The sequence below is a fragment of the Tubulanus polymorphus genome, chromosome 2, assembly GCF_964204645.1.
Source record: "Tubulanus polymorphus chromosome 2, tnTubPoly1.2, whole genome shotgun sequence".
NCBI classification, from domain to species: domain Eukaryota; kingdom Metazoa; phylum Nemertea; class Palaeonemertea; order Tubulaniformes; family Tubulanidae; genus Tubulanus; species Tubulanus polymorphus.
In genome coordinates, this window is record NC_134026.1 from 13,502,699 (window position 1) to 13,791,056 (window position 288,358).

The window sequence follows — 288,358 nt, forward strand, 5'->3', positions numbered from 1 at the left end:
TTTTGATGAAGAAAATCCCTCGCTCGGTGCTTTCAGGAAATAAAATCAGGGCTGGTGACGAATCCGCCCTGCAGAGACAATAATCTACCGATCCTCTCCCAGTCACTGTAAACCACGAACCGCGCAGTTTCTATGAACTACTTTCGAATGTATCAGTGCGAGAGCACCTGTGACGATAGAAATGGGGATAACACTTCATTGACAGGTAAAACCGATATAAAGAATTCACTGACAGGTATAGGGGCCTTCATGCGCCTCAAAACTTTCCATAATTCATCACGATTTTGGGAACCTGAATAAAACAGGCTATCAGATGTGTTACATGTATCATAACAACTCTGATGCACCTCGGTCATAATTACTGGAAACGATTTTGCTCCATACTTTGCATGCATATGTAAGGATTGGTTCGACCATACCATCAGAGTTGTAAACCTATATATGTTTTCTAAAGAGACACGTACATTCTGAATCAAAACAAATTCCTTTGACACTTAGGTAGATAAGTTAGTCTACATATGAATTGTCCAGTAAAAATCCAATACATAGATGGAGCATGGGTTTTTATTTGAAATAAATCCCAAACTTGTGATGTGAACCAATTTTTTTAGGGCCATCATAGAAATCTGTATGAATTTCATAATCTTAAAAAATGATCAAAACAAAAAGTTATGAGATAGTATGAATACAATCCATCTATGATTCTTTTCGGATTTCAGTGTAAGGTTTTTATTTCAGATTGAAAAACATTAATGAAGTGATTCCGGTAGAACCTTAGGGTTCTTCATATTCAATATATCTAATATTGATCAAGGAATCTAATTCAGAATAAGGTTTTAACCAAGTTACCATGAAAACCATGTTTATAAATGAAATAGCCATATCTCCTTGGTTTATGTAATTAAGACAATAAAAATATAATGCTCTTCCACAATGAATTGATGGTAGAGGGACATGATATATTATATCAAGGAAAAGGCATTGGGCTAAGAATGGATGTAGGTATTTGAATATGCACACTGAATATTCATAGTAAAATATGAATCATTTACTAGATATGAATCATTTACCATGTACAATTATAAATTAATTATCATTTTCACAATTACATGACCAACTAACTTTACAATACATAACAGTATTAGTGAAAAGATCTTCATCAAACATCTAATCAAGGTTGATATTTTAGAATATCGAAAAAGTTCTCACAACTCCACATTTGTACGTTTCAAATCTTTTACTACAATGAAAAAAGATCTTACTTAAATTGACATTCATCAGCATCATGGGTATAAACACTGTAATAGGTAGTTGGACTAAAAGATATTAACTACAGGAGAGGCTTACACAATTGCTGGGACTGTACAATCAAAGTGGAAGGGATAATAATTACGGGATCATAAACCACTAAAAGGACATCATATTTAGAGCTGATGAATTTATAACTTAAATGATTCCCAATTGAATTAGCAAACACCGTATCAATATATTGTCACTATCATGGAGTAAAACTCAAGTAAACTGTAGCACTCAGAAGCTTGCATAACACGAACTTAAAAAATAACAAGGCAATTCGATACTACGTATCTATGTCCCCCGCGATAGCCAGTAGGGAATGAATGACCTCCGAAGACACTAATCTTTGGAATAGAAAAATGATGAGTGTATCCAGGGATAACCATACTATGAAATATCATTTTCCTGCTATGAATGGTTATTTAAGAATTGAGTTTACAAGGTTTTAGGCAAAAGACGTCTACCAATCTTGACCTTTGACCCTAGAACTCCAAAATCACTAATGCACATCCTCTCCCCAGGGGTAATCATACTATGAAATAGCATTGTTCTGTTATCAATGGTTCTTCTTGGATCGTGTTTACAAGGTTTCATATGAATGATATCTAGTGACCTTGACTTTTTTCCCCAAAATCAATAGGCCACATCCTCTCCCTAGGGGTAATCATGCGATGTAATATCATTGTATTGCTATCAACAGTTCTTTCTGAATCACATTCACGACACAAGGTTTCACATCAATGACCTGAAGTGACCTTGACCTTTGATCCTCTCACCTTTGGGCACATCCTCTCCCTAGGGGTAATTATACTACGTAATATCATGGTCCTGCTATCAATGGTTCTTCTTGAATGACATTCACTAGGTTTCAAATGAATGACCTGTAGTGACCTTGAACTTCGGTACTTGGACCCCAAAATCAATAGGGCACATCCTCTCCCTAGGGCTAATTATACTACACAATATCATGGTCCTACTATCGACGGTTCTTCTTGAATCACATTCACAAGGTTTTACATGAATGACCTGTAGTGACCTTGACCTTTGGTCCTTGGACCCCAGAATCAATAGGGCACATCTTTTCCCTAGGTGTAATCATAGTTCGTAATATCATGTTCCTGCTATCAACGGTTCTTCTTGAATGACGTTCACAAGGTTTCACACGAATGACCTGTAGTGACCTTGACCTTTGGTCCTTGGACCCCAAAATCAATAGGGCACATCCTCTCCCTAGGGGTAATCATATTACGTAATATCATGGTCCTGCTATCAACGGTTCGTCTTGAATGACGTTCACAAGCTTTCACATGAATGACCTGTAGTGACCTTGACCTTTGGTACTTGGACCCAAAAATCATGGTCCTGCTATCAACGGTTCTTCTTGAATCACGTTCACAAGGTTTTACATGAATGACCTGTAGTGACCTTGACCTTTGGTCCTTGGACCCCAAAATCAATAGGGCACATCCTCTCCATAGGGGTAATCATACTGTGAATAGTCCTGCGATCAACGGTTCTCCTTGAATCGATTTCACAAGCTCATGCGGACGGACGGACGGACGGAGGCGGATACCAAGTCCCCCCGGACTCATTCATCTTAGTTGTCCGGACTCATTCAACTTAGGTAAAATTCATTTAATGTAGGTAAAATTTCCCGGGAAAAAATATCCAGAGAAAAAATGTCCCCGGAAAAAATGTCCCATAATGTAGAAAAGAAAATGTCCTAGTCTATCATTACTAATTTAGGGCATTAATTAATTTGGCCTATTAAAAAAATCAAACATGATACCTCAAATTTAAGAAGATTTTAAATTCACAATACAAATAATCAAATAAAAGTAGAGCCATTATTTTTTATCAAATGTTAAAATTGTAACTGAAAAGTTTGTTCCAAGTTTATAAGTAATGATCGACTGGGACATTTTTCCATATACTGGGATATTTTCCCTGGGACATTTTTTCCGGGACATTTTTACCCGGGACCATTTTTTCTCAGGACATTTTTACCGTATACCGTTTCAACAGCAACCCAACAATTGATTTGCTTTGTAGATATGACTGCATTGCACTTTTAATTTATGAATGGGGTTTATGAACAGTACAAATCTATGTCAAACTAATAGATAATGGGCTAAGCTTTACTTAATATATTTCGAAACAATGTTTGATGAAATAAGCAGTGTATGTCTGAAATAATCCAAATTTCCAGTCACTTCTCCTGCACCGCATTATGGTTCTTCATATCTTATTTTATCCTTTTGGAAGTTGTTTTAGGTTCCTAAATTGTAACCGTAATACCTGACACAACAAAAATTACAAAGCACAGTTGTTGAGCTTCAACCTAATAAACAAATGATGTTGTTTTTAGAGATATTATATAGGCTACAAGTAATAAGTTTACACGCGTGCTCGTGTCAGTGAACAAAGATGACTCATAATTTGATGCTGTATGCGGCTACATTAGAGCTAGAACACATGTAGGTCGAACAATTCATGTTGTTTAAGCATAATGATTTATAAGGCTGATCTCATATCATCATTTCTAAACAAAAGCATTATTTGGAAAGTAAATCTCGGATTGAAGGAATCATAGCGTATTTGACCTTTAAAATGTTGCCTATTAAAAAAATGACCTTTAGATAGGGATCATTCATTTATTACGTACGCATTAGGGGAGAAAAAAGGGTAAGTGCAATTGCGTACTGTAATGCTAAACGTATATTTGCATAAAGGGAGGGGTGGTTGAAATGTCAAATTTTATGCGTACGTAATAAATGAATGATCCCATAACAGAAAGAATGTGGTCATCAAGGTTCGCCCTTATAAGATAAAAACCCACTTTGTACAATAAAAAGAATATAAAATCTAGAATTTATTTCTGAAATATAAAAAAAAAATACAACATTTCGATCTCACACTCCGAGATGAGAATGCTGACCTATAAAATCCATGGTTTTTTCTTCACACGCAAACCAATTGACAGCTACGCCGTCAGCATTCGCGAACCTCCCCCAAGATAATTTTAGAAATTAAAGGCGTTTTCCGAGGGATCTTAAACCCATGAATGACTATTATATTTTTGAAGGTAATGGCTATTTTCAAAGTGACACATCCTCATTTGATGACATTTGGCATCTCATGCATTACGGGTTGAGCCCTGAATTCAGTTAAAATGCGCAGATGAATGCATGCTAAAAATCATCACAGTGTATATAATATCTGAAGGCGTTCGCCACGTACGCACGCAGCAACACTAAGTAGGCCTATATACATTACTACTGTTGCCGTGCAGGCGTGTCTGTCTGCAAGCGATCGATAAAATACATACACATCATAGTAGATACAAAATCAGTGTTGCAATGAAGACGCATTGAAATTCAATATTGCAATATACGCGACGATAAATAAAACAGGCGCTAAATGCTTTTACGGTTCAGTTGATTACCAATCGAGCCAGACCAGCCGAGTGAGCCCCCCTATACTTTTAGATCATTTTTGGACTATTTGGAAAATTGGTATTTTTCAATACCGAAAGGGAATTCTCATCTCTGCTAAGGATCGTCAGGTGTGAGATTATCACTAAAAACAGGGTATATATACAGGGGAGGATAGGTTAATTGAGTAAAATAGTGAGTGAGTAAATAATTAGTGTTTGGCAAGGCATGAAGTAATATACTTACGAAGAAGGAAATTGTGAGGAGCAAAGCCATTATTCAAATTGGTACTAATATCTGAGTGATGAGTTATTAGGGCAGACTAGACTATGTGGCGTTAAGTGTAATTGCAAGAAGTATAAATAATATCGGCTTTATCAAAATTAAAACGATGACCATTGTTCCAAACATGATTCGCTACGCCACTAGCCAGTTTTTGATTAATTATATCCTTTTTGTGTTCCGAAATTCGAGTTTTTAAATCACGACCAGTTTCTCCAGAGTTAATTTTGTAACAACCGAAACAAGGAATTTTGTAAACACTGCAATCCAAAGCTTTAGATTGATTGTTCTTTAACCAAAGTCTTGCTAATTTTGTTTTCATACGTTAATATATACCCTCTATTTTTAGTGATAACCTCACACCTGACGATGATCTCTAGTGTGAGATCGAAACGTTGTGTTTTTTACACTTTAGAAATAAATTCTCAATTTTAGATCCTTTGTACATAGTGAGTTTTTATATTATTATCTGTTTAACACGTTTGAGTGTGGCTATCATACTAAAGTACACCCTGCTAATTGAACTAAAGTAGAGACAATCGGTATTTGTCATTTGTTTCCTCGTATTAACATTGTTTGCATAACATTCGAGAACCCCAGATGCACGTCTATAAATCAACTTGCATTTGTAAGGTAACATGAACTGCACTATAGACAACAGTATTAGTAGCAATACTTCGTATCTAACATTAACTACACTCTACACAACAGTATTAGTAATAACATTTTTTGTTAATCAATAGATTATGTACTGTTAAATGATAGAATAATGTACATTGCAAAAATCTGGGATTTTCCTACAGATACCTTTATTGCTGGTGTTTGATAATTGGGCAAGATTTTACAAGAGCAATCTGACTTTTGACACATATTCCATCCTAAATACAATGAGCACTTCTCGTAACCTTTAACATCTTTCAATTACCTTTCAGAGCTGCCAGTCTAAATTTTATCGGTTGCTGAACACATGTCCAAGTTTATCATTATTTTCAAAATTTTTCCAGTAGTCCCAAATTTTCAAACTAGACAGTTTCAAAATCAGTATTGAGGTCTTATAAGTCTGTATTAGGGTAAATTATGTCAAACAGATTTTTGTTTCCTCACTTCTGACACTGTTATAGTGCGTCATCTTCATCTAAGTACAGATGGCGCACTAGTACAGTCTCGTATTGAGTATAATTTGAGATGTTGATGAGAGTGATTATGACAGATTTAAGAAATAACGATGCAATCTGCTATATTTAAACAAGTAAGTAACTGATTTTCCGTAACTTATACATTTTTTTCAGTATTCTCAGGTGAATACAAATCCGTAACAATTTTCTAAAAACAGAATGCTATAATTTAACATGATTTTACGGTAAGGTTATGCAAAAATCAGAACAGTTGGAAGCTCTGATTATTCCCACCCTACCAACCAGAAATTAGGGCACACAAAGGAAAACTAGGGGTCCAGGGACACAATGCCCACTTGGAAATTGGTTTCAAATGCTCAACAATCCAACAATTTCAATATTCAACGCCCCCTGGTGACCATATACAAAAACCAATTACCTTGAAACTCACTACATTCATAGAACAGGTCAGCAGCTACAATTTTGTATATGCCTAGGTACCAAAATAATATAGAAATACTAAGTAATTCTACTATTCAACGCTCCCTGGTGACCATATGCAAAACCCAATGACTTTGAAACTCACCACAATCATAGAACATTTCATGAGCTACAATTTAGCAATTGATTATGGAAACAAAATATGTCTAGGTACCAATGTAATGAGGATGAGTTTCTTTACAATACTGAGTTATTTTACTATTTAGTGGCCCCTGGCGGCCATATAGAATAACTAATGACCTTGAAACTCACCACAGACCATTTCATGAGCTACAACTTTCCAATTGATTGTGGCCACAAATTTCAATGTAAAATAGCAAACCAGGAGGAAGCTACAGGACTCGGGATTCAGACCAAGATATACCTTTTTGTGCACAAACAATGTCACAGGATGGCCATCATGAGTCCGATCGACCCAATTTTTCTGATGCTTATATGAAATTATTATGAAAGATCAAGATAATTGATCAAATTGTCTTCAAAATTTCCCTCGAAAACTTGAAATATGTGTATAAAATGCTGCTTACTTTGGCGAAACAACAATGGCAGCCATCTTGAATCTGACAGGGTCAGTTTTTGAGCTGAAGATGTGCCGTGGGTAGATACATGTGTAACCCAATATACATTTTATTGAAGCTTCAAAACTTCCCAAAATAACTGGATTGCATCTACAGATGAATGGATGGACGGCGGATGAAAAGTGAACGCTATAGCCCGCTAGGACTGAAGTCCCAAGTGGGCTAAAAAGGAAAGACAATACGTGCTTCAATTTCTAAGTATCCATAGGGGATGCCAGTAATCAGTCATTTTCGTGAGGCTGTATATTCAATATATACCGGTAAAATAGAAAAATATTCACCTCCTCAGTGGCATGCAGTGTATTTAGATATTGGAAGAGGCAGAAGGTTAATTTTCAATAGCTTTTATCCATGGGCCTGTCTAATTGCACACACTAAGTTTAAAAGAAATCATATGTTATTTGATATGTATGTAGAGCGTTACCAAGAAATCCAAGAGTTCTGCCATAACAGCCTTATTGGATGAGCAATAAAGCTAATCTTCGATAGGTTTACATCCATGGGCTTACCACATCATACAAACCAAGTTTAGATGTGTTTAGAGCGCTAACAAGAAATTCAATATGTTGACCGTAGCGGCCATATTGGGTGAGTGAGGAAGCAAATTTTCAAAAGGTTTCCTCCCGAGACATACCCTGTGATAGCTACCAAGTTAAAAACAATCACATGTAATTTGAAGTGTGAAGAGCATTTACGAGGGAAAAGCACATGACCACTCTAAGTAACATAGAATGTCACCTACCCTACCAGGGTGATAATTAAGACTTATTTGATGTACCCATAGTAATAATTCAAGCTAATTTCCAAAGTTTTTCCATGAAACAATGTTAAAACAACAAATTTGTCAACCCTTCTCCAAACAATTTCATAACAATTTTCTGTTATTTCAAATCTAGATTTGATTTACTTTTGTGAAACAGGGCTTTGTGGGAAAATCAAGAAAATTGGTTTATTCAATATTACATTATATACATCTGTAATGGAGATCATAAATTAAAAGCAGTAGCTAACACAGCCAGAAGAAAATGAAGCCTATTCACAAAAACAACATATATAGGCAACAACTGCTTTCTGTTAGTGTTTATGAATATAGACAGTGCAATTCATTTTTAGATATCTTACCGATACACAGAAAATACAATTTAATCAAAACATTTATATTTGGAGCAAGATATAATATGATGCACATCAACTGAATAATGTTGTATTGGAAGCTCAAAAGTTTCTAAAGTAAGAAATACTAAATCCAAGATGATAAATATCATATAATCAGGGCTATGATCAAGCCACGCAAACTTATGTCTCAAACTGATGTTTCACGAAAAACTCGCACACGAGAACCTTGTCGCCGCACATGTATGTACTTAGTGTTTTCGATGTGTGTGATCCGCACCTGTGTTGAGGGAACATGAGCTGTAGTATGATCACTGTAGTAGAGTTCTTCAGAATTAATAGAGGGGGTTGTTATATCTCTGGTGGAAGCTGAAATGGGAAAAAATATTTGAAAGAATGCAGAAACAATGCGTCAGTCCTCATCCAATCGAAGAAGTTATATTTTTTCAATGAAACAATGAAAACAACTATGAACAATGAAAACAGGTCAACCTCAAACTAATTAATTTACAAATAGTGTGTAGGGGGAAGATCCAGTCCTAAATCCAGGAGGTAGCGCTCATTCAACGGGCATATGAAGGGCATATAATAATAAATAATAATAATAACACTTTTAAAGCGCTGTAATTCCATGCCAAAGAGGCAAAGTTCAAAAGCGCTCCTCAGGAGTGTCATAGAATGCATGGAAAAGCACTGTTTTGAGGTGAGACTTGAATTGGACAGGCGACATATCCAGAACTTTTTGATGAGAGTCAATGAATTGGTTCCAAAGTCTGGGCGCACACCGTGAAAATGTTCTTCCTCCAAAATTACACAAACGGTATGTGGGTTCAACTAATTTGTGCTGATTAGCCGAACGTAATGTACGAGCAGGGATGTAGACCTGAATAAGTTCACTGATATATACAGGGGCGGAGCCAGTGAGAGCTTTGAAGGTCAGCAACATAACCTTGTACTTAATCCTGGCGTCCTGGCATATCATCCCCAAAGGAAACTTAGATCATTTTCAAAGGGATTCAAAAACAATATGACCAGCAATAATTTCTAACTGCTTGTATAACTTTCATTAGCCAGGTTGTGATAATGGCAAAACATAAGAGCCTTTTCTCTTTTTGGCAGAATGAAAATATCCTATACAAGATTTTCTTGCCCTTTAAATAATATTTGACAATTGAGCCATGCCCTTAAGTTTGTTTTAAGCAATTCTTAAGAACTTTCTGAATTTTTGGAAACCATTTCTACCCTCCCAGGACTTTTAAAACCATTTTTGGCGATAAATGTGCCCCTTTCTAAAAATGTCAGACGATAGGCCCCTATCGAAATCCACGACTCAAATATTTTTTGATTCACTTACTGGAAGTGCCTTTGTCCAAGTATATACAAATTCTTTCAAACACTGGCTAGCATAGAGATGCCATGTTATGTGGGAACACTACCATGGGGAATTCACAGATATCCTCAAATTGTTTGTGGTTGGTGAAGTAGATGGTATTTTTGACTTTACATTTTTTGATAAGGGCACTGGCTATCAAAACATGTGAGCACATATGGAGAAATGAAAATACTAGATAATTACCCGCACTCATGACCTTTGACCAAACAAATATCTAATCAGTTGCTAAGGTCATCTAGTAAAATACAATTTATGAAATGCAGGAAAATCTATTTAATGGTTCTGTCTAATCTGTTTAAGTGCTTCTGTATGGAAAGCACTGTGAGCAAATGAACAAACGAATGAGGAAGTGAATACAGTATGCCGCCACGACATCCTGTGGAGACTGTGACATAAAACTATGACAAATATAATTAATTGCCTCTTTAGTTTTAGATGTCTCTGACAGTATATTAAACATGGCCCGCACATGCTAGTGACTCGTTCATTGATCCCAGCAATAGAAAATTTACTACGCCCCAGCTTGAGAAAAAGAAGGCACTAAAAAACAACCACCTAATAATAAGGCCATCTTGTATCAAGACCTACAATATCAGCTCATTTCTAAGGGGTCGACTTTTACATGAGTGGAACATTCAGACTTAAACAAGAGCCAAAGGGGCGCTATAGCCAGCCTGTCAGCTTTTCATAAAATAGCAAATGATGCATTTTGTGGGTTATGTTTGTTGAATACACTCCCAGCTGACAGTCAATACCTATAATTTACACAGTACAATTGTTTATCATGAGAATAACAGACAGGGAGCTGGCAGGAACAAATACCTCAGATCAGACTTTTCCCTTGGTCTTATTGATTTGAATTTAGAATAGAATTGAATTGGATTTTCTGAAATTTTCTCAATAAAACAAAATTGAATTGGCTTATGATGTATATTTGTTCAATAAAGTAAAATTGAATTGGATTTTTATTTTTTACAGAATAAAATTTGATTGAATTTGCAGTTTGAGCACATTGGTAATTAGCATATCATAGTCATCCATGCGATTTTTAATCGTCAATCCTGCATAATTGTCAATGATATTTTCTGTAGTGCAAAGGAAAATATTCCTCCCCAAAACCAAGTCGTCAATATGGTTATCTTACACGTGGTTGCTGGCTGCGGTCACATAGGGTTCACTGCTATATACTGGATGCTGCGTTCCTATACTGCTGTACTCACACATAAAGCATACACAAGTCGTGTAAAACTGCTGTACACTCGTGTGCGCAGCAGTCAGTGAATATTTGATTCTGCTTCATTCCCTACCTTTATTTCACAATTTATTAACAATTAAGTTCAATGCGAAGGCAACACACCCAAGGCGCCTAGGCACTGGAAAAATGTCTAATTTTTTACTGATTTCCCTGCATTGGAGGCATAGATGCATTTGGTTCAGTATTGGGTCACAGCAAGGCTAATAAACAAGTGTGATTGATCATGGCTGGCAATTGTTTGAACCAATGAAAATATGTAATAGGACTCCAAAACTAAGTTCCTTAAAGCCAATAATAGTTCAGTAGAAAAGGGGTCGTTGTTTCAGATGAAATTTAACTGAAAATGAGAAGGATTTGGACGGGGATTTTCTTTTCGTATGTAACACTAACAAGCAATGGTTAGTTAGTTCCGAGGTTGTTAGAATGAGAATCTACTGTGTATATGTTTCATCGTAGAATCTATTTCACGCAAATGGGATAAACTTTATACATATTTCTGGACCATGCTTTTCGTTACGTCAGTGCGCATACAATGCATCCAACGACTGGTCGCCCCGGGAATATCATTCATGAAAAACTAAAATTATCTTCGGCAAAAATTAGAAACAAGTGAATCTATATCGCCTTTAGTTAGCTTAATGACCTGACATATTTGAGCAATGTAATTCAATGTAATTGGTACCAAAAAGAATTATACTTTTTGCAATCACACCCCTAAGTGATGAGAAACAACTCCTTCCGAGGAAAGATTATCCTTCAATAAAATGTCCTTGATCAGTGAAGAAGAGACCCATCGAGCCACTGTGTCCCAAGAAACATCACCCTTCAGGTGATCCAGCAGCAGAAATAACCGCTCCTTCAAACCCCTTTGTGAAGCAGAGCGATCTAAATAGAAACGCAACGCCCATACAGGACATTACTTCCTGTCCGTAAGACCCGGTTCAACTCAATGTTTTAGGGCTTCAATTCGCCATTGACGATCAACCGAGCCTTTGCCTAAAACTCCAAAGCAGGCAGCAGCAAAGCAAATTCCTTCGCTGGCCCGGAGACAATATGACCTCGTCGAACTGAAAGTGCATGAATTTCAGAACAACGGATCCGAGCAAGCCAAGAAAAGCAGGAATAGTGTCTTTTTGACAAATTCGCAAATGACGCTTCGGAAAGAGATTCAAATGGAGCCTCCATTAACTTCTTCAAAATTACATGGTGGAACTATTCTCGTTGCCTGAGGCCGGGAAATAGAAAACCCTGCAACAAGCTGGGATATCCGATGATCAGCTATTATGTTTGGCTGTCCAGAAGTACTCAATGTGTGGGAAATCACGGAGTGGTAACCTTTTATAGATATAACCTGCAGACCTTTTACTACAAATAGATGCAGTAAACAAACCGACACACAGAGGGTGAGCATGAATCAATTTCCCCTGTAGCACACCAATCTGCAAAATGACCCCATTTGCAATCGTAAATGGTACTTGTCGATGGCCGCTTAGATCCTGTGATAAAAGGGGCAGCCTATTCTGAAAAGCCTGAAGATGACAAGGATCGCTGGACAATGGCCAGGCATGCAGATTAAACCACTTGCTGTTCCAGGATGATGCCGAAAGTTCCCCTCAGACAGAAGTGATGGGAAATTTGGAAGAATCCTGGTGTTGTCGCACAGTAGGTTGAGAAGTGGTAGGAACCACTTCTGAGCTGGCCAACATGGTGCTACCAGAACTATGTTGCAATTGAATGATCTCTCAACTTGATCCAGCAGGCGCAGGAGGACTGGTGTGGGCGGGAACGCATACGCATGCATCCCCGACCAGTCCTGAGAAGGCAACAAGCCTTCAAGCTTCCACGTCCGGAAACGGGTAAACAAACAGTGAACACCTCCGATTGAACCGTTAGGAAAACAGATCCAGCCGCGGATTGCCAAACATGTCTCGAACCCGATTCGCTACTTCTTGGTGGAGAAACCATTCTGTCACAATAGCCTGACCTCAGCGAGAAAGAGCATCGGCCATCAGGTTCCTTTTCCCTGCTTAATGTGCCACAGTCAGGGAAACGCCGGAAATTTATGTGGTTGGTGGCCTCGTAGCGAGACCACCTCCCCGCTTTGACTTGGTTCTTTAGATGCTCCCCCTACTGTTGGGGACTGGCATCCATGAATATATGAACTGGAGCCTCTAACGGGGCCAGAGATACCCTGCGACGAAGAATCGTAGTTGTCGCCCACCAATGAAGATCTGGAATTAGAGCGGTTGGAGGTACGGGAATCAAGGTTTCCCAGTCGCCCTTCGATTGAGACCAGAAGACCTTCCAATATTGTTGCAAGCACCTGTTTCTGAGGCGGCTTAATGGCACCACCAGACCCATGGAGCTGATGGAGCCTAGAAGCCGTGGCCAGTAACGAGCCGTTCTCGGGGTTGTGGGAACTCCCGCTACAGCTTCAAGAAGTTTGGCTACTCTCCACCCATGGACGGAAAGACTTTGCCGATTAGGAGATCGAAGTCCATGCCGAGATAAGTGAACTGTTGGGCCGGCGTCAACTGAGATTTTCACCTGTTTACGCGGAACCCTAGCTGATGGACTAAGTCCAAGACTGAGGTCATTGCCTCCCGACATTCTTGAGCCGAGTTAGCCACTTTTAACCAGTTGTCAGGGTAAACAAACTGTCGAACAGGACTGAAGTAGCTTCTGAATGGACTTAACCAACTTGGTAAAACCCACGGGGCCGTACTGAGGCCAAATAGAAGACACCTGAACTCGAACTGGCAGCCTTTCCACTTTAACCTGAGAAATAACCGAGATTTTGGGTGAATTGGAACCTGAAAATAAGCATCTTTCAGGTCCGATGAAGCTGCCATTGACCAGGACAGAGCCCTTAAATCACATCCCTGGGTTTGTCATCCAGAACCTTGGAATGTCTAGGTGCCGATTGAGGGATGACAGATCTATCACCATCCGTTGACCCCCTGTGGCCTTTGGTACCATGAATATTCGAGAAAACCAGCCGGGAGAAGTTTCGTTGCAAACTGGTTCTATCGCTCCCATCTCTGCCAATTCCTTGAGAGCCAGACAGATTAAGGCCTCCTGACCTGGTTTTGGCCGCATGTCAGAGCTGACCTCATCAGGCGCGGTCGCCTTCGGAAACGGCAGCCCGCTACAAACTCCCACTGGTGCCAAAATTCATTTCGAGTTTTTCCGAAAGGAAGAGCCCCTTTTTGGAGCCTTGCCCTTGCCCCGATACGAACCGGAACTGATATGACCGGACGAGGCTTGATACGATTGATGGAGCTGTGCGCTAGTTCTCCAACCGGCATCTGTAGCCGCCTGAGACAGTGCCGAAGTTTGAGTTGGTGCTGTTTGAGTCCTTTCCGGACCAAGAATGCTTTTTCCACGGAGTCCGGATGGTGGATTTGGTCTGGACCTCCCGAATCTTCCTCAGCTTGGCGGAAACAACGGAGCCCACCAACTGGAGAAGAGACACGAAGACGTCCCCAATGGAGCTCTCAGTAATGAATTGGACACTATATCTGGTAGATGAGTTTTGGAACTGGAGTCCTTAACTGACTGACAGGAGGCTTACACAAGATTAGCCTGACCCCAAACCGACAACGGAATGACACAAAAGATTGATTAATCCGGTCCATTCCCTCTAGTTTTAGGGCAACTGATGAGAGTTTAGCAAAGCTCGCCCCCAACACCTTAAGTGCCATATCCTGAAACGAACCAACCATGGTAAGATTCACCAGGATTGACGTCATGGCAACCAAACCGGACTTAGGCAAACGAATACCCGACTGTGCTGAACCAGTATTCGCGCTGATCAAAGTATAATCAGCATCCAGGCAGCTATGACTATGATCCACAGTGCCTGGAGTTGCATAATATGCCGAGCGAAATGCACTTATAGGCAGAACGGTTGAACGGTTGTGGCTATACGACAAACTAACCACAAGAAGATTTCTGTGTTTCTGCTTCTTTATTGCTGTTTCTGATGTGTCTAAATTTCGACTTTTGAACTGCTCTAATATACTAAATTCTTATCATTTTATCTTCAAAACCTATTATCACTAATTATATTAAACATTCATCATCATGTGAATTCGTCAGAAAGTCTAGATAAAGTGTAGCGCAGGTTTTAAAATGTCATTAGTCTAATCAATGAAAGTTTTACATGTTACACTTGTTCGCTTCTCAACATTCTCCGCTTCCTGATAATCCTACGGATTATCATGTTTTTAATCTAAAATTTCAGCAATCAATTCAGCTAAAATACAATTATATACATATTTATGAAATAAATTCTACACATGTTTTACAAATCTAAAATTCTAGTTACTAATAAACATGTAATTTTAATCCTTTTAAATGAATCAATAATAATCTACAATTGCTACTCGGTAGTTTCTATCGGACATAATTTTGCAATTGGTCTAACCAATGTTGTTTTACCAACTTGTAACTTAACTACTCGAACATGCCCGTCTTTCCCTGGAAAGATCTCTAACACGCGCCCTAAAGGCCATTTACCCCTTGGTGTATCTGACGATATTACTAAAACGACATCCCCGACTTTAAAATCTCGTTTAGTATCAGTCCATTTTTTGCGCGAATTCAACTGTGGTAACCATTCTCTCATCCATCTTTGCCAAAAATGTTTCATAAGTTCTTAGACACGTCGCCATCTTCTTCGTAGACTGAAATCCGTTTCATCTACAGTATCTGGCGCGAACTCACCTCCCATTTGACCGAACAAGAAATGATTTGGTGTCAACGGAAGTAATTAGAAAAGTAGGCTTTCATACCAGAGGGCGTGAGGGCGAGACACCACTCATCACCACAAGTAATTTTTTTTCCTAATAAATGGGAGACAGTGAGTTCCAACTAGAAAACAATAATGTCAATAAAAATCAATATTATTGTCAATATTGTAAAAAATACATCGATAAACCTTACATGGAAAATGTTAGAAATTATATTGATTCACTAGAAATAAAAGATACAAATTAAATTTTTTTTTGTTGCTTTTTTCCAAAAATAAACACACTTTTTAATATAAAAGCGCTAATAAAATGATAAAATTGTTCAATATTAAAAGTGTGAGTAAAGTGTGAGTAAAATAATTTAGATTTTCAATATTAAAAGTGTGAGTAAAGTGTGAGTAAAATAATAAAATTGTTCAATATTAAAAGTGTGAGTAAAGTGTGAGTAAAATAATAAAATTGTTCAATATTAAAAGTGTGAGTAAAGTGTGAGTAAAATAATTTAGATTTTCAATATTAAAAGTGTGAGTAAAGTGTGAGTAAAATAATAAAATTGTTCAATATTAAAAGTGTGAGTAAAGTGTGAGTAAAATAATTGAGATTTTCAATATTAAAAGTGTGAGTAAAGTGTGAGTAAAATAATTGAGATTTTCAATATTAAAAGTGTGAGTAAAGTGTGAGTAATAATTTTGTTATAAAAATGAAGAAAGAAGAACCCAACTTCAAAATCGAAATCAATGAAACCAATAAATCATTTTCACAGTTTAACATTAGAAATTATATTTCAGCAACAAATTTAGTATATGGAAGACAATATAAAATTGATAATATTACTGTAATTAATCAAATATTATTAAATGAAACATATTTAATTACTGAACTAATAGATACTTTAGATAATGGCGCCAAAAATCCTAAAATATTTAATACAGTTTTAAATTATAAAGGTAATTTAGATGAAAACATAATAAATATTCTTAAATTTCCTTTTAATGAAAGAGAAAGTGATATAATACTTTCAAAAGGTAATGATAGGATAGACTTAAGAATTGAAAAACGACAATTATATTATTGTAATTTTGATAATAAACAAATTATTTATAATGAAAATACATCAAATATTGAAATTCAATGTGATTTAGAAAACAATAATTCTTTTAAAGATATTGCAATTCAGTGTGATTTAGAAAATAGTAAATCTTTTAAACATATCGCAATTCAATGTGATTTAGAAAATGAATTCAAAAGATTTAATCCTAATGAAAAAATTCATTGTTATTGCGGAGGTAAATATTCAAAATCACATAAATCAAAGCATTACCAAACAATTAAACATAAAAACTGGTGTAAAGAGTAACGATTCTACATTATAATTATTGAATTGAGTTAAATGATTTAAATATCTAATAGACTGCTAAAATGATAAATTGTTTGACAGTTGAAATGATAAATTGTTTGACAGTTAAAATGATAAATTGTTTGACAGTTGAAATGATAAATTGTTTGACAGTTAAAATGATAAATTGTTTGACAGTTGAAATGATAAATTGTTTGACAGTTGAAATGATAAATTGTTTGACAGTTGAAATGATAAATATTTTGACAGTTGAAATGATAAATATTTTAACAGTTGAAATGATAAATTGTTTGACAGTTGAAATGTTAAATTGTTTGACAGTTGAAATGATAAATTGTTTGACAGTTGAAATGATAAATTGTTTGACAGTTGAAATGATAAATTGTTTGACAGTTGAAATGATAAATTGTTTGACAGTTGAAATGATAAATTGTTTGACAGTTGAAATGATTTGACAGTTGAAATGATAAATTCTTTGACAGTTGAAATGATAAATTGTTTGACAGTTGAAATGATAAATTGTTCGACTGTTGAAATGATTTGACAGTTGAAATGATAAATTGTTTGACAGTTGAAATGATAAATTGTTTGACAGTTGAAATGATAAATTGTTTGACAGTTGAAATGATAAATTGTTTGACAGTTGAAATGATTTGACAGTTGAAATAATAAATTGTTTGACAGTTGAAATGATAAATTGTTTGACAGTTGAAATGATAAATTGTTTGATAGTTGAAATGATAAATTGTTTAGCTGTAAATTTAATTGTTATTTGATTTAATCATTTAAAAGTTTAATATTTTAAAAATGATTTTAAAATATTTAAATAAAAACAAGCAAATGTTTATTAATTTTCTAATTTCTTTCTTAAATAAATGGATGGTTTCATTCCAACTGGGAAAAGTGATTTAAAACATTATTTAGTTGCTGGAGGTTTAATTTTAGCTGCGCTTTACTTTTATTATGAAAATATTTCAAAAGATTTAATAAATGAAAATAATGAATTAAGCAAGAAATTAAAGAAGTTAAATACTAAAAATGGAAATAATTATAAAAACGGTAATAATCACAAGAAAGTTGTTGAATCAGATTAAATAGTGAATTAATCTATTAAAATCTTTTCTTATTAAATGAGTGAAAATATATTAAATTTGTTAAATCTTATTTACAGAAATCAAGAGAAAATGAAATTAATTATGATGATTTCAGGGTTACTTTCATTTTCAGTTTATAGTTTGAAACAATTGTTTCATTTTTATGATGATTGTAAAATAAAATATATTGAATTGAAAAATAATATCAATTACATTTCAGATAGAATGAATAATATTAAAAGATGCGAAATTTGTAGTAAAAAATACAAGACGGAAAAAGGATTTAGAAATCATAAAATTGGGCATAAATTGGAATGATTAAATAACAAATTAAAGTAAAGAATTTAAAAAAAATCTCATTTATTGTGTGAAATTGACTAAAATTGAACTAAAATAGACAACTTTGTTAATCTAATGAAAGTTAAGTTATATTTTAGTTGAATTGTAATTAAAGTTAGTTGCAACTAACTTCAACTAGAATTTAACTAGAATTGACTAAAAATACACTAAATCAACTGTCTTGTTAATCTTTTTAATTTTTTATTCAATTCTAGTTAAATTCTAGTTGAAGTTAGTTGCAACTAACTTCAACTAGAATTTAACTAGACTGTTAGTTGCAACTAACTTCAACTAGAATTTAACTAGAATTGAATAAAAAATTAAAAAGATTAACAAGACAGTTGATTTAGTGTATATTTAGTCAATTCTAGTTAAATTCTAGTTGAAGTTAGTTGCAACTAACTTTAATTACAATTCAACTAAAATATAACTTAACTTTCATTAGATTAACAAAGTTGTCTATTTTAGTTCAATTTTAGTCAATTTCACACAATAAATGAGATTTTTTTTAAATTCTTTACTTTAATTTGTTATTTAATCATTCCAATTTATGCCCAATTTTATGATTTCTAAATCCTTTTTCCGTCTTGTATTTTTTACTACAAATTTCGCATCTTTTAATATTATTCATTCTATCTGAAATGTAATTGATATTATTTTTCAATTCAATATATTTTATTTTACAATCATCATAAAAATGAAACAATTGTTTCAAACTATAAACTGAAAATGAAAGTAACCCTGAAATCATCATAATTAATTTCATTTTCTCTTGATTTCTGTAAATAAGATTTAACAAATTTAATATATTTTCACTCATTTAATAAGAAAAGATTTTAATAGATTAATTCACTATTTAATCTGATTCAACAACTTTCTTGTGATTATTACCGTTTTTATAATTATTTCCATTTTTAGTATTTAACTTCTTTAATTTCTTGCTTAATTTATTATTTTCATTTATTAAATGTTTTGAAATATTTTCATAATAAAAGTAAAGCGCAGCTAAAATTAAACCTCCAGCAACTAAATAATGTTTTAAATCACTTTTCCCAGTTGGAATGAAACCATCCATTTATTTAAGAAAGAAATTAGAAAATTAATAAACATTTGCTTGTTTTTATTTAAATATTTTAAAATCATTTTTAAAATATTAAACTTTTAAATGATTAAATCAAATAACAATTAAATTTACAGCTAAACAATTTATTATTTCAACTGTCAAACAATTTATCATTTCAACTGTCAAACAATTTATCATTTCAACTGTCTAACAATTTATTATTTCAACTGTCTTATCATTTCAACAGTCGAACAATTTATCATTTCAACTGTCAAACAATTTATCATTTCAACTGTCAAACAATTTATCATTTCAACTGTCAAACAATTTATCATTTCAACTGTCAAACAATTTATCATTTCAACTGTCAAACAATTTATCATTTCAACTGTCGAACAATTTATCATTTCAGCTTTCAAACAATTTATCATTTCAACTGTTAAACAATTTATTATTTCAACTGTCAAATCATTTCAACAGTCGAACAATTTATCATTTCAACTGTCAAATCATTTCAACAGTCGAACAATTTATCATTTCAACTGTCAAACAATTTATCATTTCAACTGTCAAACAATTTATCATTTCAACTGTCAAACAATTTATCATTTCAACTGTCAAACAATTTATCATTTCAACTGTCAAAGAATTTATCATTTCAACTGTCAAAGAATTTATCATTTCAACTGTCAAACAATTTATTATTTCAACTGTCTTATCATTTCAACTGTTAAAATATTTATCATTTCAACTGTCAAAATATTTATCATTTCAACCGCCAAACAATTTATCATTTCAACTGTCAAACAATTTATCATTTCAACAGTCGAACAATTTATCATTTCAACTGTCAAACAATTTATCATTTCAACTGTCAAACAATTTATCATTTCAACTGTCAAACAATTTATCATTTCAACTGTCGAACAATTTATCATTTCAGCTTTCAAACAATTTATCATTTCAACTGTTAAACAATTTATTATTTCAACTGTCAAATCATTTCAACAGTCGAACAATTTATCATTTCAACTGTCAAACAATTTATCATTTCAACTGTCAAATCATTTCAACAGTCAAAGAATTTATCATTTCAACTGTCAAACAATTTATCATTTCAACTGTTAAACAATTTATCATTTCAACTGTCAAACAATTTATCATTTCAACTGTCAAACAATTTATCATTTCAACTGTCAAACAATTTATCATTTCAGCTTTCAAACAATTTATCATTTCAACTGTTAAACAATTTATCATTTCAACTGTCAAACAATTTATCATTTCAACTGTCAAACAATTTATCATTTCAACTGTCAAACAATTTATCATTTCAACTGTCAAACAATTTATCATTTCAACTGTCAAACAATTTATCATTTCAACTGTCAAACAATTTATCATTTCAACTGTCAAACATTTTATCTTTTCAACAGTCGAACAATTTATCATTTCAACTGTCAAACAATTTATCATTTCAACTGTCAAATCATTTCAACAGTCAAAGAATTTATCATTTCAACTGTCAAACAATTTATCATTTTAACAGCCAAACAATTTATTACTTCAACAGTCTATTAGATATTTAAATCATTTAACTAAATTCAATAATTATTTGACTATTTAATTTATTTTCAATGTAGAATTGTTACTCTTTACACCAGTTTTTATGTTTAATTGTTTGGTAATGTTTTGATTTATGTGATTTTGAATATTTACCTCCGCAATAACAATGAATTTTTTCATTAGGATTAAATCTTTTGAATTCATTTTCTAAATCACATTGAATTGCGATATGTTTAAAAGATTTACTATTTTCTAAATCACCCTGAATTGCAATATCTTTAAAAGAATTATTGTTTTCTAAATCACATTGAATTTCAATATTTGATGTATTTTCATTATAAATAATTTGTTTATTATCAAAATTACAATAATATAATTGTCGTTTTTCAATTCTTAAGTCTATCCTATCATTACCTTTTGAAAGTATTATATCACTTTCTCTTTCATTAAAAGGAAATTTAAGAATATTTATTATGTTTTCATCTAAATTACCTTTATAATTTAAAACTGTATTAAATATTTTAGGATTTTTGGCGCCATTATCTAAAGTATCTATTAGTTCAGTAATTAAATATGTTTCATTTAATAATATTTGATTAATTACAGTAATATTATCAATTTTATATTGTCTTCCATATACTAAATTTGTTGCTGAAATATAATTTCTAATGTTAAACTGTGAAAATGATTTATTGGTTTCATTGATTTCGATTTTGAAGTTGGGTTCTTCTTTCTTCATTTTTATAACAAAATTATTACTCACACTTTACTCACACTTTTAATATTGAAAATCTCAATTATTTTACTCACACTTTACTCACACTTTTAATATTAAACAATTTTATCATTTTACTCACACTTTACTCACACTTTTAATATTGAAAATCTCAATTATTTTACTCACACTTTACTCACACTTTTAATATTAAACAATTTTATCATTTTACTCACACTTTACTCACACTTTTAATATTGAAAATCTAAATTATTTTACTCACACTTTACTCACACTTTTAATATTGAACAATTTTATCATTTTATTAGCGCTTTTATATTAAAAAGTGTGTTTATTTTTGGAAAAAAGCAAAAAAAAAATTTAATTTGTATCTTTTATTTCTAGTGAATCAATATAATTTCTAACATTTTTCATGTCGTGATTTTTGGTATTTATCGATGTATTTTTTACAATATTGACAATAATATTGATTTTTATTGACATTATTGTTTTCTAGTTGGAACACACTGTCTCCCATTTATTAGGAAAAAAAATTACTTGTGGTGATGAGTGGTGTCTCGCCCTCACGCCCTCTGGTATGAAAGCCTACTTTTCTAATTACTATCAGCTCCGTTTCAGGGCTACAGATAGGTCTAGGGAAGATACTTGATACACCAAGTATCGAGTTGTTTGAAAAATACCTTTATTCCGACAAACATACAGATGAATGGAGAGACAAAATGTGAACACAATAGCCAGTTGCGACTCATCTCCGAAGCTAAAAATGATCAATCTTTTGGGTAAAAGCCATCGACTTTGACATCCCTGATCAATGATGAGCAAAAATTTAGTTTTTGAGGGGTATTGAGTGCAACAGCCCCAGGAAATGAAGGTAATGTTGCTTTCCATAGTTCAGAATTGAGGAACTGGATCCAACGGTTAAACTAACGCTTAGACTTAAAATACAAATAGAAACTAAAATACATAAAGAAAGAAAAACTTACGTCACAACAATTATTGGTAGGTGCACTAGAGGACTTCACACATATTACTACACGGACACATGCCACTAGTCTCAGGAACAGTTCCCACATGCTTACTGCCCAGGGTTGAGGAAATCTCAGTATGCGCTAATAACTTTCCATCATCCTCATCATCATCATCATCATCCAAACTATTACTTCCAGTCACCCCAAAACTCTCAGTTTCACTAATAGAAACAGGAAGTTGCATGGCATTTGTGCAGACCGCATAACTATTTTGATTTCTTTTTTTAAGGGTGTCAGTAACTGACTCATCAAAGTGTGAGTTTCTTTGTATGTTGATAATTTCAGGAACGCATTGTATGTCAAGCGAACCATTCGTAGTGATTGTCAATTGAAAGTTGTCAATTGTAGCTTCATCATCATCTGATTCAGATTCTGAAGATGAATTATGGCGTCTGCGTCGATAAATATGCTGAAATGCCTTGATGACTCCTTCAGCACGTACAACATTTTTAGCTAATGCACTGAATGAACGGACTCCTCCAGTGATCCCACTACATCTATTTTGATCATGTCTAATGCTCCAAAGCACATCAGGAATCAAGTGTTCTTCATTTTCAAATTGAGCATTTTCGTGTATATTAAGAGCTTCCCCGTCAATTGTTTCTTCACCATTTATAGAAATTATCCGTTTACGGTTGTCACAAGAATTAATGCGATCAATAACAACACCATTTGCTTTACCTGCTCCTTGTTTCATCTTGAAATGCAGATATATGGGCTAGATAGATAAAAAAAATAAAAAAAGAAGTTTAGCATGACATTTATAAGATTGTGATCATACCATCCAGTGTTTTATCAATGTGCTGAAAGATTTTCACAATTCTTACATGACCGCTTACACATTTTCACAATTCTTTGCAAATACCCTGGCATTAAAAAACAATTTTCAAGTGATTCCTATGTGCAAGACATATTGTTCAGAATTAAATGCAGTCTCAATTTAATGAGATTTGGCATCTACCTAATACAAGCCGCTTGGAATATTGCAAGGAATTCTAGCCACATACACACAGGCAACAGGAATCTTGCCATCCATAGCTTTAAATTTTCTGGATCAATTGTGTGCACAGACTGGTCTATAACTTCCTGATTTTTCCTGTTTCTTAAAGGTATGCAATCAGACCGGCCAAGTGCAACCATAAATTTTCCAGAAAATGTGGGATTTGAATGGTGGATGATTATAGATTTAAAGTCAACATTCAACACTGGTTTCTAGAATTTTCAAAATTTCAATGAAGATCAAAAACATTAATCGATTAGCAGCACCAGGTATAAACATAAGATATACATTTTGCAGAACATTGTTAGATGATTCTTATTATTGGAGTTATCTACTCATTAGCGGTTAACCCGTAAGTATTAGTCTTGAGAGTATCATTGTCATTAAGTCTTACGGCTCAGCAAACATTTATCCTATTTCTGCTATGTTATTAATGATATAAATCACCAATTAATAGAATTTGCTTAGATTTATAAATTTTTTGGAAGGATTGCCTTGCTACACCTACACCCATATTTTTTCATTCATGGGAATTTTACGTACAACTTCCCAGATAATCCTTAGAATATAGTGCAGAATAACGTACAGGCTATAGGAGCAAATGGTAACATCTCAAAATTTCATTTAAGATTTTTTTCTGAAAAAAAAAAAAAATATAAATCATGTGTTAGGGAGCCAGGGCACATTCTATCAACAGTTTGTGCCCAAAAGGTTTGCTAATTTATTCTTGTAGGTTAAACTGCACAATATTGGTCTACCTGCATGGTGTTTTTAAATGCAAATTAGTATTGTTTACAATTAATCTGCATATTGAAAGAAACATTTTTTTTCATCAAGATAACCCCAGGGGTATTATGCATAATTAATTTTAGTTCAATATTTTAAAACAAATCTTTTTTTATATATAGATTATCCTTTATCTAACGGCTTGGTTGATTTTGGTGAGATACACGTGCTACTAAACGTGGGCACTATTATCACATCTCCGCTAAAGTAAATACTTTAAACTACACCGCGCATCAACATGGAATTTTCAGCACAGTACAAAATGCTTATTATCTTTCTCATCTTGTCTGCTATTCAGACGGGAAAACAGTTAAGATGAATGTACACATAATACAAACACGCCTACCCAGGCATAAAGGCTTACAAACACAGCACACCAGTCTAATAATGCCAGGCATTCCAAGGACCAGGGCCCAGATATAAAGAATCCAATTAGTCCATATTTGACAAACAATGAAAAGTCCCATGAAGGATTATCACGAAACATATGCGATCTATAAGTCAGCCGCTAACCATTTTTCACGAGCTATCTTAGCTATGTTGCGGACCAATCTTTGCACAACAGTTTCATTTACGGTATATCCTCATTATTTTCCGCTTGCAGCTTCCCACCATGAACATTATCTATGCTGCAACAGTCAACCTCGAGAGGGTTAAGTTTGTTTATAGGTCGATTAGTCTGGGACGACTAATCGACCCAATATTTTTAAATATATTTAGTATATAATATATTTTTAATTCCAATATTTTTTTGAAGAGCAGTTGAAAGTGTGCGCATTATCTGAGAACATTTTAATCGGTAGTCCACAACGACTAAAGAATCGACGAAATGAATAAGACTGCCTGTTTAAAACTATCTGCAGTCAAATCAGTCACTAGCTCTAAATGAATGGCTCTCGAACCTGGGAACGTGAATAAGTCGATAAAGGTTTTATCATTTCCCGAAATCAATGGTCTGCAAAAATCTACGTCTGTATAATAAAAGAGGGGCACAATCGCAAATTGGCTACGTGGCAAAGGCAGGGGGATCTGGCAAACTGAAGGTAATCCTGTGATCTTTTTACATAAGACACACTTTAACAAAAGCCTTTTCACAAAGGGCCTAATCCTGGTTATCCAGAAACTTTGACACACAAGCCCGATGGTCGTTTTGGTAACCAGATGCATACATAACCTGTGAGTCTTTAACTATCATAGACGTAAAATCACACTTCGGCAACAAAATCGGAAATTTACAATCATCACATAATGATGCATTGTGAATTCATCCCGCACTTCTAATAATATACTATAATGCTCACTATGAAAAAACTATGCGGTGAATCAATCCGGAATTTTTCAGTAGAATGTCAGACACTAGGTACCTTTCTTTAAAGGTTTATTTGTTGTATGCCATTAACAATCAGTTATATAATACTTTATTCATAACTTTGAAGCGTCGCGCCGGCAGCGAACGCTCAAGCAAGGTCAGTCAGTCACGTAGGCCAACGATAACACAAAACAGACCACGGTTTGCCGGTTAAGAGCGTCTCTCCACATAAATTAGAGGGACTGTAATGGGCCATTTGTTGACACTAACCTTTAATAAACTTCGTATGGATACAATCAAGATAATTCAACCCTATAATTCCACTATTCAACGACGATCGACGCGAAGCTAAAGCATGGCGCCGCCTTTCATTACACTAGTCACGATGTATCTCTACACACATCAAAATCACACTTGAATTACAAGTGTTGACTTTGAAAACGATCGAAATCTAGCAATTTGATTGGGAAAATAGCAGCACTATAATTGAACAAAGTTAATAAACCACCTCCGACTGTCTAATCATTTAAAAGCTTTGCCTTCACATGGAACTATTTCCGCCTTATCACAGGTGCACTCTGCCGCCGTGATTCGCCCATTCAACGATAAAAACTTTCCCATGGGCTCATTATCAACATTTTCTAATAATTTAGGGAAATATTCAAAAAAGCAAAATTTCACACTCTGCATTGATACGATTAAAGTATTTATTCCTTTGACAAATCTTCCTCTGAACTCCCACCAACAAGTTATAAGAGGCGATACCAAAATCAAAATGACGTCATCGACTCACTACCATCTTATAACCTATAAGGTATAAATACTAGTTTAGCAGAATAACTGGTTCAAACTAAGAAAGCAATTGCTTACCGAAACATTCGACTGTAAATAACAAGTCGACGCGTAATATTTTTTGCTCTTAACCTACTTAACAAGCTAATTACCGCAGTAAACTGATTAATTCATCACCGAAACGATGAGGAGTGATTAGCCATAAGTATCATATTTTGCCACATGTCATCATACTTTCACAAGAATATTAAAGAACAACATATTTCATAACATTTTAACTAACATGGACTTTATTTTGATCGCTGTAACAATTAAGAAAGCTTCTTTCCTAAAATGAAATAATCACGTCATGCAAAGATATAATCAATACCACTGCACAGGCACACACAACCACATGTGCACGTTCATAGCCTCACACACGCTCAATGCAGGCCTTTGTATAAAACAGTGACAGCGATGCATTCATCAACCACGTGTGTAATTTCCCTGCCAATCATATTGTGTTACAACGCGCTGGCAGTGGAAAGTCGGACATTGCCGTAGGGGAAAAGAATTCGGAATTTTGGATACCTGATTGTATCGTCAGATTTCTTCACACAAATAAAGAGGATTCCGAAAAATTTGAGAGGGTTGGCAGCCCTATACAGACTGCCTCGCAGGCGAGTGTAAGTCTACTGCAGTTTAATGACACAGCACTTATATGCTTGTGTGTGAGTACAGTAGTATGCAAACCAATTAATCATTGGGATCTGTTGTTTCTAATATGAAATTACCAGGTTAGTGCTCAATGTTCGTATCCACGTGTTGAATGTATTGTGTATACATTGAAATTGAATGCTTTTTGGCATGTTAGATTGATGCCAACAACCGACCTTTGTCTATTTGCCGACCTCTATCATCGAATCAATCAATTGGCTATTTTTCATTTCATATTGATCAGAATCGTGATCCCCATTGAACATTAGTCTAAGTTCCAAAGATGTTGCTTAACTGCAACTTTGCTTTATTTGTATTTTTGCCATTATTCATTTTGGATCCAGAGACAAAAATATTCAATATAAACTGACTTGTACTCGCATGTGTATGGTACCTAGTCCAAAGAAACCCCTGCCATTTTGTGTGCTTTCCCATAATTAAGTCAGTAGCGCTGGAATTCCCAAAATTTCCTGTTTATCCCCAAAACAGCCAATCACATTACGCTTGTAGAGACGATGCCCCCCAATCAAAGGTCACAGGTATCTTACACCTACAGCAATAATGGAAATGGATTTTACCACAGAATTTCACTGGCATCAGTAAGGAGACAAACCAGTAGCAATATTTTTATAACCTGACGCAAATGCTGCCCCTGCTGTCATTGATATTGAGGCCACGAAGACAATTAGTATTCAATGTCTAAATTACTCTGCAACTATCCCTACTTCTAACTAGCCCATCCACCTTCTGCAGGGACTCGAACCTGATGGCATCGCTACACTCAGCCACGGCACGAACCCCTGCATCAGTAGACCGGGTGCGCAGGTACATGCGCAGCTTTCCGAACGAAAACTGGCGGCACCAATCAGATTGCTCGTTGTATAATCGTTGAGGCGAATTTCAAGGAAGAACTATAAATGGGAAAACCCGGGCTAAAATAAAACTGCGCATGTATCTGCGCATACGGTCGATTATGGCAGGGTTTCGTGCCGTGGCAATCTCGATGCCATCAGGTTCGAATCCCTGCCGGGGGAGGATGTTACTAGCCTGGCACTGCACTGCACAACGGGCCCGACTGTTTTGATGATGTGCCACCTTTGTATTATAGTATATAAGTCAGTATTCTAAAAAACAATGGACCCTTCATTTCGACACTTACAAAGTATGCTAGAGCAGATATTTCTATTATGAATTCCGCACAAAACTAAATGCACATACCTAATTCATGTACATCCAAATGGCGACATCTTCCTGTGGAAGCCACCTTGAACCGAAGAACGCAAAAATAGGGCCATGCTCTGTGATTCTTTTTTTTTAAACTTGAGAAATATCATTTTTGAAAATACGAATTGTCACCGTCTGGACTGATGTCTGATTAATGAAATAAAGATGTTGTGAAATTATTTCGTGGCTTACAGGGAGCAAATAAAGGTTTCTAATTTCATGTACATAAGTATAGGATCATGCTACTTTCTAGGGTGACATGATTTTCGTCTGATATTAATAGCTAATAAACTGTGAGTCAATTGATGATACAACATGGTTGTTCTTGGTGTACTTATATACCGCGTTGCATAATATTATGTGTTTCTATTCAAAAGAGGCCACTCTCCATTCTTTACTGCCTATATCAATGCGGACATATCATTATGCGATTGCTTAACCCCCTCCCATGTACCACATAACTAACAAACAAAAATGCAATAAAATAACTTTTAGGACCATTAAATCAAAAATCTGAATTCAATTGAGTTTCAATTTGAATTAAATATGTAACAGTAATGGCATGACGCCATAGACATCAACCAATGCTAGAAATAGTGTGGTAATAATGATAATAACAATCAAGTGAATCAAGAGGGTTTTCGGTGAACAAACAAAAAACCCTTATGATAATAATCCACAAAGTAACAAAAGGGTTTCTGTGAAAGCTTTCACAGAAACCCTAATTATAATCACAAGAATATCAATAGGGTTATGTGAAGTAACAACTCAACTTACTTTATGATCACCCATGCAGGTAGTCGGTCCTATCATGTTGTAGACAGCTTCCGATTGCTAGAAAAATATGTGAAATAAAACTTTAGTGGAGGTGATTTTCTGTGATAGTAGACATTATTATATCACATTGAATATACCATCGAAGGTACTATGCTGGAAAACTACATAAATCTAGTTGAGACCAAAAAGAGAAACAAGAGGCCCATAGGCATTGAAGCAGTAGATTATACCGTGGTATGGTTAATGTGTTACATGGTTTATGTTACTGTTTACGATGGTCAATATTTTACATCTACCCACAGATGTACACATAATGAGTGCTAGACATGTAAAGGGCAAATGCCATCAAAATTGTGCTTTCCGCGATTTCTAAACCAGAAGAAACTTTAGTATATACATAACGACCTGAGATGTGACTTATTGAAAAAAGGAGCACGAATTAGCCGTAATCATTAGCGGAATAGTCATTTATTTATCCTTCACTCTGTGCGTCTAGTTCATATTCAACCCACGGGTGGTGCCATTTATGATGTTAACTATAATCAACACCAGCACGTGAGTGCGCTAATATGCGTAGCCTATGTATAATCGATAAAATAAACATATTTGTTCATTTGTGAATACATCACATTTTAAAATGAATTTTACACAATATTCTATTTTGAAGGTCAATTTGTGTTAATGTAGGATTCTCATTCACACTAACAATGAATTTCATTTTTCGATCCTAAACTAATTGTATTTTTTTTTCATCCTAGGTTAATTGTATAACTGCACACCAGTCACTTCAAGATTAAACCCTTAGAACATGTCTTATTGGCAAACCAGCTAACAATCAGCATACAGTATTTCTAACCACAACACAATATCTTTTTGGCATGTTGGATTGATGCCAACAACTGACCTTCTGTTCTATCATCCTATCGTAATCGTAATCATAATCCCAATCGAACATTTATTCCAAAGATGTTGCTTAATCTTAACATTACTTCAGTTGTATTTTTGCCATTATGTAATGTGGATCCAGAGACAAAAATATGCGATATAAACTGACTTTTTCAATACGAAAGTAAAAAAATGCGATGTCTAGACATGTGTACTAGGAAATCGACAAATTCAAGTTCTGAAATTAGTCGTTTGATGGCATTAGTCAGAACCGGAAATTGGAGCATAAATCCGCCATGTTCTAGTTCATTTGCAATAAAAACTCGCAATTCAAGGTTTTAGTTAACGATATTTTACTTACTATACTCTGTCACGCGTAATCCTTTAAGTATGATATCCTGACAATGTGTTGGATTCGATCAAACACAACTTTAAATGCTAGAGATTACTAACTAAGGGTCGAGGGACACCATGCCCACTTACAAAATATGCCTACAAAATATGCATACTAATATTAAATGGAAATACTAAGTTATCCTACTATTCAACACCCCCTGGTGACCATATGCAAAAAGCAAATACCTTGAAACTTACTACAATCATAGAACATGTTATGAGCTACAAGTTTGCAATTGGTTGTGGTAACAATATATGCCTAGGTACCACTATAACATGGAAATACTAAGTTATAGTACTATTCAACACCCCCTGGTGACCATATACAAACACCAATGACCTTGAAACTCAGCACAATCATAGAACATGTCATGAGTTAAAATTTTTCTCATGCTGATAGGCACTTGGAGGATACAAATATGTGAACGATCAAGGTAATTGATTAAAGCATCTTCAAAATTTCCATTTAAAACTTCAAAATGTGTTAAGTGCTGATTATGCAAACAAAATTGGCTGCCAGTCAGCCATCTTGATTTTAACAGGGCCAATTTTTGGGCCGAAGATATGTCTAGGGTAGATACATGTATAAACCAAATATCAAGACATTACCCTGCAGCGTCTTCTAAACTTCACAAAATAACTGGATGAGAACGGACGGACGGACGACGACTGATAATCACTCTAACCCATCAGCTCCGCTGACTTTCGTCCACAGCGGAGCTGAAAATGGCTCCGTAACTGTATAGGCCTTGGTCCATAGAACATTCATACCAAATTTGGAATTGATCTGATTAAAACTGTAGGACTAGTGTCAATTTGAAGAAATAAAAACTCCACCCCCAGGGGTGCCCCTTGGGGGACGAATCCAAGAAATTGCTCTGTAACGAAAGAACGAACTACAATGACCTCACCCCCTAACCCATCAGCTCAGCTGACCTTCGGTCACAGCGGAGCTAAAAATGTCAAAGTAATAATTTTCTGTTGAAATGCAGCTCATGAAAATTACAGATCAAATCAAATTAGGAAACGCAAACTATCCCAGAACTAGGGGTCCAGGGACACCATGCCCACTTGGAAAGTGGTTTCAAATGCTCAACAATCCAACAGTATCAATGTTCAACGCCCCCTGGTGACCATATTCATAAAGCAATGACCTTGAAACTAACCACATTCATAGAACATGTCAGCAGCAGCTTTTGTAATCGATTGTGATAACAAAATATGCCTCGTTACCAATTTAATATGGAAATACTAAGTTATTCTACTATTCAACGCCCCCTGGTGACCATATTCAAAACCCAATGTCCTTGAAACTCACAAAAATCGTTAAACATGTCATGAGCTACAACTTTGCAATTGGTCATGGTAACAAAATATGCCTAGGTACCAAGATAATAAGGAAATACTAAGTTATTCTACTATTCAATGCCCCCTAGTGACCATATAGAATAACTTATGTCCTTTTTTTATATATATATATATATATATATATATATGACTTTATTTGACAAAAAATTATAATGTTAAAGGTTTGCTCTGGTACAAAGTACATTAATAGCAACACCATAATAATAATTGTTCACAAGAACAATTGATCTGGACTATTAGGGGATGGTCCGTTTATGATGGCTAGTACCATCTTTGTACCACTGCCCCCTTTATCCACCCCGATCTTTGCCCATATTTCGTCATGAAATTCTGGGGTTTAACTGATTTTTCATCATCAGTTTTTCTACTGACTTTTGTATTAATAGCTCTATTGATGTTACAGAAACAAACGCTGATAATTGCTTTTCATGAGTTCTGCTATTAATTTACAGTTCTATTTCACCAGCTTCAATGAATGTAGACAGAAACAAACGCTGATAGGCCTAATTGCTTTTCATGAGTTCTGCTATTAATTTCCAGTTCTATTTCACCAGCTTCAATGAATGTAGACAGAAACAAACGCGCTAATAATTGCTTTTCATGAGTTCTGCTATTAATTTCCAGTTCTATTTCACCAGCTTCAATGAATGCAGACAGAAACAAACGCTGATAATTGCTTTTCATGAGTTCTGCATATTAATTTCCAGTTCTTATTCACCAGCTTCAATGAATGTAGAAAACGACTCTTGTCTGGCTGCAAGCTCGTCTAATATTTCGACTAGACGGAAAAATCTGAATATTGTAATGTTTCAAGATTTTTTTTTAAAGTTCAAGTACCTTATTCATCGGTAGTCTCAAATTTAATTTCAATTCTATTACTAGAGTACTAGCGCGGTTTTCTGCACAGTCTTGTTCGTATTCTTGATCTTGTGTGGTTACTGTGTCAACTACGATCGCGTGTATGCTGACACAGCCGCACCGTGCTATGAAAATGTAGGGAATTTAGAGTCCTGTTCAATGGTCAAAACGGTTTTATAAAAGGAAGGTCTACGAACAGTCAATTGGGCCTACTTGAAACCATGGATAACTGGACCAGATGGTTATTTGACTCTGGAAAATCGACTGTTAGGCCTTAATTAGTTCTTTGGATTTCGAAAAAGCTTTTGATTAGGTACTACATCAGCGATTACTAAACAAGCTATTAGGTAACGGTATCAATGATGGTGTCGCTTGAATGAGTCAGCAGTTTACTCCGAATGCAAACAAGTGGCCGAAATCAACAGAACTGTCTGACCTTGGATATAAGAAGATCTAACTAGTGGAGTCACACAAGGTAGTAATCTAAGTTTTCTTCTCTTCAATGTCCTGATTAATGATATACAGAGTTATCGAATGTACAGGACCGAGTAAATTTCCAAAAGACCTCCACCCGCATTTTGATACCTTGTCAACACAACAGCTTTTCTCTACTGTATCTGTTCAGCGTGTTTAGTTCATTAAGGCAGTGAAGGGCTAATGTGCCTAATGGTACGTGTTCTTGGACCCCACATATACTATACTTCTATACTTCTGAGATATGCTTGCAGCTGAACAGTACTTTTAACAAACCTTTGGCATCAATTCTATTGCATCATGACTCATAATAATGCGGTCACACCAGGCAGGACATCTAGTTTTCATATATGAGCAGCCATCATCTGTATCCTCACTGAATGGATAACTAGAAAAGAATTAGAAATCTATGTTTGCCGTGTCCACAAGAGGTCAAGACGCACCATGCTAACTTGGGGGTAGCCTGAAATGCTTGACAATCTGGTAATTGAATAATAGCAATAGTTAGGGGTCCTGAGACATAATGTCTACTTGGGGGTGGTTTGAAATGTTCACCAATTTCAAGGTCCATATGGTCGAAGACACTGCTTCTGACTAAATAGTAGTGAGTGGACCCTATTGTGTGTACTAATCACACCGCTTATGTATGTTTCAATGCACAAAATTATATTTTTCCAATTGTCACCAACTTTTCCTTTGCCGTACAAAATTAACCTCCAAACGAGGCTTAGTTTCTCTTCGGAACCTTCAAAACATTCAATGCAGTAATAAAATCTCTAACCCTATTGAATTTCATTGGGATCCGTTGCTTATTTATTAATTTCGTTATTTATTTAGTTTGATCACTTATTCATTTGTGGTTGAAATTTTTGTGTGGTTACTGTGTACAGTTTGTGGTAGTTCATAAGAACTGCACAGTTTGTGGTTTACACTGACTTTTTTTGAGAGGATCGGTAGATTGTCTCTGCAGGGTTCGTCGCTATCCCTGATTTTATTTCTTGTCTGTGCGAGTGGGGGATTTTCTTCTTTGACGTCACTGCTATCGCTACTACGGCACTGACGATCCCTTAAGGCTCTTTTGAGTCTAAAAATCAATGACCTTGAAACTCACCGATATAATACTAAATAGGACATGTCATGAGCTTCAACTTTGTGGTTTCAAAATATGCATGGCTACCAATAGTAAATAGACATCGGGTAACATCAAACAACATAACTCACATAATTGTGGCACTCCACTGGTTAACCACGGCCTGTGATAGCAGCAAAACAGGGATCAGTACCACAGGAGAATCAAGTCAAAGTTCATGTAAAGAACTTTATAGATGACCCGGTGCGTCTAAGCCATGGAGACCAGCTAGGTTTGGTCTAGTCCGTTTGAATTGATCCAAACATTAGAATTAACAAAGAGGAATCTTGATTTGCCGACAGAGGTGAAGTTAATGCAACAGAATACCCGTCTCTTCCCAAGGCCTACGAGCTGAAGTGTGTGCTGGATGCCCTGATAGTGACCGACTTGGATATACCTGAGGTGACAAAATGAGGATTGGTTGGTGTTATATGAGGCAACCTGGATATATTCTCAACAGGGAATATTGATGTCGGAAGAACTCTACTTGAACATTGCAATGACACTGGCACAAGTAAACCGATCTAACAAGTGTACACAACCTGATACAATGGTCTACGGGAGCATGGGCTAGATAATGGCGAAAAAAGCAGATGGAACCCTATGTCTTTATTACTGCCGACTCAATGACATCACAAGTGTACTCATTGAGTCTTTTTTTTGTAAAATTAGTGCACAGGCAAAGTAATTAGTGCACAGTGCGCAGGGAAAGTGCACTTCACAAAATAGTGTGGTTGGTAAGTATACTACAAGTGTACCAACCAATCCTTCAAAGGGGAACCGCAGTTCAATTTTTGTTTCACTTATTTATTAAGTATGAATATCAAATAAAACATACAAGCTAAAAAAGTTTTCTAATTTGCGTTTTTGAATAAAAGAGCGATTTGTTGAAATAGTGGGTGCTGCCATCTTCTGGCTAGCAGACGCAGTTCTTGCTTGAATCGTGTGAATGAAAATGCAAAATTTTGACGCACTGATTTATTTGTTTCATGTGCGTGAGTTCATTCAGTTTATCAAAATAGTGTTATTTAACGTTATCAAAGTGCGATATACAGACTTTGCAGCAATCATTTTACGTGATATTAAGGCAGATTTACAAGTGAGTAGCATTTATTCATTAAGCCCCGGCCTGTGACTCAATTCATTCACTTTATTTATGGTCTATAAGAAAGGAATGAAGAATGAAATGTTAGATGCATGACCTGAACATAGACATTATAACAATTATAAAGACAAAGAGAGGAATCCACCAAAACCCATACTAGACTAGTCTACTACTAGTTAGTGGAGCTGTAGTTCTTACATGATATTTTACTTTAACAGACCCGGCAGTTTTAGAAATGAACCGATTAAGTTTATAAATTTTACGACTAAAAAGATTCAGTGTGGTCGGGTTGGCAACAAGTTTGACATTTTAATGAATTCCCAATTTATTCTCAAACTACAGTAGATCAATTCTACTTGAACAATGTGAAAGTGAGTGATATTTATTAGCCAAATTGAAGTGCCAGTCTAGGTTCCCTCGTAGTATCAATCTAACGGCAATGCATTTCTAAATCACGCCGTAAGAGAAAGCGCGCGGATTGCGGCTACCCTGCTATGTAACCATCTCACCATAAACTGTAGGGTCAAGCAGTAACGCAAAAGAGACGCAGAGGTCAACAAGACGGATCCAACTCATAGGCAGGATCGTAGCGAGTAAGCCACGGCGGATGCAGACTTCGAATTCAAATATATACTGCACAATATTGGTCGACATGTATGGTGTTTTTTAATACGAATTAGAATTGTTTAAAATTCATCTGCATATTGATGCAAACGTTTTTTTCGGGCGTATGCATAATCAATTTTAGTTCAACAATTCTTTTTTTATAAAGAGAATATCCTTTATCTAAGGATTAACGGCTTCATTGATTTTGGTGAGCTTCACGTGTTACTAAACTGAGGGCGCTTTCATCACAGCTCCACAGTAAATACTGCAAACTACGATGCGCATTGACATGCAATTTGCAGCACAGTCCAGGAAAATGAAAAATCCTCGTAAATTTATATTTCTTCTTTTGTAGTTTTCTTATTGAAGAATTCTATATGTTGTATCAGTAATATAAAGCCTTCTTGTAAATTCGACAGCAAATTATGTACATTTCCGCGTTTACATTATCCGAGTTTACATTAGTACATCAAGATGAAGTCATCGCTAAAAATCCCCAAAAACGGCATAATTGCCAATTTACCCAATTAATCAATAGCCTTCAAACCATGCGCCACTTAGCTGCCATTATAACAGCCAACTTAATGCAGTCCTTAGCCCATGAATCATTTCACACTTGGGGAGATAGCGGTCAACATGAATTCAACACTCCATTTAATACAAATAGATTCAGCTGGGCTGAATCTAAAAATGACTTTTTTTCGAATTATGAATGGAAACGGGATAGGCCAACCTATCTTCGGCATGAAGTTTTTGGCAGAATATCAGAGAATCCGTGCTCCAAGTAATCAAAAAAGCCTAAGATGTCCCCCTTGATTGAATCCAGAAGTTTTCATGAAAACCTGTCTATTGATACGATCTCCATCACACACAACTGCACGGTCATTCATCATTAATATACATGGTAGTGGGTTTTCCCCACTGACTCAAATAGACACTCTCCACGTTCATGGTGGACGATTTCTATACACTGTGTAAGAAGTTTGTTAGACAATTCATTTTCGTAAATCGAATTATCTCAAGTTCACGATTTTACTGCAATTCTATCAAATTCACTGCTTTTCATCATTTGAATCATTTGCAGTATCCAGGAAAAATTTAACTAGGCCACGCGTGAGCCACAGTTTTCAAAAACATGCACAGATTAATACATCACATGGCAGCGAATCTAACGAGAACGTGTGTAAGAATGAATGACTCAACTCTATCATATCTGTTGTTATTACGAATGTGACTGAGCTGTCCAGTGAACTGTATATTTCCGAATTCAATACTATTAGTTATTCACGGTCTGTGACCGTCATATTCGCTGCATATAAATATCTGTGTATTAATAAATTGTGTGGCATTTTGTAAGATCAAACTGATTGTTGTACCGAGTTCTTGTTCTCTGGTCGTCTCTATCATCTAATACTACATTTTGGTGCCGTGACGCAGCGAAATTCCGGAAAATGCCACCCAAGGAAGGAGATCCAGAGAGCCAGACGGTGTGCAAACAAGGGTGTAGTAACAAAACAAGTAGAAAGATTCGACCTCAGCTCAAGTAGCGAACCTAACGTGCTGGAATTGGAATCTGCGAAATCGTTGAGTCGGAAGATTGCTGTTATTCATGATTTGGTTCTACAAATATTAGAGCTGGTGGATGAAACCGCATTGGAAGAGACAGTGAATGAGTTCCACTCATATCTGGAAGAGCTTGAGAAAAAGAAATTTTTGATTGGTAAGTCCATTCAAAAGTATGCTACACAATTTCACGAAAATGGAAAATTTAAAACAAAAATGCAACATAGTAGTCGTTTGCGGAAACTTGACTTGCCTCAATTCTCCGGTAAAATATTAGACTTTCGGCCCTTTTGGGATAGTTTTAAAGCCGCAATACACGATGATATACATCTAAGTGATGTTCAGAAGTTTACCTATAGGAGAGCGCAACTCGAGGGTGAGGCTATGCGGGCTATTGCTGGACTCTCGTTGACGTCTGATTATTATACAGCTGCCTAGAAATACTAAATAAGCGTTTCGCTCAGGATTCAAAAGTTGTGAATGCCTACATGGCTATCAGCTCAGCTGCCAAATTTTTATTTCGATACTGTTGATTGTGCAAATAATTCTTTCGTAAATGTCAGTTTGATCGAATACTTGTTACTGTATACATAAGGCTATGGATATTGATAGCTTTAATTCTTTGAAGATGAATTGCCTGTTGAGAGTGAAGGTTCGTTTATACAGATTTGTAAAACACGAATTTGCAGAGAATCAATGGGTGTTCGGTATTCAGAGTGAAGGGTTTGGTGATATTATTCATTTCTTACGTTCCAATTCGAAGCCACGACCAGTTTTGGTAAGACAGTTGAAACTTTTTTTGTCTGATGGCTTCCTTCGTTGCGGGGGGAGAATACAGAATGCTAGGCTTCCAGTGAAAATGAAGTACCCAACCCTGTTGCCGAGAACCCATCGATTCACGTTTTTGTATCTTCGTTATGCCCATTGTATTAAGGTAATGCATGAAGGTGTTAATGAAACAATAGCATTTGTTCGATAGAAATATTGGGTACCACAATTTCGTCCTCGTATTACCTCTTTGATACACCTCTTTGATACTCTTTGATGTGCCTTGTATTAAGGCTGGCACTGGTAAACCATTCACGCTACCCGATCAGGCTCCATCACCCTTTTCAGTAGTTGGTTTTGATTATACAGGCGCTTTAATGGTAAGAACTGAATCATCTGATGCAAAGGTTTATATCTGTCTTATTACATGCGCTATTACTAGAGCATTACATTTAGAACTTGTAAGAGTCTTGCAAGGGGAAAATTGTGATTTTGATAATCTTAATCTAAGTAATCCCATATCATAAAGAAAGTGATATTCATGTCATAAATCGTCATAAAAGTGTTTTTCTAATCTGAAATCAATATACTAGCCACTATCATCAGTTTTTAAAAAATGACGCATGCGCATTGACGACGAATGAAACGCAAATAGCGCTGAGTTGCCCGCACACGGGAGCACAGTTGGCGCTGCGTAAAAATAAATTGCCCATGGGCAAAGTGTCGTTTACCTTGAAAGCTAGAGGTTGTTTGGAGTAAGGGCATTGCTTGAAAAATCTGTTCAATTCGTGACTTCAAAGTTCCACAAGTTTACATTGTACTTTATCTTTCTTAAAGAATTATTTTGAGGTCAAATAAGACCAAAGATACATTTGGTTACGGTCCACGTCCAAAATTTTGTAGGGTACAGGTAGGCGTGGCAGGGAAATTATTTCATATTTTCCAAAAAAATATGTTTCACAATATGAAAAAAATATTCAAATAAGGCCATCCCAAAATAATTGTCTGTTTGCCGTAACACAGACTCAACTTTTCAACTTTTCAGGATGAGTTGGTAGGTAAGAAAAAATTTTTTTTGCTAAATTTTTGGGCAAAAAAAAACAAATATATCACCTTTTTACATGGAAACAATATCACAAAAATCATTTACGTTGTGAAAGGGAAATTTGTCTAATAGCGTAGATTTCGAGAATTATTCTAAAATTATAACTTCGTCCAGAGCGATCAATGTATTAATAGATTTTTGAAATCAAAACAGAACTCAGAACCTCAACCGAAACCTGTTGAAGATGGAATTGATCTATTCATTTCATTACCGTATATTGGTAACCCGTCAATCCTATTTGCCCGAAAATTAAAATATCTATTTAAAAGGAATTTTGAAATCAACTTGAAATGTGCATTCACTACGACCAAAATTAAGAATTTTTTCTCTTTGAAATGTGCTACCCCTAAATCGCTGAAGGCTAAAGTCATATATAAATTTAATTGTTTATGTGATATAAACACTTCCTATATTGGGAAAACTAAACGACATTTGGCCATCAGGATTAAGGAACACAGATCAAAGACTTCTGCGATTGGACAACATCTCGCAATTTGTCACACTTGTGATCAGGAATTCAGTAACAACAAATTCAAAATTCTAGACAAAGGATCATCTGATCTCGACTGTAAAATTAGGGAGGCCCTGTTTATTAAAGCGCAACGACCCTCTTTAAATCAACAATTATTTCAAAACGGCTCATCCTTTATCCTAAATGTATTCAAATAATTAGTTTGTTATTAAATACTTGGTTGGTAATTAGCTTAGAATTTAGCACTTGTAATTTTGTAACTTATGTTGTATATAAACCTGTAGTTTAATCATTTGATTCACTTGTATTTCACCTGATGAGGGGATATGATCCCGAAAACGTTCGTGTTAATAAACTGTATTTACTCATTAGAAAATGAGGTTTTTAATGTTATCGCTTCTATGGTTATTCGGATATTTGAACTCTCTTCCTAAGATCTATTTCTACTGTGCGAAACAGAGAGATGTGTACGTCAAAGACTTCCGCAAATGTGAAAAACTGTATCTCAAATGGACTAAACTACGCTTGGATTTATCTTACTTTCAAAGATGCATGGAATTACGAATCTGCCCGAAGTTTTTATTATTCAAACCTCCGAAACTGAGAGCGTATGCAAGTAATGATAATCTCAAACTCGAAATCTTGAAGAATCAAATCGAAAATGTTAAAACCGAATTATCTAAAACCAACAGTAAATTGAAGAAAATCAAATCCGATTTATGCGAGAAATTGACCTGGATTCAAACAATCATTTGGCTCACTAGACTTAACCAGAAAGGCAGGAAACTAACTTCGGAAACACAGCAACGTCATGAACGCAAGCTTTTAAACTTGTGGAAAGATCAGCGTCACCCAGCACCGGATTGCTTAATCAATAGATCAAATTATCAACTATCCCTAGAAGAAACTGAGATACTACGTTACGGCTTAAAGCATCACATTCTTCCGAAAAATATCAACGAAATCGACCTTAAATCACGTATTGAAAAAACTGTTTACCACAAAAATAGGACTATATCTGGCGGCGAACCGAATGTGAATAACTCTTTCCTTGAAAGTATTAGACATGCGACCATCTCATTTATCAACAGCGCTAAATCAGTATGTGGCTCGACCTGGAACCGACGTTTCTACCGTACGATTGAAAAACTTCGAAAAAACTAGGACATTAAGATCTGCTCATTTGACAAAGGCAACGGCATTGTTATTTTGGACTCTAACGAATATTTCGATAAATTAGATAAAATTGTATTTGATAAAAGTAAATTTACTGAAATCAAAAATGTGAGAAAGAATCACCCTGTCATATCTAATGAAACCAAAATCTGCGGATTTCTGAGAAAACATGTGAAACAGTATGTAAGTTCAGAAATATTTGATTCTATCTACCCAAGCGGTAGCCAACCTGGTAAATTATATGGTTTGTGCAAAGTGCATAAAGATAACTTTCCATTTCGACCCGTTGTATCAATGATCGACACTGCTGAATATAACCTGGCCAAATATCTCGATAAAATCATTAAACCACATATACCGTCTAAATTCATGTTAAATAGCACTTGGGAGTTCCTTAAAAAACTGAAACAATTCGTTTTTAAACCTTCTGATATTCTAATAAGTTTTGATGTAGAGTCACTTTTCACTAATGTTCCATTGAAAGAAACCATTGATATAGTTTCCGATTATATATATGCTTCCGACTCTAAACCTACATATGATCAGGCTACATTCAAAGAATTACTTAAAATCGCAACTTCGGGTTTGTTTATGTACAATGATCGTATTTTCAAGCAAGTTGATGGGGTCACCATGGGCAGCCCCTTAGGCCCAACCTTAGCGAACTTTTGTCTTGCCCATTTTGAAAACTTGCTCCTCTCCAAAACTAATTACAAACCGACATTATACCTGAGATACGTGGACGATATTTTCGGCATATTTCGAAATGTATCCAGTTATAGACTATTTTTTGAAGAATTGAATCGCCTCCATTCTAACCTTAAATTCACTTTTGAACTAGGTCCTAATCTATTACCTTTTCTCGATACCGAAATACAAATTCCGTTAGAAACCGGTAGTGACTTTATATCTCGAGTGTACAGGAAAGCTTCCAACACAGGCCTACTTTTGAACTTCAACGCCATGTGTCCGTATAAATGGAAAATAGGACTCATCAATACCATGCTTTTTCGTGCCTACAATATTTGCAGTGATTGGACCATCTTTTCAGAATCAGGAATTCAGTAACAACAAATTCAAAATTCTAGACAAAGGATCATCTGATCTCGACTGTAAAATTAGGGAGGCCCTGTTTATTAAAGCGCAACGACCCTCTTTAAATCAACAATTATTTCAAAACGGCTCATCCTTTATCCTAAATGTATTCAAATAATTAGTTTGTTATTAAATACTTGGTTGGTAATTAGCTTAGAATTTAGCACTTGTAATTTTGTAACTTATGTTGTATATAAACCTGTAGTTTAATCATTTGATTCACTTGTATTTCACCTGATGAGGGGATATGATCCCGAAAACGTTCGTGTTAATAAACTGTATTTACTCATTAGAAAATGAGGTTTTTAATGTTATCGCTTCTATGGTTATTCGGATATTTGAACTCTCTTCCTAAGATCTATTTCTACTGTGCGAAACAGAGAGATGTGTACGTCAAAGACTTCCGCAAATGTGAAAAACTGTATCTCAAATGGACTAAACTACGCTTGGATTTATCTTACTTTCAAAGATGCATGGAATTACGAATCTGCCCGAAGTTTTTATTATTCAAACCTCCGAAACTGAGAGCGTATGCAAGTAATGATAATCTCAAACTCGAAATCTTGAAGAATCAAATCGAAAATGTTAAAACCGAATTATCTAAAACCAACAGTAAATTGAAGAAAATCAAATCCGATTTATGCGAGAAATTGACCTGGATTCAAACAATCATTTGGCTCACTAGACTTAACCAGAAAGGCAGGAAACTAACTTCGGAAACACAGCAACGTCATGAACGCAAGCTTTTAAACTTGTGGAAAGATCAGCGTCACCCAGCACCGGATTGCTTAATCAATAGATCAAATTATCAACTATCCCTAGAAGAAACTGAGATACTACGTTACGGCTTAAAGCATCACATTCTTCCGAAAAATATCAACGAAATCGACCTTAAATCACGTATTGAAAAAACTGTTTACCACAAAAATAGGACTATATCTGGCGGCGAACCGAATGTGAATAACTCTTTCCTTGAAAGTATTAGACATGCGACCATCTCATTTATCAACAGCGCTAAATCAGTATGTGGCTCGACCTGGAACCGACGTTTCTACCGTACGATTGAAAAACTTCGAAAAAACTAGGACATTAAGATCTGCTCATTTGACAAAGGCAACGGCATTGTTATTTTGGACTCTAACGAATATTTCGATAAATTAGATAAAATTGTATTTGATAAAAGTAAATTTACTGAAATCAAAAATGTGAGAAAGAATCACCCTGTCATATCTAATGAAACCAAAATCTGCGGATTTCTGAGAAAACATGTGAAACAGTATGTAAGTTCAGAAATATTTGATTCTATCTACCCAAGCGGTAGCCAACCTGGTAAATTATATGGTTTGTGCAAAGTGCATAAAGATAACTTTCCATTTCGACCCGTTGTATCAATGATCGACACTGCTGAATATAACCTGGCCAAATATCTCGATAAAATCATTAAACCACATATACCGTCTAAATTCATGTTAAATAGCACTTGGGAGTTCCTTAAAAAACTGAAACAATTCGTTTTTAAACCTTCTGATATTCTAATAAGTTTTGATGTAGAGTCACTTTTCACTAATGTTCCATTGAAAGAAACCATTGATATAGTTTCCGATTATATATATGCTTCCGACTCTAAACCTACATATGATCAGGCTACATTCAAAGAATTACTTAAAATCGCAACTTCGGGTTTGTTTATGTACAATGATCGTATTTTCAAGCAAGTTGATGGGGTCACCATGGGCAGCCCCTTAGGCCCAACCTTAGCGAACTTTTGTCTTGCCCATTTTGAAAACTTGCTCCTCTCCAAAACTAATTACAAACCGACATTATACCTGAGATACGTGGACGATATTTTCGGCATATTTCGAAATGTATCCAGTTATAGACTATTTTTTGAAGAATTGAATCGCCTCCATTCTAACCTTAAATTCACTTTTGAACTAGGTCCTAATCTATTACCTTTTCTCGATACCGAAATACAAATTCCGTTAGAAACCGGTAGTGACTTTATATCTCGAGTGTACAGGAAAGCTTCCAACACAGGCCTACTTTTGAACTTCAACGCCATGTGTCCGTATAAATGGAAAATAGGACTCATCAATACCATGCTTTTTCGTGCCTACAATATTTGCAGTGATTGGACCATCTTTTCAGAAGAAATCAATTTCTTGAAAAATCTGTTTAAATCTAATGCGTTTCCTATTCATGTCATCGATCAATGTATTAATAGATTTTTGAAATCAAAACAGAACTCAGAACCTCAACCGAAACCTGTTGAAGATGGAATTGATCTATTCATTTCATTACCGTATATTGGTAACCCGTCAATCCTATTTGCCCGAAAATTAAAATATCTATTTAAAAGGAATTTTGAAATCAACTTGAAATGTGCATTCACTACGACCAAAATTAAGAATTTTTTCTCTTTGAAATGTGCTACCCCTAAATCGCTGAAGGCTAAAGTCATATATAAATTTAATTGTTTATGTGATATAAACACTTCCTATATTGGGAAAACTAAACGACATTTGGCCATCAGGATTAAGGAACACAGATCAAAGACTTCTGCGATTGGACAACATCTCGCAATTTGTCACACTTGTGATCAGGAATTCAGTAACAACAAATTCAAAATTCTAGACAAAGGTTCATCTGATCTCGACTGTAAAATTAGGGAGGCCCTGTTTATTAAAGCGCAACGACCCTCTTTAAATCAACAATTATTTCAAAACGGCTCATCCTTTATCCTAAATGTATTCAAATAATTAGTTTGTAATTAAATACTTGGTTTGTAATTAGCTTAGAATTTAGCACTTGTAATTTTGTAACTTATGTTGTATATAAACCTGTAGTTTAATCATTTGATTCACTTGTATTTCACCTGATGAGGGGATATGATCCCGAAAACGTTCGTGTTAATAAACTGTATTCACTCATTAGAAAATGAGGTTTTTAATGTTATCGCTTCTATGGTTATTCGGATATTTGAACTCTCTTCCTAAGATCATTGCAATTTTATACGCGAGAGCTAAGAATTTTCCCGCCAAAAACAGGTTTTCGTAGAATATTTACTCAGTTGACCATGTACATCGACGGAGGTTCGCCATGTTTTCAATCGCATCGTTTATACGTCGTTTAAGCCGAGAACCAATGAAACAAATGCTCACATAAAAAAACGTATCGCGATTTTACATGAATTGGCTCAATGCCAACCTCATATTGCTGACAAAGGTAAACCAAAAAATCAAACATGATAGATATTTTGCGAACGACAAAATGCGTGTTGGAAATAGTAATAACTGAATATATATATATATATACCGGGTATATATGTATTATGTTCAATGTATTGTAGATTGTAATATCCTGTAATCCTTATTATAAAGCGAACAACCGAACAACCTGTACTGCCTGTTTATGCTTGTTTGTTCAATTTACTATTCAGCGGATTCTGTAACTATAAAAGGGGAAATAAAGTCAAAACTGAGTTAGTTCACTATGAGAAATACGCCTCATTGTTAGTACTGTCAGAGTGAGCTGTCGTCTCTAAGTTTGGATCGAACCTGGTATATCCGAAATTTGGTGCCGTGACCAGGATCGAAGATGTCTACAGACACAGCAACCACAGATTTGGCTCCTTTGAAAAAATCGAGAGGGGGTCACCGCGGCCAGGTGACGAAGACGATATTAAAAGCTGAATCTTTGGTATTGGCAGAAGGTCTTACAGTATCCAAGCTCGACGAAATCGGATCCAGCATTGAGTCAATTAGAAGGCAGCTGTCGAAGATAAGAATTCTAGATGAATCAATCCAGAACCTAACCGACATAGAAAAACTACAAGAAGAAGTAGAGGAGGCCGAAGAATTCATAGAAGATAGTAAAAAGAATTAGCTGCTTGGGTAAGACACGCTTATGTCTGGGATCAACGTTAGATCCAACTACTAGAGAATTCAAAAATAGCAGTTATGTAAATCGTTGTTTGCCTAAATTGATATTGAAAAAGTTTCTTGGCAACATCAATGACTTTCCCGAATTCTGGGATGGTTATTGTTCGGCTATACACAACGCTACAGGCATGAGCGATGCAGAAAAATTCAATTATTTACGTATTCTACTGGAAGGGTAACCAGCTAGGGCTATTTCCGGTTTGACCTTGACGTCAGCTAATTACGACGTAGCAGTAGGCATTTTAATCGAGAGATACGGCCAGGAGTATAAAATCATCAATTCATATATGAATACAATGATTGAACTTAATCCACCAAATTCTAATAAGCAATCATTACGAGAATACAGCCATTCGATTGAAAAGTGTATCCGTGGATTGGAGGCCATTGGACATGGTCCCGAAACATAGTCAAGATTATTAGTACCAATCATTGTTAAGAAATTACCAAAAAAAAGTCTTAGAAAATATTGCGCGCCAAAACGGAGGCAACTTGGACATGACTCTTGCTCGTTACAGTATTATCTACAAACCGAAATTAATGTATTATGTCCAGGCAAGGAGTCAACTACTATCACTAAAAATTCTGTTTCAACGTTACCGACTGCGTCATTTGCCGTTAATTCGACCAGTGTTAAAGAACGTCATTGCGTTTACTGTGGTGAAACTCATAATCCTACAGATTGGGGGAAAGTTACCGACCCCAAGAAACGGGTATCAATAATTAAATCGAAACGTTTGTCTTTCAATTGTCTAGGTCCTCACATTGTTAGCAGGTGCTCATCAAAATTTAGATGTAAAAAATGTAAGAATAAACATCACTCCAGTTTATGCGAGTATAGAAATGTCGATCGTCTTCAGTCTAATGAAAAAAAAGATGAAACGGTCGAATCGGGTGCAGAATTAAAACAAGAGTCTGCATCCGTAGTACTTTCTGAGGAGAGCAAGGTCTATCACATTTCTGCAAATAAAACCATTTTGCTTAAAACTGCAGTAGCTAATGTTTACAGCCCGATATCCAACGTACAATGTGCAGCAAACCTGCTCTTCGATGAAGGTTCTACCGCGTTCTTTTGTTACTGAAGATTTGACTAAACAATTGCAATTAGTACCTATTCGATCAGGAAATGTAGATATCTCTACCTTTGGAGGTACGAAACAGGGTCATCGAAAGATGGACGTTGTTAGATTGTCGATCCAAGCGTTATCGGGTGAAAACATTTCAATTGATGCGTTAGTCTGTCCTAAAATAGCGTCATCATTAGTTAATTGCATTCATTCAGCGGTTGAAAAATATCCATATTTACAGGGTTTGAAGTTTGCCAGTCCTGCAGTTAATTCTAACTCTTTCAATGTTTCAATGCTCATAGGTGTTGATAAATATTGGTCATTTGTAGGCGGTCAAGTGATTCGAGGACATGGACCTACCGCAGTTTTGTCAAAATTAGGCTATTCATTATCAGGGCCGCTGAATGAGCGTAATTCTAACTCAAATTATTTGATAATTATACTGTTTCTTAAGCGAGGACACGATCTATGGTTCGAAAATTGAACCCTGAATTACGAAACACTTATGACAATATTATCCGAGATCAAGTCAATAGAGGGTTCATTGAGTTAGTTGAAGAAAGTGACCCTCTAATGAGGCCGTGCCATTATATCCCTCATCACCCGGTCATCAAGAATAGTGCTACCACACCAATTAGAGTGGTTTATAATTGAAGTTGTTGTGTTGGCGGTAAACCGAGTTCGAACGATTGTCTTCACAGAGGACCGTGCTTGATTAACGATTTACGCTCAATCCTGCATCGGTTCAGGCTGAGTAAGCATGCTTTTTGTTCTGATATTGAAAAAGCATTCTTGCACGTAATCCTTCATGAGGACGATCGAGATTTTGTTCGTTTCCTGTGGCTTTCTGATCCAACAGATCAGGAAAGTGCTTTTCAAATACACAGGTTCAAAGTTGTTCTCTTTGGGGCGACTAGCTCACCATTTATACTTAACGCAACGCTTAACTATCACTTAGAACAAAATCCTGGAGAGGTATCTAGTGACATACGTCGAAATATCTATATTGACAACATAATTTCTGGTTGCGATTCCAATGACTGTTTGAGTAATTATTTCAGTACTTCACGTTCACTATTGCTAGATGCGGGTTTTAATTTACATGAATGGGTTTCTAACAGTGAGAATTTGCGGATTCTAGCACATTCTGATAATGTACTAAGTGAGAAACAGATTATCAAACTACTGGGTATTATTTGGGATGCTTACACTGATAATTTGAAGTTAGCGACTCGTGAACTTCTGGTTGATGATTTAGTTTCAAAGCGTAAAATTGTTCGAAACGCAGCTAAAGTATTCGATCCACTAGGTTTTTTTGGGCAAGTCACTGTATCGAGCAAAATATTCATTCAAAAACTATGGAAGGGTCAATATGACTGGGACCAAACCCTACCCATAGCATTACGGGATGAATGGAGAATCATTAATGCTAATTTAGTTAAAATATTTGCGATTTCATTACCGCGTCGATATAATGAATCTATGAATACAGATAAACTAGGGGTCCAGGGACACCATGCCCACTAGGGAAATGGTTTCAAATACTCAACAATCTATCAATTTCAATATTCAACGCCCCCTGGTGACCATTTACAAAAACCAACGACCTTGAAACTCACCACAATCATAGAACATGTCAGCAGCTACGATTTTGTAATTGATTGTGATAACAAAATATGCCTCGTTACCAATTTAATATGGAAATACTAAGTCATTCTACTATTCAACGCCCCCTGGTGACCATATTCAAAACCCAATGACCTCGAAACTCACCGCAATCATAGAACATGTCATGAACTACAACTTTGCAATTGATCATGGTAACAAAATATGCCTAGGTACCAATATAATAAGGAAATACTAAGTTATTCTACTATTCAACACCCCCTGGTGACCATATAGAAAAACTAATGTCCTTAAAACTCGCAACAATCATAGATGATGTCATGAGCTACAACTTTCCAATTGATTGTGGTTACAAAATATGCATAGGTACGCATTTAATATAGAAATACTAAGATATTGTATTATTCAACGCCCCCTGGTGGCCATATACGAAATCCAATTACCTTGAAACTCGCCACAATCATAGAACACGTTATGAGCTACAACTTTCTAATTGATTGTGGTAGCAAAATACGCTTAGGTATCAATATAATGTGGAAAAACTTTTTCCCACTTATGCATGAGTACTGGTGACACAAAGATGGCCGCCAATTGCGTCATAATTGGCTGATGAAAAATACCTGTCTCAGGTATAAAACATCCCTTTCCAAAGAATACCCATCACAAATTGCAATGAGAAATGGCAAACCAGTAGGAAGCTACAGGACTCAGAATTCGGGCCAAAATTAACATTTTTGGGCACTAAAAAGGTCATAGGACGGCCATCTTGAGTCCGACCGACCCAGATGGGCCCTGGGGGGATTCACATATATCCGAAAGATCAAGGTAATTGATCAAAGCGTCTTCAAAATTTCCCTCAAAAAGTTCAAAAATGTGTAAAAAGTGCTGATTTTGGCGAACAACAATGGCTGCTAGTCGGCCATCTTGATTCTGACAGGGCCAGTTTTTGGTCTGAAGATGTGTCTAGGGTAGATACATGTATAACCCAAATATCAAGACGTTACCTTGAAGCGTCTTCAAAACTTCCCAAAATAACTGGATTCCGTCTACGGACGGACGGACGACGGACGAAAAGTGAACGCAATAGCCCGCTGGGACTAAGTCCCAAGTGGGCTAAAAACCTAAACCACGGACTAGATAACAAAGTTCGTTCCACAATTATTTGCACAACTTCAGGACGAACCTCTAGACCAATAAACAAACTGTATCCGCTAGAGATCAACAGTGAAAGCGAGTTGGAGGAGACCGTCATCATTCCCAAAGTGGTTCCAGATAGAGCGACGAGATGCAGTTCGAGACGTGCAGCAAAAATCGCCTCTGATAGGATAAAAGCCATCGTTTGCGGCGGGGAGGATGTTGGAAATAGTAATAACTGAATATATGTATGTATATATATATATATATATATATACACGGGAGACACGAAGACGCTATGTTTTCTGACTATACGTACTACTACTAGTGGCTATAAATAGACGTAGCCTACACGTACAAATGAGGTCACGTCACACAGGTGCACGGCTATCGCCGAAAGATCGATAATTGTAACAGAAGGAAATTATACACTTGCTAAACGTCAGTAATAGAATCTAAATGTAAAACGAAATAAATGTTGTCTGGTCTGCGGCGCTCTTACGGCAACTGGTACCAACAAACTTTCGAATAAACCCTACCCCCCATCCGGAATTCATCCGGAATTCCGTATAAATCCGGAAAACTTTCCTCCCTGCACATGGTTGTTTACAGACTTTTGGACTACGTTTATTCGACTACTAATTGCCGGATTGAAAAAGACTAGTTTTGTACGATGGATATTATCGAGATTGGAACAATATACGATCAGCTGTGTTGATAAGCGTGTGCATTGATCCTCTAGTGACCTTTCTTCTGTTGGATAGCGATTGGACTGATTATTGAATAGTTTTCATGATTCTATTTCTATATTTTCAATATTTCAAATAAAAGTCTTTTGTCATTCTAAAAATAATTTTTGTTGTTGAAAATCCTCTGCCTTCAAGAAACTGTTGTTGCCACAATGAACTATAATTAACCAGTGATCACGGCAAGCTTAACCTGTATACTTCAAGAAAGGCCTGGAAATGACTCCAAGAATTGAATATTTGATGATTAAAATATCTTTTGGATGGATGGGTAGAAGAAAAAGAAAATATATAACGGACAATTGATGTATCTTATTGAATGTTTTTTTCATTTCAATGGAATATTTCAGAATATAAGATTTTTTGAATGAAATGAATATTGACTCAGCCAAAGGCATAGTCTCGAATGAACCAGCATGCATGTCGACCAACAAATCTCGACCGACAAGCTCGCTCATGAAGGGTCAGAGTTTGGTAGATCCAGCAGGTGATAAATTTGATGTTTTAAGTACCTAATTCGGAACATTTAGTTCTATTTGATAGAATATTCCACAAGAGTCTTTCGATTAATATGATTATGAGTCAGACGGCATCTGGCTCGATCCCGCAGCAGGCACTGGCTATGGCAATAACTGCTCTTGGACGGTCAATCATGGGATCCTTTTAATTGAGCGGGTGACCGGTGACAAATCTAGAATCAGCTGCAGCACAACAACAAATCTGGCAACTGCCTGTAAATCGAATACATTTCTTTCCTCTTCAATATAAATCTGCAAAATACGATACAGGTACAAATAAATGAAAAGCTTAAAATAAAAAGACAGGAATTCTATATTCTCAAATTTCGCACATAACGTACCTCAGAAAGCAGCGATTTGAACGCTGTGATGATACAGCAGAGCCCCTCATAGTTCATGAGTTGTCTTAAATCAGGAGGTGATTCATACGAAATGCGCATTTCATTTTGTGATTTTGCCCTGAAAGTTACGCTCGTTGCTTGGGAAAATTGTTAATATTGAGGGCCTTATGGGCGTAAGGCCAACCAATAACTTGTTGCCTTGAAGAAATTACGCTAAACTGTATCTAAAGTAGAAAGCAAATATTTTGATGGGTGGCATTGAAACGTGTTTCCAATAAAATTAAATTTACTTGGATTTGGAATAAAAATTTTATTATCTCAAATCGTCTATAAAAAGCACCATAACGCACTTAAATTGATGAATAAGTCAACTACATCAACATAATAAGTAAGTTAATACATGGCAACCGTCTTCAAAAATTAGGAGAATATAAATCGGAAAATGAAGCGTAAAAAATGTTAGGAACTTGTACAAAATTTTCAGACGAGTGTCACTTTATATATCACATGAAAAGAAATGGAACCACGAAAGCATACATTTTCAGAAACTAGATACCAATATCTAGTTCGTCACATTTTATTTTTTTTTAATAAGGCCGACCATATGGACAGAAATCGCACTTTTGTTGCCGAAAAAGCCAAGAATTTTACTTCCGGGTTCCTAAAATGCAAATTGACGCTATTGTAGAATGTTGATCGAAATTCCGAAATTCTACGAACTAGTGGTGAATGTTGGCTCAAGATTTAATCAAGTTAGGTTCGGATCCCACGTTTACGGGTCCGTATCTCTAAACACTAGAACAAAATAAGAGCCCCAAGTGGCACTATGGCCAGCCTGTCAGCTTTTCATAAAATAGCAAATGATGATGCATTCTGTGGGTTAAATTTGTTAAAATGCACTCCCAGCTCAGAGTCAATACCTTATTAGACTGGTTGCCTGTCCCATTCAATATGGCCCGTCCGCCATCTTCCGCGGATTTTAGGGATCCAATCAGATTTCAGTATTTCATCACGTGAACAATGTAACATGGCGCTTACACTGTGTCTCGATTTACGTTCCATGGACCTCTTTAAAGTCATTTTTTATACCAATGAAGAAAGAAATTCCGTTAAAACTGCCAGGTAACGCTTCTGCAGGCACTTGTTTAGCGTGTGGTACCGAAAATATCGGTATTCAATTCAGGATGGCTGCGTGACAGCGCCGTCGAAACCCACCGGTCGTCAATCAGCAATTTGGACTGGTGGATGGAAACAACAATACATACAATGCTACTATACCACTACTGACATACTGAACCTTGCAGCAGAGGCTACTTGTTTGTTCACTCGAGGCGATTGATTGATTGTTCTTAATGTGACATTGGACATCAGCAGTTGATCCAGTGAAAATAATGACATCAACAAGGTAACATCATCGTCATCGTCATCGTCATCGTCATCGTCATCGTCATCATCATCAGTTACATCAGCAAGCGCCGTTGCGCCAAGATGTTGTGTACTTAATTTCTCCACTGCTCACGATCTGATAAACTGATGAGGTTTAAAGAGCTGGATTCTGTGAATAACTGCACTAGCTGGCCTTCAATTTGAATTGTGATTGGATTATCTGTCCGGTCGAGACATGGTCTTTATGATTCTAAAGACACTATCATTCAAATCGGGGATATCAGGATCGTCCCAATTTGTGAATGAAAAAAAAAACTACTGTTCTATGTCATGAAGTACGTAGTCTCATTGCTTATTCTCTTGTCAGGGGCTGAACAAGATTTTGTACCAGAAGTGAACAATAAATATTGAATTCAGTGAAAAAGAATTGGTTGTGATGAATTTTATAATCGATTTCTAGCAAAGTCAACATTGACATTGTGTGGTCCATGAGGAGAAAGGATATTGCGAATTTCCAGTGTGATCTGAGTAACTTGTCTTGACCAAGTCTCTTAATTTGACTGTCCCAACTTGCTGTCTGTATCAGGAAATCAGTAGGCTGAGGTGGATCCAAATATCTGATCTTACAAAGCACTAAGGAGTTCAACAATTGTAAACTTTATTCAGATACTAAATATAGTCAACTGTATTAAAACATCAATTCACTAAATACATCTCAGAAAGGATGTCCCCTGTTCCTTAAGAATGTTCTGTATTCAGTGACGGTCGCGGCAGAGCTCACCTCGCATTAGATTTCGATCCTTGTTAGTTTGTATTCCGAGTACCAGGTAAATAATCAGCGGATTTATCTGATACTTACAGCAATTAATGTCTTTCGGTCCATTGTAAAGGGCAATTTTGATATCGCTCGAAGCTAAGCAAATTCGAAGAGATGCCATCTTAAGCAGGAAGTAACTTGCTACTTTACATGTTTGACCTTATTTGACATGCATCGAAAATGTAAAATGGAGGATGGGCACAACCGGTCTCTAATTGAAGATAGAGACCGGTAACCAGTCTAAAGTGAGAATACAACCCAAGTTGAAATATAGTTGCATCTAAAATCCGAACTCCGCTGCGACTGAAACGCTGATGTGTTAGTTAATTAGATGGCGCCAGCTACCGGTGCAGAAATAATCAAGGCTCGAATTTATCCTTTTTTTCACCAGGTTTTTGAACTGATCAAAACAGTAAGCTCATATCGAAGATAGAGACCGGTAACCAGTCTAATACATAATAATTTACACAATACAATCGTAGAATACAAAAGTAGTACAGACAGCGACTGGATCTGGCAGGAACAAATACCTCAGATAAATCTTTTCCCTTGGGTCTTATTGATTTTAATGCGGAATAGAATTGAATTTTCTGAAATTTGCTCAAAACAAAATTGAATTGGATTTGATGTTTTTATTTGTTTAATAAAGTAAAATTGAATTAGATTTGATATTTTTTGCGGAATAAAATTTGATTGAATTTGTAGTTGGAGCACATGGCTAATTAGTATATCAAGGTCATCTATCCAATTTAAGAAAAAGCTTTTTTCCCGGACTTTGCACAATGGTCAATGATATTTTCTGTAGTGCTAATACAAATATTCCTCCCAAAACCCAAATCAACTCAAGCTTTCACAGAAATCGATCTTGAAATACAATTTTAGATCTTTAAATAAAACCTGGAAGTAAAACGGTAGACAATATACCGCGGGTTAATGTGCACACCTGCTGATTTCTGCGGCTAAGCCAATCATAGAGGAGTCTTTGCTATTTGATTGGCTTTTCAAAACCAATATTTTTGCGATCATATATTCGCGAAAAAGCTCATATAAATTTCAGCGAGGCCCTCTTTCAAAATTCAGCTACGTAGAGTTTGGAGAATGGATAATGCTTTAATGAATGATATGTATGAATATATGCTCAGTTGCACAATAAAAGAGCCTTTGCTCTGGAAACCATGTCATTTAAATTCGCTCCATTTGTATAGTAATAGGCTCAGCCAACGGTTGGCCTAATGACACGAAGCTCAGTGCGCATTATCAATTAATACGACCAATAATTAAAGTTGGCAAGATTCGTATTGTCTGTACGCACATGAGTTACTCCTTGAAAATGGTTTAAAACCGAAAATTTGGGCTTTTAATTTATTTCTATGGTTTCGATTTTTTAAAAACTTTTTCGATTTTGAAAAAAAGCTTTTCCAATCTTGTGATTGTGGGATTTATATTTTGATATCTCTTCTAGTTTTTGTTTTATGAATCTCTCAAAAACACAGAAACCCTGGCATAGCACAGCATTTCTTGAAAAATTGTTATAGTTAATAGCATCAAAAATATGCCATCAGTCGGCCATCATTGTTCTGAGTGTGTCAGTTTTTAACTGAAGATATGTCTAGGGCAGATACCAAATATAAACCAAATATCAAGACCATCAAAAGAATCATCTTCAAAACTTTGCAATATAACTTTTACGGATGGACGAATGGACAGACGGATGAAAAGAACACAATAGCCTGTTAGGACTTAAGTCCCAAGTGGGCTTACAAAATATCTAAATCTTGATATCAAATGTATAAATTATCAAAAGTAAGGATTCCATAGAATTTACAGATCTAGTGAAAGTGAAGTCAACATAATGTTCAATGTTTTTAAAAAAGATGTCAGTTAAGTTTCAGTTCACATGAAACAAATGTTATGTTTTTTATCAATCTGTTTTTGAATTCACAGCATAAAGAAACCATCAAATGTAAACATTGTGTATAGCCAGACGTGATTACTCCATGGCATCCCACAGGCCTGACGCTCTGTAACACTTATACTCAAGACACAATGCTCTGCATATCAAGAATTCTTAAACATATGCCATGTATAAAAGGGAGTGAACGCTATCCTTTTTTTATAGATGTACATACCTTGGTGGAAAATCCAATTCAAACTCGTGAACTCTATCTCTGAAGTAATCAAGCTCATTGTCATATTCATGTAACTGGAAATTAAGAAAATAAAACCAAATTTATTGCTTCATATCCTACTCATGTACTACATAAACTGCGCATCGTGTACTGAGTATTGTAAAGATTTCTTGGGTTCGTAGATTTCCCTAAGTATGTGCATTATCTGTGTAATAACATAGTGATGTAACGACATGTGGGCCTGTACAGTTTGGGGTTTCTCTGCAGCGGTATACAAATAAATATTATCATTATTTCCTGAGGGAAATCAATTTCCAGCAAAATCTTCTATTGTTTATGTTTTGTAACAAAGCTTTTTCAAGCACAAAAATAATGAATAGTGGCAACCAACGTGCAGGTTTTCTTCTGGTAAAAATAGCGGCACACTAAAGAACTGGTATACAAAATTTTGTAGAACTGTCTTCATCAGTTCCATTTGAATTTCTTAGGAGCGCCACCAAGTATTAACAAGAGGCCCACGGGCCTTATACCTTCATGACGCAGTAGAAGATGAATGGTTCAGTATTCAAAGTCTTACAGAAAGATTGACACTGTAACGATGTAACAAGTTTTAAAATAGTTAAGATGGTATAGGCTATGTGGCGATAATGTTCATTTTCTGTTAATATATCCTTACATGAAAAGACAAGCCCATTTTAGTTGCCCCAAAGATCACACTACATGAAAAAATGCATCAAGAATTGGTGTAGGCATCGTGCTGAAAAGAAATCCAAGATGGATGGCAATCCTGGTGGCCATCTTGAACTCAATTTTCGGTAAGGGGTAGACATTTCACCTACCAAAATTCTTACACCTAGTATCATGAAAATGCATCAAGAATTGCAGGCTGTTTCGTGCTAGAAATTCAAGATGGCTGACCTGGCGGCCATATTTGAAAGCCGATGACCTCCAAATACTAAAGACATGGACAGCTTACCTACCCTGATACTCACATCAAATTTTGTGATAATCCATCAAGAATTGCAAGCTGCATAGTGCAAACAAGAAATTCAAGATGGCCACCCCAATGGCAGCCATATTTGATCACCAATGACATTTTTTTATAATAGGGGTGGACATCTCACCAAACCCAATCTTCAAGCTTATTTTCGAAAAGATTCATCGCAAATTACACTGTGTCGAATAACTGTGTCAAATTCAATTCAATTCCGAGGGCCTGGCTTAGGCCTATACAATAGGAGTCAATTAAAATTCGACTTTTTGAAAAACGAGCACAGATGCCTATTCAAATCACATGTAATTAAAAGATTCAGTGCTTGTTAGTTAGATGTCCCTATTTTCATCGCGCACGTGGTAAAATTATTGTTTACATCGAACGTCTTCAACAGCTGATACAACCGCACCCGCGTCGGTCAATCATCTTCATTGATTCATATACTAAAATGTTCACTATGAAAAAATATGCGGTAAATCAATCCGGAACTTTTCAGTAGAATGTTAGACACTAGGTACCATTCTTTAAAGGTTTATTTGTTGTATGTCATTAACAATCAGTTATATAATACTTTATTCATAACTTTGAAGCAGCGCACCGGCAGCGAACGCTCAAGCAAGGTCAGTCACGTAGGCCAACGATAACACGAAACAAACCACGGTTTTGCCGGTTAAGAGCGTCTCTTCACATAAATAAGAGGGACTGTAATGGACCATTTGTTGACACTTAATAAACTTCGTATGGATACAATCAAGATAATTCCACCCTATAATTCCACTATTCAACGATCGACGTGCAGCTTTTAAACAAGGTGCTGACATTCATTATGCTAGTCACATTGTAACTCTACGCACATCAAAATCACACTTGAATAGAAGTGTTGACTTATGAGAAACGATCGAAATCTAGCAATTTGATTGGGCAAATAGCAGCACTATAGTTCAAAAAAGTTGAAATGGATGAACATACAATTACTAAGTACAAAGTAACCATGTACCATGTCAAATTAGCTTTGAGGATTAAAAAGACACAGTTATCTAGCTAAAAAATCCCCAGTGCCAGTTGTCTAAAATTATTATGCCAATTGCATGTGGCACATGTACCTACACACCAAGCTTAGACTTATAATTGCGAAGCCATGCTATAAGTAGAAATGTTGTCTTCACGCGAAGACATGTATATCTCCCAGACATTCCATAACTGTTCTCGTGACAACAGATGAATCATCTGCAATGATTACAGAAGACACAGTTTCCCCTAAAGTTCAAAATATGCAGGTATAAAACACGCCAACTTTTAAAACATTGCTCGGAACTTACTCAACCAAGCAACAGCGCTGCTCGGTATACTACTCGGTTCCGTTCGGTTTTGATGAATAGCTCCGCGCAATATGAGCTGCTCGGTAATCATTGCTCGGAATTCAATTTCAATCGTAAGTAGATCCGTGCAAATACCAACTGCTCGGATTTCTGCTCGGCTTCAATCCTTAGCGGATCCAAGCAAAAACGAAAAGCTCAGCAATCTGCTCAGCTTCGACCGTTAGTAGTTCTGCACAAAACAAACTGCTTGGCATTCTGCTAAGTTTTAATTGTCAAATAATGCGAAGAATATACCGGTTGAATACCACAATAAATCAGCTAATAAAAATCTTTTGAAAAGATTTCATAAAGCTTCATTCAATGAGCCGAGGCCCTTTAAACTGGGAGTTTAATACACTGAGTATTCAATTATTTTGTCTTATTTGACGATGTTTTTAATATCATTGACAGTAAATAACTAGAGGTGCAAGGCCCTAATTGTGAAGTCTAAGAGTCAGATAAAGTACTTTCCATAGCCAAGGCATTTTTTCTAAGTGACTTGGAGCATGGATTAAGCACCCTCCCCAGCATAAATCATCAAATTAAATAGGAAGTTTTTTAGTCTATCAAGTTTTCATTGAAATCTTTCTGCAGTCCTTCGTGTTTTCATTTTTCCACAGTCCTCGCAAGTTTTATGTTTACAACACACAACTCAATTACTATTTCTTTTATTGAAACTTTTTCCCTTAGGTTTTCCTCGAAAAAATGCTGGGATCAGGAACCGTCCAGTAGAAGCCACCTTCAGGAGCATGTGTTACACATCCATCTCACCGCGCCACTCGCTTCGAAGCAAAAACGAATAGCTCAGCAAAAGGGCTCAGCTTTGATCGTTAGTAGATCTGCACAAAAACAAACTGCTTGGCATTCTGCTAAGCTTTAATCGTCAAATAATGCAGAGAATATACCGGTTGAATACCACAATAAATCAGCTAATGAAAATCATTGGAAGAGATTTCATTTGACGATGTTTTAAATATCATTGACAGCAAATAACTAGAGGCGCACGGCCGTAATTGTGAAGTCTAAGAGTCAGATAAAGTACTTTGCATAGCCAAGGCATTTTTTTCTAAGTGACTTGGCGCATGATGGGTTAAGCACCCTCTCCAGCATAAATCATCAAATTAAATAGGAAGTTTTTTGGTCTTTTGTGTTTTCTTTGAAATCTTTCCACAGTCCTTCGTGTTTTCATTTTTCCGCAGACCTTGCAAGTTTTATGTTTACAATACACAACTCAATTGCCATTTTTTAAATTGAAACTTTTTCCTTTAGTTTTTCCTTGAAAAAATGCAGGGATCAGGAACCGTCCCGTAGAAGCCACCTTCAGGAGCATGTGCTACACATCCATCTTGAGTCCAATCGACCCAATTTTTCTTATGGGCCCTTTGGGGATTCAAATATGTACGAAAAATCAAGGTAATTGATATAAGCGTCTTCAAAATTTCCCTCAAAACGTTCAAAAATGTGTAAAAAGTGCTGATTTGGGCGAACAACGGTGGCTGCCAGTCGGCCATCTTGAATCTGACCGGGCCAGTTTCTAGGCTGAAGATGTGTCTAGGGTAGATACACGTATGAACCAAATATCAAGACATTACCTTGAAGCGTCTTCAAAACTTCCCAAAATAACTGGATTCCTAAAGTCCCAATTGGGCTAAAAAGAATACTTTTACATTTTGAGCCATTTTAATTAGACATAAAAACTAAATCCAATTCGACTTAGCGTAATTCATCAAGAAAAACATTGATCTTAAGTATTCTTGCTAACTACTGTATGTGTTATTTGCAAAATAAAATTTCAAGGTGCAAACAAAGTTTAACAAATATTATTTCATCATAAATTGGCATAATTCAATGAAAGATTAGATCAAGCTTATATAGTCAACTCTTCATCTAACAGACAACTCTTAATCTTACATAGTCAAATCGTGATATCAAATTTCCCTTGAAGACTTCAATAAAGGACTTATGGTCCAGTTGCCTGCCAGACTGTGCGGAGTAAAAATCTATCACCCTGTTGGCCTACTGATGTGCAAAAATTTCATTGAAAATTAAACAAGAACAAGGCAATTTGATACTGTGTATTTATGACCCCGCGATATAAAAATGATGAGTGTATCCAGGGATAACCATACTATGAAATATCATTGTCAATGGTTATCTAAGAATTGAGTTTACAGGGCTTTAGGCAAAAGATCTATACTAACCTGGACCTTTGGCCCTAGAACTCCAAAATCACTAAGGCACATCCTCTCTCCAGGCGTAATCATACTGTGAAATAGTATGTCCTGTTATCAATGGTTCTTCTTGAATCGTGTTAACAAGGTTTCAAATGATTGACCTGAGGAGACCTTGACCTTTGATCCTCGGACCACGAAATCAATAGGGCACATCCTCCCACTAGAGGTTATCATACTAAGTAATATCATGGTCCTGCTATCGACGGTAATTCTTGAATCACGTTCACAAGGTTTCACATGAATGACCTGTAGTGACCTTGACCTCTGATCCTTGGACACCAAAATCAATAGAACACATCCTCCCTGCAGGATATAACTACAATTTTTGGAACTAAAATTTGTATTTCCGAGTAGTACTTACCCTTTCCTATGGTTTTTGCCAATATTTTCTAAATTTGGATTGATCGCCAATGGTTTTTCTATACGACCCGGCCCTGCGGTATTGCATTTAGCCACCGGCGAAATCCGCCATCTTTTTACGTCATAGCAGACAAAAAAAAAACAGCTATGCGGGGCAGGTGGGCGGGATTCCCACCATAGGAAAGGGTAAGTACTACTCAGAAATACAAATTTTAGTTCCAAAAATTGTAATATTTCCGTCGAGTACTGTACCCTTTCCTATGGTTTTTGCTAGACTAGCCTAGCACAAGGATGGTGGGAAAGGTAGATAGAAAAACCACCGCTCAAACGCAAGGTAAGAGGGAAAAAGAGAGCACTTACCCAAACACGGAATGGAGCACTGTAGCACAGGTAAGAGGGAAAAAGAGAGCACTTACCCAAGCACGGAATGGAGCACTGTAGCACAGGGAAGACCGGTTGGCCACAGTGAGTCCGTCCAGCTCAGGGCCCCCCAGAATTTTGCGAAAATTAATACTTGCAGATATGAGCCCAAACTATGTACAAGGATACACCCCATGTGATCCTGATAATGCAACATAAATATTCTACACTAAAGGGTCCGATCGGAAAGAACGGACACCTTGAGCCATGACAACAGGACCAAGTGAAGCTAATGAGCCCAACTGGCCTGAAACATCCCGTAAATAAAATGACGTGAATGTCGATGGAGAATTCCAAAAGGCGGCCCGACAGACTTCCTCCAACGGAGCACCCAAAAAGGCTGCGCAGGAAGTAGCCATAGACCTCACTTGATGAGAAACCACTCCCTCCGAGGAAAGATTCTCCTTCAATAAAATGTCCTTGATCAGTGAAGAGACCCATCGGGCCACTGTGTCCCGCGAAATATCACCCTTAAGGTGATCCAGCAGCGGAATAAATAACCGCTCCCGTGAACCCCTCCGTGAAACAGAGCGATCTAAATAGAAACACAACGCCCGCACAGGACATAAAGTCCTGTCCGGGATGCCCAGTTCCACTCGATGTTTTAGGGCTTCAATTCGCCATTGACGCCCAACCGAGCCTGGTCGTTGGTTCTTTGCCACAAATTCCAAAGCAGGCCGCAGCGAAACAAATTCCTTTGCTGGCCCGAAGACAATATGACCTTGACGGACTGAAAGCGCATGAATCTCAGAGCGACGGGCCGAGCAAGCCAAGAACAAAAAGGGTGCGCAGGAAGTAGCCATAGACCTCACTTGATGAGAAACCACTCCCTCCGAGGAAAGATTCTCCTTCAATAAAATGTCCTTGATCAGTGAAGAGACCCATCGGGCCACTGTGTCCCGCGAAATATCACCCTTAAGGTGATCCAGCAGCGGAATAAATAACCGCTCCCGTGAACCCCTCCGTGAAACAGAGCGATCTAAATAGAAACACAACGCCCAGTTCCACTCGATGTTTTAGGGCTTCAATTCGCCATTGACGCCCAACCGAGCCTGGTCGTTGGTTCTTTGCCACAAATTCCAAAGCAGGCCGCAGCGAAACAAATTCCTTCGCTGGCCCGAAGACAATATGACCTTGACGGACTGAAAGCGCATGAATCTCAGAGCGACGGGCCGAGCAAGCCAAGAACAGCAAAAATACAGTCTTTTTTGACAAATTTGCAAATGACGCTGCCGAAAGAGGTTCAAATGGAGCCTCCATTAACTTCTTCGAAATTACAAACAGATCCCATGGTGGAACTGTCCTTGGTACCCGAGGCCGGGAAATAGAAAACCCTGCAACCAGCTGGGATATCCGATGAACCCCTGCTACATTTGGCCATCCAGAAGCACGCAATGTATGAGAAATCGCGGAGCGGTAACCTTTAATAGTTATGACCTGCAAACCTTTTACTTCAAATAGGTGCAGTAAAAAATCTGCCAATTGAGCTACAGAGGGTGAGCATGGATCAATTTACCCTGCAGCACACCATTCCGCAAAATGACTCCATTTGGCATCGTAAATGGTACTTGTTGATGGCCGCTTAGATCCTGCGATAAAGGAGGCAGCCTGTTCTGAAAAGCCTGAAGCTGACAAGGATCGCTGGACAATGGCCAGGCTAGCAGATTTAACCACTGGCTGTTTGGATGATGCCGAAAGTTCCCCTGAGACAGAAGCGATGGGAAATTCGGAAGAATCCTGGGGTTGTTGCACAGTAGGTTGAGAAGTGGTAGGAACCATTTCTGAGCCGGCCAACATGGTGCTACCAGAACTATGTTGCAATTGACTGATCTCTCTATTTGATCCAGTAAGCGCAGCAGGACTGGTGTGGGCGGGAACGCATACGCATGCATCCCCGACCAGTCCAGAGAGAAGGCATCGACCCCCCCTTCCACACGGCCAGCATTTCTAGGAAATTTTTGTGGTTGGTGGCCTCGTAGCAGGACAATCTCCCGGCTTTGAGTCGGTTCTCCAGATGTGCCCCCCATCCTTGGTGACTGGCATCCGTGAATACACTGGAGCCTCTAACGGGGCTAGTGACACCCCGAGCCGAAGATTCGTAGTTGCCGCCCACCACTGAAGATCCGGACTTAGATGGGTTGGAGGTACGGGAATCAAGGTCTCCCAGTTGCCCTTTGACTGAGACCAGAAGACCTTCCAATATTGTTGCAAGCGCCTGCTTCTGAGGCGGCCTAAGGGTACCACCAGACCCATGGAGCTGATGGAGCCTAGAAGCCGTGACCAGTAACGAGCTGTTCTCGGGGTTGTGGACACTCCCGCTACAGCTTCTTGAAGTTTGGCTACTCGGGCCATAGACGGAAAGACTTTGCCGATTCGGAGATGGAAGTCCATGCCGAGATAAGTGAACAGTTGGGCCGGCGTCAACTGAGATTTTTTCCCTGTTTACGCGGAACCATAGCTGATGGACTAAGTCCAAGACTGAGGTCATTGCCTCCCGACATTCCTGAGCCAAATTCGCGACTATTAACCAGTCGTCGAGGTGAACGAACAGTCGAACACCCCTTGACTGAAGTACCTTCTGAACAGACTTGACCAACTTGGTGAAAACCCACGGGGCCATACTGAGGCCAAATGGAAGAGACCTGAATTGGAACTGGCGGCCTTTCCACATTATCCTGAGAAATCGCCGAGATTTTGGGTAAATTGGAACCTGAAAGTAAGCATCTTTCAGGTCCAATGAAGCCGCCCATTGACCCGGACGGAGCCCTTGAATCACCTCCTTGGGCTTGGTCATCCGGAACCTTGGAATGTCTAGGTGCCGATTGAGGGATGACAGATCTATCACTGTCCGTTGACCCCCTGTGGCCTTTGGTACCATGAATATTCGAGAAAACCAGCCGGGAGAAGTTTCGTTGCAAACTGGTTCTATCGCTCCCTTCTGGGCCAATTCCTTGAGAGCCGGAGAGATTAAGGCCTCCTGACCTGGTTTTGGCCGCATGTCGGGAGGTGACCTCATCAGGCGCGGTCTCCTTAGGAAACGGAGACGGTAACCACGAGAGACGACCCGGGAGGGCCAACCGTCTCCAAAAAGGTCGGACCAGTGGGTTGCTGCCTGCTGCAGACAACCTCCCACTGGTCCCAAAAATTTATTTCGAGTTTTTCCGAAAGGAAGAGCCCCTTTTTGGAGCCTTCCCCTTGCCTCGATACGAACCGGAACTGTTACGACCGGACGAGGCTTGACACGATTGTTGAAGTTGCGCGCTAGTTCTCCAACCGGCATCCGAAGCCGCCTGAGAAAGCGCTGAAGTTTGAGATGGTCCTGTTTGCGTCCGTGCCGAACCTTGCACCGCCGGCGTCAGACCAGAACGCTTTTTCCACGGAGTTCGGGGGTTGGACTTGGCCTGAACCTCCCGAATCTTCCTCAGCTCTGCGGAATCCGGAGCGCACCAACCGGAGAAGAGACGTGAAGACGTCCCCAATGGGGCTCTCAGCAAAGCATTGGACACCATATCCGGTAGAGTTTTGGACCTGGAGTCCATCACTGACTGACGGGAGGCTAACACAAGATTAGCCAGACCCCGAACCGACAACGGAATTACATGCGAAACAGACCGAGCCAAAGATTGGATAATCCGGTCCATTCCCTCCAGTTTTAGGGCAACTGACTCTGGGTTGGAGCCCGCATGAATGGCGGCGTGAGTCTCGCGAAGCTCACCCGTCAACACCTTAAGTGCCATATCTTGAAACGAACCAACCCTGGTAAGATTGTCCAGGATTGACGTCATGGCCACCAAACCGGACTTAGGCAAACGAATACCCGACTGTGCTGTAACAGTATCCGGGCTGATCAAAGTCACGACGGTACGAGTAAAGGCAAATGCGACCATGTCGAACGTTATGACGTAGCGCGTCTCTATTGGTTAAATTGATTGTTGCGCTAAAAATAGCTTCGCGGTTGAGCGCGCGTGTTGAATGAATACGGAACGGCACCCGGACTAATGTCACGTTTTAAGGTATTAAGTTTTTGGGATTCGAACCGAAACATATCTAAAACGAAATTATACGTGTTTTAGCGTTTAGCTATGTTCCAGTTTTCTCAACTTTCGCCATATTAATTTCCCAGGGCGGCGCTGAAAACCAGGAAGTAATTTTGTCATTTTGCCGGTTTTGGGCCTCCGAAATCTCAAAGTTTTGGAAGAATTTAAGGTAGAATAGACAGTTCAGTCATCCAAATACCCAATAGTATTAAAACCCATCTAAAAAAGAATAGAATGATACCTTATATGTCTATATGGCATTGGAAATAAGTGAGATATTCCCAGTTTCTCGTACTACTTCAAAACTAATTTTATGAGCTAGCGTTTTTACCTTATTAATTTTGATGACTTTTACCCGAATATAATTGGGTTCATTCGAAATCTGAAAACATACGTAATTAGATCTTGTTCTCCTGTCAATTTTGATATATAGAATGTGTACTCCCTATTACGAGTTGACTTAGAATTTGTGTCATCAAGTTAGGCCTAATCGTAAACTGCGGACCAAATTCGAAAATTATTGTAATTGGACTAGTGCCACAGTCTATAAAACACATACTGAGACTTATTGAATCCTGAAATGAAGGACTGTTATGAGAGTAATCATTTGGCATAAGGAAATATTGAATTCGTTGCGTAATATGTCTAAACTAGGATTTTCCACGAGAAAGGCGTAAAAGCGCAGGCGTTACCTCAATTTTGGCTCTGACACAGAAATTTGTGTGCAGGTCTTCGGGTGGTGGGGCCATTTTTGTAGGGGATTTCCCTGAAAATTCTGACTAATTACTGCGCTGTCACAGTAAACAATTGATTAATACAGACTCGAAAATGTGTGTCTGTCCTGTCCAACAGTGCCGCACCCTTGTTGTGGAAACGGCTAAAGGGAAATAAATTTGATTGATCTGTTTCTCGTGGAAAACCAGCCTATGGCTCATTTTCACGCATCTCACATCTAATGTCGAATTCAGTTTTGTTTGAAAGGATATCAGGTTGTCTGGCTCAGTAAGTGTTTAGTGTAGGCCTACTAGGGACCTATGTTTATTGTATTGGAAGATTGCCAAAAATCTTTGAATTGTTAATTTTATTTTAAAGATAATATATTTTTTGTTTTATAGGATTCGTCAGTTATTTGTCAGACATAGCAGATATTTTATAACCGATTTTCCCATTCAAATGTAAGTTGTATCGAGCAGAAATTTGCATTTTTTTCATATTTATTTGTTTATAACATAATATTGACATTTGTTTATTTCAGGTAGATGGCAAGTAGCGTGCATTTGGTTCTGATGGTACCCATGGAATTCAGCAGTTGGCCTTCCATATCATATCAATACATTTTACAAATTAGTAACCGCAATTGCTCAAATGGCTTGTTGCATTCAAACCTTCTGTCTCATTGTTTTAGGTTGGAAATAAAAGATTGATGTACTTTCAATTTGCTTCTTTTTCTGACTGCGATATACGTATATTACCACGTCTACAGCTCGTTGAACCCGGGTTTCAAAGTATGCGGGTTCATATGAACCCAGCGTTTGCAGGGCTGCATCTACACTTAATTTAGCTCCAGTAACTGAATCCACATCTGGTCTCAGTTTCACAAAAGAGTTAAACTCAAATTTTTGGTGTAATTGCTATTGGGTACTTCATGTTTTGAATGAGGACAACAATTCAAACTTAACCGTTTTAGGCTTAAACTTTTTCGTGAAACTGGGCCCTGTAGAGTTTTTCGTGAACATAGGTTCAATTCTCAATAGGTTATATAACTCCTTTTTCAAAAACCTGGCTTTTTGCATTCAACCCGTGTTTCGAGCTTAGTGTAGACGCATAACCTCGGTATAAGATGCAAGTGTAGACGAAGCTTCTCTTATTTTCTTCTGTTAGTAGGAATGAATAGGAATTCACGACTTCAAGAATACGCATAAGAAAAAGCTCTTTTATATGTTTAGATTTATTCAAACATCAAAGTGAAAAGATGGAAACAAGTAAAATCTTGACAATCCCCAGTTTAAAGATTCAACTTCATGCCCTTGTACTTGATATCTGCATCACCTAAAAATGAATAAAAGCAAACAAAAAAATCAATTGATTGCTGAAAGTTAAATGATTCAATACAGCAGCGATGACTACAGATGATGTATTTACCATTCAGTCAGTGAGGCCTACTCACTTTTTATCATCTCCAATCCTGTAAACCTGGCTTATCTAGTCACAAGTTGACCTCTAAATTAGCATTGTTCCGGTTCCTGTAACAGGCTGAACTCTCTGAAAAAAAAAAACATTGCCTTTGAAATAAAAAAATTGCATGTGGAAATTTATCTCAAGACTTCATAGTTATGTAAATAAATGACATGAATAGCCTACCGTCTTACGACTCTAAGAGGCCTAGGCCTACTTTTCGGGTCCATGGAAAAATCATTCGACACTAGTAGATAGGTGGTCTGTCAAAAATGTTTCCTAAAAATAAGATAAGTAGCAGTGAGTACACTACCTACACGTACACTCAACCCCCAGTAGATTGTTTGATGAGAACCTAATCTACTAAAGTATCGCTTGTCCATGTTTTTGTAGACTACATTAAAGTGTGGATGGAGTAGACACTTGAAGATAATTAGACACCGTAGAATTGAGTGCAGGACACTTACATTTGTTTCGTTTATTCTTCTCGTTAGGACCTTGGCTGCTTCGGGAATCAGGTTCCGATTCGATGCGACAGAAGAGTAGTAGTAGGCCTGTACCACATGGCATGACCGAGTACCGACAGCTGATATTTTATCGGTCGTAGCGCACTATTTTATCATGATCCATAGCCATATTCCAACCTTGGTGCCTTGAGTGCGGTACAGTTATTCTTTTAAACGGACTTGGGCCATTTGTGATGTGAAATACTACATTTTATACCAGATCCAGTCAGTTAAAGAACATTCTCCGTCTTGTTTATCATGACGGCCGCCATTTTGACTAGCGGTAATTGATGATTGACACCAATCAAATTTTTAAAACTAATCTTCCAGCGATGTTGCTTTCAATTAATTTTATGTTTTATATGTTATTTATAGTCTTTAAATGGATTCTTTTATAAATATTATTTAAAATACATCGCAGAATAGATTTTAGATCCTTCCACGCGCGTATCGCGAGACCGCGCGGTGTTGTTTATTAAGAGTATTATGACGTCATAACAACATTCGCGCACCTAGATAGTTCACGTGTTTGGTGTCAAGGTCGCTGAAAGTTGCGGCTCTGTACCTTCGTGAAGTATAATCAGCATCCAGGCAGTTATGACTGTGATCCACAGCACCTGGAGTTGCGTAATACGCCGAGCGAAATGCGCCTATAGGTGGATCGGTTGAACTAAAATATTTCCCAGATTTCATACCCCGTTCTGGAGGGGGAAATGAAAATGTTCCAGGTCGACATTCACCCCATAATTGCGTATCCAATCGAGCCCATTCTCTCGAAAGCGCTAACGATTCCCGTAAAACTTTAAGATCGGAGTCTGGAGGGCGATAAGCTTCCATTGACTCACCGACCAGAGGAGCTGCTGTGGGCTTAGCGCGAGTTGCCCCGTGCTTGACAAAGAACTCACTTATCATCGCTCTAAATGGCATGTCCCCCGCTGGTTCGGATAAAACTGAAGGGGACGGAGATACATTGCGAACCAGGGAAGCCCCCATCGTCTGGGGCAACCCACAATTGCTCGCGACAGGAACGACCCCAGAAGGAATTGCCGCTTCTCGGACCGGATCCTCATTGAAATCAGACCCTACCGCAGCATCCAGGAATTCAGAGTCAGAATTCCGAAGAACTGAGTGGGCTGGCGAACTTCTAACTGGACAATCAGGAATAGGCTTACCTGTTGTAGAGGTTGCAGCGACTTGTTGCGACGAAGATAACAAGTTTAAAATTTTCTCTTCAAATACATGGAAATCCTTCTGAGTCAGGTATTTTCCAGTATCCCAACGACCATGCCGACTTCGGTGACGGTCCCTCAAACGGGATCGAGACCTACTAGAAGAATCGCCTTCATCGCTAACCGACGTCGACGAACGATGAGAAGACCGACGGCGAAACTTCCGACAATAATGATCGTAGTCCCTCTCGCGATCAAACCTTGATCTGCGAGAAGGAGATCTTGCTCGTTTATTACGCTCACGGCGTCTAAATCTAGTGGGAGAGCGAGCTCTATCCCCGGAGCGACGATCACAATCAGACGATGAACGTACCGGATGTTTTGAACCGGACAACGTCTGGACCGGACCGGCCCGAACCGGACCGATGCCCGACCCGGACCGGACCAGTACCGACCGAACTGGTGCGGGCGGTTCCCGACTACCGCGGCCCGCACTTGGTTCCGAACATGTAGTCTGAACCGGCCGAACCGGTGAACGACCAGAGACCGGTGAATGACCGGAAACCGGTGCCGGTGAACCAGCGTTCCTCCCCGGTGAACGGAGTTGGGAAGCCGATCGTACCTGAACGACCGGCGACCGCTCCGCTTTATGATAAGAAACAGGATTAGAAACGTCGGTTGGCACGTTGGCCGAAACCGACGAATCCCTGCTAACTCCACGACGATCTCTTAGTTTAAGAGCCTTATCGGCCCGAAGCCCAAGGTCCTCGGACCACACCTCGCAAATCTTGCAAGGATTGCTCCTTGCACATATTTGATCGGATTTGCGCCTGCACGACGCACACGAATCGTGGTTGTCCCAGGCGCCAAACAAATGCCTGCATCCCTCCCCGCCACGATGTTGACCCTTAAGAGGGGGTGGCATAATTATCCTGTTACAAATCAAATCAATTCAATTCAATCAAATTATATTTGTAAATAAAATTCTTACGAAAAAATAGAAACCAGGCATAACCCCCAAACCGAACGGACTCACCGTTATGAGAGTGAAAACTCCCTAATATCCTAATTCCCAGATTTTTACGGCGAAAAAATCCAACGCGTTCTACTGCGAGAACGCCAAGAAAAAAGATGGCTAAATGCAATACCGCAGGGCCGGGTCGTATAGAAAAACCATTGGCGATCAATCCTAATTTAGAAAATATTGGGAAAAACCATAGGAAAGGGTACAGTACTCGACGGAAATACATACTGTGTAATATCATAAAGTCTATCCCAGTGGTTATGACCGCAGCATTTCACTCTCAAAGAGCCAGTATCAACAACAATTTAATTGATACTGACAGCTTCAAGTGGTCAAACTCACCATGAGCATCGCTGCTTCGCTGGACCCCAGCTGCTTGTTACTATGGTTACAGGCAAGAGTGAATAAAGAGCAAAACTTTTCCACACTTAATCCAAGAAAATGAAGTAATAAGCAATGAAAATTCAGTTTTGAAGTCTTGTTGCATTCAAGAGTGAATATTTTCGCTGGATGCTGAAGTCGGTGTTTACATTATGAAGCGTCAAAACCAATTTCCGAGTTGAAAGATTATATTTAGACGGAGTTTCAAGCAAAACAACAGCACTCGACTCATGAGATGATTCCAGATTATATATGCTCAAACTCTGAAGAGTTTATAGATGTACAAAATAAATCAATCAGATTGAATTTGCCACATGACATGATTATTCCCAAAATGAAAATAAAAAATTCAAGAAAGGATTTTGTAAAATTATAAAAATAGGAATTTTATATCCTTTCATGAATGGCCAGGATGGTATATTATTCACTCTTGAATGCAGTAGTCGCTTGACCTCAATTACTCGTACGGCTGAGTGATAGAAACCACAGGGATCCCGATATGTTAGTGTAACAACTCTTTGATGCACCGCGGTCATAACTACTGGGATAGACTTTAGTCCTGCAATCAATGGTTCTTCTTGAATCACGTTCACAGTGTTTCAGATGAATGACCCGAAGTGACCTTGACTTTTGATTATTGGACCCCGAAATCAATAGGGCATATCCTCTACCTAGGGGTAATCATACTGGGTAATATCATAGCCCTGCGATCAACGGTTCTTCTTGAATCCCTTTCACAAGGTTTCACATGACCTGTAGTGACCTTGACCTTCAATCCTACGTCCCCAAAATCAATAGGGCAGATCCTCTCTCTAGGGGTAATCATACTGTGTAGTATCATAGTCCTACGATCAACTGTTCTTCTTTCACAAAAAGTGAACGCAATAGCCCGCTGGGACTAAAGTCCCAAGTGGGCTAAAAAGAGATGGAACTTATACCAACAGAAACTTTGGGATTGCAAGCATTAGAGGGTCATTTTGACACCAGGTTGGCATCTTTAAATGAATTTGAATGAGATATTTATATCATCGAAATCCAATGAACGGACATCATGATACCATGTAACTCACATGGAGTGATTGATTAATTTCAATTCTCAGTACTCAGTAGACTAAAATGTGTATATTAATTCCACTTTTGTGTGAAATTCCAACAGAAAAAAACCAATAAACCAAAGTTTAACCAATCTAACCACCTGCCATTGTGGGATATATTTTCGCATGTTGCAGAGGAGACATTTTAATCCAATCTGAAATTATTAACCAGGAACCGGTTCAACAGTTCTTGATGAAATCTGCCTCAGAGTTAGTTTTAACTCAGAGTCAGAAACTAAATCTAAGTTGGCTGACTCAGTCAGTTAGTTTTGTGTTCCACAGTTCTCATTTAACTGAGAGTCAAAGTTATATCTCTATAGTAAGCATCTTAACTCAGAGTTTGAAGTGATCATTCTCAAAATGGCAACTTCCAGCAACAAAAAGCAGCATAAAACTAGAATGTCGCTGAAGACGACTGATGCCCTCACATCAGGTGAAACCCCTGAGTGTAAAATACACCCCGAGCGTATGTTGACCTATATATGAAGGCGGGAAATGAAAAATACAAAACCTTTGACCTACAACACCCGAAATATAATCAATTACTCATGGCCTCTAGGGTAACCCATCCAAAAAAATCACCAAATTATCTTAAACCGCCTATGAGATAGGGCCGGAAATGAACAAGAGGCCCACAGGCCTTATACCTTCATGCCACAGTAGAAGAAGAATGATCCAGTTTTCAAAGTTTCACAGAAAGATTTACATTGTAATGATGTAACAAGTTTTAAACTAGGGGTCCAGGGACACCATGCCCACTTGGGAAGTGGTTTCCAATGCTCAACAATCTAACAATTTCAATATTCAACGCCCCCTGGTGACCATATACAAAAACCAATGACCTTGAAACTCACTTCAATCATAGAACATTTCAGCAGCTACGATTGATAACAAAATATGCCTCGGTACCAATTTGATATGGAAATACTATTAAGTAATTCTACTATTCAGTGCCCCCTGGTGACCATATGCAAAACCCAATGACCTTGAAACTCACAACAATCATAGAACATGTCATAAACTACAACTTTGCAATCGATCATGGTAACATATTATGCCTTGGTACCAATCTAATAAGGAAACACTAAGTTATTCTACTATTCAACGCCCCCTGGTGACCATATAGAATAACTAATGTCCTTAAAACTCACCACAATCATAGACAATGTCATGAGCTACAACTTTGCAATTGATTGTGGCAACAAAATATGCTTAGGTATCAATATAATGTGGAAAAACTTTTTCCCACCCACGAATGAGTGCTGATGATACCAAGATGGCCGCCAATTGCGTCATAATTGGCCGATCAAAAATACCTGGCTCAGATATAAAACATCCCTTTCCAAAGAATACCCTTCACAAATTGCAATGAGAAATGGCAAACCAGTAGGAAGCTACGGGACTCAGAATTTGGGCCAAAATTGACATTTTTGGGCACTAAAAAGGTCATAGGACAGCCATCTTGAGTCAGATCGACCCAATTTTTCTTATGCTGATGGACCCTTGGTAGATTCAAATATAAACGAAAGATCATGGTAATTGATTTAAGCGTCTTCAAAATCTCCCTCAAAAAGTGTAAAAAGTGCTGATTTTGACGAACAACAATGGCTGCCAGTCGGCCATCTTGATTCTGACAGGGCCAGTTTTTGGGCTGAAGATGTGTCTAGGGTAGATACATGTACAAACCAAATATCAAGACATTACCTTGAAGCGTCTTCAAAACTTCCCAAAATAACTGGATTCCGCCTACGGACGGACGACGGATGAAAAGTGAACGCAATAGCCCGCTGGGACTAAAGTCCCATGTGGGCTAAAAAGTTAAGATGGTATAGGCTATGTGGCAATAATGTTCATTTTCTGGTAAAATATCTTTACACGAAAAGACAAGCACAATTTGTTCAGAAATCTAACCTGCCCCAATCACCATCAGGGGGACATAATGAAAGGTGATCTGAAGTAGTCATAGGATATCGTGTGACCTTAAAACTTTGCCAAGGGGCTTATCATCCCATCAACTACATCTGCAAAACTTTCATTTCCATCAATTCTGCTTCATTTATAAGTTTATCTGACATTATCTTTTTCATGTATCAAACATCCAAGAAAATAAATATGGCCATCAGTCGGCCATCTTGGATCCAATCACAAAATAAATGCAGATGCACAACCACATATCCAGATTAACATACGTGTTAAGTTACAAGAAGAGAAAGCCAGTAGTTTACGAGATCTTCGGACAAGATTGTGTCCATGGATGGACGACAACACGCAGGACAACCTGACTCCAGTATACTCCCTACACTTTATTGTGGGGGGCAGAGCCGTATTATAAACCAAGCTGCAACATCTCCTTTAAGTAAATGATATTTATGTTAATTGACAGAATTTTCGGTCCACCAAACAGCTTAAAATAATGTCATAAAGAAACATCCACAGACAGACAGACACAGAGACACAGATACAGATACAGATAAACTGTTATCAATTTGAATAATGACGGTATACTGGGGCTTTAAAAAATTGAATTTCAAATAGACCCAGGTTCAATTTGAAATTGTGCGATAAGATCTTATTTACAGGAGTATATTTACTTACCCATTTCATATAACTGTTGAATATTTCATCATGTTTCTCATGATGATCGAATGCCTTTTTCTCAATAGTAAGCACCGTGCGATTTGTGTTGTTAGAATCTCTATATACAAGTTTTGATAGTTCATTCCTTTTATTCAGTGTGCTGTGCATCACAGTTTTTTCTGTTAATCTCTATAAGAAGAAAAGGCAAGAATATTCATTTGCAGTGCATGTTATATACCAAAGGACCCAATGATGGGACCCAAGGCCCTTATTCCCCAACACTTGAATGTAAAATTTCAAGGAAAATGCAGTCAATGATAAGGTTTTTAGACAGGGCCCATAGTAGTAAGGCTCAGGTTTTAATAAGCACTTATAAGCACCATTTCAAAACCCAAGATAAGCACTTACAAGCGCAATCCTGTAGATGCCTCAGTGCAGATCACATCCAAAGTAGCCATTTAAACACCCGCGTGTATGGGCGGCCATCCCCGCCAAACAGACTCTAAAGTCATCACGTGAAGGATAAATCCATAACGTGAAGTACAATGTAGTAACGTGAAGGATAAACTCATAACGTGAAGGATAATGTCATGACATGAAGGATCAACCTTAAATCTAATGGGAAGGATAAACCCATAACGTGAAGTATAATGTTGTAACGTGAAGGATCAACTCATAATGTGAAGTATAATGTCATGACGTGAAGGATCAACTCACGTCATCAAGGATAAACCTATTATGTCAACAGATGGCGTGCCGGTCGGAAATACAGGTTTATATACAACATAAGTTACAAAATTACAAGTGCTAAATTCAAAGCTATTTACAAACCAAGTATTTAATAACAAGCTAATTATTTGAATACATTTAGGATAAAGGATGAGCCGTTTTGGAATAATTGTTGATTTAAAGAGGGTCGTTGCGCTTTAATAAACAGGGCCTCCCTAATTCTACAGTCCAGATCAGATAAACCTTTGTCTAGAATTTTGAATTAGTTGTCACTGAATTCCTGATTAAAGAACACTGATCTGTGGTCTTTAATCCTGATGGCCAAATGTCGTTTAGTTTTCCCAATATAGGAAGTGTTAATATCACATAAACAATTAAATTTATATATGACTTTAGCCTTCAGCGATTTAGGGGTAGCACATTTCAAAGAGAAACAATTTCTTAATTTTGGTAGTTGTGAATGCGCATTTCCAGTTGATTTCAAAATTTCTTTTAAATAGATATTTTAATTTTCGGGCAAATAGGATTGAAGGGTAACCAATATATGGTAACGAAATGAATAGATCATCTTCATCAACAGGTTTCGGTTTAGGTTAGGGGTTCTGTTTTCATTTCAAAAATCTATTGATACATTGATCGATGACATGAATGGGAAACGCATCAGATCTAAAATCGTTGAAGTAGGCCTGTGTTGGAAGCTTTCCTGTACACTCGAGATATTAAGTCACTTACGGTTTCTAACGGAATTTGTATTTCGGTATCAAGAAAAGGTAATAGATTAGGACCCAGTTCAAAAGTGAATTTCAGGTTAGAATGGAGGCGATTCAATTCTTCAAAAAATAGTCTATAAGTGGATTCATTTTGAAATATGCCAAAAATATCATCCACGTATCTCAGGTTTAATGTCGGTTTGTAATTAGTTTTGGAGAGGAGCAAGTTTTCAAAATGGGCAAGACAAAAGTTAGCTAAGGTTGGACCTAAGGGGCTGCCTATGGTGACCCCATCGTTATATTCAGCAGTGTCAATCATTGAGACAACGGGTCGAAATGGAAAATTATCTTTATGAACTTGGCACAAACCATATAATTTACCAGGTTGGCTTCCACTTGGGTAGATAGACTCAAATATTTCTGAACTTACATACTGTTTCACATGTTTTCTTAGAAATCCACAGATTTTGGTTTCATTAGATATGACAGGATGATTTTTTCTCACATTTTTGATTTCAGTAAATTTACTTTTGTCAAATACAATCTTATCTAATTTATCAAAATATTCGTTAGAGTCCAAAATAACAATGCCGTTGCCGTTGTCAAACCAGCAGATCTTAATGTCCTTTTTTTTCCTAAGTTTTTCAATCGTACTGTAGAAACGTCGGTTCCAGGTCGAGCCACTGACTGATTTAGCTTTGTTGATGAAAGAGATGGTGGCATGTCTAATGCTTTCAAGGAAAGAGTTGTTCACATTCGGTTTGCCGCCAGATATAGTCCTTTCTGAAAATTGTGATGTTTTAAGCCATAACGTAGTATCTCAGTTTCTTCTAAGGATAGCTGATATTTCGATCTATTGATTAAACAATCCGGTGCTGGGTGACGCTGATCTTTCCACAAGTTTAAAAGCTTGGGTTCATGACGTTGCTGTGTGTCCGAAGTTAGTTTCCTACCTGTCGGTTAAGTCCGCTTTAACATTTTCGATTTGACTCTTCAGGATTTCGAGTTTGAGATTATCATTACTTGCATACGCTCTCAGTTTTGGAGGTTTGAATAATAAAAACTTCGGGCAGATTCGTAATTCCGTGCATCTTTGAAAGTAAGATAAATCCAAGCGTAGTTAAAACCATTTGAGATATAGTTTTTCACATTTGCAAAAGTCTTTGACGTAGACATCTCTCTGTTTCGCACAGTAAAAGTAGATCTTAGGAAGAGAGTTCAAGTATCCGAATAACCAGATAACACTAAAATCCTCATTTTCTAATGAGTAAAGACAGTATTGACACGAACGTTTTCGGGATCATATCCCCTCATCAGGTGAAATGCAAGTGAATCAAATGATTAAACTAAACGAATTTATTGATATCATGTAATTCTAGTATAGATAGCTCTGAACTGATCTGAACAGGGAAGCACTCACCTGACAAGTGTCTGTGAAAAATACCCAAAACCTTTATATTGAAATTCTGTATTAGTATATAAGCTGCTTTACAGCGATCGATTAAGCATAACACAGTGAGCAGGACATGTCATATCTAAATCCATGAATACACACTGAATAGAAAACTTAAATAAAAAGATAAACCCTAACCTCATAATTCAGGAAAACACAGGTTAACAAGTACAATAAAGATATACATGAATAATGAAAATTGCGCATAACATACCCGCCCCTGATTTCGGGACAATACGAATTACAGATTAATGATAGAGCGCAATTAAGTTACAATTAAGTTTCAACTTCAGATTCGGGCATTACCATTTTTGTCATTGATAACGTTAACTATTTACCTAATGACCAAGAACCTCTGATTTTGCTGTCCACAATGAGTACGATGTCGCCTACGGAGATAATTCTACGTGGCTTTAACCACTTAGCCCTTTCCTGTAGCAAAGGCAAGTATTCGTGTGACCATTTCTACCAAGATACGTCTGCTATAAACTGTACTTGCTTCCATCTTTTTCTAGCATAATTGTCAGATTCAGTGAAAACACCTGGTGGAAACAAAGTCGTGGGCTGTAAAACAAGGATATCATATGGTGACAAGGGTGTCAATTCATTCAGGTCATCTGAGACTTTTGTTATCGGTCAAAATAAATGCGATCTCGCGGAATAACGTGCCGATTCCCTCATCGTCGAAGCAATAAACTCGCTCTTTTAGAAGCGAAAACATCAATCTTCTCACCGAACGGATTAACCTTTCCCAAACTCCACCAAAGTGGAAAGCATTGGGTGGATTGAAGTGCCACTCTACCTTGATTTGGGCTAATTTTTCTTTTAATACTGACTGATTCCATCCGTCTATTTCTATACAAAATTCTTTCTCCGAACTTACAAGATTGGTACTGTTATCCGAGTGCAGAGAATTTACGCTACCATGTCGTGCTCTGAATCTACTAATACGGTTGATACAGGAATCCATATCAAGTGATGCAACTTCCAAATGTATAGCTCTGGAAGATAAGCAAGTGAAAAGTACTCCATATCGTTTTACTTATGTGCAACCCCTTTTTAATTTAAACGGTCCAAATAAATCCACACCTGTATGCGTGAAGGGTGGGTCTACAGCTAATCTTTCAGGTGGTAGATTTGCCATTTTTTGCTCATTACATCTTGATACAATTAACGCACGATGACTTAAGTTTTCTTAGAAAACGGTTGGCTCCTATGACCAAATAGTTCTGCCGTAGATGCGATAGGACTGCACTGATTTCCAGATGTCCGACAGTATGCAGAAATCGATCCGTTTTTGTTCAGTGGCTTTCCAGCACAGGAAATCCTTTACTCAAATGAAATGAGTGACAAAACGTCTTAATTTTTCCCATCTTGAACAATAGCTCATAAGTTTTCCAAGAGCATTTTCTGGCGTGTCATCAGCGAAAGCAGTTCACGTCACCTTCTTTAATTCACTATCATCGCATCTATATTTGTTTGCAAACTTAGGTCCACTGGCCACTCTGACTCCTGTTTACAGTGGCGCTGGAAGCATTTTTTTATTGCCACGGCCAATTGCTGATTTTTGACAGGTTCTTGAGGGGCATATAAGAATTGAAAAAGGTGGTGAAATTTCCATTCATTTTAGTTGTTTTTAGATTAAAAAATAAAATACCTAGGTCACAAATAAATCTCAAAATTTATTCGCTTTTTTGTATCATTTCAAATTTTTATTCAGAATTTACCAAACACTGATAACCTGCGCTCAGAATCACGAAATCATTTGCAATTGTTTTTAAATCCAGCTTGTCACAGAGTTCACAATGCACATGAAGTAACATCATGTGATTTAATCGTTCTTGTGTCATGGTGGTTCTAAGGAATGATTTAACGTTTTTCAATGCACTGAACGATCGTTTGCTCACAGCATTTGTAGCGGGCATCATAAGAACGAGGTTCATTAGTTTCGCAACCTCAGCCAATAATGCAAGCTGTCCAGATGATAGCTGCCTGAAATATGCAATGAGATCAGTGATGGAACTCATTTCGATATCCGCACAATTCACTTTTAATATCTCCAACTGACAGTGAAGACAATCTTTGTTGAAGTCGTCATGATAAAAGTCGATAACAGCGTTAAAATCCTGAGAAGCGTTTTCGCAACACACCGTTTTTAACATCAGTGACTCTAAATGTTTGTATATATTGTATCACGGCTGATCAAAGCAATTATGCATCCCGCTTATTTCTAAGTCCAATGCCTCGATGTATATTTGGCGATAATGTGACTCAACCTTGGTGTGGAATTCTGGGGCTGCATCCCCATCTGCATATCGTTTTGGTCGTTTCGCTCTACGTGGCAACCTTGGTTCACAGACACTGAGGCGAGACAAATCCATCGTTAGTAAATCCCAGAATAGTTTGAAGCTCTCGGAACTGCGCATAGATTCAAGAGTTTTTATTGTCATCGCAGCTGTAGCTTGACCCTCAGCGGCAGATATTTTGGTTTTCTGCGATGCTCTGCTCAAATTATCGCAATTATTTAGTATGAGATAACTCAATTTTATCCCAAAGAGATAATCAGAACTGTCCATATACGTAGAAACGCCACGTATACACGCTTGCATGTCCGATTCTTTTACGTAATCAAGGGAAAAATCCGATAGCTCTTCAGAGTTTCATAATTACTTAAAATGCTGTTGAATGCACTAGCTTTAATGGACCACCTCCTAGACACAGTACTCGTATCCCTGGTTCATCGGGCGATATTTCTTCTTTAATTCCTTTAGTATCTAATGCATCCCGCATAACTTTCGATATTTTCATCATATCACTGCATGCTAAGTTAAGTGCATGCTCATAGCAGTGGGTAAATATCGCTCGTTTTTCAAGGTCCGACAGTTTTTTAGCCACTCCATTCTGGAAACCAATAATAGCACTCGCAACACAATCATAACACTGGCCATGCATTTTATTTACCGATAAGTTCATACGCAATAAAATATCCTGTATGGCTCGAAATATTGTCTCAGATTCTATGTTTTCAGTTGCATGTAAACCAACAAAATCCTCATGGACTTGAAAATCGTCCGACACCCATCGAAAGCAGAGAACTATTTGTTCGATATTTGCAGCATCAGTTATTTCGTCAACAATCACAGTATAAAATTCGGCATTCTGAAGCGACGCCGCAATCTGCTGCAAAACTTTCAAAGCCATGATTTTTAGCACCTGCATCTCATTTTGAATAGGTGCTGACATATATTTTTCAGTTTTTTTCTTAAGCCAGTTAACGATTCTATCGTCATCGTAACCTTGTGTTTTGAATAACTGGAGGAAATTTGATATGTCCTCTATATGTCCACGGATAGGGATTGACTGGCAGGTCAAAAACTTTAAAGCTCCAAAAATTTTTAGAAGCATGCCCCTGTTGTTCTCCTTTTCTTCAATAAGTGCTGACTGTAGTAGTTCGGATACATCTTTAGTTTTCCGCGGGAGCTCGGTTGTCATCAGAACTGCATCCTTGTGGCAGAGAGATTGTCCTGCAGTTTAAATTTAACGCAAGCATCTTTCCAGTTGGTGTATCCTTTCGAAATGAATAATAAGTCAGCTTTCGTAGAATTCAGATTTTTCTCCTTATACGCAGTCACACACACATGGCAAAAAACTACGTCTTCGTTCTCAACGTAGTGTAGCCACTTAAACTGTTCAAACCAGTGAAACTTAAAAGCGCATTGAACAACGTTCCAAAATCACATTTTGGAAAAATAAAGCTTTCCATAAGTCGAATTGCCTATATCTGGTTACTTTTGACAGTGACGTTGCTAGTTTCGTACATAATGAGTAGCTGGGTAGGACACAGATCTTTGTATTCATGTCTTTCAAAAATCACTAATTAGCCAGGCGCTTCTAAATGAATCACTGCGGATCTGTGATATAGAGCCACTAATCGTCCAAAAGTCAACAGTCGCCCAATTGTGTTTTAATTTGACTATAACAATCGTGGAAGTGAGATGGAGAGTGTGACTAGAGGACTATACAAGCCAGTGACAAAGGCACTTGAATCACCAGCATTGACGAAATCATAAATTTGCCGTGCCGCGGTAACATATAAATCAGTGATATGTTGCCGTAATGCAAATCTCCATTGTACAGGAGATGTCACCTTTCAGATAAGTGATATTCGATTTGCGACAATCGTTTTGAATCTGCTTTCATTTCTGATATATTTCAATACTGACACACTATCACTCCAAAAGAAGCTTTCATTGAACTTCAGATCTACTTCCCTCCTCAGCTGAATTGAGTTCCAAACGTGGAATACAGTAGAACTCGCTCACCTCGGAATTGTTCACCTTGGAATTTTGCTTGCCTCAGAAAAATAAAAAATCATTTTTCATTTGAAACTATTTTTCAATGAAAAAATATGAGTCTTGCTCGGAATTGCCCTCCTTGCATATTTGTTTAACTCGGAATGATTACCGTGGGAAAAACATAATTTTCTTTGCTCACATCGGAAAACTTTAACGACCTTCCGCGTTTTTTACCTATTGAGACATTTTTTTACTGATGATCTATGCAATACATTTATCCCGACAGTTTATTGATTTTGAAGTGTTACCGTAAATCTAAACAAATGGCGCAATCTATTGGAGAAAATAGAAAGTATATATAGCCAGGAAATCAAATCATGTATGTTTAAAAGGAACTTGGCTGGATTAAACTTTACTTGTGTGAAAATGTAAAGCTTTCATTGGTTATTTGTTCTAATATGTATTATAACATCGGAATTTACACGCTTTATTGCAACAAGACATACATACATGAAACATAGAGGAAATAATGTCTTTGAAAATATTCATTTCTCTTTCTGCTCCTGCCTCGGAATTCATCTACCTTGGAAAATATTTAACGGTCCCACGAGCACCGAGGTAAGCAAGTTTTACAGTAGTTACTTTTTTAAGTGGTGCAACACACAATTTTCCCATAAATAATTGACAATGAATATCGCCACTTTCATTCACCGCTCTCAAATACATTGCAGTTCCATATCCGATCTCACTTGCATCAGAGAAATAGTTGATTTGCTTTGAGATAACGCTTCCAAAATCAGGTGGTTTGATACAACAAGGTACCGACAAATTTTCCAGTTGTGGGATATCTTCCTGCCAGTGTTTCCATTTAACTAACAAATCACCCGTTATTTCCATATCTCAAACTAGACCACTCTTACACATCTCCTGTAACAGCTCTTTTCCAGGGAGAATATGTATATAGTATTTCACGTCGAGAGGAAGATTTGTCTTTGATAGAAACTATGAAACCGAATCTATCAGAATCCAATATCCAAGTCACCCCCAAAGCTCTCTGACATGCTTGATCGGTTTCAGCTCGTTCCGACGTAGGCAGCTTCCACGACTTCTGGTTCATTACTGCACCAGCCAGTCATTCTTAAACCTCCTTTAGCGCAGATAGATGTAATCCCTCGTATTAACCTTATCCCATCTGACACAGATTCTTCACTCCGCAAACAATCATTCACGTAGAAACATCATGTGACTGCATCCAGAACATCACTGTCATACTCATCAGCGAAATCCAAGGCCGTCTGACAAAGAGCTGTGTTGGAACAACTAGGCGATGAAACTGCACTAAACAGGTGAACTGTCGTACGGAAAATCTGAGGTTTGGAGTCTAAATGGCTATCAGGCCACCAATAAAATCTTAAACAACCTGGACCTGATAGAACAGCTTCTCTACATCGCCTATTATAGCTACATTTTCCATTCTGAATCGAAGCAGTACGCCAGTAGCTTGCTGGTCAAATCGGGACCCGGGAGCAATACATCGTTCGATTAAACCAACATTTAAGCGTGCCGTGCAGTCAAAGACAACTCTTATTTTTTTCTTCCGTGCTTGGTAGAGGCCATGATTTGGTATGTACCAGACCCATCCATCATCACCTCTTTCTCAGGAACTAACTCCGCGTAACCTCTCATTAAGATCGTTGCCATAAAATTATCATAGTCAGCTTTAGACTTCGGTTGATCTCATTACTTTATTCAAAGCTTTTTAATCTTTTCAAAGCGAGATACTTATTGCCTGGTAATTTTATATCATCATCTCTTTATGGCAAGTCAATAATTTAATGGCCTTCTTTAAGTCGAATAGAACGATTAACCTTTTTAAGAAATGCCATATCATTCTGCAAATTTTCTGCATTCTCCTCCAAGACTCACTCCTGAAAATCAAAATTCATTGCCTGTCTAACCATCTGATCCAGGTTCTGTAACTCCTTACAGTCAGAAATCATATGGGCATCTATAGCGTATTATAAGTCAACTTGTTGTTAGATGAGGCCATTTTGTAGGTCCTCGGGTAACGGTATCTGCAACCTCGACACTGGAATAATTGGTTTCGTATAAGTAGTTGGTAAATCAATGAAGGCTTTTACGTTGAAATCGACAATTTGTTGAAATCAATTTTTTTTTTTCCAGTAATACCTAATTTCTGCATGAGAGAAGCTGAACAAAAGGAAACATTGCTTCTGGTGTCCATGAAAGCATATGTTTCCACTAGTCCAGTGCAACCATTAATATGAACAGGAATTACTGCCATCTTGTGATTAGACTTCCCTTCATCATACTCCGAGAATGCATTAACCTTCGGTACTGCTGAAAACTGTTGAGGAATCAATGAAGTTGCCAGTTGATTTAATCGTTCGATGTGAAGTATTGTTGGATGTAGTTTCTGACACTTTTTACAAACAAATCTTTTAGTACAGAAGCGACTGATGTAACATTCACCTAGGCAACAAAAACAGCGTGAACTAGTTTTATAAGAAGTTATTCTTTTCTTTAAATGAGCATTCTTCAAACTTCTTGCAGCAACTAAGGCCATGATCTGAACCTTTACAGTAGGTACAAGTCTTCGAATCGCCGCCAAATCCCGAACTTCGGATACTATCTTGCGTCTTATCGTAGGTAAATTTACTACTCATTCTAGCTTTCATCAAACTGAAAAACATCAGCTTCCTCCTGCTACAATGAACTGACTGCCCAGTGTCTCTTTTTTGCATGGCAATCTTTCGCCATCTATTGTGAAGGAGCGGTGGCAACTTAGCGATTAGACGTTTCAAGTATATATTACGGATATTCGAGTATTCTTACCGCATTTTCGTACTACACCGGAAATATAGGGAACTCATCTGACCTTTTCGGATCAACTGCCTTGACATCAGGCCATTGCAGAGCTTTTGAAATAAATGCCTGGGCTATAAGCTGAGGATCCCTGTATCTTTCTTTCAACTCTCGCATGGCTGATTCAAATCCATAAGCACTAGACAACTGAAACCAGTCATGATTCTGTTGGCTTCGTCAATGGTAAACTGTTCAAGATAATTCAATATTTCATCATAGTTATCAGATATTTGAATAACCATAACTTTGAACTGACGCATAATTCTATTGTATTCCAGGGGACTACCACTAAACTTCTTAATGTCTACCGTAGGTTTTTTTTAAACACCATTGTCGACATCCATGCTGATCCATCTGCGAATTCATACACTGGTTGTTCACAACCCTGTTCGTGTATCTTGGTCGACACCATAGGCCGACAGGTGATGAGAGGCTGTGATAGCGGATTCAATTCCCCGTAACTGAACCAGTTTCCGCGATATTCAGAGGATCAAAGTTTTCACCTAGACTTTCTAACACCTTAGATCGAGCACCTGCTACTGCTAACTCTGTATTTATCCCTAGGGCCTCTTCCTCCTGTTTCGGGCAAAACTTCATTTCATCCAAAGCCTGCTTTTGCTTTTTCTTTAGTGCCTCTGCCCGGGTAGTGAGCTAAGCAATGCGTTGGGCTTCTTTAATCTTTGCAGACATAATTGAACTACCGATCGAAGACTGCTGTGAACGGGAATCGAATGAATTATCCGCTACATTAAATTGTCATTAAATTTCCCTAAATATGCCTGGCATTCTAAATAATCATAGCACTTGCACAGATCATCATGATACTGATAAAACATCCCTATCAGAGAGAGCCATCGTTTATTCTGTTATTCTGAGGTTCAATGACATCACTTCTACAATCAGGGTCCATCTACATAGATTGAAGTAAATTTGTCTTTCTTTGAAGCTCCGAATATTCACTTTCTAATCTCTTCTCTAACGTGTCGATAGTATAACTGCGACCCTTTTCAGTAAAATTCTTCTTCCTTTTACCTCGCCCCAACGATTCAGCTTTTTCAGTGATGTCTTCTCCAGTCTCCACTATCTTGATTCATCTTCTAACTCATAAATGATGTGGTAACCGACAACCAAACAACACTTAATTGACAATCTTCATATCCATTATCATAAATACGTTTTATTATTCTTGTTGAAACAATTAATTACAATAGAAACAAACAAAAATACAATAACTCTCAGTTGTAAACATTTCTAAATAATAATCAAAATATGAAAAACAGTACAGATTAACACTCAACGAGTTTATGGAACAGGAACAGGAACAGGAAAGCACCCACATGACAAGTGTCTGAAAGATACCTTTATATTGAAATTCTGTATTAGTATATAAGCTGCTTTACAGCGATCAGGATATGTTAACTCTAAATCTATGTATACACACTGAATAGAGAACTAAATAAAAAGATAAACCCTAACCTCATAATTAAAACACAGGTTAACAAGTACAATAAAGATATACATCGATAATGAGAATTGTGGATAACAAAGCATTAATACTGATTTATAAGTACCGCTACAGACCCTGTTAGAGGCGACTTCTCAAAATTACGTCATGAATTGACCGGGAAATTACATGATGCGGGTCAGCTACAGAAAGGACCTCACTGCCCAGAATAATCTAAGTCAAACTAGAATGTTGCTGAAGACGACTGATGCCCCCACATCAGGTGAAATGCCTGAGTGTAAAACCCACTACGAGCATATGTCGACCTATTTATGAAGGCAGGAATTGAAAAATGCAAAACAGCTTCTGGTGACCTTGACCTGTGACCTACAAGACTCGAAATCTAATCACTCACGGTCTCTAGGGTAAATCATCCATAAAATTTCACAAAGTTATCTCATACAGTTTATGAATTAAGAGCCCGGAAATGAAAAATACAAATCAGCTCCTTGACCTTGACCTTAGACCAAATGTAATCAGTTACTCACGGTCTCTAGGATAACCCATCCAAAAAATGACACCAAATTATCTTAAACTGTCTGAGATAGAACCCGGAAATGAAATTCACAAAATAGCTTCCTGCGACCTTGACCTCGGACCTACAAAACCCAAATATTAGTTGTATTTGAGTTAGCTTGTGCGTATACATTTATGTGTGAATATTAGTTGTTTTCGAGCTTGTGAACCATGAACCATATAAGTTGTATTGTGACTGATTTATGTATAAATTTAAGTTTCGTATGATATTCAGTACTGTGAGTAAGGCATTCCTGTAGTTTGTTTCGTTCATTCTGGACAGAAGCCCTCGAGGAGGATACAGTCAGGTTCGTCGCTATCAGGACAATTAAGTTATCTTAAACCGTTTATGAGTTAGAGCCTGGAAATGAAATTTACAAAATGGCTTCCTGCGACCTTGGCCTTGGACCTACAGGACCCTCAATCTAATCAATTACTAACCTCATATAGTACAACACAACTGTTGAATTTGAAGAAAATCTGTCAATGGGTTGAGGTGCTAGGGAACAGATACCACTGCGGACAGACGGACGGACAATGAAGTGAATAAAGTATGCCCCCCACAACGCGATGTGGGGGCATAAAAATAAAATTTTTTAATGAAAGCTAATCTATAGAATCATTCCTTTTGAATGTTCTTTTTTTCACTTCGTTTTAGCCATTGTTATATTGTTCAATTGATGTACATATATACTGGTATGCTGAAGATAACTTAATACGCCTCGATAGCCGTGTTAATATACTCACTATAGAAACAATAATTGGTTACAGCGTAAAATATTCACTTCACCAATACACTTCACCATAGTCACACTGATTCACCAACATAAATGTTTTGATGTTATTTCTAGTAAATTGCCCATGGGAAAAGTGGTTCACCCTGAAAACTGCATACAGGAGCTTGTTTGGAGCGTTGCTTATAAAAAAATCTTTTGAATCCTTTGATTAAAAAGATTGGTTTAACCAAGTTTATCAAAGGATTGCTAACGTAGGGGCATAAAAAATGACGGGTTCAATTGATGACACTTAATTTTTAATCTTTAATTATTTAAGATAAGTTCTCAGAGTTGATCAAAACACAGATCTCGGGCACTGCAAGTGGTGTTATCACTGCGGAAAATAGTGGATGCACGCTACCTGGTGTGCTGATATTATTTTGGTGTTTAAATGATGTTTTTTTTCAAACAAAATAAACTCCAAAATGCCTCCTTTTTGTGGAATATGTAAACTTCGACTTTGACATCAATATTTCTTGCGACTGTGATTGAAGCTCCCATAATCAGTAAATTCGAGTGATATAATCGGAGCAGAAATCTTAGCTGGCCAATTAATTTACGCTGGTTTTTACGTATGAAGAATTGCGAAAAATGATCCGGCCTTATCCAAATTCCAAAAGTCCTATAGTTCACTGCGTAGTTGTGTCCGGAGCACTCCCCACTCTCTCGGCATTAGTGCTGAATATCGCGTGCGAGGCGTTAGACTAGATCAGCACGCGCGCTGTACGATCAATATCTCAATGTACAGACGCGTTCTGTGTTACACACACACAGCCACAGCGAGTGTATTGAGCGTTGACGCACTTCAGCGGCTTGAACTAACGAGTACCGTTGATTACTTTAAAACCGAATTTGAACACTCATTAACTTCACAATCAAGTATAAACAGACAGACAGACATGACGACCATGCCATAGATGGGTTTGTCTGACGATGAAACTTATAAAAAAACATGAACCTCACTTATCCAAGACATCAAAATGGCGTGTATCCCTTGTGTAATTTCTTGTTCAGCTTAACTGGTTGTTTGGGGAATACCCCAGCTGCTGAGGGTATCTCCTAAACAACCAATCAGAGCACAGCTTTCTCACAATGATGTCGAAAGCGTGATTATGTAGGCCGCAGCCTACCCTGTTGAAGAGCAGTGATTAGGTGCAAGTGCCCACGTGATCTCCACAGAATGAAGGTATTAATTTTCCGGATGGAATATATATTCGCGAAAAAATACCGAACTTTGACTGATAATTACTGCGTAACTGGAACGTTTCATGGTCTCATCATCTCACCGTTTTATCTTTGGTAACGTTTTAAATGGCACTTATCGCATAACGAAAGTACACAGTACGAAAGACGGAAAGGTCTCCAGGGCCATTATGAAGACTCTTACGACATATGACAACATCAATAATTTTATTTAGAGTATATAAATCTATTTATCATGATAATCTTAATATTCTAAAGACATACAAGTTTCTGTCGATCTATCTATTCTGTAAAAATGGCGTATTATTCAATCTAAAAATAAATCTTCCAATCCTGTCTGCAACTTGACGATAGCTTAGGTTCTCTAGATGTATTTAGGAACCACAAAATCGCCGGAGCATAACTCAATGCTATAATGCTATAGATAATAGTTGTACCATCACGATACAACAAAAGACCAAAAATCAACAACATACATAGATGCAACCCTAGTAGCGAAAGCTCGTGTGTCCAATAAATAGTTAACCTATATAGTACTACTCATCTCATCATTATTCAAAAACCAGGTTAATTACACAGCTACTCTACAAATCTTTTCATAGATGCCAATGAAAATGATCGCTAGTCATTCATCTTTATTCTTTTTTTTCTTAATAAATTGCAGGTACACAACTACATTCTATACGGCATAGTTGTACACAGTGTTTTCCCAAGATTGACACACATCAATGACTTTTTGTAGGTACCTACCCAACAGCTCCCTCTGCAATCTCATTTAAAATGACCTTCCTTCACAGACCTCAACCAAAGTTACAGACCATTTTCTAAGGTTCTAGTTTTAAGAAAACACTGTGTATCTGATCTTAATAACCTTAACATGAGGTCACCTGTGTCGACAAGCCAAACTTTCAGACATAAAAGAAAAACAAATACACTTAAAGGAATACAAAAAGATGCAGAAGTGCAGTACTAACAAAGTGATATTCTAAACTTCAAGATCTAGATCGGCCAGTAACAAGACACTATGTACATAAATGTTTTTAAATGAACTTGGCTTTCTAGAAAATTATGAAACACCTAAGAACTTTAATTCTTACCTTTACAAGTAGCTGTGTATCTAAACGAAAGTTAAAATCTCCAAACATGAAAAATGGTACATTTTCATGTTGGTCTGAGGCAATTCTGAAATGACAAAATGAAAAAAAGCCTTTTTTTAATTCAAGTCTTTGGAATTCCTTGACTCACACTATAGCCTAAATGCAATTTCTTCTAGCAATTGGAGCACTAGATAAGAGGTCCAGAGACCCTCATAACTCTTTAGTGTATGGTGGTCATGACAACTTATAACAGTTCATGGAGCAACAGTTGAAATTTCATCAGTTATAGATAATACTGTAAGCATGTCACAGTCAGTTATACGATAGATAAACAGACTTGTAGAGTTTTCTGTTTTTCTCATGACTGACTACTGTCTGTCACTCCTGCTCTCAGTGCGGCGTTTTGATCCATTATGTTGTTAACAATCGGTTTATCTACCTTTATTATGCATCAATTTGTTCAGTGAGGCATTTGCATTGAGAATTAAACAACAATTTTTACTAAAGTTGTTTCTGTTTTCATTCGTGGGCGATAGTTTTCTCAGCACTCGCGCAATGTTGAAACAAGAGGCCCATGGGCCTTGAAGCATTGGCAGATTATACTGTGGTATTAAGTGGTTATAATGTTTAACATCTGCCGGCAAATCTTCTATGACGATGTTGATTGGGAGGACCACAGACTTAAAGGTCTATTTGTCTAGTACGATTTTATTCCTGAAAATGAATCTATTTTCTGCCGAACAATTTAGCCTAGGCTATTTGTACTGTTAAACCTCATTAATGCAATTCTGTTAAAAAGACGAAACTAGTTTATTCTGATGTTTTCCATCATGTCCCAGCCAAGATATTTATATCAATCAAGATTTGGATACAAAAACCCTTTTTTACGCATGAACTGTTCGGCCCCACTGAATAATGAAAACAAAAACAGAACGATTTTTCTGAATGCAATTGCAAGACCCTCTGATCTTAGAGCTCCAAGCTCTGATGCATGTACGCATGCAAAACGTCGCAGAGAGCGATGCCGGCGTTGGTGTCACTGAGGCCGGCTGATGATTGTTTAATTGTCTTTTTGTTTGTTTGGCTTTACGTACGTCGTTTGGATCTTGGTTTCCCAAGACTATTCCTATTGGATTGTTCATTTAACCTCACGACGGTACAGCCTTTGAAGTGTTGCCCGCACACTGTTCCCAGCCAGCAGGACTCGAACCCACTTGTCACTCAGCATTGATAGTGGATTCAACAGCATCACGCCTTATCTCACTGAGCTAACGAGGCCGCTCGATTCAATTCCAAAAAAACTACAGCAGCGGCAAATAACCATCGCAATATTGCAATTTACGACAAACAACGCGTAAATTCAATCACTGTTGTTTAACGCATGGAAAAGATAATAAAAGGTATTTTTTCCCGGCGCGCATTACAAAGCGAATCTCTGCCGAGTACGTACAATAGGGTGCTACCGCCTTATGAGTGCGCAGCAGGCGGGTAGGGCGTCCTAAAGTGAAAACTTATATTAGAATATAGCTGAATCGAATTTTACAATGTCAGTCAACTGATTGATGATACAACATGGTTGTTCTCGGCGTACTTAACAATGATATTTTCCTCCAATAAACAACTCTGGTAAAATTGAATAAAATGATCTATCTTTATAGGTGATATCGTATCATGGTGGTAGCCTACCGTTTACCGTTTGATGTTTCGTGTCATCATGAAATGGTTTTAACTTTAGTAAAGGCGTTCCCGCACGATCACATACGGGTTTCAGTCACGAGTAGGCTGCCATTCCACTGCTCTAGAAATACTTATTCTGACGCTGAGAATTAATCCCAAATAATCCCATGGATACTGATAGTTGGAATAACAGTGATATCCAAACACTGACACATTTATAAACTGGAGGTACATAATTTTATGTTTTTCTATTCAGAAGAGGCTGTTCCCCATTCTTTACTGCCAATGTCAATGCGGACATATCGCTAGGCTATTGTTTAACCCGTTCTCATCAACCAGATAATGAACGATAAAAATGCGATTGAATAACTTTTTGGACCATTAAATCAGAAATCTGGCGACGCTATGTTGTGGGGAATAATTGAAACATTTTGTTTAGTAATTTTCAGCTGTTTCTAATGTTTTACATGAACAAAGTAACAATTTGAAGTTACTATGAAAATGAGAAGAGTCGGCGCTATTTTTTCATGCTACTATTTTCGATCCATTTTGCTAGCATTGGCATGACGTCATAGACGTCAACCAATGCTAACCAGAAAGAAACTTTCCATGATGGGTTTCTGTGTAATTGTTTCTGTTTCATTCACCAAATTCAAATTCAAATTCAAAATAACTTTATTGATCCTTAATGTTCAACATATACATCATTGGATTGACATTTTCAATAAAGTGGACAGGACAAACAAGAGACATGGAGAATAGAAAAAAAGAAAAACAAAAAATAATACAGTATAATGGAGCAGTTTAGAAGGACACCGAACTCGCTGTCAAAAAGGCGATTCTCGATATAAATAGTAATGGGTTTTCCCCGCGGGATACCCGCTCTGGGAAAGGCACCTGAATCGATGCTACGAGTTCGAATCCCAATATTTAGACGTAATTTATTATGCTTTGAAATAAATTCTTAGAATTTCTATTTATGATAGGATGTGCAGGTTTTGATTTGGTAATGATGTTAATAAAAGTTAACCTCTTAAGGTATTGTTTTCTATCTATTATTTGTGACAGATTAGTTTCGATGCTCCTCACAACCCGCCCCACCACGTGTCACTTATTCACGGACGCGCGGATCGTATCATTTGTAATAGGTCTACCACATGAAAGAGTCCGTGGCCTACCGTAGAATAGTAGGGCCTACCGATTACTATGTGCGATGAAAGTAGTGTTTGAATAAAACAAACTTTTAATGAAACAAACATTATTTATCATAATCAATCAATAGATCAGGTACCGCCTAAATAATTGTTTGTTTCGTGAAATTTGTACAAAACTTTGCGACTTCGTCATGTCTTGTGACCCTGAAAATACTAGAAGAATCATCGGTAAGCTTATAAAACGGCGAGGTCAACGTAGTAACAACAACTTCGGGGATTGAAAAAAAAAAACTCAAAAGAATTATTTTTTATACTGAGTTTTATATAATGAGTTATACTGATGGTGAGTAGCGACCGTCATTGACACCGGTTATTTATCCATTCACTATCAAATGTGACGAGCCCAATAAATGATTGCGCATAGATTCGGCCTCTCAGTATTTAGCACAGCAGTTCCGAGAAGTGTTAAGACCGATCAGCGGGCGCGCTATCTAAAACCGGTGCTAGTACGATCAATATCTACAGGTATATACGTGTTCAGTATTACACAGCGAGTACCAGTATGTTGATCGAGCGTCGTCGTAGCAACGCGCTATACAGCGGCTTGAACTAGCGAGTAACGTTAATTATCTTTTAACCAAATTAGAGCACTTATAACCATCGGAATCAAATATAAACCAAGCTGCACCATCTACATCAAGTAGAGAATACCTGTGTGAAATTACAGAATTGTCGGTCAACACAAACAGCTTAAATCGTGTCATAAAGAAACATCCACAGACGGACAGACAGACAGACATGACGACGATGCCATAGATGGGTTTGTCTGACGACGAAACCCATCAAAAACTGCTCTGTGGACGCTCGGAAATGTTGCTATGACATCATCGCCTATTCATTAGCACAACAAAATACAGTAGGTGGCGCCACGTGACGGGCCGCAAAAGCCATTTTTCAGCATTACGCAAGTGTATATGCTAGGTAAACAATCACCGATAGATAAAAAACACAAACAAATTTATGCCAATTCATAATCTATTTCTGAATGCAAATATCTTACTGACCAAATTGATGCATAATATTCACAGATCAATTGATAAGTAACAAAATTATGGACCAAAATGTTGCACAGAGAGCATGGGTGACAGACAGTAGTAAATTTCTTTTTTGTAGACAGGTCTGATATGTTGGTATATGTACAACTTGAATATCATGACAATACCAGAAACTTGTCACTAGAAAGATGTTCACAAAGGAATGGTTGGAGTCATGTCAAACTGATTTCAAGCATCCAGGAAGAGAGACACTCTAAATATTTGGATGGATATATGAAAGCTGTGGGTACTGGAGTGTGTAATGGGTAGTGTAGTGTGATCTGTGTGCATTTGTGGCCAGCACACAGATCACATTGTTCAATGGGGTTTGGTCCAGGACTCGCGAGATTTTCAACAACACGGAAGTAACGTGTAATAAATGATGACTTGAATTGCATGACTACCTACCACCCCTCATTATTGTTGGAAAACTAAACGTTCCGCACTGACTAAAAATTAGTAATAACGTTTTAGAAATGGCCAGAATTTTAACTTAGGTTCTATCTCATTTTTATTTTACAATTGCGATTGGTAAAATTTTTTTTTAAACGGCCGTTAAGGCTTCATGTTTCGTCTGCAATTCACTGCAAATAGTTACGCAACTACGCACATTTCAGTGTTTTTGGCAGCTGTACACTCAATCGGCACCGTTCGTGACTAGCTTCACTGCGGAATTATCATTAATTAACATCGCCATATCACATCATCAACTTATATTGTGCCTTAAAACCCTAACAGCCTAAATAATTGAAATGCACACACGATTTCTATCATTGAAAATTGAGAGAGTGGCCATGTTTGTGTTTGCTGCTTCGCGTAAATCCCGCGCGGTGGCGCACCCGCGCGGAGTGGGGCCGATAGGTCTAGTAAAACGCATGACGCGGAACTTCTTATTTTTCACTATAAATAGTAATCTGCAGGAAAACAGTGGTATGGGACAAGGCACCAGACCAACTAAGTCATATTTCAAATCCCACTTTTTAGAGGCAATATTCTATAAAATTAATTCATAAGAGTCTAGGTAATTGGTGATTTGGTAATGGTATTAATTTAAGTTAACCTCATTATATGTTTCATTATCTTAGATTAGGAATCGTCCCCTTCATCTATTTCATTAGTATATTTGTTTTGATTCAGTCCATTATAAACCAACCACACCTCCCAGGAGCGAAAGAGGGGTTCGATTTTGAAATCAGAAATATGGATCGAAATATAGAGAAAGTTGTGTGTTCGGCTGTCAATTCTTTATAATATATGTTAACATTGAAGTATATGATAAGAAACTTTGGTTCAATGTAAACAATCATTCAACCAGCCTGAACCAGTGATTGATTGGGGTTGATTTCAGGCAGTTCAATTCAACTCTTTCAGCTACTATTTGAAAGGCTGAATCCAAGAACATGTCTATCGCACTTTTGAGCCCAAACATCTACTTTTACTTAGTAGCCACTTGAGAACAATAAGCAATTAACGATATCGGCTACTTTTCCAGTAGTATACATTTCAAAACAGTCACTCTGGAATAGTATTCCTTTCAATTCGATTGGTTTTCTATAGTGGCTGTTTCGAAGAGTCTACTATTGAAAAGTGACCATTTTGAAACATCTGGTTTTGATAGTGCACACTAGCAGTAGAGGTGACTGTAAAACCACCCGCCTGTTAACAGTGACTTAATGATAGTAACTCCTACCATAGCAGCTACTCTCAAAACACATCGTTTCTAAAAGTCAACTATTGAAAAGTGACCATTTTGAGAAGGCATGGTTATTTCCTGTTCAAAATAGTAGCATCTGTTAAAGATTTGCAGTGATACGTGACAGGTTCAAAGGTACTGTTAAACCCTATATGCTTTGTATACAGAACTCTGTATGCTTTGAATACAGTTCTGTGAATAGAAAATCAAAGTTTTTGAGATAATAAGAATCCCCTAAATTATATTACGCTCAACAAAATGGAAAACTATTCATTCATATAACATCATCATGGATTAAATCCATTAATACTAAAATATGGTGCCAGTCCTAGAATTCTTAGTATTTTAAGATTTTTGTTTTACATTTGCGATTATAAAACATTCTGGTAGACAAAAAAATAAATTTGTCTATTAGGCTTAATTTGTTTTTAAGGGTATATGAGAGAGGAATATACAAATAAAATCATATGTTCAAAAAATATGAATTACGAAAAAAATGTATCTAAAATACTTAGAATTAACCTTGAATTTATTGTTTATTTCGAAACAAACGATTTTTAAGTAATCCATGTGATGTTCACTTTGTCACGCTGTTCTCTGCTCGTTCGTTAATGAATATTGAATCGTTTTATCGCTCGCAAGAAGTGATACCATAATCAAAATCTTATTTCGTAGTTATACAGTTTGGTTGATATGAAATTACCAACTTATTATAAAAGATCAAACAATTAGCGTATAAAAGTGCAGTGTTGAGATGTTCACGTAATTTTGAAGTCAGCAATTTCATTTGATAGAGAAAACTTCTTTTGGCTTAAGATGTGAAAGAAATGCGATAGGCTGTAATTCTAGTTTCACATACTTTCCTACTTTGTTAAGTAAATTGTTTATATAGGTTATCAAAAACCCAGCAGCAGCTATCGGTCAGCAGGTCAATTACACTGGCTAACTAGACAGTGATTGATGAACGAATGAACAAACTGCATTGGCCACCAAAAGACCACAAACCAGCACCGCAATATCTCTATGAAACTTTATTTCAAGGTGCCAATATAATAACATGCCAAAATGTACGGTGTTTGAACTTCGCTGAATCGATGAACCAATGAATCGCTGAATTATAAGATAACTATCAGTTTTCTCCTACTAAACTCTTTTTCTCAAATTATCGTAAACCAACGTTACCAATACTTGAATTTGGAAGTGAATGCGGGCTAGAACCAACAAAGATGCAGAAATACAGGGAATCCCTCTCATAGCGACCAACATGGTTGTATATCCCATCTTTGCCGATAAGTAAATAATTTTCGGTCTAAACGACTACAGGACCCGAAGAAGTCGAATAAAATACTCTAAAGCGTGTTAACTGTAGATAAATGAAGAAATTCCACAATAGAATTTTGTATCATGAAATTTATTATAGTTAAACCACAACGTTTCAGCTGTTGACTGACAGCCATCTGACTAAAAGCCCTTATCACTAGGAATGTCTACATTCCACCTGATGATGGCTGTTAGTCTACAGTCAAAACGTTGCGGTTTCACCTTAACAAATTTTATCATATTTATAATTATATTACGGGATTTCTTCATTCATGACCCCAGGGAAAGCCGTTACCGTAATCCAAATGAAATCTTGAATACCATACAAAGTTTCTTCTATTAAATTCGATCAAATATGGGCACAATTTGATGATTTCTTTAGAATGTTAAAAGTCCACATGGATATAGCATGTTTGAAAAAAATCAATGATTTCTCGAAATTAGAATTCAGGGAAATTCGAACACTCCGAAATGCACATCTTAATTTAAGATGCAAAGACATCCAGGCCCCCGTTGAAAATAAACCACCATTTCAATAATGAGAGGTTAGCCTGAATTTATGATTGCTCTTTTAATCTAAGAATTTAAATCAAAAATAAATGCAGACCTATGCTTGATAATAGCTGCATTTGTTCAAATTGAATTCTTTATTCAATTATATCGCCATGAAAAGAAGGAAATTTTGATTTATCTTAAAACTACATAACTATTGACAATTTGTAAACAAATTTTACTCCAATCTCGACTTTTATTGGTTAGAGCTGGGAATCGCTCATTACATTTCACATCCTCAAAGAGTATCTACAATATCTTCAGATCTCAACTGAGTCACTCTAAATAGAACTATACCCCAAACTATAGCGTGAGTAGAGTTTTCCGTATGTTTATATTGTCATGTATCACTGCAAATCTGAAGCATATGTTGCTACAGTGTATTTATAACAGGGAATCTGGCAAGCGATCTCAAAATGGTCACTTTTCAATAGTTGACTTTTAGAAACGATGTGTTTTGAGAGTAGCTGCTATGGTAGGAGTTACTATCACAAAGTCACTGTTAACGGGCGGGTGGTTTTACAGTCACCTCTACTGCTAGTGTGCACTATCAAAACCAGATGTTTCAAAATGGTCACTTTTCAATAGTAGACTCTTCGAAACAGCCACTATAGAAAACCAACCGAATTGAAAGGAATACTATTCCAGAGTGACTGTTTTGAAATGTATACTACTGGAAAAGTAGCCGATATCGTTAATTGCTTATTGTTCTCAAGTGGCTACTAAGTAAAAGTAGACGTTTGGGCTCAAAAGTGGGATAGACATGTTCTTGGATTCAGCCTTTCATTTGTTAGTCATTTTGTAATATAAAAGTCAACCATCCAACTGACTGTATGACGTCGAAAAATCAATCTTTGGGCAATTTTTGGTAGAGCTTGGCACCCGGGCTTAGATGAAAGGTGAGACTCCCCCCACCTTGAAACACCCGTCTGCCACTCTGGGATTTTTCACTTTCGGCATATAGGGGGCGCTAAATACGGGGTAGATTCTGTGCACATTTACTTTTACCTGTTCTGGAGTTGAGCCCTATGTCTTTATACCATTTTTAGGGATATGAATGAACACGGGAGCCCGCTTAGAGTGTATTGAATGTATAGTTCAGGCCGCATTAAAACTGAGAAGAGACTTGAAAAGCATTGAATGTCACCATGACTCAGTTAAAATCAACCAGGAAGTGGTAGCTGATTTGCAACCAAATTCTTTTAAACTATTTTTATCAGGACTCGTTGAAGGCCAGCCACATATATGTGAGCAGAAGAGTCAAAAAAGTGTTAAAAATATCGGACAAGATATACGATGTCAAAGGGTAAAACCGTAACGCCAAAACATTTAGGCCTTGGCTAAGCTTTACATCACGCAACGAGATCGGAGATGCTTGTCAACATGTTTCATGCGGCTGGACATGTGGTAGGCCTGGAAAGCTTGTCATTGCTTCATGTGATAATATAGACCTTCAGGAATCAACCCTCGATGGAAAAGGGACTTTGCATGCTACTCAAATGCTTTTGTGGCAAAGAGGGCCGGATTCTACATATTGTTATGATGTTCCATGTTGAAAATTAGTGCGTCCGGCAAGCGCCAACATAGCGTCAGATGACTACAACAAACTGTACCACACAGAGCCACCAGGTAATTTTAAGTTGATTATTAAAACATTAAATCATGATATATCAAATTTACAATAACTCAACAACAACTGTAGAAGATGTCATGAGCTACAACTTTGCAGTTAATTGCGGTTACAAAATGTCTTATGTAATCTGGTGGCTAGAACAGAAATCTGTCTGATATGTTTTAGATCTTTTTTAAAGTATATATCACAATATTCAGTGACCAAGAGCCCCAAGGGGCACAATGGCCAGCCTGTCAGATTTGCTTTTTATAAATGATGTAATCCGTGGGTTATATTTATCAATATACACTCCCTGCTCAATATCATTTACATAGTAAAATCGTGTGTTAACACAGACAGCAGGAACGAACGTAATATAGAAATACTAAGTTATTGTATTGTTCAACGCCCCTGGTGGCCATATACAAAAACCAATGAGCTTGAAACTCACCAAGATCATAGACCATGTCATGAGCTACAACTTTCCAATTGATTGTGGTAGCAAAATATGCATAGGTACGAATGTAATATAGAAATACTAAGTTATTGTATTGTTCAACGCCCCCTGGTGGCCATAAACAAAAACCAATGAGCTTGAAACTCACCTCGATCATAGAACATGTCATGAGCTACAACTTTCCAATTGATTATAGTAGCAAAATATGCTTAAGTATCAATTATGATGTGGAAAAACTTTTTTCCACCTACGAATGAGTACTAATGACTCCAAGATGGCCGCCAAGTGCGTCATAATTGCCTGGTCAAAAATACCCTCTCGGATATAAAAGATCCCTTTCCAAAGAAAACCCATTACAAATTGCAATGAAACATGGCACACCATTAGAAAGCTACAGTACTCAGAATTCAGGCCAAAATTGACATTTTTGGGAACAAAAAACGTCACAGTACGGCCATCTTGAGTCCGATCGACCCAATTTTTCTCATGCTGATGGGCCCTCGGGGGAAACAAATATATACGAATGATCAAGGTTATTGATCAAAGTGTCTTCAAAATTTCCCTCGAAAACTTCAAAAATGTGAAAAAGTGCTGATTTTGGCTAACAACAATGGCTGCCAGTCGGCCATCTTGAATCTGACAGGGCCAGTTTTTGGCCTGAAGATGTGTCTAGGATAGATACACGTATAAACCAAATATCAAGACATTACCTTGAAGCCTCTTCAAAAATTTGGAACTCTCACGAACTATCGAGATGGTTATCTCTCGACCTCAATAGCTTAAAGACCCATCTCAAAGCAGCATACCATTAACTCCCGGAAAGCGAATTGTATTCAAAATTTTTTTGGCAGAATAAAATTTGATTGAATTTGCAATTCGGGCACATGGCTAATTAGCATATCAAGGTCATACACCCGATTTGGTAAAACCATTTTTTTCGCGAACCTTGCGCAATTGTCAAGGATGAATTTTCTGTAGAGCAAATAAAAATTCCTCCCAAACACCAAATCAACTAAAGATTTCATAGAAATCGATCTTGAAATACAATTTTAAATCGTAAAATAAAACCCGGAAGTAAAACAGTAGACGATACCTCGGGTTCACGTGAACCCTGATATCTGTAAACGAAATGTTGGTTGTGACAAAATTGTTCAGACGGTTTTAGGTGGTAATAAGTACGGAAACGTAACGACCATGGTCGACTTATTCGATGAAATCAGGCCTATGTGATATCCAAATTTTGACTTTTTTATTCTCCAGACCTCCCTGATATAGAAATAAAAAATGTTGGTGGTACGAAAGTGCAATCACAGCGTCGACGGGGACAGAGCCGTGTCAGAGATCGGCGGAATGAAAATTGAGGTGGACGAACACGAAGAAGTAGGCTATTGCGCTACTTGAATCACGAAAAATCCTGGCGCGGCCCCGACGCTTTTCGTTGATTAAGTAATACAAATATCATGCAATGGGTTTTCACAATCTACCGCTGGTATTTACCGGATTTCAATATCACTCCAAAATTCAAAGAAACCTCGAAATATCGAACCGGACTTCCGGTAGATATCCGCGGCTGCCCAACCGGGAAACTTATTTGTTTCAATAGATATTGATAGGATCCATCATCTTTACCCGTCAAGGGATTCGAACCCACTAAGCTAAAGACATGCCAGAATCGGGTCGGGCCAATCACAGCGCTTGTAACAAACAACATTAGGCTTCTGTGGAATTTCCCAGTAAATGGGCCAATCAGCGAACACGTAGCGAACGCGGAAGTATTGTCGCGTGTTGATACATGACGTCATGCGCAAAAGCGCCAGTAATGAAATAGCGATAATTCACGTGAACAGCTGCTGATATTTTCAGATAAACCAATCACAGGGAAGACAACTTCCTGATTGGCTGATAAAAATTGAAATTTTCCCGATTTAACTTTCGTGAAAAATGCAGAAAACATTTTTATGAGACCCTATTTCAAAATTCTGCTCGCTACGATTTCGAGAATGGATTACGCTTAAATACGTGATTTGTTCAAATATGCCCTCACTTGGCAAGCAAAAGAGCCTTTTGTGTGGAAACCATGTCATTTAAATTTGCTCCATTTGTATAGTAATAGGCTCAGCCTACGGCTGGCCTAAAAACAGCAAACCATTAGAAAGCTACAGGTCTCTGCATTTTGGACACAAAAATGGTCCCATGATTCCCTTCTTTCTGTATATATACCCCTGTTTTTAGTCTATATCTCACACCTGACGATGATCTCTAGGGTGAGATCGAAACGTCATGTCTTATATATATTTTAGATTGAATAAATAAATTCTTGCTTTTAATTCTTTAATCTGTAGTCAACTGGCTGAGTGATATGTCCTAGATGTTGTGCAATATAAAAACATGAATTAATTCTGAGCGGCTTAAGATATTCTATCCTTTTTTTCCCATCCAGAAATGAATATTTTTGATAACTTGATAATCTAGATTTAGAAACCTGGTGATTAGGTGATCGTAGCTTTTTTCTCTGCCCAAGAACGGGTAGAGAGACCCCAAAACATAAGAATCGCTACCAGTATCACTTTTCTGTGACAACTCAAGATCGGGATGTAACCAAAATCATTTCATAGGTATTTTAATGCATTTGTCGCCTTGGTTAACATGGAGACAGTCAACAATGTTGGAGTACAACCTTTATCAGTATGTGCTTCCATGGTAACAGGGCTTTTTTGTTGATGTCCCACTGCAACAGGAAAGTCGGTTATCCATTTATCCATTGCCAAGCTCTACCAAAAAATGCCCAAAGATTGATTTCTCGACGTCATACAGTCAGTTGGATGGTTGACTATCGTATTTCAAAATGGCTAATAAATATAAGCTGAAAGATGTAAATTGGACTGCCTAAAATTAACCCCCATCAATCAGAAGCAAAATTACATTAGTAAGGCCCACCCCCCGATATTTTCCAAAAATTTGCCCTTAAGTGCCCGCAATTGTAACATTCAGGGCCCTGTTGCACAGTCGTGACTAAAAATTAAGACCAACTTAAGTCAATAGTTGGTCTTAGCCATTTATTTTGGTCTTAACTAAGTTGGTCTATTCGGTCTGTTGCAGAGACAGGTCACTAGTCTCAGTTAAGACCAACTTAAGACTGACTTAAGATTAACTAGAAAAAATTCAAAATGGCTGACCATTCAGATCAAACAAATGTGTCCAGTGGTAAAATTCTACGAAAAAGGTCTATTAACTTTACCAGTGATGATATATATGAAACATCGATGTTGGTAGGGCTTGTAAAGGAGAAACACTACATTCTGACGGCATCATTCTTCCAAAATAAGTTTTTCGACGAAAATGAAGATTTGGGATGAAATTACTCAAAAAGCTAAGTTTATGAGTTGCCTTGAGATCAGTGGATGATATTAAGAAGAAATGGAATAATATTCAAGCTGAATCTAAAAAGAAATTCACCCAGGCAAAGGTCTCAATGAGTAAAACAGGTGGAGGGCCCCATCGCCTGAATTAAGCAGAATCACGAATGACGTGATTGATATGATGTCTGAAAGACCAACTAGAACCGGCATTCAAGGTGGCCTGAGACTTCAATCGTTGTCGAAACACAACTAGATGATGAAAGTAAGTGATATATGGAGATTCTATTTGATTCTTTCACTAATACTCTTAGTGTTTATTGAGATTAAGTCATAAAAATTCAAATCCCATATATATACTTCTTTTATTCTAAATCAAAAACATAACTATATTTAGATATCCAATGGATGCAAATGCGGGTTCTGATAGAAGATAATCAGTTTCCTATACAAGGCGTTGATTGTGGAAAAGAAGCAACAACTACCGATGTCATAGGTAATGCATTTAGAACAGCATTTAAAAATAATTTCATTCCAAAAAGTTTTATTCCTAGAAATGATGCCGGTACAAGAAAGTATGTTAAAACAATTGATGTTTTGAATTTCTTTTAAGAGCAACCACCAGCTGCGAAGTGGAAACGAGCGGCGACCCATAGTGATTTGATCTCCAAGCAAATTGAATATCTAGAGGAGAAAATGATGCGAACAGACTTAGAAATCGAGAAGCTGAAATTAGAAATTAGTTTATTTAAGAAAAAAGAGGAATAATTTTACAATTATGACCATTCATTGTGTACCATAATGTGTTTTCGCTGTAAGTTGTATTGTACTTGTTACAGATTTATCGCATTATTATGCTGTCTCACGGTCGTTTATTTTATATTGATTCTTCAATCTGTTCACCGTATTTATTCCCAGTAAGTTTATGGTTGCATGAACTCCAAGTATGTGTATTGTAATATAGTTCACCTAGGTCCAAGTTATTGTGCAAAATCAGTGTCTGGCACTATTTTTCTATAGCAAACTATATTCTTGTCAACTTACCTTACTATATAAACCCATGTAATTTTGTAAATGTTGTTCAGTTAAAATATAGACTTCGGCTTGACATCAACTCTTCGCTCCCACTTCTTTGCCGTTAGTTGGTTTTGCCAACATTTTTTGGTCCCGCGAGCCGGATGGAGGCAGAGTTAGCTGGTAAGCTGAAGAATCTGCGGCGAGCCCGTGGGGTTAAGAAGGGTATCTTCACGCATCAATGCCTGAAGGCTGAAGTCCTGATAGCCATCACTGTAACCCGAGAAGAGCTGAAAGCTGTCCTGTTGCAGATAGGCCAATATGTTGACGCAATCGACGAGATTAATGAAGAGTTGGCAGCCTTGCTGGTAGATGATGCAGATGTTCAAGATGCCGACGATTATATGGCCGAGGTATACAGGCAACACCGAGTAGCTATCGAGAAGATCACGACGGCCGTCCTCGAGGCCCGAACACCAACACCAACCGACGTTGAGACCGTAGATGAATTGCCTCCAGAAGACCTGTCACCAGACGCCGCCACCAAGAGTGACACATATGCCATACTTACCGATGCCACGTCCGATTCCTGCACCATCACTATTGCCACTGATGTCCACGCATACTGATTCTTACCAACCTAGATGGCCGCCAGCACCGACAACACTGCCTAGACGTACGCCCTCGCCACGTCCAGAGCCGTTACCACCGACGCCGTTCCAGCCAGCAGCACCAAGACCACGCAGTTCTACATTTGCGAAATCCGTACCCAAGCTGAAACTGCCCGTTTTTCGAGGTGACTCTGCAGACTGGCCAAGATGGTTTGGTTTGTTCCGTTCTATTATCCATAGCCAAGACTCGCTAGCAGACGATGAGAAGATGGCGCACCTACAGAACTCCGTAGAAGGTCCACCGCAAAAGCTGATTGCTGGTATGCTGTATGATGGATGCCTGTACCACCATGCCCTTGAAGCCTTGATGAACCGTTACGGGAAAGAGGATGATGTCGTCCATGCCTGTTTCAGAGTCCTGTTTGATCATCCCCAGCTGAAAGCACATGACGCCACAGCCCTCGAAAGTTACCAAGGAGCAGTCCATTCAGCCGTAACCACGTTACAGACCCTTGGGTTTCATGGTGACCTCGCCGCGCTGTCCAAAAATTAACCACTAGATCTGAAACGAGACTGGGGGAAGCAAGTCCTGGAATTGGAAAACCGAGCTCAACGTTCGACTCTACTCGACTTCAGTGAATGGTTAGCTCTGCAGCTCCGAATTCTACAAAGCTATGCAGATGTAGCGAAGCCAGATGACCGTTCATCCTGAGGCCCGAGGTCCACACCGTTCAAGTGTGTGAACAACACTGAAGTTGATGTTTCCTCACTTGCCACTGGTTCCAGCAGTTCACAGTCCAGCCAGCCTAAGCCCGAAGTCTGCCCAAGCTGCAAAGGTGACCACTTCCTGATGAATTGTCCAGTCTTCACGTCCTTGTTGCCAGATGCCAGAGCGAAGTTTGCTGCAAGCAATGGCCGGTGTTTCTCCTGCCTCCGCTGGGGTCACCCTTCACGCCAGTGCCGGTCAAAGAAAGTATGTACAAGTGCAGGTTGCTCAGAGAGACATCACTCACTGCTACATGGAAGCAGCCGCATATATCCACGTCGTCCAAGCTCGGAAGGGAGCTCACAGCCGTCAACGGGGACGGTGCCTCAGCCTGCTGCAGACAAGAAATCGCAAGAAGATCCACCTAAGAACCTAGTTTACACCTTAGCCAGGAACCCTGCTGTAAGTGACGAAGTCCTTCTGCAAGTCGTTCCTCTCCGTCTTCATGGTGACGATGGTAAATTTGTCGACACATTTGCTGTCTTGGATCCTTGTTCGCAGACGTCTTTATGCAGTCAAGAAATCGTTGATCAACTTGGTATAGATGGTGAAGACAAGATGCTGCGACTGAATACAGTTGAAGGTCAAGGATGCCAGAGAGCAATGAAGTTGGTGAAGCTAGATGTCGCCCCGCTCGCAAGTGGTAGCACACAGAAGCTGATAAATGTAGATGAAGTATGGTCCGTTCCTGCCCTGTAGATTCCTGTTGCTCACACTCGACTGAAACCGAAGCAAAGCTGGTCGCACCTTGATGACATAGATGTCTCGTCGCCAGATGTCTCTGATGTTCAAGTTCTCCTTGGAGCCAATGTCGCCGAAGCCATAGTCCAGCATGAAGCAAGAGTGGGGAAGCCAAATCAGCCCATAGCTGTCCGTACAGATTATGGTTGGGCGCTAACTGGTCATACCTGCATGGTCGTACCTGTTGATGTCCGGTCCCGATTTCCTTCAAAGGTTACCAGGGATTTTGCTGAGATTTCGGCAAGACCCTGTTGCTGTTATGGGTGATATTGAGGCAATGTACCACCAGGTGAAGATTGCTGTTGAAGACCAGCCTGCCTTAAGTTTCCTGTGGAGAGATCTTGAAGACCGAGAGCCAGATGGATACCAGATGGTCGTAAATATCTTTGGTGCCCGGTACTCAGCAGCCATAGCTTGTTTTTCCCTTCGGAAAACCGCTGACGAACCAGGGGTCGCTGCAGATGTCCGAAATGCCATTCTACAAGACTTCTATATAGACGATTTTCTACACTCAGAGACGACGCCACCCGAAGCAACCAGAATGGTACAAGATGTTACTCGAGCTGTACGCCATGGAGGTTTCCGACTGACCATGTTGCTAAGCAACAGCAGAGAAGTCATTCAAGCCCTTCCACCAGGAGAGCTGTCCGTAGAGGTCGCCAACGATCGTCTTCCCTCCGAGCGAGCCTTAGGTGTCTGGTGGAATGCTGAGGTGGATGGAATTGGTATCAAGCTGCCTAGTATGGAGCTGAAGAGATTTTCCCGTCGAGAACTACTCAGGCTAATATCCTCGATTTTTGACCCATTTGGTATGGTAGCACCTGTCATCATCAGAGCCAAAATCCAGGAAGAAAGCCACTAAATATTTGGATGGATATATGAAAGCTGTGGGTACTGGAGTGTGTAATGGGTAGTGTAGTGTGATCTGTGTGCATTTTGGTGGCCAGCACACGGATCACATTGTTCATTGGGGTTTAGTCCAGGACTCGCGAGACTTTCAACAACACGGAAGTAACGTGTAATAAATGATGACTTGAATTGCATGACTACCTACCACCCCTCATTATTGTTGGAAAACTAAACGTTCCGCACTGACTAAAAATTAGTAATAATAATCGATAACGTTTTAGAAATGGCCAGAATTTTAACTTAGGTTCTATCTCATTTTTATTTTACAATTGCGATTGGTATAATTATTTTTCAACGGCCGTTAAGGCTTCATGTTTCGTCTGCAATTCACTGCAAATAGTTACGCAACTACGCACATTTCAGTGTTTTTGGCAGCTGTACACTCAATCGGCACCGTTCGTGACTAGCTTCACTGCGGAATCATCATTAATTAACATTGCCATATCACATCATCAACTTATATTGTGCCTTAAAACTCTAACAGCCGAAATAATTGAAATGCACACACGATTTCTATCATTGAAAATTGAGAGAGTGGCCGTGTTTGTGTTCTGCTGCTTCGCGTAAATCCCGCGGGGTGGCGCCACCGCGCAGAGTGGGGCCGATACGTCCAGATGCAAGCTACATGGTCCAAGAAGTTACACTGGGATGCTGAATTGCCAGAAGATGTTGTACAGTGGAGAGAGCTCTTCCAAGACCTGCCCAAGCTGTCAGAAGTCACGATCCCAAGATGCTTCAAGCCCACCGATGTTGAGCCTGTAAGAAGAGAACTCAACCTGTTCTGTGACGCATCGGAAAAGGCCTTTGGTGCTGTCGCTTATTTCCGGATGATGATGCCAGATGGTACCACCCGTTGCTGTTTTGTCATAAGCAAAACTAGAGTTGCCCCTCTGAAGAAGATGTCGACAGTCCGTCTCGAGTTACAGGCTGCGGTCCTAGCTGTACGGCTTGGTGAATCCATAAAGAAGGAAGTCACATGCCACATTGACGAAACGTTGTACTGGTCAGACAGTAAGGTGGTCCTGTCCTACGTGTCGAACGAAAGCATGAGGTTCCACATGTTCGTTGCCGTTCAGGTTGCCGAAATCCACGACTCTACCATTCCCAAACAATGGCGCCATGTACCGGGGAGTCAAAACCCGGCTGATGATTGTTCCAGAGGTATACCAGCTGCTGCCCTTGCTGAAAGATGGTTTCAAGCTCCAGTTTTTCTGTACCAGTCGGAAGATAGTTGGCCAGATGTGTCGCTGCCTATTGTCAACCTGGATACAAATGATCCAGAAATCAGAAGATCTGTCAACGTCACCGCTCAGACGAAAGCCAACGATGTACTAGATCCTTCTCGTTTTACGTCCTGGACTCGTTACCGCAGCGTCGTTGCTTGGGTCCTGAGGTTCATCCAGAATGCTGGTTCGCAGATCAAGAAGTCCATTTCCAGAATTGGTCCGCTTACTGCTGCCGAAATCAATGCTGCCAGGTTGTTAGTTATAAAGTCTGCCCAAGAAGATGGTTATCCAGAAGAATACACTGCTGTCAAAGCTCAGAAGAAGATCGCTCGTTCCAGCAAGCTCCTGCAGCTGTGCCCTACCATAGATGAAGATGGAATCCTGAGAGCACGCGGTCGTTTGAAGAATGCTGATGTTGATGTCGCTGTCAAGTTCCCGATGATACTGCCAAGAAGTCATGATGTCACCCGTCTGATTGTCACAGCTATCCACGTCCTTCTGATGCATGAAGGTCCAGAGCATACTTTAAACGAAGTCCGACAAGAGTATTACGTTCCGAGAGCCCGTTCTACTGTTAAGAAGCTTGTGCACCAGTGCATGAAGTGAAAGTTGAGGCGTGTCCAGCCTGAAGTTCCATTGATATCAGATTTGCCTACTGCCCGTTTCGACACAAGCTTCCCATTCAGCTGTATTGGGATCGACTACTTTGGTCCGTTTGATGTCCGCCGCTTCCGCAACACAGAGAAGAGATATGGTCTTCTAGTTACCTGCCTGTCAACCAGAGCAGTCCACATTGAAGTTAGCCATTCACTGGACACAGACAGTTTCCTGATGTCTTTTCGCCGCTTCATCGCCCGCCGAGGTCGTCCAGCCACTGTATACTCGGATAACGGAACCAACCTGAAGTCTGGGGAGAGAGAGTTACGTCATTCGCTAGATGCTCTGAACCAACAGCGTATCAATGATGAGATGTCTCAACGCCAGATCCAATGGTTATTCAACCCGCCGACAGCCAGCCATATGGGAGGCGTCTGGGAGCGCTTGGTTTCATCCGTTAAGAAGTGCTTGAAAATTGTCATCGGAAACCTTACTCCAACAGATGAGATGCTATACACTGTTCTTGTGGAGGTCGAAGCCGTGCTGAACTCGCGTCCGCTAACCTACACCGATGCGAACGATATCTGTCCGTCAGCGCTAACACCGTGTCACTTTCTGTTGGGGAGATCCAGTCCTAATTTGTCACCGGTGATTTCTGATGTAGCTGTTAGTCACCAACGCCGCTGGAAGCAAGCACAGACTCTCGCTGATCACTTCTGGCAGAGATGGAGAAAGGAGCATGTCCCGACTCGGATCAGACGTAGCAAGTGGACTCGTCAGACGCGAAACCTGGAAATTGGAGATGTCGTTCTCGTCGTAGACGATAGGTGCCCGCGCAGTTACTGGAAGCTTGGTCGCATAGTATATGTTTTTCCCGGAGCCGATGGAGTCGTCCGATCCGCCGAGGTCAAATTATCTACAGGTTCGTTGCGTCGTCCTGTCAGCAAGCTTTGTATTCTCGAAAAGTCGGACTCTTGAAAAACGAACCGTTTTGCGTCGTGCTATTGACAGTTAAAGAATTATCAGAGAAATCATAATCGTAGATGTCGTCATTTGATTTGAAGTTAAAATTTTGATGTAGTATTTTTAAATATTGTTCTGCATCATGTTTTGAGCTGGAGGAAATGTTACAGATTTATCGCATTATTATGCCTGTCTCATGGTCGTTTATTTTATATTGATTCTTCAATCTGTTCACCGTATTTATTCCCAGTGGTTGCATGAACTCCAAGTATGTGTATTGTAATATAGTTCACCTAGGTCCAAGTTATTGTGCAAAATCAGTTTCTGGCACTATTTTTCTATAGAAAACTTTATTCTTGTCAACTTACCTTACTATATAAACTCATGTAATTTTGTAAATGTTGTTCAGTTAAAATATAGACTTCAGCTTGACATCAACTCTTCGCTCCCACTTTTTGCCGTTAGTTGGTTTTGCCGACAGTTCTGTAATTGTATTGTTATTGGCTGTGTAGTTTTATTTGTTGTTAAAAGATAAAGTTTCAAACCTTCAGGCAAAGAATGTGTTTACTATGTGATTTCTTGTCTCCCGTCCTTGGAGATCATTATCTTCCCCAGCTACGTTTTCTATCTCAATAACTGGAACCGGATCAATGTCACGCAAATCGATTGCAATATGGTGCAAGACAGCACACGCTCCGAATATCTTACACACCTTTTCTGGTTGCATTCTCACTTCTCCATGTAAGCAATGAAAGCTTCATTTTAAAACTCCAACGGATCTTTCGATGAGGGATCTTGTTAATTTGTGTGAGCGGTTGAATCTTTCTTGACATATGTTTTGTGGATTCGTATGGGGTGTTATCAGAAATCTTCTTAATGTATATCCGCTGTCCCCAAGTAGCAATCCATGCGTCATACCTCCGAATCCTGGATTTTCATTGAAATACCTGAAGTATATATTTAGATTTTTGATTAAGAACAATGTTTAATGTTTAATAAACCCCTTGGAATGTTTAATAAACCCCTTGGAATTAACTTCCCGTCCCACTTCAGATGTACGGAATATGTGGCTGTGCTAAGTTGCGCCAGGCCATTTTGCCACAACATTGGTAAACTTTCCTATTGAAAATAATAGTAATTATTAGAATACTTGAAAGAATATACACAAAAATTTAGATGCATCATTTATTACACAATGCCCTTACCTCTATAGTCACAAATGCACTGTACATTCACGCTATGGTACCGCTTTCGATTGACATAATCAGCTTCATTCAGGTACGACCGTTGAATTCTGATATGAGTGCAATCAATACACCCTATCACTGAAGGGAATCCACCTATTTGATGGAATTCTGTCATCAGTTGCGGTTTTTACCCTTCGGTTTGTGGCCATCTAACAAAATTTGGTAGCAACTCACATAGCTCTTTGGTGACTCTCGTTGTTATTCAGCTAACAGTACTCTTGTGGACACTGAATGTATCGCCAATCGTTTGTAAAAAAGCTCCAGTCGTGTAAAACCTCAATGCAATTAAAACCTGCAAAACTGGTGAAATCGGTAAACCTCTCTGGTTTTTGACATCATTCCTCAAACGATCTCCCAATTGCTCTTCGATGAATTGGATTCCTTGTGATCAAAATCTGAATCGTTAGCGTAGCTCCTCATCCATAAAAATTGGTATTGGGTCACCCAAAGGACGATATTCTTTTTTTTGGTGCCGGTAAATAAATTCCAGGAAATAATTCAGCCATTTTGTTTTACTAAGTTGGTCTTAGACGAGTCTTAACGAATTTAAGCCATATAAATAGTTGTCTTAAATTTTGAGACTAAGTCTTAGAATCTAAGACTAATTTCCTAAATAAGACATGACTATGCAACAGGTCTAAGACCAGTCTATATCTTTAAGACTGGTCTTAGACCAACTATTGACTTAAGTCACGACTGTAGAACTGGACCCAGGATTTTAACAGTTTTTCCAAAAGACAATCGTCAACAAACTCTTGGAAATAACAAGATCTACGCAAGATTGAACGCTGTTGTCAAGGAGAACAGGGCAATCCCAAGCCGCTCAAAGCAATAATGGGCAAAACGAAAATAAGGCCCTAAAAATATTGTTGGTGAAAATAATAATGGGTGGGCCCAGGCCCCAAGGTCGTGCACGCTCCGTGGGCCCTGTTAATTCAAATACACATCCTATTTAGTTCGAGGTTTCGTATTATCAATCTTTCTGTCAAAAAGTCATTTATTTATTCCAAGTAATTAACAAAGTCTATATATATGGCATATTATAACATCTGTCTAGGTTTGTCTCACAAAGTAGGCTATATTTGATTGTGGCTTTACAATGTTTATACATTAATCTATTAATTAATCTAGATTGTTATTTGAGAGTTCATTTCATGGTTAATCTATCACTTGAATGTATTTGGAATATGTAAACTAGGGGTACAAGGACACCCCCACCCCACCCACTTAGGAAGTGGTTTGGAACGTTCACCAATCAGTAAATTTTAATATTCAAATTTCAGTACCCCTGGAGAACATAATAAGAAAGCAATGACCTTGATACTTACCACAATCATAGAACATGTCACCAGCTACAATTTTGCATTGATTCATGGCATATGTGGTTATAAATTTTGGGGACCAATACAATAAGAACACACTAATTTACTTCATTATTTAACTCCTCCTGGTGACCATATACAAAAATCAACGACCTTGAAGCTCACCCCAATCATAGAACATGCCATGAGCTACAATTTTGCAATTGATTGTGGTTTCAAAGTATCCATAGGTACCAAATAAATACGCAAATTTTATATAATTCAATATTCAACTCCCCCTGGTGGGGGAAGAACCTGGGTAACCCCATGTCCATGCAAGGAGATGGAAAACTACAACAGTGATACAATTTATCAAATATCAAGACTATAAGCTAAAGCCTATTGACATTTTCCTCAAAAAACCTTTTTCTATTTATAAATCTGGTCACGCTTGACTGATCATAGAAAATATCTGATATGTATTAAGAGCCCTTCTCAAAGTATAACCATCATGAATTTAAAGGAAAAATGGCCAACCATACAGTAGCTACGAGTCTCAGAATTGAGGGCAAAAATGCCCTTTTGGGCAAAAATGCCCTTTTGGGCAAAAAAAGGTCACATAGCGACCATCTTGTGTCCAATCGACCCAATTTTTGTCATGCTGATGCACCATTGGGAGATACTAACATATGCAAAAGATCAAAGTAAGTGATCTATGCGTTCTCAAAATTTTGCTTGAAAACTTCAATGAAGGACCATGGGTCCTGTAGGATCAACTGAGTACATTTCAGTTTTGAGCACAAAAATAGACTAGTTCTTGGATTTGCAATAACATATAAGCAGCTGATAAAGATGAAATCATCGTAGACTGTGTAGTAAGCATGTTCAACTTTGTGATAAAACATAGTAATGGGTTTTCCCTATGAGTCACATGGTAGAACAGTTCTTGATAATGTCACTGAAAGGGCTTTCCCTGTGATGTCAGGAAACAAGGTCAATCATTGATTAGTAGAATGGGGAAAAATTCAGTGAAGTTTTGCAGATTTTCTCCCAGCACTCCAAAACGGCTTAGAGCTAATTGACCAAACTTACCATATCAATTCCAATATCTCTTTCCTTCATAATGACTAAATATCAGTTGTGTATATCCATTGGTTACAATTTGTGCCACCAAGAGCTAACAGAAAGTTTCTCTCAGGACCGTTCTATAAGGATCAACACAGTTGATCCTAAAAATGTGTAAAATGTGTCCGATGGCATTTCTTGATATGATAGAACCATTCGAACACTTATCAAACACCCTTTTGATTTCTATAGCACAATAAACAATACAGTATAACCTCTCTATAGTGAACACTTGGGGTTCTGAACAAATTGTTCACTATAGAAAGGTGTTCACTAAATAGAGGTAGCACATATTTGTGTCACGCCACCTACTAGTAGTTTGAATAACTACCCCCAATATTAAGCATTAATCAAAAAACAATAACAGCTGTCCATTCATAATTGCAGTCACCAATTTACCGAATTAGTACTGCCTAAGAACTATTAAAGACAACTAGCCATTGAATGACCATGATTTGTATACATATGGTATATGATGAACACCTAGAAACTGATAACAATGAGTCTACTAGCAAACTTTGACTGTCTAGACATTCTGGGATGGGACCACTGTTCTCTATTGAGGGGTAAAATGCTCATTTGGTACCCGAAAAAGTGTTCACTGTTGACTATAGATAGATGTTCACTAAATGGAGGTTCTGTTTAATTGAAAATGAGTAGAAAAAATTTGGGCCCGGCCAAAAAGTGTTCACTAAGGGAGGTGTTCACTAAATAGAGGTGTTCACTAAGGGAGGTTTTACTGTACTCAGTTCAGTGAGGATTGATATATATTCATGCTGAACTTGCTTAACATGTTCACTGCGGCTGACAAGAAAAATCGTCATGGTAGGTGCACTGCAGTTTGCCATGACGAGTTATATCGTCATCGATTCAATGTCATTTCATAGCGTTATGAATGACCTTGCAGAGGCGAGAAACCAGCTAACAATTGTCTGGCAGTATGGAGAGACTAAGATATCATTTATGGGGGTAACGCAAGTCTGGTGCACACTTGAAATTTTTACAAAAAAATCTTCAGAAAGCAATGAATTTTAGCTTCTTTTCCGGGCAATAGTTAGAGAGAATATAACAACTAAAATCTCTCTATATCATTTTTACAATAAAACTTTTATTTTTTTAGATATCTATTTGATTTTTCACACTTTTCAGTGGAAATGGGGACAAGAAAAAATTGAGAATCTCTTCACCAGTGCCAGTGACGAGTTATCTCGTCATTGGTTTTTTATACTAAAATAGATCAGTGATTCATCAATGCACGTATAGTGCTGGCAGCATATAAATTGTATAATGTCAAAAATTAGCATTGGCAATGGCGACCGGACCTTAAACCGCTAGGTGGCAGCAAACGTGTTAACAATATAACTCACCAAACTTCATCCATCGCCCTCCTAAATTTCTTAACAAATCTGGATGATTTTGAAAAGTCATCACATTTGAAAATCATCAAAAATGGGGGAAATTCCTCGAATTTGAACACTTGATATTGTAGATGTGGGTAAAAGGCAATCTAAACATCATTCTATACCTAATCTATTTTACTGCTTGAGTACTCTGAACTAGGTCAACTTTATTTCAAAACACATTCAACAGCAATTTTGAAGTTTTACCATGCAAAAAAGCCCTTACCTGTTGATAGTATATTCTAATGCTCTTCTTCTGTTGGCAACATATGTTGAGGGACTCTACAGAAAAATGAGACAAATGCACTAATTGGGACATTTCTATGATAATCTCCTTTTTTCATTTTATCCAAAATTAGCCACCTTGCATGCAATTAACGACAAAATCAATAGGGTTCTAAAGCTTTATGCCACACACTAACTAAATTGTCAAAACAAAATTTAATAGAAGGGCCACCAATCAACCATACTAAAGTTGATTAACAACGAAATCAGGAGAGTTCTTAAAGATCGAATGCTCTCCACACTGGATATTTTGTGAAAAACATATTTAGATGGAATATGTTCAAAAATAATAACTAGTATGTGGCAAAGCCACTTATGTCTACCCGGTGTTTGCAGTTTTAAACCTATCCAGTAAATTTCATGAAAATCAATGTAGAAATATAGCTGCATAGCAGCGATAACAGGTTTCTGCCTAACTGGTTCATATATTGCACTGGGAAGCGTCATCAAAATAATTCTACAGTTCATAACATATGATTTATTTCCAAGAAGCGCAACCTGGGTCAACAATATACTGGATATATGGATCCAGGAAGAATGACACTAAATATTTGGATGGATATATGAAAGCTGTGGGTACTGGAGTGTGTAATGGGTAGTGTAGTGTGATCTGTGTGCATTTGTGGCCAGCACACAGATCACATTGTTCAATGGGGTTTGGTCCAGGACTCGCGAGATTTTCAACAACACGGAAGTAACGTGTAATAAATGATGACTTGAATTGCATGACTACCTACCACCCCTCATTATTGTTGGAGAACTAAACGTTCCGCACTGACTAAAAATTAGTAATAACATTTTAAGAAATGGCCAGAATTTTAACTTAGGTTCTATCTCATTTTTATTTTACAATTGCGATTGGTATAATTTTTTTTTAAACGGCCGTTCATGTTTCGTCTGCAATTCACTGCAAATAGTTACGCAACTACGCACATTTCAGTGTTTTTGGCAGCTGTACACTCAATCGGCACCGTTCGTGACTAGCTTCACTGCGGAATTATCATTAATTAACATCGCCGTATCACATCATCAACTTATATTGTGCCTTAAAACCCTAACAGCCGAAAAAATTGAAATGCATACACGATTTCTATCATTGAAAATTGAGAGAGTGGCCATGTTTGTGTTTGCTTGCTTCGCGTAAATCCCGCGTGGTGGCGCAACCGCGCGGAGTGGGGCCAATACGTCCAGCTACATACAAGGGCTACCACGTAAAAAGTATCGATGTACCAAAATGGCTTAACCAAAGATATGGTTCGTTCAAAGTCTCCCGGTGGCAGTTGCATGAACTAGTCTGTCGCACATGCTCTCCTTGCGCGTTTTGATCCATAATTTTGTTAATACTACCGGTAGGTTGGTCTACTTTTATGCATCAATTTGTTAAGTGAGGAATTTGCATTCAGAAATAAACAACGATTTAAAAAAAAAGTTTTTTTTTGTTTTCATCTATTAGTGACAGTTTACATATTGTACATATGTTTGAACAATAACAATTTTGAAAACGACCTTAACAACGTATATTCAATAAACATCAATTTACTTTAATCGCAAAGAGGAAATTATAGGTAACGAAATTATTGCATTGTCGGGATTCGAACTTGATGTGGCATCGACGTCTTTGAAGCGATTAAGGTAATGTTGAGTTCATCGGCCAAACAGAAGATGGTACAAAATGGCGGCGATAGATAAAACAAAAACAGGAAATGGCGGATCGGGACTTATATCAGTCCGATTACGTGATTTGCGAAAACAAAATGGCGGCTTTTTGAATCGCTCATATATGAATCAGATAGCGATAATTGACGTGTCCGGACTATAGAAAGGTGTTCACTAAATGGGATTTACAGTTGAATTAACGCTCAAGGTCGTCCAGTAAATTTTAGGCCTTCTTCGCGTTATTCTTGTCACTGTTTAGACCCGGTAATTATGCGGGATTAATTCATAATAGATTACTATACGCAAATCCGAAATGGTCAGGCGCTGAGTTATATTTCTGAGAGAATTGAAAATTACGTGTATAAGCTGTTGGTAGTCGAATCTGAGAGGAGTTACATTTAAGAAAAATTTTTTGGCTGGAAAGTGGAAAACTTATAATAATAATAATAATCAACAGAATTACAAGAGGGTTTCTGCCAAAGCAGCAGAAACCCTAATTATAGGCTGTATTGCCCCTGTAATCCAATTTAATTGGCCATGCAAAGTGTGGTTTACCTTGAAAGCTAGAGGTTGTTTGGAGCAAGGGCATTGCTTGAAAAATCTTTTTAATTCGTGACTCTAAAGTTCTAGAAGTTTATATTGTATTTTATCTTTCTTAAAGAATTATTTTTTAGTCAAAAAAGACCAAAGATAAACATTTGTTTATAGACTTTGTTTATATGTCCAAAATTTCGTAGGTATACACAGCAGGGAAACTATTTTATATTTTCAAAAAAATATTTTTCACAACTTGAAAAAATATTCAAATAAAATTCATATGTTGTCACATATCAGAGGGTGGCTGAATATTGAGTCTTGGAAACGAAACCTTTTCCAATGTATGGCCGCGGAAGCGAAAACACCGGGGCGTAGTATTAGGTCGTTTTAAATCCTGGAATTTACCACTACAATATTCAGACCTTGACCTATACCTATAGTTTGCTGCTTAGTATTTTCAGGTCACAAGAAATTACAATTTATTACAATTTCTATCAAACAGAAAACACAGCGCTAATCTTCTGCTACGACGATTATTCAGCCTGTTATCATACCAAACGTGCACGCGCCAAGCAGCGTTACAACATCACCATATAGTAGTCAAATTTAAACAAAATTGACCATGTCATCGACGGAGATTCGTCATGTCTTCAATCGCATCGATTATAAGTCGTTTAACCCAAGAACCAATAAAACCAGAAAGAAACTTTCCATGATGGGTTTCGGTATTGACTTAGAACTTGAAAAGTGAATGGAAATAACTGTGTTGATGCGGTGGATGTTTAAACCATACTATCGAGGTAAAACGTCAGTAAATATACTTACCATGGCCACCGGATACAGTCTGCTCTTGGCACAATCGCCAAGAACCCATGGCATTGGCCAATAACCATGCAGTTCATTGGGTACATGCTTCACATCCATATTTCAACATGAGTGTCTTGAAGCTGTTCACAGACTGAACCTTAAGGCCAACTGCTAGCTGAACCCTGAGGGTCTATAGCTACTCTTACGATTGACCAAGTGGAACAGGAAAACAATATTCACCAGCGGTAGAACAAAATCGATTCGCGTTGTGCACTAAGTATCAAAAACATCAAAATCATCAGTGTTGCAAACTAAATACAAGATAGCCGGGCTCTAACGATTGCTAATGTAAGGGCATTTAAAATGAAAGGTTCAATTGATGACACTCAATGCCATCTTTAATTACTTAAGATTAGTTCTCAGCATTGATCAAAACACGGATCTTGGGCGTGTGGTGTTATCACTGCGGAAATAGTGGATGCACCGTTACCTGCCGTGGTGCGCTGATAATATTTCGGTGTTTTTTCAAACAACATAAACTTATTCATCAAAATGCCTTGTTTGTTTTGTGGAATATGTAGTTAAACTTTGACTTTGTCATCAATATTTCTTGCGACTGTGATTGAAGCTCCCGTACTCAGTAAATTTGAGTGATATATTCGGGGCGGAAATCTCAGCTGGCCAATTTATTTATGCTGGTTTTTATATAAAGAGTAGCGACCGTCTGAAATTGCAAAGAATGATCCGGCCTTATCCGTATTCCAAAAGTCTTCACTGCGTAGTGTCCGGAGCACTCCCCAGTCTCTTGGCATTAGCGCTGAATATCGCGCGCGAGGCGTTAGACTAGACCAGCCCGTATGAGTATGAGTATGAGTATGAGTATGAGTATGCATATGAGCGTATCATATATCCATGTACAAGCCTGTTCTGTGTTACACACACACAGTGAGTGTATTAAGCGTTGCTGTAGAAACGCGCTACAGCGGCTTGAACTAACGAGTAACGTTGATTATTTTATAACCAAATTTGAGCACCTATAAACATCAGAATCAAATAATAACCAAGCTGCACCATCTACACCATGTACAGAATATATGTGCCAATTTACAGTAAAATCAGTCCACACAAACAGCTTAAATCCTGTCATAAAGAAACATCCACAGACAGACAGACAGAACGATGATGCGATAGATGGGTTCGTCTGACGACGAAACCCATCAACAAATGCTCACATAAAAAATGTACCGCGATTTTACATGAATTGGCTTAATGCCATCCTCATACTGCTGACAAAGGTAAACCAAAATCAAATCAAAAATCAAAAATTAATTTATGATGGCTGCCCTAACAGCCATATTCAATGGCGGGAATTCTCTATTTTCAATAAGAGTAGACATCTCGCCTACCCTAATCCTAACACAAATATTCATTTAATCCTATCAAGAATTGAAGGCTGTATTGTGCTAACAAGAAATTCAAGTTGGCTGCCTGGTGGCCACATTTAAATTCTCAAATTGTCAATTGGGGTCGACAGCTCACCTGCCCAAATCCTCACACTGAGTTTCATGAAGATCCATTAAGAATTCAAAGCTGTATCTTGCTAACAAGAAATTTAAGATGGCCACCCTGGTAGCCATGTTTGATTTTCTGATGACATCCATTATCACTAGAGGTGAACAGCTTACCTGCCCCTGTCCTTAAACCAGGTTACATGGAAATATATGAAGAATTATATATAAGAAGCAAATCAATTGCACAAGTCAAAAATTAGTATAGTATCGTATAGTTTATTTTGCATAGAAAGATACAAAGATATGTACCGTTATTACAATATGATTCAGAACAGTATGAAAATATTATAATAATCATTGTAGCAATAGATTATGCGAGGAATTGGGAAAAGCCAAAGTTGGCTTAAACCAGTCCTGATCCCTCATCCATTCACTCCCACATGCACACCCTCCCCTACAAAAAACTCACACATGTGTGAAAGGTGTGAAAGACACAAAAAACACATGTGATCCCAGCCAACGAACATGTGATCTGTGTTGTGGAGCACATCACATGTGTGAATAGTTAGTCCAATCTGCAACACTCGTGTTGCTCATTATTTCAACATAAAACATGTGGTTCTATTGATTTGAATACCGCGCCGTATTGTGCAAGTAAGAATGTCCATTCAACCTATAGAGCTTGTATTTTCATTACATTAAAAGATAAGGTTATAATGTGTGTTTGCATTCGCTGTTGAGTTTTAAAAAAAATATAAATATTCAAAAACGACTTCGAAAAAAACCGTTCACGATGGCTAGCAAAGGACTGGGAATGGGTATGCAGGCACGCACAGCCCCATTTGCAATTGTTTCCAGGAGAGTCGTTGCTGTTTTAAATCAGTTTTCATGGTTAATATCTAAGTTTGAACAGTTTGGTGTTTAAATTCAAGCTCCAAGACAAGTATTATTGTGTTCCATCAAATATCTATAGTCGACGATATTAATAAAATATACTGTTATCGGTAAAATCAGTGGCGTGTATCGAATCAATTAAATCAAATTCATCCAAACTTTATTTCATTCATGATTGATGCATTGCAAAGAGCAACATGTCTATTCCTAGCTTTTTCAAAGGTTTAACAATAAATAAGCCTAGAAAACACCATGAACTCTGAAAAAGAGGCTTGTTTGCATACTATTAATTACTTCTAATGATTTCTTAACATTGAACTGAATGATAAGCTGGTATTGCACAGTACCGGTATTTGCCAATTCTATCTATGATTGAATTAATCACTTACAAATAAAAATGAAATTATCCATTATCAATTACGTGAGTACATTCCCTCATGTTTACATACAGTGAAAAATGAAATGTATACTTTCAGCCAGAACAAATTACTGAAAAAGAGGTTTTGAGTCCAGTTATGGTAAGAGTTAATTGAAAAAAGTTATAAGCTAGTGTTACAATAGACCAGCTTATTTTTGTCTGGTTTCACTTATCAAATTGAACCTTTTTTCACCAGATGATTGATATTAGGGATTGATTCATTGGTTTATTGATTGGAATTGTGTGTAGTATTAAATGGATTTTATAATTTTTTCGCATTCCAGATCATGTTCTGATATATAGATACTGCGGCCGAAATAAGACAAATGAAACAGTATAAATCGAGGAAGTAAATCTGTAAATATTTGAAAATAAAATTCCCATTAACATGTACACAAGTGAGTTATTACATTTGGTTGGTAATTTTGAAACTACATTTCGTTTTGCCATAATGTGGATCTCCTTTCAGGCAATTAGTTTTTAGAAAATTGTGAAGTTTGCATCATGTCCAAAGAAAGAAGTGGTAAAATTTTGACCATTACAAACGTGTATTTATACTTCTTCGTGAATACTCCCTTTTCAAGAGAGTCGTGTGGAGCTGGAACAATCAGGATGAGTGCAGCGCACATGCGTTATAAATCACACATGACTGTGTTATATCACATGTATGATTCACATTCAGGGCTGTATTACACGTGTGATTCACATGTGTAGAAATCACACGTGTGATACAGCCCTGAATGTGAATCACATGTGTAATTCACATGTGAAAAAATGGGACAAAATCACACGTGTGATTCACATACAGGGTTGAATCACATGTGTGATAATGTCACATTTTTACACATGTGAATCACATGTGTTCTTTTAAAAAATCACATGTTTTTTTTGTCTCATATGCACACATTACCAATCATTTAGGATACATACAAAATGGAAAAGCAAGTACTAAAAAAGCTGCTTGACGTATTCATTGAGTTGTACGCGACTTTAAGGCCTACGTACTTTACTGTTTCAAACAAAAACAATATAATTGTTGTGATTTAATTCATACGGATGTTTTTCTTTGGATTCAGATATCGGCTTATCGTACTTTGTTCCAAACGCTTCAGTAGTCCACCATTCCTGGATCTCCTTGTCAAATTCATCATCGTTGGACATGGACTTCAGATACTGGATATCTCCATAAGCTTCCGTAATCATTCGTGTTGGACCCGTTATAGCCCAACCAAAGTCAGTCTTGATAGCAATAGGCTGTCCAGGGCTACCAATTCGGACATCATGTTGGATCACAACATGGTTAATTGTTCAAAGCTGTGTTCCAAGTCTTACCCGATGGAGCCAGGTTCACGTCGTGGATTCGTTATCTGCTTATTGTTGCAAGAATCTGAACCGAATTGTGAAAAAGATACCCGCCGAACTTGGTCCAGTAACTAGGCCTGAGTTGAAGAAAGCAGAACTATTAGTTCTACGAGATGTTCAAGCCAGAATTTACCCAACAGAGGTTGAAGCCCTACGAGAAAAGAAGCCATTATACTATGTCAAGTATACTATGTCACCTCACTTCCCTATTTTGGTAGCAATACATAATGTTAGATGTACATTAGAAGTTGGTTGCTTTTGCTGATGTGGCTTTACCGCCGACAATGGCCTATCAGTACTGACAAACTTTCCACTAATTCTCCCCCCCCCTGAATTTCCAAGTGTTTTTAGGCTTTTCAGAAAAATGACCTAAGGTAAGTGTATAATAGTTGTTTCAGATCGAAGGTCGAAAGGTTGTGCTCGTAAAAATAAAAATAAATTCAAGCTTGCCAGAATTTATTTATCTTTGAAGCTTATATGTTTTCGCTATCTGGATAAAACACCAAATCAAAATAAGTCGTTTACTGATTGGACCTTTTTCATTGGGAATTTTTCGAATACTGTGTGCAATCATGTAATTTCTCTAACTTTTTGTTATGCATTAGATCATAGAGAAAATTCTTAATTATACGCGAATATAATTGAACCAATCTGCATATTTCATTAAGATTCTTTGCTCCGGATACAACCCTTTTTCTTAGATATTCTGACCAGTCAAGATATCGCTAAGATGTCACACAGATTTTCCAGGTACTATAAGCTCTAAAGGGTATCTCAGTGGTTATGATCGCGGCATTTCACTCTCAAAGAGCCAGTATCAACAACAATTTAATTCATACTGACAGCTGTAAGTGGTCAAACTCACACTGAGCATCGCCGACTCGCAGGACCCCAGCTGCTTGTTATTCTAGTAAAAGGCAAGAGTGAATAACAAGCAAAACTTTTCGAAGCTTACACTAAGAAAATTAAGTTAGTAACGAGGAAAAATTAGCTTTGAAGTCTTGTTGCATTCAAGAGTGAATATTTTCCGAGGATACCAAAGTCGATGTTCACATTAAAAAGTGTCAGAACTAATTTTCAAGTTGAAGCATTATATTTGGACGGCGTTTAAGCAAAATAGCAGCACAAGTATGTACAATTCATGAGATAATAATCAAATCCATAAATAGTCATTTGTTAACATATTTGCGCATGTCTAGCTTTGCTAAGTGCACAAAATAAGAAATTAATCCATGAAAAATTCCATGCTTAAATACATTTTAAGTAATCGGTGTTCTTTGAGAATATACAAGAAAAAACCAAATCTAGAGAATAAAGAGAAGTGAATGACCAGGATGGGAAAACTTTGGTATTATTCACTCATGAATGTAGTAGTTGCCTGACATCAGTTACTTGCAGGGTTGAGCACATAGAAACCACAAGGTTCCAGATCTGCGATGATATGAACTGTTTGATTCACCGCGATCATAACCACTGGGATAGACTTTACAAGCAAAATTGCTCATAGTGACTTTACTTAAGTTTTCTACTAAAGTATCATTTGTTTATATAAACACAAGCTGTTTAAATGTCTGGGTCAGCAAACAAAGTAGTAACCCACGCGTGCACACACACACACCACGTGTGTTTATGGACAGCACTGTTGTTATGCCAATATCCGATTGTGCTGCCATCTGGAAGATCTTTCGCCATTTAGTGAGAAACTGGGCTACTTCTCATAGGTACGCAACTATGATCTGTGTATAGAGAGATTCCACTAAGTCAAACGACACCAAAATTGTATTTTTAAGTTGAAAAGTTTATCTTTAGAATCTCAAGCAAAGGAAAAATTACCTATTTTTCAAGTTGTACATTTTTAGTCTTTATGAATTTTTGCTAATAGTTATATAGATTACTGTTGCCCAGCACGTGTCTGTTACCGATCGATAAAATACATACACGCAGTTGTGTATTACCAATACAAAGATACGTATTGAAAACTACGTAAAACAAGGCACTGAACACTTTTATGGTTCACGTGATTACCAATTGTACCGGGCAATCACCCCCAAATGAAACGATCTGCGGGGAATTCTCATCCCTGAATCTTGTTATTAAGAACCATGCTGGACATAATAAAAAGTTTGTATCAACTGATGTAGTATCAACTGATGTAGGTACATTTTTGGACGCTTCATCAAGTAGTTCATTAGTTACGAGGTTGTATTAACACGCTTCTTTCGTAAATCGATGATTTTCAAATTAATATAGAAGCAGGTTGTTTGTAACTTTAGAATTTATTAACGATAGGTCCATGGACCTTCAGACTTTCTCAGAAAATAAACAATTTGGGAAAAGGAACAAGTCCTGCCTCGCCTGGCAGGCTGGATTGCCAAACATATCAATGACTTGCTTTTTCATGAGCCATAAATATGACAGGTATATAAGTCATCATTTGTGCTTAAATGTAATTTAGAATTCAAAATTGTCCAAATCTTAAAAGTTATGCGTTTTCTGGAATGAATTTCTCCAGAATCTGCATGAGCTAAAACTTTTCACTAGTAAATCCTTTCCAGATTTATATGTTTAATGCGCTATCCAACCATTCCATTTTCAAAATGCATATATCTGAACACCTCTTAAAGCAGATGAATAACAGCCACAAAAAAAAACTCTACGAAAAGAAGGCGAACAATGGATGCACAACTTATTCAAACTTTATTTTCAAAAATATTGCAATATATAATCTTTCATTGAAAAATAATAACATATTATTTGTCATGACGAAGAATATTATATATACACAGTTATCAACACGTTCGCTGCCACCTAGCGGTTAAGGTCCGGTCGGTTAAGGTCCGGTCGCCATTGCTAACACTAACTTTTGACATTATACAATTTACATGCTGCCAGCACTATTTGTACATTGATAAATAAATTGATCTATTTTAGTATAGAAAACCACATGACGAGATAACTCGTCACTGGCAATGGTGAAGAGATTCTCTATTTCTTCCAGTGAAAATAGTGAAAAATAAAATGGAAATCAAAAAGAATAAAAGTTCCATTGTAAAAATGATATAGAATGATTTTAGTCGTTATATGCACTCTAAATATTGGCCGGAAAAGAAGCAAAAATTCTTTGCTTTCTGAAGATTTTTATGAAAAAATTTCAAGTATGCACCAGACTTGAGTTGCCCCCATAAATAATATCATAAGTCTCTCCATACTGCGAGATGATTCTTAGCTGGTTTCTCGCCTCTGCCAGTTCATTCATTACGCTATTAAATGACATTGAATCGATGACGATATAACTATTCATGGCAAACTGCGGTGCACCCACCATAACGATTTATCCCATCAGCGGCAGCAAACGTGTTAATGTATCAATATAAAATATTTGAGCTATTTTAATTTAGGGCTTAATTGTTTAAGAGTAAAAAAAATCATTTTCTCTCTTTTCTGGATTTGAAGTGAAGATAGGTGGCCGAATGAAACACATGTGATTAAATCAAAATGAATGTGCTTCTACATATTTTTGATAATGCACAACAGTTTGATTTCCATCAAGTTGTTGATGAACAGAAGATTTAATTGTATAAACTTTTTTTAAATGTGCGGTCTGAGTGAAATTCCAAGTACATAACATTCGATCTATCACTACTGGACGAAATGGTACCACAGGTGATATTAGATCGAAATACCTTTACTCTGGTGGAATATCAATTTTAAAGCAGTTCCAAGGAAAGCAGTGCTTACTGTACTATAGACTAACAGAAACAACCGTCTAGTGTAGATAGGGATTGTATGTATCATTCAACGTCCACCCGACAATATCTGAAGCAATAGAAAAGTACCAATTTAGTTTTGGCCTAATTAAAAAACAAAGAAAATATATTCGATACACCGGAAACAATAAGAAATGTAACAATTCAGTTTCAGCATCATCAAAACACAAATAAAATGTATTCAATAGACCATCAGGGCTTGTCATGTCAGGATATCGAAGACCAGCCATGGAAAAACCCCATGATCCAGTTACAGTTGCTAGCAAAAAAGTGAAGACCTAAGAAAAATTTCGGCAGACCCTCATACCTGGCCAACCCATTCTCAGTCAACCCCCAAACCCAACGCAAGTCTACGACAACTATCACAATAACTTGGCCTGTCCCAAATTGATATGACAGAAACACTGAAAAAACTCACCTTTGATCCTGAAGCAGAGATTGACAACATTGAATCTGAAAAAAATGTAAATATATTACTCATTTTATAGATACATAGGCCCCTGCGCGGCTAATAGCAGATCGTCTCCAAGGTGAAATAAATTAAGGTGAAATTTGAAAACTGATAATTCTATCTCCCATCAATCTCCTCACTCCGGTAACATGAGATGCGTGGAACCATCTGCGAGCCAGTTTGCTTCTATCTTGTGAGCTAGATGGACGGACATTCTTTTTCTCAGTGTGCCTTCTTAATCTATGGACTACTTTACTAAGTGGACTTTTTTACGGAATTTATGTGCCGGATTTATTCAGAAGATTTATTCAGTGAATTTGCTTACTGGATTAAATCAATACTTGTATATATCTGATTGGATTAGATTTGGCGACTTCATTCATGGAGAATAATGAATTTGAAGACGAGTTAGTTGGCCTTGGACGCCAACACATCCCCTCCAGGGTCCTCCTCGTCTGTGGATATGAATGAATTGGTGGCTAGGGCGGTGCAAGCGGCATTCGAAGCCAGAACCGGTAACTGTCGTCAGGCGAAAGGCCGAATAAGAAGCAAAAGCTTAATGATGAAGGGGTAAAACCCCCAAAGCCTACGACGAAAGCCACAGGAAGTTGTAAAACCCCACGAAATGTCCCACTCTAAAGGGGACGATGAGACTGACAATGAGAACAATGATCTTGAGCACATAATTCGGAAAATGAAGGACAAAACGTCCCATAGCAAAAAGGGACTGCTGGCGAGATCATAGATGATGCATCGAATGACGAGAGTCAGAGCAGGGTGCTAGAGCCAAAGATTGTCAGGGCATTGAATAAGCGATTCACACAAAGCATGGCCAAAGAAAATGTTAAAAAAAAGGATTATGAAGGCCGGAAAGCTGTCCTAGTCTAATCATGCCACGGGTAAATCCTGAGATATGGTTACTTATGGACAAGAACAAACGCGGGGCTGATTAATCACTCTCTTCGATACAATCTGCCCTAATTAAGGCAGGCATCGCTGCTGGCCAGGCAGCTGATGAGATGCCCAATAGGGGTGACAGTGTGGGTATAATACAGAAGCTTTTTGATTGCATTGGACTAATAGGTCATTGCGGTCATGAACTCTCCCGCAGATGCAGAGACTTGATAAGACCGGTCTTGAAAAAGAAGTATGCTTCAAGAATTTGTGATGAATCTGTTGAAGTTTCAAGATACCTTTGAGATGGTTTGGGCAAATAGTCAAAGATGACAAGCAATCGGATGACATCAGCAGAGAAGCAAGTCAGGTGACTCGTGAACTCAGCACGAAAGGACCAGTACATGATAATAATTCAAAAAACGGGAATTGGGGCCAAAGGCCCCACCAGTAGAGAAGTCAGCAGACTCAGTACTACATTTGCCATTACAGCAACAATTATTATCAAGACCACCGTGGAGAGGCAAGTACCACCACAGATGAAAAACATGTACATGAAAGCAACGGAAAACGACGATCAGGAGTAATGGTACGTGGAACACTAAATAGCTTTGATATAATATAATAATATAATACGATATGGGTATATTGAGATATGTGTTACCCCTCGATGTAGAACTCCAAAACCCATAAATTTTAACAAATAAATGTCAAACTAATTGATCAAGAAATCCAGAAAATTTACCTGAAAGCAGTCATTAAATAGTGTGGGCATGAGTCGAGGCAATTCCTGTCAAATATCTTTCTTAGACAAATGGAAGAGAAATTGATGGTCAATACCGCATAATTTTGAGCCTGTCTAAACTGAATGAGTCTATTGCCTATTACCATTTCAAAATGGACAGTTGGGAGAACATAATTCGAATGATGCACGCCCTAACTGGTACATGGCATCAGTTGATATCAAGGATGCGTTTAACAGTATCCCTATTTTTGAGGATGACCAGATCTTACTTAGGTTTATGTGGAAAGGACGGTTGTACGGTTACACATGTTTTGATAACCGGCTCGCGCAATGCCCTGGAATATGGACTCAACTCATTAAACAGGCGGTAGCAGTACAAAGGCGGAACGGTGTCCTGATTGCGACATAATCCAAGGGCAAACCCTAGAAGAATGCAGGGTAAACATTCGACAGGTTGATGAATTGTTAGAGAAACTAGGGTTCATAACTCACCCTATTAAGTCATGGTTGCACCCGGGAACGAAGTTAAAAACTTAAGGATTTGTTCTAAACTCAGTTACAATGACGGTGTCTCACTGCACGAAAGGCAGAGAAAATCAGTCATATGTGTTAAAGCAATTAAGATATTGAAAATGTCTATTGGATTCTTGGCAGAACTCATTGGTCCCTTGTATCTGCATTTCCGGGAGTGGAATTTGGTAAACCGCACAGTAGGCATCTGGAGTAGAAAACCAGGGCATTGGTTAAAAGCCATGGAAACTTTGATGACTTTCTCCACTGAAGCAAAAAACTCTGATCTTCAGTGGTGGGTAGCTAACGTTTTGACTGCTACTAGGCTGATCACCCATGGAGACCTCAAGTAACCATTTTCACAGATGCCACCAATCTAGGTTAGAGATATACATTGGCTGGAGATAAAAATCTCCAGGTGGTGGGCAATGGAATCCAGAAGGAGCCACATGCCACATTAATCACCTAGAGCTGCTGGCAGCATTCTTTGGTCTAAAAGCTGTGTGGTAACATGAAAAATACTCATGTCAGAGTGATGACAGACAGTCAAACATGCCTCAGTTGAATACGGAATATGGGCAGTGGCCACTCACTAAATCACTAAACTGTAATATAGTTGCTTGCAGGATTTGGGAGTGGGCCATAGAGAGGTATATATGGTTAAGTCTGGCTCATGTCCCTGGGTTTGAAAAGGAAATAGCTGACAAACTCAGTCGGAAGATTCAGTCAGAGACTGAAAGGATGTTAAACCAGAATATATTTGGGGCAGTGAACAGGAATGAAATTCTATGCATTTCCTCTTTTCAGCCTAATCCCTCGTTGCTTCCTGAAAGTGTGTCAAGATCGAGCAGTTGGGATAACTGTGGCCCCTCACTGGCCAATGCAACATTGGTTTCCAATGCGATTGAAAATGTCACTTCAGCCACAATGGACGCTGAAGGGGGATGAGAGAATTTTACAAAAAACCGGAGAACCCAGAGGAAATAAACCTTCTGGTGGCAGCGGAGAGACTCAAGTTGATGGCTTGCCTTATATCAGGATTGTTACATAGCAAGGGAATAACCGGAAGATCAGCAGATACAATTCTTAAATCCTGGAGGACTAAAGGTGAATACAGGACCATCATAAATCGATGGAAAATATTTTGTGAGGCAAATAGGACGTGATACGACCTCGAGTAGGAGAGGTGTTAGATTTTCTGGTTGAACTTTTTGGTAAAAATAATTTGGGTTACAGTTCCAGGGAGGAATGTCAACAGAGCTAAACTACACAGCGAACTACAACTACAAAGCAACCCCGGACAGTTTGGGGCCCTACCCCAAGAAAATTGTTTGAAATTAAAAGCGTTTTCCGAGCACTTAGAACGATCTTAAACCCATCTTAAAATCATTGTTGATGTTAGATCTAGGTGTAGATCGTAAGCACGTAACCTAGGTCATACAACGTGATGTCGCTCATTTTTCAAGGTTGGGTGGAGCATGTAAATGAACTGAATAGTGTAAACAATTATGTGTTTTATAGTAATGCCTTAGAAAACCACACGAATCTACCTAGCTACTTTACAATACAAATAATTTTCATTACTCACATCATCATTCCATAAAACATTTCTAACTCACATCAGCTGACTTGTATCATGTCTTTAAGCGGTATAAACATTGCTATTTGAGACCCTACAATGGGGACCCTTGAATTGAAATATGAACTTGAAGTCAACAGTCACTAGAATTAATTCTGTTATAATATGAAATAATTCTATAATAACATTCCGTAATTTGCACATAAAAAATGTTCCTCTTATAACTTACAACTTTCCTTGTTGAACATATTGTTTAAACATGTAGATTATGGAATATCTACAGAATCATTATTTTGTAATAAAATAAAGTATTATGAAAAACTTTGTACTTTGATTACTCAGCGTTAGCATGGCAAATATCAAAGGTACATGTGGACTTGTTTACCATCTACATTCTCCACTTCACAACAACGCATGATATCACCTAATATGATCTAGATTTTACACTTACGATCTAGACTTAGATCTAACATCAACCACCAATCATAAACGATCACCATATTTTGAAAAGTAATGTCAATTTCCAATGCAGCACATCCACATTTCACTAACAATCAGCATCTCAAGCAGTAGATCCAACCCCTAAACAAGTGACCATTGTGTGCTGCACACTGCACTACCACGACTGTATTGAGTATAGACACTCGAGACACGACTCTAAGATGTTTTCTCACTATATACATACTACTAAAGGTGACTATAAATGGATGTAGCCAGATGCACTATTGTCGCAATATAAATAATCGCAACAGAAGGAATTTAGTTACATTTCAAACAAGCAGTTTAGAATAATCGCTGTGCCAAAATGAAGGTCATCCAGTCCGCGGCACTTTAATGGCCTACCAGAACCGACAAACTTTCGACTAACCCTACCCCCCGCCACCCCCCCCCCACCCCCGGATTTTCTCAACATTTCTAGGCTTTTCAGAAAAATGACCTTAACCAGACATTAAAAAATCCGGACTGATCCGGAAAACTTTCCTCCTTGCAGTTCATTAATGCAGCTTGGTGGGCTTTATCTGCGATAATAAACATTGAGGATACATCTTGTGGTCAGCATGTATTAGTAAAACAGTTCATGGATTTTTATTGAGAAACCTGCTCTACCGAGATATACAACCACCTGGGATGTGCATACAGTTTTTAGGTTTATTGAATCATTGGATGACTCGCTGGAAGTGCTAACTAAAAATGGTTTTATCTGGGTTTTATCTTTAGTCATGTTAGCGATAGTGTCAGGGGAAAGAGTACAAACACTCAAATCTCTCAAGGAATCCAATTGTTTCATTAATGATGGCGAACATTGTTTTTTGAGTGCAGGAAACATGATCAGTTACTTTTGAGTTATGTTTAACCACATGTAGCTGTCAGTACGGAGACAATTGCCAGTCAAGTAATTCAAAATGGCTGACCAGTTCAGGTCTATGTGAGAAAGTCTCCTCAAAAACTCCAAAAATGTGGATATAATATGTTCTGGATTGTCCTGTAAATGGGTATGTGTATAGATTAAATCTCTCTGGAACTGTAAACCTATGTGTATAAGCCGATCTGAAATTTACAATGATAAGAAACTTGACATTTTGATTTTTGATATTTTGGAAAGGTACTGGATGACAGCTGTCAAATTGCTCAGTCTAGACTCAAGGAATTATAGTGTCACTCTGCGCGTAAAATAACTTCATTGTGTAAACCGAATATCATTATAGTGTGTGGATTGTATGATTTGTGATATTTGTGATTTTCTACTGGTGTATATATCATGATGGCACAATCATCAATGAAATCATTCCTATAATAAAACAAATGAGCTTTCTTCCGAAAGTGATGTTTTTGCTGCAGAATCGGAGTTGAATGAAAATAAAACCACCAACAAGACCCAGGCCAGCATCTTCTGCTAGCAAAGCCAGCGATATGTCCGATAATTTGATAAACAAGGAGTGGAGCTGTTTAAAAAATAGATTACGACAAGTATCACAAATCTGGTAGAAACACTTCTAAACTAGGGGTCCAGGGACACCATGCCCACTTGGGAAGTAGTTTCAAATGTTCCACAATCTAACAATTTCAATATTCAACACCCCTTGAACCTCACCATTATCATAGAACATGTCAGCAGCTACGATTGATTCTTGCCTCACAGCGCTAAGAGCGTCAGAAATTGTATATGTTAAAACTACACAAAGGCATACGGTACTTCCTACCTATGTATCATCATTATTTCAAATGTAATAGAAACACCACAGTTCGAAACCTACGCTTCATTCTTCCATTTCAACTTCCAATAAATGTTTCTGAGAAATTTAAAAACTCTCCTCTTATAAGTCTTATAAGAGTATGGAACAATGTGGGTTCCACTATTCGTAACCTACCCAAATTTTTCGCAAACAGAGTTTATTGAAGTAGAGCAAAGCAAATAATTTCTATAATTCTACTACAAAACTTGAATCGCAGAGAGGAAGTATGTCTTAACAGGTTAAGAGTTGATTTTCTTTTAAGGGCTCAGCTGTATGATCATGATTTCCTAAACGTAAATCCATGTTGTAATTACTGTAAAGTCAGACTTGATACAACGCATTTCTTAATTAGTTGTAAGCATAACCCTCACAAAACCCTCCTCATTAAACTTGATGAACTGTCCCAATTTTTGCCTCTCTTTCCATACCAACTAAATGTCAAATCCTATTATTCGGTGATGAAGGGCAAACATTTGAAATAGATAAGAAAATTTTAGAAATCACTGCTAAGTTTATAAAAAACAATTTACATGCCATTTAAGTATCAAAATTCAATTTTGCTTTTTTTCCTCTTTCTCTTTTGTATTCCTAGTTAAAATAAACTACTACGTATTTTTGCCTGGCTCAAATAGGATTGTATTTACAAGGCATTGCTAATAATGTACTTTATGTATCTAAGCAAACTATATATATCTAATGTGTACAATATCAAATAATAAAGGCACAATTATATCTAAAAAAAACAATTGCCAGATGGATTAAATATATCATTTTGGGTGCTGGTATCGATGTCAGTCAATTTAAAGCTCATTCTACTAGGGCAGCCTTGACATCAGCATTAAAATTGGGGGAATGCAAATCAATGACATACTCAAGAAAATTGGATGGGAAAAACTCTACAACATTTGCAAAGTTTTATGTTAAACCAATAGTGTAAATCTTAACTAAATAACTGTATATACTTCTTTTGATGTATTCGATGGGTATTTCAAAAACTTCTTATTGGGAGATTTTCCACGACTGATACGTTCAAATTTCATGTTACCGGAGTGAGGAGATTAATGAGCGATAGAATTTGAAAATTACACAAGACTTACCTGTAAGTTGAAGTGGATTCAGAATTCTGTTGACTCTTGAATGAGGGTCCCAACCGTTTCTCCCAATCCCTTTTGATCCAATTCGGGAAAAATCTAGAGCGTTCATACTCGCTCGCAGAAGGTTTCACGCATCTCATATTAACCCTCCGTTCGAGATTGATGAGTTGACCGAATTCTAATTCTACTTCAACTTACAGGTAGATCTCTTGTAATTTTCAAAATATTGGAAAGGCACTAAAAGGCAGTTAAAAGAAAATCACATGCAACTAAAGAATTACGCTGGATACATAGATGTCGATACAATGTATCTCTGTTACACAATAGCCTAGGTTAATCATGGTTTGTCAACAGAAAACAACAGTTCATGGGTGTCAATGTCGCGACTGAGTTGTTTACTTAGAGTTGTTTAGTTATATCTATTCTATAACTGTATATAAATGAAAAATATGAAATTCACTTACCCAAGAGATATCAAAATGGTGTTTTCCTTGTTCATCTAAACTGGTTATTCGAGGATTACCAGTGCGGTATAGGGGACATAGTTTCGACATAAAAATTTTGATTCGTTCACTTAAGTACAGCAACCAACAAGCATGTGAATTTCAATGCAGAACATAAAAAATGTTTTAAATTTCATGTTTTACAGGAGTTAATCAAAAACATTTCTATACTTACAGCTTCCATTGAAATCAAATTTGACGCATCATGAAAAAGATGTATGTTGATTATATCAAACTGTGTTGAATTGATAGACCATCGTGTTCTGATGAATCCTTTTCGTGACCATTTACATTCAGGGAAAAAGTCCTTAGGGAATTTTGCCTTTTCTTTCAATGACACAGATTCAATGTTTCCAGATAAAACCTACAAAAACATTAAAAAAATTACATAACAATGAATAACAATGAACACCAGAAGTACCAAGTCACAGTACTGCGTTTGCCAAGTCCAGGCCAAAGCCTAACAGAGCGGGTGAGATGGTTTCGGTTGATTTGCGCCATCATACACAATCGACTCACTCACCAAAGATCAGAAAATGACGCTAGTTGCTCCGCCACAAAAGTTGATTTGGGAATGTGGCCCTACAAATTTTAGAAGAGCTTTATGGTGAAGAAGAAGATGTCATCCAATCCGATCCCTTTTCCAAATTGTCCTTGACCACACACCACTGAAGATCCATGACGAGAGCCTTGAAACTTCCAAAGAGTTGACTTGTTTGCTGTCAACACCCTTCAATAGTCACCATTAGAATTCTGTGCCCTCCAGATCTTCCAAGTAAACACCAAGCTCTTCAATGGTCGCTACGAAACCAGTGGAGACATGTACCAGGGAGTCCTGCAGATGATTATTCCCGAGTGCTACATACCGCCAAACACCTTCTACCTGAAGCTGGTTTCAAGGACCGCAATTTCTGCATTAAGGTAAAGAAAATTGGCCAGACGGTTGTCTTCCGGTTCTCGACCTACGAACTGAAGACTAAGAATTTAAGAAAGTATGAACATACTGGTAACGACAAAGATCCTTGGTGATGTAATCATGGTGATGGTGATGTAAGCAGGATTTACATCATGGCTTCATTATAGATGAACCATTGCCTGGATTCGTCAAGATGTTCGTCGCCAAGATGAAATCACTGGATATTAAAGCTAGTCAACTGACAGTTACCGAGATTCACATCGCCAAGATATTCATCCTGAAGTCAGCGCAACAAGAAGATTATCCTGATGAATATGCTGCACTGAAGTCCAAAAAACCCATCTTTGAAGAAAAGTCTTCTTTTACAGTTGAATCCCTCATTGGATGAAAATGGTGTTATAAGAGCTCATGGTCTTATGAAGAATGCCAACATCCCTGAAACCGCAAAGAACATGGTAATACTGGCTTAACATCCCGACGTCACTAGACACATCATCCTCTACACCCACCAATGTCTTTGGCAAGTGGGCACAGAATACACACTGAACGAACTCAGACAAGAATACTACATTCCAAAGGCAAGATCAGATTTCAACTTTGTCGAATAAATTTCAACCTTCAGCTAGACTCCTGACTCGTTGTTTTTGGTCTCTCGGTCATCTCTACGACAGGCTATGATAGTCATAGCTTGGATCATGGATACAAGCAAATGACGCGTTATGGACAATTTCTTATCAGATTATCAGTTCTATATGATACAGCATTATGGGACTATATCCATGACAGTAGAGATACTTCAGATGTTGTTCTTTTAGAAGCGACAACCCCTACATGGCCTTCGACCATAAAAACAATGGGACTCATGCTTACATCTTCACTCAGACAAATCGTTGTTGCGCTCAACCTACACCGTGGCGTGTGTTGTCTAATACTGACACGGGAGAACAAGGCAATATTGCCTACGAGACTGTACTTAATGTTTATAACGTGCAGAACTCATCACAGCGCCACAGTTAACAAACTAATGCAGATAATCAGGCTCCAAAACGGATCGCCAAAGCAAATGTCCATAAATGAGTTCAATTAATGAGAGTAAAACGAGATCCAGTCATGTTAATATCACTTTCACAAAAAATTTGATGCTATCAATTTCGCCAGATATCTTGATGCAACATAACCTTATGCACAGGATTCTAAAATTTGATGAATCATTGAACACACTTCACACAATAAATCGATAACCACTTCAATTGTACCGCCATTTTATTTTACCCTTTCAGTACTTGCCATACACCCATCCACTGTACAGAGCCAGAAATCGAAATTTTTGATGATTTTACTAAAACCCCTGGTATAGAGGTGCCGCAAGTGTTAAGAAAGGGGTACTGTACCTACAGAGGGCAATGCAGTGTGCAAACATTTTGGTGATAAAAAAATGTGTTTTTATACTAATCAGGTGCATCACTTAAACCTAATTAGCATAATTTATATAGTTTTTCAGAACAAGAGCCCCAAGGGGCACTATGGCCAGCCAGTCAGCTTTTCATAAATATGGCAAATGATGCATTCTGTGGGTTATATTTATCAACATTCACTCCCAGCTCAGAGTCAATACCCGCTATAATTTACACAATACAATCGTGTTTTCATAAGTAGCACAGATAGCGACTGGAGCTGGCAGGAACAAATACCTCAGATTAATCTTTCCCTTGGTCTTATCGATTTGAATGCAGAATAAAATTGAATTTTCTGAAATTTGCTCGATAAAACAAAATTGAATTGGATTTAATGTTTAATTTGCTCAATAAAGTAAAATTGAATTGGATTTGATGGGTTTTTGCAGAATAAGATATGATTGAATTTGCAGTTTGAGCACATGGCTAATTAGCATATCAAGGTCATCCATCCGATTTGAGAAAAAGCTATTTTCCCAGACTTTACATAAATGTCAATGATATTTTCTGTAGTGAAAATAAAAATATTCCTCCAAAAAATCAAGTCAACTAAAGATTTCACAGAAATCGATCTTGAAATACAATTTTTTATCTTAAAATAAAACCCAGGAGGACGGTAGACGATATGGCTGTCGCATAAGAGTCTGTCGCGTGAATAAGTCGACCCAACTTTTTGACCTCAAAATCTAAGAATTTTTCATTTACCTCGTGTAATAGTCGACCTCAACTTTCTGGGTGATATGAACTGCAGAAACTCTAGAACAATTCTAAAACTCGGCCCCAACCCTATGCTTTATTGATGATGAAGACAGGAAAACGATCAGCCCAGATGTTTTTGCCGTATTGTTTACATTGCTACTTGCTTGATAGATGGCAGCACCTGCTGGCACGTAATTATTGTATTGCTTTGCTTCTAGATGATGATCGTAATTTCTTTTAAAGTAAAATATTTTTAAACAAATAAACTGTAGAGAAAATTTGTGTTCAAAACAAATTGTGTCTTTTCTTCAATCGTCTTTAATTAAAACTGGTGTTTAATACCACGGCCTCTAGGCTATTAACGTCATTTTCATGGCGGCCCACTGGTGGCCATTATTTGAATCAAATCGACCTGATTCTAAAAAAGATTCAGGGCCAAGTGATACCCTACTTGTGTACCAAGTTTGAAAGCAATCGGTCAACAATTGCGGCCTCTAGGCTGTTAACGTCATTTCTCATGTCGGCCCCCTGGTGGCAATAATTAGAATTGAACCAACCCAATTTTACACAAGCTTCTGTCCCAAGTGATATCCTACTTGTATACCTAGTTCGAAATGATTTGGTCAACAATTGCGGCCTCTAGGCTGTTAACGTCATTGTTCATGTTGGCCCCCTGGCGGCCATCATTGGAATCCTTTCAACACAATTTTAAATAGGCTTCTGGCCCAAGTGATATCCTACTTGTGAACGAACTTTGAAATGATTCGGTCAACATTGCACACTTTCGGCTGTTAACGGTGGCCAGTGTACTTGTGTACCAAGTTTGAAATGAATCAATCAACAATTGCGGCCTCTAGGCTGTTAAGGTTGTTTTTCATGTTTGCCCCCTGGTGGCAATAATTTGAATCCAATCAACCCAGTTTTGATTAGGCTTCGGGCCCAAATGATCCTACATGTGAACCAAGTTTGAAATGATTCGGTCTACAATTGCGGCCATTAGGCTGTTAACGGTGTTTTTCATGTCGGCCCCCTGGTGGCCAGAATTTGAATCGAACCAACCCAATTTTGAATAGGGTTCTGGCCCTAAAAATATCCTACTTATGTACCAAGTTTGAAATGAATCGGTCACCAATTGGAGCCTTTAGGCTGTTAACGTCGTTTTTTTCATGTCGGCCCCCTGTTGGCCATAATTTGCATCGAACCAACCCAATTTTAAAAAGGGTTTTGGCCCAAGTGATATTCTACTTGTGTACCAAGTTTGAAAACAATTGGTCGACAATTACGGCCTCTAGGCTGTTAACATCAATCGTGGCGGCGGCAGCGGAGGCGGGGGCGCTGCGTATTCAGATCTAAATTCTATATGCCCCTCTCAACTAAAGTTGAGCTGGGGGCCATAAAAAGTCTGCTTGTTTGGGATCACTTTAAAAGCCATTTGTGTGATAAAGTAATTTCGAGAGTGCGCTCTCAAAATACCAATATAGCCATTATCCCAGAGGACTCACTAGTGTTCTAAAACCCCTGGATGTTTGTTTGAACAAGCCCTTCAAAGACGCAATCCCAAAGGAGTGGAATAAATTGATGATGGAGGCCAAAGTAGGCAATATGCATGCACCCTCCTTACCGGCCATGTGTAAATGGGTCGTTGATGCCTGGAACGAACTAGACATCAAAACCATTCAAAATCCGTTCAAAAAATGTGGCGTATCCAATGCATTAGCAGAGCTGCCAACCTTGAAAAATCCTTTCAGGGACATTAAAATTTTTTTTCTGGGACCAGACACATTTTTCAAGGACATAGTGCCAGGGACTTATCATATACACTCGCACTGGGACAAAATTTTACAGAAGAAAAAAATGAGGGACAATTTGATGACACTCAGGGACTCAACAAACAATTTGACAAACAAATGCATTTCTGAGCTTCTGAACACAACTCTTATTGAAAATTATTACAAGAATTGGCTAAAATAGAATGTTCCTGGTTGTTTCTAGATGGTTTTGAAAGTCTGGGGTCGATATGAACAAAATTCTGTTTACCTTCAACCTGGGCCGCCTGGGCCCCCCCGGAAATTGAATTGCTTATGTCAGCTACGATTATTGGCAACTGCAATGGCTTAGATGGTCACGTGATAAGCATTTTGAGAATAAATTAGATTTATTCTCAAAATTATTGGGGAATATATTTCTTTTAGAAAAGTTATTTCTTTAAGATCTTTATCTTTCTGATTCTGTTTTGAGTACAATGTGCTAGCGACATCATATTAAGATGGCCGCTTACACCATAATTCTACCAATTTCGCTTCTAGATCTTCGGTCCAGTCATCTGCCATGCTGAAGGTTTGGTTTACATTTTGAAATACATGAATTTGAAAGTTTATGACTAATTACGAATGACGAACTAGCGGTCATAATTTGTACAATGTATATGCGGTCTCTTATTGGCTGGAACCCTTGCGCTCAGTTCCGTTGCGTCGCAGATGAGCTTATTATGTCGGTTGCAATCGAAAGCAACTGTCCGCCTACCGTAGGCCGGAGTAGAACATGGGCAACTAGCCGGATACGGCTTGCGACGAGTCGGTAGGCGTCGGGTTGCCCTCGCAAGCCGGCTTATGTCGAACCGATAGAGCAGCAACTGGTGGCCTCTCATAGGCCGCTAGTTGGCGCTAATCGGCGATAAACCCAGTTGCGTCGGTAGGCGTCGCGTTGCTTGTCGACATAAGCCAGCCTTTATATGTCCAGCACAGTGAGTCGGATGCCGCTGATAAAATTTTGTTTACATGAGCTGACCCCGATTCGCTGGGGTGTGCTGGCCTAAATTAAGATCAATTTCTATAAGAGCATAGCTGGTGAATCATCACCAAACAAAACGTCAAGTGTTGCCAAGACTACCAGGCATCGACGCGTGACCTCATTCACTTGTAGATGAAAACATACATAGGCCTAATAGTTATGATGATGATGATGATCGTGAATTTGAAGGATTTTAGTGCACTACGAATAGAATATGTACCAGGTATTAATAGACAGAACTGTTTATTGTGCTCATTTAGTGCTGTAGTTATTCCATGTGTGCTTTGTGTGTTTTGATAAGGAGAACAATATACCATGCCAGGCAAGTACCGGCATGGTGTGACTATGAATGCACTTAATCTGTAAACTAATCTTGTCTAATGATTGTTTACTGTTTGTCATAATAACAGCCTATTACTAATTTGATATCATGTATCAAACAAGAAAGAAATTCTAAAAATGGGCTTGCTGACATGGTTGTACTGAAAGCTGGTTTGGTGGTAGCAGAATTAATTGAACTTTGAATTGATTACTTAATAAAGAGCTAAGAGATCGGTGTTGTCTTACATCGTTTCATGAAATGTTAATGAAATGTTACACATGTTGACTGGGAATCGGAATGGTTTTATTGTAAACGTGGACCAAGTTAGTGCAAGCTTTTTGATAGTTGTTATTTGAATATTGTAGAGTCTTAACGGATCTATCATCATGTTGATAATTGCTAGATTACTTATCGGATTGTGTTGAAATGATTATGCATAGAAAAATTTACAGCTGAAAGAAACAATGTGACTAACTTGAGTGACTTCAGGTGAAGAGAAGCAAACACGAAAATAGATTTTTCTTTTTAAAATAATAAAGACATTAAGCAAGAATAAGTTGCATTTCCTTCAAATGACAATCCACTACGATCATCCGATAAAGTTTATTGCCACCATAGACTACTGCCCTCTGGCTCTTTAAAGAGACAGGGAACCAGTTCATCAATTCAATTCAATTCAATTCAGAATCTATTTTACAGAAAAGCGTTCTAAGTTTTATTAGATATTAAAACTGAAAAATATAAATGTTCATAAAGAGATTTTTCAAATGGCCACTTACGCAAGCACCCAATGAAAGTAAAAGAAACTTAAAAGAATTTTTTTTAAACATGAAAGTAAATGTTTTGTGAAATTTTGTGTCAATAAAGAATGAATTGAATTGTTGGCAGCACTATGCCGTGCATGAATACCAATTTCAAGACTGATCACGCACGCTCAACCAAGGTTGGTATGCGCTGCTGAAATAACAAAAACGATTAAACGAAATCATAAAACAATAAAAACGACAACCGATTTAGCCAATATACGAACGGAACCTAGATTTTATTACTGCATTAAATGTGTGTAAATATCAGAGCCCAAGAAAGTTTCTAACGAAAGTTATCGACTCCCCAAGCAAGTTATCAATCCGTATGATAGCAATATGGGCTTGCAAGCATGCAAGCCCATGAAAATAAAGTTATATATAAACTAAAATGAACGAAATTGATTGAAAAAGTTTTTTTCTTTTATTTTCATTAAGTTGACTGCAACACACTTGAACACCTGTAGATGGCAGAAGCTATTGGTAGTCAATGGTTCTAGTTTTCTTCGGATCTTTGTTTTCAATTACCTAGATCTACCTTCAGACCCCATTATTAAGTCCTTGCTTCCAGTAATACATATAACAGATTGAATTGGTCGACAGCAGTGAAAATTTTTATGACTCGATGATATAACTCGTGTAAAAGTCGACCTTGAACAAGAGGCCCGACTGGAGCCGACCGGAACTGACTGGAGCCGACGGGAGCCAATTAAAAACCGACTGGATGAGGCTCGAATTATCTTCGAATTGCATGATTACACATAAAGACAGTGCGCAACTTATAAGACTCTACGCAAAGAGAGGAACATTTTTCTATTTCTTTGTTCAAAAATCTCCAAAATCACATCGTCGACCGGAAGAGAGATGCCACATTTTTATTTTTTTTTTCTATCAACTTCAAAAGCTTAACACAACTATCTATCAAAACTATAACGCTCAACTGATGGAAAATTGATGATTCCAAAAACCTCGTCGCCAGAACTCTGGGCAAAGAAAAAGGACGAACAATGCGTATACAAAACCGGCGTATCCAATAAACGGCAAAAAATAAATGACTCTTTATATGTTTGTCATTTGATTGTTTGAAAAGCAATTTAGGTTTTGAACTCATTGTGGTCCATGGCACCAAAAATGTTTCTATTATATCAAGCGTTTAGTGGTTCATTTCACGATTTTGTCCACGATAGTAAACATCCGATTTTCAAAACGGAAAAATGCTACTACATGTAGCAGGAAAAAACACTTGAATAATGTAAATAAACGTAACATGTTTCGAATACATATAGTAACAAAATAAATATATAAATATAGCTGCAAAGCAGCGATAACTGGTTTCTGCCATGCTGGGTTAAATGCCATACTAGGAAGGTTGCAAAACATTTCACTGAAATCGGTTCATTACGTACCACTATCTGTGAAGAAGCGCCACCTAGGGGTCAGCCTGTATCATAGGTCTGCCCATATCATGGATATGTTGACCCATGGCTCTTAAGCGCAAAGTAATAATGTACCAAGTTTAGGGAAAATAACTTCGAGAATATAGGTGATACAGTGTTCTACCATTCCCTCGTGGCAGTTGTATCGACTAATTTAGCTGGTTAGCCTAGTATACCTATGTACATGTACTCACACCAGGTTTTGTGATATCTATAATAAAATGGCAGAATTACACGTGAAAAACGGATGATAGAATGACTTTTCAAGATAAACGCCCCCTAGTGATTAGAATAGGAACTAATTATGTGAGGTTCGTTGTATCTCATATCCAAGTACATGTGTATCAATTATTATAGAAATCCCTCGTTCCGATTAGTAGATATCAATGAAAATGCATTTCCAACAACTTGTAGATGGCGCTACTGGAGCACCATATGAGTTACCTACTTAAACCATACATCAATACAAGTGTCTTGCAAAGGGCTACTAACCACACGTTGCAACATCGATTCTATCACCAACCGTTAAGGACCTAGGGGCAAAAATCGTTGTTATTATAGAAATCCCTCGTTCCGATTAGTAGATATCAATGAAAATGCATTTCCAACAACTTTTAGATGGCGCTACTGGAGCACCATATGAGTTACCTACTTAAACCATACATCAATACAAGTGTCTTGCAAAGGGCTACTAACCACACGTTGCAACATCGATTATATCACCAACCGTTAAGGACCTAGGGGCAAAAATCGTTGTTTTCACAGTCCCCTGGTGGCAGTTGTATGAACTTATCATGCAGGTTGGCATATTACACACATGTCTTTGTACTTATACCAAGTTTAGTGATTTTAATAATCAACAGACTGCATTACATGCAAAAATGGATGCTGAAACCGATTTTCCAAAATGTACGCCCCTAGTGGATAAAATAGGAACTAATTATGTAAGGGGTTCGTTGCATTTAGTAACCAGGTACATGTGTATCAATTTTTATAGAAATGCATTGATACCCTTAGTCGATATAGATGAAAATGCGTTTTCCAGCATCTTATAGGTGGCGCTATTGGAGAACCATATGAGTTACATAGTTATACCATACATCGATACAAGCGTCTTGTCAAGGGCAACTGGTCGGAACCACGATTCTATCTCCAACAGTTAAGGAGCTAAGAGCAATATCTCATTCAGAAATTTTCGAGCCCGTAAAGCCCAAACAGTTAATCGCAGATAGGGCATGCCATTGACTTTTTTAGCCTCGGGCCTGTCATGAACAACTTTCGTGCTTGGCTGAAGTGGAAAACTCAAAGACAAAAATTTTTCTCACACAGTAACATTTCGATGTAAGAATTTTCAAAAGTAAAACGCCCCCTGGTGGGTGAACGGGGTCCCCAATCAAAGATCCCCTCGACTTACAGGGAAGTTGCTGCAACAATGCTATTGCTTGTATGCGGCACAAACATGGCTATAAAAATTCCTCAGTTGGGTTCACTCAAGACTCACCTCATTCAGTGCGCCACATATATAGTAGCAGAGATAAAAAAAACTAAAAAACTACAGATCTAGTACATAGCTCTATCACCGCTTATAGGGACACTGACACAAACACACGTACTGACGCGCTGTGGGAATGAAGCAGAAACCGAATGCAGAAGAAACAGAATGCGAAGGCAGCAGAAACCCTAATAATAGAATATGATAGAAATAATGATCTGACTAATATTACATGAGAAAAATCATGTTTGATGACAGGGGCATTTTTATTATTGTCTTTTGAACTTCAAAAAATTTTTAAAAAGTTATCTCTGCAAAATATTCAGTTGCGAAACACTGTCTCTGAGTAAAGTCTGTCTCAGTCCAGTTTGCCGCGGCATATCAAAGCTTTTCAATCATAACATTGCCTGATTCTGGTGGTTACTGCATGGTAACTGCGCACTCCACAGCATGATGTCTGGCCACTGTATCCAAGAGTGCATATACAGGTTTCTAACTGACCAGAGCCTTCATAAGCAGTCCTCAAAAAGTGACAAAAATGTTGTCATTCTATTCTTACGGATTCGTGTTTTTCATGTTTTTATTCTACATGATGCGTGCGACACCATCTGGCCTCAGTCTTATGAATTGAAAAAAAACATTCTAAAGAGCCTCAGAATATTTCGAAAGAATAAACAATAGTTTAGAACTATTTTCGAAGAAATTAACGGTTGAAAAGTAGATATTGAAACTGGAAAGGCGACGGGGATAAGTGAGCGATCATTCGTAATATACGGAAACAGATGAAAGACACTGGACGATTTTTACATTTTACTGATTGCCTCTACAGCTGTGTTGTATGTTCAAAATCTAACAGATTCCAGGAAATTGGTCCATCAAAACACCCCTGACAACTTCAAAACAAACCTATGAAAACTATTTATAAAAGATATGAACTCTTGGATATCTCAAGAGTTGAAAATAATTCTAAGATATATCAGAAATGCAACAAGGTTGCAAAGCAAATCTGAATTCAATCGTAACTCTTGCTCTTGTTACCACTTCAGCTGTCAGTACCAATTAAAATGTGTACATTTGATATCCTTTGCCTAACAAATGCTGTGGCAAACTGGGCTGAGACAGACTTTAGTCAGCTCCATCCAGTCGGTTTCCAGTTGGTTCCAGTGGTTTCCAGTGGTTTCCAGTCGGTTCCGGTCGGCTCCGGTCGGTTTTTAGTAGGGGCGCACGGCCTTATACCTTCATGACCCAGTAGAAGAAGAATGATTGAGTATTCAAAGTTTTACAGAAAGATTTACATTGTAACGATGTAACAAGTTTTAAGATAGTTAAGATGGTATAGGCTATGTGGCGATAATGTTCATTTTCTGTCAATATATCCTTACATGAAGACAAGCCCATTTTAGCTGCCCCAAAGATCACACTACATGAAAAAATGCATCAAGAATTGGTGTAGGCATCGTGCTGAAAAGAAATCCAAGATGGATGGCAACCCTAGTGGCCATACTTGAACTCAATTTTCAATAAGGGGTAGACATTTAACCTACCGAAATTCTTACACCTAGTATCATGAAAATGCATCAAGAATTGCAGGCTATTTCGTGCTTGAAATTCAAGATGGCTGACCTGGCGGCCATATTTGAAAGCCAATGACCTCCATATACAAAAGGCATGGACAGCTTATCTGCTCTGATCCTCACACCAAATTTTGTGGAAATCCATCAAGAATTGCGGGCTGCATCGTGCAAACAAGAAATTCAAGATGGCCACATAATGGCAGCCATATTTGATCACCAATGACATTTTTTTACAAAAGGGGTGGACATCTCGCCAGACCCAATCTTCAAGCTAATTTTCAATAAGATTTATCGCAAATTACAGGCGAATTACGGTGTCATTTCATGTGAATTCAATTCAATTCCAGAGGGCCTGGCTTAGACCTATGCAATAGGAGTCAATTTAAGATTCGACTTTTTGAAAAACGAGCACAGATGCATATTCAAATCACATGTAATTAAAAACATATGCTTCTTAGTTTGATGTCCCTGTTTTCATCGCGCACGTGGTTAAAATTATTGTTTACATCGAACATCTTCAACAGCTGATACAACCGCACCCGCGTCTGTCAATCATCTTAATCTATTCATATACTTATATGCTCACTACGAAAAAACAATTAACAATCCATTATATAATACTTCATAACTTTGAAGAGGCGCACCGGCAGCGAACGCTCAAGCATGGTCAGTCACGTAGGCCGACGATAAGACAAAACAGACCATGGTTTAGACCATGGTTTTCGAAACAACTGTTTGTACGAAGTAACTGAAGTACTTCAAAGATTTTGCGACAGATGGTGCATGGGTATTATGAATATTCTCTATGAAAATGCAGGGCGACGTTGACCGTGTACAATGTAGCGAAGCTGTGGTACGAAAGTCACCGGTGATCATGCACCATGTAACGAAAGGGTCAACACTTTAACACCGAACACTCCACGAAAATTACATATGACCAAGCTTTTGATGAAATAAGGATCTTCTGACACAAATAGCATTGAATTTTCATATCATTTGGATAGTTAAAGAAGCTGCATAAAACTCGCTCAAATAAATCAAATTTTTTACCTTTTTGGGAAGGTCTACACTCACTGTACATTGAGTGTGATATACGCAATACGGGCAGTGAGAGGTCACCAGCACAGCATAGCGCAGAGTCAGCTATGGTATGAACGACTGTTTTATCAGAAAACTTGTATAAAAAGATTGAAACTTATGGTGAACTGAAGCTTATACATGTGCCATCTATTCATATTTCATACACTATAGGGCTACTGGTCCCCCAGCATTCTGTTACCAAAACAAGGTCACAGCACACACGGTGCATCTAGGACACTAAAAGGGTTTTAAGGTTTAATAATACTAACCTCTTTTCCATTTATTGAAACAAATTTTGACTCTGAAAGTACGAAAGAAATTTGCATATATTTTCATGTTGTAAGTGACAAGTTCTACACTATGCAAATCCAAATCAGATCATTGTATTTCAAACTAGATGAGGTGGTACGCCTCTAACGCCCCCTCCCATTGGCTCACTTTTGCATTGAGTTGGACACCATGCCACTTGGTATGTACCATGTACAATGGGTCGTGGTTTGAAATGCTTAACAATCTATTTCAATATTTAGCGTACCCTAACATATATGACCTTGAAACTCATCTATATCATAGAATATGTCATGAGCTAGAATTTTGCAATTGCTTTAGGTAATCAAATATGCCTAGGTACCAATATAATATGAAAAGAATAAAGTTATTCCACTCATAACATCAACTCATCAACAAGATCTTTTCTTTGTCAATTTTGATGATTTCAAACAAAGAGCGCATAATTCTTTTGGTTTTATTACCTGGAAACTACATCCCATTGCAGTTAATTTGCTAGAAAGTACTTCGCGCCAAGAGGTTAATTTCTTGGAAATTGCAACAAAAAGCAGATTTACAAAATTTCGGAATCCCCTTTTTAATTTCAAAGTGCCATTTTTATAAGTTGTGCTACCCACGACAGTGTCCCTGGATCCGCCCCTGTAGTGTATTCCTTGTATAAGTTGACCTATGTGTTCTTGACATGATTTTTGGTCACAAAACCTCGACTTATACACCGGAAAAATATAAGTTAGTTTATTTTAATCGCAATTCTCCTAATAATACAAACAAGAAAGCCCTGCTCACGAGTAAAAATATGTGTAACTAATTTTGATTTCTTTTTTAGTGTATTAGTAACAAAAACCAATCGTAATCAAATCATTTATGTCGGCGAATCTTCTTCTGACTCGTGTTAACTAAAATATGGTGTACCGCACTGGTGGACCCCTACTGTATACTATCTACATTCTACCTATGGGGGATATCATTAGACAGTTCAACTTTCATTTGACTTTCATTTGTATGCTGATGATTTGCAGTTGCAGTGTTCTCCATTGTAATAATATTTTCTCAGGGGCGGTATGTATGCGAGAATGAGCGCTGAAGGCGCTAGCACTTATGAGGATAGGGGGGTCAAATTTTCTATTTTTAGTTGCTCAGATGCGTTGAAGCACTTGTCTGCCAGTGATTAGTAGTCTTACGTGCATAAAATAGTTTGATGTTCTTCCATTTATGTAATTTAGATATGTCAATAACGCTCAGCTAGCATTAAATTTATTTCCATTTGGTAACCTAAAAAATATTTTGGTTATCATAATAAAAGTTTATCTACGGGCATTGAAACTTGAAAAGTTGAGGCCGCTGGTTTCGTTAATTCAGCTGGTGAGGCAGCAGTGTCGGAACCTTTGCGACCATTGATTTTTTTTTATTTTTAGCATGCCGGGAAATCCCAGGGTATTCATAGGCCTACCTGAGCGGCGCCACGTGGCTTCCTGGTGAGCCGTTTCTACAATTGTTGACATATTTAATAAGTTTATATGGTGTGAAGCTTTGTCTAACTCACTCTATTTATATAATTATTGACATACGTGGTGTTTCAACTTATTGGGACAAAGTAGATCAATTTTTTTTGTAGTGGTGCTTGACTATTATAGAAGGGCGGAAAAAAATAACAGGGGCGGATTTTCACGTTTTCAAATTTTCAAAGGGCGGCCCACCCCTCAGAAACCACTTACGGAAAACATTGAGTTGTGCATCAAGATTAAACGTAAGGTTGACTTCCGAGTTTAACTTGCGCTAACAATACCCTCCAGCTTTGCTGCGCTGATCTGAAGTGATGGATGGATTTAAATTTTTTACTGACAAATGGAGACAAAACCGAGTTTTCACTTATCGTAATCCATCACAGCTCACCAAGCTCTCTGTTTTGTATTAGATCTAGACGATTCTGTTATCACCCCTGTTCATTCGGTCAGAAACCTAGGTGTCATTTTTAAGGACAGTATGACTATGTCGAAACATATCAATAAGTTATGCTCTAGAGCATATTACCACTTACAGAACATTAGTAAAATTAGACAATTTTTGGTCCAAGTGACTGCTGAATGCCTCATTCATGCTTATGTAACCACTCGTCTAGATTACTGTAATTCTTTGCTATTTTGTCTCCCAGAAAATATTATAACTAAGCTACAGCGTGTTCAAAATTCTGCAGCTCGAGTTGTTGCTCGAAACTCAAAATTCTGTCATATATCACCAATTCTTCATGACCTTCACTGGCTCTCAATCAAATCCCATATCCAGTTTAACCCTATAACTGCCGCTCCCGAGATAGTCGGGAGCGTAATTTCACCCCAAACTGCCGCTCCCGAAATAGTCGGGAGCTGAATGAATATCACTAGGAAGTGTCTGCACCTGGCGGATATTGATAGAACTATATCGGTAGTACAGACACAAACTTAACTTCAAGGTCGTAGAGTTTTTATGGAAAAATTTTACGCATTTACTTAAAATTTACGCTTAGAAAATGACTTGATGTGTAATAATAAGTGTGCTTATTGTCTTATGGATAATGATAGATCAACAAAGCGACTAAGGTTGGACCAATTCGTTGATATTTTTGATCAGAATGATAACACATTTGGACATTTGAGTGATGAAGCGTGAGATGAGAATTCATAATTTGGTGTTGAGGATGGTAGTTTGGATTTTGAGGAGGGTGATGATTTTGACAGTAACCATGGCAACGCTGAAAATAATTTGGATGATCATGATTATAACAGTGATGGAATTCAGCCAGCTGGTCATTATTTTTGTGGTAACATTCCCTTGTGTCCTTATCCTTGTTTCAAAATATGGCATGCTAAAAAGAATCTGACTGAAAATTGAATGTGTGTTCGAAATCCGAGAATTTTGGTATCAGAGGAGTGACCATATTCTGGCATAAAAAAAGCAATAAAAACTGAATTACGATAGTTATCAATATGAAATAAACTTTATTAGGTAGCAATCATTACATATAAGTGTATTAGATTGAAAATAATCATATCTTTGCTTACTGTAACATGATATATGAGTTTGAAATTTCATTTTTCGATTGGAATGGAGTTCAGCGGCCATCTTGATGACGTCATTGGTTGACCTAGTTTATTCTGCGTCACTTTTTTTGGTGGGATAAGATAGCTTAGTACATTTACTTTCTAACCATATATAGTTTGCATGAGTTAAATTCAGAAGTAAAAGCCATGGAGCTACTTGAATATATTGTTATTATTATTATTTATTATTATTTATTTTTCCATTTTGAATTATAATAATCGTACAAAGTAATACAAATACAAGTATAGCTGCAAAGCAGCGATAACAGGTTTTCTGCACAGTCTTAGAATCCTGTTCAACGGTGGATTTCGACAATGCATTTGATAAGGCTCAACATCAGCCATTACTGAACAGGCTATTAGGAAACAGTATCAATGATAGGTCGCCCAAATGGCACAGCAGTTATCTCTGAACGGAAACTTGTAACCGAAATCAACGGAACGCCTATTCTCGGAATGAGACGGTCTAACTAGTGGAGTCACGCAAGGTAGTATCCTAAGTCGTCTTCTGTTTAATGTCCTGACAAATGACATACACAGTAATCCAAAATACACCAGACCGAGTAAATTTCCAAAACGACCTTAACACACTGTTCGACCAAAAAACTTAATGTTCCGACAAAACCACGGGGACAAAAGCAAAATTATGAATTGTCGCGGGTGACAAAACCAAAATATTGAATTGTCACGGGCGACAAAACAAAAATAATGAATTGTCGCGGGCGATAAAACCAAAATAATGAATTGTCGCGGGCGATAAAACCACAATAATGAATTGTCGCGGGCGTTAAAACCAAAATATTGAATTGTCGCGGGCGATAAAACCAAAATAATGTATTGTCGCGGGCAACAAAACCAAACTAGGGGTCCAGGGACACCATGCTCACTTGGGAAGTGGTTTCAAATGCTCAACAATCTAACAATTTCAATACATAACGCCTTCATGTGAGCAGCTATGATTTTGTAATTGATTGTGTTAACAAAATATGCCTCGTTACCAATTTAATATGGAAATACTAAGTTATTCTACTATTTAACGCCCCCTGGTGACCATATGCAAAACCCAATGACCCTAAAACTCACCACAATCGTAGTACATGTCATGAAATACAACTTGCAATTGATCATAGTAACAAAATATGCCTAGGTTCCAATCTAATAAGGAAAAACTAAGCTTTTCTACTATTCAATGCCCCCTGATGACTATATGGAATAACTAATGTCCTTAAAAACTCACCACAATCATAGACGATGTCATGAACTACAACTTTGCGATGGATCATGGTAACAAACTATGCCTAGGTACCAATCTAATAAGGAAAAACTAAGCTTTTCTACTATTCAACGCCCCCTGATGACTATATGGAATAACTAATGTCCTTAAAAACTCACCACAATCATAGGCGATGTCATTTGTAATTGATCATGGTAACAAAATATGCCTTGGTACAAATATAATATAGCAATACTAAGTTATTGTATTATTCAACGCCCCCTGATGGCCACATACAAAAACCAATGACCTTGAAACTCACCAAAATCATAGAACACGTTATGGGCTACAACTTTCCAATTGAATATAGTAACACAATATGCTTAGGTATCAATTTAATGTGGAAAAAATTTTTCCCACCTACGAATGAGTACTGATGACACCAAGATGGCCGCCAATTGCGTCATAATTGGCTGATCAAAAATACCTGTCCCAGGTATAAAACATCCCTCTTTAAAGAATACCCATCAGCAATTGCAATGAGAAATGGCAAACCAGTAGGAAGCTACAGGACCTAGAATTCTGGCCAAAATTGACATTTTTGGGCACTAAAAAGGTCATAGGACGGCCATCTTGAGTCAGATCGACCCAATTTTCTTATGCTGATGGGCCTTTGGTAGATTCAAATATTAACGAAAGATCAAGGTAATTGATCAAAGCGTCTTCAAAATTTCCCACGAAAACTTCGAAAATGTTTAAAAAGTGCTGATTTTGGCAAACAACAATGGCTGCCAGTCGACCATCTTGAATCTGACAGGGGCAGTTTTTGGGCTGACGATGTATCTAGGGTTGATACATGTATAAACCAAATATCAAGACATTACCTTGAAGCGTGTTAAAAACATCCCAAAATAACTAAAGTCCCAAGTGGACTGAAAAAGAATTGTCGCAGGCGATAAAACAAAAATATTGAATTGTCGCGGGTGATAAAACCAAAATATTGAATTGTCGCGGGCGACACAACCAAACTAATGAATTGTCGCGGGCGATAAAACCAAACTATGAATTGTCGCGGGCGATAAAACAAAAATATTGAATTGTCGCGGGCGATAAAACCAAAATAATGAATTGTCTCGGGCGACAAAAACAAAATATTGAATTGTCACGTGCGACAAAACCAAAATAATGAATTGTCGCGGGCGACAAAAACAAAATAATGAATTGTTGCGGGCGATAAAACCAAAATAATGAATTGTCTCGTGCGACAAAACCAAAATAATGAATTGTCGCGGGCGACAAAACCAAAACATTGAATTGTCGCGGGCGATAAAACCAAATAATGAATTGTCGCGGGTGACAAAACCAAAATATTGAATTGTCACCGGCGACAAAACAAAAATAATGAATTGTCGCGGGCGATAAAACCAAAATAATGAATTTTCGCGGGCGATAAAACCACAATAATAAATTGTCGCGGGCGTTAAAACCAAAATAATGAATTGTCGCGGACGGCAAAAACAAAATATTGAATTTTCGTGTGCGATAAAACCAAACTATGAATTGTCGCGGGCGATAAAACAAAAATATTGAATTGTCGCGGGCGATAAAACCAAAATAATGAATTGTCTCGGGCGACAAAAACAAAATATTGAATTGTCACGTGCGACAAAACAAAAATAATGAATTGTCGCGGGCGATAAAACCAAAATAATGAATTTTCGCGGACGGCAAAAACAAAATATTGAATTGTTGCGTGCGACAAAACCAAAATAATGAATTGTCACGGGCGATAAAACCAAAATATTGAATTGTCGCGTGTGACAAAACCAAAATAATTAATTGTCGCGAAAAAAATCATTGTTTTCTCGCGTTATTTTAGTTTTGTCGTTTTGTCGTAATGTCGCCCTCATTTGCATATTCGTGTTTTTTTATCTCATCAGCCACCATACTAAAGCCTTAAGGTCGCGTAAAACTCGATAAACACTTCAAGCGACACAGCTAACGATCTCCTTTCCCCCACAGCGAACGCTTACTCCGAATGTCAAGTGTGAGTCCAGCATACGGATAGGAGTGTGTTATATACTTGTATTTAGTAAATACCTTGTGCATTTGACAATGATCGGTATGTACTGTAGGAAATATAGAGTATTGATAAATGGTTGAAGCCCGCGGCCGAATAAAGTAATATATTCTTTTATTTTGATACCTCGTCGACATAACAGCTTTTCTCCGCCATATCTCTTCGGCCTGTTTAGTTTAGGCCTACGATTCCCCGGTACACTAAAGATTTATCTTAGTAAATACACGGTTAATTCGGTAAAGAAAAATTGGTATTGTTAAACTAACTCCTTAAAACCCGCCGCTAAATCACTGGTAGTAATAAATTAATTTGTACTCGATTTGATTCTCATGATGAGGAGAAACTCGCAGCTCATCCCCGGAACGTCGATGTAGTAACACACGTCGATTCGTCGATGTTTACGGCTCGACAGTGCTTTTAAAATCTAAAGTAGTAAATTTCCAGTGTATCGGTAATATGATTTGATGAGGAAAATGGGCTATTGTTAAAATCACAGTTTTAAGACCGCGACTGAATGTGAAGTCTGCGGCAATAAATTAGTTCATTTATACTTGAATTGATAATCGAAGTGACAGTCGGCCAGCGGGTTGATTTCGGGATGACGACTCGAAAAACATGTCGCCCCATTGAATGGGGCTAAATTTTCGATGTTTACGGCCCGACAGCGCTTTTGTAACGATGATTCGTGAAAAAACACGCGGGCTATTTGTAGATCTCAGTGAGCTGAACGATATTATATGGATTGTATATGAAACAGCGGTAAGGTAACAAAGCCTATGTTCTTTTGGTAAAAATAGTGTGGAAGAAAATAATAATAATAATAATCACGCGGATATCAATAGGGTTTTCTGTGAAATAACAGAAAACCCTAATAATCACGCGGATATCAATAGGGTTTTCTGTGAAATAACAGAAAACCCTAAAAATTCAAGATGGAGGGAAACATGAAGAAACCTGTTAAGGTTTATATGATATTCATGCCACCCTCGTACACCCAATCACACTCTCTTTCACACTACATTCACACTGAAAATATTTAAGTGCTAGATGGCAGAGACTGGCAAGGTTAACGAAACATTAATTGAGAAGATACTGTTTGAGAGCACGTTTAAAAACTGGAGGGGATACTGATCCAATGATCTTCAGTGAGTAAGGTAAGTTATTCCAAGTTAAAGGGGCTGATACTTTTAATGAAAATTTCTTTCGATTGGTTCTAAATTGTTCTACTTTGAATGCATGACGGTTTCGAGTATGATGATGGTTAAAGTCGGAATTTAATGAAAAATAATCTGAAAACGAGTTAGGCAGTAGTGAATTCTTATATTTAAATATGAAAAAGCACAATTGAAATTTCGTCATTGCTCGAAAAGTAAGGATACCTAAGTTTTTGAAGATGGGGGCTGTATGGTCAAAGAAGGTAACCTTCGATATTACCCTGATCGCACGCTTTTGAAGTAGGATTATTGGCCTGATTCTCGATTCGTAGTTATTGCCCCATATAAAATTGCAGTATTGGAGATACGGGTAAACAAAACTATAGTATAAGGTTTTCATCACTAAAACTGGCAATCGTCTTTTAACTCTATTCAAGACACCAATACTACGAGAGATCTTTTTACAGACAAATGATATATGGTCAGACCACGTCAGTTTACTATCAATATATAAACCAAGAAATTTTGTGGAATGAACTTGCTTTATTGGGGCATTTCCAATTTTTATGGCACAAGGGGTACCCTTGAAATTTCCGAAAATCATAAAATAACATTTTTCAAGGTTAAGAGACAATTTATTAACTTGAAACCACATTCGAAGTTTGATGAGTTCATTGTTTATCAGTTGGAATATCTTCTTATGATCTTTTGAATAAGCGAAGCATGTTGTGTCATCTGCAAAAAGGGTGAAGTCAAGAATTTTTGAAGCATTGACACAATCATTTATGAATAATAGATATAGAAGAGGACCGAGAATAGAACCTTGGGGAACTCCGATAGTTATACCCCTTCTTGACGAGTTAATACCATTAAAACAAACAATTTGACCACGATCAGACAGGTAACTTTCGAACCATTTGAGAGGTAAACCCCGAATACCATAGTGATCTAATTTACCGAGCAGAATTGTGTGGTTGACCGTGTCGAATGCCTTCTTTAGGTCTAAGAAAATGCCTATGGCTGAATATTTTTTATCAAGGTATGATGTTAGGGTGTCTGTTACTTTGGCAAGAGCAAGTGCTGTGGAATGATTTGATCGAAAACCGAATTGATTTGAAGAAATAACGTTATGTTTATTGGGAAAGGAGGATAATCTGTGTAAGACCAGCTTTTCTAAAATCTTTGAAAATACCGGAAGAATAGAGATTGGACGATAATTATTGAAATTTTCAGAATCTCCTGATTTAAATAACGGGTAAACTTTGGCTTGTTTCATGTCAGACGGAACAATACCATTATAGAAGCTACAATTAAATATATGCGATAAAGGAGCATTTATTAGATCTATTGTGTCTTTAAGTAAAGATGAACTAATACCATCCAACCCTGCACTTTTTTTCAGATAAAAATGTCTAACTATAGATTCAATTTCACAAGGATTAGTAGGAAACATTAAGAAATTTTCGTTAGTACGATTTTTCAGGTAATATGTGTAGTTGTGACCAGGGAAATCAGGTATAGTCTCAGAAATTTGTGAGCCTATTTTAGAAAAGAAATCGTTAAACCCACACGCTATGCGATAGTCGCCTTTGAATTCCTGGTTATTTTGTTTAAGAACACTAGGTAAAATAGGAGAAGATGATTTACGAAGTATCTGGTTAATAAGTTTCCATTTAAGTTTCATATCAGTACCTATATCGGTAAACTTTTGAGAATAATAATCAGATTCAGCTTTTCTTAAGATTTTAGTAAGAATGTTTTTATAAGAATTGTAACTATTCTTGACATCCACGGATGTAGAACGAATTGATTTCTTATAAAGTCGGTTTTTGTGCTTAATGGAGTTAAATATCGCTGGAGTAATCCACGGCTTCTCGAGGCGTTGTCTATCATTTAGTTAGGTCGGGAGAAGGGGAAAAGCTTCATTAAACGCAAGATTAATTTTATTTGAAAAATTATGGTAGGACTGATCAACTTCTGAGCATGAATAAATATCATTCCAATCAGTGCTTAATAGGAGTCTACGATACTTGGATATATTTTTAGCACAGTAAGAACGCTTCATATTTTGTCTGTTATTTGAACAATTTAAAATCTTCTTGCACATTGTAAAAACAGGATAATGATCCGATAAATCAGTACAAATAATCCCGGACGTATGATTAACATTTAAATCATTAGTAAAGATATTATCAATAACAGTGGATGTGTTCGTGGTTACTCTGGTAGGCTTATCAATCAATGGAAAAAAAGATGATGAAACCAGAGTATCCACGAACACCTCAGTATTTCTGTGCTCATCAAATTTGGATAAATCTATATTATAGTCACCGATAAGGTAACACCGTTTGTTTTCGCGATTGATATTTACAAGTAGTTTTTCAAACTCTTCAACAAAGGGATCGAGCCTTCCTCCTGGGGGTCTATAAATTACTCCCATAATGATATTGGAGCGTTTTCCCATATCAATCTCGATAAAAAGAGATTCGAATTTAAGAGAACTTGGTGCGATATCGTTGCGGGTTTTATATTTCAATGAGTTCTTGATGTAAAGAGCTACTCCACCACCCTGGGTTTCGATCCTGGAATTGAATGCGCTTGAATAACCAGGGATATTATACATTATACTATTATCATGGTCATCATTTGTCCATGTCTCTGTGAATCCTAGAACAGAAAATTTATCGGCCGAATAGTAGAGAAAATCCGTTATTTTATCAAAATTTGAATTGAAACTCCTGGCATTATGTGAAAAAAAAGATAAATTATCTCCACTTGAGAGCAATTCATTTTCGTCGTAATAACGACAGGTATTATTGCCTGATATATCAACCATAGAATAAATGTTCTAGTCGAGTGAACACATTAATGTCAACATTGACCCGAGTCGGGACACTCTTTCAAGAGTCTTATTCATCATCGCCATCTGATTCCACATTTGGTTTTTTCGCTAATTTTTCCGCACTGGGTGGAGAGGTCACCGATCTATTCTTTCTTTTGTTATTTGATGGCGTAGACGTAATGTCAGGTTTAAGAACAGATTCAAAGTTACTGGAAAGTGCCGACTTTCCTAAATCATTAAGATGCACCCCGCGACTATCACTGACGTTGTAATACCTATCTCGAATGTTGCCTGTAGGTTTGATGATCACATCATTATTTATATAAATCATATTTTGCTTAACACAAAACGCCTCCATATATCTATTTACGAAACCAACCGCTGCATTATACTCTTTTACAGTAGGAGATGACCCCTTTTTAGGTATGATGCTTGATACGCAAATTTTCGATTTCGGGAAATGCTCCTGAACTTTCGCTAACCCAATGGTGAAGTTCATTTTAACACTGTCAACATCGGATCTATGACGATTAATGTCGTTAGTTCCGAGATGGACCACGACACTTTCAACAGAATCGGGATGGGCAATATTTGAGCTAACTTTCGAGAGTAGTTGGTCGATGTATTCAACAGTTGCTCCTGACTGATGAATTACTTTTCCATCGGGGTATTGAAAATCCCGCATGTTTGAGTCTCCAAGAATGACAACTTTCGTGCCGGATGGTTGATCAATTGGCTGGTCAATTGAGTGGTCGATTTTAGTACTGTCACTCACTGCCCGATCTACTCCACCCGCAGGTGCAGAGATCGGCTGTGACATTTTACCACAATCTCGCGCTTTATGGTTTAAACTACCACACCGGTAACACTCGACTGGTTTTGATCTGAGCTGGCATTCATATGCATTATGATCACCTAGGCAAAACTGACAGCAAAAGCCCGTACCGAAAATCCTGATATTGAAACCGTTGATTTTTGTGTATGTCAGAATAACCTCAATGACGTTTTTTAACTTAAGATACCTAGTCCGAGTATATATGCTAGTACCTTTAATTCGTCCCATTTTAAATGATCCTTCAGCATATTCTCCATATTTGGAAACAAAGTTGATAATCGTTTGATCTGACATTTCTATCGGCGCGTCAACTATTTTCAACGCCATGTAGTTCTCACTTGCATCAACCAGATTAATGACGTTATCGTTTATTGTCAGACCCAAATGTTGAATCCGATTCTTTGTCTCTAAATCCTTAGCCGTTATTATACATAGTTTTGAAGTGATCTGGATAGATAATATACAGTTACTCACATTATCTAGTATTTGAGCTAACGCCTCGAATACTTGCTGGTGCGAAGGTTTCATTCCATCTAACTCAAATTTGAGTGATTTATCCCTATTTTATCCACTCATTTTTTCATTCAATGATACGACTGATCAGTCCCGAAATGAATATCCGTATATAACGATGAAGAATCAAATTGTAACGATTGAAATTACAAGTATGACTTTAACGATTGAAATTACAAGTATAACTTGGACGATCGTACGTACGTGACAGCTATTCCGCCATCTTGAATCAAAAAAAATTGTATGTTATACCTACAAAAACCACTAATTATAAGTGGCAGGAGAGGGTAAATTAATTACAATTAATTACAAAATACTGGCAGTGAAAGGGTTAAAATCCTAGTCTTTACATTCAAATCCCTAAACGGTCTTGCATCACAATATCTACAGTCACTTGTGCAATATAAATCATCAGAGTTTTAAGATCTAACAATCAATCCCTGCTAGTTATTCCCCGTGTTAGTCTTGTCTCAGCCAGGCATAGAGCCTTCGCCTACTCTGCCCTAGTACTCTGGAATAATTTACCTAGTCCGATTAAATCTAGTCGATGTTGTTAAATCTAATCTCAAAACCCATTTGTTCATCAAAGCTTTGAAATTAAACCAGTTTAGTTTTCTCTGTTTTATGTTCGCTTCTTTTATATGATGTAATGCAAATGAGCATGCATACTTTATATGGATTTCAGGCTGAACAAATTATTATGATTATTGTTTTTATATTATTATCATTATTACATGGCTGTGACAATAAACTACTGCTTTGTGAAGTTTCGATACCCTATATACAATGGTTTGGAAGTTAGGAGGATTCAATGAGTTAATTTCATTCAGATGCAAATCATCTGGAACGCACAGGACTCAACATTAAAGCTGCCAGCAGGTTAAAGGTTAAAGCGTCTTCAAAATATCCCTTGAAAACTTAAAATGTGTAAAACGTGCTGATTTTGGCGAACAACAATAACTACCAGTCGGCCATCTTGAGTCTGATCAGACCAGTTTTTGGGCTGAAGATGTGTCTTGGGTAGATTCATGTATAAACCAAATATCAAGACATTACCTTGAAGCGTCTTCACAACTACCCAAAATAACTGGACAAATGGTCGGACGACAGACGAAAAGTGAACAAAATAGCCCGCTTGGGACTTAATTAGTGGGCTAAAAATGACATTTTGTACTGGTATATGTGTGAGTTAACTATTGAATGAGATCATAATAAGCATTATGACTAATTAAGCACTACTTGATTTTTAACTCAACTAACTTGAAGTCATTCAATTTAGTAAAAAGTTGTCATCTTTCAGATTTGTCGCATGGGCCTGAAGACAATACTTGAAAAGAAACCACATTGGTACCTATGGACTAAAGGGCTATGCTTATTCGACTGAATTCCATTACGTGCCAGATTGAAACAAACTACTTTCTTATGATTATTGTCACGATTGGAAAAGTCGCAGGAAGGGGACTATGAAAGCACCCTATCTTTGGTATCCTCAAAGCCATTTTGACTAAGCATGATACATCAGTAAGCTAACATTTTTGGTAGTAGTATTAATAGATCCAAGTATCCAGGATACGTGTTGACCCCTTAGTTGCACTCCTTCAAAATAGTTGTATGTTATTAAATTATTATTTCGATGAAATCTTTGTACGCTTCTTCCCAGTGTGACATCTAAACCAGCAAGGCAGACCCCCATCATCGCTACTTTGCAGCTATATTCATTATTATCATCTTTTTCCCATTTCCACACCATTTTTGTTTTAAGTGCATAGGCTTTCTTGCCTGACCGCTGTTGCTGACACAATCTGTATATCCTTCAGCTCACATCAATCTACAGGTACTCCATCAGAATTTTGAGAAGTCAACGTTATTAAAGCACTGTTAAGCCGTTAACATGGTCCCGTTCAATGATTCGCCATGTTCTGTTTTCTTCCTGACATCTCTTTCTACTTTTTCAAGAAGAGCTATTTCCCTCTCTACGCCACATTCAATTCAAAGTCAATTTTATGAATTTATCGCTCGTAATTGCTAGGGGGTCCGAAACCAAGAGTATGCGAATCTGTTCTTCTCTGAATAAGCCTGGGATGCTTATACTCGGGGATCACACGGAAGCTTATGATTAATCAATCACATGATAGTTTGGGTTTCCCCGGGGAAGTTTTAAGTAACCTGCTCTAAGAGTCGCTCACTTTAAACTTCCCTGGGGAAGCCCAAACTATAACGTGACTGATTGATCAACTGCATCTAGGTGATTCGGGTATACCCAGGCTTACTTGGAGGAGATAATGCAACGCATTAGTATGGCATTACATTTAGACAATTCAGTTTCAGCGAGAATAGAAACAAACAAAAAGCATCAGGTTATTATTGATGGTCTAAATGTGTTTGGTTGATTCTAACACGCAGTTGACTCAGGTAATTGGAAGGCCCTTGCCGTTGGTGCTTACCATTGCCGTTGGTGCTAGGTCCGAGACCAACACCAAAGCAATTCATAATCTATTGAATGTTCTATTGCTTAATGAGGACACCATGGGTAAGTTTGGTTACAAAGCTGAATCGCATTGCACATTTACACAGGGGTTGCATAAAAGGTTCGAATCTGTCAATGCAATACATATGTATTCAAATTTTCTACAATTCCCATCATTCTGAACAGAATGGTGCGGGTTTGTAGAAACCTGTTACACTTATTGCTGTTTTCTGTGACATCAGATAACAACAGATAGCGGACATAAATTCTTTTACTTTTATGTATTGTATCTTTTTGTACTCAAGAAAATCTGGAATTCTCGGCCGGAGATCTCAAATCCAGAGAAATCAAACAAGTGCCTAAAAGGGCACTATGGCCAGCCTGTCGTCTTTTCACAAATGATGAACTCTGTGGGTTATATTAGGCAAAATACATCCCCCGCTCAGAGTCAATAATTATATTTTACACAGTACATTCTATTTTCATGAATAGTATAGATGGGGAACTGGCAGGAACATATACCTCAGATCAATCTTTTCTTTTTTTGAATACAAAAAAGGATTGAAATGGATTTTCTGAAATTAGTTCAATGAAGTAAAATTGAATTGGTTTTGATAGTTTTTGCAGAATAAAATCTGATTGAATTTGCAGTTCGAGCATATGGCTAATTAGCATATCAAGGTCATCCATCCGATTCGAGAAAAAGCTATTTTCCCCACACTTTGCATAATTGTCAATGATATTTCCGTAGAGCATTTAAAAATATTCCACTCAAAAATCAAATCAACTAAACACTTCATATATATCGATCTTGAAATACTATTTTTGCGACTGAGCCATTCATAGAGGAGTCTTTGCTTACTGACTGGCTATATAGAATTGATATTTTTGCATTCAGATTTTCCCACAAAAGCTCATGTAAAATTTAAGGACCTTTTCAAAATTCAGCTCCCTAAGATTTACAAAATGGAAAATGCTTTGATGAATGATTTGCATGAATATATGCTCAGTTGCACAGTCAGGGCCTTAGCTGTGGAAACCATGTCATTCAAATTCGATCCATTTGTATAGTAATAGGCTCAGCCTACAGCCGACCTAAAAAAAAGCGACTAGGAAAATATGCAATTGCCTCAATTATGACTTCCACTCAAATTTTCTGAAAATTCCATCTAAACTTGGCACCATTTTTTTAATAATAAATTAATCATAACTTCAACTCTTTAATTTTCATTCTAGATTAATATTCTATATACAATTGGAACAACAGCTGGTGTCATAAGTATGACTAAATATGAATTGATCTTTTGACTGTTGTATTGACGCCATTTAAAATGTATTGAGTACGATTTCTATAGAATTGTGTCAGATACTTCCAGAATTGTGAATTATACCATCATCGATGGTTCTGATGGGATAGCCAGTTCCCCATTATCAAATATCAAGACTATGAGTTAAAATTTGTAACTTTGATAGACTCCTTCCTGTAAAAACCCTTTACCATCTACAAATCAGGACTGATGACACTAAGATGGCCATTGATTGCATGATAATTGACCTATTGGGAAACCCATCTGTAATGTTGAAGATCACTTTCCAAAGTATACCCACCAATAATTTCAATGAAAAATCAAAACCTACCTATAAAATCATACATTTGTACATTCTTCACCGACTCATGAATGAAATAAAGATTTCCAAGAGCCTGAAAAGAAAAGAATTTCATATTATAGGGGAGTGTCTAATGAGAAAATCATAAGACTAGAATGAGGCAAAGCCTCGGATACCCCCGGCCTGAAATTCACCACCATGTGAAGTTACAGGGTTTGTGGTAAATGCGTTAGAAATGTAATGGCCACAATTATTTTATAATAATGATATTGGAGAACATGTGTACCAAGTGTAAAAAATTGATCAATAGTTGCAGCCTTTAGGCTGTTTCCCCTGATGGCCATAATTTGAATCAGTCCACAATTGCGGCCTCTAGGCGGTTTAAAAAAAATGGATCAACAATTGCAGCCTTTAGGCTATAGAGTTCATTTTAAATGTCGGCCCCCTGGTGGTCATTATTCGAATCAATCCAATCTCAAATAGGATTCGGGGCCAAGTGATACCCTACTTGTGTACCAAGTTAACAACAATTGCGGCCTCTAGGCCGTTAATGTCGTTTTTCATCTTGGCCCCCATGTGGCAATAATTTGAATTGAATCAACCCAATTTTGAGAAGGCCTCTGTCCCAAGTGATATCATACTTGTGTACCAAGTTTGAAATGATTCGGTCAACAATTGCAGCCTTTAGGCCGGGGGCATAAAAATTTGTGTAAAACAGAACTGAGTACAGTCAGTGCCTATTAATAGTACAGAATGATGGGTTCAGTCAATGGTCCATACTTGAACTCAATTTTCAATAAGGGGTAGACATCTCACCTACCAAAATTCTTACACCTAGTATGATGAAAATGCATCAATAATTGCATTGCAGGCCTTATACCTTCATGACGCAATAGAAGAAGAATGATCCAGTATTCAAAGTTTTACAGAAAGATTTACATTGTAACGATGCAGGTATATAAACTGCCTATTTTTGTAACTTGCTCATACAGTTGCTCATGAGCATTTTTTGGGTTTTGTAAGTTGCTCACATCTACTGAGGTGAGCCAGTGTATGGTTTTTGAAAGTTGCTCACATTTACTGAGGTGAGCCAGTGTAGGGTTTTTGAAAGTTGCTCACATCTACTGAAAGAGTTTTTCAAGTTGCTCATACATTCTTAAAATGATTAAATAGGCCTATCAAGCTACCAAATCTTAAACTTAACTACACCAACTATTCAACTATCTATAACATTGTATAGACTAATTTTACTCTAAAATACAGATGTCTCTAATTTGCTTTAGACTAATTTAGCCTACTTACTTACTCTTAAAGCTCACTCCCTAATTAGCCGTAAGTCCCTATCAAATTTCCCCTAATTGCCTTAAGACTGATGTCACCCTAAAATATAAATTTCATTAATTTGCCTCTACACTAGTATACTGACTAGTATACAGTTTACTTTAAACAATCAGGTGATAATATGTATAAAAGCCTTGCTTCAGTGTGGTATATCAGTCGGAAAACTTATTTTGTCATGGACACGTATATATTTAATTATCATTGATGGATACCGCTACGCAACGTGCAGTTAACCGCATTGTAAAAGGTGTAAATTCGTATGTGAAGGACACATCCATGGATGCTGGAGCTTTTTTTTTTTTACACAGATAAAATAACCAAACAAAAAACACTAGGAATTGTTGGATCGCCATTAATGCGCGCAGCGTTCGAGGAGAACAAGGACATTATTGCGGAGTCTATTGCCAATGGATTAACTTCAGTGACGGTAATACCTCCAGGGGAATGTATAACTGCTCTAGTTGTGGAGTTTAAGTTACCTAACATAATGATCGACTATGGGAAACCACTGTCCCGATTACCACTGACAGATTTACGGGTGATAATTTCAACTGTGGTGTTAATATCCAAATTGATGGACAATCCAAATGCTGAAAAATTGCCTCGATGGGGAAATGAGAGTAAAAGAACGCCATGGTGGCCAGCGGATTGCAAGTGGCTAAATCCGAGATGTGACAAAAGAGATGCATCAGAAAAAAAGGGAGAATCAGCAGCAAATGTGTGTCGCAGAATAATCACTGCGGCATATAGATATCATAACGTATTGAGTCTTACTGGTAAGTCTATTAAATTTTATGATTTATGATAACTAGCAGGCCATTACCATCAACAAACACAGGGAACCTCCCTGAACAGACAGGCCACCATCATCATAAAACATAATTTTAATCTTATTTCATTTCTTATTTATGCAGGTGATGAGAATGGTCTTAGCAATGAAGTCACCTCTGCTACAACCGTTGATGCTGCATATATAAACAGTACATATGCAATCCCCAGTGACCCCGCTACTCTGTTAAGTATGTAATAAAAATCATTTGCTAAAATTAAATAACATCTATTTGATAATCATATATTGCAGTATCTTGTATATTGCAACCTCTACAATTATAGTTTAATACTTTTTTGTACTTTTATACTTCAGTTGAAGACTTCCCAACCAGCACCAGTAATGAGACGTATATTTTGCCTCTTAATTCGACATCCGAAGCCACTGAAATTGATAACTTGGATATTGGTAGTAAGTATATAAGTAATATGCATTATTAATGCTATTAGTGAATTCATGTACCCATTATTGTGTATATTTTACATTCACAAAATAATTTAGATTGTTTCTATTTTTCCGATTCATATTTGATATTTTTGCCAGTAGGTTTTGCTTGTAGATAATTTTGTACCTATTTCCATTTTCAGATGTTTCTAAAATCATAGAGGCAGTGAATAATGCAAGTGATTTAATGAACTTGAATTTTTCATCCTTACTGGTGGAAAGTGTTGGTAAGTCTTATTTTGATTTTAAATTGATAATGAAATGTCACAAAACAGCTTCCCTTGAATGATTGTTCTATTCAGTAATTATTCTGTTATTTAAATAGAAAATAGATATAGTGAAGAGAAACAAGCTGATGGTTCGCTACATACTCCGAATACTACTATGATTTGTGACAATATTCAGAACCATGCACATTCGGACAGTATTCCTGCAGGTAAATTGAAATTATATCCTTTTAAGAGGGATGAGATAATCAGAAAGAAAACAAGAAATTTGCAGTTTATGTGTTTGCTCATATTTTTCATTTCTTTTTCAAACAGATGTGACTAGAGATTTGTCCAACAGCACTCAGAATGTTGCACCAGTCCGCCAAAGTCGTGCCCGAAAGGTTACCAAAAGAATGGAGGAATGGAAGAAAATGGAAGGGAAACGTCGACGAATTGTTTAATTCTAATTGTCAGACATGTAAATATTCAAAATTCGATGTATATGAGTATTTTAAACTTTTTGATCAATATAGTTATTGCTTGCTTACAAATGATTGCTTTCTTTCCTTATCAGCATATAAACACACACCATGGTAGGGTCCCTACAGATCATTCTACAATCATTCTAGAATTCAAGGACTTTTGAAGGATAAAATTTCAAATTTGAACGAGTGTCTGCATCACTTTCATATCCAAATTACGGTCCTAAAACGGTACTGCTTATCTTGGTAAACCAGTAATTTGGTGGTTGTAAAAGCAAATTTTTATCTTTTACCCTACTACACTTGATTTCTAACTGTCTAATTGAGTAAAAAAATCCTAGTTCCAACAGTACCGATTTAGGAATAGTGTATCTCTTCTGTTCAACTACAAACGTAAACAAAAATGTACAGAAATGAACTTAAAATTCGCTGATTGAACATTTTGCAAAACGTTTATCATAAGTTTTCGGAAGCCAATCCTTAAGGTCTGGATCCTGAAGCCAGTTATCATTAAATGCAGTTTCCCCGTGGCATTTTGAAGAATATGATAGTGTAGATGTGTAACGAATAAAGCCTGATGTATTCGAGTGATACATAATTACTGTCTCAACTAAGAGTGAAGCAACACTTTAAACCCTTGAAAATACTGATTGATTAAAATAACAGACCCGCTAATCAGTACTAATTTCCCAACCAGGCAGTCTTAATTAAATAATGCTGAACAATTCTGAACATAGTTCTTTTGTCCAAGAGATACAATGAGAACCACAGCAGACACTATGTATTAATCATACTACAATTAGCTGGTGAAAGACTGTGTGTATGGGGCCTATGACTACTAACTAGGCCTAATCTTGGAAAACACTTGTAACCTAAACATTTTCTCATTGCCAATTTCTCAAAATTCAAGGAGTTTTCAAGGACTTTAGGGCATTTTGCTCCAATTAAAGGATATTCAAGGACCTTGAAAAACATTTTTGGTTTAGAGGAGTTTTCAAGGAATCAAGGACCTGTAGGGACCCTGCATGGTGTAATCAGTGTAGAATATAACACTGTAGAACAATACTTGGTCCGTGGACAAATATGCATCAAGTGATAACATAGAGACATAATCTTGAAGAAACACTCTACGGTATTCATGTTGCAGCGACAATTCATAAAAAAAATATTGCTTGTGTTTGATCAGTTTCATTTTCTGAGCGTGTCAAAAAAAGTTTGTCAGTAAAAAATTAAAATGCGCATCCCGCATGCAGAAATGTTTTCGTTTTTTTTCACTATTTGAATTTGGATTAAGGCTTGTCACTTTTCCAAAAAGGGCTGATGAGAAACAACGGTATTTCTTCATATGGCCTAATCCCACAATAATGATTAAGAATAAGTCAGAAATGTTTCCTTTGAGCTAATGTCTTATTCGATTTCAAGTTTACAAAAATATTCCATGTTTAATTAATTATATTATTTACAGAAAGAAATTTGTGGCAAAATACAGAACAATTCAGGTAGGCATAGTGAAACCTGGTAAATGTGTTATGATACAATACATATTTCAGATTCAATTTTTTTTTACAACTTTACATTTTTATCCTGATTTTTAAGGACCAGAAATAGTGCTACATGCCGAACAAAGTTTTCTGGCTTCATGTAAGCAAGTTGACTTTTCAGGCGAATAAGTCCCGAATTAGCTTTTTCATTCAGTTGTGAATTAATATTGGAAAGATCCACATTGCTGCAGTAAGTGTCTAGTTTATAGCCAGCACAACACCTACAAAATGGAAAAAAATTTGATACATATATACATGACGAGTAGATGAGGTGATGAAAGATATAATTCACGAGATAATACATACCCTGTATGATTTACCCAATGCATTCTGTCCACACAAAATATAGTGTTCTTGAAAAATTCTGGTTCTCTGTAATTAGAATAATTAATGGACTTACTTCAATAACAATCAACCTCGGTTAATCGCTATCACTTGGGACTGAGCTCTTTAGTATCGATAACAGGTAATCCGTTATCTATGAATTACTTAATATTTCTATGATCAAATATAAGTGCACGGGCCAATTGCCTAAATGCTTACCTATTAAGAGCATATTGATGCAGCTTGCATGCATTATCATGCACGATCATAGACGGTGGCCTGGTGAATCTTGTCTTAAATATTGAAAATGGAAATCGTGGCGATTCATGAGACTCCATGGCCTATAATACAATATACAAACGAATTAACAGATACAGGGTAAGAGGTAATTGCTTTTAAAAAGAATAATTCGATTGAATGAGTATATTCACCTGAAATCCATAGCAGATTCCATGCGGACAAAACACAGTAAAAATCCCTGGTGTAAGAACCCTGTGGCGTTTTGACATCTTATTACAGGCATCATCCCGGCACATGTCATTATCCTTCTTATCATCCATTACATATGCTGCATCACTAAAAAAACATATCTGCCCTTATATATCACATTGACAAATGAAAAACATGTTGAACTGAAATTACATTAATAATACCATTACTTTATCAATAAATCTTCCTAATCACAGAAAGTATTCATTACCTGTGGTGTTTAGGTAAACTCGGGAAAAATGACAAACTCTTGAAAAGATTTTCGTATGGAGCTGGTGTGTATATATAATCCTTGTTGCACTGCAATCAAAAGTAAATCAGACCATAAGCTCATCAGGCATTATCTAAAATATGTATTTACGATGTAACGAAAACTTCTCACATTTTCTCTAAATTATCATCCATTAAAAATTCATTACCTTAAAACAAGCTTGTATTTTCTTCAGAAGTTCTCTTATCAAATCAATGTAGTCATTATACAGGTTACCATCTGATAAACTCTGACTGATAAACTCAATCAGTATAGGTGCATCTATCAGTAGCTGATTAAGTATCTCTGAATTCTTACTATCAAATGTTTCAGTTATCTCGGACAGCGCGTGATCCAACATATCTATGACGCGATCCAAATCATTGGTCTGTAGAAGAGCACATGCTGGACCGTTGGCACTGATTGCTTGAAGGAATTTTGTCTCGGATGATTTACAATTTAATGAGTTTGAAGCGGACACTATATTTTTGAGCGGGTTAAGGTGTTCATATTTGCTGATTTGCAGAATTAAATCCTGCTTTTCTTCTGGTGTCAGTGGTAAAGGAGATCTTGGTTCTACGTGAGTTTTCGACGAAACCTTCGGCCCCCAGGCATATTGTGAAAGTAATTTTCTCGCTTTGTTGTCTGGTACAAACACTCTATCTTGTGTGCCTGAAATCCTCGTGCCTGCGTTATGAAAATTCATCAACTGTATCGACTTGAGAAAATCTTTTCTAAAACCCAAATCAACACCGTCGCAAACAATAACCTAGAAAAGAAAACCTTTATTACATATATTTCCAGGAACCCTACTGTCAAGTTGGTATTTTCAATCAGTCAATAATTTACCTGAGGATGTTTTCCACACCAAACGCATAGGAATTTTCTAGCCCAATCAAAATCTAGCAGATGCATCAGACCATTCCATGCACGCTGAAGCGTATGGAGAGGAATAATAGGAATCTTGGAAAGCGTTCGTGATGATCTTGTCAAAGCTCTTAAAAATAAATTCAAATTAGACTAATCCCTAAATTAGAAATCATTGAGTTGTAGTATAAAGTATCTAAAACAGCAAACCTGTGGAATGTTGAGAGGGCACCTTCCATCTACCATCAAATGCATGTATTTAAACAGCATGCAGTAATCTACAAGGTCTTTGTTGTTGATATTCAGGATACCATCTGTATTTCCATCGTAGAATTGTTTACATTGACAAACTTTTTCTTTGGTCGGACGGAAATATACTAGAAAAAATTGAAATGGTTAAAGTTAATCACTTACAAGTAGAAGAGATTAAAACACGTTTCTATAATAGAAAATTCATACTTGAAAACTTGGTGAAAACTCCATTTAGAAACTGTCCATCAAGTGACCCGAGCTCAGTGTGAATGGTACATGTACCACTTTCCAATTCATTAAAACAGGATCACGTTCATCCCAAACATTTCCATGCTCACATGTACCACCAGTCTTTGTCGGAATAAGATTCGATGGAAATGGCATTCCCCTGCTGCGTTGACCAAGAACAGTTGCAATTTGATCACTACAGGGATATGACACATTTTCTGTTATTAATTTACGAGTGATTACTTCTGATTCATTAGTGAAGTCCTCTATTTGAGTTTCTGGATATGGAATAGATTCACTGTGACACCAATCACGATAGCGAGAAATGTGATCGCAATGACTATTAAATCTGCATTCCTCGCATATTAATTTCTTCAAACGTGGTTGCCAACGGATAACACTTGTCTTATCATCCAGAGTCACACTGACAACTAGAGGAGAAACTGACAACTGATTAACAATGCAAACATCCACGGGATCACTGATATTCTGCACATCATAAAGCTTATTAACGGCATACGCATGAATGCAATACTGATTTTCTTCGCGTTTCATGAAAGTCGATACAGTTTCACCCTCGACTGCCCTTTTAAGAGAAAGAAGTCGATTTCTGCTGAGGTGTGCATTCTTACAGCTACATGTTAACACTTTAAATCCCTCTCCAACACAGAAAAACTGTAAACTATACAAAACAACATGCACATCTTTCAGAATAGTTCCTTGATCATTGCTATCGGCTACAATATACGTTTGGCCGTTTATGTTCCAATGGCGATGAGTCTTCTTCAGTTCACCTACATAATACACGTGCAGACCCAATTCCAAGTCAACTGCAAGAACGGTGTCAATATGCCTATAAGAAAATATAGAACGGATATGAGAAATATATTCATTTTTCAATAGATGTGAAACCTTTCATTTAATCACAAACATATTATTTTAAAGGAAATTTTTTCATTATAGACAAGTAAGAAGTATTTTTTATCTTTAGGGTAGACACTGAGCAACTTTCATGAGCAGCTCCCATAAAATTAAAATACCTGAGCAAGTAAATGAGCGGCGTGCATAAATGGCCTACCCACCTGACCTGAGCAAGTATACATGAAAAGCAACTAGTTTCTAGTGTAATTAAGGCCATTACGGCATTAGGCCTATATATAAAATGCTGTGCTTAGAGGCTCATTTAGCTACATAGCAGGCAAGGATTCACAACGAAAAATAACTTACTGGAGAGATGTCGCAATAATTACGTCGCTGCTTGACGACGACGGTGTGTTTGTCGTTCGTTGACGTTGTTGTTGCCGACCATTTTTTTTGAGAACTGCGACTGTGGTTCTACGTTTTTTTGGTTTTGGATTACCAGCACTATCTCCGACTCCGGTGCCAGCGATCATATCATTGTATGATCGCCGAGGCATTCTAAGAAAATCTATCTATGGATATAACCTTTCTGCGTGAGTAGTAGTGCAACGACTTCGAACTTTCTGCTCGGATATTGTCTGATTAAACGTAAGCCGGCAGCGCCCAGTGACACAATTCAATTCAATAAAGATTTATTGCAACCAGGTTACGGAAATAGGTTTGAATCCCGCATGCAACAAATATTTTTCCTGCAACGTGCGCGTAGCGTATGATTGTAAAAATCATAATCATACAATAAAACTTTATTTATCAGATTAATTTTGCAATAAAACTTTCGAGTAAAAGTCAATGAAGTACAGGCTCGCACAAACTGATACCGTCTACGCCTACGGCACGTCTTTCGCGAATTGCTTTCTACTCGATGATGAGCAGTGTTGACTGCTCACCCAATGAGCAGTGTTGACTGCTCACCCAGGTCCGCGAGCCGAGCGATCTGCCGTGCCTGAGCAGTTTACAGTGCTCAGCATGAGCAGAAAGCAATTCTTAGAAATGCTCATGCGCAACTCATGTGAGCAACTTACAAAAAGCACTGAATTTTATAGCTCAACGATGTAACAAGTTTTAAAATAGTTAACATGGCTATGTGGCGATAATGTTTATTTTCTGTTAATATATCCTTACATGAAAAGACAAGTCCATTTTAGCTGCCCCATAGATCACACTACATGAAAAAATGCATTAAGAATTGGTGTAGGTATCAAGCTGGAAAGAAATCTAAGATGGATAGCAACCCTGGCAGCCATACTTGAACTCAATTTTCAATAAGGGGTAGACATCTCACAAATTTCTTACACGTAGTATCTTGAAAATGCATCAATAATTGCAGGCCGTTTCGTGCTAGAAATTCAAGATGGCTGACCTGACGGCCATCTTTAAAAGCCGATGACCTCTATATACAATAGGCATGGACAGCTTACCTACCCTGATCCTCACACCAAATTTTGCGGAAATCCATCAAGAATTGTGGGCTTCATTGTGCAAACAAAAAATTCAAGATGGCCACCACAATGGCAGCCATATTTGATCACCAATGCCTTTTTTCACAATTGGGGTGGACATCTCGCCAGACCCAATCTTCAAGCTAATTTTCAAAAAGATTCATCGCAAATTACAGGCGAATAACTGTGTCGAATTCAATTCAATTCCAGAGGTCCTGGCTTAGGCCTATGCAATAGGAGTCAATTAAGATTCGACTTTTTGAAGAACCAGCACAGATACCTATTCAAATCACATGTAATTCAAAAATTCAGTGCTTCTTAGTTTGATGTCCCTGTTTTCATCGCGCACATGGTTTATATTATTGATTATTGTTTACAGTGAATGTCTTCAACAGCTGATACAACCGCACCACCATCCGTCAATCATCTTAATTGATTCATATACTAAAATGCTCACTATAAAAAAACTATGCGGTGAATCAATCCAGAATTTTTCAGTAGAATGTCAGTTACTAGGTACCTTTCTTTAAAGGTTTATTTGTTGTATGTCATTAACAATCAGTTATATAATACTTTATTCATATACTCAAGCAAGATCAGTCAAATAAGCCAGCGATAACACAAAACAGACCATGGTTTTCCCAGTTAAGAGCGTCTCTCCACATAAATTAGAGGGACTATAATGGACCATTTGTTGACAAACGTGAAACTAATATGGCTACAGTCGAAATTAAAACTAGTTACTGACGAAAATATGGAAATAAACAACTATATCATGGAATAGGCCTATGTTAAGTGCTATTTCAAAAATGTATGTGTGGCACTATTTTAAGCGCGGACTAATACTGTTTTACTTCTAGACAGGGGTGGCGCTAATTAAAAGTTTCAATTTTTTTATTTCAGCAATATCTAATTAACCAAATAACAAAAATTCACCATATATGAACTCAACCTTCTATGTTTCATATTTAAACGACTGTGAAAGTTACAGACACGTACATGGCGTAAAACGGACGTAATCGTTTGACGTGACGGATTTCACGATAACAATAGGACGAGGTGTTCTACGTACCGTTGTCCTAAAAAGATTCGGATTTGCCCCTGTCTCATACACATTGCACCACCATGCGTCCACCCTATCGCATTTTGGATCATAAGGTATCTTAGAAACAGCCGGATCAGAGTGGAATTTTCTCACCTCTTTTTCATAACATTAAAATTTCTTCTGGCTGAAGAATAGTTGTCAATACTTTCTACGGGATTTGAAGCATGTATTTAAGCGCATTAGTATAGCCACGACAAGCAGGGTCTACACTAGAAAAATACAAGAGGGCCATATTCTCAAGGGCATTTTCATAATGAAGTATTTTCCACAATCAACATACGCTGTAGAAATCATGTTCAAAAACTTAACACGGAGGGAGTCGTCTTTCCTAAGTCCCTCTAACAGTCCCTCAGCTGCCTATAAACAACTCTCTGTCACGCATTTTGGCTTCATGACCTCGGGAGTCATGCAGACAAACCAGTTTCTGACCAGATGCTGCTTTACAGATAATCTCTGGTTTAACAATACAGGAGAGAAAGTTCCTAACTAAGTCAGTTATCATGTCATATAAAACGTGTATCATTGGCTTATTCATTTCCAGCGTCATTACATATTTCTTTAGAAATGGGAGTACAGACTCATAGAAATATGCGTACAAGACCGTTTCCTTAGACTTAATTACGATCTTCTCGTAAATTCATTGCTTGCGGTTTTTACCAGCCTCTGTTAATCCTTTAGATGACAGTTTCAGCAAGATGCTTTTGATGTGATCTCGAGCCTCAGTAGACACACCATGATCCTTATAAATCTCATCAATGATGATAGATAAAGCACTTTGTCATTCTTGTACAAAAAAGAGTAATAAAACACGGTATAAGCATCCTTCAAGTGCAAAAACGAAAGTGTAGCATCATAGGCAGAAAGGCATCGATGGTCAACGAATCTGTGTGGCATCTGAAATGTAATACCAAGCGAGTTACATATCTCTTCGAGTGCGACTACGAGATCAGTTGAGAAGTTGAAATCATTGTACAGGTCATTGTATAAGTTTTCCAGATACCTTTCAAATGGTTTACACAGTTTGTGACTTGCATTATGAGCATGATGACAAGTGTCGCCATCAATATCAATTAAATGTGGAGCCATGTTGCTGCGAATTCTCTTTTCCACACCGGTTTTGGAACCACGCATAACACTACAACTGTCCATCAATATGGAAATAACATAACACCAGGGAAGTTCACGTTTCACAAATGCATTCGTAATACAGTCATAAACAGTCTGGGAATTGACGGTCGACATTGAAATGAATTCAAGATGTTCCACGAGAACTTGCTTTCTCTCTAGCGAAAGGTAGGCCACAAGTAAAGCCAGTACACAAGAATGATTGGAGCTGATGGCTTCATCAATGTTTAAGGAAAACGGCACTACAGCTAGCTTATCTTTTAACTGGTTTTCAAAAGTTTTCGCAATACCATACTTCATCTTATAAGATGAACTTGTTCGATCAACTGACAATGATGATAATGCAGTCTTGTCAGCTGCCATGCCTTTAGACAGTTCTATTAAAGCAGGTGATGCTGTGAACGGCAGTGAATGTTCAGCCATAAACCCGAGTAACATGGATTCCATGTTACTAACCCTGTCTTCTACTGGTACATTTCGTTTTGGTGGGTCTCGCAAGACAGTCTGTTGCTTGCCAAACATCTGATGAAGACCATAAGTAGTTTTATCAGACTGGCCACTGGAAGTCCCTGAAAAGTTAAAATCTAATATTTTTAGACTTACTTTAAAAACCTGGATATATTAGGCTGAGGGATTCAATGTACGCTATAGGACTGCACCTGCCCAGTAAAACAGTATCCAACTTAAAGTTGGAACTAAAAAAAAATTGGGCATAGGCTCCGGCGCGCCCACGCCATTTTCATTCATCCCCCTTTCCCCCATGCACGCCTACCGCAATTGCTGAAATAACGTGCCCCAACCCAAAATTGAAAATGCATGCAAAAAAGAAAAAAATCCACTCACCTTCACATGGTGCAGCAAAAAATAATTATTAGGCCCAAACCTTTAGGCCTCCCATAAGCTTCTACTACAGAAAAAATAATAGCAAAAAGATTTACAAACCTGGGAGAACGTAATTAGACGAAATATCTTTGACGTTTTTCCGATGTTTATTCGACGCGACGTGGTCTGTCAGTGCAGGTTTTCCCCTGGTATCATACTTTAACACAGCATCACAGGCCGTGCAATACACTTTCCCCGGAGCTTGAATTTTTCTTATGTATTTAACGAGAAACTCTCCACCTACGTCAGCCTGCAGACAGGCCCACCTCCAGCCATTCGCGAGTGATTTTTCGGATTCAAGCCTGTCACTCGTGCCGGCACGGCGAATGAGAATGTCACCTCACATTTTACTACTAGCGTATTGTTATTTCAATTTACCAATCGAAGACGGAAGGCATGCTTGGCACGCTTATTCTTCAAGCGCTCTCATTCATGAGATGAGCGATATCATTGGCTGACAACCATGAGCTTTAGGCCAATCACAATAACTGTTTCGAATAGACACAGCTTGGACAGCGGAACGACGAATTTAAAGGGGAGGAAGCACGTCGTTCGCGTTCATTATCTGTGAGGGGATATAGGTTCATCGATATTCCATCAACCAACCACCCCCCCATGTTTTCTCATCGGATTTGGACGAATTGCAAAACTGATATTTTTTGAAGAGGAGAAACGCAGAAAAAATCCGCAGATCCGCGGACCTCTCACATGTAGGCCTATGCAAATTAACAAATTGATTTGCATTAACCTGGCAACCTGTAGCTCGTACGTCTTTCTTTCAAGACATCTTGGTGTTTCTTGCTTGAAACATGCTTGTCAAGTGCAAATCGCCCTCTTCCACCATGGTTTATTTCGGATTGACACCATAAAAAAAGGCTTTACCTAATGTATCAAGTTACCGAATGAATTGAACAAAAGGGACATTGTCAACAATTTTCTCCAACCAGTCCCATCTCCAGGGGTTTTTAATTCCCCTGTCTACTGTAGGCCTATGTGGGTCCCCGCCGTATTGTTCCCCAGGATAAGCAGTTTCAAAACCATCCACTTATTTTCATGAAAATCAATGTAAAATTATATAAGCTGTATTGCACTAACGGAGCATCTCAAAATTTCAATAATTGCGTCAATTGGAATAACTGTCTAATTCTTTCTCAACCCCCCCCCATCCCCCCTTTGGTTAGACACATGCCAAAGTTGGAACTATTGATTTTCTAATAAGAGACAACAGACTAAGATAAGACATTCTCACCAGTGTATTTCAATCAAAACTTTTAGTTGAAAAATAAAATAGCTAATAAAATAAAAACCCACTATCTACAGTTTAAAAGAATTTAAAAACAAGAATTTATTTATTTAATCTAAAATATATAGAATACACGGCGTTTCGATCTCACCCTAGAGATCATCGTCAGGTGTGAGATTTTTTATCTTATTATCCGTTCACCACATTTGAGTGTGGTTATCGTTCTATAAAATAGCTAAATTACAGTTGAAAAACCTATTAACCCATAAGCACTCAGGAATTGCACTATGTAATGTGTCAATTACTCCTCAGAAAATTCAAGGTAAAATCGAAGTTCATCGCGATACCGAATAGCTCCTTTGCTGTTCATTTCCATGCATCACAAGTTCGTGTTATTTTGTAGTAAATAGTCAAGGCTTTCACATGATGTAGGATTTGATGAGGCGGGCCACAAAAATCGTGTCCTCTTGGCCCCCCCGAAATTCATCCCAGCTTACTTGGATTTAAAGTGAGCGCTCAGATGTGTCATGTTCGAAATACTCGAGAAAATGAAATAGGAGGATGTTGATTCCTGTTTGGTATTTTGAGGACTAAGGTGTGTAGTTTATCGTAAGCTATTGGGTTCGAATCCCACTATAACCGTTTTCGCACAGCATACAAAAAAGTGCCAGGGTGGATTCCGGCAGCTTGAGGAGTAATAGGCAGGGCGGATATGGGCGGCTTGAGTGCTAATGGGTTAAAATCTAATGGACTTTATAAAAACTAGGGGTCCAGGGACACCATGCCCACTTGGGAAGTGGTTCCAAATGCTCAACATTCTAACAATTTCAATATTCAACGCCCCCTGGTGACCATATACAGAATCCAATGACCTTGAAACTCACCACAATCATAGAACATGTCAGCAGCTACAACTTTGTAATTGATTGTGATAACAAAATATGCCTCGTTACCACTTGAATATGGAAATACTAAGTTATTCTACTATTCAACGCCCCCTGGTGACCATATTCAAAACCCAATGACCTTGAAACTCACCACAATCATAGAACATGTCACGAACTATAACTTTGTAATTGATCATGGTAACAAAATATGCCTAGGTACCAATATAATAAGGAAATACTAAGTTATTCTACTATTCAACGCCCCCTGGTGACCATATAGAATAACTAATGGCCTTAAAACTTGCCACAATCATAGATGATGTCATGAGCTACAACTTTGCAATTGATTGTGGTTACAAAATATGCATTGATACGAATATAATATAGAAATACTAAGATATTGCATTATTCAACGCCCCCTGGTGGCCGTATACAGAAACCAATGACCATGAAACTCACCACAATCATAGAACACGTTATGAGCTACAACTTTCTAAATGATTGTGGTAACAAAATACGCTTAGGTATCAATATAATGTGGAAAAACTTTTTCCCACTTACAAATGAGTACTGCTGACACCAAGATGGCCGCCAATTGCGTCATAATTGGCTGATGAAAAATACCTGGCTCAGGTATAAAACATCCCTTTCCAAAGAATACCCATCACAAATTGCAATGAGAAATGATAAACCAGTAGGAAACTACAGGACTCAGAATTTGGGCCAAAATTAACATTTTTGGGCTCTAAAAAGGTCATAGGGCGACCATCTTGAGTCCGATCGACCCACTTTTTGTTATGCTGATGGGCCCTGGGGGAATTCACATATATCCGAAAGATCAAGGTAATTGATCAAAGCGTCTTCAAAATTTCCCTCAAAATGTTCAAAAATGTGTAAAAAGTGCTGATTTTGGCGAACAACAATGGCTGCCAGTCGGCTATCTTGAATCTGACAGGGCCAGTTTTTGGGCTGAAGATGTGTCTAGGGTAGATACATGTGTAACCCAAATATCAACACATTACCTTGAAGCGTCTTCAAAACTTCCCAAAATAACTGGATTCCGTCTACGGACGGACGGACGGACGGACGGACGAACGGACGGACGACGGACGAAAAGTGAACACGATAGCCCGCTGGGACTAAAGTCCCAAGTGGGCTAAAAATAAAATATATCTAAAATACCAACAGCATCTAAAAGAGAGAATGTTAAATCTACTGCTTGTAATATATATATTTGAAACTGCAATTCAATCTAATGTTATCTTTATTGCCCCGCAATAGATCGATAATTTCGATGAATCCGCGTGGGGCCTTTACCCCCCATCCCCTTCCGCAAGTTATTCTAATTGAAGTAACCATCAAAATTTTGAGATGCTCCCCAACAAAAAATTCAAGAGGACTGCCCTCAGTGTTGCCAGCACCTAGCTTTGCTATATCCGGAAGTATTTATTGACATACACAAACTTGCGAGCGCCGAAGGCGCGAAGCCATTTCGGGGGGTTTGAGGTTCCCCCCCAAGAAAATTTCAGAAATTAGAAGCGTTTTCCGAGCACTTAGAGCGATCGTGAACCCATGAACAACTTATTATATTCTGGAAGGTAATGGCTATTTCCAATGTGGCACATCCTCATTCGTTGACGATCAGCATCTTCTCACGCATTACGGGTCGAGTCCTGAATTATTGCAGTTCAAATGCGCCGATGAACGCTCACAAATTCAAGATCGTAGCGCTTGAGCGCTTAGTTGGCAAGGAAATATTCAAAATTTCATTAATAATCAATTTATCCGTGAATATTATGCAACTCATTTTCCGGGGAACTATCGCATACGGGCCTATTGAAAATAAAAAAAATGGAACATTCAAAAAAGGACGGATCATAGATAGTTTAGGCCTAAGCCTATATAGATGATCATAGATGTGTAACCTGAAGGGACGTACCTATGAATGCTCTGATAAAGATGATCTAATACAAGCGCGGCGTATCAGCAAGTCAAGTCATGGTTACAGTACAGAAGTTTATTGAACTCCAAAATTTTACAATACACATTCGAATATAAAATCAATAAAGTTATAAGCACTACTCTGTATACTTACACAAAAGCGGCTCGACCGCAGAGCTGCGCGCCGTCATCATGACGATTGGTGGTGGTGCAATCATCACAGCGAATGCGTATGGGTGGCCGTTCTAATAAAAATTAACGGCATTTTCGCGCAGTACGGAGAAGAAAATTTCCGGATTTTTTTTTGAAAGTTTCGATTTCCGGAACTCCGGAAATTTCCGGAAGTCTGGCAACACTGTGCCCTAGCAGCCATATTTACTGGCCTTAATTCTCTATTTTAATAGGGTTCAATATCTCACCTACCCCGATCCAAAAAAATATTCATCGAAACCTCTCAAGAATTGTGGGCTGGATTTGCTAACAAGAAATACAAAATGGCTGCCATGGCGGGGTGGATATCTCACCTACCCAAAGCCTCACAGTGACTCACAGTGAGTTTCATGAAGATCCATAAATAATTGAAGGTCGCAAATTCAAGATGGCCACCCTGGCAGCCATGTTCGATTGCCAATGACATCCATTTTCATTAGATGGCTGTCTTGGCGATAACCTCCATTTTCAATAGGGGTGGACATCTCACCTCCCCCTATCCTCATACTTAGTTTAAAGAACAATCCATCAAGAGTTGCAGTCCGTATTGTGCTAATGAGATGTCAGAGTATGGCAGACGCAGATGGCGCACCCAACATGCGCATACAGGGCGGCGCACAAAACGTGAAATATGATGTTTCCCCATACTGGAGAGACAAAATTATCTCACAGTAAAAACAAAATATGATTTATGGGGTTCCTCTGGCATGGGAAAAGTTTCCCTAATATTTTTTGCATGAAGTGTATAGGGTATTTATTGGCTAGGTAAGTAAATAATTTGGAATTGGCAGTGAACGTATCAAGAGATCATTTGAACACCCGATCATCCATTTAAAAACAAATTCAATGATTCACCGTGAATTTATCAGCTGCAGTGAAGTCTTCATCAAGAAATACCCGTGTTTTGTCATAACAATCTAAGGCATCATTTGACAGAATAGCCCTGAAAAAAGAATTTAAAAATCAAACATTTTTCATCACTCTTTAATGAGTTAACATTACATATTATCTATATATTAATACGAAACTATGTACCAAATAGCGTCGCCGTGGAGAAGAATTGGGACTAGAAATTTTGTGTGGTAGTCAATCATTGTATAAACTAATGCAACGGGTATAAACTGGTGTGAAAATATTTATAGGGGGCCAAACGGTGGCAGACAAAATTTCAGCCAATCAGTAAGCAGGAATTCTAATTATAGACTCTTACTGCACCAAAGCAATTCTACAGTACTGTATCACTATGCAGTCACAATGGCCCACTTAGTAGAGCACAAGACTTGCACCTGATTGGCAGAAGTTCGAGTCCCGCGTACCTCGGTCATATTTTGTTTACCACCGATTTAATTTCATTGCGAATAAATTGAACAGTTTGAAGTTCTGGCCAAAGGAAATCACCCGTGGTTTCCACGGGTATTACTCAAGTATTGATTTAATGCCAGTCATTCTTTTTGTACTTTCATCTTTTCCATGTAAAAGAAATGCATGTATATTGATGACACATTGCCTCATCATCCATCGAAAATTAGTAACATAATCCATGGAAATTAACCTCAAACATTTGGATCAAAGCAATAGTTGAAAATTTGAGGCCACCAGGGTTGGGGCAATATGGCAAATATCTAACTTCATTCTACACACTTAAAATTACATACCATTTCTGATATGTATAATGGGGTAGGTCCATCGATGAAACCTATTGAAAATCAGCTTTCTCGTTCTTCCAATTTGGCCGCTATGGCAGACGTCTTGAATTTCTTGCCAGGGCTCTCCACACATCAAATAACATGCAATTTCTTTTAAACTTAGTATGTGCAATGAGGTAAGTCCATGGATGTAACCTATCGAAAATTGGCTTGCTCGCTCTTCCAACATGGCATTCCGGACAATTTTCCTAGATCAGCCCCTGATTAGATGTGTCATTGATTGCTTCTGTGCAATTTCTTGTAAAAATTTCTTCATGAAAAATAGCAGTTCTTGCTCCTTAATATAGACTTAACGTTTAGCATACCACCAGGGTAACATGTGTGGCATTATGCCACTTTCTAGTTGATTAGAAGTTTTTAGCCCCTGGTGACCACATACAACAACTGATGATCTGAAATCTCTTCACAATCATAAAACTTGTCACAACCTACCATTTTGCAATGTTTGTAGTATCAAAATATACGTAGTTACCAATGAAATATGAAAATACTAACTTATTCAGCTATTCACACTTCCTGGTAACCATATAGTGGGTGGGTTAAGAGCAAAATGGGGTGTTGACTTCAAGTCATGCTACAAAAGTCTCCTTTTGCACAGAGTAACCATAGGGTGATAGGAAGATTATTATCCAAAGACACAAGCGAGATCACCCCTTACATTTAGAATACAGCATTTTTAAAAGTGGCCGCCACCACCACTACTGAAAGTCTTATTTTCAACCATAACTTTGCAACCAAGTGACCTACACTAGTAAAATCCCTGTCTTTGCCCAATAAATCATGCTCAACCAATCAGATGACTTCAGGCTCATTCCATTTTGACCAATGATTAGGCCAAAATGGCTGCCGCCGCTATTATCAGAAATCACATTTTTTATTATAAATTTGGAAACAACTGACCTACACTAGTCAAATTGATGTGTTTACCCACTAAATCATGGTCAACCAATCAGATTACATTATGCTTATTCCATTTTGACCAATGATTTGGCCGTTTTCCAATATGGCTGCCGCCGCCATTATCAGAATTAACATTATCACATCATCAATCGTTACTTGGGATCCACTTTTTCGAGAGTCTAGTGCAATCAAAATCCTCACCCACCTCAGCATAGTCCTACAACTGTAATAGGTCTATATTTCCATCAGTTCTATGGATCCATGAATTGATATATCCATAGAAACAGTAACAATGGTTATCAGTTAGCTCAAAATCCAATACCATGGTAATCACAGTGAAAGTATGTGACATGTTTTGCTAGCAATCACAAAAACATATGAAAATGGAAATAACAAGAATGAGACTTAATGGACAGCTGACACATGCAAGTAAATTTATTTTACATCTTAATTTGTGGAAATCTTTCTAGCTCCATAGATCTTAAAAGTAGAAAGTTCCTCCGTCCATAAATTCATAGCTGCTTGGTCAATGCAACACAATATATTTTAGGCCTACATTGAAAGGGACCCCCGGTTGGCAACCATGAAAGTTGGCAATTATTAACTGGGCTATACCAGGCACTTATCTCACCCCTAAGGCCAAAATAAGAAGATGCCTTGATTTTCATCACCGCAACATGAAGATATCATATTAGTCAGCCTGCCAATGGGTAAAAGACCTCTAGAAAAAAATATCACATCATTTTTTGTTAATGGTTGGCAACATACATCAATCGATAGATATATAATAAGGCCCAATACAAAAACCAATGACCTTGAAACTCAAAGACAATCATACAACATCATGTCATAAGCGGTTCAAGTCCAGTATAGCGTGGAATAGTTCCCCGCTCAAAGATACATTTTAAGAAAAGGAGTAATTCCGCTGCATACTTTTCAAGACAAACCGACAAACCGACATACCGACAAACCGACGAACCGACATACCGACGAACCGACATACTGACATACCGACAAACCGACATACCGACAAACCAACATACTTGTAGTCCCTCAATCCAGCCACGGGTAATCCACGGATCCTAGCCACATTATATAAGGGTAATCCACGCAACCACGCAGCTCCTCCATCCCAGCCACATTATATAAGGGTAATCCACGCAACCACGCAGCCCCTCGATCCGAGCCACATTATATAAGGGTAATCCACGCCCACACGCAGCCCCTAGATCCTAGCCACTTTATATGAGGGTAATCGGCGGGTAATCCACGCATATACCCAGCCCGTCGATCCCAGCCACTTTATATAAGGATAATTTAATGCACCACACAGCCCCTCGATCCGAGCCAATTTATACAAGGGTAATCCAGGTACATACCCAGCCCCTCGATCCCGCCACTTTTTTTAAGGGTAATCCACGCACCACACAGCCCCTCGATCCCGGCCATTTTGTATACTTGGGTAATCCAGGTACATACCCAGCCCCTCGATCCCAGCCACTTTATATAAGGGTAATCCACGCAAACACGCAGCCCCTCCCTTCCAGCCACTTTATATAAGGGTAATCCACGCACGGATTTGTCGGTTCGTCAGTTCGTTGGTATGTCGGTTTGTCGGTTCATCGGTTTGGTCGGTTCGTCGGTATGTCGGTTTGTTCGCACGTCCCTATGGTGTAATGTCGTAAGATTCAATCAGTCCAATATTGGCGGATTAATTCAAAATACCTGTCCAATGTGATAAGTCTCTGCTGGAACCATATAATGCTATAATGGACTTGAGCCGTCATAAGCTACAACTTGTTGATTGATATTGGTAACAAAAGGTCTTAGGTACGGGAAAATTGTATATAATTCAATATTCAACTCCCTCTGGAGGCAAGAACAAAAACCTGGGTAACCCCAATTCTACATAAGAAGAAGGATACTATGACTGTGACACTATATTTCAAATATCAAGAGACTATAAGATAAAACTTGTCACTATTTTCCTGAAAAAACCTTTTTCTATCTTGTAATGAGGACTGATGACACTAAGATGGCTGCCGATCGGGTAATGCTAGACATCACAGAAGGTCTGATATGTTTAAGAGCCCTTCTCAATGTATAACCAGGACAAATTTCGATGAAAAATAGCAAACCTTACGGAAGCCAGAGTGTAATGTGTGTATAGTTTAGTTATTTCAGTTCTGATCTGAATTTTAAGTTTACTCTTCTTGTATACATATTTAGAAATTCTGAGAAATGTATTTTCACGCTTTGTGAGTTTAAAGCTTAGTTGAGGTACAAAAGTCGAAATGCACGCTTATTGGGTGTCAGTCCATTCTGTAAGTCGGCAGAACGAGTATCGTTCGCTCTGGAATAAATCTTTGCAGGAATAATGTGTTGCAAGTACATGTACTATCAATTTTGTAATGTATCTAGACGTTTGTCGACTTTTTGTGTAAATTTCTGTCAAAATTCAAGGATTTGAAAGCTTGTAGTTTACATTTTTGCAGCCAATTTCAGGATAAGTTTCGACTTATATCTCTTTATAATTTGTCAAAATTTATTTGCTGTAAGAGCGCTTAAATTTATCGTCTTTTCCTCATATTTCATAAACTTGAAACTTGTTCATTTATATATGAATTTCGTAGCTAGTTTGCATATTAATTAAACATGTTAATTATGGCTTGTAAGCCCAGGAGTATTTGCGTAAACTTAGTATGTTTACAATTTGTATTTTGTAGAAACCGTGTCTTTTCGTCGACTTAAAACTGAATATATCTAAACAAGCGTTTACTGTTCCTGACGTCTCGTTTCGACCATCCAATAAACAGATGTCTCAGGATTCAGGGCAAAAATTACCTTTTTGGCACAAAAAGATCACACAAAGGCCATCGTGTGTCCGATTGACCCAATTTACTCATGCGGATGCCCCAATACATGTTTAAACCAAAGATCAAGACAATCTTTTGAAGCATCTTCCATAACCGGATTCCATCTATGGATAGATAGAAGGACAGACCAACGGACGACTGAAGAAAAGTGAATGCAGTAGTCTGCTGGGACATAAGTCCGAAGTGGGCTAAAACTGTACACCAGGCAACCACCGCCTTTTACCTTCATCGGCCTATGACTTTTGCATTACCAGGTATATGGCAGATTGCACAATAATGGGTTCCAAAAACTAACTCATGCGGATGCCCCAATACATGTTTAAACCAAAGATCAAGACAATCTTTTGAAGCATCTTCCATAACCGGATTCCATCTATGGATAGATAGAAGGACAGACCAACGGACGACTGAAGAAAAGTGAATGCAGTAGTCTGCTGGGACATAAGTCCGAAGTGGGCTAAAACTGTACACCAGGCAACCACCGCCTTTTACCTTCATCGGCCTATGACTTTTGCATTACCAGGTATATGGCAGATTGCACAATAATGGGTTCCAAAAACTAACTTTTTTGGTCAATTTTGAATTTTTCTAGAAACACTTTTTAATGATGATATTTTCAAACATAACTTTATCAGGTCTAGAATTACAGTTGAGGATAAAAAAAATTAAAAAATCAAATAGTCATATAAAGATGGCACTACATTCTGTCACGAAATGATAATGCATGTTTGACATGGTATAACATAAAAACAATTGCGACGGGAAATAATCAAATTACATTACAGAGAAGCAAATTACCAAGCGCTTCATGGCAGAACACTTAAAACACCTTTATTCATTTGATATTAGATAAAAGCTCTGAATCTAAAGGGTTAAATTTGACGAAAATTTATTGAAAATGTCAGTTAGATTTTCCGCACGCAAGAATATATGTGATTGCCTAATATATTAAGCTTCATCACGATACTCGCTTAAAGATAAATGCCTGAAGTTGTCATTATAACAGTTCTTTCATTTTCTTGATTGTCGGGTCCCAACACAGCGATGTCACACTTTGCTAGTAACAACCAGCCTCCTCCACCATAGTCAGTTAATATTCCAGATATTGTGCAAGTTGACTTATCAGCAGATCATGGTTATTGTTGCAAAACTAGGTCAAAATTCATTGATATAGACAGCGTGATAATTCCCGCGACTATAAATAGAACGCAAGTCAGAGCACAACACATATGAACTGTTGATATGCAGTATTCACGCATGGTAGTAGATTGCGGTGAAATATAGAAGTCATGACTGACTTGCCAGGCAAGTTAAGACAAATTGTGCATAAAATATTTCCATAAACGAAATGCCGCTGCAACTTGACTCAAAGCTTTGGATGGATTTTGTTTTTTAACAGTGAATTGAAATGGGAAAATCTTTTTTCCAGTGACAAAATCAGCTCCGAGGGGGAGTCTTACTACAGTTTACTAATTTTCATTTTGAATCGATGCCTTTACACAGCTGCTGGGCTTCCATATATCACTTTGTAACATGTTGACATCATTTCTATGAAGAATGATGTTTTACTTTTTTACATGTATAACTTAATTATAACTGTGTACTTGTTTCGAGAAAAATCGATCGCATTCTTCTATAAGTATTTTTGACTATTCTACGATAGTCTTTAGTTGTAATCTAAACTGAGTTTATAAAAAATAGAATTCTTCATCTTCAACCCAAATTTAACATTCTATTTCATATGAACTTATAACAGTATTCCGAACAGTTACTACATTAATTCAAGCAAACTTTTCAACTGTTTATAATCATCCTCAACTTGTTTCAATTTGGCAATTTTGAATGGCCCGTGGCCTTCAAGCAACAACTGCCCGTAACTGCCTGTTGACCATTTCTTCGTCGTTCCGTCATCGAAAGTATCAGTACCTATCATCATATCAATTATCATATTGGTACCTATGCCTATTTTGTCACCATGATCAATTGCAAAGTTGTAACTCATGACATGTTCTGTGATTGTGGTGAGTTTCAAAGTCATCAGGTTTTGCATATGGTCACTAGGGGGTGTTGAATAGTAGAAAACTTAGTGTTACCATATTTAATTGGTAACGAGGCATATTTTGTTGTCACAATCAATTACAAAATCGTAGCTGCTGACATGTTCTATGATTGTGGTGAGTTTCAAGGTCATTGGTTTTTGTATATGGTCACTAGGGGGCGTTGAATATTGAAATTGTTAGATAGTTGAGCATTTGAAACCACTTCCCAAGTAGGCATGGCGTCCCTGGACCCCTAGTTATTCCACTTGGATCATTCGTCCCACTGGGCTATTGCGTTCATTTTTCGTCCATTGCCTGTCCGTCCGACACAGAATCCAGTAATTATGGGAAGTTTTAAAAACTCATCTATGCTATGGATTGTCTTGACATTTGGTTAATACATACAAGAATCTAACCAAGACACATCTTCAGCCCAAAAATTGGCCTGATCAGAATAAAGATAGTAAGACTTGCAGCCATTGTTGTTCGACAGAATAAGCACCTTTTACACATTTTTGAAGTTATCGATTACGAATCAATATAATGTGGAGATACTTTTTTGCACCTACGAATGAGTACTGATGACACCAAGATGGCCGCCAATTGCCTCATAATTGGCTGATCAAAAATACCTGCCTCAGGTATAAAAGATATCTTTTCAAAGAATACCCATCATAAATTGCAATGAAAAATGGCAAACCATAAGGAGGTTACAGGACTCGGAATTCAAGCCAAAATTGATATTTTTGGGCACAAAACAGGTCACAGGACGGCCATCTTGAGTCCGATCGACCCAACTTTTCTCATGCTGATGGGCCCTTTGGGGATACAAATATATCTGAAAGATCAAGGTAATTGATAAAAGCATCTTCAAAATTTCCCTCGAAAACTTCAAAAATGTGTAAAAAGTGCTGAATTTGGCAAACAACAATGGCTGCCAGTCGGCCATCTTGGATCTGAGAGGGCCAGTTTTTGGGCTGAAGATGTGTCTATGGTAGATACATGTATAAACCAAATATCAAGACATTACCTTGAAGCGTCTTCTAAACTTCCCAAAATAACTGGATTTCGTATACGGACAGCGGAACGGACGGAGGGACGACGGACGGAAAGTGAACGCAATAGCCCGCTGGGACTTAAGTCCCAAGTGAGCTAAAAAGAATGAAAAATGGATTGGATTGAATTCCAATGAGGAGAAATCTTAATTTTTTCAAATGATCATTAATAGATTATAATTCATGATGGAAATATCAGGGAAAACCAGGCCACGAGTGTTGACGCATGTTTTTTTCTCATAGATACGATCTAACTCTCAACTTTTCCCCAAGACCCTAGCCCCCCATCATTTTTCTCAATGGATCTACATCAATCTCAAGAATTAAAAAATGGACCTCCAACGGCAGAAATCCGCTTTTCCGCGGAAGATTTTCATCCCTGAATAAACAGACCTATAGACTACCAACAGGTGTTTGTTCATGTTTAAACTACATGATCAATCATTACGTACGTAAGGTAAGTCATCTTACGATGTAGTTCGATGTGCGTACACAATATAGTATGATGAGCGTACACAAGGTTGGACCTTGAAAAAAGGTTCTCTTTTTGAGTACGTACTTAATGAACGGTCCCTTACCTATTTCGCTCTTGAGCAAAGTCAATCTATATTTTTCTCTAGCTCCTTTTGCATTAACTTTATGGCTAGGCTTTTGCTTATGCAATTCTGTTTTATTTTTTTCTCTACGTTGGCGAGCTGCTACTTTTTGTTGTTCTAGATATAATGCGTATATTTTTTCAGAGTCATTTTTCTTCATCAAATTATGAAAATAGCTGGTGCGAGAAGACATAGGTATTATTGAAACAAATGCAAAACCCAGAACGCAACAAAGGAATTTGGGGACATATACAATGATAATTTGAACTATAGAGCATTGATTCCGAAAGTTTCACGCAAACATTCCTCCGAACTAATACGCTCAGAACTGATTTCCGTCGCAAAAAATATTTTAGATAATATTTTCCAACAAAACATTGAATAAGCGATAAGCATGATCTGCGTGACCTTCATGACTTGACCGATAAAAGCGAGCCTTTTTTTGCAAAATCAAGGCCACTATTTTATTTAACACTGATTTCGTGACAAACGGTCAAAACGGTCATTAACCAAAATGTTTTCTGATTTCAATAGTTCCCGACAAATAAGGGAGCATCTCAAAATTTCGATAGTTGCATCAATTAGAATAACTGTCTAATTCATTCTAACCCCCGACCCTCTCCCCTTTGATTAGACACATGCCAAAGTTGGAACTATTGATTTACTAATAAGACACCACAGACAAAGATAAGACATTCACACGAGTGTATTTCAATCAACTTTTGATTGAAAAACAAAATAGCAAAATTACAAGTGAAAAACCTATTAAACTCTAATATACTTTTCAAACAAATGATATATATATCTAAGATACCAACAGCATCTAAAGGAGGGACGGTTAAATCTACTGCTTGTAATATATATATTTGAAACTGCAATTCAATTCAATATTATTTTCATTGCACCGCAATAAATCCATAGTTCGGCAGTCGTTATGAATCTGCGGGAGGCCTCCACCCCCTTCCGATAGTTACTTCTAATTGAAGTAACTATTGAAATTTTGAGATGCTCCCTAAGTCGCGAATGTTATGCAGTTTGAAGGAATAGTATAAACATCTCAGCTCAAAAAAATGTTACCTACAGAGAAAATCTGTGACTGGGGTTCAAAATGCCAGGTCAGAACGGAACTAATGGGCATTTGAAAGGGGCGTTAAACATGTGGTCATGCGTTTATTTCAGTCCCGAACATATTTCAAGTTTTTGAAGGAACAACTGTGGGCCATACGTTCGGTGATTCAATATTGACTTTTTCCCAGCAGCGTGGCGATGAACTGCTTCGAGTATGTTTGATAACATTGTACATGCGTGGAGCGTCTATGTGCAGCCGAAGAATATAAAATGAGGCTCTGTGTAAGACTCTGCAATGCACTACGATAATTGCACGCGTATTTTGATGGATAGTACGATGAGTTCTCACTATAACAAATGATGTTGCGTTATTTAGATTAGTGTCGTCTTAGTGCTATTTAAAGCCAATGCATTGATTACTAGAACCATCGCTATGTATTGATGAAATTCGTGGCATGTTTGCTTATAAATAGGTACTTTAACTCTTAATGGTAGCTGCTTTAATGTTAAGTCCTGTGTGTGCCAGATGATTTGCATGTGAATGCACTGGGTGGGGTAAATTTTGGGGGTCCAGCGCAAAAAGAAACCCCTTGACCCCTAGAAAGTCAGAATACTGCATTTTTGTGTCACATGGTCGATATTCATAAATAAAGACATACTAAATAACTATATCCAGCGTTTAAACCTTTATAAAGCTTCTTATTACAGTGTAAATGTTTGAATTTTCATAAAAATCCCAAAATATTAAATTTACGAGGCATTTTTGAGGTCAAAATTCTTCAAACTACGAACTACGGCTCAATGTGCTGTGAGGCGCTTATGACATAAAAACAAACTTTAATGCGATACAGGTAGGGCGGTCAACTACAGACGCCTACTGAAGTTCCCCAGTGTGTCGACTACAGTCGCCTGTGGCAAGTTAAGGGTTATGGTAACTTATTTCATCTTAGCTTCTACGTTCTTTAAATTCCGTCCATAGAAATACGTTCGGGATACGTTATTTTTCAGATTTTACAACAAAATAAATACCATTCACTCAAATCTTTCTTATTTATTTCACAATGATACATTCATGAATATAAACTGAAAGATAAAAGCATTTATAAAAAGCAAATTTAAAACAATTATACCCTTATAACTATATTGACGGAGTTTGGTACCCAATATTGTGCAATCTGCCATATAGGCCTTAATGATCCAATGCTTACTCACTTGATGAAATCATTTACATAATGCATTGACTCTTCATAGTTTTTCCCACCAACTTCTTGACAGTGAACAGCGAGGAAATCTGGTTGGCAACTGTGAACTTGCTGAAATTTGACAAAAAAATGATTGACATTGACGGTTGTTAAACCTTTATGCTCCAGATAATTTTTTTCATTAATGTGTACATGATCCTCTTTATAACAAGATGCAAATGCATACCACATGTGTTAATCAGTCAATCAACTACTCTAGCACACCCACGCATGAAGTCATAGGCCTAATACATCATCAATCCCTACAATGCATTTTCAAAAGCATTTTATCCCTGTGATAACAGTCACCGGGGCCTGGTTTTATAGACTGGTATTGCCTTTAACCCGGGGGCTAACTCAATGGATAACGAATTGAGTTAGCCCCCGGGTTAAAGGAAATACCAGTCTATAAAACCGGTCCTGGGATAAGAGCATTTACCCCGGTGATAACAATAGGAAAATGGCTGACATTTCGGCCTAATTTCTCACTTCAAAAACTAACTTCTTGACTCAAAAGATTCCAATGCAAATAGAAATAAAGGTCCAATGGCCCTGTGGCTCACCATTAAATCATTGAGCGCATATATTGTCAAAAATATTATACTTAATATAAATCAATTTGGATTGAAGATGTATGGGGCTGACAATATATGCGCCTGCGGATGTGTGAGAGAGCTGTATATACTATCATTGCCGAGTCACTGTGCTAGACTCACTCAGGTGATTACTAACACACACAGCCATATACTGTAAGCTATATTCACACACACGCGGCTGACTGCTGACGTGGGTATATACAAATGTAATAGCGACACAGGAATAGATTGACCGCAATTTCACAAGTCAGAATACATCCATCCACAAAATGTCATAAAAATACAAACATATACAGACTTCTTTTCTAGAAATCAAAACAAATACCGGCTATGATTTTTTTCTTAAATATACGGATCAATACCGACTTGGAAGACCCACTATGAACCCTGCCATTGGTATCGTCATACTTGCTAGTTCAGATACTGAATTATATAGCCTACTCCCTTATATTCGTGACAACAAACAAATTATGAGCAAACGTACGCTACCTAGTCGAATAAAATGCTCGCCATTTTGTTTTGGGTTTGACATTAGCCTTTCCCAATGGGCTTCCCCAATTACATCAAAAACGCCGAAATTCCCGGTATTTCCCGTATATCCGACAAACAGCCAATCACATTCATTGTAGCTCAGGTTACAAGGTCAACTCAAATAAATAGAAGCGAGGAAATTTAGTGTGAAGTATTTCTGTGATAGATTAGTTATAATCGTTCATATGTGTCATTTTACAGATATGGCTGGTATATCGGTATATGATATGAGTTGGTTTTTGGTGTGTGTACTGGGACAGGTACACACGTGTTTCAGGAGAAGTCCTGCTGGTCGGTTGAAGTGTAGATGTAGATATATATATATATGTATATATATATATATATTTATATATATATGTATATATATATATATACGTATGTATTAAAGTAACCGTTGGTCGGTAATTCGTAGAATTGAAGAAAATTCCAATCGTGTAATGAACGGGTTTTTGGGACGTAAATATTTGTAAAACAAATGTTTAGATACTAAGTATATTTTATTCAATACATAACCTATGATTTATTGTGGTATATATTTTGCAGCTTTAGATCAGGAATTGTATAATAGAATGTGTTCGAGATATTAAAGAAAGACAATTGTACATAGTGTAAATAAATTGTTCGTGAAGTTGAAATTACGAATCATATTTATTTGATGGATTGATGGCTCTACAGAAATTCGTGACATTGGGGGCTTGTCTGGGAGAGTCATCTTCCCTGTATGTGGTATGCTGAAACATACCAAACTGAAGACAGTTTAGTATCAGTCGAAACGAAATATTTAATACACTGTCGGAACGAAACATCGGAGACATCGTTACCTTGTCGTTTTTTTTTTCGTATAGGTTTTCGATCATATGTAGTGGTGTTGTGATGTTAGCACTCGACGGTTACACCCTTGCAGTGAGCTGGTCGCTGGTATAACAGTATTACAGTCATAGTGTGACTTCGTGGTTACATTATAAATAAAGGTATGTTCATTATCTATTTTCGCTTTCACAATTAACTTAACATGGCTACAAAAGAAATAGATGATTTGATTTCTTTGGGGAAGTCGATGGGCTTCGACGGAAAAGACCTGTCCGATTTTGTTCTAGAAGAAAGGCTCCGCATCAGGGAGGAAAATAAATTATTGAGGGAACAAGAGGAACAGGAAAGAGAACGGCAACATGAGTTAGAACTAGCCCGTATGAATTATCAGGGAAGTTCAGGTCAGTCAGTTAAGGTAAAATATCCAAATTTACCTCCTTTCGATGAGCGTAACGAGGATATGGATGCATATCTTTTTCATTTTGAAAAGTATGCCGAGTCGAGAGGTTGTCCTCGTGAAGATTGGGTTGCATGTTTAATTGGTTGTTAAAGGGGGAAGCCCTAAATGTTTATAGGTGTATGTCCCAGGAAGAAGCTAATAGATATGATTCTCTGAAAGAGGCATTGTTAAAAAGATAACAATCGACTCGGCAGGGTTTCCATGATAAATTTAGGGATGAGTTTCCTAAAAAGGGCGACTCATTCGATCAATTCGCAGTAAGACTGCAGGGGTATTTTGAAAGGTGGATTGAATTGAGTGAAATTGAGAAATCCTATGGATCTTTATTCGATTTGATTATGCAAGAACAAATTTTGATAGTTTGTTCTGGTCCTGAAAGAAATGATTAAAATTGCCATTAGTTATTTAGATGCACATATGTCGAGTACTTATGAAACTCGAGTATATCTCATAAGTAATATCTATATGTCGAGTACTTATGGCGGTAATGAATAAAGGTAAAAAGTTACCAAGTAGGAAACCGTAAGAAGAGAGTAGGGGAAAACAAGAAAGAGTTTGTTTTCAATGTAATAAACCAGGACATATAGCAAGGGATTGTAAGAAAGTGGAGGAACGGAGGAAAGGTTGTAATTTGCGAATGTGTTTCATTTGTGATAAAGTTGGTCATTATGCTAAGGATTGTCCTAATAATTCAAATTAGGTAAAAGGTATGTTCTTTTCTGAAAGTCCCAATGACAATACAGAGTTTATAACATTTGAGAGTGGATGGAAAGCCCCATTGAGTTGTGAAAATGGTGTTAAATTCATTAAGACGTTGGATGGTCAAAAATTACATTATGGTTCACTAGGGGTTTCTGAACAATTCAATCAGACATCGAATAATCCGGTGAAAGAAGGGTTCGTTCAAGGTAGGAAAGTTTCAGTCCTCAGAGATACAGGTTGTTCTTTGGCTGTAGTACATGAGAAATTGGTAAATCTATATATGTATACAGGAAAGGTTAAAATCTGTATCTTAAGAACGGACAAGTTGTGCAGGCTCCGATAGTCAAGCTTGATATACAGACACCATATTATGTGGGTGAGTTACAAGCTATGTGTATGAAGGCATCTGTTTATGATATGTCCCTGTGCTGTGACTTTTAGGCGCAAGTCGCTGGCTAACGTTTCTAGTAATAAGCGATAATGCAATGAAAATCGTCATCGGGTCGAAATTGAGATATCGATGCATTCGCCATCTCGTGGATATTCTGTACACTATATAAAAAAATTATATTAAAAAAATATCTGTAAGGTACCGAAATTAAGGTTTTAGAATTTTTGTCAAGCCCCTTTATCCAAGAAATATCACGTAGAATTAATAAATTTTGTGTTGAAAATGAAAAACCCTCGAAAAAAATGTACCCCCTCATGTCGCATATCGTAGGATTCGAAACTAAACGGAGAATACACCGATTATAATGCGCATGCACTTCTCCTGCCCTGAAACTAGTGCGCAGCCAAAGTCTCAATCATTTCCTGGTTGTAAGTTCGTCACAAAAAAGGACCGAATTTTCCGTTTCTGAAGATGGAATCAGCACTGCAAGAAGTCGAAATGTGTACAAAAACAATTTAGATATACTGCAAATTTAGTATTTCCATGTTGAAAGTCATAATTATCGGATTGGACGCATTTATTTTGACAGACTTAAAAACTAATTTCCGCCGAATTTCCAAACAGCCGTGAATCCAAGATGGCGGCGCCCATGGACGATATTGAATGTGACATTAGTAAACAAAAAAAAGTTGCAAAGTGTATTAATGAACTAATGTCTCTTAACATGAACACAGAAAATGACAAAGACAATTGGCAGAGTGTAATTTGTGATTATTTTGGTGATGATTCTGAAGATGACCAGATTAGCAGCAGCAGCAGCAGTGACGACAGTAGTAGTGATGCGGATTTAAGTGATGACCGTGATGTTCTTGTCGACAGTACTGTGCACACTCCACCTCAAAATGCTCAACATTTGATCCAGAATACCAACACAGAGGTTGAAATTCAGCAAAATGAACAGTTTACAGAGGAAGAAATTCAAATAGGTAAGACTTATTTCGTACAACATGTTTTGTATGGTCCACTTGACTAATACTGAAATTCCCATTACTGTCGGCTATGAATGTATGTGTGTGATAGGCCTAACTTTATGGTCCATACACATAACCATGTGGCTGTTTTAGCAATACCAGAATTCTAACTGTCGGCTATGAATGTATGTGGTGATAGGCCTAACTTTATATGCCAAAATTATTAGTCTGGAGTCGTTGAGATGTTTGTGATCGCTACGGTATCCGGTGAAACGAAGGTAATTGACGAGGTATGTAGAGAATTGCCTATGGTTACATATCAATAAAGATGCTTAATTTTTATTTTTCAGAACCACCCATAATCAATATCAGAGAGGCTGAACAAATTGCTACACAGAATGGACGTGACCCATCCACATAACCTACTGATGACAAACGGAAGAGGAAGTCAAATCTGCCGAGTGTAAAAAAATCGATTTGTCGCAAATCTGTAAGCGCTGTAAGCATAATAACGGTAAACCATGTCAAACGCGCTACAGTCCAGAGTATTTGAATAACCTTAGACTCTGTACTGCAGAATTATCCAATGAAGAAAAAGACATTGCTATCTTGGCAAAAATTGCATGTTCAATGCATATGTCAGATCAGACTATGAACACGAAACGTCGCAAGCAAAAGGAACGAGAGGGAAGACGTTCGACGTTTTTTCACCACGGTGAACAAGTTTGTAGAGACATGTTTTGTTATATCAATTCTATAAGCAGAGGTACATTAGCTACTTTACATGAACATTACAGACAAAATGAGGGGTTCTTAGTACCCAGAATCCATGGTAATAGGAAACGGCTTCCAAAGCACACAATCTCAATTGATGACCGAAAGTGCATTGTTACATTTATTTTGAATTACGTTGAGGTACACGGCATATATCTGCCTGGAAGAATTCCTGGCTATAAAAGAGATGATTTGAAACTTCTGCCTACTGATTGTACCAAGAAGAAAGTTTACTGTGAGTATGAAAGAGCATGTAAATTGGTTGAAAGAAATGTTGTATCTTATGCTTCCTTCCGCCGTACATAGCGTGATATCACTCCATTTGTAGTTTCTATGAAGCCAGCAACAGATCTGTGCTGGCAATGCCAGAAAAATTCTAATCTGATTATGAGAAATGCCAACAAATCTGAGTCAGCAAAGTCCGAGACTCTTAAAAAGGCTGAGATGCATTTGTCATTAGCCAAGTCCGAACGGGAGCTTTATAAGTCACAGTGTCAAGATTCCAGAATTGGTCTCCCCAATGACTTAGCTCTTGGCAACCATGAACCATGTTCCCTTGCCACCCAGCATCCAGTGCATTATTCAATGGATTTTGCACAACAAGTGCACTTTCCTTGTAATCCATTACAACCTGGCCCAATCTACTTCAAAACTCCGAGGAAATGTGCTATCTTCGGCGTACATTGTGAGACACTCTCACGCCAAGTTAATTTTCTCATCGACGAAGGTATGCTGGTTGGCAAGGGAAGTAATACTGTTATTAGCCTGTTAGATTATTTCTTCTCAAACTATGGTTTAGGAGAAGAGCATGTAAGCTTGCATGCCAACAACTGTTCAGGCCAAAACAAGAATAATATGCTATTGTGGTATTTTCTCTGGCGCTGCATCACAGGGCGCAACAAAAGCATAGTGTATAACTTCTTGATTGTTGGCCATACTAAATTTAGTGTAGACTGGGCCTTTGGGCTCTTTAAACAGAAGTTCAGACACACCAAGGTGAACACACTTAGTGATATTTGTAATGCAGTTGTCCAGAGCAGTAATTGTGGTTTAAACATTCCGCAGCTTTGTGAGGATGAATCCGGCCAATGCTTTGTACCAACCGATGATTGGTCCACCTTTCTCGGCCAATACTTTCGTAAGTTTGAGGGCATAAAGAAATGCCACCACCTTAGTTTTGAGAAAGGTAGCACAGTCATGACTGTCTAACAGTATTGTAACAGTGACGAAATCAAATTTGACCTTCAGAAGCGAAACACTGCACTACCAGACGCACGACTGAAGCCGCCAGTACTGCCGCCACCTGGTCTTCCGATAGAAAGGCAGTGGTATTTACATGATGAAATAAGAGAATTTGTAGATGACAACTTCAGAGATATTGTCTGTCCTGTTCCTCAATGTCCAAAGCCAAGTAAAGCTAAGTAAAACAAAGTTGTAGATTTGTGTTGATATGTTTATTCATAACAATAAACTATAAAATTATAGTCGTAAACTTTAATCACCTTTTTCTCAAAACTATGGTTTCGCTAATTCCAAACTTCAATTTCTCATATCTGAGAATCTAGAAGAGCTAAGATGCTGATCTATGGCTTGTTGGAAAGCTTTTTTAGTAAAGAATCCATTTCTGAAATAATCTCATTTATTTCCCCTGGACCCCCGAGCCTAAAAATCACAGCACAGGTCACATATTGTAATTGGTAATATTTCGGAGGCTAGAGATGCTAATGATCCTATCGGGTTGGAAGAGATGCAAGCTGTAGTTACTAGGGCTCAAGGTGTAAAAAGAACGGGTAGATTACTGCGACCATTGAAAATAGCAGATACTGGAGTTTTAAATGTCGACCGAGGGGAGTTACAAAGATTACAGTTGAATGATAGATCGTTAAATCAGTGTAGACAATTGGCGGGTTAAGTTGGGAAACAGTACAAGAGTGGAAAGTCAGTAGCTTTTATGATGGATAAAGCCATATTGTTTAGAATATTCACGAGTAAAAAATTGAAAACGACTAATCAGGTGGTATTACCCGAGAAATTACGCAATGGAGTCATAGAAGTGGCTCATGATTCTGTTTTAGCTGGTCACATGCGAGCAGCAAAATCATTAGATAGTGTTATGAATCAATTTTATTGGCCTGGGGTAACTGGGGACGTTAAGCGTTATTGTAAGTCGTGCGACTCGTGTCAAAAAACGATGCAGAAAGGTAAAATTAAACCGGTGCTGTCGACACGCCTATAATAACCGAACCATTTTCTAGGGTAGCGATAGATTTAGTTGGCCCATTACCAATTACGGAAAGTGGTAATAGGTATATATCAATATTAATTGATTTCGCAACGCGTTATCCCGAGGCAAAAGCTTCAAAGAGTGAAGTTCAAAAAGTGAAACTTCAGATGTAGCGGAAGCGTTATTGGAAATGTATTCAAGATTAGGGGTTCCGAGAAAGGTGATGTCAGACAGAGGTCCTCAGTTTATTTCAGAGGTTTGTAAAGAGGTTTATAGGTTAATGTCTACAAAGGAAATACTGAACTCTCCATATCATCCAATGGTCTTTGTGAGAATTTTAACGGAGTTTTTAAACGATTGTTACAAAGAATGAGCGGGGAAAGACCTAAGGACTGGGATCGCTATTTACCTAGTTTACTTTTCGCGTACAGAGAAGTGCCTCAAGAGTCTTTGAAATTCTCTCCTTCTGAATTACTCTAGGGTAGAACAGTACGAGGGCCGTTATCTATCCTTAAAGAATTGTGGGTTAGCGAGAAAGAAGAACCGGAAGTAAGATCTGCATATCAGTACGTATTTGAACTAAGACAACGCATGGAAGAAACATGTAGAATAGCTCATGAAGAATTAAGAAAAGCCAAGGTCAAGCAGAGCAAGTATTATAACAAAAGGGTGAAAGGTCAAATTTAAAGTTAGGCGATAAGGTACTATTATTGTTGCCAACCGATAGTAATAAGTTAACTATGCAGTGGAAAGGTCTTTTCAGGGTTACGGGTACGGTACCGGGGTATGAAAATGATTATAAGATAGACGCTAATGGGAAAGTGAAAACATTTCATGTGAATATGCTTAAAAAGTATTTGATAGAGAGAAGACATTAAGTTGTACAGATCCAGGAAGAAAGACACTAAATATTTGGATGGATATATGAAAGCTGTGGGTACTGGAGTGTGTAATGGGTAGGGTAGTGTGATCTGTGTGCATTTGTGGCCAGCACACAGATCACATTGTTCAATGGGGTTTGGTCCAGGACTCGCGAGATTTTCAACAACACAGAAGTAACGTGTAATAAATGATGACTTGAATTGCATGACTACCTACCACCCCTCATTAATGTTGGAAAACTGAACGTTCGGCACTGACTAAAAATTAGTAATAACATTTTAGAAATGGCCAGAATTTTAACTTGGGTTCTATCTCATTTTTATTTTACAATTGCGATTGGTATAATTTTTTTTTAAACGGCCGTTAAGGCTTCATGTTTCGTCTGCAATTCACTGCAAATAATTACGCAACCACGCACATTTCAGTGTTTTTGGCAGCTGTACACTCAATCGGCACCGTTCGTGACTAGCTTCACTGTGGAATTATCATTAACATCGCCATATCACATCATCAACTTATATTGTGCCTTAAAACCCTAACAGCCGAAAATTGAGAGAGTGGCCATGTTTGTGTTTGCTGCTTCGCGTAAATCCCGCGCGGTGGCGCAACCGCGCGGAGTGGGGCCGATATGTCCAGTGGGATTACAAATGTTTGAAAACAACTCAGCCGAGTGTGTTCAGGACGAAACGTGTGGTAAAGAATTTTGTCCTTATGAGTCCAAAGAGTCATGGAGGGTCGCTGATATAAATCCCAAGTTGTCATGTGAACAACAGGACGAGTTAAGAGATTTATTACAGGAATACACAGATGTTTTTAGTGATTTGCCGGGTAGAACTAGTTTTAAAAAAATGCATATTGAGTTAGAGGATGATACCCCTGTGCGCATGAAACCATACCCCACTCCTTTTTCACTTCATAAGCAATTAAAAGAAGTTGAGAAGATGGAGAAAATGGACGTTATAGAAGAGTCTGATAGTAATTTCTCTAGTCCACCCATAGTAGTAGGTAAACCTGACGGTACGATAGGCTATTGTATTGATTTCAGGAGGTTAAATGCTCAGACAAAGTTTCTGGCCGAGCCTACGTCAGATCAAGAGCCGGTTTTGATGAAAATGAAAGGCAAGAATTTTCTAACCAAAATTGATTTAGCGAAAGGCTATTGGCAGATACCAATGTGCGAGTGCTGTAAGCATTTGACTAGTTTTTAAACAGAAAGCGGGTTGAAACAATTTAAGGTTATGCCATTTGGGTTAGTGAATTCTGGTCAAGTATTTTGTCGGATGATGAGAAGATTGTTACAGAATATCGAAGATTCCGGCAATTATATTGATGATTTAATCATTGGTTCAGTAAAAGAATCATGTAGGCACATTGAGAAGTGTTTTTCAGAGATTAAGAGAAAATGGATTAACAGCCCGTCCATCAAAGTGGTAAGTTTAGTTATTTCGAGATTGATTTTGTGGGTCACAGTTTTTGGGGTGACAATATTCGTTGCCAAGATGATAAAGTTGAACGCGTGTTACAAGTAGTTCTTCCTGACACCAAGAAACAGTTAGGAGCATTCCTGGGTATGACTGGATACCATTCTAAATTCAACGAATATGATAAAAAAGGGCACCCTGTAAATATACAGTGGTCTGATAAACCATAAGAAGAAATTTTACTTTATTGAGAAATAGGGAGGTCCCATTAGTATGCTTAAGATTATTTCTTCTATTTGTTCATTTTGCGGAGGCACCACATTATAATGACTTCATTTCTCATTTTTAGGCAAGTTTCAAGCTGTCAGCCAGAAGAACAGGACTATGCTCTATTCAGTTATCTGGTGATCTGGCTTGCTGTTGAAGTATAACAGTCGAAGTTGAAATTTCATAATAAATGATGTAATTTTTTTGATATTGTTTTGATTTTGCCACGTGGAGAACAGGCTATAATTTTAAAGCCCACTATAAACAGAATATAAAAGATTGAAAACAAATTCAAAAGCGAAATGAAATTCTTTTTTAATATTTCAAATTCTGTATTAAGTGGGTTTTAAATTAAGGTTGAATTTAATTTTGTCAAATAACAAAGCTTGATGTAGGTATACATCATAGAATTTTATTGTTGTTAACATCCCATACTCAGAATTTGTACTGAATCGTTTTTTGTTTCAGTTTAAAATTCTGAGTGTTTGTTTTTCTTTTGTCTCAACATAACACGCATTAGTGTGATCAACTTGTAATTTACTGATCCCACCGCATTTATTTTGCTATCACTGTTATTGTTTAAGCTAAAATCTATTTCATTCAGGGTTTTTTAAGTAAATATAATGTACGTGTTATATTCATCCATGGTTTCTTGCTGGTATTTTTCAAATGTACACTAAACCTTGTCTAACTTGGACAGATTAGGACCACAAAATTTTTACTGAGCTATCAATAGGTAGACGTCATTTGCAACGATTTGAGTTAGGCAAGGTTAACTGTATTTGTGTTACTAAAAGCGAAGGCAACTGAGGTTATGTTTCTAATCTAATCTGCCACAATACCCTTGAGAGCATAGAGAACACCAAAATGAAACTAATTAGAACTTTCACAATTACTTTAGTTGCTGGTTTGTCAATCTTTGGGGTGGAGATTTGTTCATCAGTCAGTCTCTTCATGTCGTCTTCAAAATGGATGAGTGAGTGGAAACAGTAGATTTGCTAACCTTAGAATTCATGGGATGGACACTTGAGCTAACATGTATAAAATTGAAAACCTGTTACAGTAGGACCAAACTTTTTTTTTAGGTGAGCAGAATTCTGACTGAAACCATTCTGAGGCAAGCAAGTTCAAATCCAGTGTAAAAATGGTGTAACAAATCAAGATCTGATTGATGTTTTTCTGCATTATTTTACTGCGATGCATTATTGTTCCCTCCCCTTCAACTGACTTGGGACAGTCATGACATCCACCGGGTTTGACAAAAAGTGGTGTTTGGATTTACAGTCTATTGCTGCTGGTAAATAAGTGATCATCCAGATGCTATTCACACTTCTGTTTTCCTGAATGATTGGCTGAATACTCTTTTTGTCAAAACCTGATGCTTTCCTTATTACCATAGAACATATTTTTAAGATAATATCACTTTAATTAATTGAAGTCAAGACAAAGATAATGAAAGAAAGCATATATTACAACATACATATTCTACTATCAGGTATAGCCAATAAACAACAGAGAATTAATCTTCTTTCCAGTGTAAAAAATGAAAATTTGTACGGTTGTCATTATCCCTAACAGATGAAAGGAAAATGTCATGGTAGGGTTACACAAGCATGCAGTGCAGTTATAAGAGCAAAGCAGACTGATACTTATGTACCCCCAAAATGACATGTCCTTATGGGCTTTTTTTAAAAATCACTCTGCTTTGCTCTTATTATGTCATTTTGGGGGTACACAAGTATATCCATTGTGACCTTAGCAAAGCTTTCCCTAATTAGGGAAAATGAGGTTTCAGGGAAATAAATTGCCATGTAAGCAAATTTATAAAAAACAAAATTAAAGGAACAGGCCATTTCAACATAATATTACTAATACAATATATACATAATTTAGCCCATGCGAAAATAGCCCATGTGTCGATATTTGGATTTCAATAACTTTCCAAGTGATATGACGTCGATCCCTTGCCCAAGAAAAATTTCGACCCAGTCACTGCATGTCTCTTTTTAGACGAACAGCTTTTTTTTCTGTGATCAAGCGTCGATCCCTGGGTGGAGAAATATTTAAACCTTGTGACATAGAGTCGAATCCTGAGCTTACGGAAATATTAAACTGGGTGATAAACTGTCGTTTCCTGGATGATAGATAATACAGGAAGTGTCGATTAAGTGTTGCTTGACTGTGGAGGGGGGCAAGAGAGTTGCAATTGACAGCTGCCTTAGTAAAACAGCAGAGTCTCCACAAACTTTGACTGAAGGCCAAAACAGGGTTCATAGCTGTAAGGCTATAGGAAAAATATAAGCACTTAAACTCACTTTTTTTCAAACCTAAGTACGCACTTTTTACAAGAAAATCAGGCTAAAAAGTGAATTTCACTGCCATTCTTATGTAAAATTCACTGCCAACTGCAGCAACTTTTTAAGAGATTTGAAATTTTTCAAGCCAGTGACCAAATGCCTATACTAAAGCCCTCCAAATTGGTTGGAGTAGGCCTACTGATTTATCAGCATGAATGAAAGGTTGAAGGAGAAAATGAAATTTAAAATCTTATATAAAATATATTGATTTCTAAGATCACGGATCTATCAAAATGGAGGGGATCATAGCTTCCTCTTTGAGTATTTTCCACGTAAAATCTTTGATGGACTGCAGAAAAATTAAGAATGAAAACTGGATTGAATTCCAATGAGGAGAAATCTTACTTTTTTCAAATGATCATAAATAGATAATGAGTCAAAACGGAAATATCAGAAAAAAGTTTGTTTTAAAGTTAGATATGATTCAAAGGGGATCCGTGCTCCAAGTGATTAACTAGGGGTCCAGGGACACCATGCCCACTTGGGAAGTGGTTTCAAATGCTCAACAATCTAACAATTTCAATATTCAACGCCTCCTGGTGACCATATACAAAAACCAATGACCTTGAAAAACACCAAAATCATAGAACATGTCAGCAGCTACGATTTCGTAATTGATTGTGAAATCATGGAACCTGTCAACAGCTATGATTTCATAATTGATTGTGATAACAAAATATGCCTCATTACCAATTTCATATGGAAATACAAAGTTATTCTACTATTCAATGCCCCCTGGTGACCATATTAAAAACCAAATAACCTTGTAACTCACCACAATCATAGAACATGTCATGAACTACAACTTTGCAATCGATTGTGGTAACAAAATATGTGTTGGTACAAATATAATATAGAAATACTAAGATATTGTATTATTCAACACCCCGCTGGTGGCCATATACAAAAACCAATGAACTTGAAACTCAACACAATCATAGAACACGTTATAAGCTACGACTTTCTAATTCATTGTTGTAACAAAATATGCTTAGGTATCAATATAATGTCGAAAAACTTTTTCCCACCAACGAATGAGTACTAATGACACCAAGATGGCCGCCAATTGCGCCATTATTGGCCTGCTACGCACGGAATCCTGTAGCAACAGCAAACATGCGTGGCACTTTCAGCTGCCCTGACAGCTGATTGGAACATTGCCAATTTCTTGGAAAACCTAAACTAAGTCACGTGCGTCTAGGCGTGTTTTTCTCATAGCTTACAATAGTGAGAAGAGTCAAACCACGCAGCAGTTGTGATGTGTGGAGCATATATTCACAAATACTGCTGACCAGAAAATACACCGGGAATGATGTCGGGTTGAAAAAATCAGCCGGGTCTAAAAGGACTGACAGACATGTCCAAAACCCGACACCCGGCTATTAATGAAAACACTGGCAAAGTGGTTTACCTTCAAAGTGGAGCTTGTTTGGCAAGGGCATTGCCTATGAAAAATCTTTTTAATGAGTACAGTTATAGTTTATATTGTATTTCATCTTTTCCAAAGAATTATTTTGAAGCCAAATAAGGTTCAAAATATACATTTTATAATTTGGTAGGGCGCAGGTATAAGAGAAACTACTTTATATTTTGAAAAAATATTTTTCACAATATGGAAAACATTTAGATTAAAAAATCATTTGATTTCACCAATCAGAGGGTGACTAAATAGTCTTGGCAACCTCTGCCAATATTGGGCCGCAGAAGCTACCTAAGATATTGCATACGTGGATCGTAAGTGGATCGTTTTAAACCGCGACTTTTACTGCTAAAATATTGACCTCGACTTAAACACCAAGCGAAACAATAGCTGCTGCTTAGTATTTTTTAGGTCACAAGAAATTACAATTTATAAGAAATTCTTCCAAACAGAAAACACAGCGCTCATCTTCTGCTATAATATTTTAAATGATTATTCATGATGAATTCTAAATACTTTATTTAAAACAAATCTTTTATTTGGACGTCATTTGACACAATACACAGGCACTAGCAAGCAGCATTGAAGTATCCATCACTAGTAATATACATAGTGTAGACTATGCATGTGTGTACGTGTGTACGTGTGTAACTGTGCTTGATTAGAACGTACGCGCATGCATGCGAAGTGTTAAGTGAACTTTGTTTACACGTCTATGGTCAATCAAAACAAACTACAGATATTAAATGAAACAATAAGGACAGTGGGTGTAAATATATTCTCACAAGCTGAGATAAATAGAAGCAAGAAAAGTTAGGGGGTTGATAAAGTGAGGGCCTGCAGGTCGAAAAGTACATCGGAATGAGTCACACAAAAAACGGTTACACTTCCAGGAAGGATTGAACTTTTATATATTTCAATTCCAAGTATGCAAATTGTCATATATAAAAACGTGCCATTACTTAATGCCAAAAAGCAGGATTTTTAGGTTCCCCTAAAAATACCTCGATCACTATGAAATTTTTGTTGGCTTGAGAACTCATTAAGCCAGACCATGACACCAAAAATCAACACTATTGTTTCAATAGCCAATGTTTGTGCCTTGTTGACACACCGGTACTCTATTCATTTTCAATGAAAACTGCTTCTCCAGACCGTTTGCATAGGCAAACCTTAGGTTCGCCAAAAATATGTAAAAAGTGCTAGTTGTGGCAAACAAAAATGGCGCTAGATGGCCATTTTGATTCTGATCTGTTGAAAATGTATCTTGGTATATAAATGTATAAACCAAATATAAAGACAATCCATTAAACAGGGATGAAAACAGAGGCGTTTAAAAAACGTGGATGAATTAGAAATTAAGTTAATAGGCTAACTACTGCTGCAGCAGTTGCGCGCACCAAAAGGTGTGAAGCCCCTAAAGGGGGATTTGGGGCCCTCCCCCAAGAAACTTTTGAAATTTCAAGGAGTTTTAAGCGCATCTGAGGCCCATTTCCAAATGAAAAAATAGGACTGCCACGTGATTGATCGTTCGTTGTTTGTGTCTTGAGTACATGAAAAGGAAAGCTCCGCAATATCCAAATCACTAGAACATGTTCATACTTGAATGCACTTGTCAATAAATTGTTAAGTCCCAAGAGGAACCCCCATCTATAATCTTCCAATCTATCACTCAAGACAAGCGCATTGCGCCTGAATTAAAACAATGACTCCTTTTATTGAGCACATAGGCTATGCTTTGTTGAATGCTAGACCAACGGGGGTGTTTCGCAATGATGTTAAAGAACAAAGATTTCAGGGATCGAAGCACCGGTTTTATGAGACGCTGGTCTGTTCTTTAAGTATGCTACGATCTAACTCTCAACTTTTCCCCAAGACCCTAACCCCCCCATCATTTTCCCAACGGATCTACATACCTCCAACTGCGGAAATCGAGATTTTCATCCCTGATTAAAGTGTCTTCAAAACTTCCCAAAATAACTGGATTCCGACAATATTTTGTGCACCAACACAGTTTTTAAAGAAATTTTAACAAGCCGACAACATCATCTACAGAGGTTTGCAAAGCCACAATCGCATCACTTATACGTTGATTAGACCTAATACCAATTAAACAAACGCTCACATAAAACTAGTACTCCAGGGACACCACACCAAGTAGTTTAAAATGCTCAACAATCAAAAAAAAAAAATTTCAATATTCTATGCCCTTGGCGAACATATTCAGAAAGAAATTACCTTATAACACATCACAATCATAGAAAATGTCACAAGCTACAATTTTGCAATTGATGTGGTTACAAAATATGCTGAGGGACCAATACAACATTACAATACTCAGTTATTTGGCCATCAACACACCCTGGTGACCAGATACAAAAACCAATGACCTTGATACAACAAAATGATGTAACATTTATTAAGCTACAAGTTTGCAATCGATTGTAGTTACAAAATACCCATCGGTACCAATATAATTTGGCAAATCATACATAATTCAATATTCAGCTCCCCTTGGTGGCGAGAAGAAATAAATTGCCCAAGGGGCAAAGTGTCGTTTACCTTGAAAGCTAGAGGTTGTTTGGAGTAAGGTGATTGCTTGAAAAATCTTTTTAATTTGTGACTTCAAAGTTCTAGAAGTTTATAGGCCTATTGTATTTTATCTTTCTTAAAGAATTATTTTGTAGTCAAATAAGACCAAAGATAAACATTTGTTTATGGTCTACGACCAATATTTCGTAGGGTACAGGTAGGCACAGCAGGGAAACTATCTTTATATTTTCAAAAAAAATGTTTTTCACAATATGAAAAAATATCCACATAAAATTCGTATGATGTCACATATCAAGAGGCTGGCTGAATATTGAGTCTTGGAAACGAAACCTCTTCTTATATATGGCCACGGAAGTTAAAACGCCTGGGCGTAGTATTAGATCGTTTTAAATCCTGGAATTTACCACTACAATATTCAGACCTCGACCTATACCTATAGTTTGCTGCTTAGTATTTTCAGGTCACAAGATATTACAATTTATTACAAATTCTATCGAACAGAAAACACAGCGCTCATCTTTTCTACTACAACGATTATTCAGCCTGTTATCATACCAAACGTGCATGCCAAGCAGCGTTACAGCATCACCATATAGATCCTTACAGTAATTTTCGACGGCTGACAACAGCCATCTCCTTGTTGATGCAATTTTCAAGGGGGTTCGAAATTAGCATCAATGCAGTATCCAAGCATAACACGGGGGTTTGGGGGTTCTACCCCGTAAATTTTTTGAAAATCGGCGGCTTTAGAGAAGTTTCCAAGGCTCTAAATTAATCATAAAAGACTCAAATTTGCAAGAAAAAATTTGAAAACTAGGGGATCTTATACCTGTTCAAGGGTCTACTCACTTCTAAACATCTTGTGCTGGTCCCTCGATTCTAGATGTATATCTAAAACTTAACCTTGTTTCAACTTAGGATTTTACCAGCTGTATATATCAATCCTTGCCCACTGCCTATTCACCAGGGGCCGATACAGCAATTTGAGAAAGGGGGGTGCAAATGAAAGCAATAGGTATAGCATTGTGAGCCTTCTTTTTCGATGTGATAGAAAAGAAAATATATTCAATTTTTTTCAATAAGATTAGCAATCAACGAGATGTAGCTGCAGCAGCTTCGAGCTGACGAATGAAACTTGCCATAGCAATTCCAACACCTATTTCCGTCTTACTGTATTTTCTGGCGATTAAGCCGACTCGCCCAATAAACCGAGGGCAGTTTTTTAGCCTAAAATACATGGATTTCTTAAACCCGAGGCCCTTCATCAGGAGATTTCAACTCAATGACTACGTTAAGCCACTATCAGCGGCTTTCATGATGTCACAAATGTTAACACTGCCTACGTTCAAACTACACCTGATTTTTACCAATCAGAATGCAAGTAAACATTATTATCATAAATTATGTGAGGGAATTCTATGGAATCCCCTACGCAACGCGTCATAGACATTATTGATCATGGGAAACCAGAGGGGGAGTCCCTTGTTAACCAAAATAGCGGAAATTCTGTCTGCTGCGCGCGGTTTTGAATTTGGGTAATCCGGGGTGAATGATTCAATCCACAGATTTGTCAATTAGTTTGTCTTAATTGACGATATATGAGGCCGACAATAGGCGCCTGCCGATGTTTGAGAGTACTGCGAATACCAGCATCGATGAGTCACTGTGCTATATATAGACTCGCTCAGGTGATAGAGCCATATATTGTAACCTACATTCGCAAACACACGGCTGACTGCTGATGCCAGTATATACAAATGTAATGCCGCTGTGAGGTGACGAAAGAAACGAAGTAACAAAATAGTTCTAAATAGATTATTGGTAGTAAATAATGACCCCAAATAAAAATTGAACACTCACATTTATTTTGATGATGCTTCAGGAGCATAAAAGTGACATAGTTCGGGAAGTAATCATTTAGGTAAGATCATATCTGTCCAATAAGCCGATCATGATATTTTGGGGTAAGAGTAAAAATCTGAGGCTACAAAATTGGCTTATTAGCCGGAAAATACGGTAGTGACATAATATCAGCTGTCTAGCCTATATCCATTGGTTACAATTTGTGCCACCAAAAGCTAACAAAGTTACTCTCAGGACCATTCTATAAGGATCAACACAGTTGATTCTCACTAGGGGTCCTGAGACACCATGCCTACTTGGGAAGTGGTTTTAAATGTTCAACAGACAATTTCAATTACCCATGCACCTGGGGAACAAATTCAGATAGCAATGACTTTAAATTCACCACAGTCATAGAACATGTCACAAGCTATTGTGGCTTCAAAATGCCTACCCGGTATAGGCCTAAAATAGGAAAATACTAAGTTATTCAGCTATTCAACACACTCCCCTGGTGAACATATACAAAAACCAATGAACTTGATATTCACCAAAATCATAGAACATGGAGTAGTAGAAGACGAGTTCCACTTTGTAATGGAGTGTGCAAAATTTGATAATTTAAGAACAGATCTGTTGAATAAATTTTATAATCAATATCCTAGCATGTCGAATGTAAATGATAAAGTCAAATTTGTAACTATAATGTCCTCTATAGAAATGGCCAAATATTTAGGGAAATACATCGAGAAAGGGTCTAACTCATGAAAAAAAAAACAATCTGAAATCTGAGTGTTACGTCGCAGTATCCATTAATTAAACTATCACTGATTCACTTACTGAAAACCTGTCTACATCGTGTATATATGTATATTAAACTGTTATTGTTTTTGTTATCTCTATCTTTAAAATGTTATATTTTATCCCCCTGTCTTTATTGCACTTAATCTTATAATGTTTAACTACGTTACGGAACAATAAAGAATTAATTGAATTGAATTGAATTGAATTATCACAATCTACAATTTGTCTTGATTCCATCCTTGTCCCTTCGATTGAGCCGAGAAGTAACTTTTAACGACCAGTTTTTCTAGTTTTCATGACTTTTTATTCATTCTTTTCACTTCCGGTTCTGGCAAGTGAGCATTCACACATTTTTTCCCTATAGATGGCAGCAGTAGCAAAGGTTACAATACAGAGTGTTCCATAACAAATGTCACACCAAAAATTGAACACAAATTAAACAAACATATCGATGCCACTGCAATCAATCAATGACGTAGTTAATAATACTGATCAATAATAAAAAATATATTCGCACTTCGCGACACAATTTTGCAATTGATTGTGGTTACAAAATATTCCTAGAGACCAATACAATATGAATATACTAAGTTACTCAGTTACTCAATGCCGCCTGGTGACCATACACAAAAACCAATGATCGTGAAACTCACCACAATCAATATAAATATCTATCTACAATGTTGCAATTAATCAGGGTTACAAAATATGCCTAGTTACCATATACATGCCCACTAGTTACCATATACAAAAATCAATGACCTTGAGACTCAAACACAACCATTCAATATAAGCTACAACTTTGCAGTTGAATGTGGTTACAAAATAAATGAGGATTGATGACACTAAGATGGCTACTGGTTGCGTCTTGCTTGACTGATAAAAAAATATGTCCGATATGTTTAACAGCCCTTCTCAAAGTAAAACCATCACAAATTTCAATGAAAAATGGCCAACCATTTGGGAGCTACAGCTATCAGAATTGAGGGCAAAAAAGGTCACATGACGGCCATCTTGCATCCGATCCAGCCAATTTTTGTTGCGCTGATGAACCATGGGTAGAAACAAACATACGTTAAAGATCAAGATGATTGATCACAGCGTTCTCAAAATTTTCCTTGAAAACGTCAATAAAGGACCATGGGTCCAGTAGGATCAACTGAGTACATTTTAATTTTGAGCACCAAAATCAATATTTTCTTGGATTTGCAATTACGTATAAACAGCTGATTAAGATGAAATCATCATGGTGTACTGTGTAGTAAGCATGCTCAACTTAGATGATATACATGGTAATGGGTTTTCTACGGAAGCCCCTAGGTGACATACGAGATATTTTTTCACAATTTCGTCTTCTTATGTCGAATTTCGACTTATTATCTCGAAATTCGACGTACTAAATTTGACTTATTATATCGAATTTCAAGTTTTCTTTCCATTCAAGTTAATTATGTCAAATGTGTTATTTTCATGTGGACTTATCTCGAAATTTGACATAAAAATAAATAAAAATTAGACATACCACGAATTTCTACATAAAAATACCAGTTAGGTGAATTTCGACATAAACTAGACATAATAAGTCAAAATTGTGAAAAGATTATCTCGTACGTCACCAAAGGGCTTCTGTAGTTTTCCCTGAGTCCCTCACAAATACATGGTAGAACAGTTCTCTATAATGATGTCACTGGGAAAGCCCTTCTAGAGGGATTTCCAAGTGATGCCCTTCTGCAGGGATTTCCTGTGATGTCATGAAACTAGATCTAGCATCCATTAGCAGAATGGGGAAAAAATTATTGAAATTTTGCACATTTTCTCACAGTACTTCCAAACAGCTTAAGCTGATGGCAGAACTTGCCATATCAGTTCCAACCCCTATTTCCGACCTAATGACAAAATATCAGCAGTGTTCATCCAGAGGTTACAATTTGTGCCACCAAGAGCTAACAGAAAGTCACTCTCAGAACAAGGATCAAAACAGTCGATCCTAAAAATGTGTAAAAAGTGCTGATTTCTGCAAACAACAAAGACTGCCAGTCAGCCATCTTGATTCTGATCGGACCAGTTTCAAGGCAGGATCTAGGTAGATACATAAACCAAAGGTGTATAAAGCAAAAAAGCACATACCTTCAAAAATTCACCAAGCCACATCTTCAGCATACGTTCAGGCTGAAAAGATAATTAGAAATAACTGTCAACAAAAGAATAATTACAAATAACTGTCAACAAAAGAACATTTAGCCTTTCACTTTTCAATTTGGATGTCCTTTGTGAATAACATATCTGCCACATGTGATTGAATGCATGTATGTTTACCACTTCTAACGCTTGAACAAATTAATGATATCCCCAGAACAAGATACAAGTGTGGTCAGCCCACCAACTGTAAAAGCAATGTACAAGTCAAAATATGTTTCACCTCTCATGATGTTTCAGATAATCCAAAAATATAACTAGGGGTCCAGTCCGCCATGCCCACTTGTGGAAGTGGTTTAAAATGCTCAAAATCTAACAGTTTCTATATTCAACGCCCCTGGTGACCAATAAACTAAAAGCAATGACCTTGAAACCCACCACAATCATAGAACAAGTAACAAGCTAATATTTTGCAATTGATGGTGAAAACAAAAAGGCTTATGCCTGGAACCAATTTATAAAAAATACGCGTCCTTTTCTCTCAGATGGTCGTCACATTTCCTTTCGATCGCGCGTGAATTGACCACATTGCACCTTTTGTAGTTCCTTCTAGCCTTCAAAATCAGCCGCCTCGTCTCCTTCAAATTTTGACAAATGGATCCAGCTCAAGGGACCAAATTGGAGTGACTGCGAACTACAAGAACAAACAGCAACGAGACATACGAGGAACCCTGAATCCAACGAATAGGCCTACGGTATATATGGTGAACAAAACCAGTGATGACCCAGGGACAACTAGGGGTCCAGGGTCACCATGCCCACTTGGGAAGTGGTTTCCAATGCTCAACAATCTAACAATTTCAATATTCAGTGCCCCTAATGACCATATACAAAAAACCAATGACCTTGAAACTCACCACAATCATAGAACATGTCAGCAGCTACAATTTTGTAATTGATTGTGATAACAAAATATGCCTAGTTACCAATTTAATATGGAAATACTAATTCATTCTACTATTCAACGCCCCCTGTTTACCATATTCAAAACCCAATGACCTTGAAACTCACCACAAACATAGAACATGTCATGAAATACAATTTTACAATAGACCATGGATATATGAATATGTACCTCGTGCATTACTTGAAACCTACCTACCACAGTATTGTTAAGCATCATTAAAACATATACATTGTATCTAACGCACCTCTCCTAAGTTACGGTACATGATTATTTTGCTCCTTTAATCAAATTTTGTTGTCCACGGAACAGATAAAATGACTGTTAATTCCAATTCATGGCACAATCATTTTCTAGTCAGCTAGTCGTATAATATTACTGTTTATTTCTAAAGCTGTTACTGCAATCGACTCAACAGTTACGTCTATGTAAAAATTCTTGCTTCATTTTTATGTGGACTGTAGAATAGCAATCTGTGACTCCCAATTTAAAAAAAAATCCAGATCCCCTGACAGCACCCCCTCTACAAAATCCTGGATCCGCGCCCGACTCTGGTAGACATGCTGGTTGAGGCTAGTCCGGTATTGTAGAAAGACTACAAAGATGACTACAGATTGGTATTGTAGAAGGACTATAAGCATGAAAGAGGCCGGTATTGTAGATGAAGGACTATGAAGATGATAAGAGTACGGTATTGTAGAAGGACTATAAAGATGATACGAGTCCAGTTTTTGTAGAAGAGCGAACTAAAGATGATAAGTCCAGTATTTGTAGAGGGACTACAAGGATAAAAGTCCGGTATTTGTAGAAGGACATTGAAGATGATGAGCGCAGTGTTGCCAACCTTATCATTTTCAAATTCAGGACACATTTAACTTTTTTTCATATTTTCAGCGGTTCAAGGAGTAACAGCAAAATAACACTTTTATGTGATCAAATAGAGTTAAGAACAAGCAAAACTTAAGTAGGAAAACTTTTTCATTCCGAAATAACAATCAGTTTTGATGGAATGCGCAACATTTTTGATGAAAAACTTTTAAGAAAATAAAACTATGAACTGCCAACAACTTTCTACTTCTGGCAGGACTTCTGAATGTATTGCATCTCTCATCAAATTTTCACCGTATCACTGAAATGACAAGGTCAATGAGCAAAGGTGTCAATAATGACGGAAAAAGCACATTTCGGCTTGAAAACATTGTTCCCATTTGCAGAATAACTATTCTAGGACATATTTCGTGAAATGGAGGGCCAGCATGGTCAGCAGCAGCTAACAGGAAAATATGTTTTACAAGAAACATGGTAAATAGGACTTCCACTTTGGTCGTGCCATCATAACTTATGGGGTTTTTTTTAAATGTCGAAATCCATTTATTCTTACTTTTGTCTACCTATTGGCAGAAGAACAGTGTTTGTACGATATTCACACTCAAACGTGGTGAACAGATAATAAGATAAAGTCCCACTATGTACAAATGAAAAGAATTTTAAAATTGAGAATTTATTTATTCAAACAATCTAAAATATAAGAACACAACGTTTCCCTAGAGATCATCGTCAGGTGTCACCTCAGGTGGTGGGTTTTTATCTTATTAAGAACAGTGTTTCTTCACATCGCAAATTCCTTCGCGGCCGACACTAAATTCACAGCAGCAAACAGTGCACAAAGCAAAATGTAAAAATTCCTTTTTTGCTGCCAGTGATGCAAGGGAAGGCTGACGAATATGAAAGTTTAAACTGTTGCATTCTTTTGATTCAACAAACTGACAGACGACGGACGAAAAGTGAACATAATAACCTGCTGGGACTAAAAACCCTAGGTGGGCTAACAACCATCTGGACCAGTAATCCATGGTTTAAAGTAGGCCAAATCGACTGTTTGTAGACCTCCCTTTTATAAAACCGTTGAACAAGATTCTAAATTCAGGTATCGCGCTGGGCCGTGTTTATGTCCGGTAACATACTCCCAATCCAAAGCTAATTGAATTTTCCCAATTTGACAAAAAAATTTATTCTATTTGTTATGATGTTTTAAGCATCATTAAAATGCAAACATGTTCTCTACAATAACGTAATTGAAATTTAATGAAGTTCTACTATAGGCCTAAACTGCCACTAGTGCGTCATCTCTGTGTGCAAAATGAAACAGCACATTGTAACAATGCGCGCTTTCATGTTACCAGCTTTAACATAGTCACTAAGAATGAATGGCAGCTTATTGGAACACTGCCAGTTTCCCGGAAAACTTAAACTACGCCACACATCAAGGCATATTTTCACATGATGCCCACTCGACTTCAAACATAAGTAGCTCATTACAGTAGTGGGTCGGTCGGTTTGCCATTTTTATCAAAAATAAGATTTATTTCAATCAATCCCAGGAAAGTTTTCACTCGGTACATTTGAAGTCCATTTGGGATGCCCCCTCAAGCTCCCCCCACTCGCGGCCGAGCTTCGCGGCTCGGTTGTCAACGACGTTGAATCGGCAATTTTTTTTCCAAATACGTTAATAACGGACATAAAAATATTTTTCCAGCGTGATGCCTGAAAATCCCTTCATCTTCAATGGCATGGTGCGGCTGCGTCAGCATGCACGCAATCGGGGTCGACAGTGTCCTGACACAAACAAGTATACAAACATGGTTGTGCAGAAAAATATACATTATATACAGTATTTGTCAATGCAGCATAGCACTTGTGATACAGAATGGTTTCACTGACAGTGAAAGTAAGTTGCAGTAGTTTATATCCTTTCAGTACGATCCAGAGTGAAAAAGAAAATAATTATAATGATAATCAGCATAATTAAAGGAGGGTTTCTTGCATTGATTAAAATTCTCGTGATTACTAGGGTTTCTGCTGCTTTCGCAGAAACCCTAATAATCACAAGAATATCAATGGGGTTTTCTGCAAAGAAACAGAAAACCCTAAATACTAAGTTCTTCTACTATTCAACGCCTCCTGGTGACCATATGCAAACCCAATGACCTTGAAACTCACCACAATCATAGAACGTGTCATGAGCTCCAATTTTGCAATTGATTATGGTAACAAAATAAGCCTAGGTACCAATACAATGAGTCAATACTAAGTTATTCTACAATTCAACGCCCCTCAGCCCGGTTTCACGCACGGGGATTAAGTACCTAATTCAAATTAATTGTCTAATTTGAATTTTAAATTTTGAGGTTAATTTTCGATGCCCGTTTCACAAACACGAATTAACTTAAATTCAAATTAGTTTAACCCGGCAATCTAATCCTGCCACGGAGTGGGATTAAATCGGCTAATTCGAATTAGTTTCCACGAAAATGGCTGCTGCACTGTTTTTCGGAGCTAGACTCGAACGCAGAAATCGACAATGTTTCGAATTAGTTGACAATTTTAGTGATGAGGAGATGCGAATGAGATATAGATTTGGAAGACAAAGTATTGAATATATAGAACATTTAACTGGAGTAAGTATTCAATGAAATACTAATCGATTGGATGCGATTCGACCATACCACCAAATCCTCGTCACTTTGAGATATTTGGCGACAGGGACATTTATGAATGAAAGCGCAGACACATTTGGGATTTCAAAGGCATCCATATTCAGGATCATAGAAAGGGTGTGTACGGTTTTAGTAGAGCACATGGATGATTTTATTTGCTGGCCTAATGCCGCTGAACAAACTCGGCAAAAAGAGAATTTATTGAAATCGCTGGTTTTTTGGTTGTATGGGACTTACATCCGCATACAAAGGCTGAGTGAAAATGAACCTGCGTACATCAACCGCAAGTCATATCCATCTATAAACATTCAAGCTATATGCAATAGTAATGGTCAACAAATCGTCTTATTTATACACGTTTCCATAAAACTTACAGCGGTGTCTCCATTCAAAGCTAAACAACATTAATTTTTAGGGAATACTCCATTTTGGCCACGAGCCGTTACTAAGAATGGCATTAATGGTTAAAAAATATTTTTCAATGACACTTTTCACTATTAATGACTTCACCGGTTGAAATAATCAAACCAATAATTCTTTCTGTTAATTAGGTAAATTCATCAACATCGTTAGCAATTGGCCAGGTTCTACGAATGGGGCGCACATATTCAACAACTATGCACTTGGCAGGTAGGCCATCGAAGTGATCCATGGTTGATGTTATCTATGCCTTAAGGCTTATTGAATCTTAAAGGCACATGCTAGTCTTATAAAAATTAAATTTTAGACACCTTGAAATGAATTATCGTGGATTTGTTAGAGATGGTGTGCTTTTAGGAGACAGTGGGTATGGTTGTAAATCGTACCTAGTCACACCCTACCATGCGCCTTCAACAAGAGGACAAGAAAGGTTAGTTTTGAGATCCAACAATTTAGAATATAATACAATTAAATATATATGTATAATGGTTTGTTTTCCCTTGATGGTCAAGGTATAATGTTGCGCACAAGAAAACTAGATGTCTCATTGAAAGGACATTTGGAGTTTGGAACAGGCGATTCCATATTCTACATGGTGAAATTCGAATATCGCCGAGGAAAGCCTGCACTGTTATTACAGCATGTGCAATTCTTCATAACATTGCTATTACGATGGGAGAACCCGACTTAGATGTGGGTTTTAATTTTGATGGCGAAGTTCGTGAAAAGGAGTTGATGCTGCAAACGCACGACAGACGGTCAGAGAATTTATCGTCAGCGAATATTTCGACTGAGAGAAATGAAAAGCAGAATCTCTTACAATAAAGGACCTAAAGCTATTCAAATATATTTAAACATATGAAATCTTCAAACAACATTTCAAAAGCTGGTTTATAAGTTAATTTATTAATAAAATTCCTGTATATTCTTCTTGAATTACAATTTCCACCCCGGTTTCTTTCTGCAATTTAGCGATCTCTAGCTGTACATTTACGTTTTCGAGGGTCAACTTCTGACACGCTAACTTGATTCTCTTGTTATCTTCGATCAGATTCAACCATTGCTAATGATTTATGTCAGCTGCGGTTACACGTTTGGTGTTGTTGACTGCTGCAGTGCTGGTGGTTGTAGGAGTGGAACTTCCTACAGGTAAGGCTGCTTTCAGCAGATGATTTTGGTGACCGTCAGTCTCCTCGATCTCATTCTGATCAAACCATAAAATTTGTAAATGACAGCGCTGGTGTTTAAGTGCTTAGAATTGAATAAATAAATGCAATCAATGGGATTCGAACTGCTCAACCTGAACAAGTTTACCACAGAATTTCAGAATGAATATATGGATATTGAAGGATGATATACAATACGCTAGATGTAAAACAATTTGTTTATAGTGATAATGCACAAATCGAGGTGAGTCGTTAAAAATAACAAATTTTCGACGTGAACTTAAGACATGATTAGAAGAAGGGGTGATAGGTTGTATCTAAGAGCCACGGAACCTATCACACCCATCCGCGAAATAATAGAATGCTCAAATATTCCTAGAAGTTAGCAGACGTAAACAAACAAAACGCAACTCGAAAAATAAAAATTATAACAAAATAAATAAAGTTCCAAGGTCGAAGATATGAATTGAAGGGCTATTGATGATAGACTTGTCTTAACGTGTTAATAACCTACCTACTTAAAATGCAGGCTACTGTGCTGACGTCCCTTCGATTTTATTATTTTGTTTTTTTATCCTTTCCAAATTGTTTGTACTTAATTGACTTCACACTCGAATGTTTTTTATTGTAAGATCACCTTCACTTTCGATTGGATTGTCAGCTAATATCCCATCCCAATTTGGCACTCCATCAGAAAGTTCGACTATCGCCGAAGTTGCCTCGTCCAACGATTTTGGAGGTGGCCCACCACCGGTTTTTGCTACTTTGTTTTTCATGATCATCTTCTCTTGTTTCGCCTTTTTTTAACAGTTCTTCCAACAAATTTTTACTTCTGGGCCACTTCTCGTGCCGAATCCTAAACTGGAGACGGATCTTGCTATCTCGCTCCATTTCTTTTGTTTGCTTATGTTTGGTATTCCTTTCGAATAGTATAACTGACCATACAACACATCATAATTGTTTTTAACCAGATCTACGATCATGTTCTTCTCCTCACGAGTGAAATTTTGTTTACGCTTGAGATCCGCGCTCTCCATTTTTCGACAATTTATTACTAATTAGGAATGATGCACTTTGGGTAGCCAATTCAGAATTAACTTCGGAGATAATTCAAATTAGTTAAGTTTTCGCCAATTCCCGTTTGTGAAACAGATTTAACCATCGAATTATCACCTTATTCGAATCAATAGTTTATTCTTGTTTGTGAAACCGGGCCCTGGTGACCAATAACTAATGACCGTGAAACTCACCACGATCATAGACCATGTCATGAGCTAGGCCTACATCTTTGCAACTGATTTTGGTAACAAAATATGCATAGGTACGAATATAATATAGAAATATTAAGTTTTTGTACAAAGCCCCCGGTGGGCATATACAAAAACCAATGACCTTGAAACACACCACGATCATAGAACACATTATGAGCCACAACTTTCCAATTGATTGTGCTAACAAAATATGCTTAGGTATCAATAGGCTATAATGTGGAAAAACTTTTATCCACCTACGAATGAGGTACTGATGATAAATTAATATTTTTGGGCACAAAAAGGTCACAGGACGGCCATCTTGATCCATCGACCAAGAGGAGGAGTGAGTTCAAAGCGGAATTAAGTAAAAAAAACCATCTAAAACAGCTATTGAAACTCATGACAAGATAAAATGCCAGACCCGCGAACGTAATAGAAAACTGCGCAATAAGTCGCGTGAATCTATTGCTGCTGCCGAGTCCCCAGCCCGTAAACAATTGCGAATAAAACTTAAAACCCCAATTAATAATCGAAACTAGGAATGCGGTTGAAAAACAACGTCATGAATGGCGCAAACATAAGCGGGACGAAAGGTCGCGGTGGTCGGCTCAAAAACGCCGGCGAGTTCACGAGTATGATTGAAAAACGAAAACAAGCTAAAAAGACCTGACCAGTTCCGGAACCACCCAAGCGAGTCTTTGTCTCATGGCTGCAAACATTCTCTATATAATGCAACTCATAAGGCCAGTAAGTCGTTACCGAAAAACAAAAAGCAAACATCGGAGGTAGTCGCGCAACTGGCCCACTGATGTTTTAAACCCATCCTCATCGCAAGCAGCCGAAGATATAATCGGACAAAAAATTCGGCAAATAAAGGGGAGCCACGGCGTTGTCATGGCAAAACCATTGGCACTTGCATATACACAGGCAAAAAAAAGTAGCAGTATTCGTCGGCTCTCGCATACCAGTAGCTTGAACCGGGCCACCATTAAAAAGATCATTCAGTGCCGTGACGTAGGCCTATTACCAAGAAAAAAAAGAGTTGGTTGTCAGTTGCCACAAAAAAATCTGTGAACGCATTCTATATGCGCGAAGATGTTTCGCGTATAATGCCTGAAAAGCGATATGCCACCAAAGAGGGTCCGGGGCATTTCATGACATGTTCCCTGAAGGCTGCATTTAAAATGTATAAAAAAGAAAACCCCCATGTAAAGCTGGGCTTTACAAAATTCACTTAGTTACGACCAAGAAATGTAAGATTAATGAATACAGTGCACATGTGTATACTGTGAGAACATTTGATTTAAATGTGCTGCGCTATCATTCAACTCAGTTGCTCACGAGGTCCGAAGCAAAAATGAGCTTACAGAATGTCAGAAATCTGATGCAGACAGGTTTCACAAAAGAGCCTGTGTGCTTGGCATTTGTGAGAACTGTAGGGACCATGACTCAACCATCGATAAACTTTTCCCAGATGTACCCAGCGACCAGCTCATTACATGGAACCACTGGGAAAAGAAAAAACTACACGAGAACTCTCAGCCGAAATATGTGCTTGAAACGAAACAACAAACGACTGCTGAATGTAAAACGGAGTTAAAAGATGATCTGAAGAAATGTGGTGGTGTAACTTTTGTTCGCCACACATTTACGTCAGGGTGGCAGACGAAGCACTATTTAGAAATCAAATCTAAATTACCTGAGAATTGGGTTCTCATAATCTGTGATTTTGTCAAAAATCGAGAGATCCAGTACCAAGACGAAGTGAAGAGCGCTTTCTTTTGAAAGCCACAAGTAACCTTGCACCTTTGTGTGGCTTATTATAATTCTCCCAACAAACCAGTTGTGTGCCATACACAACAGGTCCCGCTATCTGCGTCAACTGCCGAAGCTGTACAGTGAAGAAGTATACTAAAGTATATCGTATCCACGTAACTACAACGCAGCCACTATGTATAGCGCCGGGATTTCCCCCATTTCCTAGTATGGAATACTGCGTGCACGTCACCGGGAGATAATTATTTACGTACGCTACATTTCCGTCAGTTGTAGCGTGCGAACACTTTTCGCGGTATGTCGGTTATTTTATATCTGAGGCAGGGATTGATGTAAGAACGGTATCATATAGAAGAACATTATACTAGGTCATAAATAATAGTTTCAAATGTTTTTCTAATATCAAATCCGGGAAATTAGATTTTACCGATGATATTTCCGTCCACACAATTCATATTTTCAGTACATATTTTACAGCTTTTAATGTAGAGCTAAGCTGTCGTAGTATTCACTTACCTTAGAACATTCCTTCCTTTGATTATTGATGAATGATTTAACCTTGTAAGACGCTGATCCTTAAAATACAGCTGGTCAACTTTCATAAGGCATTTTTAAGCCAAAATGAGTTCCCAAAATAAAAGGCGTTTTTTTAAAGCAAATCATATTTATTTATCTTTTAACATATTTTTTCCTGTATTTCTAAGAGCATATGAAATCTTGTTCTGGCGAATTTCAAATTTTTTCCATCCGAGGTAAACGATGGTACACAGTATAATGAAATCTGTCATAAACCAAATATCAAGACATTACCTTGAAGCGTTTTCAAAACTTCCAAAAATAACTGGATTCCGTCTATGGACGGACGAAAGTTTACCATGTCATCGACGGAGGTTTGTCATGTCTTCAATCGCATCATTATAGGCGTTTAACCCGAGATTTTAACCGCGTTAAACCGATTAGGCCTATGCCTCATTACCAATGAAATATGGAAATACAAAGTTATTCTACTATTCAACGCCTCCTGGTAACCATATGCAAAACCCAATGACCTTGAAACTCACCACAATCATAGAACATGTCATGAACTACAACTTTGCAATTGATCATGGTAACAAAATATGCCTAGGTACCAATCTAATAAGGAAATACTAAGATACTCTATAATTCAACGCCCCCTGGTGACCATATAGAAAATGTATTTCCTTAAAACTCACCACAATCATAGACGATGTCATGAGCTAAAACTTTGCAATTGATTGTGGTAACAAAATATGTATTGGTAAAAATATAATATAGAAATACTAAGATATTGTATTATTCAACGCCCCCTGGTGGCCATATACAAAAACCAATGACCTTGAAACTCACCAAAATCATAGAACACATTATGGGCTGAAACTTTCTAATCGATTGCGGTAACATATTATGCTTAGGTATCAATATAATATGGAAAAACTTTTTCCCACCTACGAATGAGTACTGATGTCACCAAGATGGCCGTCAATTGGCCGTCAATTGGGCCATAATTGGCTGATCCAAAATACCTGTCTCAGGTATAAATTTCTCTTTCCTAAAAATACCCATCACAAATTGCAATTAGAAATGACAAACCAGTAGGAAGCTACAGGACTCAGAATTCAGGCCAAAATTTTTGGGCACTAAATATGAAATATGGAAATACAAAGTTATTCTACTATTCAACTTCCCCTGGTGACCATATGCAAAACCCAATGACCTTAAAACTCACCACAATCGTAGTACATGTCATGAAATACAACTTTGCAATTGATCATGGTAACAAAATATGCCTACGTACCAATCTAATAAGGAAATACTAAGCCATTCTACTATTCAACGCCCCCTGGCGGCTATATGGAATAGCTAATGTCCTTAAAAACTCACCACAATCATAGACGATGTCATGAACTACAACTTTGCAATTGATCATGGTAACAAAATATACCTAGGTACCAATCTATAGTTATATAATTTGTTTTTACTCTGAACTGTTTAGAATTGCTGTGGTTTCCACGGTACCCCTTGATGTTTTATTGCTTGGTTTGTTTATCTTTGTTTTTGACACACTGCTTCTATTTTAGATCCTGTGAGTTTATATGCTTTGTTACTTGTTTTTCTGGTCATTCCACCAGATGATGGCTGTTAGTCAACAGCCAAAATGTTGTGGTTTCGTAAGAATAAATTTAATCGTATAATTTCAAATTCGAAGTGTGGGATTTCTTCATTTATCTACAGTATACATGGATTATAGTGTTTATTCGACAACTTACCTGTCTCAGGTATAAAACATCCCTTTCCAAAGAATACCCATCACAAATTGCAATGAGAGATGGCAAACCAGTAGGAAGCTACAGGACCTAGAATTCTGGCTAAAATTGACATTTTAGGGCACTAAAAAGGTCATAGGACGGCCATCATGAGTCAGATCGTCCCAACTTTTCTTATGCTGATGGGCCCTTGGTAGATTCAAATATGAACGAAAGATCAAGGTAATTGATCAAAAGGTCTTCAAAATTTCCCTTGAAAACTTTGAAAATGTGTAAAAAGTGCTGATTTTGGCAAACAACAATGGCTGCCAGTCGGCCATCTTGAATCTGACAGGGCCAGTTTTTGGGCTGAAGATGTGTCTAGGGTAGATACATGTATAAACCAAATATCAAGACATTATCTTGAAGCGTCTTCAAAACTTCCAAAAATAACTGGATTCCGTCTATGGACGGACGACGGACGAAAAGTGAACGCAATAGCCCGCTGGGATTTAAGTCCCAAGTGGGCTAAAAATGCATCAAGAATTGGTGTAGGCATCGTGCTGAAAATAAATCCAAGATGGATGGCAACCCTGGTGGACACAAGGGGTAGACATTTCACCTACCAAAATTCTTACACCTAGTATCTTGAAAATGCACCAAGAATTGCAGGCCGTTTCGTGCTAGAAATTCAAGATGGCTGACCTTGCGGCCATATTTGAAGGCCGATGACCTCCATATACAAAAGGCATGGACAGATTGACCCTGATCCTCACACCAAATTTTCTGATAATCCATCAAGAATTGCGGGCTGCATCGGCAAACAAGAAATTCAACATGGCCACCCCAATGGCAGCCATATTTGATCACCAATGACATTTTTTTACAATATGGGTGGATATCTCACCAGACCCAATCTTCATGCTAATTTTCAAAAAGATTCATAGCAAATTACAGGCGAATTACTGTGTCGAATTCAATTCAATTCCAGAGGTCCTGGCTTAGGCCTATGTAATATGAGTCAATTAAGATTCGACTTTTTGAAAAACCAGCACAGATGCCCATTCAAATCACATGTAATTAAAAAGTGCTCCTTAGTTTGATGTCCCTGTTTTCATCGCGCATGTGGTTAAAATTATTGTTTACATCGCAAGTCTTCAACAGCTGATACGACCGCACCCGCGTCTGTCAATCATCTTAATTGATTCACATACTAAAATGCACACTATGAAAAAACTATGCGGTGGATCAATCCGGAATTTTTTAGTAGATGTCAGACAATAGGTACCTTTCTTTAAAGGTTTAATTGTTGTATGTCATTAACAATCAGTTATACAGTACTTTATTCATAACTTTGAAGCGGCGCACCGGCAGCAAACGCTCAAGCAAGGTCAGTCACGTAGGCCAACGATAACACGAAACAGACCACGGTTTTGCCGGTTAAGAGCGTCTCTCCACATAAATTAGAGGGACTGTAATGGACCATTTGTTGACACTAACCTGTAATAAGCTTCGTATGGATACAATCAAGATAATTCCACCCTATAATTCCACAATTCAACGATCGACATACAACGCGCAGCTTAAACATGGCGCCGCCATTCAATACGCTAGTCACGATGTATCTCTACACGCATCAAAATCACACTTGAATTACAAGTTTTGACTTAGGACAAACGATCGAAATCTAGCAAGTTGATTGGGAAAATAGCAGCACAATAGTTTAAAAAAGTTGATAAACCACCTCCGACTGTCTAATCATTTAAAAACTTCGCGTTCACATGGAACTATTTCCGCCTTATCACAGGTGCACTCTGCCGCCGTGATTCGCCCATTCAACGATAAAAACTTTCCCACGGTCTTACTATCGGCATTTTCTAATAATTTAGGGAAATATCTTAAATAAATTGCCCATTGGCAAGGTGTGGTTTACCTTGAAAGCTAGAGGTTGTTTGGAGTAAGGGCATTGCTTGAAAAAATCTCTTTAATTCGTGACTTGAAAGTTCTAGAAATATATATTGTTTTTTATCTTTCTTAAAGAATTATTTTGTAGTCAAATAAGACCAAAGATAAACATCTGTTTATGGTCTACGTCCAAAATTTCGTAGGGTACAGGCAGGGGCGGCATTGCGAACTATTTTACATTTTCAAAAAAACATTTTTCACAATATGAAAAAATATTCAAATAAAATTCATATGGTGTCACATATCAGAGGGTGGCTGAATATTGAGTCTCGAAACCTCTTCCAATGTATGATCGCGGAAGCTAAAACATCGGGTGTAGTATTAGATCGTTTTAAATCCTGGAATTTACCACTACAATATTCAGACCTCGACCTATATACCTAAAGTTTGCTGCTTAGTATTTTCAGGTCACAAGAAATTACAATTTATTACAAATTCTATGAAACGTTCGCCATAAATGGCTTCCCCATAATTATTTTAGTAGCGCCGGAATTCCCCGTATATCCCAAAAACAGCCAATCACATTCGCTCGTAGAGACGACGCCCCCCAATCGAGATCATTGCAATTATAGACACGAGAGCTAAGAATTTTCCCGCCAAAAACAGTTTTTCGTAGAATTTTAACTCAGTTGACCATGTCATCGACGGAGGTTCGTCATGTCTTCAAGCGCATCGATTATACGTCATGAAGGTAACTAGGGGTCCAGGGACACCATGCCCACTTGGGAAGTGGTTTCAAATGCTCAACAATCTAACGATTTCAATATTCAATGCCCCCTGGTGACCATATACAAAAACCAATGACCTTGAAACTCACCACAATCTTAGAATATGTCAGCAGCTTTGATTTTGTAATTGATTGTAATAACAAAATATGCTTCGTTACCAATTTAATAAGAAAATACTAAGTTATTCTACTATTCAACACCCCCTGGTGACCATATGCAAAACCCAATGACCTTGAAACTCAGCACAATCATAGAGCATGTCATGAACTACAACTTTGCAATTGATTGTGATAACAAAATAGGCCTATGCGTAGGTACAAATATAATATAGAAATACTAAGTTATTGTATTAATCAACGCCCCTGGTGACCATATGAAAACCCAATGACCTTGAAACTCACCACAATCATAGAACATGTCATGAACTACAACTTTGAAATTGATCATGGTAACAAAATAGCCCTACGTACCAATCTAATAAGGAAATACTAAGTTATTCTACTATTCAAGGCCCCCTGGTGACCATATGCAAAACCCAATGACCTTGATGCTCACCACAATCATAGAACATGTCATGAACTACAACTTTGCAATTGATCATGGTAACAAAATACCCCTAGGTCCCAATATAATAAGGAAATACCAAGTTCTACTATTCAACGCCCCCTGGTGACCATATAGAATATTTTGTCCTTGAAACTCACCACAATCATAGACGATGTCATGAGCTACAACTTTGCAATTTATTGTGGTAACAAAATATGCATAGGTACAAATATAATATAGAAATACTAAGTAATTGTATAAATTCAATGCCCCCTGGTGGCCATATACAAATTATTCAATGCCCCCTGGTGGCCATATACAAAAAGCAATGACCTTGAAACTCACCAAAATCATAGAAAACGTTTTTAGCTACAACTTTCCAATACATTGTGGTAACACAATATGCTTAGGTATCAATATAATGTGGAAAAACTTTTTCCCACCTACGAATGAGCACCGATGACGCCAAAATGGCTACCAATTGCGCTATAATTGGCTGATCAAAAATATATACAAACAATCAATATAATTGATAAAAGCGTCTTCAAAATTTCCCTCGAAAACTTCGAAAATGTGTAAAAAGTGCTGATTTTGGCAAACAACAATGGCTGCCAGTCAGCCATCTTGAATCTGACAGGGCCAGTTTTTGGCCTGAAGATGTGTCTAGGGTAGATACATGTATAAACCAAATATCAAGACATTACCTTGAAGCGTCTTCAAAACTACCCAAAATAACTGGATTCTGTCTACGGACGGACGAACGCTACAAGGGACGAACGGACGGACGAAAAGTGAATGCAATAGCCCGCTGGAACTAAAGTCCCAAGTGGGCTAAAAATGTTCGTTTCGTTTTGAAAGTTTTATGTAGGTCACCTTGTCTATCATGCCACATGTATGCAATTCAGAGAAATGGCAGCCAATGGCGGAATTTGTGGAGAAATTAATCAATTTCTAAAACAAAAGTTGATCAATCGCTCAGATCATTCATGAAATTGGATTATTTCGAAAGGTACCTGTGTTAGTTTTGAATTTGGCAACTTATTGTGGACTGAAGTCAATAGAAAGTATATCTTTGAAGCGTTACTTTTTTCAACCGTGTTTTGGCCCTTGCCCTAACATTGGTATTAAGCTCATTCGATTATAAACAGTTTACCACCAACGATTAGGTAACTAACTAGTAGCTTGTGTAAACTAAATAGGCCCAGGCCTATCATAGCGATTTCATACATGACGTCCCCAAATTTGGTAGCTATTACTATATACTATATATATATATATATATATATATATATATATATATATATATATATATATATATATATATATATATATATATATATATAAATACATATATATGTTGTATAATATTGGGTAGGCCTACCAAACTCCGTCAATATAGCTATTTGGGTATAATTTGTTTTAAATATAATAAACGAAGTGGATATTTTGCCAATGCGGCATTATTTTAGTAAACGCTATTGTGCCAATGGCTATATATAACAAGATATAGGCCTAGCAGGCCTAATAAACTATAACGATTAACATCATTATATTCGCTTTAGGGTTAGGCTTTGACCTTGTTGGCGTGTTAAAAATGATAACATTTATCTTAATCTACGATAAAAACTGGTTGCCATCTTAATTATCCATGATTCAACTGTTTTACCCATGATCCAATGCGCACCCCTCGTCTAACTATACTTTACAGAAACGCTCCTATCTCCGTAATGCTTAAATCTACTCTGCAAATATCGGGACCGCTGACGTCACAGCAATCCCGAAGAGGCATCGCGAATTTTCAAAAATCAATTTTGTTGCCAGTTAAAATCTTTAACGGAGCTAAAACAGTGTCAATGTTTCCAAAAAATCATCTACAATTGAAATTATGGGCGCTCTAGTTACCTAATCGTTGGTGGTAAGCTTTTTATAATCAGATGGGCTTATAGCCTGCCAACGTTAGGGATGACAAGGGCCAAAACACGGTTGAAAAAAGTAACACTTCAAAAATATACTTTCTATTCACTTCAGTCCACAATCAATGGCTTAAATCAAAAACCAACACAGGTACCTTTCGAAGTAATCCAATTTTACGTATGTTTCGAGCGATTAATCAACACTATTTTGAGAAATTATTTAATTTCTCCACAAATTTCGCCATTGACCGCCATTTCTCTGTATTGCATACATGTGGCATGATAGACTAGCTGACCTACAAGGATTTATATAGGCCTAAAACTTTCAAAACAATTTTTATTTTTGATAGTTTTCCAACTTATATTTCAAATGTTCGTGTTTTCCACAATAAATGATGAAAAAATAAATTCTGGTTTAAGAAAATGTGAATAAGTGTTGATTTCTTAATTTTTCTAATTTCGTCGTTTAGTTTGTTTGTGTTGTGGTCCTGGCCTCAGTCCACAGGTACCAGCACCCTCCACACGTTTTCACAATGGCCGCCGTCGAATCGACGGAAATTTACTCTCACTTCACGGCCGATTTGCACATGGATTAAGATCGTCAGGTGAGGTTTTATGGCGATCAAACAAACTACGAATCTGTTGTGCGTTGATTACAACAAAAATTAGACGGATATCTTAAGAGACAATGAAATGCCAGGCAAATTACTCGTGAGTCAAATTGACTGATGAAAATTTCATTGAAAAATGACCTTCCCATTCCTGACTGTGGTGTGTGAAAATATCCGATCGTGAAACTAAACCACAGTCAGTTTACTGACTAACCTTACCCTAACCCTATCCCTTCCCGTACGAACCAGAGTAATCCGTACGGGTGCGTACGAAGAGCCTACGGAATTATTCGTACGGGTCCATACGAGTAGCCACTTTGTATAGTTAAATGATGGGCGCGCGTTGCGTCATGGGTAAATTATTATAAAACATGGTGGATTATCGAAGTAGGAACAACGTATCGCTGGTGAATTATTAAATATTTATCCATTATCAAAGCCCATATTCAAGTGCCTGTGGTTGAAAAGTATAGTAGGCCTAGCCAAGTTCAACTTACATCTTCAAACATAGATCCTACGTTTGCTGTTATGAGTAACACATTCGTAGTTGCAGGGTCCATTTTTCATTAAGTTCCACAATTATTCGCAAATAAAAATGGCCATATAGCCTTCAAAAATGCGAAAATGAATGTTTACGGATCTGGCCTACTACTAGGAGCGGGAAAACTTGAACTGTCAAAATCCTTGGCCTTTGCTATTCCCGTTCATGGCGGACAAGTCTTCACGAGAAGTTGCGGAATCGATCGTGTAAGACTTATACCGCATCAAGCAGCTGCATCAAGTAAAACAATATTCACTACACGAACCGATCAGCGAAATAATTTTCAGATTTGGATAAGGCGCTTTTACGAAATTGAAATTACAAAGATTCAGTTTCGTAAAAGCGCCTATAGTGATAGAATGGTGACTCTTTACGATATGATTTACATAGAGTTGCATTATAGAATAATTTGAATAGTTATCTGTACTATTCTACTATTATTAGATCACCAATCTCTAATTTTTTCCGTTATTGTACCGAGGTCAAAACCATAGGTAATGAGCGGAATCGAATCACGAGCAATTCAACAAATTCTGTGACAACGCAGTCTTCGTCAGTTCCGATTTCTGAGACAGAGTCTATGATACATGGGTCATTCTTCACGCGAGCTATTCATGTCCCGGACAGAGATTTATCATGAATTCAGACAAAGGACCAATTTTTCACGACCGTAGTCGTAGGATGGTCCACAGATGAATTTTCACAAGATTCACTAATGAAATCTTTAAGAGTGGAGGTACGAGAACTAAAATCACCGCACATCAGGATACTATTGTGGTGGCTGTACATTACAACATCGTTATAAATTGAATCAAACATATCTATTTGGGAACTTTTATGAATTGGAGAGTTAGCAGGCGGAATATATACCCGCTACATACACAAGATACATAGGTTTATTGTCAGTGGACAAGAGGCGCGAGAGCTTGATCCACACATCATACTCAGTACCCTTGATAAATTTTACATGATTTTTAAGGTTGTTCCTGATTAATACGGAAGTACCAGCGTGATTCCTTGATAATGAGGGGGTGCCCCTATCGACACGGAGGGAGAAAAAACCGCTAAGCGAGATCACTGTAGACAGATTAGCATGAGTTTAATGTATACATATAATATCGTAAGATTTAGCAATGTTCGCGAGCGGAATTTTGTTTGATCGAATACCGTTTTCATCATTCGTCATCAAATCATTAACGTTCCAAGAACATATCCTAATTGAATGTATAGCTGACTTTGCGGAATCCATAACCGATATTATAAGATTATGGATAAAAACCGACGGAAGGTTTACTATATTATTGGTTATGACAGTTGACACTTATTCCTTGCTTAGATCTGCCAATTGAGCGGATCATATTAGACGCTAGGATTGCACTACCCTGTTTAAAAGGATGTACCTTATCTCTGAAAAAAATCTCACAGGGAGAAGGCCATTTCTGAAGAAGTTATCATTGTTAAGATATGGAATTCTGGTCTCACAATCATTAAGTGACGATCTAACACAATTATCAAAACAGGCAATTTTACCATCCAAATCAATATCTAGATTGGGGATTAGATTAGATATCACTTCAGCCCCATAATACCGTTTAAAGTTTATAGCAATGTCTACCAAGTCTTAGGCCTAAGCCGTATTTTCGTATATGCTCTCATACGAGCGACATTTTCGCAAATCATTCACTCCGCAATGATTGATGATCAGACAGTGGTTGCCATTGTAACGTTTCGCCCAGCTTTCAAGGCTACCCAATGTGGGTGTTTTTATGAAGTCCATTTCGGCATTGAGGTATTTTGTCAGTCTTCGGAGGTCAATATGATAAGTAGTGATGGAGTCGGAGCGCAGTAGGATTGGAATGTCACTTTTCGTCGAGCTCGGTTCAAGATCAACACGCTTGTTCTGACGAACGGAGGACAACGGTATGTCATTTTTGGAGCCGCCGGTTGCGGTTGCGATTGCGATTGAACACATTTCATCCGTTGAACGGTGGTCATCACATCAGTCGACAGTTTTTTGCGAACAGGAGTGAACTGTTCTCCAACGTAATTACCGAGGCAAATAATCTCGTTCCAGTTTTTTGTTAGCGCAGATCGTTCCACTTTTTTTGTTAGCGCAGATTGAGTCCACGCGATGAAGTTCAATTTGTTGAGCGGTGTTATGCGTATGCGAATCTTGCTGTAGACTCTCTAAGAAATGTTGTACCGTTTTAGACGAGTCGGACATGCCTGCAGCTATCTTCTTTTGGTTGTTGATTTGTGATAAGATGTTGAAGTCGCTATGATTATTGTTCTTATCAATGGAAGCTAAGGATAAGGCATTATCCGATAACAACTGAGTGTTGGATGCTATCTTTGATCGCGATCATCCCTGACAATACCGTGACAATCGATTCACTATCGAGAACAGGGGTAACTAATTGCGACACAGATGCCTCTACTTCCTTTATAATGGGTGGAAGAGCAGCATCGTCATTGTACTGATTATTCCCAGAATACGGACAGGATAGTTTTTTTTTTCGTTTTTTTTTTTGTTATAAAGATGTTTATTCCGAATATTAATATACATTATAATATAAGTTCCAGTGCCACGGTACAAGTACATTATAGGCAAAATGGTTAAGTTAAACATTTACAAGTTACAAATTTGGCGTAAACCAGACATTAATTTAGAAATGTTACACGATGGTTTATATGAAATGGCTAACAGAGCAGGTACTGTACAGTGTAGGTGTCTAATGTTGGAATTGTTGGTAGTTACTAAGAATAAATTTTGAAACATTTTTTTGCATTTGAGTGACAGGATAGTTCATTGATTACTTTCCGATTCTGATCACTTCCGGCCATTGGTCTGGTATCCGGTGCGACATTTGTTTCGGAGTTACAAATGTCGTCGACATGGGACAATAACGATGGAAATTCCTTTGACGACCAGAAATCTAGGTAATTACCTTGAATCGATATATTATGTGTCGTGAGGTAAATGCGGATTGTAAATAAGGTTATCTCGTTTGTATTTTCGGCAGTAGAAAGACGTTCAACCTGGACACATATATCCTCGACAATATCCTCTGCGTTTGATGATCAGTCCAGCTACAACGAAACATGTCAGACCTTTCGAGGGCCCTGAAGTATCTAGCCATTATTGCACACTATCCACTATCACTAGATGTCTTGAAACAAACCATTTTAGCGGATGGTTTGTATAGGTTAATATCCAGTTTTTCGAACAAGGCTTTCGCAATTTTGCCTTTGGATTTGGCTAGATTTATCGGAATGCGGTAATTCGTGCACATGTCATTTATGTCAGTTATGTCATGCGGATCATAAGATTGTTTTAGGATGTCAAACAAATCGTCTACGACAGGTGCGGAATGGCAGGACCATCCAACAGGTATTTGTGGGTCATCGACTAAACGGGCCTCCTTCGGACCCTCATCCTGTTTATCGGATTCAGGTTCAGGTTGAGAACATAGATTGTCATAACTAGTGCCATAATCAAATGGGAGGTCACACGTCGATGAAAAAGACGACGAAGGTTGGATCGCCACTTCCTTGATCAGGATCTTCTTGAAATTTTGCGTTTTCTCGTCCAGACGGTCTAGCTGAAGAACATCCATTTTCTCTTGTAAGCGCAGGGTCGAATTCAGCTGAAAAACATGAAATCGAGGATAAATATGGTAAGTGATGGGCTAAGTAACAATCACATTAAACCGTGGTTAGGTAAGTGATTGACTTTTGCCTAGTTCTTTCTAGCCATTTCTCATTCTCTGCGAGCACTGACTACCAGTACTGGGTGCTGGTCATTTCCTCATTTACCGAGGCAGAACAAACATAACGAGATGGGAGCATATGCCTTCTCTCGGTCTCAAAGATTCGTCTGCCTTGGTCGACGTCCGAGGTATCTAAAGGTGCAGAGTGTTGGTCGATATTTGAGTTGTCTTCGGGTTCGGAATCTTGGGGACAAGGGTCTGCAGCCTGCGGTTCCTGGCCCTCCGGTTCCACGGCCGGTTCAGGGTCTACACCTTGCTTGACTGGTGTTTGACCCTGGACTGTCAACGGCCCCCTGGTCCACACAGTCTCCTCATCCGGTTCTGAGTCCGAGGTGTTGTCCTCAAGAACAACCACACGTGGTCTAAAAATATTTGAGGGTTCCTTTGGCGCCGTTTCTTCTTCTGTTGCCTGGGAAATGGGTTCACTCTATTGGGTGACAAGGTTCCATGACAAGGTTTCATGTCATTAAAGTGGACCACCTTTGGCACTTTCTTCTCTTCTTAAGGCAGCACCCTGTAGTTAACTTCTGAGAGGCGTTCCGTCACGACAAATGGTCCTTTCCATCGTCGATGGAATTTAGACGCCTCGCCTGACCTCAAGAAGTGACTATACAGCCAAACCCTGTCCAATAGAGAATATTGGATTTTTAGTTTTATTCTACAATAAAGATAGTAAATCAATGCAACAATCATTGGAAGAAAATCAAATTATACCTACTGAATTACATGATGAATATATGAATAAATTAATAAGTAATAAATAAGTTCATTGCATAAGTTACATTTGGTTTAAAGTTATCTAACTTTTTCAATACGGTAACTATATCATTACTCGAGAAATAATCTTTAAATGTTTTTCTATAGCACCGATAATCTAATATATTCATTTTATTGAATTTTGGATTTATAATTAATGGATTCTCTATTACATTATCTGTACCTATATCTTTAATTGAGTATCTATGGTTCAATTGTTTATCGTATATTACATATTCTCTACCTTTTTCACACCATGATTTAAATACCTGTATTGCATGGACTGAATCATTTCCACCTTTTGTTTTTAATTCATAATGTTTTGACCAATTAGTCCTTGTTATACATTCATTACAGAAGGCGCAATAATTTTGATCTTCTTTGCATTTATCTATATATATATTAGCATATGTTTTTACTAATTGTAAAATATGTTCAGCTTTTTTGATATGAAATAAATAATCATTATAATTATCAAAATCTTTTTCACAATACATACATCTAATGATATCTTTTGGTTTAACATTTAATTTTTCTTTTTTATAGTTAGAGGTAGATTCTGTTACATCTTCTTTGTTTGTTTCAATATTATCTTCTACTTTAGTATCAATATTATCTTCTTTTAGGTTCAACATTATTTTCTATTTAAGTATCAATATTGTTTTCTATTTTTGTTGCAACATTATCTTTTTTTTGTTTCAATATTATCTTCTATTTTAGATTCAATATTATCTTCTTTTTTAGTTTCAATATTATTATCTATTTTACTTATTCTATATTTGAATTGATTAAAGTATTCTCCAAAATACTTACTATATTCATCATAACGTATAACATAATATATATCTGATATCATTTCACATGGACTTTGTATTTCATATATTCCTCCTTCCATTTATTATAGAATTTTTTATTAAAATTAAAATTTTAATACATAACACTATTCAATTGAGGATTTACAATATTTAATTGCGCGTCAGATATAATATAAATGTGCATTTTGAAATTTAAACTTCCTTTTTCCTTTTTCATGAATAATTGTATTCCATCTTTTGTGTTTTGTAGTTTTTTCCCAGAAGCATGTAATAAATTATCTTCAGTTGTTCTAAAATCTAACCATAATGCGCATTTATTACTGGTATAATTATCAATTTGATTAATATTACAATTTTCATATGATTTTACTTTTTCATTCATAAAATGTTTTCTAATTTCTGGCCACTGATCTATCATTCTCATTCCTTGGCAAAGTATTTTATTTGCTATACCTTCAATAGTTATTTCTACTTTTGTTATTTCAGGATTATAATAATTATCAACATTTATTGCGCCATTAGAATATGTTGCAATGGTAAAAAATATTAATATACCTTTAAAAGATCTTCTTGGGAAGTTAATATTCTCATTGATCATTTCATCATTTGCACAATAGTTAGTGTTTTAAATTTATCAATATAATCATATAATAATGAAAATCCTTGATTATATTGAGTTTTAATTATACTTGAAATATTTTCATCAGTAACTGTATCATATTCTAAACATATATTCGATAATTTATAACCCATATCTTTAACAACGCTTGATAATACAATTCATTAACAGGAGCAAATGTTATTTCGAATATAATATCTTCTTGTATAGCATATTTATATAAGGGCGCATTATTATTTATCAATTCAAAATCTAATGGAATTTTATATTTGCTTCCATAAATCCTTTTTATCAAATTATCTATAGCATTAGTTACTACTGCATTATTAGCTTCTGATCTTAATTTCTTTTGGTTTTCTGATTGGATGCCTTGAAATATCATATTATTACTATTTTCTTTTGTTTACCATAAATCTTTATAATGCATGAATAAATTATAATCATCTAATGAAAATACTGTTTCTGGACCGATCTTTATAGTTAATTTTTTAATCAAATACTTTCCATCATTATCAAAACATAATTATCATCATGGCCAGTTACTTTTATATCGGCTGATAAATGAATACTATTTGGAACATAAAAAGTATTTTGATTTAATCTCGGGATTCTAACATATAAAGTTTCATCAGGATTAATATTTGAAGGATTATGAGTAATTATATAATGAGATCTCTCTGCTTTAATAGCATTAGATATTCTAAAACTCTTAGAAGGATTTATGTAACTCCCACTCATTTATTTAAGAGAAAAATTAATTACTTATTTTTTATCATATTCACTAATCCAAAAATAATTGCACTTACAACTGTAATTAAAAATAAGATAATATGTTTAGCGGCAAAGTGAATAATATTTTCAGTATATCTCAATATAAAACCAACAACTGATGCTATAACTCCGGGCAAAGCAGCAGCAGATTTTTTAGATAGTTCCCATAGATATTTTGCTAATTTTTATAAACCATCTTTAACTTTATCCTGTATAGAATTATTATTATTCGGTGGTTTATCCGGTTTATTAGGAGTAGGTGTAGATTTCAGTGAATTTGACATAGCTAAACCAATTGTTGTAAATACCATATTTACAGCTGTTAGAATTGAAAGAATTGTGATACCTTCTAGTTTAAATAATAATCTTATTCTATCTTTAAATGATATTTTAGAATCTGATTTTATCAATAAATCTTTAAAAATAACTTTTTTAATTTTTTAATATGATTAAGATCAAATGATTTTAATAATATATCTCTTTCTTTTTCCTGTAATTCTTTGTTATATTTTAAATCATCACTTTCTTTTTCTAAAGCTAACTTTCTGCTTTCATAATCAGCTTCCCCAATTAATTGAAGATTTTTATCTAGTTCTAATTATTTTATTTCTTCATATGCATTAGTTAATTCTTTTTCTAACATGGTTATTTCAGAAAATCTCATCTTAATATAAGCAATTTCACCAGCTGATTCTTGCATACCTTTAATTTCTCTACGTGCTTGTTCGGGAAATATTTTTAATTCTTCTTCATTTAAATCAAGTAATCCTTTTTTTAATAAAGATTGCATTCGATTTATTCCAGTTCCAGTACCAGGTGTATCTAAAGTACTATTCATCTCTTCTTCTGAATCTCTTAATCTATCAATTTGTTTTTCTAATACTAATTGTAATTGACTTGAATCATTATCAATTGGTTGAATGTCTCTTCTCGATGTTTCTGGTGTTGAAGTTCTTAATTTATCTAATCGATCTCCATACTCTTCCATTTCTGGATCAACATAAGTAGGATTTAGATTTGGATTTTTAAATGGTGATTATTTGTTAATATCAATACCAACATTTGGTTCTTCTTCATTTATTCTATCGAGTGCATTCCATATAATTCTGAGAAATTTTAAACCACCTTTTGAACGTTCAATTGTAGATTTTGCTCGCATTTCAGGATGGTACAGATCTTCTTGTCCCATTTAAGATAATTGAATTGATCCAGTTTTGTTATTTAATTCAACATTATAATACCATGAATCATTTTTTAAATTCTAAATTAAAATGAAATGAAGATCATCTTCTCTAATTTGTTCTGAAATATCTTCTGGTTCAATGTTATCTGTTACATTTTTTGGCAGTAATTCTTCAATAACTGTTTTTGTTACACTATTTTTTATGTATAATAATTCTTTTTTCAATTTAGGGTTGTCTGTTCTTTCTAATCTATTAATTAAATCTTTTCTTTCTGGTCTAGTTTTAATTATTATCTCATCGCGGGTTCCTAAATAATCTATTGATTTTTCACTTGTTTCAGTATCATCTTTAAATTCATCATAATCATATAATATAGGCCCACTAGAATCATCTTCAACTAAATTAGTATTATATGCTGCTCCATCATCATTATCAATATTAGTTTCATTAAAATCAGGTTGTGGTTCATCACTTATACCAGGGGCGTCACCAAAAGTATCTATTGGAATATCTTCTTCCATTTATATAATAAAAAATTAAAATTTAAAATGTAATATTCCTACTATTACAATTCCTATACAAGTTATAGCTAATTTAGCATTTTCATGTGATTTATTATCATTATTCGTTTTAATTATTTCAGGTTGAATATTTATATATATATCAGTTTTTATATTTTCTGATGTATGGTAATCTTTTAATTTAGAATCATTATTTAATTTAATATTCTTAGTTTTAGTTCCTGTAGAGTGTATATGCTTTTTTAATTTTTTCACCTTCCATTCATTTTGGAGCAGTAATAATCTTTTTATTTATTTCATTTAATCCAAATGAATTATTTATTGTTGCAGTTTTAATCAATTTATTATAACCAATTATATTTCCCATTTTTAAAACTAAATCATAAGAAATAATTAATAAATTAGGGCCTATACAATAATTTAATCTTAAATGAGATTTATCTAAATAATTTTGATATCTTACAATGTTTTCTGGAATCGATCTATTTTTATCATTATGAATAACTTTAAATTGTTTCTGCACGTCAAATGAAGTATTATCATTTCCAATTATTGGGGATCTTGTTTCAACTTGCGCATCTAAAATACAAATTAACTAAGTTCTAATTGATTGATTTATTCTCTGTATTCCAGCTTTAGTAAAACCTTCACTATTTTCTAAAATCAAATTAATCCATTATTATTTTGTTGTGTAGCGACTGTTGACTACAAGGACGAACGACGAACGACGAAAACCAGAGACAACCAGAGACAACAAGAGACGACCAGAGACAACAAGGCAGTCCTTACGGTTACAAGGTTTAGTGCGGTCTAACATTTTATTTAGTTTAAGATTACAGGAAAACTCGGTGGGAAAATGCATGAATCTGATAGGTCGAGAGACGTCAGTTCAGTACTTCATGGTTCATGATTATGGCAAGTACACTTCGTTGAGTTTGTATTGCAGGTAAATGCTCGTCACGACACTCGGGCCAGCAAAATAGGTTCTATAATTAAACTATCTACAACATTCAGAAAGGACAATATGATACAATAATACATTAATCTTTAAACAATTCAGCAATTTTGTCTTTTGCCTCTAACGCGGCTTTGCGTGTAGATGGAATTCGATCAGGACATACTTCTTTTAACAACAGTGGAACGTTTCAATACATCGGTTTCAATTTCTAATGGAAATAATCTTGAAATCGGTGTATTTGTGACACCGTTCGCTGTTTTAACTGTTGCCGATCTTACGAGACCATCGGTACCCATATGAAGGTTTTCAATGATACCTAGTTTCCACTTAAGTCTTGGTACATTATCATCATGTATAATAACCACCGCACCCGGTTTGGCGATTTCTCTGTTATCCCCGGTTACCTTATGGAATTCTCGGAGATTGACCAAATACACTTTTTGCCAACGTACCCAAAAACAGTCAATGAGCTTATTAAGGTACGGGTAACGTTTTGTTAAAATATCGACACCAGGAGAAAACGTCGTATCACCTTCGAGATTATCAATAGGACACAGTTTAGAGAGCGCGGTGATGCGCCTAATCAACATCAAATGAGATGGAGTTAGAGTCTCGTTCTCTTCCGTCTCAGAAGAAACATAAAGCAACGGACGGTCGTTCAGACACGCTTCAATTTCACACGATATAGTATATAATTCAGTACCCGATACCAACGACCTACGTACGTACCTGAGACTTTCTTCAAACATGATTTCATTAGACCTATCATACGCTCCCAGAAGCCCCCGTGCCAAGGGGCTCGTTTCGTAATAAATTTCCAGTCGATATTACGCTGTGAAAGGTGATTGTGGATGTTTGTATCTTCGAAGATTCGCTTCAACTCTGCGTTGGCACCAATGAATCTAGAAGCGTTATCTCAAACGAGCATCCGTGGCACGGAGCGTCGGGCAACAAACCTCCTGAAAGCATAAATAAAGTCTTCAGTAGTATTACTATTTACAATTTCTATATGTACACCGCGCGACACAGCACACGTAAACAAACATATGTAACGTTTCATATCACCTCTTACAATTAGAAGACCACAATAGTCTACCCCAACGTAACTAAAAGCAGGCAACTCGTCAACTCTACACGATGGCAACGCTGGTGGATTAGGTTTTGTGAACGGTTTTGCTTGCGACAAGTTACGCAACGTCGTACTTGTGATTTTACCAACTGTCGAATTTGCGGGACACAAAACTTCTCTCTAATTTTTGCTACCGTTGTAGAAATACCAAAGGGTCACACATCAAAATGAGAGTTACGAGCTATCAACTCAGCCAATCGAGAGTTCTTTGGAATCATAATCGGAAATTTAGTCTCGTCGGACAGAGACGTATTTTGTAATCGACCTTTACACCGGACGATGCCATCTCTGTCGAGAAACAACTGAAGTTGATTAATCAATGTACATCGTTTTCCCGATTACCTGACAAGAAATCTAAGATGTTAGGATAACGACTATTTTGAAAATGTTTCACCCATAGAAGTTCAGCATCCGCAATTCGGAAGCACTGAGTGGACCCTTGTTACGCTCAGAATCTGAACATTTCACGTTTCTTACAAACCGACGCACTAACGCTGTAATTCTCAGTAATCTATACAAATGTGAAAATGTGAAAATGTTAATCACTTCAGCAATGGATAACATATTGTTTTCAAGTAAATTATCACAATTATTAATCTCAACATTACTGACTACCACAGTAGATTTGTCAACGAGAAGTTCAACAGGTCTACGAGACGCATTTAATAACCAATCAGGTCCGTGTAACCACAAGTCACATTTCAAAACTTCTGACGTATTGCCTCTCGTTAGCAATAATGCTAATTTTCGACAGGTAATGTATTTCTTATTTCTTCGACTCGAAACAACTCGCCAACCAAGCACTATTTGACTGTCGCACCAGGCAAATACTTTCATTGGGCGATCAATAACCATAGAAATCGAGTTCAATACATGATTTACCAATCGTGCGCCGATCAATGCGCCCTAGCTCGAGTTTAGGAACAGTGATTTCTTTGACAGGTGCTACCCTAGCTTTGGCTATTACTAAAGAGGATTCATCTTTACAAACTAGGTAAACCACTGCGCCGTAGGCTAAAGTACTACTATCAAAGAAGACGTGTAACTCTATCGGGTACTCTGTGATACATGAATTCATAATTCGAGAAAACCGAGTATCCAAACTTTCATGTATGTCATTTATGATACAATACCACATCTTACATATTTCGTGTGACAATGGATCATCCCAGTCATAATTTTGTTTCCAGATCGACTGCAAAAGAATCCTAGATCGAATGGTAACTGGTAAAAGTAAACCCAGTGGATCGTGGATAGAAGCAGCCTTTTGAAGGATGATACGTTTTGTCAATTCGGAATCACTGGACATGTCTTTGGTAACAAAAGACATCGAATCACTCTCAATATGCCAATACAGACCGAAAACTTTACCTACGGAACATTTCTCCAAAGTTTCCTGTTTAGCAGCAGACTTCTGGAGCTCTGGGGAATTAGATGACCAACATCGCAAGTTAAAATTATCTTCGGAGAAGCAATTGCGTGAATCATGGAGAAATTTGACGGCCTCAAATTCGGAATGAACGCTAGTGACAACATTGTCTACATAAATGTCTCTCAGAAGCTGCTGTGACAGAGGGAAATCTATATTTCGTAGATGGAAAATAATTGAACTATTCAACAAGAATGGAGAGCATGTAGCTCCAAACAAAACTCGTTTGAATCTCGATACGATCAACTCACTATCGGGATCATTGGGGTTACTCAGCCAAAAGAATCTAGTGGCATCGCGACACGAAGGTCTAATAGATAATTGCAGGAATGCCTTTTCAATGTCTGCAGTAATACCAAACTTAAAAAGCCTAAAACGTATCATTATTGAGCAAAGATCATTCAATAACGGTGGACCACTCTCCAGACAATCGTTTAGAGAAACTGATGACTTTGATTCTCGCGAACTGCAATCAAAAACTATTCGCATAGGCGTGGTTGATGATTGTCTGAAAACTGGGTGGCGTGGTATATAGTGCTCATGGCTATCGACAATAGAAGGATCAGTTACGATTTCAATAAAATCTTGTGCTAATTGATCTTGAATGATTTGATTATAACTGTCTAAGTACTTATCAAGTCTTTTTCTATCTCGAAAATTTATGTCTTAGAGTGAAAACGGTAGACATACCTTGAGCTGCGTGTTTTTCTTTCAGATGGTCGTCACATTTCTTTTTCCATTTCGTGAATTGACCTCGTTGCACCTTCCGTAGCTCCTCTAAGTTTCAAAATCTGTCATGTCGTGAACTTCTGGTTACTTCGTTCTTCAAATTTTCTTCAAATGGGTCCGGCTCGAGGGACCAAATTGTAGCGACTGTTGACAACAAGGACGAACGACGAACGACGAAAACCAGAGACGACCAGAGACAACAAGGCAGTCCTTACAGTAACAAGGTTTAGTGCGGTCTAACATTTTATTTAGTTTAAGATTACAGGAAAACTCGGTGGGAAAATGCATGACTGTGAGTAATAGGGGTAATAGGCTTTCAGATCAAAGGTCGAAAGGTCGAGCTCATTAAAAAACAAAATATTAAAAGTAATTAAAAAACTATAATATATTTTCATAACCGTGTGTATTTTATATTAAAACTAAATATTTATTCTAAGATATCAATAATATAAAAAGCATATTGTATTAAATCAATTGGTCGCTCCACTTCGCTACCGCTCCGCTCCGCGACCAATTGATTTAATTACAATACACAAATTCATATAATCAAATATATTCAAATGATAATAATTATTCTATTGTTCAACTGAAATACACACGGTTATGAAAATATATTATAGTTTTTTAATTACTTTTAATATATGTTATTAATGAACTCGACCATTCAACCTTTAACCCGAAAGCCTATTACCCCTATTACTCTTAAAATATTCATATATATATGAATAACATTTAAATCATTGAACTTCTAAAATCAATTTTAATAAAAAATATAGTATTAAAATGGAAGCAAATAAATACTACTGCCCAACATGTAATATCGATATAGATAAATCCCAAAAAGCAAGACACAATAAAACTATAACACATTTGTTTTTAGTCCAGTTGGTTAAAGCAAAAACATTTATCGAATTAAGGAACTCAACACATAGTGAAAAATACGTTGAATCGTTATAAACACCCGATAATACTCAGCTATATAGTTGGTTGTATTAACTCTAGTAAACATATGTTACCAGCTTATATTTCAATTGTAAAGAGTTAATTAATTTCATTAATCTAAATGCTTTTATTATTGTTTTTTTTCAACTTCAACACGTTGTGTATACAGCGAACGTAGCGAATCACAAATCTCATAATTTACAAGTCTCAACACGCTTGTTCTAGATGTTTATACTAGAACATGATTCTATTTGAGCCTATATACATTCAATGTACAGAGCCATAGAATAAATCTATAAATTCACAGCTGTTACAGTTGTTACTATAACGACGAGACATTATTACACGTCATAATCAGAAACGTGTAGAATATTCTAGAACCGGAACTAGATGGCGTGGCATAATCAACGACGTGTCATTCTAGAAATCACCCCGGAAATGGATATACGCTGTAATATTGTGCTCAGGATATTCTATCTTTCGAAACGAAATAAGGAGTTTATAGTTTACAATTATAAATCTAAATGTAAGTACTGTTTGTTGTAGTTATTAAGGCTATTAAATACGAAACCTTTAAATATATTTAAGTGTATTTAGTATATCTTTTAGATAGTTAGAGTTACCGCTAATATCTTTTAGATAGTTAGAGTTGCCGCTAATATCTATTAGATTAATAAAACGCCATACGCATCAAGAAGTGATAGAGAAACTCAAGATACTCTTTCTGACTGAGGAATCAACAGCAATGGATATCAAACCAATAGAAATTAGCACAAGAAACACAAGAATCACCAAAAGATCGTCGAAGAAACTATATAAGAATTTCAAAAACATTAAGACTCCAATGATTAAGTTTAACATTTGTTGATGTAGTTAAATATTTACCAGCAATTGAAAAAATGTTTGTAATTATAAATTGTATTTATAGAAATCAAATGATGTATTGGAAGAAACGGCCGAACAACTTGTATAATGTATTGTGTAAATCTGATTGATGAATTTTTATGTTCGGTCGTTTCTATTCAGAATGAATATATAATTATGATTAGCGCATGCGCATTAAGCAAAAGCGCTCCTATAAGAGCGGTTTTGCCTAATGCGAACACGTTTAGATATTTTATGTCGGTCGTTTCTATTTACATAATTATATATTCATTATGTAAATATAATTATGATTAACGCATGCGCATTGATCAAAAACGCTCCTATAAGAGCGGTTTTGCCTAGTGTACATACGTTTGAATTTTCTATGTTCAGTTGTTTCTATTTCACAGAATGAATATATAATTATGATTAACGCATGCGCATTGATCAAAAACGCTCCTATAAGAGCGGTTTGCTTAGTGCGAACACGTTTTGATATTTTATGTCGGTCGTTTCTATTTTACAGAATTTACAGAATGAATATATGATTATGATTAGCGCATGCGCATTAAGCAAAAGCGCTCCTATAAGAGCGGTTTTGCCCAGTGGTATTATTTAGATATCAAGGAATCGAAACAACTTATCAAAAGCAGCGAGGAATGAAAAAGGATGACGTTGGTCGAAGAAATGGAAGAGGATTCTAAAATTATTAACCAATTTAGTAAAAAAATACATATAATAAATGGAACCAGAACAACCACAAACTATCAATATTACAAATAACACTGGCGTTATAAACATATATTACAAGAAGTGTTCTAAATGTGAATTAAATAAATCATTAACAGAATTTAGTAAGCGTAAGATTAGCAAAGATGGTTTTCAATATTGTTGTAAAACTTGTACTAAACTATATACCAAACAATACCGAGAAGATAATATAAAACATTATAATTATTATATGACAAAATATATGAGAGAAAGATATCAAACAGATCTTAATTTTAGATTGAAACAATGCTTAAGGTCTAGATTAACACAATTATTCAACAAAGAAACACATTCAGAAACATTAACTAATTTGTTGGGTTGTTCAGATGAATTTCTCAAATCATGGATTATATTTCAATTCGATGATAAAATGAATATAGATAATTATGGGGATTATTACCACATTGATCACGTGTTACCAATATCTAAATTTAACATGAATGATGAATACAATAAAAAACTTATTTGGGGTTGGAAAAATTTAAGACCTTTAGAAAAGAAAGAAAATCAAACCAAATCTAATAAACTAGATTTACAATTATATTTGGAACAGTTGAATAAAGCAAGGAAATTTATTGATTGGTGGAATAGTAACCCACAGAATGAACAATATGTTGAGGAATTTGATATCAAGGATCCGAAATGACTTATCTGGACAGTTATAGTTACTGCTCCTAATAGATAAACAAAAGTAGTGAGATATCAAATAGAATTCAAATAAAATATATTAAAAAAACAATCACTTCAACTGCTAGTGAATTCTGTTATATTTTTAATATTTTCTTTTCAAAAAGAGAATACTTTATATTTTGAATAGATTCAAATAGAAATTCTTTAAATTCAAATAGCTAGTATCAGTAGTCAATACTAGAATTCTTTAACTTTAATTATCTAGTATCATTTGAAGAATACTTATAATATTTTTTTTGCTTTTTTTCTCTAATATAAATGTCAAAGAAATCTAATAAGAATAGTATTGATATTGAAAAGACATTAGATGATTTGGGTATAAGTGATAATAATGATAATGTGGCAACTAAATGTGATAATAAAATTGATAGTAATATTGATTACGAGTACTATTTATATTGTAAACATCATCTAGAATTATTAATTGCTGGCGGGAAATCTAAGGACTTCTTGGGAAAAATAATAACTTTTCAAGAACTAGACTCTATGAAACCAGATAAAGTAATAAAATATTTTAAGATTTATGAAGAGTCAAGATTAGCTAGAATAAATAATTCTATTTCGGATGGTATTGTCAAATGTTATTCTAAGTTATGTAACCAGTTAATACCAATTGATGATGAAAATAAATTATATAATGATTTGAAAAATGACTATTTAGTTATGACTGAATTACAAAAATGGGTTGGTTATGCTTCATTCCAATTAGGATCGGTTATGACATTGATTTCTACTGGAGTTATAACATTTTCGAACATCAAACCTATGGAATATAAATCAGGTAAGAACGAAACAGATGTACTACAACAAAACGCCGAAACAGAAAATGAATCAGAACAAAAATTAACTAAAATAAATGAGTGATGGAGTTAAGAAAAAGGCTAGATCCGAGAAACAAATTAAATGGGCAAGAGAATTAGGTAAAAGATCTTCAGAATTAAAAAAAGCTAAGAAAAAGAAATTAACTGATATAAATGAATCACCTGATATTGATTCAAATAATAATCCATCTAATTCTTCTAATGTTGGAAGTAATTATGAATTATATATTACAATTGGATTAGTAACAGTTATTATATTATCCGGTGTAATATATAAATCAAAATTCAAATCTGACGATAAAGATGATCGGAAACTTAGTTATCCATGTACAGACAATAAACCTATCATACCAGAAAATAAATCAAATGAAAATAAATCTAAAATATTATTAATGGATTAAAATATGATGAAAAAAGAACAATATTTAAGAGAGTTATATTATAACCCAGAAAGTGAAGTATCATATTCTAACGTTTCAGAATTATGGAATAAAATTAAATCTGATAATAGCAATATAAAATATAGTGAATTAAAATCATGGTTACAAAATCAACCCACATATCAAATTCATAAAAAGATGGATAAAAAATATTTAACAAGAAAAGTAATGGTTTCATATATTGACCAACAATGGCAAGCTGATTTAATTGACATGAAGAACTTAGAAGAATATAACAAAGGATATTTTTGGATACTAAATGTTATAGATATATTCAGTAGATACGCATGGAGTATCCCGATTAAAAATAAAACTGGAATAGAAGTAACAAATGCTTTTAAATCTATATTTAAAGAAGCTATTCCAGATAAGATACAATTTGATGAAGGTAAGGAATTTTATAACAAACATTTTAAAAAACTATTATCTGATAACGATGTAGAATATTTTTCAACACATTCAGATAGAAAAGCATCTGTTATAGAAAGATTTAATAAAACATTGAAAACTAGAATGTGGAAATATTTCACCGCTAATGAAACATATAAATATATCGATGTGTTAGATGATTTAATGAAAGGTTATAATAATTCTAAACATAGTTCTATAAATATGAAACCTATACAAGCTAGAAAAGAAGAAAATTCAGAAATAGTTTGGAATAATTTATATGGCACATTTGTTACATATGATTTTGGAGAACCTAAATTTATATAGGACAACATGTTAGAATTTCTAAATATCGAAAAACATTTTATAAAGGTTATACCCCTAATTTTACAGAAGAAATATTTAAAATTAAAAAGATAATATTAACTAAACCTTTTGTTTATAAATTGTTTGATTTAAAAGATGAAGAAATATTAGGTTATTTTTATGAACAAGAATTATCATTAGTACCAAATCCAGATGAAATAGAATACAAAATAGAAAAAGTATTGAAAACAAAAACTCTTAAAGGAAAAAAGTATTCTTTGGTGAAATATAAAGGATACGATGATAAATTTAATGAATGGATTTTATCTAGTAAAATTAAAAGAATAAATGAATAAAGATTTATTTATATTTGAACCACATAATATGTTAGTTACTGGAGTTACAAATTGTGGTAAAACACATTTCATATTAGACTTGTTAGAAACTATTTATAAGAATCATTTTGATAATATAATATTATTCTGTCCTACATATGAAATGAATAAAACATATAATAGAGATATAGTTAAGATAAAAAAGTTTATTATATTAAACCCTAAAACAGTAAAAGAAAATTTAGATAATTGTATAAAAATTACATTAGATATTTATAAAGGATCTAATACATTATTTATTATCGATGATTGCGCAAATTTACATGATTCTAAAATTAGAGAAAGCGAGTTATGTTATTTAGCTTTCTCTGGTAGACATTTTGGGATAACAACATGGGTTTTAAATCAGAAATATAATTCAATTGTGAAAGATTTTAGAGAGAATATAAGATTTCTAGTTTTATTCTACAACAAAGATAGAAAATCTATGCAACAATCATTGGAAGAAAATCAAATTATACCTACTGAATTACATGATGAATATATGAATAAATTAAAGAATAATAAAGGTTCAAAATAATTAATGAGATTACAATTTCCATATGAATATAAGTTTATAAAATAACTATTTGTATACCTATGTATTAGATATCAGATATGTATTATATACCTCCCCTAATGTCTTTATTATCTTTAGTACTTTAGTACTTTTAGTACATAAAGAATAAATCTTTATTTTATTAGTAGTGAATAAAATAAAATAGAACTACTAAACTACTAAAGATAATAAAGACATAACAAAGACATATAGATTTATTATTACTGAATCAAATATATATAATAAATATGTGAGATAAATAAATCTATGATATTTATTACATCTATATGTGTTTGTTATGTCTTTATTATCTTTAGTAGGTTTAGTACTTTTAGTACATAAAGAATAAATCTTTATTTAATTAGTACTTAGAAAAATAAATATATAAATAATTTTTATAAATGATAAATCTATGATATATATAATAAATATATGTGATAAATAGATTTAATTATTGAAACTGTAATATATAAAATCCATCAGATGAATAAATATAATTATTGAAACAGTGTTATATATATATTTATATCTTTATTATCTTTAGTAGTTTAGTAGTTTTAAAAATAATTTTATTCACTACTAATAAAATAAAGATTTATTCTTTATGTACTAAAAGTACTAAACTACTAAAGACAATAAAGACACAAAGGGTATTATATTCATATTTTAAATTACTTTTCTGATTCTAATTCTGAAAACAATTTGCTCCATGCATCTCTTAATTCTTGTGATCTTCTTTCACCTAATAGTTTAAAATGATAACCATTACCATTCAAACCCTTAACAAAGAATTCATAAGTTAAATAAATATATTGGTTTAATTTGTCTTCACTTATATTTTTATATTCATTTTTTGCATCATTTCTTATTTTATTTATAACATCCTGTGAAAAATCTTCATAACGATAGTATTGAATTATTTCATCAAAGTTATCACTTATATTATCATTAGAAGCAACTTTTTTCAATTCTGTTAAAAAATCTATATTTTTAAATTTTATGAAATAATGTATACCCCAATAATTATTTAGATCAATTTTTATATATAACCGACGAGTTTTTAGATCTGATAATACTTGTTTTGGATTATTTCTTACATAATCGATAAAAATTGATCTATATAATTTCCTATGATCATTATTTTTGATATCAAAAAATGCATTTGGTACTCTATAAAGGTTATTTAAATCAGCAGCTTTTATTGTGTGTTCAAAAGAATTATCATGTTTAATTCTATCTTTAGGTAATACAACAACATTACACTTTTCACATATATTTCTTTCTATATTATCCAAATGTATCTGTGTTAATTTATGCTTTGAAAAATTACTACGACTTATATATTTATCACATTCTTCACAATATTTATCTTCTTTAACATTATCATTATCAATTTCACTATCATTATCCAATTCATTTAAAATCTTATTCTTATTTTTCTTATGCTTGAGTGAATTAAGATGAGTTGCCCAATTCTTATAACTTTTATACTGTTTACATACGTCACAATATTTTTCATTTGTCTTTTTTGATTCAATATCATATGTAGAGGGTATATTATAAGATATAGATCCTGTTACATCTTCTATTTTATATTCAATATCATTCTTATCTTCTATTTTATATTCAATATCATTCTTATCTTCTATTTTATATTCAATATCATTCTTATCTTCTATTTTAGTTTCAATATTATCTTCTATTTTATATTCAATATCATTCTTATCTTCTATTTTAGGTTCAATATTATCTTCTATTTTTGTTTCAATATTATCTTCTATTTTTGTTTCAATATCTTTCTTATCTTCTATTTTTGTTTCAATATTATTATTACGTTCAATTAAATATTCTTTGTATTGATTTAATTCATTTAATAAAAATGTTCCAATATATTCATTTATTCTTTTATAAGGTATTACATAATACAAATCATCATTGATTTCTTTATCAGCTTTGATTCTTTCATATACTTTACCTCCTTCCATTTAATATAAGATTTTTTATTAAAGTTAAAATTTTAATACATAACACTATCTAATTGTGAATTAACAATATTTAATTGCGCGTCAGATATAATATAAATGTGCATTTTAAAATTTTTGATTCCCTTTTTCTTTTTCATAAATAATTGTATTCCATCTTTTGTATTTTGTAATTTTTTTCCAGAACCATGTAATGAATTATCTTCAATTGTTCTAAAATCTAACCATAATGCATATTTATTACCGGTATAATAATCAATTTGATTAATGTTACAATTTTCAAATGATTTTATTTTTTCATTCATAAAATGTTTTTTAATTTCTACCCATTGATCTATCATTCTCATTCCTTGACAAAATATTTTATTCGCTATACCTTCGATAGTTATTTCTACTTTTGTTATTTCAGGATTATAATAATTGTCAACATTTATTGCGCCATTAGTATACGTTCCAATAGTAAAAAATATTAATATACCTTTAATAGATCTTCTAGGAAAGTTAATATTCTCATTAATTATTTCATCATTTGCATTAATAGTTACAGTTTTAAATTTATCAATATAATCATATAATAATGAAAACCCTTGATTATATTTAGTTTGAATTATACTTGAAATATTTTCATCAGTTACTGTATCATATTCTAAACATATATTCGATAATTTATAACTCATATCTTTATTAACACTAGATATTACAATTTCATTTACAGGAGCAAATGTTATCTCAAATATAACATCTTCTTGAATTGCGTATTTATATAAAGGTGCATTATTATTTATCAATTCAAAGTCTAATGGAATTTTATATTTGCTTCCATATATACTTTTTATCAATTTATCTACATCATTTGTTAATATTGCGCTATTAGCTTCTGATCTTAATTTATTTTGGTTTTCTGATTGGATTCCTTGAAATATCATATTATTTCTATTTTCTTTAGTTAACCATAAATCTTTATAGTGCATAAATAAATTATAATCATCTAATGAAAAAACTGTTTCCGGACCAATCTTTATTGTTAACTTTTTAATCAAATATCTTCCAACATTATCAACGACATAATTATTATTATTACCAGATACTTTTATATCAGCCGATAAATAAATACTATTTGGAACATAAAAAGTATTTTGTGTTAATCGAGGGATTCTAACGTATAAAGTTTCATCGGGATTAATATTTGAAGGGTTATGAGTAATTATATGATGTGATCTTTCTGCTTTAATAGCATTAGATATTCTATGATTCTTCGAAGGACTTATATAACTCCCACTCATTTATTTAACAAATAAAATTAATTATTTATTTTTTATCATGTTTACTAACCCAAAAATAATAGCACTTACAACTGTAATTAAAAATAAAATAATATGTTCAGCAGCAAAGTTAAGAATATTACCTGCAGATTTCAATATAAAACCAACAATTGAAGCAATAACTCCTGGCAATGCTGCAGCAGATTTTTTAGATAGTTCCCATAAATATTTTGCTAATTTCTTTAAACCATCTTTAACTTTATCTTGTATAGAATTATTACCTGGAGGTTTATCTGGTTTATTGGGAGTAGGAGTAGATTTCAAAGCATTTGATATTGCTAAACCAATTGTTGTAAATAACATAGTTACAGCTGTTAGAATTGAGAGAATTGTTATTCCTTCTAACTTAAATAATAACTTTATTCTGTCTTTTAATGATATTTCAGAATTTGGTTTAATCAACAAATCTTTAAAAATAACTTTTAATCTATTAATATTATAATCATATGATTTTAATAATAATTTAATTTCTTCTTTTTGTAATTCTATGTTATATTCTAAATCATCTTTTTCTTTTTCTAAATATACATTTCTTTTTTTAAATTCAATTTCTTCAATAACTTTATTATCTCTATCTAATTTTAATTGTTCTATTTCTTTATTTTTATCAGTTCTATCTTTTTCTAAAAATCTAATTTTAATATCTCTTTTACTTTTTTCATGCGCAATTTTATCAGCTGATTCTTGCATACCTTTAATTTCTCTACGTGCTTGTTCAGGAAATGCTTCTAATTCATCATCAGTTAAATCAAATAATCCTTTTTCTAGTAAAGATTGTATTCGATTTATTCCAGCACTATTCATCAGTTCTTCTGAATCTCTTAATCTATCAATTTGTTTTTCTAATTGTAATTTACTTGAATCATTATCAATTTGTTGAGTGTCTCTTCTAGATGTTTCGGGTGTTGAAGATCTTAATCTATCTAATCGATTTCTATTCTCTTCCATTTCTGGATCAAAATCAGTAGGATTTGGATTTGGATTTTTAAATGGATTTTTAAATGGTGAATATTTGTTTATATCAATTTTAGGAATTGGTTCTTTTTCATTTATTCTATCGATTGCATTCCATATAATTCTGAGAAATTCTGTGCCACCTTTTGAATGTTCAATTGTAGATAATGCTCGCATTTCAGGTTCATAAATATTTTCTTGACCCATTTTAGATAATTGAATTGATACAATTTTGTTATTTAAATCAAGATTATAATACCATGCATCATTTTTAAATTCTAAATTATTCATGAAATATGGGTCATCTTTAAAAATTTGTTCTACAACACCTTTTGGATCAATTTCATGTATTACAGCTATTGGTAGTAATTCGTTAACAATTGTATCTGTTACTCTAGATTTCATTTTATATAATTCCAAACGTTCATTAGGATATTTTTCTTCTTGTTTTACTAATAGTTCCATGAATTCTTTTCTTTCTGTTCTAGTTGAAATTTTACCACTTTCAAGAGCTTCTAAATATTTATTTAATTTTTCACGTACTTCGGTATTAATTCCATCATCATCATCATAATCATCTTCACCTAAATTAGTATTATATGCTGATTCATCATCATTATCGATATTAGCACCTGCATCATTATAATCATCATCAATATATCCTTCATTATCATTTCCCATGTCATCCAATGGAATATCTTCTACATCCATTTACATAATAAAAAAATTAAAATTTAAAATATAATATTCCTCCGATTACAATTCCTATACAAGTTATAGCTATTTTAGTATTTTCATGGGATTTATTATCATCATTTAGTTTAATTATATCATGTTGAATTTTATCAGTTTTTATATCTTCTGATGTATTGTAATCTTTTATTTTAGAATCATTATCCAATTTAATATTCTTAGTTTTAGTTTCTGTTGATTGAATGTGTTTTTTATTTTTTTCACCTTCAATTAATTTTGGAGCAGTAATAATCTTTTTATTTATATCATTTAATCCAAATGAATTATTTATTGTTGCAGTTTTAATTAGATTATTATAACCAATTATGTTTCCCATCTTTAATACTAAATCATTAGAAATAATTAATAGATTAGGTCCTATACAATAATTTAATCTAATATGTGATTTATCTAAATAATTTTGATATCTTATAATGTTTTCTGGAATCGATCTATTTTTATCATCATGTATGGAATCTTCAAATAAAACTTTAAACTGTTTCTGCGCATCGAATGAAGTGTTATCATTTCCAATTATTGGGGATCTTGTTTCAACTTGAGCGCCTAAAATACATATCAAATAAATTCTAATAGATTGATTTATTCTTTGTATACCTGATTTTGTAAAACCTTCACCATTTTCTAAAATGAAATTAACCCAACCATTATTATTATCAATTTTATAATTATGATAAGCTCCAATTCTATGCATATAATCAATTCTTTTTATTTCATACTGTTCACCAACACCTTGCAATTTACCATGCGCTCTGAAATCGGAATTAATATTTATATTAAATTCATTACATATTTTATAAAACTTGGATATATTAATATTATCATCCAATTCTTTAAAATATTTAGACCCGGGTAAAGGACATTCTAATTCATTTAATATTATTCTGATTTGAAAATATGTGTGAAATCTAAATATTGTGTGAATTAATTTTAAATCAGAATACTTCAAATTTTTATCTAAGTTATTTAAATGATCATTCCAACTAATTCCACATCCTGTTGTTGCACAATGAACAGCAAAATTTAATTGATTCTGCCAATATTTCATATTAGATTTTACTTTATATATATGATATTCATCTCGAGTAAAAGTAACTTCATATGTATTAAATATATTTTCCATTTTAGAAATAAAAAACTGTGATTCAGTAACATAAATTTCTAAATTAGTTAATGAATTTAAAACTACATTTTTATATGTAATATTTTTCTTAAAATCTGGAATATTATATTTAATTGATTTATTATATTGGAAAGCTTTTGGAAACCCCATTTATATAATTAAAAAATTAATAATTTATTAATTCTTTTAATAATTTATCTTGTTCTTCAACTGTTATATGACCATTTAAACTTATTGTATAATCTAGTGTGTTCTTTAATTTATTAATTTCTTTTATATTAGTTTTAATTTTTTCTTTATTACTTTTTATATTTAATTTTGAACTTATACCAGTTAAAACACTTGAACTTAATCCTAACACACCAATTGATATAGCTAAAGGTGTTAATGGACTAAATATTGCTAAAAATGTTATTACAGAACTAATTGTAACCGAACCACTTATAATCAAATAATATATAATTTTACTTTTTAAATATTTTTCCTTTTTTATCTTTAAGTCACTTTCAAATTCTAATATTTGTTTTTCTAAATATGTTTTTAATTTAGTTTTATTTATATCATGAGGAATAATATCAATACTATCAACTTTATCTTCCATTTATTTAGAATAAAAATTACTAATTAGTAAATTTATAAGCAACAAATATAACAATAACAGTTCCACCTAAAATCCATATTATTTCATATTTCTGTTGTTCTTTACTTGGGGTATAATAATCTGATAATTTAGGTTTGTATAGATGTAATTTTTCTTTATTTGTTACTGCGTTATATAAACTCATTGCATCATCAACTGATTGAAAATCTCTATGTGAAATCTTCTGATCATATAATTCTTTATTGATGTAATCCATATAGTTTTGTCTCTTTTCTCTATATTCTTCTGCAGCTTTATTATATTTCTCTAACGCTAAGTTATGTCTTCTTTGTTCTCCTAATGAACTATTTTTATCAATATGTTTAAATAAATAACCACCACCAGTAAATGCCAAGGCGTTAACAATTGCCGATCCTATAATAGTTATAATTGCAGAAGCCATTTATTTAGCAAAAAATTATGCATTTATATGGGAGGAATATATTTTTGTTTTTCCAAATAATCAATAGTTAAATTAGATAAAGTAACTGCTAATGTTAACTTTAAAATATCATTTATATCAAATCTATCAACATTAACACTTCCCATTTTGAATACTTTTTTTAATACCATTGAATAACCAACAGTTCCAACTGATAGTAATGCACCATTATATAATCCAGTTATTATCCACTTATTATCACTCATTTATTTATCAAAAAAATTACTATCATCAAAATATTTAGTTAACTTAGTGATGATTAATTCAACATTTATTTCATTACTAGTTTTATGATTATCATATATTTTGGTTAATATGTTTTTAATATCATCAATAATTCCATCTTCATTTAATTCATAATATTCTAAAGGTGATTTAATTAAATCAATTACTTTTTCTATATTATAATTTTCTTTATTAATCATTGATGCATTGTTAAATGATTTACTTTTTATATCAGTAATTACATCATTTAGTTTAATTCTCATTTCTTTACCATGTTTAAAATCAAACCCAAAACATATACTCGGTCCAACAGTTATATTCATTTATATATCAAAAAAATTACTCTTTACATCTTATAACTAATTCATAAATTACAGGGAAATTATTTAAATCAATTAAGTATCCATTATGATTTCTAATTTCTAATCTAAAATTATTAAAACGAGGAATGCATGGTTTGAAATCACATTCTGTTAAATTATAATTTATTTGCGTTCCAAATTCTTTAACATTCTTCAATGGTAAAATGTTTAGTAAACCAGAATTACAAGTTATATCTTTAGTTGCTTCGAATGTTTTTGTAGGATCGATTAAATTGCAATAAATATAAAAATGTGTAAAAGGCATTATATTTGGTGTAGCATCAGCATTGCGTATCCTTATATCTGGGGTTATTCCTAAAATTTTAGCTAAAGGTTTTTTAACTAGAAATTGATGTTGATCTTCATTACCTAATTTTATTCTTATTTTATCAGAACTATCACTTTTAATCAGTCTTAATCCAAATCCAGCAGATGCACCCATTTTCAACCGAGCTCTTCTATTAATTTCTTGAGCTAATGTTTCTAAATTATATAATCCTGGTTTAAGATAAAGATGAAACCATTTACTTTTATTTCTATCATGAATTAAAAAGACTCTATGTTCAATAGACTTATCCGATACATTGTAAATAGAATTACATAAACTTATATTAACTAATTTTAAATCTACACAATTCTTAAATTCTCTGTCTAATTGTACTAATAAATTATGTGATTTATAATTTGTAAGTTTTCTAGAATCAACAAATATTCTGTATTCTTTTAATTCCACCATTTATTTTACATATTTTCTTATTCGAAATCTATTTCATGGTGCCCTTTTTCATTCTTACCTTTATATACGAAATAGAAATCTCCAGAACATAATTCTTCTAGATCTTCACTTGATAATCTATGAAATCTATCTGGTAAATAAGTTCTGAATTTATATTTATTTCCTTTTAATCCTTCATATTCTAAATGAATTACTAATTTATCTCCATATTTATTAGTAATTGTTTCAATGTTAGTAATTAAATATTTCTTGTGAATTGTTAACTCAGTTAGTTTTTTAAATTTATAATCTACAGATTTGACGCTTGAAGTATCTTTAATTCTATCTAAGAATTCACTGTGTACTTGTTTACTCTCCATTTATTATACAAATTTTTATTGAAATTGATTAACACGCTAGAATCCTTTTCATAATCTCATTTTCTTTTGTTTCTTCTCTTTTGAATTTTATATATTCATCTAAATTGCAACCATAGGCGACTGTGTGGATTCCATCATCTAAAATATATCTTTTATCATCAAATGGGTTTAGACTTATCTTTTCAATTTCTTCAATATACATTTCATGATCTTCAGATCTCAAACATTTCATCTTATGTTTTCTAACTTCTTCATTAAATATACAATTGATGTAATCTTTGAAATGAATATTCTTTTCTACTACACTTTTGGTTATTCCTTTTAACTTTTTAGCTTCATGTTCTTTAGTTTTATATGAATACATTTTAGATCTAATACCTATGAACTCTATCATTTCTTCACCACCTAATTCATCTTTGAATTTACCGGGAACTTTTTTATTATCATTGCTAAACAATTCATGATTTTTAGGATAGTTACTGAAATCAAAATGATGATTTAATATTTTTAAATCATCTCTTATATTATCACTTTTTATCTTTAATATGTAAGAATCTGTATCAAAGTATAGAATTTCTATATGTTTTTCCCCAAAATGGGGTTGCAATACATTATAATAGAATTCATACATCAATAGCTTTGAAATTTCTAAAACCGATGCTCCAACATAAATAGGTTTATTGAACTTCATAGAAGTTCTTTTTAATTTAACTGCAGCTAAATTTTCATCAAATATTCTATTACCTATGAATTTCGGATACGATTGTAAATGCCTTATCCTTTTACCATTACTAACTAACTCAATATCATTTCTATTTCTAATATTTTCACATGTTTTTCCATAAAACGCATTATTCATCAATTTAAAAAATCCTTCTCAAAATCTGTTTTTGCTTCAGTTCTCTGTGTAGTATTAAAATCTATATATTTTTCAAACCACTTAGATTGACTAAATGAAATATATCTATGTACTTTTTTTAATATCATTCCTTGTCTCAAATAAAACTTCAACATTCTATAATGTACTACATAATTATATTTATCTTCTTGAGTTACCATTAACTTTTCAGTATGAATATGATTATCGGGTTTAATTCTTTTTTGATAATTTGATAATTCTTCATGTTTAACAGTTTTATGTTCGGGACAATATGCTAGATTTCTAGATTTGAATTTAATATTTTCAGGGTATTCTAAATCTACAACGAAGAAGTAACCAGTATCTGAATCATCTGCAATATCTAGGATTCTTTTCTTCCAATCAGTAAAACTTCAGTTATTTCAAACATCCCATAAGGTTGTGGTTCCATCATTGCCCAACCATAAAGATTATTTGCATCTATGTATAATAATTTATATCCAGGATTATCATTTACATTGAAATATCTATCACCTAATACACCTGAAACACCTCCTCTTATAGATTTTTCAAATAATAGTAATTGATCTATATTTGTTAACAAATCCATTTTTATATCTGTAAATTTTAAACCACAATCCCAAGTTAATCCTGGTGATGAATAACAATGACAAGGATCAATATTGAAATATTTTAGGTTTACATCTCTAAACCTTTCAAATATATCGGTTAATAATAATACATCTGATTTTAAATATAAATCTACTAATTGCCCATGATTTTCTATTTTGAAATGATTCCAAATATTCAATGTTCTATTATAGACTTCATCTTTAACATATTCATTTTTTAATTCATCATAAAATTGTTCTTTTAATAATTCAGTTATTTTAAAATCATTATGATTTTTATAGAAAGAATATGGAATTGCTCCTTTATATCTCATTAATTTAAAATCATCATTATTTGGGTAATATTCTTTTAATATCTTTAATTCATCATCAACTAATGATTTTGATAAGTTATCTAATGAACTATTTAAAAATCTATATGAATCTATAAATCTTAAACAACCAAATTGGAATGATATATAATTCTCAGATGTTTTAGCTAACATTCTAAATTTATAAGTTGGTATTTTATCTTTTGATCTATTTGAATTTAATATTTCTATTTCATTATTGATTTCTTCTATTTTATAACATAGCTGTTTGATAAATAAATGTGCATCATATCCTGATAGATTATGAAATATAACTGGTACAAAGTTAATTTTCTTAGCTTGTAAGTTACAATTCTCATGTGCAGCGCCTCTAAACTTTCCATTCAAATGATCATGGTCTCTTACTTTTTTATCTTTATAATTAAATATCTTTTCACAATAATAACATTTATCTGCAAACGCAAATACTTCTTTATCTTCTTCTGTCATTATAATTTCTATATTTTTATTTAACTTTTCATTAAATCTTATTTCATATTCAATTAATAAGTCACAAAAATGATTGATAACATTTTCATTTCTGTAATTATAATATTCACTTTTAATTAGTTCTGGATAATTAGATTTAATATATAACCCGAAAGCTGCAGCTGATTGATGAATCTTTTTAATAGTATTTGTTTTTGGTGGTTCTTCTGAATAATCACTTTCATTAGAATTTAATTTCTTTCTTTTATAATATATATCTTTTCTATCTTTATCTGTTAATTCTTTATTTAATGATTCAAAATCTCCATATATTACAAATGGTACTTTATTTTTGTAATCATATTTTTTGAATTCTAATATTTTATCCTTTTCATTTGGTAAAACTAATTTACAATAATCATGATTATCACATAATTGTTTATGATTTAATAATGTACTTTCATTACTAAATTTATGTAAACATTTTCTACATAGATATATTTTATGGTGATCATTTTCTGTTCTAAAAAATAAATCTATTTGTTTAATCCACATATAATGATTCTCATAATATAGTATATCTATAACATCATTTGAATCATAATCTTTTGATAGATATAAAGGTTCTAATGTATAATGTTTTATGTTGTTACCTTTTGTATTTGGTAATTTGATTAAATCAAATACATTTATCTTTATATTATTATCTCTTTCTATTTTTGGGATGTTTTTAATTCTAACAGGATACTTATCTATCTTATAATTATTTTCAAATTGTTTATAATGAGTTAATCTACAAATATTATAAGTTGCAGGATGTAAACAACTTATTATAGTCCATAGTAAACATTTATCATCAAAATTTTGTACATTTATTACAGCATTAGTTTTAAATGGTAGTTTAATATAACTCGATGCTTCAATATCTGGTTCTTTATAATATGATACATTATTTTCATCAATTGGTTTTGATTTAGTTAACTTATTATATTTTGTGTTATAAACATGTAAAGTCATAAATATTATCTCATCAAATATTAAACCAGATCCTTCAAAATATTTCTCTTCTATTTTAGTTTTTATTTCATTATAACATTTATTTAATTTATCATCTATATGTTGTTTAGATATAATATGTTGTGAATGAGAATTTATATTATATATTGGTTTATCTTCAGATTTTATAAACTTTACTTTAACTGATATACTAAGTTTAGGATATTCAACATCAGTAATTATTTTTATAATATTTTTCATATTTTCTAAATGTTTTTTATTTTCTTCTAATGTTTTTCCTTTATGAAATTTAAACTCGATAGCTGCTGGACCAATATCACTTTTAAATGCTTCGGTTATCTCTATATCTTTTTTATTATCTAATGAATTAATATAATTTCTTACATCTTCCATGTATGGTCTTTTATTGTTTAATTTATTTTTTATTCTTTTAATTGTCTTCTGTTTCTTATCGTTATCATTATCAAAATAATCTTCACCTAAAATATCATTATTCTTATTTCTAATATGACTTATAGATTTTAAATGTTCTTTATAATATCTTTTATCACTGAATGATTGATTACATGTATCACATTTATATGTTTCTTTTTCATTCTTTAATTCTTCTAATTTAGTTTCTAATATATCATCTTTATATTCTAGTTTCAATTTATTCTCTAAATGTGTTTTAGTTTTATTGTGTCTTGCTTTTTGGGATTTATCTATATCGATATTACATGTTGGGCAGTAGTACTTATTTGCTTCCATTTTAATACTAAATTTTTTATTAAAATTGATTTTAGAAGTTCAATGATTTAAATGTTATTCATATATGTGAATATTTTAAGAGTAATAGGGGTAATAGGCTTTCGGGTTAAAGGTTGAATGGTCGAGTTCATTAATAACATATATTAAAAGTAATTAAAAAACTATAATATATTTTCATAACCGTGTGTATTTCAGTTGAACAATAGAATAATTATTATCATTTGAATATATTTGATTATATGAATTTGTGTATTGTAATTAAATCAATTGGTCGCGGAGCGGAGCGGTAGCGAAGTGGAGCGACCAATTGATTTAATACAATATGCTTTTTATATTATTGATATCTTAGAATAAATATTTAGTTTTAATATAAAATACACACGGTTATGAAAATATATTATAGTTTTTTAATTACTTTTAATATTTTGTTTTTTAATGAGCTCGACCTTTCGACCTTTGATCTGAAAGCCTATTACCCCTATTACTACTGTGATAGGTCGAGAGACAGTTCAGTACTTCATGGTTCATGATTATGGCAAGTACACTTTGTTGAATTTGTATTGCAGGTAAATGCTCGTCACGACATGCAGTTGTATATTATTATAAAATTTAGGTAATTCATTCCAATTTAGTGTTTTTAAATCTGTATTTGTTGTTATTTTACCAAATTCTTTAGTATATAATATTCCTAATCCACCCATTGTACCAATTTTTGCTCTAAAATCATTATTTGAATTAATATTAAATTTCCGAATAACCATAGAAGCGATAACATTAAAAACCTCATTTTCTAATGAGTAAATACAGTTTATTAACACGAACGTTTTCGAGATCATATCCCCTCATCAGGTGAAATACAAGTGAATCAAATGATTAAACTACAGGTTTATATACAACATAAGTTACAAAATTACAAGTGCTAAATTCTAAGCTAATTACCAACCAAGTATTTAATAACAAACTAATTATTTGAATACATTTAGGATAAAGGATGAGCCGTTTTGAAATAATTGTTGATTTAAAGAGGGTCGTTGCGCTTTAATAAACAGGGCCTCCCTAATTTTACAGTCGAGATCAGATGAACCTTTGTCTAGAATTTTGAATTTGTTGTTACTGAATTCCTGATCACAAGTGTGACAAATTGCGAGATGTTGTCCAATCGCAGAAGTCTTTGATCTGTGTTCCTTAATCCTGATGGCCAAATGTCGTTTAGTTTTCCCAATATAGGAAGTGTTTATATCACATAAACAATTAAATTTATATATGACTTTAGCCTTCAGCGATTTAGGGGTAGCACATTTCAAAGAGAAAAAATTCTTAATTTTAGTCGTAGTGAATGCACATTTCAAGTTGATTTCAAAATTCCTTTTAAATAGATATTTTAATTTTCGGGCAAATAGGATTGACGGGTTACCAATATACGGTAATGAAATGAATAGATCAATTCCATCTTCAACAGGTTTCGGTTGAGGTTCTGAGTTCTGTTTTGATTTCAAAAATCTATTAATACATTGATCGATGACATGAATAGGAAACGCATTAGATTTAAACAGATTTTTCAAGAAATTGATTTCTTCTGAAAAGATGGTCCAATCACTGCAAATATTGTAGGCACGAAAAAGCATGGTATTGATGAGTCCTATTTTCCATTTATACGGACACATGGCGTTGAAGTTCAAAAGTAGGCCTGTGTTGGAAGCTTTCCTGTACACTCGAGATATAAAGTCACTACCGGTTTCTAACGGAATTTGTATTTCGGTATCGAGAAAAGGTAATAGATTAGGACCTAGTTCAAAAGTGAATTTAAGGTTAGAATGGAGGCGATTCAATTCTTCAAAAAATAGTCTATAACTGGATACATTTCGAAATATGCCGAAAATATCGTCCACGTATCTCAGGTATAATGTCGGTTTGTAATTAGTTTTGGAGAGGAGCAAGTTTTCAAAATGGGCAAGACAAGGTTGGTTGCCCGCTAAGGTTGGGCCTAAGGGGCTGCCCATGGTGACCCCATCAACTTGCTTGAAAATACGATCATTGTACATAAACAAACCCGAAGTTGCGATTTTAAGTAATTCTTTGAATGTAGCCTGATCATATGTAGGTTTAGAGTCGGAAGCATATATATAATCGGAAACTATATCAATGGTTTCTTTCAATGGAACATTAGTGAAAAGTGACTCTACATCAAAACTTATTAGAATATCAGAAGGTTTAAAAACGAATTGTTTCAGTTTTTTAAGGAACTCCCAAGTGCTATTTAACATGAATTTAGACGGTATATGTGGTTTAATGATTTTATCGAGATATTTGGCCAGGTTATATTCAGCAGTGGCGATCATTGATACAACGGGTCGAAATGGAAAGTTATCTTTATGCACTTTGCACAAACCATATAATTTACCAGGTTGGCTACCGCTTGGGTAGATAGAATCAAATATTTCTGAACTTACATACTGTTTCACATGTTTTCTCAGAAATCCGCAGATTTTGGTTTCATTAGATATGACAGGGTGATTCTTTCTCACATTTTTGATTTCAGTAAATTTACTTTTATCAAATACAATTTTATCTAATTTATCGAAATATTCGTTAGAGTCCAAAATAACAATGCCGTTGCCTTTGTCAAATGAGCAGATCTTAATGTCCTAGTTTTTTCGAAGTTTTTCAATCGTACGGTAGAAACGTCGGTTCCAGGTCGAGCCACATACTGATTTAGCGCTGTTGATAAATGAGATGGTCGCATGTCTAATACTTTCAAGGAAAGAGTTATTCACATTCGGTTCGCCGCCAGATATAGTCCTATTTTTGTGGTAAACAGTTTTTTCAATACGTGATTTAAGGTCGATTTCGTTGATATTTTTCGGAAGAATGTGATGCTTTAAGCCGTAACGTAGTATCTCAGTTTCTTCTAGGGATAGTTGATAATTTGATCTATTGATTAAGCAATCCGGTGCTGGGTGACGCTGATCTTTCCACAAGTTTAAAAGCTTGCGTTCATGACGTTGCTGTGTTTCCGAAGTTAGTTTCCTGCCTTTCTGGTTAAGTCTAGTGAGCCAAATGATTGTTTGAATCCAGGTCAATTTCTCGCATAAATCGGATTTGATTTTCTTCAATTTACTGTTGGTTTTAGATAATTCGGTTTTAACATTTTCGATTTGATTCTTCAAGATTTCGAGTTTGAGATTATCATTACTTGCATACGCTCTCAGTTTCGGAGGTTTGAATAATAAAAACTTCGGGCAGATTCGTAATTCCATGCATCTTTGAAAGTAAGATAAATCCAAGCGTAGTTTAGTCCATTTGAGATACTGTTTTTCACATTTGCGGAAGTCTTTGACGTACACATCTCTCTGTTTCGCACAGTAGAAATAGATCTTAGGAAGAGAGTTCAAATATCCGAATAACCATAGAAGCGATAACATTAAAAACCTCATTTTCTAATGAGTAAATACAGTTTATTAACACGAACGTTTTCGGGATCATATCCCCTCATCAGGTGAAATACAAGTGAATCAAATGATTAAACTACAGGTTTATATACAACATAAGTTACAAAATTACAAGTGCTAAATTCTAAGCTAATTACCAACCAAGTATTTAATAACAAACTAATTATTTGAATACATTTAGGATAAAGGATGAGCCGTTTTGAAATAATTGTTGATTTAAAGAGGGTCGTTGCGCTTTAATAAACAGGGCCTCCCTAATTTTACAGTCGAGATCAGATGAACCTTTGTCTAGAATTTTGAATTTGTTGTTACTGAATTCCTGATCACAAGTGTGAAAAATTGCGAGATGTTGTCCAATCGCAGAAGTCTTTGATCTGTGTTCCTTAATCCTGATGGCCAAATGTCGTTTAGTTTTCCCAATATAGGAAGTGTTTATATCACATAAACAATTAAATTTATATATGACTTTAGCCTTCAGCGATTTAGGGGTAGCACATATATATTAAATTCATTACATAATATTAAATTCATTACATATTTATAAAACTTAGAAAAATTAATATTATTATTTAGTTCATTAAAATATTTTGAACCTGGTAAAGGACATTCTAATTCATTTAATATCAATTTTGTTTGAAAAAATGTTTTAATTATACAATGGAGCATTATTATCAGTGAGAACTGTTGGATATACAATGGTATTAAAAAAAGTATTCAAAATGGGAAGTGTTAATGTTGATAGATTTGATATAAATGATATCTTAAAATTAACATCAGCAGTAACTTTATCTAATTTAACAATTGATTATTTAGCAAAACAGAAATATATTCCTCCTATATAAATGCGTAATTTTTTTGCTAAATAAATGGCTTCTGCAATTATAACTATTATAGGATCGGCAATTGTTAACGCTTTAGCATTTACAGGTGGTGGTTATTTATTTAAACATATTGATAAAAATATTTCAATAGCAGAACAGAAAAGGCATAATTCAGCGTTAGAAAAATTAAATAAAGCAGCCGAAGAATATAGAGAAAAGAGGCAAAACTATATGGATTATATCAACAAAGAATTATATAATCAGAAAATTACACATAGAGATTTTCAATCAGTCGATGAAGCTATGAGTTTATATAATGCAGTAACAAATAAAGAAAAATTACATTTGTTCAAACCTAAATTATCATATTATTATACCCCAAGTAGTGAACAACAGAAATATGAAATAATTTGGATTTTAGGTGTAACTGTTATTGTATTATTTGTTGCATATGAATTTACTAATTAGTAATTTCTTTTCTAAATAAATGGAGGATAAAGTTGATAATATTGATATTATTCCTCATGATATAAATAAAACTAAATTAAAAATATATTTGGAAAAACAAATATTAGAATTTGAAAGTGACTTAAAGATAAAAAAGAAAATATATTTAAAATCTAAAATTATATATTATTTTATTATTAGTGGATCGGTTACAATTAGTTCTGTAATAACATTTCTAGCATTATTCTCACCATTAACACCTTTAGCTATCTCAATTGGAGCTTTAGGTTTAAGTTCAAGTGTTTTAACCGGAATAAGTTCAAAATTGAATATTAAAAGTTATAATGAAAAAATTAAATCTAATATAAAAGAAATTATTAAATTAAAGAATACATTAGATTATATAATAAGTTTAAATGGTAATATAACAGTTGAAGAACAAGATAAATTATTAAAAGAATTAGTAAATTATTAATTTTTTATTATGTAAATGGAAGATAGTTTTCCAATAGCTTTTCAATATAATAAATCAATTAAATATAATATTCCTGCAATAGATTTTAATAAAGATATTTCATATAGAAATGAAGTTTTAAATTCATTAATTTATTTAGTTACTGAAACTAATAATTTTAATGCAAATATGGAAAATATATTCAATATTTACGTAATCAATTTTAAAAATTTAAATGAGGCAAAACAAGGGTTATTAAAAACTAATATGAAGTATTGGCAGAACCAATTAAATTATGCAGTTTATTGCGCAACAACAGGGTGTGGTATAAGTTGGAATGATCATTTGAATAAACCAAGTTTACCATTAATATTATAACTTTTTAGATTTCATACATATTTTCAAATAAAATTAATATTAGATGAATTAGAATGCCCTTTACCAGGTTCAAAATATTTTAATGAACTAAATAATAATTTTAATTTGTCTAAGTTTTATGAAATATGTAATGAATTTAATATTAATTCAAATAATGATTTTAGAGCAAAAATTGGTACAATGGGTGGATTAGGAATATTATATACTAAAGAATTTGGTAAAATAATAATAAATACAGATATAAGAACACTAAATTGGAATGAATTACCAAAATATTATAATAATATACAACAACAAAACAATAATGGATGGATTAATTTGATTTTAGAAAATAGTGAAGCTGGAATACAGAGAATAAATCAATCAATTAGAACTTATTTGATTTGCATGTTAGGTGCACAAGTTGAAACAAGATCACCAATAGTTGGAAATGATAATACTTCATTTGACCCGCAGAAACAATTTAAAGTTTTATTTGAAGATTCCATTCATAATGATAAAAACAGATCGATTCCAGAAAACATAGTCAGGTACCAAAATTATTTAGATAAATCTCATGTAAGATTAAATTATTGTATAGGACCCAATTTATTAATCATTTCTGATGATTTAGTATAAAAGATGGGAAATATAATTGGTTATAATAATCTAATTAAAACTGCAACAATAGATAATAAGTTTGGATTAAATGATATAAATAAAAAGATTATCACTGCTCCAAAATTAATGGAAGGTGAAAAAATTAAAAAACATATTCAATCAACTGAAACTAAAACTAAGATTATCAAATTGAATAATGATTCTAAAATAAAAGATTACAATACATCAGAAAATATAAAAACTGATATTATTCAGCATGATATAATTAAAACTAATAATGATAATAAATCCTATGAAAATACTAAATTAGCTATAACTTGTATAGGAATTGTAATAGGAGGAATATTATATTTTAAATTTTGTTTTTTATTATATAAATGGATGAAGAAATTCCATTGGATGAAATGGATCCTTTAGATGTCCCAGGTATAATTGATGAACCACAACCTGATTTTAATGAAACTAATATTGATAATGATGATGGATCAGCATATAATAATAATTTAAATAATGATGAAGATGATTCTAGTGGGCCTATATTATATGATTATGATGAATTTAAAGATGATACTGAAACAAGTGAAAAATTAATAGATTATTTAAGAACCCGCGATGAGATAATAATTAAAACTAGACAAGAAAGAAAAGAGTTAATTAATAGATTAGAAAGAACAGAAAACCCTGAATTGACAGAAGAATTATTATACATAAAACGTAGTGTAACAAATACAGTTATTGAAGAATTATTACCAAAAAATGTAACAGCTAACATTGAACCAGAAGATATTTCAGAACAAATTAGAAAAGATGACATACATTTCATGAATAATTTAGAATTTAAAAATGATTCATGGTATTATAATGTTGAATTAAATAACAAAACTGGATCAATTCAATTATCTTAAATGGAACAAGAAGATCTGTACCATCCTGAAATGTTAGCAAGATCTACAATTGAACGTTCAAAAGGTGGTTCAGAATTTCTCAGAATTATATGGAATGCACTCGATAGAATAAATGAAGAAGAACCAAATGTCGGTATTGATATTAACAAATATTCACCATTTAAAAATCCAAATTTAAATCCTACTTATGTTGATCCAGAAATGGAAGAGTATGGAGATCGATTGGATAAATTAAGAACTTCAACACCAGAAACATCGAGAAGAGATATTCAACAAATTGATAATGATTCAAGTCAATTACAATAAGTAAAACCTTTTGATAGCATGTTAGATACAGTTCATTCATTTGAAGACGAGATGAATAGTGTTTTAGATACACCCGGTACGGAAACTGGAATAAATCGAATGCAACTTTCATTAGAAAAAGGATTACTTGATTTAAATGAAGAACAATTAAAAATATTTCCCGAACAAGCACGTAGAGAAATTAAAGGTATGCAAGAATCAGCTGGTGAAATTGCTAATATTAAGATGAGATTTTCTAAAATAGCCATGTTAGAAAAAAAATTAACTGATGCAAAGAATTAAAACAATTAGAATTAAATAAGGATCTTCAAGTAATTGGTGATGCTGAATATGAATGCAGAAAGTTAGCTTTAGAAAAAGAAATTTATGATTTAAAATATAAAAAAGAATTACAGGAAAAAGAAAGAGATATATTATTGAAATCATATGATCTTAATCATATTAAAAAATCAAAAGTTATTTTTAAAGATTTAATAATAAAACCGGATTCTAAAATATCATTAAAAGATAGAAACAAATTATTCTTTAAATCAGCAGGTATAACAATTCTTTCAATTCTAACAGCTGTAACTATGTTATTCACAACAATAGGTTTAGCCATATCAAATTCATTAAAATCTACACCTACACCCAATAAACCGGATAAACCCCCTAATGATAATAATTCAATACAAGATAAAGTTAAAGATGGTTTGAAGAAATTAGCAAAATATTTATGGGAACTATCTAAAAAATCTGCTGCAGCTTTACCCAGAATTATTGCATCAATTGTTGGTTATATATTGAAATCTGCAGGAAGTATTATTAACTTTGCTGCTGAACATATTATTTTATTTTTAATTACAGTTGTAAGTGCTATTATTATTGATATAAAAGTAACTGGTCATGATAATGATTATGTTGTTGATAATGATGGAAGATATTTGATTAAAAAATTAACAATAAAGATTGGTCCAGAAACAGTTTTCTCATTAGATGATTATAATTTATTTATGCATTATAAAGATTTATGGTTAACAAAAGAAAATAGAAATAATATGATATTTCATGGCATCCAATCAGAAACCATAATGAATTAAGATCAGGAGCTAATGACGCAATACAGTAACTCGTACCGCAGATAATTTAATAAAAAGATTTATGGAAGCAAATATAAAATTCCATTAGACTTTGAATTGATAAATAATAATGCACCTTTATATAAATATGCTATACAAGAAGATATTATATTTGAATTAAAATTTGCTCCAGTAAATGAAATTGTATTATCTAGCGTTGTAAGATATGGGATATAAATTATCGAATATATGTTTAGAATATGACACAGTCACTGATGAAAATATTGCTTGCATAATTCAAACTCTATACAATCAAGGATTTTCATTATTATATGATTATATTGATTAATTTAAAACTGTAACTATTAATGCAAGTGATGAAATAATTAATGAGAATATCAACTTCCCAAGAAGATCTATTAAAGGTATATTAATATTTTTTACCATTGCAACATATTCTAATGGTGCAATACAGGTTGATAAGTATTATAATCCTGAAATAACAAAAGTAGAAATAACTATTGAAGGTATAGCAAATAAAATATTTTGCCAGGGAATGAGAATGATAGATCAATGGCCAGAAATTAGAAAACATTTTATGAATGAAAAAATAAAACCATCTGAAAATTGTAATATTAATCAAATTGATTATTATACCGGCAATAAATATGCATTATGGTTAGATTTTAGAACAACAGAGGATAACTTATTACATGGTTCTGGGAAAAAATTACAGAACACTAAAGATGGGATACAATTATTCATGACAAAGAAAAAAGGAAGTTTGAATTTCAAAATGCACATTTATATCATATCTGACGCCCAATCAAATATTGTAAATTCTCAATTGAATAGTGTTATGTATTAAAATTTTAATTCAAATAAAAATTGTTATGATAAATGGAAGGAGGAATATATGAAATACAAAGTCCAAGTGAAATGATATCAGATATATATTATATAATACCTTATGATGAATATAGTAAGTATTTTGGAGAAAACTTTAATCAATTCAAATATAGAATAAGTAAAATAGATAATAATGTTGAACCTAAAATAGAAAATAATATTGAAACTAAAATAGAAGATAATATTAAAACATAAATAGATAATAATATTGAATCTAAAATAGAAGATAATATTGAACCTAAAAAAGAAGATAATATTGATACTAAAATAGAAGATAATATTGAAACTAAAATAGAAGATGTAACAGCATCTACTTCTAACTATAAAATAGAAAAATCAAATGTTAAAGATATCATTAGATGCACATATTGTGAAGAAGATTTTGATAATTATAATGATTATTTATTGCACATCAAAAAAGATGAACATATTTTACAATTAGTAAAAACATCTTTATATTAAAAGATAAATGCAAAGAAGACCAAAATTATTGTGCCTTCTGTAATGAATGTATAGCAAAGACTAATTGGTCAAAACATTATAAATTAATAAACAAAAGGTGGAAATGATTCAGCCCATGCAATACTGGTATTTAAATCTTGGTGTGAAAAATGTAAAGAATATGTAATATATGATAAACAATTGAATCATAAATACTCAATTAAACATATAGGTACAGATAATGTAATAGAAAATCCATTAATTATAAATCCAAAATTTAATAAAGTGAATATATTAAATTATCGGTGGTATAGAAAAACATTTATAGATTATTTCTCGAATAATGATATAGTTACCATATTGAAAAAGTTAGATAACTTTAAACCAAATGTAACTCATGCAATGAACTTATTTGAACTTTAAATATGATGATTTTAGAGAATTTTTAAATAAACATCCATCTAAAACTGAAATCGAAAATTATAATCCAAAAATATTTTCGAGAGCAACATTCAATAAATATAAACTCGGGAATCATTTAGGAACTATACCAATATCGATGAAAAGGAGTATATTGTTAGAATATAATAAGCTTAAAGAAAAATATGAAAATGAAAAAGATTAATTTCTATTTACGTATTGATATACGAGTGTACGAATGGTACGAATGGTACGAACTGTACGAGTGTACGAGTGTACGAGTGTACGAGTTAATAATATATATATTTCACTTTTAAACATACGAATTGGAAGAATAGTACGAGTATGAATATAATATTTGTATTCTATATTAAATTTAGCATAATATATATATTTTATTAGTTAAAAATATGAATATGATAAATCTGTGGAGACATAGGGGTTATTTGAATATAAGACCCCCCTCTCGTACCCTCGTACACTCGTCCATCCGTTCCATTCGTACAACTCGTACAATTCGTACACTCGTACCATCCATACTATTCAAAATTCTATAATATTTCAAATTTTAAGTAATAAGGTACCTAATACATAAATGCTTAAAATACCTTATTTTATAAATTTATATTCATAAGGAAATTGAAGCCTCAGAAGTAATTTTGAACCTTTATTACTTTTTGATTTATTCATATATTCATTAGTAAGTCAGTAGGTATAATTTGATTTTCTTCCAATGATTGTTGCATAGATTTTCTATCTTTATTGTAGAATAAAACTAAAAATCTAATGTTTTCTCTAAAGTCTTTAACAATTGAATTATATTTTTGATTTAAAACCAATGTTGTTATCCCCAATGTCTCCCAGAGAAAGCTAAATAGCATAACTCACTTTCTCTAACTTTTGAATCATGTAAATTAGCACAATCATCTACAATGAATAATGTATTTGATGCTTTATAAATATCAATTGCTATTTTTATACAATTATCTCAATTTTCTTTAACTGTTTTAGGATTTAATATAATAAACTTTTTTATCTTAACTATATCTCTATTATATGTTTTATTCATTTCATAAGTGGGGCAGAATAATATTATATTATCAAAATGATTCTTATAAATAGTTTCTAACAAATCTAATATAAAATGTGTTTTACCACAGTTGGTTACTCCAGTAACTAACATATTATGCGTTTCAAATATAAATAAATCTTTATTCATTTATTATCTTAATTTTACTAGATAAAATCCATTCGTTAAATTTGTCATCATACCCTTTATATTTCACCAGAGAATACTTTTTCCTTTAAGAGTTTTCAATACTTTTTCTATTTCATATTCTATTTCATCTGGATTTGGTACAAGTGATAGTTCTTGTTCATAGAAATAACCTAATATTTCTTCATCTTTTAAATCTTCTAATTTATAAACAAATGGTTTAGTTAATATTATTCTTTTAATTTTAAATATTTCTTCAGTAAAATTTGGAGTATAACCTTTATAAAATCTTTTTCGATATTTAGATATTCTTTCATGTTGTCCTATTTTAAATTTTGGTTCTCCAAAATCATGTGTCACAAATGCTCCTTATAAATTATTCCAAACTATTTCTGAATTATCTTCTTTTCTAGCTTGTATAGGTTTCATACCATTACTTGAATGTTTAGAATTAACATAACCTTTCACTAAATCATCTAATATATCAATATATTTATATGTTTCATTAGCAGTAAAATATTTCCACATTCTAGTTTTCAGTGTTTTATTAAATCTTTCTATAATAGATGCTTTTTTTATCTGAGTGCGTTGAAAAATATTCTATACTGTTTTCAGATAATAGTTTTTAAAAATGTTTATTATAAAATTCCTTACCTTCATCGAATTGTATCTTACCTGGGATAGCTTCTTTAAATATATTTTAAAAGCATTTGTAACTTCTATGCCAGTTTTATTTTTGATTGGAATACTCCATGCGTATCTACTGAATATATCTATAACATTCAGTATACAGAAATATCCTTTGTTGTATTCCTCTAAGTTCTTCATGTCAATCAAATCTGCTTGCCATTGTTGTGTATTCAAAGGTTAACCATAACCTTTCTTGTTAAATAATTTCTATCCATTTTCTTATGGATTTGATATGTTGGTTGATTTTGTTACCTACGATACCAGCGATACCGAGGATACCTGTCTCACGGCCTGTGAGATCCCAGGTTACCTACGATACCAACCATACCGATGATACCCACGATACCCCTCTCATGGCCTGTGAGACCCCAGGGTACCTATGATACCAACGATACCCGTCTCATGGCCTGTGAGATCCCAGGTTACTTACGATACCAACGATACCGATGATACCGCGGATACCCCTCTCATGGCCTGTAAGACCCCAGGGCACCTATGATACCAACAATATATGAAACCATAACCTTTCTTGTTAAATAATTTCTATCCATTTTCTTATGGATTTGATATGTTGGTTGATTTTGTAACCATTATCTCAGTTCACTATATTTTATATTTTCTTTATCAGATTTAATTCAACGAGAGGCCGCCAGTTGCTCCTCAATCGGTTCGACATAAGCCGGCTGGCGACGGCAACGCGACGCCTACCGACGCCTACCGACTCGTCGCAAGCCGTATCCGGCTAGTTGCCCATGTTCTACTCCGGCCTACGGTAGGCGGGCAGTTGCTTTTGATCGCAGCCGACATAAGCTCATCTGCGATGCGACAGAACTGAGCGCAGGGGTTCCAGCCAATGAGAGACCGCATATACATAATAAAATTATCACCGCTAGTTAGCGTCATTCGTAATTAGTCATAAACTTTCAAATTCAAGTAGTTCAAAACGTAATCCAAACCTTCAGCACGGCAGAGGACTGGACCGAAGATCTAGAAACGAAATTGGTAGAATTATGGTGTGAGCGGCCATCTTTATAGATGTCGCCAGCACGTTGTATTCAAAACAGAATCAGAAAGATCAAAGTCTTAAAGAAATAGCTTTTCTAATAGAAATATATTTCCTAATAATTCAAATTTCACGTGACCATGTGAGCCGTTACAGTTGCTAGTAATTGCAACTGACATAAGCAGGGAAGCAACTGGGAGGATCTCATATCCCGCTAGTCGGCCTCAGTTGCTGCGAATCGGAGCGCAGTCGACAAAAGCTGGGCTGCGATCGCGGTTGCTCTCAGTTGCGTCGGTAGGAGTCGGTAGGCGTCGCGTTGCTTGTCGACATAAGCCAGCCTTAAAACTTCAGGTTACCTACGATACCAGCGATACCGAGGATACCTGTCTCACGGCCTGTGAGATCCCAGGTTACCTACGATACCAACCATACCGATGATACCGAGGATACCCCTCTCATGGCCTGTGAGACCCCAGGGTACCTATGATACCAACGATACCCGTCTCATGGCCTGTGAGATCCCAGGTTACCTACGATACCAACGATACCGATGATACCGCGGATACCCCTCTCATGGCCTGTAAGACCCCAGGGCACCTATGATACCAACGATACCGAGGATACCTGTCTCACGGCCTGTGAAATTCCAGGTTACCTGTTATACCTACGATACCCAGGTTGCCCGGGAGTAACCTATGATAGCAACGATGCCGAGGATACCTGTCTCACGGCCTGTAAGATCCCAGGGTACCTACGATACCAGCGATACCGAGGATACCCGTCTCACGGCCTGTAAGATCCCAGGTTACCGACGATACCTACGATACCGAGGATACCTGCCCCATGGCCTGTGAGACTCCAGGTTACCTAAGATACCAACGATACCGAGAATACCTGTCTCACGGCCTGTGAGATCCCAGGTTACCTACGATACCAACCATACCGATGATACCGAGGATACCCCTCTCATGGCCTGTGAGACCCCAGGGTACCTATGATACCAACGATACCCGTCTCATGGCCTGTGAGATCCCAGGTTACCTACGATACCAACGATACCGATGATACCGCGGATACCCCTCTCATGGCCTGTAAGACCCCAGGGCACCTATGATACCAACGATACCGAGGATCTGTCTCACGGCCTGTGAAATTCCAGGTTACCTGTTATACCTACGATACCCAGGTTGCCCGGGAGTAACCTATGATAGCAACGATGCCGAGGATACCTGTCTCACGGCCTGTAAGATCCCAGGGTACCTACGATACCAGCGATACCGAGGATACCCGTCTCACGGCCTGTAAGATCCCAGGTTACCTACGATACCTACGATACCGAGGATACCTGCCCCATGGCCTGTGAGACTCCAGGTTACCTAAGATACCAACGATACCGAGAATACCTGTCTCACGGCCTGTGAGACCCCCGGGGTACATGATACCAACGATACCGAGGATACCCGTCTCACGGCCTGTGAGATCCCAGGTTACCTACGATACCAACTATACCGATGATACCGAGGATAAGTCATGTCGCACGGCCTGTGAGCCTCCTGGCTACCTGCGATACCCATGATACTGAGGATACCCACGATATCTTGGAGATTCCCGAAACCTGGACGGAGCGCTCCTGATGTCGTACGTTGGTGAAGCTATCGTTTTGTAGCGTCCTCTTGTGGAGACGCCATTTTGAATCTGTGTCGAATTACACTGGCTTATAACCGTAGTAGCTCGTATGCAACTTATTTCAGCGCTTCGTCAGATGGTCGTGAGTTAGGTTTTTTTCGCGAGCTGTCGTGTCCAGTCTTGAGACCTGACATGCAGACAGACCTAAATGACTCTTGGCCAAGCCCAAGGCCAAAGGATCTTTGATTTTGGACAAATGCAAGCAAGTAAGCCTAATTGAAGTAGTTTAATGAACGCTTCACCACAGCCAATAACCATCTTAGGGGGTAATAGTGTAGATCCGCACCTCTCGTAAATGCACAGACAGGGACCTGACAAAAAAATTTTTGACCCCAGTATCCTACGTAGGGTTTTCAAGTGAAAATTTTCCAAACACTATACAAACAATTTAAAAGGCCTAGATGAAAGAAGGGTTTAATATAAGATCATAGCCATTTACAGAACTAAAATCGTTCAAGCCGTTCAAAAGTTATGAAGGAATTTGTCGGCTGAAAATCGCGCTTCTCAGCCATAGAGAGTCTTCATTAGGAAATGAACTAAAGGTCACAAGGTCAAATGGTGACCAAATGATCAATTTCTTAGTAAAGAAATAATTGAAAGTAGAAAAGAAACTTGTAGGCCTATATCTTTGGGAATTGCAGGGTTCGTCGCGGGCAGTGAAAGCAGTGAATAGCAGCGAATTGAAAAAATTCTATTCACGGCTGTTAATAGCAGTGAATTTTTTAGAAAGGCAGTGGAAATGGGAAAAGGGGCAGTGAATTCGGAAATTTGTTCAATTTTGTCTGAGATTGGCAATTTTAAAATGTCACGAGAAATTTCGATGAGTTTCGAACAAAAAAATATACGGACGATGTCATGCCGGCGGCAATTCAATTTCATTTTATTCATCGACGTGCCAACCAATTCAATTTTATTCACGAGTTTTCATTTTTATGGTTGCCATGGCTACCTGGTCCAGGCACCTGTTTCACAAAATTGCAAATGGCGGTGGTTTGCGTTCGGATTTTTAAAAATCTCTGGCCCGTTACACTGTGGAAAAATGGGAAAGTGTACATTTTAAGATTGGTGGCTTCATCATCCGGAGTACCGTAGCTGGATTGAACGTGTTCCGAATTGTATTCATAAGTTTAGATGTAGAATTTGCATGAAATCGTACGAACTTGGAGCCGGTGGTTTGGAGCTTTGATATCTCACATGAAAAGTACCCTACACCTATCTGGTGGTTCGATAGTTAAATTAGATGATATGTTTGGCAAAAAAGATCTCAACAACAATCGCTGTGGGAAGTGTGTGCTTTTGAAATGACCGTTTCTTCTAAATAATGATTAATGTTTTCATTTGCGTTCAATTATACTAAAGTGGCTACCCATACGTGACTACATACGCACATCATGCGTGAAAGAATAGGGTTAGGGTTAGGTGAGGCTACATATAAATTAACTTTCATTGACCCTGCTGTTTTCTATGACTACTGCCATATATTTTTTTATTTGGTTCCGAATCCCAATCCGGCATTTAGATTTTATTTGGCTTTTTAGTCCCAGCAGGCAATTGCGTTCACTTTTCGTCCATCTTCCGTCCGTCCGTAGACGGAATCCAGTTATTTTGGGAAGTTTTGAAGACGCTTCAATCTAATGTCTTGATATTTGGGTTACACATGTAGGCTACCCTAGACACATCTTCAGCCCAAAAACTGGCCCTGTCAGAATCAAGATGGCCGACTGGCAGCCATTATTTTTCGCTAAAATCAACACTTTTTACACATTTTTGAACTTTTTGAGGGAAATTTTGAAGACGTTTTGATCAATTACCTTGATCATTCGGGTGTATGTGAATCCCCCCAGGACCCATCAGCATAACAAAAATTGGGTCAATCGGACTCAAGATGGCCGTCCTAAGACCTTTTTAAGTGCCCAAAAATGTCAATTTTGGCCCGAATTCTGAGTCCTGTAGCTTCCTACTGGTTTGCCATTTCTCATTGCAATTTGTGATGGGTATTCTTTGAAAAGGGATGTTTTATAGGCCTACCTGAGACAGGTATTTTTGTTCAGCCAATTATGACGCAATTGGCGGCCATCTTGGTGTCATCAGTACTCATTCGTAGGTGGGAAAAAGTTTTTCCACATTATAGGCCTATTGATACCTACCGGTAAGCGTATTTTATTACCACAATCAATTAGAAACTTGTAGCACATAATGTGTTCTATGATTGTGGTGAGTTTCAAGTTCATTGGTTTTTGTATATGGCCACCAGGGGGCGTTGAATAATACAATATCTTAGTATTTCTATATTATATTCGTATCAATGCATATTTTGTAACCACAATCAATTGCAAAGTTGTAGCTCATGACATCATCTATGATTGTGGCAAGTTTTAAGGCCATTAGTTATTCTATATGTTCACCAGGGGGCGTTGAATTGTAGAATAACTTAGTATTTCCTATTATTATATTGGTGCCTTGGCATATTTTGTTACCATGATCAATTACAAAGTTATAGTTCGTGACATGTTCTATGATTGTGCACAAAGCTAACACCACCGCAGTTTGATGTGTCTAGTTTAAATTCTGATATAATCTCATTCAGGGTTGATTGTTTACACAAAAGGACGTACTTTGGTGTGGCAGTAATATTATTGGGATCATGTCTTTTTTCCCAGTGGTTCCATGTTAATATTGTATTTACGGGTATGGATTCACATAAATTTTGGATGGTTTTAGAATGATCACCACATTTGTCACATGTTTTTTCGATACAGGGGGGTAAATGAAAACGTGCACCATGGATCGATAACGCGCGCAACTTGTATCTGACGTTCTGGCAGTACACACATTCACACGTTTCTAATGTGGTGTTTAATTTTCGGACATTCTTAGGACGTAGCAAAGTGAATTTTGTTAGGCCAATTTTAACGTCAGGATTTTCCTTATGGAATATTTGAAAGGCCGTCAAAATTGATACTTGCATTGAATATCCGGGACCATGTTTGTTCGCATATCGCTTCGATGGAAGAACACGAGAGATGTCCTCCCGATGATAGAACGATATAACCTTGTCGATATTTATTGCGCTCAACGCATCAGATCGTCTATTGCGCATTCCACCGCGCTTGACTGCGCGGCTTATAGTTTTCCAATCGATTTTATAAACACGAGCCAAGTAGCGGTAACTGGATTTAATTCTAGCGATATATCGTAATGCGGCACTGCTATAGACTTTCTTTACTTTAGCCCGACGTATGGGAATTTCTCGGCCGACCATTTTCGTGTATAATGATTTTATGATTTTTCTTCTTTTACTCGGCGATTTTGGGAGATTTTTCTTCGCTCGCGAAAGATCATCATATTTTGTTTGTTGTACCCTATACGAAGATGATTCTGCCGGTAAATGAGTGTCGGGACTAGCTTTTGATGTTTGAATTACATCATACAATTGTTTTTTTGCATGATAGCGCCGACGCTCTTTTTCGTTTCTACGACGCTTTTTCTGCGCCGACTGACGTGCTCTTAATTCTCTTTGTCTTATTTTCCAGTACTTTCGTTTTTGATCGACAGTTGACCGGGTCACATTTTGTTTGTTTTTTTCTTTTGGTGTCAGTTTTATTATCGGAAACCTGCCCGCAGGTGCTTGAGAGGCAGCACTGGCTAGTTTTTTTTTTCTCTAGACTTTCTATTTCGCTCCCTGGCGGCAGCTAGGTCCCTTTCTTTCCAACAGCTTGTAACTCACGAACTACGCCGCGCATCAATATGGAATTTTCAACACAGTACAAGATGCTTATTATCTTTCCTCGAAATTTAGTTCAAGTAAATCGGATGACAATTATAAGATTTATCAAGTTCATAACTTTTGAAGTGGGAAAAAACGGCACTATGGCCGGTTTTGGTCACGTGATCTGAAAACCCTATAAATGGGTCAAAGGTAAAAGTGCAGATCCGCACCTCTCGTAAATGGTTCAATTACATTAAAATTACATGCAATAACTCTGTTTCAGAGTCGAAATTTTAGTCGGATTTTGTCTCGAGATTGTCACGATATTTGAACCAGACACCATAGGCCTATTGGATGGGTAAATCTGAAGTGAAGATTTGTTTAGGACATTTGCTGAAACAATGTTTCATGAACTACTCAATTTGAGGAAGAAAAATAGAAATTTCTTATAAATTTCAACGAACATATTAGACAAATTGGCTAGAATTAATAACCCCAGTGACAGTTGGCAAAAAAGTGATGAGTTTTATGCACTGGTTTCATCAAAAATACTTTAGACAAATCTTCACTTTTGATTTACCTATCCAATATGGCGTCCTTTTGACAAATCATCCCGATTCCGAGGTAGAAACCTCGCCAAAATCTACTTTCTAGTGAAGATATCATAATATAAATCACTGCATTGGATTCCGTGAGACATTCTGAAGCTAGAACAGTATATAATAATTCAGTATATATTCCTTTAGTCTGAATACCAGTCGTTGTTACGGTCCCTACAACGTCTGACGCTAAAGTATCATGTAGAGGTTAACTCCTGTTAATTGCAATGCATCAACTGATTTTAATGTCAAATCAAGCCTTTGTACTAAAAGAAATTAATTAGTTACCTTTTTGACTTTGAAAACGTGTTTTATAATAAAAATTTTGATGATTTAAATCGCGAACCGGAGAATTTATTTATTTGAATTGAATTGATTGCCACAATCGGGATTTCCAATACGGACTAAATTAATAAAATGTGAAAATTCAATATGTCTCTCTAAAATTACTCTAAATTATATTTTTTGTTCATGAAACGCATAAATTTTGGTCAATTTTAACCTTAAGAATTTGAAACAAGAATAATATCTGCATTGGCATCAAGGTCAGTCCGTGTTTAAGCCCGAATCCGTCATTTACACTCCCATCATGCACCACGAAAAGCCGCCATATTTGTTATGTTGCTTCACTTCAACTGTTTTTTGAGGCGATAAGTCAAAAGTTTTGAGCTACAACTATCGTCAAAAGCCACTAAGGATTACAAATTTATGCACAAACAATAGTTAACTTCCATCCGATTAAAGAACAGTCAGTTTGAGGTAAGTTGATGGTGTTTTAAGGGGTGAAATAGACGCTCAAAGCCTCGTCCCTCAAAATGAGGGATGAAAATTAACCTTATATGAGCACTTTCGCCAGACGTTGTTTGAGGAACAATGGCTAGGTACTAGACTAATATTCCTTGTATATTGTATCTTCGGACGATAATGTCACGTGATGACTCGCTGGGTGCTAGAGCAAACTCCGAATGCAGAAAAACGTAGACGGTACAAACTCGCGTACTTTGTGGCGGACTGTTATGGTGTTATTGCGTCAATCACGTGAGGTGCAGATCTGCACTTTTACTGGTTCGTGCTGATTCAAATATCCAAAGTGGATATTTAACGGTTTTCAGATCACGTGATCAAAATCGGCCATAGTGCCGTTTTTTCCCACTTCAAAAGTTATGAACTTGATAAATTTATTAATTGTCATCCGATTTACTTGAACTAAATTTTCGAGGAAAGATAATAAGCATCTTGTACTGTGTTGAAAATTCCATATTGATGCGCGGCGTAGTTCGTGAGTTACTAGCTGTTGGACTCAACTTAAAATTGTTGATTGACAGTTGCGCGTGTACTCTTCACCGCGGATTTCGAAAAATGCAGTTTTGAGATGCCCATCTTCTAGGCTATCCTGCAGAAAAGGGGCAGGACTAGGGATCACAAAACCTTCACAGGTGTTTTCAAAAGTTCTTGATTGACATCCAGGTATGCCGTACTTGTTTGTACCGGCAATTTTACAGGTTTTACGACTCTTAACTCTTTCGATGTCGTCGGCGAACCGGTTCGCCGAGAATTGATGTGAAATTGGTTATCTTAGAACGCTGTTGGCGAAAATATTCACCGATGTCAATCAGGTGACACGGTCGCTGATTGGCTAGTCGTTAAAGCTATTCGAAGCATCTAAGCCAATCACCCACATGTAGGCGGTTACTACTAGCTGAGCTTCCATGAATTTCAATGTCACTACACGTGTTTTGAATGGTTAGATGCACTGACATACATACTAACTGTGTTAGTAACTAGGCGCTTAGTGCATACATATATGAATGTATACAATACGCGGCTACAGCGTTATATAGACTCGCATACATTTACAAGCGTCTGCAGTTATTTGAAACAATCATGGCAAACAAACGTTTTACAGCTGAGCAAGTCAGAGATCTCGTTTTTGATAGCGGCAATGATGATGATAATGTAGATAAAAGTGATAATGAAAGTGAAAACACATTTGAAAGCGATGAAGCAAGTCAAAGTGACGAGGAAGCACCACCAGCGCTTCCTTCAGACAGCTCTGGAAGTGAACACCGATCCAGTCGTACCTGCTCCAGCTGTCACTGCTCCAGCTAGGGGTCGAGGTCGTGGTCGAGGCCGTGGAGGTCATCAACAAGCCCTGCAGCCCGCTCGTCAATGGGTCAGAGATGCTAGTTTTCCGGAAATATCCGGAATTCCGGAAATTTAGGATCGCCGATGTCAATTCCGGAAATTGGGTGAGAATTCCTCGCGGCGACCAGTAATGGCACGGACCGTAAAAGCGTTCGTTTGTTTGTACTCGTCGTCGCTTCTGTGTTATTTTATCTTGGTCTCTGTTTCCGAGGACGTTCTGCTAAAATGTGTATATGTGTGCTTGTTGTGGTATCTGTGCTTGCATAGGCGGAGCGCCACTGTTGTGACGCCATTTCCAATTAAAAGTCAAATCTTTACGCGCCGTTGTACATCGTCCCGCTGACGGCTAACAATGTGAAGATGCACGTGGTAATAATTAAGATGATATTTAATAAATATCATCTTAATTATTACCACGTGGGTGCTATGTCCTGAGGCATGCAGTTTTGTAACTTTCTTTTTACCTGCAGCTCTCAAGCGGGACGGTCTGCAAAATGAGCACGCACGGAAAGATTGTCAGTCGGGAGTCAGCCGATATAAAGGCAATTGACAGCGGTATAAAAAATAAATTTTACTGGCACTGGCTAGAGTGTAAGGACAGTAACGGAGACTACTTATCGAACTACATTCGTAAGTTAGACTTTGCTGGCGTGGCGTACTGCGTCGTTTGTAAAGACCAGGTCAAATACGGTAGTGGCGAGAAAAAAGATATTCTTCGTCACCCGGATAGCGCGCGGCATGAGAAGGCAGCGAGGGGTATGAAGCACAACGAATGCCGAACTTTTTATCGACTTTAGCTATAAGGCCACATACATTCAGCGTAGAAAACTTTAATGATGATTTGATACAAGGCATTTCACTTATGTTTGCTGCGTTTGCTGTACTAGTGACATTTTGCTTATTTAAATCAGAAGTGTCAACATTTCGCATATTTACATCAGAAATGACAATGTTAGGAGTGACAATGTATGACATTATTTTCCGTCATGGCCATTTTCCCACATATTCTTGGACATTTTCCCATATGTTTTTCATTGTTTATTTTATAATACTTTATTTAGACATTATTTAATGGCTGGATATCTGAGAGGAGTGAAAATGAAATTTAGGATTAGTTTTTGAATTTATTGAGTAAATCATTCATGTTCACTTCATTCATGTTCAATATCAATAGATCAAAGAAGTCAATTTTGCTTTGATCTACCAAACCTTTGTATCAAACCTAATATTTTTCTTTTGTCACATGAGTGAAATTTGAGCTGAAGTCAGTTTCCCAATTAGGCCTAGGCAATTTTGCTTTTAGAAGTAAAATTTAAATATTATAAAGAAAAAAAAATTATAAAGAAAAACATGTGGGAAAATGTCCAAGAATATGTGGGAATATGGCCATGAGGGAAAATAATGTCATATGGGAAAACGTCCATGTGGAAAAATGTCATGTTATATCAGGTACATGATCGTTACGAGGCCTATTAACATCAGGGTATGTATCTACCGTATGAGAATTTGCATGCGAGCCAATGATATTTCTATTTACATTTGGATTACTGTCACATAAATTTACACTATTTACAAATTCAATAACATAACAACAACTTTGAGATACGAGAACAGTCCGGTCTACGAATTGTACGCATTGTTCCTTCCGCTGGTTCCTAGTGGCTGTCCATCGGTACGCGGTCACGGTTTTCGCGGATAACTAGTTTGTCCCGAACAAAGAAAGCTTTTTTTCTGTTTGCTTTCGCGGCTCTCAGCTAAGGGAGCTTTTCGCGTCGTGTCGCTGCCCATTCCTCAGGCACCTGTTCATTTAGTCCTATAGGCGAGCCCGCCAGATTCTTTGCAACTGAATGTACCAGTTCACGATCTTTGAAAAACTTGAATTTTGCAAACATTGAGCGCAGTTTTTTCTACTGCGGAGCTCTGATGGTAGCGCCCTCGTTTTAGTAACACGTGTAGCTCACCAAAATCATTGAAGCCGTTTATCTTTAGATAAAGGATTATCTATTGATAGAAAAAGATTTGTTTGAAAATATTTGAACTAAAATTAATTATGCATACGCCCGGGGTCATCTTGACGAAAAAAACGTTTGTGTCGATATGCAGATGAATTTTAAACAATGCTAATTTGCATTAGAAATACCGTACTGGTGGACCAACATTGTGTAGTATATAGTTGAAATCAAACGAGGGAATTGTTGGGGCTCGTTATCTATGATACCACCTCTGTGCGGGTATTGTCTTGATAAGCCTCTACGTCATACTTGCACTACGATATAATGTTAAGGTATATTGATGAGATCATTACATAACAGAGTAGCTACAATTGATGTGGCAACTACGAGGGAACGTAGACTTAGTTCTGATCGGTGTACAAGTTTCATTCTCAAGTTCATTTTTACCCTGAATTCCAAGACCTGTAGCTTCAGAATGGTTTCCCATTTTTCATTTTTCATTTTCCAAAAATCGAACAAATTTGCTAACAAATGAGGTTATAACTTTGACACGAAGTCATGCAATCTACTATGTTTATGTGCAAAATGTAGCTTCATCATGCGGCTAAAATCTGTTGGAAATGGAATTTTGTATATCGCATTCACTTCAGAGAAATAGACGAATTCGTGGCGAATTTTAAAGAAATTTCAAGAAGCTTTTTGTTTCATAAAACGGCTAGAAGGCTGATGTAGAACGTTACATTGAAGTTAAATAACTGCTCGCTACGGTTGGCTGAGCTCCCGCTGTCAATCAATGTAAAAGGGCATATTCGATTGACGCAGACAAATTGGTCTTTTAATCTTCTCATCTATTAATCTGCTCGGTTCTAGTTTCTCATTTCCCAGTCATGGGAGAGTCTTTCGATTCGGTCTCCCCATATTTATTTCATTATGCAAATAACCGATTCAATCGATACGCTACTTCACGGAAGATTATGCGCGCACAATCGAATAGGCCCAAACCTCGTGATGATTGCTGATTAGATTTCGATGATGTTGTTCACCGAAATCAGCAGATTTTACACATCCATGAAGTATTCAAGGAAAACCTTAAAGATGCATCAATCAGATGGCGCCCATACATTACAAAGATAACATTCTGCGCCCGAGATATTAAGATCCGTGGATCTCTTGTTGTTGGTATACTATGGGAAGGGATCTTAAACATTACACAATTGTGGCTTATCTTGAGCATCTTTGTCTGCACGAGGATGCTTTCCTGGACCCATTTTTCACTAAAAATTAACGTGAAATAACAACGGAATGTCACAATGCAAATCTCGTGCTATGAGCTGGTTACCATTGGTTACTTATTTGTTTGCAAGGCTCTTTTCAGTATAGTCTTAACAAACTGCTTAATCCGGGTTTTGGTCTAATCTGGACAATATCTGCAGTCCATTTGTTTATTAATATACAAGAAAATGACTTACCGGGTAATCGGCATTTCCCGTAAACCGGATGAATTGTGTTGGACAATAATGATCTGAATTAAACAGGTTCTACTGTGGTAAGTTTATATAATTATGTTTACCCATCATTTTTCAGGACCCAATGGTTTAATCAGTATTTTGCAAAATGAGCAATCATTCAAATATAGCAGTTACCCAGCATGTACGACAATTGAAATTGGATGGAGCTGCTCAGCAACGAGTTTGTTTACAGCTACTTCCACCGAAGGTTTCTTCCCTAAGAAATTTGAAAGAAAATTCCGATTTATTCGTGAGACCAATGAATTCTGGCTTGGATGTAAGATCAACTGCTTTTAAAAATGAACAGGGACTTTTAACTGATGAAGATAAAGATACAGCAAACAATATATGTGGAGTATTGGCATCAACATCTAATTTAAAAGCATCTGGTGTGCGCCTAATTCCTAATTCAACTAGTGATTATTCAGGAAAATTGGAACCAGTTATTCAAGGGCAATCTACTGAAATAGGAAAAGTCATTTTATCGCCATCAATGAATGATCCTGAAGTTGATTCAGGCACAGGTAGGTGAAACATTTTGCCATCATAGAATTTCCAATTTCGGCGTATTCTACTGTTTTATCATTGGTTTTTCCCTGTTCAGTAGCAAACCATTGCATTGGATTATTAATCAGGCTTTCTGCTGCCTTCATTGAAAACCCACTTGATAATCTTTATTATAAGGGTTTCTGCTGCTTCGCCGAAACCCTCTTGTAATTCGGTTGATCATTATTATTACTTGTCCCATTTCCAGCCAAAAATTTTTCAAGAAATGAAACGCCTCTCAGATTCGACTACTAACAGCCTGTAAACGTTATCTTCAATTCGCAGAGATATATAACCTATCGATGCACTGTTTTAAATTTGCGTTTTGCTATATATTATGAATTAATCTCGCGTATTTACTGGGACTAAAAAGCGACAAGAAAACGCAAAGAATCGTCATCCATTGATAAAAGTGCACCCAGAGAAAGCCTAAATTTACCGGAAGACCTTGAGCATCTACTCAACCGTAAGTCAGGGATTCGGACTCACATTAGTCCGGACACGTCAATTCTCGCCATCTGATTCATATATGACCGATTCAAAAAGCAAATGTTTTCGCAAATCAAGTTATCGGACTGATATAAGTCCCAATCCGTCATTTCCCGTTTCTGATTCATCTATTGCCGCCATTTTGTACCATCTTCCGTTTGGCAGATGAACTCAACATTACCTAAATCACTTCAAAGACGTCGACGCAGTTGATGCCACATCATGTTTGAATCCCGACAATGCTATAATTTTAGTAGTAGTAGTAGTAGTAGTTAGATGCATGAGCCAATTGGCCCTTTCATCCTCATTGTCCTCTTCGTGTCTCATTGGGCATATGTGGTTCGCCTTATAGTCGCAACTTTGTACAAATTTTATACATATAAATAGTTTGTGAGTGATTGTTAGTATATAAGGACGAAAAGGATTCCCCCACTCGTGTGACACCCAGCTGTGGATCTGGCAACACCTCTATGACTTAACCAATTACTGAACAAGTCTAGGCGCACGGAGTAGACAACTACCCCACCGACATGCACCCTGGGTATACCATTCCGAATGAGAGCATCATTTCATGTTGCTAGATCTAAGTGCTGCATTTGACACAATCGACCATGACATTCTACTTAAACGCCTCGAATACCGTTTCAGAGTGACTGGAGTCGTACTGGATTGGTTTAAAACATTTTTGTCAGAACCAACAACAAGTTGTTCTAAACAGGCAGTCATCTTCAATTTTTAGGCCAGCCTTAGGCTCAGCCTATTACTATACAAATGGAGCGAATTTAAATGACATGGTTTCCAGAGTAAAGGCTCTTTAACTGTGCAACTGAGCATATATTCATACAAATCATTCATTAGAGCATTATCCATTTGCCAAACTCTACGTAGCTGAATTTTGAAAGAGGGCCTCGTTAAAATTTATATGAGCTTTTTAGCGAATATCTGATCGCAGAATTATTGGTTTTGAAAAGCCAATCAGAAAGCAAATGCTCCTCTATGATTGGCTTAGCCGCAGAAATGAGCAGGCATTCACGTGAACCCGCGGTATCGTCTACCGTTTTACATCTGGGTTTTATTTTCAGATCTAAAATTGTATTTCAAGATCGATTTCTGTGAAAGCTTTAGTTGATTTGGTTTTTGGGAGGAATATTTTTATTAGCACTACAGAAAATATCATTGACCATTG

General features: G+C 36.3%; 5 protein-coding genes and 3 long non-coding RNA genes across 11 annotated transcripts in view; 3 read left to right on the top strand and 5 right to left on the bottom strand.

Annotated features, from left to right (window-relative positions):
• Window positions 1-8,349: 8,349 nt before the first annotated feature.
• On the bottom strand, window positions 8,350-229,835 carry LOC141900106 (inositol polyphosphate-5-phosphatase A-like). Its single transcript, XM_074786850.1, has 16 exons — window positions 229,628-229,835; window positions 212,019-212,060; window positions 190,858-190,958; window positions 180,261-180,348; window positions 162,427-162,490; window positions 146,589-146,620; window positions 133,929-134,117; window positions 114,733-114,788; window positions 89,692-89,776; window positions 74,541-74,711; window positions 56,194-56,267; window positions 33,746-33,857; window positions 29,489-29,545; window positions 23,586-23,622; window positions 13,523-13,534; window positions 8,350-8,688 (listed from the first exon to the last, which is right to left on the bottom strand). The coding sequence occupies exons 1-16, from the start codon at window positions 229,688-229,690 to the stop codon at window positions 8,510-8,512; spliced, it is 1,362 nt and encodes a 453-aa protein (XP_074642951.1). The 5' UTR covers window positions 229,691-229,835; the 3' UTR covers window positions 8,350-8,509.
• Window positions 65,439-67,016, top strand: LOC141900107 (uncharacterized). 2 transcript variants are annotated; one of them, XR_012618660.1, is made up of 4 exons: window positions 65,439-65,572; window positions 65,683-65,765; window positions 66,712-66,771; window positions 66,852-67,016. It is a non-coding gene; the product is annotated as an uncharacterized LOC141900107 (long non-coding RNA). The 2 variants fall into 2 exon arrangements; XR_012618659.1 differs by having other exon boundaries at window positions 65,472-65,765.
• On the bottom strand, window positions 67,534-68,683 carry LOC141900108 (uncharacterized). The gene is made up of 4 exons (XR_012618661.1): window positions 68,239-68,683; window positions 67,958-68,050; window positions 67,739-67,858; window positions 67,534-67,645 (listed from the first exon to the last, which is right to left on the bottom strand). It is a non-coding gene; the product is annotated as an uncharacterized LOC141900108 (long non-coding RNA).
• LOC141900109 (uncharacterized) lies at window positions 125,144-133,366 on the bottom strand. Its single transcript, XR_012618662.1, has 3 exons — window positions 133,254-133,366; window positions 126,162-126,196; window positions 125,144-125,792 (listed from the first exon to the last, which is right to left on the bottom strand). It is a non-coding gene; the product is annotated as an uncharacterized LOC141900109 (long non-coding RNA).
• Window positions 167,265-170,497, bottom strand: LOC141900820 (uncharacterized). The gene is made up of 9 exons (XM_074787870.1): window positions 169,632-170,497; window positions 169,383-169,549; window positions 169,155-169,302; window positions 168,475-169,074; window positions 168,267-168,355; window positions 167,998-168,142; window positions 167,786-167,907; window positions 167,549-167,614; window positions 167,265-167,463 (listed from the first exon to the last, which is right to left on the bottom strand). The coding sequence occupies exons 2-9, from the start codon at window positions 169,409-169,411 to the stop codon at window positions 167,265-167,267; spliced, it is 1,398 nt and encodes a 465-aa protein (XP_074643971.1). The 5' UTR covers window positions 169,412-169,549; window positions 169,632-170,497.
• Window positions 195,014-199,032, top strand: LOC141900821 (uncharacterized). Its single transcript, XM_074787871.1, is given in 7 exon segments — window positions 195,014-195,362; window positions 195,925-197,216; window positions 197,334-197,542; window positions 197,838-198,002; window positions 198,099-198,283; window positions 198,513-198,601; window positions 198,826-199,032. Coding segments are annotated over 7 exon segments (2,496 nt in total).
• Window positions 229,836-241,038: 11,203 nt separating the features above from the next.
• On the bottom strand, window positions 241,039-242,112 carry LOC141898937 (uncharacterized). Its single transcript, XM_074785090.1, has one exon. It carries the CDS (start codon window positions 242,110-242,112, stop codon window positions 241,039-241,041), a length of 1,074 nt encoding a protein of 357 aa, XP_074641191.1.
• A 34,184-nt stretch (window positions 242,113-276,296) lies between these two features.
• LOC141898880 (uncharacterized) overlaps window positions 276,297-288,358 on the top strand; it is a 23,496-nt gene continuing 11,434 nt past the window's right edge. For 2 of the 3 annotated variants that reach the window (XR_012618610.1, XM_074785024.1), the window contains exons 1-2: window positions 276,297-276,430; window positions 286,214-286,661. Coding sequence is in view for 2 of the 3 variants with exons in the window: in XM_074785024.1 (XP_074641125.1) it covers window positions 286,244-286,661 (418 nt within the window). In the remaining variant the exon portion in view is untranslated. The remainder of the gene's footprint in view (window positions 276,431-286,213; window positions 286,662-288,358) is intronic. The other variant, XM_074785025.1, reaches the window with a different exon arrangement.

Coding starts and splice junctions, on each gene's coding strand:
- LOC141900106 (XM_074786850.1), bottom strand. CDS start 229,690: ATGGACCCTGCAACTACGAATGTGTTACTCATAACAGCAAACGTAGGA. Junction 134,118..146,588: donor TTTCAATAAATGGAAAAGAG/GTTAGTATTATT, acceptor ATGTTTTTGTAG/GTTTTATCTGGAAACATTGA. Junction 23,623..29,488: donor CCTGCATGGGTGATCATAAA/GTAAGTTGAGTT, acceptor TTATCTATCTAG/CCCATATATCTGCATTTCAA.
- LOC141900820 (XM_074787870.1), bottom strand. CDS start 169,411: ATGGAAGGTGCCCTCTCAACATTCCACAG. Junction 169,075..169,154: donor GGTGTGGAAAACATCCTCAG/GTAAATTATTGA, acceptor TTTCTTTTCTAG/GTTATTGTTTGCGACGGTGT. Junction 168,356..168,474: donor AAATACAAGCTTGTTTTAAG/GTAATGAATTTT, acceptor TTTTGATTGCAG/TGCAACAAGGATTATATATA.
- LOC141898937 (XM_074785090.1), bottom strand. CDS start 242,112: ATGCGAATAGTTTTTGATTGCAGTTCGCGAGAATCAAAGTCATCAGTT.